The sequence below is a fragment of the Triturus cristatus genome, chromosome 2_1 (assembly GCF_964204655.1).
Source record: "Triturus cristatus chromosome 2_1, aTriCri1.1, whole genome shotgun sequence".
Lineage (NCBI taxonomy): Eukaryota > Metazoa > Chordata > Amphibia > Caudata > Salamandridae > Triturus > Triturus cristatus.
Genome location: NC_140581.1, coordinates 261312239 through 261600596, shown reverse-complemented (window position 1 = coordinate 261600596; position 288358 = coordinate 261312239).

Below are 288358 nucleotides of genomic sequence, written 5' to 3'. Positions count from 1 at the left end.
TATTTTGGCAAGTTATGGTGACACCAGTGAAAGCAGAATCGTTTGGTGAAGGCAATAAATAGGTGTGTAGCATAATTTCCGCCAGCTGTAACTGAAAGCCATTACTATATAGTTACAGAGACGAATGCGTTTCCAGATGTTTGGAATGAAAGAGGCTTATGGTGCGAGTCCTAATGAGAAAACATCTTGTCATCCATAATAAAACACTGACCAAGGAGAGTAAGATCACATAGGTATGCTTTACTAAGGTAATACCTAAAACAAAACAAATGTTAGATTGGTTTTGAAATAACAGTAAAATCATGAGTCTGAGTCTTAGGACCTGGAAGGCCAGTGCAATCAGGAGTGAAATACGGACAGTATTGGAGCATGCTAGTATAAACTATGTTCAAGATCCTTTGAGACACCTTTAAAAATACATTTTAATACAAGTAAAAGGGATAGCTCCTTTCCGCTCCTAAAGCGTCTTTTTTTTAACGCAGAACAAAATGCTGTATGGTGCTCTGTAAAACACATTAGCGCCACCTGGTGTATTTCATGCAATACGGCCCCAGAAATGTTCTGCCAAATGCAATGGATCTCCGTCACATAAACAAAGGCAATAAAAATCAAACATCAAAGCGGCGAAAGTGAAAGTAATTGAGCAGAGCATCAAAGGGCTGGGTGAGAAGGGAGGGGGGAATGCAAGGGTCAAAGCGGCTAAAGTGAAAGAAAGCTATAGAGAAGGGAGGGGGGAGTGGGAGCAGCTGTGCACGTGCATGTGATCATGCACTCAAGGTTTAGGCCAGCCAAAAGACTGTGGGTAGCACTTTGAAAATCCCACATACAAAATGTCTCTTCGAGCCTTTGGCTCAGCGAGACCTAAAGAAAGGCAGTAATAACACCCATGTCTAATAGGATCAAATAATGAAAACAAAAAGAACCGAAAGAAAAATAGGTGCTAACATCACTTTAAGCTCCAAACCAAACAACAAAAAGAAAGAAGACACATCAAAAAAGTCTCACCTCAAATGCTCAAATAGGCAAGTAGATCCAGTTGACTTATGCGTATAGTCCAATTATCAATTGATTTAGGTAGAGAACACAGTTTCTAATAAAGAAAGAGGAACGTTGTTTCAAACACTACTTCAAAACTTCAAAAAAAGCTCATTAATAAAGCTTGCTCTGTCTATTAATGACAAGACTAATCACACCCAGAAAGGGACCAATCAACCCATGTGGGAAACGTGTCGCATTTACCATCTAAAGTGAACTGAGTAATTTCTACCATTTTAAAGTCATTTTCTTAATACTTTATTGTGGATTTTTGTTGTTTGGGTTTTGTGTTAAGTTTATATAAAGAATACTTATTTCTATAAAACCTGTGTTGTGTCCATCTGTAGTGTTTTCACTATATTACTCTATGTGTCCACAAATGCTTTACTAACCGCCTCTGAGATATGCCTTCCTGCTCGTGCCAAGCTACCACAGGGTTGAGCAGGGGTTATTTTAGGAGTGTAGCCCCCTTACTCTGACTAGAAGCAAGGGTCCCTATTTGGACAAAGGTGCAAGCCATTGCCAACTATAGACCCCCAGTTCTAACAACAATGAATACCAATTGAGAACGAGGAAGATGGCAGCTGGGGCCTGGAGAGTTCCTCTGGCCTGCCACTCTCTTCCTGGATGATCCACTCCACAGTAGGGACCAGTATGCGCTGCTGGGTGCCCCAGTGTCCCCAAGGATATGGTGACATCGACCCACGCTCTCTTTCGGTTGTGCACAGACTGGAGAACAGCGGCCGGCAGAGCCCGGCCACGGTGGGTCACTCCATCCCACGTGGTGGCATTTGGCCCAAAGATTCTGAAAGATGGAGTTGAAAGGGGTCTTTGCAGAGGATTCTGTGGGGGAAGAGACCGTGGTGCCTTCGGATGGTTGAGGGCAGTTCCTACTTGATAACACGATGTGTACTACCACAAGGGTGATGAGTGCGAGGAGACCCATGCCTGAGCTATACCCAAGGCCTGGGCAAAGCCAGGCAGGGGATGGGGCTCTTCACACCACCCCATGCATATGGTTCCCCCCTCTCTTCTCCACTGCTTTATTGGCAACCTGGCGTCCCCGGTAGTGAGACTGTGGCATCGGCTGGTGCCCCCCCACCCGAGAGACTGCAGTACCCACCCTGGGAGAATGCGGCTTGGACCAGGCCCATGTCAGACTTGGATGTGAGGAAGTGGCCCCCCACCTCTATCTTGACTGACTGCCTCGGTCCTAAGTTGACTGCTCGGTGACTTATTGCTTACGGCTATGAATGTTGCATCCCTGGATTACTTTCCGTTCAGCAGCCTCCCCTGCCATGAAGATGGGGCCCAGCTGGACAACAGACTGGTTGGCTGTATGTACTGCCTGACCGCCTTCTGTGGGCAAAAAGGCTGACTGTGGGCTGACTGAAGCATATCTGTGAGCGAGACTCATGCCTGGCTTGAAGCCATTGGGGCCTACCTCCTGGCTGCATTCAGAATGGGAAGGCCAAAGTTCCAGCGACTCCTGAGTTGGCTTGTGCAGAGTTTGTGGAGATCTGCTATGCGGAACTCTACAAAGTGCCCAAAAAAACTATGCTGCTCTGTGCGGAGTTCTGCAATTAGCGGAGTGTCATAAGTAGCCACTGCTCACACTGATTTTTAGTGCTGGTGTTGGTCTCACACTGTAAAATCAGTGCGGACAGCACCACATACAGCGCAAGAGAGCGCTGCTTCTTTCTGCTGCTAGAGTAGGTGTTGTACTCGAGCGGCAGCTTCCTTAACGCGAGCAGCAAGTTTCTCAATGCAAGCGGTAGCGACCTGCTGCGACTGCCCGCATTGAGAAATGTTGCCAGGAGGTGATCTTGAGTGCGATCTTCTTAGCTCGTGCTCGCCAACTTAACATTGGTGAGCCGTGCGAGAACAAAAACTCCACTCTAAGCAACTACGCAGAGTTTTTCGGAACTCTGCACACTATGTGAAGCCCTGAATGTACAAACACCACTTGCGAAACACAATGTTACACTCAGGCCTACTCCTGAGCCGCACCTAGAGACTGGTGCGAGGCCTGAACGGACTACTGTGGATACAGCAGGAGGCGTACTGTCGTCAACATTAGTGCGTAGTATGCCCTATCCCGATGGGGATGCACGAACCCTGAAGGCAGTGAATTTCTCCAGAACCTCTATTTAGGTGAAGATTGATGTAGTGGCCATTGAGGCGGGCCTTGTTCGGGAGGACCAAAATAATCTGCGAGAGAGGGTAGCCCAAATGGAATCATCCTTAGAACAGGTGCAGAAAAAAAATGGCTCTTCAATACAAGGTACAGGAGCTTGCATATCACCTCCTATCGTGAAGGAGAGGGCAGAGGATGCAGTGGGACTCGCACACTGAAGTAACATATGTGTGGTGGGCCTCCGTGTGGACATGGTGGCCTTCATGGATGACTGGCTGGTTGGGTAGGTGGTGCCACACTTTTCCTTGGAACTGGCGCATCGGGTCCTGGCATGGACACTTCCGCGACCAAGAGGTCAATCTTAGAGCAGTCAGGCAAGTGGGCCATTTTGAGGTGGGCAGTACCAAATTCCTTATCTTACCGGACTGCACCATGGCAGTCCAGAAACACAGAGCTTCATTCTTCAACGTGAAGCACAAACTCTGGGATTTGGGACCGAAAGATGCTCTTTTGTTTGTGGCCAGGCTCATGATAACCCACGAGGGCAAGTCCCTCTTCTTCATGAACCTAGTGGAAGTATGAAACTGGACTGAGATGCATCAGCCTTCCATGCAGACAGAGAACTCACAGGAGTGCTCGTAGCAATACAGAGGCTCATGACGAAAGAGGGGGACTAGATGGTGGGGTGGGCAACCACATGGCCTTAACCCCTAGCAAAGCTCAATCTGAAACAGACAGGTTTTCAGTGCTCTGATCTGCTGCTGCCATATGTGAGAGGTCCTCTATTGCCGTGTCGAAATCCAGCAGCAACTTGGATGAGGAGATGTCAGAGTTCCGTAAGGTCACTCCCCAATATGCAGAGGAGCTGATATGACTTTGATCAAGGCACAGTGACACGAGCCAGGGCCCAGGCACAAGCAGGCATACCCGACTGGCTCTGGTAACTACACATCCTCTACACGGACCGCCCAGAGTCTGCTAAGTTGACTGAGTATTCATTCATTGTATTTGCAGTGCTGCAGGATGGTTGCCACCCAGTGTGTGACTTTACCATTGTTTCATTTGTGTGACACATGGCCCTGACTCCACAGAGTAGTAACTGGAGCTGTGTTCCAGACCTTACCCCCAAGAAACATCAGTTTTTTAATGTATGTTCTCTTCTCTCCCCTTCTTACCACTTCCCTGCTTCACAGGTATCTTGCTTGCCCTGTCCCTCCCTACTTTACCTCTTCTTGTTCCTTCTTCTCTGCTTACTCCTCTTTGGGAGATTATGTTCTCATTTGCAGTTTTTCCTTATATGACTGGGCAGAGTATGATTTCTAGCTCTGCCCCGAGAGGGGAGTTGTTGGGAATCTTATTCAGTTTTTCTGTACTGCTCTTGAAGGACAACTTGTTCACACACACTAGGGTTGCTATGCGCAGTCTTTGAGGCATACCTTCAGGCTTGAGCCTGAATGCAGGGTGTGTGAGTAACTCAGGAAGGAGGAGTGCGGGACTCTCCATTGTGAACGACCTTTCTGCCCACTGCGTGCCACCTCCCAACATCTCACGGGGTGGTACACAACATAGAATATTTGGCAATGACCCATTTAGACCACTCTTTGATCTTGCTGTCGCTGCAATGGAGCACTTCGAGGACACAAATACTCCTGCGGGTCTGCGGTGCTTGGCTTCGGAGGACACTGCATTTATGGCAATCTAAATGACATGATTAATCACTTCATTGATATTAATGTGGCTTCGGCCTCTACTCCGTTGATAAAATAGGAGGCTTTCAAAGCGTACATCCTGGGGATCCAACTTAAACCTCTTCTGGGGTATGCTCCACTCTGCGGACTCAATGGAGTCAATGGAACAAGACCTGTGTCTTTTGGAACTGCATTCATTCTCATGCATTCTCGGACGTGGAGGCCTGCAGCGCCCTGGCCCCTCAGTGACGGGAACATAATGATTAGAACACTTGGTGTACCCAACATTGTTTTTGGACATATAAGTCACAGAGGCATGCAGAGGTGGATTGGGCCTGATGACAATTTGGAGGTCTTGTGAGGAAGACCTGTCTCCAATCAATTGCATCCGCCATCCAGAGGGCCACTGTGTGCATAAGCAGACAGATTTCACTGCAGTGTTTACAGATTACTATAGAGCCATAGATGGCCCTGTACATGATGCTGGTGAAAAACAGCTGACGTCTTTTTTTGATCAGCACACCCCTGACCATGGTAGCCCTGGAAAGAAGACTCCAAATGGAGAGTCCCATCATGGAGTGCAAGATAGCCTTAGTGATTAAGCAGCTGGTGATGGGCAAGATGCCCAATAGCGAAACCCTTCCCCTGGAGCTGTGCAAATGCTTTCAGGTGGACCTTATAAAACAAATTGCTTTGTTACAGAAAGCAGCTCACATGAAGGGACAGTTGTTGTTATATTCATGGTGACTCTTATCGTGATGATTCCAAAATGGGGAAGGATCCTTTTGCCAGGAGCACATATCGACCTTTGTCTCTCCTTAACCTGGACTGCAAAATCCCAGGGAAGATCATAGATAATCTTATTCAAACACATTCACCATCCCTGGCCTAACAGGACAAGGGTGGATTTGTTCTGGGAAGGAGCATCAGGCACCTTCTTCATATTTTAGACAGACTACCGGAGGGCCATCCCCAAGCAACCACGGCCCGTGCAGGTAAGAGAGGTGGGGCAGTGAGTCCAGGTGAGGGTGGATTTTGATGGACAATGACAAAGGAAAAGTGATTATTTATTTCAATTCAAAACAAGCTTTATTCACTTTTAGGCATATAAAATCATAAAAGCCGACAATTTAAAAACACCTCATCACGCTTCTAAGAAATACATAGGTATATATAAATATATACAGATTCATAAATTAATTCATTTTACTTTAACTGTTTCCAATGTATCAAATTAAAAATAGTAATAGTATTTGGCATCTGTACAAATAAATAATCCATCTTAAATTTGACATCTCCCATGTATTCTGCTCGGAAGTCTAAGCATTTAGAATTTTCCTTGCTCTCAATATGCTTTTTAGGAAACCCACCATGGTTCCAATAAAATAATCATTATCCAGCATCTGTAAATAAAGGAAAGCAGGGTGGCGTTGCCTCCATCCCCCCTGTTTCATAGAGGTGCAATCCATCTATGTCACTCTTTTGCACACATTTTACAGAATAAAATTACGTGGATAGTTCTTTGTGAGGAGATGTTTTCCCAGGGACACAAGCATAGTTCCCTTGACCAATTATTCGTGTCTCGGTGGCTGGTCAAGCGGTAGAAAGTACCAAATCTGAAACGTGTTAGCACATACCTATCACATACCTATCATACCCCCCTGTACAACACAATAGGTACGGTTAGATATTATATGTTGTAATTGTCATTTGATGCTGGACCACGGTAGTTTTTTTTTCATTTCCAGTGCCAACCTGTTCTCCTCCAAAAAAGTCATACAAACTTTTTTGAATTCCTTCCGATGTATGGAACTCATTGCTTCAGGCAGGGAAAAATAATCTGGTGGCCCAATATCATGCAGAAAGTTTTTTACATATTTTAGCCAAGCAATCTTACTGGCATGGTCTAGTTTCATTGCATCAGTTAGGATTTCCTTATTTAGATCTATGCTGGTAGAGGTCCAAATTCTGTGCCAGAACAGCACTGGTTGTACCTTAATTAAATCTGAAATGCATGGTACTCCTAGCTCGCTGTGGCAATTAAAAACTGAGGTGCTTGCAGGAACTGCCAAGATAAATCTTAAAAAGGCATTTTCAACATATTGGATTGGTGCACAGTCCTGAAATCCCCATATTCCCGCCCCAAAGGTAGCTATGCTCACGCATTTGACCTGATAAATTTTCAGGAGAATTTCAGGAGGCCTTTTGCCCAGTTTTTTTGTGAAATTAATTAAGGCCGCAGTAGACTTCATGAACAAAAGGCTTCTAGTCTTAATCGCCTGAGCCCAGGACCCAGTATGGTCAAATAAGATACCCAGATATGTGAAAGAATTGATAGGTTCTACCCTGCTTCCTCCAGCTTGAAAGTTTCTGGACTTTTGTTTCCCTCTCCCACAGGTCATTATAAAACTTTTCTTTGCATTCATTTTCAAACCCAGATTGTCCATAAAACTAGTGTGAAAAGTGAGAGCCCTTTGTAAACCTATCTGGGTACGTGCCATTAGTACCGCATCGTCTGAGTAAAGAAGGGAGACTATCGGGCGCTTGTTTACGTATGGAGGGTCCCTAGCATGGGACACCAACTCCTGTTCCAATGCGTTGGTATAGAAAGTGAACAGGAGTGGTGCCAAAACGCATCCTTGCCTTACTCCCCTCTCCACTTTGAACGATGCGGTACACTCTCCCTTAAGTCCATAACGGACTTTGGCTGTTGCACCAGAATATAGCTGTCTTAAAAACTGGATTAATGTTGGATCAACCTTAAGATCACTAAGAATACCCCACAATTTGCTGTGTATAACACAGCCAAAAGCGTCTGTAAGGTCGACAAATGCCAAATAAAATTTCCCTGAATTAGCCTGCGTATACTTTCTAATTAAAATACTAAGATTAAGAGCCTGCTCGTTGATTCCTAAACCAGATCTAAAACCATACTGTACATCGCTTAAAATGTTGTTTTCCTCTGCCCATGTTTGCAGCCGATCTAGAACAGTCCTTCCTGCTACCTTCATAAGGGAATCTAATAAAGATATCGGACGGTAGCAGGCGGGATTTTCCCGATCCCCCTTCTTAAAAATTTGAGACAATTATCGATTCAGACCATGTATTTATAAAACCTTTTGCACAACATGCTTGTAAAACCTGTGTTAATATTGGGGACCACAACTGCGGAATTACCTTAAATAAATCAATTGGCACCCCATCTGGGCCTTACCTCTCTTGCTTGCATTTAAAGCCATAATTACATCTTCCAGAGTGATATAAAAGTCAATAGGCAAAAAATCCTGGTGGTCCCCCTCGGGCTCTCGCCTACAATCTATTTCCCTCTCTGTAGCACTTTGTAGGGTGTAGACATTTGAAAAGAAATCCATCCAAGATTTTTCCTCTATTGCAACCTACTATAGAGGGCGCTTCGGGCTCAGTGATAAAGAAAGGTGCATTCACTGCCTGCCAGAATAGAGAGCTGTCTTTGCTCAGTGATGCATCCTTAAGTTTCTCCCAGGCCTTCTCTTTCATTTCGTTTTTCCTAGTTTTTCTAGCTTTGTTATACAACTTCCTACATTTCCTAATTTCCTCTTTATCTCTTACTGTCTTGTGTAGGGCTTCTTTTAAATTGGTGTGGGTTATTGTGCAGTTATAGTCAAACCATCCTTTTCTGCAATTACGAATACCTTTGCTTTCTGCTTGCAGCAGGTTTTTAACAACCTCTGTAATATGGGTAAAAGCAGTCAGAATGTTATCATACGATATGCTATTGTTTAGGCATGTTAAGATTGAATCATACGCCTTGGTGACAATTTGTTTACTCAACTCCGACGAGTCTAAGCTAGACCATCGTACTGTGTATCCATTTTGTCTTCCTATTGTCACATTTTGAACCCATGCTAATTGATTGCAATGTTTCCTCACTGCAATGGTTGGGATGGTTATGTTTACACTTACGGGCAGGTGGTCGCTCATTACATTACGATGGATGTTATAGCCAGTGACATATCTTGCATATCGATTTGGCATAATTATAAAATCTATTGTGGATTCAGCACCTCTGCCTATGAAGGTGTACCCGCAATCCACCCTGGGCGAGCATAGATGGTTTGCGAAACCAAAGTCATGCAGGAATAAGATTTCATTGAACATCTCACCCCTCTCTGAGTGAGAAAAATGAATTGCCGGATCATCCTCCTCAGTTGTTAAACCACATTTTCCTAACCCGGCCAATGGACATAAACCGACATTAAAATCCCCACCCCGGATAGGAATTATTTCAATCTCTCCTTTTGATTTTAATTTGCACATATCCTGGCTAAGCCTCTTCATTATATCGCCCAGTTGCCCTTTTTCAACATTATTGTAAAAATTAATTACGGCCAGTGTGCATTTAACATCGATATGAATCAATACAGTCTGGTAATAAATTTCAGAACTAACCATTTCTATCTTTGAAGCTCCAACCAGGTTTGAAACATACACACAAATTCCACCCTTAGGTCTTCTGCTCGATGAGCGAATTGCTGGAGTATGCAATGTCCTGAAGCCGTTTATGTGTACTTCGTTGATAACCCAGGTCTCTTGAACGCACAAGATGTCGAAATTATTTATAAAGTCTATCCAGGCTATATCATTCATTTTGTTCTTGAGGCCCGCTACGTTCCAAATAAGAACTCTAAGGTTTTTTGTTTTGGGGTGAGTTAGTTCAGGGACAGGGTCAAACTGGTTTATTGGTTCAGACCCAGTTTGCGAAACTAAGTTAGGGGCCAGACACTGCCCATTTCAATACAATCCCTATTAGTATGATTTGTTCCAGAAATTTCTTCGCCTTTAGAATTACTGTCCCCCACTTCGGTTATTTCGACCCTGATTGGAGTATTCGAAAGAACTACTCATGAGGTTTCAGTGTAAAAGTTGTTATCATGCCCTGTTAAGTCTGGTCTAATGGGTAGACAATCATTCTCATTATTTATTTATTTCCCTCATCATCGTCCAATTAAATCCCCCCTCACCCTGTTCCACCCCCCTACAGCTCTTAACTGCACGGACCGCGCCTGTCCCCAAACAGTGAAGGTCTCAGGGCATATGGAGAAAGCCTATGCTAGCTTTTCCTGGTCATATCTCTTTGTAGTATTAAACTGCATGGGGCTCAGGGAGGAGTTGCTGGCCTGGATTTGAGAGCTATACTGGGCTCCAGTTGCACGGGTATAGGTTGGATGGGAGTACTCTGAGCTGTGGCAAATTCACTGAAACACACAACAGGGGTGCCCATTATTGCCCTTCCTCTTTACACTTGCAATGAAGCCTCTGGCATGTGGGATGCGAAGGCAGGGTAGCAGACATTGGCTGCAGGGGGCTGGTCATGACCATATTTTATTATATGCAAATGACATCCTGATTTACTTAAACGATGTCACTTCTGGCCTAACTCTAATCTTGAGACTCCTGGACTCCTTCGGTGCTCTCTTGGGCCTCTGTGTTAATGTCTGCATCTTACTCCTGTCCGACTCGTGTGCAACCTTTCTGGAGAGAAATTAACCCCATGCTTTCAAATACCTGGGAGTCTGTGCATATAGAGACCCCAAGGACATCCGCAAGAGCAACCTCGACCCAGTGATCATCTCCATTTTCTCTTTGTCATTTTTCTGGAAGAGGCTTTCTGTGTTGCCTAGAGGTCGCATCGCTTTAGAGAAAATACTGGCCATGTAGCGATTTCTGTACCTATACGCCAATGTTCCCTTGTTGCTGTTCCAAGTGGGGTTCCAGGGCATCAACGGATGCCTTTCTGACCTGATTTGGGCATCGTGCAGGCACTGGGTGGCCCAGGGAAAATCATCTTTTCCCATGGAATCCTGGGGCATGGAGGATCCAGATTACAAGCTATATACTTCTAATTACCCAAATACAATGGCTTATTGTATGTATTGCTCAAAGCGAGGTACCTCTGACCTCGGATGACCCGCTCGCTGCTATTCTGGGATGTCTTAAGGACAGTCCCCCACGACATGTAGCCACCACTTCTGCCACAGGCATTGTTGGTCCCGATATGTTTGCCACAGTTGCAGCAGTGCAGCACACTCATTGGATTTCGCTGTTTGGTGTTTGCCCAACTTCACAAAGGTTAGGATGACAGTTCACTGATTGTGGAGATGCACTTCTGTCACAACTCTGGGGTAATTGTTTGTAGAGTGGGTCATTGAGTCATTTTCTAGATGGACATAAATTTGTGCATCATCAGGGTACCTCGGAAAGTGGACGTCATAATGATCATCAAAGTGCTAAACAGGACACATGCAGCAATAGCAGGGAGAGAAGGGATCCTTAGGGGGTCAACACACAGTGTTGAGGACTATTCTGTATATACCATGTGAACTTGTAGAGCGTGATCCCAAATAAGAGAATTGATTCAGGGAAGGGTACTCTAAGACATACTAAGTGAAACAATTTAACGGTATGGATAGTAAGATGAATCGCTAGTGTGATGAGGAGCGCGTCGTTGATGTCGACCAAGGCTGGTTCCATTGCTTTCCTTAGTCTACTGCTTGGCGGAAGGTGCTGCAAATAATAGCTGAAATACGTTATTGTTTTTGTTACGCTAACTTGGAACTTGGAATATCTCCTATGGGTAATGTTTATGTTTTTTATGATAAATCCTCTCCTCTTATTCTCTGGTTGGGATTAGGGAGTAATGACCCCTCACTGTAACCAGACAAAGATTGCCTATCATCTGTTAAGAGAAAACCTCTATTAATCATCTAAAGTCTTTTGCTGCTCCCTTCCCACAGTGGAAATGAATTCATGAACGCAGAAAAGCAATATTTCGTTGTAAGACTCCTGGAATGTGGTGCATATGGGAGAAATGAATGGCACTATTGTTAGTGATTCTTAGCTGGTGAGTTATTGTTATTCTTGTCAATGTACAAGTCTGTCTTGTCTGTATTGTGCTCTAATATAAGGAAATACTGAAAATCTACAAAGGAAGATACTAGAAACCAAAAAATACATATAAATGGACAGACACATTGCGCTGAATACAGCTTCACTATTTGTCTTTATTTAGTGCTCACGTTGACAGGGCCACCAAAGATCATGTATGCTTTAGAACTCCAGGAAAAGTTACGCTATTATTAAACATGCCAGGAATCCATTCGGAATGAAGTGGCTTTGACAATTAGTAGGACATTAGTTAAGGTGTACTCAAGCTCTGTATTAAGGTATTAAGTCTTCATGTCCAAGCGCCATTATTTTCTTTTATGCATTTAGGTATTTACTTAACAGCTTAATTTCCTTGATCTCTTCTGCAAGCAAAACAAGACCCTTTGTTAATGTGCGCTCCTAATCCTCAAGAAATATTTTGAAATGTTCTCATTTTAAGCTGAAATACCTTCCCTTACTTGCTTACGTGGCAGAATACAGCAATCAAAATGGTAATCTTAATGCAGATTCTTATACAGCACACCGCACCAATTCATGTTTGTACAGGTGCACAAATAATCGGTGTTATTATCACCCAGCTACATTGTATTCGTGCTGCCTACCATGTGATGATGAATAATTTACAAAGATAAACTTACACTTTTGTGTAAGTTTACTACTTTTTTGCTATCCAAAACTAAGCGTTAATAGTAAATTCACGATTGTGGAGACTCCGTAGTTAGAGGAAAAACTGCACATAAAAAGATGCCCTGTCCCAGGACAACATAAATATAATCTGCACAACATATAACTTCAAAAAGATGGTATAGATCATTGCTTTTGAGATGTGCTGTTAACACAATAACCAGGGCCGAATGGAATAATGGGTGGGATCTTTTAATCCACTCCCACTCCTTATGTCCATAATTAGTAACAGCATAAAAAGACTGTATTTGAATAGTTATTACTACAGAACTGACAGGATATTGCATTCTAATGAAGATAAACATTGAATACAATCAAAAAATGCACCTGCTTGTGTTTCTTGAGCATCATAAGCTACTTGTTATCCAATTCAGACCACTTTAACTTGAATGAGCATTGACACAGTCAATAGGTCTTGCATATGCATGAGCTATTGGATCTGCCCATATGTTTTAGCAATGTTGTACACCAGCTTGGCTGCTGCTCAGCATGGACGAAAGTTAGTGGGGTAAAGGAGAGTGGTGTACCATGGAGTGTTACATAGTAGCATAGAGTGGAGTGTTATGGAGTGGATGTACAGTATAGTTGAGTGGCATGGAGATAAATAAAGTAGAGTGGCTTGGAGTAGCGTTAGTGTTGTGGAGTGTCATGGAGGGAGTAGAGTGTGGTAGAGTGGAAGGTTGTAGAGCTGAGTGGTGTAGAGTGGAGTACAGTGTCAGAGTTTAGTAAAGTGTCGTAGAGTGCAGTGACATAGAGTATCGTGCAGTGGTGTAGAGCAGAGTGGAGTGGCGTAGAGGCTGTTGCATAGAGGGTTATAGAGTAGAGTGGTGTGGTGTGGAGCAGAGTAGATTGTCCGATTGGAGTAGCAATGAATGGAGTGGAGTAGAGCGTCATAGAACAGAGTGGAGTAAAATGGCATAGACGTAGTTGCGTAGAGAGTTGAGGAGTAGAGTAGTGTCATAGAATGGCACAGAGTGGAGTAAAGTGCTGTAGAGGGGAGTGATATAGAGTGGAGTAGAGTGTCTGTGGAGCAGAGTTTAATGAAGTACAGCATCATAGAGTGGAGTATTGTGGAGTGGAGTGTCAGAGAGTGCAGTGTAGTAGAGTCACGTAGAGTAGTCTAGAGTGAAGTGGTGTAAAGCTCAATTGGGTGAGAATGCAGTGGTTGAGAGTAAAGTGGGTTGGCATAGAGTGCAATGGTGTAGAGTGGCGCAGAGTAGAGGGGAGTGGTGCAGAGTGGAGCAGAGTGACATAGATTTCAGTGGCATAGAGTAGATTGTGTCAGAGTAGAGTGGAGTGGTGTAGGGTAGAGAATAGTGGTACAGTGGCACAGAGTAGTGCTGTAGAATACAGTGGTGTAGAGTAGAGTGGAGAAGCATTGGTTACAGTGGACTAGAGTGGAGTGGCGCAGAGTGGAGTAGAGTGGTGTATACGTCAGTGGTATGGAGTGCAGTGGCATAGAGTAAATTGCTTCAGAGTAGGGTAAAAATGCATAGGATGGAGTGGTGCAGGGTAGAGTGGAGTGGTATAGAGTTATAGTATGTTGTTACTAGATTTTATAAAGCACTCCTTCACTAGAGAGGTTCCTTGGCGCTGAGCAGCAGAGGTCAACGTACAGCTTGCGATGGCTTAATCATAAGCTTGTCTGAATAGCCAAGACTTCAGGAGTTTTCAGAAATGCATGTAATAGAGGTGCATCTGATCTCTGAAGGGAGGGAGTTCCAGATACAAGGGGCCAGAAAGGAAAATCTGGAGTCACCTAATCTATTCTTCTTGAACGAAGGAAATTGTTAGGAAGTTCTTATGAATAGACCTAGGATTACAATTGGCGACATATTTTTATTTCGAAAACATAAAAAACACAGGGCATTTACAATAAAGGGATTTTAAAGTGAAACAGTCGTCTTAAAAATAGAGTGTTGTTCCACCGGTAACCAGTGGAGTTTTTTCAGCAAGGGGGGTAATGTGACAACATCTAGGCTGTTGAAATATAAGCCTTGGTACCTGCCAACTGCAGTCTTCGATTAAGGCCTTTAGGGAAGCCGCGATAGAGAGAATTGGCATAGTCCAATCTAGAGATTACTAATGCCAACATGACCTGGACCAGGGCATCAATGTAAGGAATCCACCATTTTTTTTAATTTTTCATAGCTGTATGAAGCAGGCAGACGTGACTGTTCCCAGTTGGCGTTTTAGAGATAGATTCTTATCAATGATGACTCCAAAGCTCTTTACAGAATTCTTGGCTTAGGAGAAGTGCCCATCATTGGGGGCCAGAAGGAGGGATTCCAAAGGTCTAACTTATTGTGTGTAGTAATTATCTCTGTCTTATCAGAGGTCAGTTTTGGATGATTGCTATCCATCCATTCTCGGATGAACAACATAGTGTTCAGAAAACTTTTCATGGATTCAGGGGAATGGTTAATAGAAAATAGCAACTGTAAATCATCTACATAATTATAAATTCTGAATTGCCTCTCTCTCAGAGAATGCAAAAGGGACAAATATACAGATTGAAAAGGTGGGGAGACAAAGAAGATCCCTGAGGAACTCCACAGGTTAGCTGGACCCTGGGGTACTTGAAGGGGGATAACCAACCGATCCTTTGAAAAGGGTGTAACCAGACAAGCACTGAGTCTTGAAGGCCCGCCTCTCTAACACGGCCGATCAAAAGCTCCTGAATGTTTATGTCAAAAGGCACTGACTAATCAAGAAGGACTAACGTGTTTGGTGCTTCTGTCAAACTACTCCCGCATATCACCAATGACTGAAAGGATGACTGCCTCGGTTGAGACAGCTGACTGAAAGTCTAACTGAATGCGGGTCAAGAAAGTTATACTCCTCTAAGAAAGAGTACAGGTGCCTGGCAATGTGTGCCTCAAGCACTTTTGCCAAAAAAAGTAATAATGAAAATGGCCGGAAATGTTTCAAAGTAAGTGGGACCACACCAATTTTCTTTTGGAGTAGGACCACTATCACCTCCTTGAAGGTATTAGGTACACATCCTTGACTGAGGGAGTGATTGAGAAGAGAGGTAGCTATCTCATGGCAAAGTAAAAAGACAATTTAAAAAAAAGTCTTAGCAGAAAGATATCATTATTGGAGCCTGACTTAGCTTTGGGTAGTAGGTGCAGAAGGTCGTCCTTACTGAAATCGAAGGAGACAGATAGTTTAACAGAATTGCTATCTTCAGTGGATGTCACGTTAGAGGAGGGGCTGGCAGGAATGCTGTCATTTATTATCCTAATCTTCTCAATGAAGAAGGAGTTGAGAGAATCCCACATAATCTGTCACAGTTGAATGGGGATGGTTACCCTATCAGGGTTAGACAGTTCAGACACTATGTTAAAGATTTCTTTCGACTTGTTTGAGGAAGCCATGATTTTGATAGAGAAACAAATAGTCTTAGCTTGCTTGATTGATTTCTTATAATCTTTGTAATGTGATAAGTAAAGTGCCTTATCCTCCATCGAGTAATTGGACCACCATTTCCATTCAGAACGGGGAAAGGCATTTTTTTGCTGTTTTTAGATCGTCAGAAAACCCTTTGACAGCATCATGGCGACAAACTTGTTTTGATTTTCGTAGAAGAACATGCACATTGCTGGCTGCTGTGAGCCAGTTAGAGATGTTTTCCACATAACTATCTATATTTTCATGGGAGGAAGGGAGAGTAGAAGTTAAGAACTCCCAAAAACGAGTCTGGATCAATTCTGGACTAATTTCTGCAGAGAAGTCCAGACAGGGAGAGGGCTTTGGTAGAATCAGACCAGATTATGAGAACTTAATCAAGTGATGGTCTGACCATACGCATGGAGAGATTGTGATATTGACCACTGATTGTTGGGCCAAACCTGGTCAAATGTTTGGCCTTTCAAATATGTAGGAAGAAATATATGCTGTTGTAAATTTAGATTGTTAAGCAGATCGGTCAGTTCTCATGTGAAAGTCCCACCCGCTTCCTCGTTTGCTCAGTAATTTAAGTCGCCTATTAACAAAATGTTGGTGTGGTCAATGACCAATGGAGAAAGAGATTTTGCAAGCAGTTGCGGAAAAAGTGTCATGTAGCCGGAAGGTCCATACACCACAGTGCAAATGAAGGGTGAAGTTGGAGATACAAGCTTGAGCAGAAGTCAGTCAATCAAGGGAATGACAAATTGTGAAAGGCTAGAAAACCTGACATGCTTTTTAATAACAGAAGCCACCCCACACCCCATTTTAACAGTGGACCTGTTAGTTTGAAGTAGTGGAATAGAGCTCATTTGCATTGAATGTAGTGTTGCTGAAGGGAGAAGTGAAGAGTTGAGTGGTGTAGAGTGGTGTAGAGTGTAGTGGCGAAGAGTGCAGTGGTGCACAGAAGAGTAGTGTGGGGTAGAATGCATTGGCATAGAGTTAAGTCCAGTGTTGTAGAGTACAGACACATAGACAGAGTGGTGTAGAGATGAGTACAGTGACACTGTGTGGAGTGGTGTAGTGTGGAGTGGTGCAGAGTAGAGTGCAGTGGCATGGGGAAGTGCAGAGTAAAGTGGATTGGGGTAATGTGGAGTATGCATGGTATGGTAGCACACTGACATTTCAGACAGCCAATCTTCAATTGAAATGACCATTACATTTGCACTCACATACAGTTTTACTGATAAAAGCATACTGCATACAAACGATAATGGGTGGAAATTTCATCACCCGATTTATTGATTTAATTTTCAGCACAGTTAATTTACAGACATTTAAATTTTGTTTTTCCTAGAAAAAAATAACATCATACGGCTTTCCTCAAGAAGACCCCCAGTAGCCAGAATTATTGTCATATAAATCCTCTCACTTTGAAGTCCGAGAAAGAAAATTAAACACCAAGCTCCCTGGAAGACATTTGACTTCTGTCTTTGAATGCACAGCAAATATGACATGTTAAGAGTAAGATTTAAAGGCCTGTTTCCAGAAAGCGAGTTCATGGATAAATACACTAAACAAGGTTTGGACAATGGCAGGGGCAAACTCTGAGCTGGAAAGCCTAAAGCAAAAAAGCCAACCAATGGAAAGACAGAAAATGTGAGTTACAAACCGCAAAGCCAATGGTAAGCAACAGGCAAAATGTATTCCGAGGTCAACTTTCTGAATGTCCCAAGATGTCTTTAAGATACCAGGTAGCTACAATGTATGGTTGGCAGGACCAAAAAAGGGAGGAAAGTAACCATGCAGTCATAACCATGAGTATGAACCAAAGCCCACTCGGTATTGTATTGTGGCTTGTGGGTCCTAGAGAACAAACAGGTTAAGCTGTATGTAGGTGAGACCTGAAAAGGAAAACCCTTGCTCAGGTCCTTTTCGTATGAACTTTGTGAGTGAAAATAGATGGTGTATTTGGAGTCACTATCTACACCAATACTTTGATGAAAGGGAAATACCTCTTTTTGCACCTCCATTGTTTTTATTAGTCCCCCAAGATGGTTGATACTGCCTGTTATGCCGTGATGTGGTCTTGTGATGTCTAATGACATGAATGAACACCCACCCACCGCCCACATGTTCTCTCTATCTCTCTCCTGATAGATCATGTATTTCCCACCAATGTTACTCCATTACCATTAAATAGAGTAACGGTACTAGCTGTTAGTCATTGCCCCTGGAAGTAGGGTGCTACTGTATACAGTGTTACAAGCAGCTGAGGGGCCTAGTACGGTTGGGGAAGAATATCGGCCACCCTCTAAGACTCTAAGCAGTTCTCAAATATTAATAAGTTGTCTTTGCTCATCTGATCAGTAGGAAGTCCAAATAAGAATCATATAAATTATATAGTAATTCTACTTTACACCATCAGGATTTTACAATTTAAGTTGTACTATCATTGTTTACCGATCTCTGTCTACCTCAGAATGTTATGTTTAACTCTCTCTGTCTACCTCCTAATATATGTGTAAATCTCCCTGCCTACCTCATAATTTTATGTTTCCACATCAAGATTTTGCCAATCCGCACCAATCCCGAATGACTGCTGAGTTTGTTAAAATAAGGTGGTTGTAATACATACGAGAAAATTAAGTTAGATGGGCCTTGAATGTCAAAAAATTATTCTTTTAACTTTCCTATTCTGCTGCCCAAATAAATTATGTATTCAGGATATATTAACTATTAAAACACAAAAGTAGATCAACACTTAACACACTCATTGCTGTACAAACGTAGCACTAAGTGCTTATCAGCAAAATATGTTTATAAGGTGCAATTGTTCAGGCAGCATAGTAATTTCAATTTGAAAAATTTGAATTTGTGCTAACAACTAAGACAATGTCTGTCTAATCATTCTGATACATGAACAAGATAGATCCATGACATTGGGCAAACCAGAGAAACTAATCATGGTGCGGTCACTAATGCATACTGTAAATGTACAAATATCATCTCAAACAGACCTCCTGGGCCATCTACAGAAAAAGGTCCAACTGTCCTCACTTGCATGTCCCACATAAAGCACTAAAGACAAAAGAGCTACAGTAAGGACAACACCTGGTTTATCAAATAACTCCTTGAACTAGAGCATAAAGGGAGAGCCCAGGGTAGACGCTGGTTATATTGCCAATCCAAGGCCAACTATCAATCAATCCAGTCCTTTATTTCGCTATATCTAAATAGCATAAAAGTGTATTAAATACAAGTTTAAATTACATTATATTAAAAAACACAGTAAAGTGTAATATAATATACAGCTAAATTACATTAAAATGATGCATTCATAAAATTACCCTCAAAATTAATGTGGGGGAAGGGGAGAGATATAAATGCGAAATTCAACACTATGTTAATAAATAAAGTTTATCCATTTTAACTTTCTAGCCTTACGTTTGGGCTCGCCTACTCTTCAGAGAGAACCATAAAAATGATGCTAAACAGTAACATATAAAATGGTCAGTCAACATTTGTATAACATATAGGGCTGGACGACATTGTCTAACGCATGAGGGGGAGAATATATCTTTTTCTTTGCACATCATAAAAATTACAAAAGAATCTAAGGTGCAGGTCTATTTGGAGGGTGGCCCAACATTAGCGGTTTATAAGGTAATCAAAACCTCACTAAAATATTTCGGAGTTGGGGATTTGTCACAAAATGTAAATAAGAGTGTGCGTCTGTTGCCATCTTATGAAGTCTCACTGTAGGTTTGTTACGGTTAGACTCCAATCTTTCTCTTGCCATCTTGGCTAAAAATATTCCCTTTATCTTTGCCTTGGAAATTGTCGCACAACTAGGTGGGTTCTCATATAGCTTCTGCAGACCCATGGGCAACCATGTAGTCTTGTGTACTTGATCAAGTTTAAAGCAGTCCTTCAAGATGTTCTGGGTTAGATTAATCATCTCCCTTTTTCAGACTGAATGCCACTGTAGGATCGGTGCTAAACGAACATTGTCTGTGATGTATGCTACATCCAGATCAGTGTGACAATTATAATTAAAGCAACTTTGGGGAAGGGCTACCAACCACATAAGAAAGCCATCCTCAGCGGGTTGAATGGAAGCTATGTCTACCATTCCCCAACCACCGCCCCATAGGGGGCAACAGAGAGTCAAAAATACTTTTTTTATACCCTAACTTTTTGATGAATCTAAAAATGGCATGATACTTTTTTCCATTTGGAGCACTCTATTGGCTACCACATTTATCCAAGTATTCTTTCTGTCAAATAAAAACCCTAGGTAGGAAAAGGTATCTACCACCTCCACCCTGTTCCCCTCTATGTGGAATTTTGGCCATTTCTTCGGTCTCGCCCCTGCCACGAGTACAAAAGGTTTTGTTTTCTATACCCGACGGTCTACATTTTTTATAAATTTCGTGTACTTCGCAATGAGTTTCTGCAGTGCTATTCTGGTGCGAGCTACTAGCACTGCATCATCTGCATAGAGGAGTATCTGGACATGGGCTGAGTTCACTGAGTGCACATATGTGGTAGACCCGGACAGGGCAGCTTCCACAACTTTTTTGTTGATTGAGAACAGGAAGGGCACGAGTACGCACCCCCTGCCTGACACCACGATGAATGCAGAATTGTTTTAAACATTCCCCATCCCTTCCATAGCAAACACATGCCGTAGTTTGGAATACATTTGAGGTATGAGGGTAATTATTGTATCATCTATTCCCATGCCTTCCATGACTAATCACAGCTTGGAGTGGGTGAGACAGTCAAAGGCCGCTGATAGGTCCATAAATGCCATATAGACATGGCCATTCTTAGCTGCTGTGTATTTGGAAATAATCAAACTCAAATTGAGACAATAGTCCAGTGTCCCTTTCCCTTTTTTAAAACTGTACTATGTGGGTATTAATATGTTCCTCACCCGGGCCCAGACCTCCAATCTGTTCAATAGTAAACGACCCATCAGCTTAGTTGTACCGTCCAAAAAGGAGATGGGTCTTTTTCCAAGAAAGTGGTGGGCCTATCTTGGCTATGACGCTCAGTACATTGGTCAGTAATGGTGCCCTAAATCTTTATTATCTAAGAAAAAGTCTATGGGAACCCCATCCGGGCCAGGGGCCTTAGCGGTGCTACACTACTCCATCTCATGTCTCACCTCTGCCAGATTCATAAACCCTATTGCCATTTTGGTTAGCCTGTTGGATGCTGAATAGGGGCATCGTGCCCTAAGCAACCCCCCAAATAATTTTTCTAAATGAGCCACCCATGCTGCCGCATTCACTTGGAAATGTAATTTAGGGTCCGTTTCATCTTTAAGAAATGGCGCATTGATTACACTCCAAAAAACTCTGCTATTCTTTGAAGCCGCTGCCTGGCGTAGTTTATCCCACGCCTTCTCCTTCAGGCCCCTTAATCTGAACCTCCTGGCTTCTTTATATTAGTAGCACAGGTTCCTTACTAGATCCTTATCTCTCAGGATGTTCCTGAGAGCTGCGTGTAGATTTATTAGTGCCTTGTACAGGCACTGTCAAACCAGCGCACAGTTTAGGGAGATCAGGTCGAAACAGATTACTTTTGATTTCACCCAAAATCCCTTCAAAAGCTGAAGGTATGTCTTGCAGATCAGAATTTGGATCTAGTCAGGTCATTACCTCCGTCTGCATTTTGGCAATAATTCTTGGGGCAATGCCGCTGTGTCAATCTTGTCCCATTTCAGCACAATACCATTCCTCCTTGCTATGGATGGCTTTATTACTTTAGCAACTGGGGCCTTATACCTATTTCCCCATTTCATTTGGCATGTGACGCCTGCGTGGACGCAGAAGGCTACAATTTTGAATGCAACATGGTTAAACTGGCCACAGAGGGCTTCAGAGGCAACACTAAAATCAGGCAGACAGGGTGACAAACGTATGCTCTAGTAATCCTGTGTTAGGGTCGGATGCGTTAATTATCTCTAGGTTCCTGATTGGTAACAATCTGTTAAGCGAATTATCATATTCATTGTGAGAAAAATGTGGGGTAACACCCTCCTACCCGGCTGTCACTCCACAAACACGTTTTCCCATCTTATTGCAGCTATGGGCATTAAAGTCTCTCAGCCATATTATGTTAAGGTCTTGGGTCACAATTTTAGTGGTATTATTAAAAAATGTCTGTCACTTTTTGGCTGTCTTTGGGGGCTCCCCATCTTTAAGTCCCCCCCCCCCCTCCAGTTGGTGCCAGTCCCTCAGTTAGTAAGGATAGCTAAGCTCACTTCGAATTTAGCCAATCTATGGCGAACCAGTTGCAAGAGCAGTGACATGACTGGCTCCATTCCTTAGCACAGTTCATCATTACCAGTCAATGGTCCCGGTCTTAGTGCGGCCTCAGACTCCAGTTTTGTTGATTTTAATGGCCTTCTTGCTCTTCATTCCTCCCCTCTTTCCTCTTCACTGGTGGTTCTCCTAGGGGGCTACAGTCCACTCCACATAGGCTTGAGTGGGAGCTACAGGGTCTTATGGTGAGGCCATTGCACATAGTCATAGTAGCAGAGCTTGTCAAATCTGCTGATATGGGCATTGAACAAAGTTCCAATCCAGGTCTTACCTCCTCTAGTGAAAGGCGACATTCAGCGAGTTCAATCTCCTTGGATAGTACTTTGGACGAGTCCAGGGTGTTAATAATTTCACCCCCATGTTGAGATATTTTAGCCTTACTTTTGCCCATTTTTTGCGTGGTAGAATCCCAGATGCAGAGGCTGTGAGGTTAAAGGGGTAGCCGACTCTGCCACTTTCGGGCGCCAACGGGCGTGGACGCGCTTGCCCTTGGTGGGAGATTTGCCCGGGTGCACTCATGCACGTGTCTCATTCTGCGGGTCGTCATCGTGCTTAAATGAGTGTGTGGTATCCCTGGGGATGATGGGAAGTGTGGTTTCCCCCAGTTTAGCAGCAATTCAGCAGCGCATAGCTTCTCCCCCTGTCGCCAGGCTGTGTCAAGTGGCTACACCTGCCACAGGTCGGCGTCGCGCTTAAATGTGCTTGTGCATCCCAGGGGATGATGGGAATGGTGGTTTTCCCCAGTGGCGCAGCAATCCAGCACGGCCCGACTTTTCCCGCTCTCACCAGGCTGTGTCATGTGGCTACATTTTGAAAAACATAAATTTGTTCTAACGACTAAGAAGTTGCCTGTCTAATCATTCCTAAACATGAACAAGATAGAGCCATGACATTGGGCAAACCAGAGAAAGTAATCATGGTGCGGTCACTAATGCATACAATAAATGTGCAAATGTCGTCATCTCAAACAGACCTCCTGGACCATCTAAAGAGAAAGGTCACAACTGTCTTCACTTGCATGTCCCACATAAAGCACTAAAGACAAAACAGCTACAGTAAGGTCAACACCTGGGTTATCAAATAACTCCTTGAAATAGAGCATAAAGGGAGAGACCAGGGTAGACAGTGGTCATACTCCCAATCCAAGGACAGCTAACTAACTTGCTAGTACCATTCCAAAGGATGCAACCTCACCTGCATCAAGGCAAAAACATCAATTTCCACTCCTGGAATGCAGCAGGTATCTTCCACATTTATAAAGCCCTCTTCCAAGTTTGACAATTCCCTGTAAAGAATCAGTCAGGCAAAAGATGTCTTTGACCACCTCCTCACATGCAGACATCTCATCCTCAAAACAGGAGTGGAAAGTAGGCCACCACTGCTACTAGCTTCATCCACACTTCAATCACCACCTGGGAGTTTCCACATAAATCCAACTCTGCAGTCTTCTTGCATTAAGGACTGGTATCAAACCTCCGGTTCACAGCAAACACACTAGAGTGGTAATTACCAAACTTGACTTGCATCTGCCGACTAATGAGTTACTGAGAGATATTCAGTATCGGTTTGACTGACGTTGTGGGGCAGAAACTAGGTAGTGAAATATCAGAGAAGAGCTGCACGCTGGTGTGACAATTGTTATGTGTGTGCCCTGATCCTCCCATACCTCTAGGCAACCATTTGTCAGAAGGCACTAACATTACACTCTGGATCCAATAAGCGTGATGCACTCTCCGTCTCTCACAACTGACTACATGCAATGGGAATAAGAGAACCAATAGTAAATATGGGGAAAGGGAAAAAACTGAGAAACCGGATGCCACCACTCTGACTCATCATTCTGCCGGTCATTGATGTCTCCAAGTTGAAGATGGAATTTAAAGACTATGGAGATGTCTTAGTAGTGTGCAATGAAAGTTCTGAATCTATATTTAACAGTGAAAAGAATACATAATTCAACTCCCTACATGTAACCAACTCTCTGGGTTCTGGCATGAATCTGATATTCCAAAAAATGAAGCATAAATAAAGACAAATACCATTGTACATGTTCACTGACCTTTCTCCTTTATTGATAAGAAAACTGCCTCAAACTTTATAGCTATATGCTATCTGGTGAGGTTGTGCAATTATATATATATATTCCATAGGAAAAGCGCTTTTTTGTTTTACCAATAACTTTGGCACCGCATGAAGATTCTTGTATTTGTATTTATCATTTATAAAGCGCTGCTATCACTCCGAAGGAGCATCATGGCGCTAAACGGAAATTTAGCTAGGTTTCAGGAGACTTGAATTTGCGGATCAGAGTAATTAAATGAGTGAGGAGCACAGCGAATCGGAGGCTGCATAAATCCACCTTTTTATTATTTTCCTGAAAAGGGGTTCTTAGTGGGAGAATCTCAGATGACTAGGTAGGAGGTTCCAGGCTTTAGACCCAAGAGCAGCCAGGGATTTGCCTCCTTTTGTCTTGCACCAGAAAGAGGGAGGTTTGAGTTGGTTTGCTGATGAGGATCTAAGCAAGCAGGCAGTAACATAAGGCGTACAACTGGAACTTAAGTATTTGGGCCCTAGTGATCTGAAAGCTCTAAAAGTAATTAATAGTGCCTTAAATAATACTCTTTTATGGATAGGTAACCAGTGAAGGGTTTTTAGGGCTGCCGAGGAGGAGCCCAGCAGTTTCAGTAGCAGACGTGCCGCAGCATGTTGCACTGTTTGCAATTTCCTCAGCACTAGCTTATTGGTGCCTGCTTTCAGGCTGTTGCAGTAGTCTGATCGTGATGTAATGAGAGCTATTGCGACTGTCATTTTTGCTGAGCAGGGAATGAGATCAAAAAACATTTTTTGTGATTTTATCAAGATAAAACACCTCCCCACCACAGCTAATGCTTGTGCCAGAAAAGATAGGGAGGAATCAAATTTTACTCCCAGTTTGTTTACCTCGTCAACAGTGTTATAGTGTGGGAGGAGTATCTTTGAGCCACCATAAGGGATTAGATTTTACTAATAGCATTATCTCCGTTTATTCAGTATTACATTTAACATGGTTAAGTTGCCTCCATAGGATGAATTCAGTAAGGCATACCTTAAAATGATGTCTGGGCCGTGGAGTCTTTATCTAAAACTAGAATCAACTGAGTGTCATCCGCATTGGAAATGGTTTCAATATTAAAGGGCCATATATATGTTAAACAACACCAGACTAAGGGAAAATCCCTGAGGGACACCTTAGGTAGCTGCCTTTACAGTGAACCAATAGGGTCCTAATGTAACTACTTACCTGCGATCTTAAAGAAACAACTTCAGCCATGTTAGGGCCAGATGTGCGATGCCACATTGTTTCATATGATGCAATAGTATATCATGAGATATGGTATTGAATGCAGCTGATAGATCCAATAGGATCGGCACTGCATTCTTTCCAGCATCTAAGGCAAGTTTTAAGGTATCAGTGATTTCCAGTAGAGCAGGTTCTGTGAAATGTTTATGTCGAAAGCCCGACTGGCAAGGGTGCAAAATGTTACCCTCTTCCAAGAAGGTAGTTAGTTGCTTATTGACTTGTTTTTCAATGATTTTGCTTAGGCTAGGCAGTAATGAGATGGGCCGGAAGTTAGAGAGGGTGGAGGGATCTGGTACTTGTTTTTTCTGAAAGGGTTTGACTGCGTCAAGTTACCAGTCTGCAGGAACTTCCGCTGATGCAACAGAGGAATTGATTATATAATTGATGAGTGGTTTGATGATGTCAATGATGGCATGGAGTACTTCAGGAGGACACGCATTGAAGGGAGAACCGGATTTACATGAGAGAATTGCTTGGCGTGACTGGTCTAGGCTGATACTATGAAAGGCCTGAAGAAGAGGTCCAGTATCAGAGGGATCTGGCTCTAGATCTATAGGTGTTTCATTTTGATATCCTTTTGTAAGTTTTGATATTTTTGTTAAACAAAGATAGCAATTTATTTGCAGAGGATCTGAGGGGGGGGGGATATCTTTATCTAATTCCTTCAGGTGAGTGAAGGATTTAAAAATGTTGAAGATGGTTTTTTGGTCTTGTCCTGCGCTTGCCATTTGCTTAGCATAATGATCCTTTTTTGCTAATTTAATTTGTTTTTGGTATGCTTTAAGGGCATCTCTAAAAGGGGTTAGCTCGTCTTTTTTATAAGCTCTTCACAAAAGTTTCATAACGTATCCCTTTTTTGGTTCAACTGCAGTGTTGAAAGTTTCAGGACAGTCCATAAAGTGTGGGAGGGGAGGGGGTCCCAAATCTTGTTTTCCCCCTATGCATTTTCCAATAGGGATTTTGAACACGACTACAGCCCGAACCGCTGAACGGAATTACACCACATTTAGCAGAAAGTTTGATGTTGGTCCAGAAAGCATGCTTTTTGTGATTTGGTGTAAATCCGTTCAGTTCTTTGGTGATATTTAAGTTTAAAAGATATAGATATTTGGGGATGCGGATCCTTGTAGTGGACTCGTGGATCCTGCTGAAATTTGATTGGCTGCCAACACTTCATCCAGGTAGTGTTGGCAGCCACCTTGGAACTCAGCTTGAAGCCAAGTCTGACAAAAAATGTAAAAAAAAAGAAAAGGGCGAAGGGTAGGAATACCCTAACCCCACAGATATGGTGGGCAGGTCCCACAGGGAATCCTCCGGGAGTTAAAAGCATTTTTTTAAATCCAGTTTTGCTGAAAATTCACGGGTGGACCCATGGCAAAATTGTTTTAAAAAAAGACATGCAGTCTGCCACGCATCTTCTTACGGAAGCCCCTGGGTGTGCCAAATCCCGGGGGCATGTGGGCTTATTTTAATAAAGGAGGGGGCTTTATTGAAAAGCTCCAGGGACTGCCACCTTCCTGGGGCACTAATGTTTAAATATGCAGGGGGTGCCTGTGCGGGACTCCCATGCCCTGGGGACCCCCACCTCCCAGGGGAAAAGAATGCTTAGAAATCAGGGGAGGCTGGATGAGGGTGGGGTGCCGATGATAGACCCTAAGGCCATAGCGGGGAGCTTTTCCATATACTATGCGGACCTGTACGCCCCTCGGGAGTGCTTACCGGAGGCTATGGTCAACAAATTCATTGCGGATCTCCCGCCCAATGATATGTGTCAACAACTGGAGCTTCCGCTATCCGATAAGGAGTTGAGCAAGGCCCTGGGAGAGCTTAACTCGGGGAAGGTGCCCGGACCCAACGGGTTCCCCAGTGAGTTCTTTCGTCGGTATAACCTTCAGTTAGCCTCTTATTATCGGGCGGCTGTGGAGGAGGCCAGGGAGGCCGGTCGGCTCCCCCCGGACTGGAGGCACGCAGAGGTGGTGGTGTTTCACAAGCCTGGTCGGCCCTCGGAGCAGCACTCCTCATACCGCCCCATCTCTCTTCTTAATGTGGAGGCCAAAGTCTTGGCCAAAGAATTGGCCAATCGCCTCTTGCCGCACATTTCGGCCTTGGTACACCCGGACCAGGCCGGGTTCATGCCCCAGAGGGCGACGCAACACAAAATTAGGCGGGTGCACGTGGCACTGGCAGCGGTCCAACAGACTAGGGAGCCAGCTGCACTCCTGTTGGCGGACATGGACAGGGCATTCGACTCCCTGAGTTGGGTCTACTTGTTCGCCCTCCTATGTAGACTTAATTTCGGCCCACGCTTTTTGTCATATGTGATGCTCCTGTATACAGATCTGACAGCGTCAGTACGTGTGGCGGGAGCGGTCTCGTCCAGCTTTCCTATTAGATGAGGCACCAGACAGGGGTGACCCCTGTCGCCATATTTATTCGCCCTAGCTATGGAGCCATTAGCGGCCTGGGTGCGTATCGATGCGCAGCTTAGGGGTTTTGAGTGGGCTCCGGGTCTATCCGACAGGATCGCATTATATGCGGCTGATGTTCTCTTTTTTCTAACTGCATTGGATAGATCAGGGCCACGAATCCTTGAGATCATGCAAGTTTTCGGGGAAACGACCGGGCTATACATGAACCCCCGTAAGTCCACGCTGTGGGTCTTAGGAACTCGGGTGAGAGTGGGCACGTGGGCATCAGCGCTGCAGGTGACGGTGGAAGGTCTCAAATACCTGGGTGTATTCCTGTGGGATGTGCCAGCCATATCTTGGGAGAGGAACTTGGCACCGGTCTGGGAGCGCGTTCGTGCGGTAATAAAGATCTGGTCGCGTGTGCCCTTAACAATATATGGCAGATCAGCGATTTTTAAGATGGTACCAACTACAAAACCACCCGTATCCGATCGCGCCAAGATGGTTCCGGCTGGTGAATTCCGTGCTGGGGCAATTCCTCTGGGGGGGGAGGGGCAGTGCGGGTAGCGTTGTGCACGGGCTTTCTCTCCACCTACTGTGGAGGTCTGGCGACCTCAGATATTCTTTCATACTACCAGGCCTCGCACCTATTAGTTCTAAACGAGTGGTGGTATGGAGACAGGGGGGATCTGGCTTATGCGCTGGAGAGACACCTTATAGGGCCTCACACCCTTCACCAGTTCTCTATTCAGCGATGCTGCATGGTACGCTACCACCGGTGACAAAGGTAGTTTTTCAAATTTGACGGCAGTCACTAAGACGGATGGGGTGGTGGAATACCCTAACTGGAGAGACTCCCCTATGGCACAATGGGCACCTGCCTGAGCTAGCGGCCTTGCAGGGCTTTCGGGGATGGGATGCCATTGGCATTTCAACCCTGGGGATGTCGTGCGGGATGGGTCCCTCAAGTCCTTCCGGGATCTTCAGGTTGAATTTTGCATGCCCCGATCTCAGTTTTATCGGTACCTCCAGTTCCGCCATGCGCTTTCCCCCAGTCTGGAGGGCCTTGACTCTCTCCCCGAATTTAGTCCGTTAGAGGTGATGGTCTTTATGGGGGATTTGCAGACCAAGAAGATCTCACGGATATGTCAGTCCTTAGTCACCTACTGCGCTCCTACGCTTGGAAAGCTATGGGGAGAATGGGAGGAGGATGTGGGTACGTTAGAGAAGGAAGACTGGAGGGAGGCCCTAGCCATTCCCCGGGGAGTGGCCATAGCTCCACCTCATTCAATTTAAATACCTCCACCGGGTCTACTTTACTCGGGTGCGACAGTGGCGGGCGGGACTGATTGCCTCCCCGGAGTGCCTCCGATGTGGCGGGGAGGAGGGCACATTCTTGCACACCGTTTGGCTATGCCCATCACTTGATCGATTTTGTAGGGGGATATTCTCCTGTCTATCGGAGGTACTGGGGTGGACACTTCCACGCACACCACAGTTTGCCCTGTTGCATGTGATGGAAGGGATTGGGGGCAATGTGTATAAACTGCATCTTATGCAGCTGGGTCTAACATTGGCGAAGGGAGATATGGCCAGGATGTGGAAGGCTGCACGGGCCCCCTCAGTGGCCGCCTGGAAAAATGGCCTTGACTTCTGTATGGGGCTGGAACAGCCAATCTTTGTGGCCCGGGGATGTCCGCGTAAGCACTACAAAATATGGAAGAGGTGGGTGGAATATAGGGGTTTGTGGCTGGAACCTCTGATTTCGACAGACGATCCTCCAGTGGAATGAGGGCAGGGGTGAGTCGGTCGGATTGGATACGGGGGGTATGAGGGGTAGTCTGGGGTGTATGTGTGCCAAGGCTGTTTTTTTTCTTTTGCCATTCCTATTTTTCTTTTCTTCTTTCTTCTGACCCGATATTATGTGCCTATGGACTGGTCTCAGTCCACTTTGCGCAACTCCGGGGGGGAGGGTGCGGGGGAGTAAGTTGGGGAGGGTGGGCTTCACATCCTAACAGATATAGTATGTCAAGTATTTTGGTTGCCTTGTTTGATGAAAAAGAAAGTCAGTTGCTGTTGTGCAAATGTATAAATTGATACTGCAGGGGCCTCTGGGGTACAGAACACTGCGACCACTGTGCAAACTTACAATAAAATATGTTTTCCAAAAAAAAAGAAATCAGGGGAGGCCATTACTCCCTCCCCCGCCCGCAGCTCTGAGGACCACCAGCTTCCCTGGACAATTAAACTATGGAAATGCGGGTGGGCCCGCACAGTCCCCAGCAATCCCTGGGACCACCACCACCAAATAATAAAATGGAGGTGTACAGCAAGTACCGCACAGTGAAATTGCTGAAAGGTCTTCATAGGCCACACCCCTTTTCTCCACCGCTCTTCAAACACACTGAAAAAAACAAATGTTAGAGGGCTGTTATAGCTAGGCTGATATTTGACACGAACAAAAGCAGAGAAATTCAGCTGTTATGGTTAGCTGAGTGTTGCATGAGGTAAGGATGTGCAGCAGCTTGTTCATCGCGTTGTGATATGTCATAAAGCTATGGGATGCCAGGAATGCATACAAAGGGGGAACTGTAGAATGTTAGGGAGATTTACGTGCTTATGGTTGATGCGTTCACTAAGTAGGGTTTGCCGTTAGATTGTGGGCCTTATTTATTACTTGTGATTAAATATAAAGTCACAAGAATATTTCCGGTCTCCGATTCCATACTACTTCACTACACTGAGCGAACTATATTTTACATCCCTGCAATGCACTGCTTATGACCGCACATATTACATCACTCATGACATGGTTAGGGGAAATTACTCATGACATCACTTATGACGTCTCAAATTACATCACTGATACCTGTCCTTGAATTTCGATGTCATGTAGGCAAAGGATGAGGATTGGTTGGGAGATTGTGTCAAACACTGTTGAAAGGTCCTGTGAGAAGCCGTGTCTCCTCTGTCCAGAGTCATGTTGATGTCATCCGTGTTAATGATGAGAGCATTTTCTGTGCTGCAGTTGCGTCTCTGAAACCAGACTGAATGGTGTTGAGGAGTTGGTGGTCGTTGAAGTATTCAGTGATGTGTCTGTTCATGATTTTCTTTAAGACATTTATCAAGAATAGTTGCAAAGAGATCAATCTGTAGCTGGCGATTGTCAAAGGGTCCTCAGATAGATTCTTCAGCAATGGGAAGACAGTTGTATGTTTCCACGCATCTGCGACGTTCATGGAAGATGTGGAGTCATTCAGAATGGGTGTGAATGGCTGATGAGTTGCAGCCCTCTGGACAAGGCTTTGAGGGGGCTGGGTTCTGATGGGGCCCCTAAGTGAATAGCCTTCATGGTGGCAGCAGTTTCTTCTGGGGTGATGACATGCCTTGTGTTAGAAATTGGGTTTCTGGTTGGCTAAGGTATACACCCTGGCCAGGCACAACCCACCACTCTAGTAAGGTTAAGCTAGATACACAACTGAGATAATCTGTGCTCTCTCTCTGGTAGCTTGGCACAGAGAAGGCAGGCTTTTCAAAAGCGGCAATGTGTAAAGTATCCGTGCAACGCACACACACAGTAACACAATGAATACACCACAAAAAGACTGCACACAGGTTTATAACAAGCATTGGTAATGCATCAGTGTCACCAATGTAATGAATAAAGAGCTGTTTTCATCAATCATCGTCCAGGAGAAGGAATAACTACCTGACAGATAAGAAGGGAGTGGAGAGGATGTGATGCAGTGGCCAGAGCTGCTGAACCAAGAGCTTGGGATTCTGGTTCGAGTCTCAGAGGCGCTGCACAACTTCCTATGATTCTATGCAATTCACTTAATCTCACCAGGTGATAAATTGTTATATAAATATGCTGCAATAGTAAAAGGAGAAACTATTTTGAAAATATAGTTCCATCAAAGCAGATGTTAACAGTATTTTGGCTGCATGAAACTGATAAGAGAAGCAGATGAGCAACAAGCATTGGAAAATGCAGGAAAATATGCTGCAGCCAATAGAATTAGAGGAAAGGTAAGTGTCACACACAGGAACCATGGAAAAGCCAGGAGGTGGGATGTAAGTCCCTTTTAAGTTTATATTAAAACAATAGATTTCTCAAGCACAGCGCTAGCGCTGTGCAGGCAAAACCTAAAAATAACGTAGTATATTATAACCAAAACAAGACCTGAAAGAATAAAATTCAATACATACTTTTCAATTTATGAGGGTTATTCAATCGGCAGGAAAAACCACAGTGTTACAAAACACCTATTCTCATCATAGACTGTTTATGGTACTGTTCAGAGCTGTGAGTGCCGAGAAGAGCATTCACGTTTAGTACGGTCGTTGCGGTCTCACTGGACTGGGGTGACTGACACAGATCCCGGCAGGGCATCGACAGGTAGGCGTCCGGACAGTATCTGGATTAGACTGGCTCCAATGCACTGCAAACAGAAAGGAGGGCCACGGGTCACTCGTGACCGGTGTATGAAAATCATTTTAGCTGGCCTGGGGAAACCACAGAGGACCTCACGGGTCTCGACCACAATCAATCAATCAGGGAATTGTAAGCGTGCTACTCACCCGTGAGGGTCTCAAGGCGCTGAGGGGGGATCCGCATATGTTTTTTGCTGAAGAGCCAGGTCTTGAGATTCTTCCTGAAGGTGTTCAGGGAGGGTGCTGGTAGCTGGTTCCAGATCTTGGCTGCAATGTGAGAGAAGGATCTTCCGCCTGCTCTGGCACTGTGGATGCGTGGGGTTTCGGCCAGTGCAAGGTTGGAAGATCGGAGGTTTCTTTTGGGTACGTGGGTGTTGATTCTGTTGTTGAGGTATTTGGGATCGTTGTTGTGTAGGCATTTGTAGGCTTGAGTGAGGATTTTGAAAGTAACTATTTTCTCCACGGGGAGCCAGTAGAGACTTCGTAGGTGTTGGCTGATGTTTTCGTGTCAGGGGATGCCGAGGACGAGTATGGCGGCGGTGTTCTGTATTGTCTGGAGTTTGCGGAGTAGGGACTTGTTGAAGCCGGCATAGAGCGCGTTTCCATAGTCTAGTCTGCTGGTGATGAGTGCGTGGGTGACTGTCTTCCTTGACTCAGAAGGGATCCACTTGAAGGTCTTGCAGAGGATGAGGAGGGTGTTGAAGCAGCTGGAGGTGACGGCGTTAACCTGTCGGTTCACAGGCATAGAACCTTTCCTCACATGAGCAGTTGAGGCAGACTCTGAAGGCTGAGCACATATGCAGTGATCTCCTTCACAGGAGTGGTCAGCATGCAGCGCGACCTCTGGTGATGTCGGTGGTCTACGTTGAGGCATTGTCACAGGGGAGATTCAAGTTACTACAGCAATGCCCTTTATCACTGGTCAGCAGTGGTAAAATGCTCAGTGTCACAAAGCCAACAAAAAGAAGGTCAAAAAAGAGGAGAAAGGTAGAAAGTTTGGGTGACCCTTCAAAGAATGATATCTTCCACCACCATGAGTTTAACATTTGTCCTTTGGATAAGGTCGGGAGGCATTTGGAGAGGCCTGTTGGTTTTGGTTGCGGGGCTGAAGTTACTGTAAACAACAGTGATTTTGTTGCTGAAGAAATGAGAGAGATTGTTGCAGAAGTCCTGCGAGGGAGTGATCGAGCTGGAGGTGGCTGATTGTGAGGCGAAATCTTCCAAAATGCAGAAGATTTCTCTGCTTCTATTTGTGCTGGCATTGATGCTATGTACAGAGCAGTGCATTTGGCGGTCTGCATCATTTGGTGGTAGAGTCTCAGGGCGAATTTCAATGTGCTGCTGTCTGCAGTGTCCTGGCTCATTCTCCATTTCCGCTGCTGTTGTTTGCAGTGGGGCTACGTCAGTCTGAGTTCCTTCATGTATCAACTAGCCTGGGGTCTGGATCTTGTTGGATTGTGTTTGAAAAGGGGTCACTAAGTTAGCACAGGGGTAATCCAATTGTTAAAATTCTTGTTAGTGCTGTTGTTGTGTTCATTGCAATGCGTGTTGACAGCGGTGTTCCAGCTCTTGTCAGTGGTGCTTTTCCAGTTTTGGCAGGCTGTCTGGTGGTGCTCAGTGTACATTGAACCAGAACTGGGATGCTGAACTTGATGGCGTGGTCTGTACAGGGGACTGGTGTGGGCTCATCGACTCAGATGTTGCTGAAGTGAATGAAAATGGGGTCCTGGAGGTGTCCGGCAATGTGGGTTGATCCCTTTACTTGTTGGGTGGGGCCCAGGCTCCCAAGGTCTTCAATGAGTGCTCTTGAGTTGGGGTTGGCGTGGTCTTCCAGGTGAAAGTTCAGGTCTCCGAGTAGGATGTAATTGCTATCATCAAGGGCCAGTGGTGTGACTTAGTCTGTGATGGTGTCAGTGAAGTTGGTGTGTGGTCTCAGTGTTCTGTCGATGAGAGCGCCTCCTAGGATGAAGTTTGCTGTGGCGTGTAGCTTGAACGACATGTGTTCAATGTTGGAGAATGATGTGCATATGGTGCATCTGATGGTGCTTGTGAAGTCTGTCTTGCCTGGCAATCTTGTAGCCTGGGGGAGGTAATTGTGGTGATGTCAAGCTCCAAGGCACAGATCAGCCAAGTTTCCATGAGAAAAAGCAGTTCAGAGGCATTGTTGTGCAGCAGGTCCCAGATATCTGTGGCATGTTTGGTGAGTGAGCGAGGGTTGAGGAGCATGCATGCGAGTGTAGAGTGTTGTGTGGGTGGTTGCAGTACTGTGTGAGTGTCAGTGGGGTGTTGGGTGCAGTCAGTGCTGTGATTGGTTGGTGTGGGTAAGTGCACGAAAACTTGCAGGAGGAAGTTCAGAAGAGTGGTCCCTCTGAGTCGGCAGCATGTGGAGCAGCTGGGTTTGAGGGTGCAGAGGGTTGCAGTAAAGTGGTGACAGGAGAGGGGAGGACCAGGGTTCCTGGCACTGGACGCATGCCAGCCGTGGATGGATGCAGACAGGCTTACCTTGGCACACAATCGACACGTCCAATGTACATCCACACTGTGGAAGCCATTAAGCAGGTTCTGGGGGGAAGAGGAGTGATGTCACTTCCTGTGCAGATCGATGATGGGAAATCCAGTGATGTCACTTCCTGTGCAGGTGAATACTGGGAAGTCCAGTGCTTTTACTTCCTGTGCAGGTGGATGATGGAAAATGTCAATTCTCATAGGTTGCACAGCATAGAGAATCATTATTTTATTAAAGACAAGAAGGTTAGAAGTAAGCAATACAACCTTTATTGATACTTCTAGCAGCAAACCTTAAAAGTATTCCAAAAAGAAATGTATAACCCACCAATAGAATAGAATTCTCAGTCCAATAAAAGCTCCCTGTCAGCCATTTTCTTCCTCTTTTGTTCTCACTTCTTTTCCTTTCTTATCCTTTGAAACAAACTCCAAAATCAAATTTCTGAAAGAAATAAAGAAGCAACAAATCACTAGTAATATAATTCTCTATTTCGTTCAAGCAAATAACTTAAGAAAGATACCAAACTAATATTTTAAAATAATTTAAGAAATACCAAACTTAAACCTTCACACTCAGGGAAGGTGGGTGGTATAATGCTATTCTCCTTGTCTTTAATAAAATGACGATTCTCTATGCAGTGCAACCTCTGAGAATTGTCATTTTATGGCAACGCAGAAGGCTAGCATTATGCATGTTCAAAGCTTTGCAACACCCTGTTTGAAACATGTTCTATAGGTCTAAAGTAAAAGTTTCTAAACACATCCGCATTACTACAATCTGCCACTTTGAAAATCTCCGCCAATCTCACACCATTCAAATAAGCTTTGTTAGCTACAGCACCTCTCACAGAATGTGCTTTAAAATTTAATAAATTCACTCCTGCTTCTTTCATAACCGATTTCACCCATCCAGCAATCATTGCAGAAGAAACTCCTTTAAAAGGTTTAACATAAGAAATCAAAAGTTGCTCTTCTCTATGACACATAGTCTGTTCCATTCTTGCTTCATACTCTTGTGAACAATTAACAGACATAGTTTTGAATTCTGTTCACATCTTGGATAGAAAACTGACTCTGACATGGTTTTCGCCCTCTTCCAAATCTCAAAATGATCCCCTTCTTGTTTGTAAAACCATCTACTTACCTGCAAAGCCTTGACATCCGACACTCATTTTATTGATACTAAACACAATAAAGTTGCCAACTTCCATGAAAGCAATTTTATTGATAACAATGTATTCCCTGACCATGACTTTTAACACCATGTTAACATCCCAAACAGTCTCATACCTAGAAACCGGGGGTCTCCTCAACCTAATACCTTACATGACTCTACCAATCAAGGGACTACTACCAATATAAACACCATTAACTAGTGAATGTCCAGCTGCAATCGCTGATCTATAACAATTTACTGTTCTGTACATCAATCCTTTTTCAAATTGTCCTGCTAAGAAATTTGCTATCTTCACTTCATCAACTTCCATGGGATCCAAATACCTTGCCATGGACCGACAAAACCAGACATTCCAAGCACTTTTGTATCTCTTATGTGTTCCTGGCGGCCAGGACTCATTGAGTAATTACGAAGATGTTCCCAAAAGATCCTTGAATTTTGCTGAATTCTTGAAATTCTCCAAACTAGAAGGTTGAGTGAAGGATTATCTACTCCTTCCACCCCTACCAACAAACCCTTGCAACACGGTACCAAATAAGGATTTTCCACTACCATTTCCAGAACTGTCGGAAACCAAGCCTGGGATGTCCAAAAAGGTGTCACTAACACCAACTGGTATTTCTGCCGCCTCACCTGAACCAACACTCTCTGTATCATCGCAAAAGGTAGAAAGGCATAATCCTTCCTTTTCGACCAGTCCTGGGTGAAAGCATCCACTGCTAGCGCACCCGGATCCAATCTCCAGCTGTAATAGGCTTCCAGCTGATGTGTCAGTCTGGAAGCAAACAGATTTATGTTCCAAGGACCATTGCACTCTTGCATCATTTGAAACACCTCCTTGTTCAACATCCAATCACTGAAATCTATCAAGTTTCTTGAATTCCAGTCTGCTATCCAATTTTCTTTCCCTGGTAAATACTGCACAACCAAACCAATCTTCTACTCCAGACAAAATTCCAACATCTCCTTTGCTAACTCTGCAAATGTTTTTGATCTGCTTCCTCCTAATCTGTTTATGTGAGTCACAGCTTTTATAGTGTCCATTCTCAAAAAAACTGAAGTCGCCTGCAAATTTTATTTAAAACTCTTTAAAGCAAAAAAACCCGCTGTCATTTCTAAACAATTGATATGATCCTCTCTTTCTTTCAAATTCCAGGGACCACCTGTCTCCTGATTTGAAAACAACACTCCCCAACCTAGATTTCTTGCATCTGTTTCTACAACATATTCCTGTTTTGTTCCACAAATCGCTCTTCTCTTCCATGCCTGCAAATTTTCTAACCACCATTCCAATTCATTTTATGCCTCCACAGAAATCCTCAACATGTCTCTATACCAACAACCTTTTGACAGTTCCAATCTTTTCAATCTCTGCAAGGCTCTGTAATATAGTGGACCTGGAAACACTGCTTGTATAGACGAAGATACCAGACCTAATAACCTCGCTATTTGTCTCAATCTGACTAAACCCTTCCTCAAGACATACCTTACCTCCTTCTTTATTTTGGCAATCTTCTTCTCTGGTAATAGAAGTTGAGCCTTTACCTTGTCTACAACAAAACCCAAAAATTCCAGAACCTGACTGGGATTCAAAATTGATTTGTCCATATTTATCACAAAACCCAAGGATTCTAATAAGTTCTTCACCATGTCCATCTGAGAAACTAGATGAACCCTGCATTGATTCATAACCAAAATGTCGTCCTGATAAACAAAAGATGAACACCTCTCTCTCGTAGAAAACCTACCACTGTCCTCCTTAACTTGGTGAAACACTGGGGGGGCGTGGCTTGGCGCGCGGCAAGATGGCCGCACGGTAGTGTAGCTCTGCCGGCTTCAGACATTATCCTTTCATCTATCCTGCTCTCCTGTAGTCACCCGCGGAGTTCTTGAGTCTGGAGCATATGCACTGGGCACCCATCCGGTGAGGTCCAGGCGGGTGTAAGGTGCCTGAGGAGACCGAGCAGAGACCTCTGGTGCGAGCGCCGGAATTCCTGATGGCGGCTGCACGGGATTGGAAGTAACCGCGAACCGCACTGTTGACTCTCGCAACGACGCCGAGGGACCAGAAAGCGGCGTTGCAAGCACCTGGAGCCGAGGCTACTGAGGCAGGTGAGCAGCGCTTTGTCTGCACGTTATTTGCTGGATTTGGCGGCCGCCGGATGCCTCTAGAGGACGTGTGCGCAAGGTCCGGCCCGCTCTGGGACTGTGTGTGTGAGAGCTACGCAAGCACCCGGCTTCACATTGCAGGGTAGGCCTCACTGCATGAAGCGGCTACAGACTGTTCTTGGTGGTGCGCTGAGTGCCCCCCCTGCTTTACCCCACAAGCTTAGCAGTGTTGGTGCAACAGCGCCTGGGGGCGAGGAAAGTGCTGCGTAATACTCTTGGCTGGTGAGCGTGCGATATCTGTGCTGTGGAGTGGACATTCCCGCCAGTTGGTGGCATTGGTGCAGTTGCGGACTAGGCCTCATCTAAGAGACTGCAATATCCAATAGCTTGCGGTCTGGCTTCATGGGCAAGCCAGAATAAAAACAGCCTCGCCTCAATTTTGAACTGCGCAAAAGTGGCAAATCGACGCAGAATGCTGCGTCTGACTCTGAGCTGGACTCTACCACACAGGCTCCCACTGCCCTGGAGAAGACTCTAGCAGCGATCCAGGCCAGTCTACAGTCCATAGGCGGAAAAATAGAAGCGCTAAATGGCCGCATGGACCACATGTCATCCAAGTTAGACAGGCAGGCAGTCAGGCTTGGCGAGGCGGAGCAGAGGATATCCGATGCCGAAGATGGATTACAACAAGTAGCGGCCAAAACCACGGAAATTGAAAAGATTCTGGCGCTAATTCGGGATAAAAATGAGGACATTGAAGCGCGCTCACGGCGCAATAATGTGCACCTTTGGGGCCTGCCGGAATCAACGAACGTAGGTAGGTTGGAAGAATACGTTGAGGCCCTGTTTCGAGACATTTGCGGTGCTGAAAACCTTTCAAATATGTTGGTTGTGGAGCGCCCCCACAGATCTTTGGTGGCGCGCCCACCTCCCGGCACCCCTCCCAGGCCCATCATCGCGCGTCTACTAAATTTCAGGGACCGAGACACTGTACTGCGTCTCGATCGGCAGAAGGGTGCTATTAATCGCCAGGGAAATGTACTGTCGTTCTACCCAGATTTTACGGCCACTGTCCAGGCTGCAAGAAAGGAATTTCAAGGCATCAAGAAGCTGCTAATGAAGGAACAAGTAGCCTACGTGATGCTGTACCCTGCTAGCCTTCGTAAAGGCACGGATGACAAGGCAAAGATCTTTGTCAATCCGAAACTGGCCATGGAGTTTGCTAAAACTTTGATACGCAAAAAGCAATCCTCAGGCAATACATTGGACATTGACGACTAATATAAAAATGTATATTTGTTCAACAGTTCCATTTGTTGGTCGCAGTGGTCATGTATGTTTGGAACCAACTATTTCCTTTCTATTGCAGAGCAGAAGGATGAAAATGATAGGTCCGGCATATGTTTGCCTGAGTTGCGCCTGTCACATGTTTGATTCAGTTTCATTTGCTGGTATATGTTTGCGTGACTACTTCAGGTCTTAGCTGTGCTCGTTACATGATGGCCAGTTATGACTATGTTTCCTTACAGGCATTTGTACGCACGTGGATTTAGGGCTGCTTCATAGGTATGACCTCTGCTACACGGGTGGGTTTTACTATTTGCTCATGTCTTCTACATCATCTTGAATAATAATTATTCTATCCACCCGTGGGTAGGTCATAGGAAGAGACCTCCATTCTTTTGAGGTGGCCCCCTCCCTACTACAACTGGGGGTGGTAGGTGCCGCTATGTCCCCCTATGGGTGTACCCCACCATGCAATTGCCGCACTCTGTTCTTTGTTGGGGACGTTTGTATTCAAGGGTTTTGGCTTTGGTGAATTGGGGCTGCCAAAGTGGGTGGGAGGTGGGGGGATTGTATGGTATGGAACTGAGATATCTGTTGTGATCATTAGGTCAGCCACGGAAGTGGGTTTTGCCATGGTATTATTGGAATAAAGCTTGGTATCTACTCAGAAGGTGTTCAAACTTTACAATAAGAATGTCGGGTGAGCGGTATAATTGCATAACATGGAATGTCCGTGGACTTAACACCCCCAAAAAGGTCCGCCAAGTATTGGCATATCTAGAGCGGCACAGGGTTCAAATTGCATTATTGCAGGAATCCCACCTGAGCAAACAGAAGGAATCTAATATTGCACACAAATGGGCGGGATACAAATAAGTGTCGTCATTCTCCACCTATGCGAGAGGGGTCCTTATCTTGATTAAAAAAGGAATGCCTTTCCTCCCGATACACTCACATACTGATAGCGAAGGTTGCTGGGCCATGGTACAGGGCAAACTAGGCATTACATTGGTGACGGTCATTAACATATACAGGCCGGTTGTGGATGATCCACAAGCTTTCACACAGTTGCTGGATGTGCTGCGTACTTGGCTGGATACGGCAGACCTCTAGGGGGCGATTTCAATACACATCTTGATCCGAGCCTGGATAAATCCAATCCGCATGGTGTACAAACTGTCAAGGTAGCTCAGTGTGTTCGGGATGCCATGTCAGAGATGGGATTGGTTGATGTATGGCGACTCCGCAATGCTAATGATAAAGTAGGCACACACGTCACCCGGCCTATAACAGCTAGTCGTGGTTAGACTATTGGTTATTAAATGAAGAGTCTAACGGGTGGGTAACATATGTATACAACCTCCCACGCACCCTATCAGATCATAATCCGATATTACTAGGCATCCAAATTCCTGCAAACACGTATCGTCCTTTTACATGGCGCTTTCGTGTTGAGGCCCTACTTGATCCTGTCTATGAGGACGCTATCAGACAGGCAATTGTGCAGTAGTTTGAACTAAATGTGGATTTGGTGGAGAGCTCGTCTGTGCTATGGGAGGCCTTCAAGGTCACGATATGGGGGGTTTGCATAAATACGACATCGGGCATCTTAAAAGAGATTAGAAGTCAGCTCTCCAAGACGGAGAAATCATTAGGTGAGTTGAAACACAGTATTTAGTTCATCCGGACGCAGCCTCCCTTGCAAGAGTCCAGGAATTATTAATGGAATATAACTCGCTGGCTGAATCAAAAGCACGCTACCTGACACGTCGCCACATGGCAAGGACTTACGGAGATGCGGGGTGTCATGCCAGGAAGCTCGCTACCACACTACGCTTAGGTCCGATCACCACCACATCACTAAGATAGTAGATGCCCAGGGGGTCGACCACTACATGCCAAAAGAATTAGTATAGCAGTTCACAGGCTTTTACAGAGACTTATACACTACACGGGGGACGATGACGACGCCCTGAATGATTATCTGGCCGACGTTGCATGTGTATGGCTGTCAGATGGACATCGTGAATATCTTAGTCAGCCGATAGATGAGGCAGACATTAAGGAGGCGATTCTGTCTTTGCCCAAAAACAAGGCTACGGGACACGATGGTCTCACAGCTGAGCTTTATAAACGTTATGCGGACCTCCTTAGCCCTTATTTGCTAGAAATGTATGCAGATATTCATGACTCCGGTATCCTACCTCCATCCCTCAGACAAGCTCTCATTATTACTCTTCTTAAAAAGGACAAATCACCTACACTATGTGAATCATTCAGCCCGTTTGTCATTGATCAATTTAGATGCAAAAATATTATTGCTACTAAATTACAACCTCTACTACCCACTTTAGTGTTGCCAGATCATTCTGGCTTCGTGCCTGAACGTTCCACGTCCCACAATCTTCGCACAATATTCGCAATGTATCACATTCTAAATCCCGACCTTTCCGCGGCTGGGTTATGCTCGATGCCGCTAAGGCCTTCGATTCGATTGAATGGAGTTATATGTTTCACGTTTTGAGGAGAATAGGGTTCCCCAATGTTTTTCTGCGCTGGCTACAGGTGCTATACAATGACACATCAGCGAGGGTGAGGGTGGGAGGCTTCACCTCTGAACCATTCCGTATAGATCAAGGCACTCCTATTTACTATTATGATGGAGCCACTAGCGTGTATAATTCCTCAGCACCATAAACACACTGCACTTAATTTTAATCAACGGCCTGTTGGCATATCAATGTATGCAGATGACATTGTCCTCTTTATCCGAGACCCACAGATCCATCTCTCCTCAGTGCTGCGTGAATACATCAGATTTGGACTCTTTTTCGGACTCACGATTAACTATTTAAAATCAGTAATAATCCCTCTGACGATCTGTACGTTCCCTCCCCCGATGGAATACCCTTTAATCTGGACAACGGACCCCGTCAAATACCTCAGTATCTGGGTGCATCGTGATCCAGAGACTGTAATCAGGGAAAATTACGGAAGAGCATATAATACTTTGGTGAGCCAAGTGGAGAGATGGGCCCGCCTCCCGCTGTCCCTTGCAGACCGCAGTGATCAAGATGGTCATTCTCCCCCGCTTTTTGTATCTCTTTTGTAACATCCCCATTAGCCTAACCAAGCAATTATTCTCTACAAATAAAACACAACTTTTGAACCTTGTGTGGGGAGGCAAACAGGCTAGGATTAGTTGGGCTACGCTGACACTTCCATGTGCTCGAGGGGGCTTTGGTGCACCTGATCTTTATATATTTTATTTATGTGCACAAGCCCAATATTCCTACTACTGGTTTAAATCCCATGCATTCACTCTGCATCTAGCAGCGGAAGATGGGGATGCACATCCCATACCTTTAACAGGGGTAATCACACACGCTCAAAGGGGCACAGCCAAAGCAGAGATTAACACCATTGACACTACTGTCGCGAGGTAGGAGACAATTGGAAAACTAGCAGATAAGCTTCCTATCTATGTTTCGGCTTTGCCCTTAGCTGGACATGCGTCACTGTCTGTTACACAGGAGGCTGGCCCTTTGAAATCCTTAAGGGAAGTAGGTATCACGGACATGCAAAATCTTTATCCTGAAGGTACATACATCGATGATGGAGATTTAGGGTTCGTTGCCAATCCCACCCCACTTTTTAGGTATACTGGGTATCGCCTAAAGCGAGCCATCATAAGTCACTACCCGTCCTTCCCCGCTGAGCCTCCATCTCTTCACTCACTGCAGCTGCTTATCATGGCTCCTACAAAAAAAAAAACTAAACTATACAAGGCTGTACAGGAGGAGACAGTGAAGGTAGCAGATAAAAGTCTTGAGTGCTGGAACTCTATTTTAGATCCCCCAATCACTCTGAAGGAATGAGAACAAATATGCACACTGACTGGTAAACTTATGCCCAATTTTAAAATGTATTCATCAAGCATATCACACTCCTATTAAACTGCATAAAATGGGGCTTCGATTTTCAGATCAATTTAAAAGATGCGGGCAAAGGGGTGCTGATTTTCATCATCTTGCATGGAGGTGTGGATCAGTCTTCAAATATTGGGAAGAATTACATACTATGATGGAGCCCTCACTCCAATGCACGCCACTTACATGTTTGCTTGGTTATGTTCCTCTGCTGAAGGGTGTGTTGGGTAGATATGTTCGAATCGCCCTCCTGCTGGCCAGGAGACGCGTGGCAATAACTTGGGAGAGCAAGCTTAGCCCTCAGATTGACGATGGGTTAAAGATTTAGTGTACTGCCAAGAAACCTTGGCATTATATGCTGAGGAGCTGCCGGTAACATCTAGACCCAAGGACATTTGGGAACCGCTGAGACAGAATTTGTTGCACCAAGCTCAAATAGATGTCACATCACCCTGAGGTACAATTACAATGTTGTAATAACTTAACATTCTGAGTATCTATATGTTAGTCTCTGTCATGACCTGTACACAAATGTTCACTGTGTAAGTTTGATCACAAAAGACAAGCACAAGTCTGTTGATTGTGGTTTCTTGTTTGTTTCGCCCTGCGTGGAGATATTTATGTTATCTCACTATGAAAAACCAATAAACAAAGAATTTAAAAAAACAAAACTTGGTGAAACACCAAGGAGCCGAGGCTAAACCAAAAGGTAGGCACATAAACTGATACAACTGACCCCTCCAATGGAATTATAAATACTTTTGACTGTCTTCTGCAATAGGTATTGTGAAGTAAGCATCTTTTAGATCCAACTTTATTAACCAATCTCCTTCTAACAAAAACATCCCTGAGGAGATGGATGCCTTCCATCTTGAAATGTCTGTAAGTTACAAATCCATTCAAATTCTTTAGATTTATTACAGGATGCCATCCTTTGTCCTTCTTTTCTACAACAAAGTGCTTACAAAACCTACCTCCTCTTTTTTATTGCATCTTTTTCTAGCATGGATACCATTTCGCATGCTATCACCTCCTTTAACTCTCCCTTGAATTCTAGATCCCTGGGTTCTTGAACCTGCAAAGGCATTGTATCGAACTCTATCTGATAGCCTGCAATAGTTGTTAGCACCCATGTATACTTTATGATTTTTCTCCAATTCTCCACATGAAACTTCAATCTTCCTCCCACTCTTGTGGATAAAACCAATGACTTTCTTTTTACTCACCTGTTTCTGATGAGGATGACTGACCTCTTCCACAAGATGCCTTTACTCTAATGATTTTCCTCTTTGAGGGTAAAAGATTCCAACATTTGCTCCTTGGGTTCCTTTGAAAGAACCCCTACCTTCAAATTGGGATAGAATGTACAACAGAGAGATTGCCCTCTTCTCCCGGCCCTACCACATAAATTATTTTGTCCAGAAAAACTCTCCTCATTGAGTAATGAGCCTTATCTAAGGCTGTAAAAGTTTGAACATATTTACTCAAGGTCTTTACCATCCCATCTCCAAATCATCAAATATTCTGGGCAATGGACCCAAAACATCAAACAGTTTATCTTCACACTGTTTTAATGATCACTCCAAGCCTTTCCTTAGATCTCGCCCCAACTTGAAAAGATAAGTTATTAATTCTTTATCAAAGTTAGGTGTCATAGTTTCCTTGTCACCTATCACGTGGGCTAGAACACTCTGCTCTCACCAATCTACATTCCTCCTTCTCCAGAGGCCTACGAATCCAGTTTTTAATTCACTTGGCTACATGATTCAGGGGCCAAGATTCTGATCCCCAAGGATGTCTTATCTCTTTTGGGTCAAAAGGTTTCTCACCCAAAGGATCTGTCACATAACTTTTCAAATTATCTCTGCAACTGCCTTCAAAGTCTTCATCAAATGAATCCTTATAATCAAGATCTAATATGTACTCATCCAAATCTTCCTTATCATTCGCAGGGTTAACCTGCCCATCCTTCCCATATATATATATATATATATATATATATATATATATATATATATATATATATATATATATATTCACTGAAAAAACCATAGGTTTCACACATGTTATAGTTAGCGGAAATTTTACTGATAAAAAACCAGTGAAATTCCCCCGTTATAGTTAGTGTAGGCAACTATAACTCACGCGACCGCAATCCTCTGCTGATGCTAATACTGTATTTAGACACTTATTTGCCCATGTCTTCTTCCATACATTTTTAGCTATACATATATTTCAAATATTTTTTTTTCATAAAGACACATATGTCATCAGCAGAAGATTGCGGTCGCGTGAGTTACAGTTGCCTACACTAACTATAACTGGGGAATTTCAATGGTTTTTTATCAGTAAAATTTCCGCTAACTATAACATGTGTGAAACCTATGGTTTTTTCAGTGAATTTGCAAGGTTTTTTAAATGCTAATTCCTAACTATAACGTGTGTGAAACCTATGGTTTTTTCAGTGAATTTGTACGGTTTTTTAAATGCTAAGTTACTTTACGCCATTCGTGGCGTGCGCGCCCACTTAACGCAGTTCGTTCCGTGCGCGCACGGTGCGCTTCGCGCACCGTGCGCGCACAGTAAGCACGCGGTGCGCTTCGCGCACCGCGCGCCCACTTTACGCAGTTAGTGCCGTGCACGCACGGTGGGCACGCGGTGCGCTCCGCGCACCGCGTGCCCACGTTACGCTAGATGGGCCATGTACGCACGATGCGCTTCGCGCACCGTGCGCACATGGACGACATATGATGCACTTCGTTTTGAAAGGTAATATTTTAATTTTTTGTAATTTTTATAAGCCATGCACAAATGGTGCCCTTCGGGCACCATTTGCACACGGGGTGGAGAGAGTGTTGTTAATTTTTTCTTTTATTAATTTTGTTTAAAATATTGTGGTTTTTCATACCTCCAATAAGCCCTGCACATTTGGTGGCCTGCGACCACCAAAAGCACAGGGGGTGGGGAGAGTGTGGATAGTGTTTTTTTTTTTTTTACATTTTTTACCGTACGCGTACGGTAAGCGTAATCGGCGAAATTAGCGAAAAAATAAAAATTGCATTTTTGGCCTTGGGGGGTCTTTGGGGACTCCCTCAACATGGCTATGTGTGTGGGAGCTGTCTAAACAGCCCCTTTATATGTTTATTGGTTTTATTTAACAACCTAGCTCTCAGTGCGAGAGAGAAAATGGCGGCCGCCGCTTCCTGGTTTCGGCTGTTTCGAATGTTTACTAAGATCTAAGAGCCAATCAGAATCGCGCTCGCGCACGCCACCGTACGCGTACGGTAAGCTTACGGTAAGCGTACCGTAAGCTGGCTCAGATATATATATTAATTTAAAGGCTATTTTCTCAGAATCTACTGAACAGATTTACACCAAACCTACAAAAGGCACTTCCTTGACCTGAGGACTACCTCTCTGCCAAATTTCTAGTAATTCTGTTCAGCCGTTCGGGCTGTAGCCCTGTCTAAAGGTCCTATGGAAAAATGCATGGGAAAAACGCGTTTTGGGACCCCCCTTTTATCTCAGCCCCCGCTTGACGAATCCCCCCGAGACTTTCAGGGTAGGAGCGGAGCGTAGCGCCCCACCTATTTTGAGAAATTCGCGAGGATTCGTCGACCGGCGCCAAAGTTATTCAAAATAGAATGTTGCGGATTTCCTATGGAAAAGGGGTCCTAACTATAACTACCTACTGGCGACCGCCAGTAGGTAATATATATATATATATAGAGAGAGAGAGAGAGAGAGAGAGAGGACACTATCAGAGCACAGAAAGCATACAGCACATATTATAATACGATAATAAGCATTAATGCTGATGATTAATCAACTGGTATAAGAGAGAAAGAGCATTCAGAATTCTTAGTCCTTAGAGAAGTGAATGACCGTTGCATAAAAGCGTGGGCATCTAAGCAAAGAATTCAAAAACATTAAACAATGTTATATTTATAGCCACATAATTGTAGCTGCTGTTGTAAAAATCGGTTTAGAAAATACCTAAATAACAGCTGCTCTAAATCCGAGAATTCTTGTTAGTCCCAACTCTGAACTACTGTATGCCGAAACAGATGTTTTTCCATCTCCTTTGTGTTATTTGTTTGGAGACACTCTGTACCATAGAGCAAATTAGAGGTATTTTAGCAACAGGAGCATTCCATAGTCATTCTATGCATCACAGTTCAGTATAAATAACAATTACCTAATCCCAATCACACTGACTCCAACATATTCGTTTAATTTGAATTATCCTGCATTATCTACTGTTGAATGGTCCTCACATAGAGAAGTAGAGTTTTAACACATCTAGCTTTTCTCCTCATTGGATCTACTTAAATAAATTCATCTTAGTTTCCCTAATAGGTATTGTTATATTCCAATGTAAGGAGGCAATGCAATGGAACTTAGACCTTGCTTAGATAATGGAATGTTTGTTTTGGAAGCAGTGCAGTAGGATTCCAGGAGAGACACTTGTCACTGGACAAAGAGGTGACTGTGGTTGATGTTGTTATACCCAAAAGGAACAAGGTGATGGATGCAATGCTGGAATTAATCTCAGCCTCAATTCCATCCATCCCCTTGTGGTTGCTGCTGTTTTTATACCTGAATTCAGTTCCACCCCATTAAAAAGAGAGCTGATGGTCTTTTCAGATCTTGTGATGAGCGGCAATATTCTATGACATTAACTTCTTTCTTGTTCTTCATATCAGTTCTTCAGTGATGTTTATGGAGTGGAGCACTCCACTTCTGGTGTCATAACATTCACCACTTCTGGGGTGCTCCATCCAGTAAGCTGATGCTGGGCACTGTAATGTTGTTAGCAGTGTTGCCTCTAATGTTTTTTTTTCTGTGTATGGCAACCAAATGTATTGGTGCACTCTTTCCTAGGCTCAGTGCAGAATCAACATTATTGGTGAGTTCTGATGTTCAAAGTGACCAAGCTGGCACTTCTGTGTATGGAAAGATTTGCCCCAGGGCTTTTGACAAAGTGGCAAACTGAGGGCATGGCTTCTGCAACTTAAATCTCTTGTAGAGGAAAAGGTTTAACATTTCTTAGTCTTATTTTTGGTGAAATGAACTGACTAATAGTTGATGCTTGTCTTAGATACAAAGTAGGTACAGCTCATGATCACTGGGTTCAGTTAACTTCAGGCAATACATATAAATTGTTACATATATATATATGTAGAGTCATGTGTATTTTTGACTTTAGATCTATCAGCATTATACACGAGCATCAGATACCAGCAAGGCTTGAGGGCAACTAAAACTTCTTAAGCGCAAGACACATCAGCCTATACCAACATACTCAAATGTTACTCCAAATGATGGAGTGGTGTTTGTAAAATAATGTTTTCCTATTTGAAAAACAGCAGTATAAACAAACAAGAGGAACATCGATGGGCACCTGCTTCACCCCCAGCTATGCAAATCTGCATATGGGCTGGTGGAAGGAGCAGGATGGACGAAGAACATAGTCCTATGGGCCCGCTTCATAGACAACCTTTTTGTTCTATGGAAGGGCTCCTTAGAGTCTGCCAAAGACTTTGCCAACAGACTGAACCACAATGACCTTAATCTTTCTTTTACATGCGACATCAGTAACAGTGAGGTGGAGTTCTTAGATCTCAAGGTCTTTGTTAAGGGCAATAAAATACATACCAAAAGGAAACCCCTTTCTTACAATTGTAGGAGTGAGTTTACTGTATATATTTTACAATGCTCATGCTGTAAGGTGTATGTAGGCAGCACCCCACATATGGTACATGGTAGGATCCTCTAACATCTACACGCCATAGCAAGGGAGGACAAATGTTATCCAGTATCACAACACATTCACGAAGAACATTGGGGCAATACATCAGACCTGGTCTACTATGTCATAGACTCAATCCTAGACTCGATCCCGAGTAACCAGAGAGGAGGAAATAGGGAACAGAAACTGCGGAGAGTAGAGTCTCGCTACATAATAATGCTGTACAGCAAAATGCTGAACGGAGTATGTGCACCTGTAAATTAATTGGAAATTATTTGATGTAAATCTTTTCTCAGCACACATTAGCCATAGCAAATACCATAGGCTGCAAGAAATAAAATTGTAGTTATTCAATCTTGGTTTTGTTATCACAGTCAGCATTTTTCCTTTTTTTAACTTATCTCCCAAAAAGAGTAGTCTTGTAGAAGGGTGGCAATGGGTTCTAACATTAAAAAGAGCCAGTGTACCCGGCGAGGTCAGAAGATTAGGATAGAGCTTCTAGTTCATCATATGTAGCTAAGACACTGGTCTGAAACTTAGTACAGACATGCCTTACTGCACTAGAGATAATGCCGTACATGAGGCAAAGTCTAGACAATACCCAATGGGTTGAAATCCAACACGGACAGTTCAGCTGGTGCATTTATCAGTGGATGGTAACTTTACCAACACTGTGGCAATAGTGCAATGAGTTTCTCACATTGGTGAATGTAGTTTTACACAAGTAACCAGTATCCAGTTGCACCTTGTACCATATAGCCTGGTTGTAAGCACAACAGACAATACTCAAATTCAGATCAAGACATTTGCAGACAGCATAACTGCCCATGTAGTGGTTTCATATCACATAATTCGAGACCAGGATTCTCTTCACAAGGAAGACACCGCACACCAGAGAGTATGGGTTGTATTCTTTTATTGCAAACATGCAATTATCACCACTAAACCACCACCAACGCGTGAGCAAGAACTGTAGAGGTTGAAACACGTTGGTGGTGGTTTAGTGGTGATAATTGCACGTTTGAAATAAAATAATACAACCAATACTCTCTGGTGTGCGGTGTCTTCCTTGTGAAGAGAATCCTGGTGAATAATATATATATATATATATATATGCCACAAGGAATCGTCTCACAGGATGCGCTGCATTGGAACGCCAAAGACGAACACGGACCCAGAAATAGGTGCTCTTAGTTCTTTATTTTACTCCGTAACCTGCACCACCGCCATATATATATATATATATATATATATATATATATATTCACTGAAAAAACCATAGGTTTCAGACATGTTATAGTTAGCGGAAATTTTACTGATAAAAAACCAATGAAATTCCCCCGTTATAGTTAGTGCAGGCAACTATAACTCACGCGACCGCAATCCTCTGCTGATGCTAATACTGTATTTAGACACTTATTTGCCCATGTCTTCTTCCATAAATTTTTAGCTATACATATATTACAAATATTTTTTTTTCATAAAGACACATATGTCATCAGCAGAAGATTGCAGTCGCGTGAGTTATAGTTGCCTGCACTAACTATAACGGGGGAATTTCATTGGTTTTTTATCAGTAAAATTTCCGCTAACTATAACATGTCTGAAACCTATGGTTTTTTCAGTGAATTTGCAAGGTTTTTTAAATGCTTATTCCTAACTATAACGTGTGTGAAACCTATGGTTTTTTCAGTGAATTTGTACGGTTTTTTAAATGCTAAGTTACTTTACGCCATTCGTGGCGTGCACGCCCACTTAACGCAGTTCGTTCCGTGCGCGCACGGTGCGCTTCGCGCACCGCGCGCCCACTTTACGCAGTTAGTGCCGTACACGCAAGGTGGGCATGCAGTGCGCTACGCGCACCGCATGCCCACGTTACGCACCGTGCGCACATGGAGGACATATTATGCGCTTCCTTGTGATAGGTAATCTGTTAAATTTAATTTGTAAGTGATGACAATAATATGCCATGCACAGAGAGTGTTTTTTTTTTTTTATTAAAATTTTTAGCGTAAGCGCACCGTACGCGTACGGTAAGCGTAATCGGCGAAATTTTCAAAAAATAAAAATTTACCGTTTTTGGCCTTGGGGGATCTTTGAGGACTCAACTAACATGGCTATGTGCATGGGCGCTGTCTAAACAGCCCCTTTATATGTTTTTTGCCTTTGTTTACAGCCCCCCCCTCAGAGTGCGAGAGAGAAAATGGCGGCCGCCGCTTCCTGGTTTCGACCGATTCGAATGTTTACTTAGATGTAACAGCCAATCAGAATCGCGCTCGCGCACGCCACCGTACGCGTACGGTAAGCTTACGGTAAGCGTACCGTAAGCTGGCTCAGATATATATATTGATTTAAAGGCTATTTTCTCAGAATCTACTGAACAGATTTACACCAAACCTACAAAAGGCACTTCCTTGACCTGAGGACTACCTCTCTGCCAAATTTCTAGTAATTCTGTTCAGCCGTTCGGGCTGTAGCCCTGTCTAAAGGTCCTATGGAAAAATGCATGGGAAAAACGCGTTTTGGGACCCCCCTTTTATCTCAGCCCCCGCTTGACGAATCCCCCGAGACTTTCAGGGTAGGAGCGGAGCGTAGCGCCCCACCTATTTTGAGAAATTCGCGAGGATTCGTCGACCGGCGCCAAAGTTATTCAAAATAGAATGTTGCGGATTCCTATGGAAACAGGGTCCTAACTATAACTACCTACTGGCGACCGCCAGTAGGTAATATATATATATATATATATATATATATATATATATATATATATATGAAAGCTCCAAGGTTTGCCCAGCTGGTAGGGATGCACTCCGGAACCAGTAATGCCATACAGACCTCGCAGCCCATGAATTGCAATCTTCCTCAGAGGCCATCCTCATGTGTTCATTGGCTCAGGCGCCACACCTTTATTTCAAATTTGCTGCCTTCTGATAGGTTCCTCTCCAATGAGCAATTAAGCAGTCTCCCACAGACTTGTGGTACTTGTAATGTGGCGCTAATTTTTCCTGGATGGGTGCTAAGTTCACACCATCACTGATTCATACTCTGTATGGGTTCCATGCGCTTTGAAGTCTCTCAATTCAGCACTGTTTCCTTCGTTGTAGACTGGACACAATTTCCAGCCCATCGAACCGCTTACACTCTAGCGGTGGTGCGTCCCCCCGCGACAGGGCCTGCCGCGTGTTAATGAAAGCTCCAAGGTTTGCCCAGCTGGCAGGGACGCACTCCGGAACCAGTAATGCCATATACAGACCTCGCAGCCCATGAATAGCAGCCTGACGCGTTTCAAACAATCTTCCTCAGAGGCCGTTCTCATTTGTTCATTGGCTCACGCGCCACACCTTTATTTCAAATTTGCTGCCTTCTGATAGGCTCCGCTCCAATGAGCAATTCAGCAGTCTCCCACAGATTTGTGGTACTTGTAGTGTGGCGCTAATTTTCCCTGGATAGATGCCAAGTTCACACGATCACTGATTCATACCTTGTATGGGTTCCATGCGCTTTGAAGTCTCTCATTCCAGCACTGTTTCCTTCGTTGTTGACTGGACACAATTTCCAGCCCACTGACCCGCTTACACTCTCGCGGTGGTGCGTCCCCCGCGGCAGGGTCTGCCGCGTGTAAATGAAAGCTCCAAGGTTTGCCCAGCTGATAGGGACGCACTCCGGAACCAGTAATGCCATACAGACCTCGCAGCCCATGAATTGCAGCCTGATGCGTTTCAAACAATCTTCCTCAGAGGCCATCCTCATGTGTTCATTGGACAGGCAACACACCTTTATTTCAAATTTGCTGCCTTCTGATAGGCTCCTCTCCAATGAGCAATTAAGCAGTCTCCCACAGATTTGTGGTACTTGTAATGTGGTGCTAATTTTCCCTGGATGGGTGCCAAGTTCACACCATCACTGATTCATACCCTGTATGGGTTCCATGCGCTTTGAAGTCTCTCATTCCAGCACTGTTTCCTTCGTTGTAGACTGGACACAATTTCCAGCCCACCTACCCGCTTACACTCTCGCGGTGGTGCATCCCCCGTGGCAGGGCCTGCCGCATGTAAATGAAAGCTCCAAGGTTTGCTCAGCTGGTAGGGATGCACTCCGGAACCAGTAATGCCATACAGACCTCGCAGCCCATGAAATGCAGCCTGATGCGATTTAAACAATCTTCCTCAGAGGCCATCCTCATGTGTTCATTGGCTCAGGCGCGACACCTTTATTTCAAATTTGCTGCCTTCTGATAGGTTCCTCTCCAATGAGCAATTAAGCAGTCTCCCACAGACTTGTGGTACTTGTAATGTGGCGCTAATTTTTCCTGGATGGGTGCTAAGTTCACACCATCACTGATTCATACCCTGTATGGGTTCCATGCGCTTTGAAGTCTCTCATTCCAGCACTGTTTCCTTCGTTGTAGACTGGACACAATTTCCAGCCCATCGAACTGCTTACACTCTCGCGGTGGTGCGTCCCCCCGCGACAGGGCCTGCCGCGTGTTAATGAAAGCTCCAAGGTTTGCCCAGCTGGCAGGGACGCACTCCGGAACCAGTAATGCCATATACAGACCTCGCAGCCCATAAATAGCAGCCTGACGCGTTTCAAACAATCTTCCTCAGAGGCCGTTCTCATGTGTTCATTGGCTCATGTGCCACACCTTTATTTCAAATTTGCTGCCTTCTGATAGGCTCCGCTCCAATGAGCAATTCAGCAGTCTCCCACAGATTTGTGGTACTTGTAGTGTGGCGCTAATTTTCCCTGGATAGGTGCCAAGTTCACACGATCACTGATTCATACTTTGTATGGGTTCCATGCACTTTGAAGTCTCTCATTCCAGCACTGTTTCCTTCGTTGTTGACTGGACACAATTTCCAGCCCACCGACCCGCTTACACTCTCGCGGTGGTGCATCCCCCGTGGCAGGGCCTGCCGCATGTAAATGAAAGCTCCAAGGTTTGCCCAGCTGGCAGGGACGCACTCCGGAACCCGTAATGCCATACAGACCTCGCAGCCCATGAATTGCAGCTGGCGCGTTTCAAACAATCTTCCTCAGAGGCCGTTCTCATGTGTTCATTGGCTCAGGAGCCCCTCCTTTATTTCAAATCTGCTGCCTTCTGATAGGCTACGCTCCAATGAGCAATTCAGCAGTCTCCCACAGATTTGTGGTACTTGTAGTGTGGTGCTAATTTTCCCTGGATGGGTGCCAAGTTCACACGATCACTGATTCATACCGTGTATGAGTTCCATGCGCTTTGAAGTCTCTCATTCCAGCACTGTTTCCTTCGTTGTAGACTGGACACAATTTCCAGCCCACTGACCCGCTTACACTCTCGCGGTGGTGCGTCCCCCTCGGCAGGGCCTGCCGCGTGTAAATGAAAGTTCCAAGGTTTACCCAGCTGGTAGGGACGCACTCCGGAACCAGTACTGCCATACAGACCTCGCAGCCCGTGAATTGCAGCCTGATGCGTTTCAAACAATCTTCCTCAGAGGCCGTTCTCATGTGTTCATTGGCTCAGGCGCCACACCTTTATTTCAAATTTGCTGTCTTCTGATAGGCTCCGCTCCAATGAGCAATTCAGCAGTCACCCACAGATTTGTGCACAGTACCTACAGGGCAGGCCATCCATGGGCGTGTTATGGATTATAAAAGGGCGTGGTCACTGTGGTCATTGTGCAAACTTATTTCACCACCCAACGCCTCTGATGAAGGAGTACCGAAATGCGTCAGGCATTGGACGACTTGTGAGCTGTTATGTCTATTGATGTGCTGAAACCTGCTTATACCATTAAATGCTTTCATCATATTGCTGGCTACGGAGTGCTTTTTCAAACCTTTGGGCACCTTGGAGCAATATATATATATGCTCATTTTTCAAACATTTATTTAGTGCTGCTAGTTCCCACCAACAGTGAGGCAATTCTCATATAAATGACTTTGCCTGCTGCTATTTAAATATACTGAAGTATCCTGATTTCGTTATGGTGAAGGCTGTTTGCGGATGTTTGGAAGGATGCCCTAATATAAGTGACTTTTTACCAAACTGCCAAGCGGCATTATGGGAGAGGTAGTCCTTTCGGGGATAACAGTGTTCACCAGGAGACAGGCATTTAAGCTGTGACTGTACGCACATGTGTTAATTGGCTCAGCGGTGTAAAGACATTCACCTCAATCTCAAGGGCGTTTGTGCTGAAACAGAGATATTGAAGCGATCGCGTCCGGGCACACAGCAATATTATTTCCGCATTTCCAGCGCACAGGTCAAAGAGCCAAGGGACCTATTAATAACAGAACTAATACTGAAGGATCAAAGAGGTCTCGGCTCTAAAGTGTGTGGGACAATTGCAGCATGACTTTTTACATTTTATAATTTGTTGTATGAAGGGCTTATTTTTCAAAGAGGTTGGCGCCATTCTTAAAATAGGTGAACTGTTCACCCATTAGGCTGGCATGCAGTATGTTTATTTCAGGAATTACACAATCTGGTGGTACATTATGCTACAATTTGTTACCATTTACCGCACTTTGCGTTTTATTTTGTCATTATCTCATTGTGGTATTTCACCAGTTTCTTGTGCCTCGGTTGAACCGAGGCACAAGAAACTGGTGAAATACCACACTTCCTGATTTCGAGTGTTGGCAGCCAATTAGAATACAGCTCGTTCATGGCAGGGTGCGCATAGGGTGCGCGGATCCTCCGAGGCCATAGATATATATGCACTTTTAACTCTAATTTTCTCAGGAACTACTGAACGGATTTACACCATTTAAGCAAAAGGCATGAGTCTGTACTGAGGACTACCTCTTTGCCAAATTTGGTGTAATTCCGTTCAGCAGTTCGGGCTGTAGCTGCAGCTAAAGGTCCTATGGGAAAATGCATGCGGAAAACGTGTTTTGGGACCCCCCTTTTTTCTCGGCCCCCGCTTGTCGAATCACCGTGAAACTTTCAGGATAGGAGTGGACCGGAGCCGGCCAAAAGTTTTGAAAATTTTGCGAAGAGTCGTCAATCGGCACCAAAGTTATTCCAAATAGAATCTTGCGGATTTCCTATGGAAAATAGGTTCTAACTATATCTACCTACTGGCGACCGCCAGTAGGTAATATATATATATACATAGATACATACATACATATGTATATATATTTATATATATATAAATATATGGAAAAAATCAATATTATATGCAAATTCTTGGCATAAATCAGGGCACGAACTCCAAAGTTGCGTGCTGATTAATAAAAAAAATTCCAGACATGTTGGCATGTATGTGTGTGTGCACACATTGTTACATGTAAAAAAATAGTACTCATGAATAATTAAAAAGTAACTATGCATATTAAATGTTAACATAGTGTTAAAAATCATCACATTCCCGTCATACAAAATTTTTCTGGAGTATGTCTCTCAGTATATGTGCCCATATTAGAGATGTCTAAGACAATGCCTGTCATAGCAACTTCCCTGGGGTTTATTTAGGAACTCATGACATTCCCCTGAAATTCAGCTGAGTCCACAAAGGCTTGGGTTGCAAGTAATGCTAGACATTTTGAATAGGGGCTGTCGTATTATCTCCTGATGTCATGTTTCTCTTCCAAAAAGAATAATACTATTTCTGTATAGGAAAAGCCCTAAGCAGTGGCGTAGGAAATATGATCCCCCCTCCCGGAAAAATGCACGTAGATCCCCCCCACTCCCCACCTTCTCCCACGGACCCAGTCAGGAGCTCTGAGGATGTTAAGCCACTGACCCTGAGTGGTACAAATATGAGCTAGGTGTTCGGCAAACATTATGAGGCTTTTTAAAGGGTGAGAATAAATGAGAATGAAGGACAGGCTATTGATCTGCACAGATCTGGAGGATCAATGCTGTGAACTTACGCGGTACAGATGTGTTCTGCACTATTGCTTCTGTGTCACAATATGGTATACAGAAATATGTAATGACATCAGAATCAAATATTCTTTACAAAAATATCACCCCTTTGGGTGCAAATGTAAGTGAATGATACTTATTTAAATATTCTGACAATGATATTCTAGTACCACACCTCACTGTCTGTCTCTCTTTGCTGTGCACAGATCTCAGTAGATTGACTGCTGACCTCAACTTCAACTCGAGCTCAGAATTACCAATAATGTATTCACCATGGTCACTTTTCAAAAGGCACTGTGAACACGCTGGGAGGGGGAGATCAAAGCGTATGTGAAGAGTACGGGCACAGCAGGAAGGACAAGAACAGGATATAGCGTGGTCATTACACGTTGAACATCCACAAGGACATTGGTTCTATACTCATGTGAATGGGATGTGAGGCATAGAGAGAGCTAGACTCCAATAGACGAAAGAGCATCAAACCAGATAGGTAAGAGGGAACCATGCCCAATAAGGCAGCTGAGCAGTATTGACTGGGCCTGAGATCCGAATGTTGATTAGAAAGACAATTAGGGCCTCATTTACATCAAAATGATGCAGCAAGGTGCTGCAAGCCATTTTCCTGCGCCGAGCTGCAACATTTTAAAAGCTCATGGATGTGTCATATTTACAACAATATGCTCCAACCCTGTGCTTTCCTCTGTGCTAGAGCAAAATTAGCTGCCATGCACCAACGCAGGCAACTTTTCACCATGGTGCAAGGGTGCCTGCATTGCAGGAATGATTTTGTTTGTGCAGACGTGACACCTTCTTGCACAAAACAATCACTGATGGTGTTTTCCTCTTTCTATGTGTGCTGCAGAATGCAGCACTCATAGAAAGAGTAAAAAACGAGGAGAAATATAAGTATTTCTCCTCGTTGCGCCTCCTTACGCCTCGCATGGGGAGAGGTGGGATTCTGACACATTCCCAGCATTACAATGTTGTAATTCTGGGAATGTGTCAGAATTCATGGGTGTTGAGTGGGAACACCCAGAGCAAAACCCATGGCATGCCCCTTTCACGCAAAAAGATGCGTGAAAAGGGACGTATTTGTATGGCCATGGAAAGCCAGACAGGGTGGCTTTGTATAGCCTTTTAAATGTGGCCAGCACACGGCACCGACCAGTGCGTAAAAAAATGTGACGGACCTGCGGCGCAAGTGGCTTGTAAGTAAGCCCCATTGATCTTTTGCAGAAATACATTAACAAAGATTTTCCTTCCAATGCATTTTAAATAGGATGCTGTAATACAATTAAAGGGTTCTGAACTGTGACCCACAGTATTATTGCTGCAAGCGCAGTCCCATGTTGGATATCTAATCCTGTGGTACACAAAGGTATAATGAGGAAGCGAAATTCCTCACTACTGTAAGGGCCGAGAGGAACTCTCAATAAGGAGTACACCCTCCCGTGTGTTAACAATAGACCACAGTAAGTACTCCTCTAGTCCAGAAATCGTGTTCACGACTTCTGTTGAGATGGAACCTAATCCAACATGGATGGGAAGTCCCTATGTGAAGCTAAGGACGGTGGTCCACTAGACAGTGGGGAAGGAAGCAAGTCCTTTTGTTTTATTTACCTTATTTACTCTCACACACCCTAGTGGTGTCATGCTTCATCATTGGCATCAGTATCGCTCGTACCTGCAATCAGCACATCAGCCTTCCTTACTTACGCCTCCAAGGGTCCTGACCTTGCAATACTGACCTTTAATCAGTGGGCATTTACCAGTAACAGTAATTTGGCTTTTGCTCCTTTATTTTGTCTTCCCTCTTTTATTTCCTGTCTTGGATGCATTTTCACAACGCACCGGACCTTGCATAACTATTACACAATAGTGTGTGACTTCCGGGCTACCCTATTTACAACGTGAGGTCTCTCGTGAAGTACTACCGTTCCCACATCGGGGTAAGAATTGTAGGATGTATGTTGTGTATGTATGAGAATCACGGCGCTTTTTAACAGAAGACGCCGCTTTGGAGTGGGTGACACATTTGTTACACAGTGTTTTACATGCACCAGAATGTAGATACTGACAGAATGTGACAAATTGCCTCCACTACGCGATTTTGACCACATAAATGAGTGTGGTAAAGCTAAAGGGTATACCTTACACACACGATATAGGTATGCTGAATGATGTGTTTTGTCACCTCCTGGTTATAATTCAGCACATCTCACGATCGGAAGTAGCAATTCTTACAAAAGATAACACACTATGTCTGATTTCATTGTGTTTGTTTCCCTACAGATGGAGTACCAGAAACAATAATACTCTACTGATAGGTAAAGGAGCAGCTATCTGCCCTTAGCAAAAATAGTATAGGGAAATTCCCCCACTATTGTCTTTCTCCAGGGAGGTTTTTTTCATTGCCCTGAAGAAAGTCCAGCACCCAATAGGGGAATCAGCGGACTGAAACATGTTGGCACTAGGGTCTTTGGACCATAATAACCTAACCGACCCATATCATCTTTAATTGTAATATCCCTGACAGATCCAAGAATAAAGGGATACTGGGATCTGTCTGTGGATTTTTAATCTTTATTCCCCCTGGCCAATGATATCGCGAAGAGCTCCCTGAAATATGGTTGAGCCCACCCTGACTTCTAGGCGTCAGGGTGACCCGATGATGAAGCATGACGCCACTAGGGTGTGTGAGGGTACAAAAGGACTTGCTTCCTTCCCCACCGTCTAGTGGACCACCATCCTTAGCTTCACATAGGGACTTTCCATCTATGTTGGACCAGGTTCCATCTCAACAGAAGTCGTGAACGCGATTTCTGGACTAGAGGAGTACTTACTGTGGTCTATGGCTATCTATTTCCCCCTTATCTACCAAGACTGCTACACTGAAAATGTCTTTTTTTACACTTCTGATGATGTGAAAGGGGACAAATTTAGTTAAAATCAAAATAAACAAAAGCAGGTGAACATTCATCTTTCTACATGAATAGTATGTTGGATAGTGTTTTATGTATTGTTGTTTCTGTTGGTGACATTAGGGCTTTGCCAGGCAACTTGAACCGTCTGTAGCCAGACTGAATAAAGGAGGAAAGAAAGGAAGAAAATACTGAAATAAGGGGAATAAAGGGAGAGCAGGAGGGGGAGTTAGGGAAAGAATGAGATGGAGATGGATGGTATAAGGGAGTAAGGAAGAGGAAGGACAGGGAGAGACAAAGAAAATAATGAAAGCAGGAGGGAGAGTAGAGAAAGGAAGGAGTGCGATGAACAATAGAGAAAAAAGAAGGAAGAGAAGCAGGAGGAAGAACTGAAGAAAGGAAAGAAATAATGGGTGTCAAAAAGAAATGAAGGCTGCAAAAAGAAAGGGATAAAGAGGAAGGCGGGAAGGGTTGGAGAAAGAGAAAATACGAAAGGGAGGAAGAAAGAAAATGGAGGGAGAAAGAGGAAGGAGGGAACAGAGGGAGAAAGGGGGGACAAAATGAAGATGAAGGTTGAAAGGAGGGGAGAGGGAGAGGGAGAAAGAAAGGCAAGGGAGGGAGAAAGAGAGGAAGAATGGGAAAGTAAAAGGAAGTGGTGGAGAAAGTGGAAGGAATGTGGAGGTAAAAAAGAGGATGAATGAAGGCAGAGGAAGGGAGGGGTAATTGTAGGAATGAGGAAAGAAAGAGGAAGGAGAGGGAAGGAGAAAAAGGAAGGATGAGGAGGGAGAAAGGAGAGGAAAGGTAGTAAGTAATTAATGCAGGATGATAGCAAGAGAGGGGGAAGGAATGGTGAAAGCGAGAAAAAGAGGTAGGGAGAAAAATGAGACTGGGTGGGAACGCAGGGTAAATGGAAAGGTAGGATCAAAAGACTATGTAAGGAAGGCGGAGAGAGAAGAAAAGCAGTAACCCATAGTATGCTGCCCCATATTAGACCTGGCTATTAATGTTTACATAAACGCAGAACACATATTTCGCGGAAGAGAAGTTTAGAAATCTGACCTGCGCAGCTTTCAAACGATGAAATAAACTCCTTCACAAATTAGTAAGTACCTCACATCCAAGAATAATAATGTTGTAAGGCAACTAACTTGTTAAAGTGAAATAGCATGTACGTGTAAACTTCTGTTCCACTGACAGTTTACAACAGGCGGGAGATTCTTTTCATCCACACTCAACAAATAAGGCATTATGTCACTTCCCTTAAAGCAAAATGTAAATCCTGAAATTCAGAAACATGAATTGAATAAAACTGGCATTTTAAAACAACACCATTAATGAAAATACTTCAATCTTCGCAGAATCCTACATCTCCTTAAACAGCATTGTCCCATAACTAAACTAACCAAGAACCTGTCCAGCAATCATGCAACCATATTCTCAAGCTACTGCGGTGCCGGCAGTGCCTCGTGCTTAGTCATGTACTGGATGAAGGCATAGCTCTAGCACCGAACAGCCGATGGCCTTGCCATAGTAGCAGATGGCACCCACATCCCTCTTCTTTACCACCAGTATGATCAGGTTGCCAATGAAGATGTAGAGAAGACGGCACTCCGATGTAAGGTAAGATGGGTTTATTTAAGTAGCAGGTTACAAGGGAGAGCACCGATGTGGGTCCTATGCAGAGAAAAATCTTTCCCCAAAGGACCACTACGCTAGATTCCATACTGGAACCCAGCTATGTAGCATCCTATGTCCTAATATCTATGATACAAGGACACCACATACCTTCCCCCTTGACACAGTTAGAACAAACAAGATCATGACTTCAAGGAATATAAGAACAACAGAAAAGAACCACAAGTAGCAAAGAGAAATAAATATTAATAATAAAATGGAGGGTCACTCCGCTACTACAAAATCCTTTAATTTTGCAGGCATATTAACTATTCCACCAGACTGAGTAGTCTTACCATTTCTCACCACAATGGGTACTCCCACCTCTGAACCACTCACCAGATGTAAGTTCCCAGAATCTCAGGGCGATTCAGTGGAAGAAGAAGGTGCTTTATTTGATTCAACTTGGAATGATCCATCCCACAACCAGCGTTTGGATGAAACTCCGCCCTTGTCCTTCCAAGACAAAATACTGTTACACTTGGAAAGTTTACTAAGATGCCAAATGCTTCCACCACTTAATTTTGCAGAACACTTGTACATTTCTAGAACCTTGTAATGGGAGGAAAACTGGCATTCACCCATGCATAATTTACCACTCAGATTCACGCATACCAGATCACCTTCTTTAAGGACAATTTCCCTAACACAATTCCTCTTGTCATAATGTGATTTATATATTTCCTGAGCCTTTTCCAAATTACACCTAACAACAACAGGCAACCATTTAGTCTGATACTCCTGGGACATCCATGCAGAATTATCCTTGGTGTGAGGCTCTCTCCCTCTCAAAATCCTGAAAGGATTGTGCCCCACTACAGTAGGAGTGATTCTGTGAGCCCAAATAAACTTGTCCAACTCCACTTCCCAATTCTTCCACGCATTAATTTCACGCAGCACACTACCCATAATTACCCGGTTAAAACGATCCACTGCACCAATGCAAAACGGGTGATAAACAGGAGTTTTCTTTTCCTTTAAACCATTCCTGGACAAAAAATCATGAAATTTGTTAGCAGTGAATTGTGGACAATTGTCACTTAAGAGTGACTTAGGATTGCCTTCACTCATGAAAGTCTTCTCTAAAAACTTCACCGCACCTGCAGAATTGACCCTCTCTAGTAATTCAAACTCTGGCAATTTGGAATATAAATCAGAAATAACTAAAATACTCTTAGGAGCACCATACTTATCCAAAATGGGTCCTAGAACATCAATAGACAAATTACACCAAGGCTCTGAAGGTAACTTTACAACCCCTAAGGGAGGTCTAATCACACTGACCACAATTCCGCACAAATCTTTCCATCTCCGAATCAACACCAGGCCACAAATAGAACAACTTCACTCTCTGCTTTGACTTAACAATACCAAGGTGCCCTTCACGAGTAAGTTCCAAAATCTTATTAAGTAACTTAGATGGAGGAACTACTTTATTGCCTCTCATAATAAACTCCAAATCATAAATGGACAACTCTTCTCCCAACTCTCAAAATGTATTGCACTCCTCAGTAAGATTGCACTTACTAGGCCATTCCCTCAAGATATACCCCTTGATTTCCATCCAACATTCATCCTCAGTATACCCAGACTGCCAATCTCCTTCAGGAATCACAGGATTATCGAAATTCTCACTAAAAACCCATGCCACACTGTAGTCATCCCTTTCATCTCCCCTCACAAGGGTGTCAATATCCAGAATAAGTGATCTACTCAGGTAATCCGCTAAATGTTTATTTTTTCCAGGTAAGTATACAACCTTATATGCATAAGCCAATAATTTGAGAGACATTCTTGCAATGCGTGGCGTAGCTCTTTCTGTTTCCTCATTGGTTAATACAATTAACCAAGGTTTGTTGTCAGAACGAATGGTGAACATAGTCCCCCATAAGTATTGTCCAAATTTTTGGTAGCCCACACACATGTCAACATTTCTCTCTCAATCACCGAACATTTGGTCTCGGGCAAGGTCAAGGACCGCAAAGCAAACAAGATAGTCCTTTCATTCCATCTTCAGATACTTGGGACAACACCGCTGCCAACCCTATACCACTACCGTCAGTGGTATAAGTAGTGTGGGATTTGATATTGAATCCTTGCAAAAGAACAGATTACATATATCATTTTTGATACAGATAAATCCCTTCAGCAAATTTTCATCCCACATGATATTCTGACAAATATTAAAAAGTTATCTAATGCCAAATGTTTTCTCGGCAAAATACTCAATAAACTTTGAGTTGAATTCTGCCAAGGCTGAAAATCATCTCTCCCCATCTTTTGTAGTAGGAGCTGGAGCATCTTCAATAGCTTTAATTATCTCCCGTTTGGGAAACACATCTTTATCACCAACTTTCTGCCCTAAATAGGAGACAGAGTGTCTGCAAACCGTACATTTCTCTAGTTCAGCTGTGATTCTACAGTGTTTTAGTATCACAAGATTGGATATCAAGGTTGAATAATGTTCTTCTTTACTTTTACCCATAATAAGAATGTCATCCTGATAGTAAATTATGTTGGGAATGTTCTTGAATAGGTGATGCATTAACCTTTGGAAAACAGACACAGCTGATCCCAATCCAAAAGGCATTTGAACAAATCTGAAACATTCCATGGGAGTAATAAAGGCAGTTAAATTTTTGCTATCTGGGTGCAATTCCACTTGCTGGTAAGCGGAGGATAAATCTATGGTCGAAAACCATTGGCCACCCTTGGTCATGCTTAGGAGCTCTCTACCGGCTCAATAAAACCTTTACTCAATAACTTCTCTAACTCTTCAGTAACTTTGTTCTTAACACTGAAAGGTATATTACGTGCCTTATGACTCACAGGTTTCATTCCCTACTTAAGTCCTTAAGTTTCCCTACTGTACCTGTTTGTTCACACACATCTAATAATACATCTTGGTCAACACTGTTAAGATTTAGTACAATGTCTAGGACTTTCTGGTCAATCCAACCAAAGGACAGAAGGTTCCAATATTGGTATTTTCTCTCCAGGGAAAGTGACTGGGTGAATATCAGATTCAAATATATGACTTCCCAGAACAGGAACACGTTTTTTCTGCCATACATTTTGATTAATAATAGTATATGGCGAACCGGAGCTCTCCAATCATCAAGTCACACATAGGTTTCGATCTGGAGTTCCCTTCAAGATTAAGAACAGGTGCGTCAATGCATAATACTCCTTCGGGCTCTAGATTGTCTTCCTCAGATTGTTCAGAACCAGGTTAACAATACAATGTTTTTTGTTTTCCCTTCTACACACTTTAGCGAAGTGTCCTACTACCCCACAATAAACGCACTTCTCTTGTAATGCAGGACAACACTTGTCTTTAACCAGGTGATCTTTGTTACAACACCTATAACAACTCTAGTCTTTTTCCAGAGGGAAATCTTTCGTTTTTCTTTTGGTTGCCTCCCCTTCTTTACCTTTACTCTTACCCGAATTGGAAACTTTACAGAATGCCCCACAATCACTCCCCATTTCAGAATTAGGTGTAGAGGTCACCACAGACTTGGCACATCTTTTGGACAATTCACTTTTTTTTTTAGCTAATACAATGTTTTCCTTCAGTGGGGCATCACCATTCACCCACAGTCTTTCTTGCAAGTTCTAGTCATTTGTGTGCAGGTTGATTTGATCACGAACTAACTCATCATATAAGACACAAAACCTGCAAGAAACCGCTCATTTCTTATGTGCAGAAACGTAGTAATCAAGAGGTTCAGCTTTGCCTTGCTTCCATTGTAAAAAATTGAATATATCCATCGCACATACAGTAGGCTGATAATAAATATCCATATCCTCAAGAGCATTCACAAATCCGTTTTGACCAGTACCAGTTCTAACCTCCTTTTCCATTCTAGCCCTCTTAATCCTTCAGGGCCCACATTATGTAAAAGAATTTTCTTCTTCCTCTCAGGTGAGAATTCTTCAGAACCCTCTACCTCAATAGCTCTGATTGAGGTACTCCTTCCACTCTGGCCATTTCATAGCTGGTTTACCATGAGTTGGAAGGAATGGCAAGGCCAGAGTGTGTGAAAATGTTTGCACGCACTTGGTGGAAGGAAGTTAAACAATTTAGAATAACAAATGGATGATGAAAAGAATACTCTGCAATAACAGAGCCTATAATATAATCTTAAGGATGTATTTCAATAAAATCTAGATATTCGCCAACTAGCTGAAATAAAATTCTATAACAGTATAAGGTGTGCACGTTAACGTGGTACTGCAGTTGAGAATACTGGATTGCCAGGAGATAAAGTACCTTAAATTAACACGTGCCACTATGGCAGCAGTAGAACGGATTCACAAGCTGTGCGTGTCACCGTAAACGATCTCCCAAAGCACTTCCAACAGCATGCAAGTACCTTAAATTAACACACAGGTGTGCGTGTCACTGTGGCAGCAGTAGAACGGATTCACAAGGTGTGCAAGTCACCATAATTAATCTCCCAACTGACTTCTAGTGCACACAGGTGTATGTACCACCGAAGAGTAACGAGAAGATGACCGCACCCAAACTGTCTTTAATTAAATAGTGCTGAGAAGGGACTCTTCCGTGCACGCAAGGTGAGCGTATCACCGAAGAATGACCGAACTAAATTGGCCACCACGTCTGCACAATGTGCTGACGCACTGACATGAAAAGGTCTAGAGACTGCATCCGGTTGTGTAGGGATATATGTAGCACTACTCTGCACCTCACGCGTAAGGACAAAAAAGTTATAGATCTTCGCGCTGACTCAATAACAACATACATGCAGCAACAGTTCTCGTGCCAAGATTCAAATGTGACACCCGCAACCATCCTTGTGCCAATATTACATTTAGGCACAGGCTATACCAGAAATGCGATCCTTCTCTGCTCTCCCCCACCCAACACGCCTTACCAGAAAGAAGCAGCCAACAGGATGATAACTGCAGCCGAATGTTCAAGCCTTGGCAGCAGAAACAGTGCAGGCAAAACTCAAAGAAAAACCAGGCTTTGGCAGACACAGTCGTCAGGTTCAGATCCGTTGTCGCCAAATTTTAAGAAGAATGGCACTCTGATGTAAGGTAAGATGGGTTTATTTAAGAGGCAGGTGTTACGTATGACTTATGTCCTTTTGGGGCTCCGTACCGTACCACCTGCGTCATCAGCTGTCAGATTGGAATTTTGACAGTTGACAGCTGATGACCAGGCGAACGGTAGCCTGTGTTGGTGCATATTAATAAAGAAGCTTGGATTCTCTCTCCGCTCTTCTGGTAATCTTTACAAGTTGGCGATGAGCACCAACACACGGATCTACGCGTGAGAAGGAAAAAAAGTTAGCGGAAAGTAAATGAAAATTAATTAAGAAGATGGAAGAATAATAAGCCCTTAACTGCCGTTTTGGAGACTTACATGATAAGTTTATAAGATACCAAATTGTCATGCAAGGGTCCAACAGCAATATCCAGGACAATCTGTGGGCAAAAGGGGAGTACCCTTTACAGAACATCATTGACATTGCAAAGAAAGCTGAACTTACTGGTCGATGTGCGAAAGCAGTCATTGCGGAGAACAAAGAAAAGAGTGAGGGAAGTACTGTAAATAAAATTTCTGACTCAAAAAAGTATAGTTAGACTAACAGGAATTACAGGAATTACAAACCAACGCTAGACAGGTCACAATTCAGCAGCAAACGGCGCTGTTACAGGTGCGGTAGCAGCAATCACCTTGCTGATGACAGGAAGTGTCCTGAACGTGATGTAAAATGTACATGCTGTGGTGTGGTGGGGCATTTTCAGAAGGTGTGCTACAGAAAGAACACCAGTTCAATAAAATTAATAGAAAATGATGAGACATGCAACACGAACACATCGGAGGATGATGATTCATGTTGAATGTTGATGACAACTGTATTTCAAGTGTTAATGATAAAACCAAGTGTCGTACAAGAAAACCAGTTTGCAATATGACAATTGGTGGTATTGAGATGAACATTGTTGCTGACTCAGGTTCACCGTATACCATTGTATGCAGCGTCATCTAGGCTTGCACGGTTATCGATGCGACTGTTTGAGTACAATTATGATATAGAGTATGTACCGGGGGTAAAGAACGTTGTAGCAGACTTTTTGAGCCGCATGCCCTTGCCTGATAGCGAGGAAAGACATGAAAGTGATGAACCTTGTGTTGCAAGCATGAAGGGGGACCTGGATGGAATATCACAAGAGGAATGGGTTTCTAAGCTTAGGAAAGATAAAACCCTGTGTGAGGTAATCGAGAGAGTTGAAAATGGATGGAGTAAAAAATCATCCTTACCAGAAAGTCTAAGACATTTTTGGGAAGTGAAGAACGAACTTTCAAAAGAAAATGATTTACTTTTAAAGGGGGGAAAACTCGTTCCTCCCAACACGTTAAGAAGGAAAATTATAGAAATCTGCCATGAGGGTCACCTTGGAATAGCCAAGACAAAGAATAGAGTGAAGAATAGTTACTGGTGGCCTGGTGTGAATATTGCTGTTGAGAGAGCGGTCAGGGACTGTACCTTATGTATAAATTCAGATAAGTCTCGGGTAACTTTTAGACCTCCATTACAGCCTATTTCCTGCCCTTCCATGCCATGGGAAAGGGTTGGGGTGGACATTACTGGACGCATATTGGACAATGGTGAACAAGTATATGTAATTGTCCTCATTGACCACTTTTCTAAATGGCCTGAGGTTAAGTTCATTACTCAACCAGATTCCTTGAGTGTATTAAAATTTATGGATGAGGTCTTCACATGTGAGGGGTTACCTAAAACCATTATCAGCGATACTGGACCTCAGTTCATGTCGGAAACTTTTAAGAAATACATCCAGAGAAATGTAATTCGTCATAAAACCACCTCTGTGTATCACCCTGCCGGGAATGGGGCGGTCGAAAGATTTAACAGAGTTATCAAAGGGATTGTACAACTGGCCAATAGCAGTAAGCTAGAATGGAAAAAAGAAATTCTTAAAACCATTTGGGCTTACCGCATCACACCATGCGTCACTACAGGGCACAGTCCTTTTGAACTGATGCGTGGTAGGACACCATTGTCCAAGGACAATGTAGGATGGGCCAAAGCTGCAAAGAGAGTTGACTGGTCTAGTGTACAAGTTATGGGAAAAATGAAAGTAGCACAAGATTCTTGCAAGGAAAGGTATGACCTTAAACATGGGTGCAAACCTGTCAGGCTAGAAGTTGGGGACACAGTCAAAGTTAGAAGAAGTGGACATATCAGCAAAGGCGATAATAAATTCACACAGCCCCTATCTGTACGCAAAGTGTATTGTAATTCAGCTTTACTCAGTGATGGCAAGGTTTGGCACTTCTCCGTGCTAAGCATAACGGGGAAAGAGAGACACACAACCGTGCTCATGATAGCACGTTCGCTGATTCCTCAGATGAGGAAGTAGTATGCGAACCTCACGCCCACCTCTCTCTTGAGCAGACCGAACCTGGACAGATTACCTCTTCCCCCATCCAAGGTGGTCTGCGCGCTCCAAGCACTGGAAAAGCCAGCAGAAAGTTACCCTCCATACCCACTTCTGATTCAGGCCACACTCAGGTCACCAGTAGGGTAGGTAGGAGGGTATTGCCACCTGTTAAGCTGTCTGACTATGTACGTGAATGATTTATTGTTATCTTCTCTTGCAAAGCAATTATTCTCTGGTTACCATTTGCTTTACCTTACTATGAGTTGTTTGTGCATGACCACACATATTGCATTGTTTTATTATTATCTCTCTTTCTCTCTCTCTCTCTCTCTCTCTCTCCCTCTCTCTCTCTCTCTTTATCTCTCTCTTCCACACTCCCCTTCATCTTGGTTTACATCCCTCCCTAAGGGGGAAGATGTGTTACGAATGACTTATGTCCTTTTGGCGCTCCGTGCCGTACCACCTGCGTCATCAGCTGTCAGATTGGAATGTTGACAGTTGACAGCTGATGACCAGGCGAACAGTAGCATTTGTGGCGCTCCATCGTTACGGAGCCTGTGTTGGTGGATATTAATAAAGAAGCTTGGATTCTCACTCCGCTCTTCTGGTAATCTTTACAGCAGGTTACAAGGAAGAGCACAGATGCAGGTCCTACGCAGTTGACAATCTTTCCCCAACTGACCACCATGCTAGATTCCATATTGGAACCCAGCTGTGTAGCATTCTATGTAATAATACCTATGACATTAGGATACCACAGAAAACACGCAATTTGAGGGACTGAGGGTCAGTTGTGTCGGTGACATTTACTTGCTATCACGGTTCTCCCCAGTGATGTGATATTCAGGCCAGTACCCTGGTGAGGTACTCATAGGACCTCGAGGAACTACCTATTCCAGGAACCAGAAGTTTACAAAGTATGATATTCCCTGTTTCATGACAGCTAATATAGCTGCATTATCTCCTCGTCCATCTTCCCCAATCCATTCCTTACCTGTGAGATAACATCTCCCCCTCAGAGACATTGTTTTCTACCTAATTCAAAACCATTTTCTCCAATATGGCCACCTTTACTCAGTTGCCACTACAAAGGGAGGAAGTCTCACATCACTTCCTGTTATTACCAAGCAGACAATAAACAAAAATAGAATGCATTGTAATCAATACCCCACCAGGAGGGAGTGTTGGAAACCCAGGACTTTATTGGAGAAGACTTGAACTTGAAGTAATGAAGATTGCCGGGAAGTAACTGGTGCTTTACCTTCTTGTCCATCTTACGGAATCCAGTCCTTACCCAATACCCAAGCAACACAGATTGATTGTATGTGCAGAAACATAAAACACCATATTGCAGTATAAATGCAGACAAATCTAATAAGGCAAATAGAATTACATCACACAAATGAATTAAACCAACATGATATTCAAGATACTGCTATTGAAACATTGCTCCCAAATGAAGAAGAAAACCCCGCCTCCATGTAGCTGTATGCGAAGAGGTGATGTTATCTCACAGGTAAGGACTGTATCGGGGAAGACTTGGACTCGGAGTAAGGAAGATTACCGGTAAGTAGCCGGTGCAATAGAGCGCGGGCCTGTGCAGAATGTCAAACTCCACTTGAGGGTTTGCACTGGGATGCATGCACAGACCATGCATTGCCGGTAATGGGAAGGTGGGGGAGAATGGGAAGGTGACTGTGTTCTTTTCTACCTTGTGGGCTGCTCTGGTGCTGCTGGTCGGGATGTGTGAAAATCAGGACGGTGCAAGCCACTTCTGTATTCTCCCTTAGTTGGTTGTCTTTGGGCATGGGTGGCACTTTTGTGTCACTCACTGGCTACCATAACATGGGCTGATGAAGAATAAAAATAACACCTCTGCTCTTTCAAATGTGGCTCACAAACATACTTACAGTGCGCAGCTAGTGACATCATCATGGAGGTGAGGCAATGCTGGGCCTGATAGGGCAAGTAGACCATGCAGTACTGGTGTGGCAAATGCCAAAGCTTGTTCAGAAGACGCAAGGAACTCATAATCTAGCAGACTGCATGCACTGCATTTCAAGACTACAACCCTATAAGAAGCTAAGTTATGTTAGCTCATGCAAATTGTGAACTCCTGACTCCCAACATGTGGGCAAAACCAAAGCCCCTCTCCTGGGCCAGTATTACACCAAGTGCCCCAGGGGTGCAACAAGTGTTTGCAGCCACGGGGCACTTTGGTATTACAGGAGGGGGCGCAGATGCTTGTGCAACCTCATCTGTAATACTGATAGTGCTGGCGCACATAAAGCACCATCGCTATCTTCAGGGGGCGTTCCATCATTTGCATTGGGGCATCCCCCCACGCAAATGGGGGAATCCCCTTACATCTGTGCCCCTGCTGTATTACAGACTGTCAGTGTGCCCCTTTAGAGAAGCCTTCTGGAGGGGTAAAAAGGGGTCCTAGCACCTGCATCCACCTGCAAGGGAATCTCTAATCCCCCTTCAAATTGCAGGCGGATTGCCGCCTGCACTGTGAAAACATGGCGCGGCTTCAAATCAGTTGCTTAATTTTTTACATGAATGAGCTGCCCTGAGGGCAGAGCGATTTCGCAGCTGCCCTCAGGGCAGCACATTCATCATAAATCGGCGCATTTGCCTTCATTGCGCTGGACGCATTTTATCCTTTTAAAAAGGAAATGCACCACATGTATAATGCGGCCCCTGGTGGTTCTCACATAATTGGCCGGTTGACAGCTGTCCTGTCAATCCAGACCATATAAAGTAAATAGAGCGTGAAGGTTACATTGCAAAAGACAATTTCGAAAGGCTCAATACCTGCAGATTTTGAAGTGATAATTCCATAAGAATGCATTTTCTTTTTTTTTTAGGATTTAGGATGCAAGAAGAAATTCAGAAATCAAAACGTGTAGCTCTACTTTTCCAGTGCAAAGCACTTGAAACTAGCCATGCTGACTTTATATCCAAGTGTTTCTGAGACACTGTTTCAATGTTTTTCTAACACTTCTTGAAGTGAAGAGAAATCCGCCTGTTGACAACTGTTGCAGAGGGGCGGTTTTGTGGCTCCACAAACACTGCAAATGTGATCTGTTCACTGCAAAGAACTGTGACAGACTACTAGGGCCGCATTACACATGCAGCACATTTTCCTTCATTGCGATGAGGGCATCTTTTAAAAGGTGTGCCCAGCGCAATGAAAGATAATACTTCATATTTTGATGATTGCGCAGCCCCCAGGCTGCTTTGAAGCTGCTCCGTGTTTTCACAGTGCAGGCGGCAACCCGCGTGCACTATTCAAAGGGATTAGAGATCCCCTTGGAGGCGGGTGCAGTCAGTGACAGCACCTGCCTGCAAAGGAATGCCTGGGGGGTCCATAGGACCCTCTTTCCCTCCTCCAGAGGGCTGCCATTAGGGGCCGTACTGTCAGGGCGCCACCCTTGAAGCATCTCGGGCCCTTTCTGTATTACCTATGCCCCGTGCAAAGTGGGCGCAAATGCCCATTGCACCTCCAGGCTCTTTGTGTAATACGGCCCTAGATCATTTATTGGAGGCTGGATCATCAGTCCTTACTCGTTACTGGTATAATACCTTCAGGGGTGTAGCTTGGTCAGTAAGATTGGGGGGGGCAGGGGGGGGGGGAGCTTCAGATTTTCCAACAACCATGCTGACATATAATGTTAAAATACATTATGCAACAGGCATAATAAAGACCTCAGAGGAAGTGAAAAGAGAAAAGACTGTGGATTAATAGGAGTACTAAGTGAGAAAAAAACATATTTTGTTAAAAATAAGAATAGGACTTCAGAGAGAGGGTGAGTGTGTGTCCGATTTTGTCTGTGTATATGTACACATTTTTGGTGAAATCCGAAAAGACACCTCACCATTTCCGACTGAAACCCCCTGCACCTAACTATTTCTCCGAACATAGATGTATAAAGGAGGAGGGGGGGTTACTCCCCGAACACCCTCCTTGAAGCTATGCCCCTTAGCTGTGTGCCAAACCCAACAAACAACCTGACAAAGTTGACTTTGCATCTACATGGCACGTAGAGTCGCCACAGTACATGAGGCAATCGTGGCTCACAATAATGTATGCTTTTCGCCAATGAATTGGTGAGGGGTTAAGAAGTTTGAAGAATCTAAACACAATTCAAAGAACACACATGCAATTTACGTACCATTTTAACATTTTGCATACAAAAGTGATCACCTTTCTTAATCTTACTTTATGTCGTGTAGAATAACGGATTGCTTTCAGATTTTGTTTTTCACCGGTATAAATTAATATACTGCTACAATATGGAATCTATGGTACTCCCTCCTACAGTTTTGCAATTTCCTGTGGGCTGAAGATAGGAACGTCTGAAACAATTACCGACTCCGGGCGGAGATGGGCTGGAAGATGATGATATAGATGTCAGCACTACAATTGATGAGGAGTGTCTTGTCTATGAAGGGACCATAATACATTTATATAACTAAGGTGAATACTGTCATTGGAGACACATGTTTCTCAGGAACACATTTGCAAGAAAACATTTGGGAATAATATGTTTAGGTATTAAGAAGGGTTACCAGAAGAAATCATGAGAGATAATCGATTAATCACACTAACAACACTGAAATACAGGGAAATCTTGTATGTGCAAAAGACTAAGGGGCTTATTTGCAAGCGCGGCCGGTATGTCACTGTTTGTGATGCACCAGCAGCGCAGTGTACAGAACCATATTTACAAGGCCATGCAAAGCCACCTTGCATGGCTTTTCATGGTCCTGTAAATATGGCCCCTTTTCATGCATCACTCTGAGTGAAAGGGGCGTGCTATGGTGTTGCTGTGTGTGTTCCCAAGCAACACCCATGGATTCTGCCACATTCCCACATTTTCACCATTTCATAAACCAGGGAATGCACCAGGAGAGGCATAAGGAGGTGCAACGAGGAGAAATACTTTTATTTCACCTTGCTGTTTACTCTTTCCACGCGTGCTGCAATATGCAGCACATATAGAAAGAGGGAAACATGATCAATGATTATTTTTGTGCAGGAAGGTGTTCCTTCCTGCACAAAAATAATCCTCCCAGCAATGCAGGCCCCCTTGCTCTATGGAGCAAGGGGATCTGCGTTGGCACATGGCAACCAATTGTTTGCCAGCGCAGGAAAAAGCACACGGATGTGTCATAATATTGTGCTCGGTGCAGCAAAATGTCTTGCAGCACTGCGCTGCGTCATTTTACTGTAAATAAGGCCCTGAGTTTATATAAAGCAATCCACAAAGCGAACACAATGAAGAATACATCGAAATATGTAATTTAGATGTGGGTAAGCCAGATAGGAGCATAAAATGATCAACCTTCGTCAAGTGATCCATAACCACTTGTACCTCTTTGCAATTTTGACTTCTACGTTCCTACACAATAAAATCTATTGACAACTTTAGCCAAGGTCCAAGTGGAATGGGCAAAAGGCTTAACACGCCCATTGGTTTATTATGTAAAATCTTGAATTGTGCACAGACAAAACATGTTTGTATATAACTCTTAACATCAGTACATAAAGTTGGCCACCAAAAAACACCTTCTTTTTTTATTATTTTTATTGCATTATTCAACAAATTATACACATGAAAACAAGACAAAGAGATACATTGTTCTCCTAATGCGGATTACGTGATGCACTAATTTGACAGGTTTCGAGAAGGAGTTATGCACACAATGTATTGACGTGTCTAGAAACATTTTGTTTTTTTAATAACAACATTACAGGTTTCATGTAATAAAGAACATTTCACCAAAAATACCTTCTCAATGCTACCAGAGAGGAAACAGCCTTTAGAATTCAGGCATTACCATGCATGTCTTTACAGGGCATATACCTTTATCACGTATGCCTTTACAATGCAAAGTAATTGCATTTTAGGTAATTATGTGTGTCTGTATGTATGTATGTGTGTGTATGTGTATATGTGTGTATATATATATATATATATATATTATTTTCGCACTGAAAAAAAAGGTTAAAGAGACATTATAGTTAGGTGAAATATCAGTTAGTTAAAACATACAGCTTTAAATTAACAATAACTAAAACTCGTGTCCTAAAGCAGCAGTCGAATTGCATTTAAAAAAACTATGGAAGCTGTGATTCTGAGTCCACTGGGGCGGTGTCAGTGAGCGTAGGGAGTGGGATCAAAGGTGCAGCTAGAAAGAACAAAATGTTCTACAACTATTGTATTGGTCTTTTACCTTCATGTAACTGCATGTAAAATAGCACACACCTTAAATGGACAATAATTGCAAGTTAAACTAATTATTGAGAGATGCACTATTTTATATAGTGAAACTTCAATTTATTAATACAATCACTGTAGACATCTGTGTGTGTAACCAGAGATCCACAGCTTTAAATTTTGGTTGGTGCTGTGGGTAATAGCAACATGTTTTTAGTGTTAGGAGGTACCAGACTGTGACAGGAAGCACCTTAAATATGTATGTCCTATTTTAAACTTGCATTACATACAATATAAAATAGGCTCCCACAAAGTGCACCAAAAATGTAGGTTTCAGATGAATTAAGGGCTTCTAATAATATAGATCTGAGTAATGTACCTAGAGCAAAAAATTTTTATAACTGTCCAGTAAAAGAACACACTCCATAGCACGTCGGGTCACCTTACATGATGAGCTTGGAGCTCCCTCTTAAATGACGAAGAACTCTGTTACGAAAAGATGTGACTGCAAGGCTACTGGATGGCAAAAGCAGCACTAGTGTAAAGGGCTGTATTGCAAGTACTTTATGGTTCTACATTGTTCAGAAAGTCAATAAAAAGATTATCTAAAAATTGAAAAATACTTTCAAGTGACTCCATCAATTAAGTCTAAAACCAGCTTGCAAGAAGATTTTAAATTTGCAGATTAACCAAATGTACACATTTACATTTCTTTCAGGCACCCTGGCAAGAAGGCCTGTTTCTTATCTAGCCGTCTGTCCCTCCCTCTGCTTCACAGCACATGAGACTCTGTCCCTCCTCCTCCTCCTCTAACCATCTCAAACATTAGGCTTAACAGTAACAGGAGGGTTGTCTTTTAACATCTGGGTGCCGATTACGATCCTGTAAAAACCGGGTATGAACCGTCGGACGGAGCATATTCCCCGTCCGACGCGTACCCGGTCGTAACAAGATACAAACATGGAAGTACGATTCGCACGGAAATACTATTTCCGTACGAATTGTACAAAACACCGACCGACGAAAATATACATACAAATGTGATCCGGGAAAGCGCCGACGTGACGTCGGGACGCACGCAGCCTGCCATTCACGAACCAGGAAGTACGATTCGCACCGACGTCATCCCGCACGGAGAATATTTTCCGGCAGCCAAAAACTGCCGGGAAATCAGGACGACGCGAACAAGGAGTACCTGCACGCGACGGACAGACATGGACCCGAACCTACGTGTCATCCCGGCCCTCATAGCAGTCGACCTCCTCTACAGGTTACGACGCAGACGCCGCAGAAGGTCAGAACAACAAAGAGAGGGGGGAAAGGGGGGGGGCAGGAGCAGGGGCAGGCCACAAAACCCCCACCAAAGTCACACAGCACACATGCCCTGGACATACCTGACCCCCAGGCCCTGGTCACTATGAGGGGGTGGGGGCGTGTCCAGCAAAGCCAGTGTCCGCCACAACGGAAGTGGTTGACGACGCGAACCGGTAACACAACAATACAGGTACGTCCCGTACCCACGCCTTAAGAACGTGGGTACGAGTCGTACCACGCCCACACCTACGTCACCCCAACAATGGCGGGACGGCTGTACCCACGTGGCAAAGGCCTGGGTACGGCCCGCACAAGCATTCCACAGCGTGGGTACGGATATGTACGGACCGTACCCCCACCCCCGTATGCATGGAGCGTACCCCCCACCCCAACAGTGTATGTACGACCCGTACCCTCACCCGCGTATGTATGGAGCGTACCCCCACCCCAACCGTGTATGTACGACCCGTACCCTCACCCGCGTACGTATGGAGCGTACCCCCCATGCCAACAGTGTACCTACGGACAGTACCCCCACCCCGTATGCATGGAGCGTACCCCCACCCCAACAGTGTATGTACGACCCGTACCCTCACCCGCGTATGTATGGAGCGTACCCCCTGTGCCACCAGTGTACGTATGGACCGTACCCCCACCCCGTATGCATGGAGTGTACCCCCACCCCAACCGTGTATGTACGACCCGTACCCTCACCCACGTAAGTATGGAGCGTACCCCCCATGCCAACAGTGTACGTACGGACCGTACCCCCACCCCGTATGCATGGAGCGTACCCCCACCCCAACCATGTATGTACGACCCGTACCCTCACCCGCGTACGTATGGAGCGTACCCCCACCCCAACAGTGTATGTACGACCCGTACCCTCACCCGCGTATGTATGGAGCGTACCCCCACCCCAACCGTGTATGTACGACCCGTACCCTCACCCGCGTACGTATGGAGCATACCCCCATGCCAACAGTGTATGTACGGACCGTACCCCCACCCCGTATGCATGGAGCATACCCCCACCCCAACCGTGTATGTACGACCCGTACCCTCACCCGCATATGTACGGAGCGTACCCCCACCCCAACCGTGTATGTACGGACCGTACCCCCACCCGCGTATGCATGGAGCGAACCCACACCCGTGTATGTTCTAAGCGTACATATCCTGAAATAGGAGGGTTGGGTGCAGAGTCCTCCCAGCAGTGCCCAGTCATAAGAGGGGTGTGTGCAGAGTCCTCCCAGCAGTGCCCAGACACAGGAGGGGTGGGTGCCTAACACTCCCAGCAGTGCCCAGACACAGGAGGGGTGTGTGCAGAGTCCTCCCAGCAGTGCCCAGACACAGGAGGGGTGTGTGCAGAGTCCTCCCAGCAGTGCCCAGACACAGGAGGGGTGGGTGCCTAACACTCCCAGCAGTGCCCAGACACAGGAGGGGTGTGTGCAGAGTCCTCCCAGCAGTGCCCAGACACAGGAGGGGTGGGTGCAGAGTCCTCCCAGCAGTGCCCAGACACAGGAGGGGTGTGTGCAGAGTGCTCCCAGCAGTGCCCAGACACAGGAGGGGTGGGTGAATAAAAAAAACCCAGCAGTGCCCAGACACAGGAGGGGTGTGTGCAGAGTCCTCCCAGCAGTGCCCAGACACAGGAGGGGTGGGTGCAGAGTCCTCCCAGCAGTGCCCAGACACAGGAGGGGTGTGTGCAGAGTCCTCCCAGCAGTGCCCAGACACAGGAGGGGTGGGTGCCTAACACTCCCAGCAGTGCCCAGACACAGGAGGGGTGTGTGCAGAGGCCTCCCAGCAGTGCCCAGTCATAAGAGGGGTGTGTGCAGAGTCCTCCCAGCAGTGCCCAGACACAGGAGGGGTGTGTGCAGAGTCCTCCCAGCAGTGCCCAGACACAGGAGGGGTGGGTGCCTAACACTCACAGCAGTGCCCCTGCAAAGAAAAGGGTGGAGCACCCACAGATCCAATGCCAACAAATGTCAGTCAGGTGCACAAAGATCCTGCAGTACATGTACCACATGTGTGCGAGGCTGGGAGTATACACATGCATAGCGCCGAAAAGAAAACATGTCCACATGAAGTCATAACAACAGTCTACATACACAAGTACAGTGACCACCAAGGACGCCACGAATGATGCAGGTGGAGACATCGCTCAGCATGCATGGCCCAAGTCTAACGAGTGCGTCACACACCCAGCCAATGTAGACAAAGCTCAGCACCACATATTGGAAAGACCCTGCAGGGAAGATGTCAGGTTACACAGAGGAAGGAACACACCTTGGGACGATGTCACCATGCAATAACTGCTTACATGAACAAAGTTATGTAGCCAACAGCTTGTGATGGCACACAGATACCAGGATCCACCCTATGACCAGCACAAGACTACAAGTCCCACACACCCAACACATTATCACCACCCAAAATAATGGAGCAGGTCCACCAACAGCAATACCAGACAGACAGTAGTGTACTAAGGAAAAAGAAATTGCTTTATTCAGCATCCAAAAATCTGTTTGTCTCTTGAAAGTTCAAAATGTACAATGCCCATAGGGCAATCCAAAGTTCAAATCCAGGTGGGGGACACAGTGGGACGCGTGTCCCCTAGCTTGCCTGCACAGTCAGACTCCTTCGTCTTCCAGAGGGGGGGCATCATGTGGGGGGGAAGGACCAGGCACCGCAGGGACATGAGGGCGAAGGGTAGGCGTCGTGGGTGCAGGGATGGAGGACTCCACCACAGGGGGTGGGGCAGGGCCAAAGGCGGAGGCCAGGATGGCGCTGCACACCTTAGCAAGGTCCTCCAGCGACTCCCCTGCACCCGAAGGAACCACAGGCCCCGAGGAGGGGGGGGTCAGAGGGATGGGTCGCAGCGCCACTGGGGGAGGGTGTGGATGGGGGGGGACTCAACCACCCTGACCGGGGACTCCCTTGACCGCTTGCGGGGTGGTGTCACTGTGGGGCTCAGGGACAGAGCGCCCATGAAGGAGTCTTTGCTGGATATGTGGCCAGGAGAGCTGAGGGGAGGGGATTTGGAGGGAGTGGATTTGGTGGAATGCGGACTCCCACTCTGGCTGCGTGTCTTACGTTTGCCCCCGACCCAGTGGGTGTGCCTACTTCACCCTGTGTGTGCGTGCCAGGAGGTGTGCGTTTGACCTTCCCTGCTGGTGTGGTGCCTGTGTCTGTTGTGGTGGGTGCATGCTGACGTCTAGGTGTACGTGGGACAGGCATGGGAGTGGGAAGTGTGGATGGGTCAGGGGTAGGGGGTTGGATGAAGCGCTGCAGGAGACCCACTGCTGCAGTCAGTGTCGAGTCAATGGACCTCAGCAAGTTGCGTTGGTCAGCCTGCGATGAGAAAATGCCCTCCAAGTATGCCTCCATGTTGTTCAGCACTTGGCTGTGGCCATGGAGGACATTAAGCATCGCAGCCTGACCAACCTGCAACTGCCGCTGGATGTCCACAGACTCGGCATTGGCGGCAGCAGTGGAGACAGGGGCAGGGGGTGCGGTGCCTGGCAGGAAGGAGACATGTGGTGACTGGGCACGCTGGGAAGGGACACGAGCAAGTGGGAGGCGGCTGATGGCAATGGAGGGGGCGGGGAGAGATGTTGTGCCGCTGTCAGCTGCTGGTGCAGCCTCCGCCCACTCGGAGAGCTCATCCTCGGACCCGTCAGCTTCATATTCTGTGGTGGCACTGGACAGGTCCTCGGCCTCACTCTCCTCCGCCTCAGTTCCACTCGATGTGCCAGCCAAGATGTCACCGCTGGCACTGGTGCTCGGTCCCTCCGCTCCCTCTGTGCTGATGTCTCCCTCCGTGTCCCCCGACGATGCTGTGGGCAAGGTGAAGAGACAGCAATTAATCATACACCTGTATACATATGTCACATGAGTCCAATCTACATAGGTTACAGTGCATAGCCTGAAAAGAAAGATGAGTAACATCTACAAAACAAGGTACATATGTAGAGCATGCAACACACAGTTGGTTGACCCACCATGCCACTGAAAAACTATGGAGAGCATGACACAATAGCAAATGACATGAAATGGATTTTGACAGAGGAGCCAGGCTCTGGGGACAATCCAGCACTGCCTCTGCAACACACAGCGTTGCCGAAAATAGGGATGAGCAGGGACCATATCCATGAACTTGAGGCACATGCTGCATAGGTAATACTGAAAACATGCCCACCATGACTGGCTCACTGCACCTTGAGTGTATGTCCAGACAAACATCACACACTGGCCAGACCTAGCAAGGAGATATCAGGTTTTGACATGTAGGCTTTGCCCGCACCAACCACCCCCTACATGAGGCAATTTGTTGAGACACAGGAAGCACTTACATCTCTTAGTCTGGGTGAAATACACATGGGCTGGATAAATGCAAGATTGGACACAAAATACCCAAGGTGCGCCTGTCCAAATAATCATGTACAAATGGTCATCATCAGATGATTGTAACAAGACACACAGGCACTGGCCACCGTGAGTATGAACAAGGAAAATCAGGTCAGGCTGTACAGTGGACACTTGTACTACATTTTACGTCAATATACATGGTGCCAGGTAAGCCTGGGCGGCAAATTCCGTTCCGTTCGCGGAATTTGCGGAATTTGGGTAATTTCGCGTTCCGCAGAGAACGCAAAATTGCCCAAAAATCTGCGTTACGCGATTTCGCGAAATTGTTTGCTTCTTCGCGTTCTCAATATGCGTGTTCGCGAGATATTTCACCCCGAGCACGCAAACAGCGATCGCGAACAGGAAAAAAGTATCGCGAACAAGCAATTCCGCGTGTTCGCGGAATTTCTGCGTGTTCGCGGAGATTTTTTACCGTTTCGCGGAGATTTGCGTAACGCGATTACGCAAATTCCGCCCACCCCTAGTGCCAGGGGACAATGGCACAGAGCACAACCTATGCTGTAGACACTGAGAGTATCCACATTTTGTGATGACACACATGACACCTAGGAAAATATGCCCCAGGGGACAGTAGTGGCCACACAACTCCATGGTCCTGAATGGGAATGACTGCAACACACGCCACCATCCCTGCACCATGCGTATCGCACACTCATGCACATCATGTCACAGGCCACAACATAGGACATGCGTGCTGTAAGGCATGACACTTGAGAGACTAACTCCCATGTCTGGACTCAGCATCAGTGCCAACTGACATGGAACCCACAAGTTCTGAACTGGACAGGGCACAGGCAAGGTCCCAAAACCTGTTACACACCACCCCCACACATGATGCTACAGGCATTGTTCACGTGGATAAACTGCCAGCCTAGATAACCTTGTGAAGGAGTGACTACACACAGACCAGGGAACACATTGCAAGGAGGGGAAGGGAGGCAAGAGAGCACCGCTATACTGTGGGTAACCGGATCTGCACAGCACCTTTAAACCCTGGCAGTGTATCCATGCAACTGTGCACTTACAAATGCTGGTGACACACAACAAACACACATGTACCTAACCCCTTCCTGCTGCTGCTTCTCCTGTAAGCGCCTGTCCAAGTCTGGAAAGACCACCGCCAGCACACGCTTGTGGATGTGGGTCAGACGGCGGCGCCCGCGGTTCTTATGGGTCTCAGGTGAGTCTCCCAGCAGGACCCGTGCGATCCTCCGCGTCCAGCACCGGATATCCTGCCAGCGTTTTCTCACCTGGGCCAGGCGCCGCTTGCGACTTCCCGTCCTCCTCACGGCACTGACGGCATTCATCCAGATCTGCTTCTTGGCAGAGGCGCCTACCTGTGATTATGAACAAGTGACACTACATCAATACACCTGGCACATGTCACAGAGACACATATTAGAACAAATTTGCTGTTTACAACAAGGCATAGTATGCATCTAACGCATTGCACCTTTGTCATAGGGACATGATCCTCTGGGGAAGGCCAAAAGCAGTACGTGCCATTGAAAGTACACAGGTGGAATGAGGGCAACGACACAATCAATGATCCAGGCTCACACTGTGCATCACAAGCTACACCAGGATTATGTGCAGCACCTCTAAGCAGTCACATGCCACAGGCCACTGACGCTACCTCAGCAGAGTACACAGACACACACAGGCACTGGACATTCACCTGCCATAGCCAAATGCAGCGACAAACCTCACTCTGCACATGTGCCACTAGACGGGGGGGCTCACAGGTGTGGGGCTGGCTCTGCACGTAAGACACACAGCACTGCTCCCTGCTCACATCAGATGGGCAGGGTATATCCATCCCTCATGCAGCCTGGGTGCTACACTCCACATATGCACCCACCCACATGACAGGGTACTTACACACACACCGATGTCCAGGGTACGAACACATCATGTGGACACTCTCAGCACAGGTACACAGAACTAACACACATCTGTGGGTACAGTCACCTGTCACACTGGGCTGACCACATAATCAAAGGAGGACTGTAGAGGCTACATTCCCAGGAGGATAAGACAGGCAGAATGTGGCATGCACCATGCAGTGATTGTCACAGTAAACACAATGCAAGTGAGGACGGCAGACATGCACCACAGCATGCTCTGACTGGGAGACATCAGGCATTCCCCCCCCTGGAACCCCCCCTACAGTACATTGCATGTGTGTCACACCTGGACACAATGACAGAAGTCACAGTCACAAAAAAGGGACACAGTCTGTGCTAGTAGACTCTGCACTCACCTGATACCCTGGTCGCCCATACTGCAGGGGGTACTGTGGGAGGATCACATCCAGCAATGCCAGGTTCTCCTCCAGGGTGAAAGGCTGTGCCCTCTCCACAGACCTTGACATGATTCCAGGGAATCAGGAGCAGCAGCTGGGTCGTAGAATCCAAAGATGTGCAGGCAAGTGCTCCCTCATGGGACCTGGCTGCCTTATATCTGCCTTGCTGGCCTGTTTCATGCACAGGAGTACACAGTGATTGGTCACTCACATTTGCATCCTATGTTTCCTCCAATCCCTTCAAACCTAGCACAGTCAGGTTTTTATTGTTTTTTTTCTTGAGCATGATGTCAACTCCAGAACCACATTGCAACAAAGTAGATTCATTCAAACTGACTTCTGCTGTGCACCTGCAGAAAAAAATTCATACTTTAAACTTGGTCTCCATGACAACCAGCATGCATGTAGGCCTTTATACTTGTCCCTCATGTGTCCCCTATGTAATTTGGAGTTTCACACACAGGTACGGTGCATTCCGGGGCCCTAGGGCACCCCAAATGCATAGCAACGGCCCGTACAGGCGTGTGTACGGTCCGTATCACTATGGGTATGCATACGCGAGCACACCCATAGTGATAGTGAGCGTACAGGCGTGTGTACGGTCCGTATCACTATGGGTGTGCTCACGTATGCGTACCCATAGTGATAGTGAGCGTACAGACGTGTGTACGGTCCGTATCACTATGGGTGTGCTCGCGTATGCGTACCCATAGTGATAGTGAGCGTACAGGCGTGTGTACGGTCCGTATCACTATGGGTACGCATACGCGAGCACACCCATAGTGATAGTGAGCGTACAGGCATGTGCACGGTCCGTATCACTATGGGTACGCATACGGCAGCACTCCCATAGTGATAGTGAGCGTACACAGGCCCTCTGAGCGAATGTACGGTGCCTTTCACACATCACAGTGGTGATAGGCAGCACACAGGAAGGAATAGAGCTGACATACTTGTCCATGGATGGACATCAAGGCATTGTCTGGGCAGTACTACATGTGTGGGGCACAGGTGTGAAAGGCTGTGATGTGGCACATTACTCCTGAGTCGAGAAGGCAATAGATGTATGATGAGATGTGTACAGATGGTATGTGTGACAGTGCAATATGTGCCAGGCATGCCCTTAACTCCTTTGACATGTGTGCATGTCGTACTGCACACTTGGGATGAGCGTCACTGGCATGGCACAGTCAACAACACACGCAAGTGACCCCTGATGCCGCTACACGGGTTACCACACCAGACATGTGACTACCCACGGTGCACGATGTGTCTATGTCATGTATGTGGGGTGTGTTCCCATTAGCTTGATGTTGGTGTTCCCTCAAAAGCATCAGCTGTTGCAGCAACCAACATGTGTCTGTGTGTAGATGGACATGGCACACTGTTACGCACACCAGGCCACATGTGGTATCGGATGTGAGGTGCGTATGTATGCATGGGACACGGAGTAGCGTAACAAGGACATGTCTGCATCCTCTCAATGTATGTGTGGTGAGTCATTACATGTACACCTTATTGGCAAGGTGTGTGGGCTGTCCTAGTGTAATGTCATGTGACCTGTGGCTCTAGTGTTCCGCTACCTGTCTCTGAAATCGACATCATACTTCTGCTGATGTGTTGATGTATGTCACTCCTGTGTTTCGTCTGGCTGTTCACTTACACTGGGACACAGCTAATCCCATGCCATGGCATGTGGAGGTTCACAATCTCCGTGTGTAGCTGGGTCTTGGTAGGAGTGTCACCTGGCAGCCATACGTGTCCAGGGCATGTGGCACATACCTGACTCTGTATGTAGCATATGTGTATTGACAGATTAACAATTGCTCAGTACAAATAAATTGTTGTTGTAGTGCACTCACTCTTCCTTGTCACTTCCAAATTACTGCAGAGCACCGCCTCTTCCCCGACCAATTCCGGACTTGGCTGACATGCGGGAGAATGACTGTATACGCTGCTACCGCTTCCCCCAACTGTTGATTGAGGAGTTGACGGCAAGGCTGGCACCACACCTGCAACCGCTGCACAGGTATCCTACGGCACTGACACCCAAGCTGAAGGTAATGGCAGCCCTACATTTTCTTGCCACGGGTACCTTTCAATAAACCATAGCTCATGTTGGTGGCATGTCCCAGAGCATGTTCAGCCGTGTGCTGCATGATTTCTTAGAGGCCATGTTGCTTCACCTGGATGAGTTCATCCATTTCCCAACTCCTGAACTGTTGAATGGGGTCAAGCGTGGATTCTATGCCCTGGGAGGGATGCCCCATGTCATTGGGTCCATAGATGGGACACATGTGGCTTTGGTACCACCACAGGCACAGGAGGTAGCGTACAGGAATCGCAAACACTACCACTCCATCAATGCCCTTGTGGTGTGTCTGTCCAACATGGTGATTTCACATGTCTGTGCTCGTTTTCCAGGATCAGCACACAATGCCTACATCATGAGGCGTAGCAGGGTGCCTGAAATGATGACGCAGCTGCGCAACAAACGAGCATGTGTTGTTGGTGGGTACACTCTGTCTGTCCTGTATTTTGCGTAGACTTCCAGCACGACCGCTTCTCCTGTCCTACTTATGTCCATGTGGTTTCCATGTAGGGGACGCTGGCTATCCCAACATGCCATGGCTGATCACACCTCTCCGCAACCCCAGCACGCCGGCCCAGCTCCGCTACAACACCGCCCATGGCCGGACAAGGCGAGTGATAGAGAGGACATTTGGCCTCCTGAAGAGCCGATTCAGATGCCTCCACAAGACCGGCGGCGCCCTCCCATATGCCCCGGCGAAGGTCTGCAAAATCTTCATGGTCTGCTGCATGCTGCACAACATGGCAGTTGAGAAAGCTGTGCCACTCATCCTGGATCAAGATGATCAGGACCATCCACCCGTGGAGGACAAAGGGCTTGGCAATGGGGCTAGTGATGTGGAGGATGTGGTTCCACAAGAGGACATTCGGAGTCGGCTCATACGCGACTTCTTTGCTTAGTGGTGAGTACCAGTGTCTGAGTGTGCACGCATTGGTCCCCGTGTGGCATGTGTTGCGATGTGTGTGTCCATCTGCATGTATGCCACGTGAGTCAGAGGTGTGTGTGGATGTGTCACTGGAGTGATGGTGCCAGTGATGAGTGTATTTCCCCAGTCATAATTGTGACCTAGCATGTTGTCATCCTTACATGTGTCGAGTACATGCACATGCAAGTGGCTGTGCTTTTTGTGGCTGACTTCTTGTGTGTCTCTCATCCCCAGGTACTTGCGCATGCCGTCTGCTGGTTGCATTGTTGTGGCACTGCTATTCCTCATGGACACGTCATCGTGTGCTGACTCAGCGTTACACGCACGGACAAGTTTGGAAGTCTCCTTAGGGTAAGGGATGCATCAGGGGTGTATTGGGTGTGGCAGTTGTTTACGATGTGTGCACACTGCCCCTGTCGATGTTTGGTTCCTCTGCAGACATGTCGCATCACCATGGGACACATGACATGTAGCTGGGTACACCTGAATAGATGGTCAGACTTGTTGACAGTCATCTGTGATGGGATAGTGGATTGTGATGATGGCATCAATGTGTGTAACACTGCCCTCGGACACATACGGTTTGCATTGGCTTGACATGGTGTGGGACTTCCACATCAGAGGATCAATGGTGTATGGCAGCCTCTCCGTGAGCAGCAGGGGGTGTTTAGCTGTTAGCCGACACTTGTGTGCCAGTTCCATGGCTATCACGCATTTGTGCTGCAGAAGGGGGGTTCCAGTGTTGGACCCACATGTTACTCCACATGACCTGTGTATGTGTACTCCGAGTTGCCTCTGCATTCCCGAATACATGAATAATAAAGGTGTCCCTATGCCTCCAAGGTGCCTATTCTCAGTCAATGCTGGTGTGTTGTCACGGTGCATACGGCATGTCTGGTATGGTTTTCCGTGATAGTGGCTATGTGTCTATGTGTCGAGTAGCAAGATGCAAGCTGTTTGTGTGGGATTAGACTGTGTATTGTGCATGATGTCCATGACTGTGTTGGTATTGTGACATGTGCCATCCCCATGCATCCAACGTTGGCCAGGCCACCATTCTCTGCATCCACCTGACTCAAGCTTGCAGGACATGGTTCTGCCACCTGTCCACACATACCTGGGTGCCCCCCAGGACACTCCACATGATCCCTGACCTCTGCACATGGCTGTCGCTGTACTCAATATGTCTGTCGGCACGGTTGTGCGGCCACCCCCTCAGCTGGTTGGGCCCATCACGGGTGTGTATGGTGCTCCATGTCTGTGTTGCCTAATACATTGTGACCCATGTGTGTCCTGTGCCAGACTCAGGCCCAAGGGTGTGTATGATTGAAGTCATGTGAGAACTCAGGCATGGTTAGACTTTACAAGACACATGTAAGGTAATAATGCAAAATCTCTTTATCGTGTAACTTTTTATTTTTGTTGGGGTACGTGGGGGGGGGTATGACATGAGGGGCTTTCCGGGTGTGTGGAATCCAAAGTTCACTAGGGGAGTTGGTGTCCTTGCCATTGGAAATCCTCAGAGTCCATGCCACAGTCTTTGTCAACATTGGTCAGACAGTGACCAGCAAGTCCATGTGGCAGAGAATGTCTTTTGCTGATGTGCTGCTGTTGGTCCAGTGGGCCAGGTGCCAGGCCAGGTGTCCTGGGAGATGGTGCTGTTGCGCCGACCCTCACGGTCTTTTCCGTGGATGACCCGCCCTCCTGCGGGAACCCTCAGAAGCAGGCCGTGACGATGTTTGGGATGCTCCGTCGGATGTCTCCTCCTCCTCCTGATCCCTCCCTGTGGGTGGTGATGTTCTACGCCTGGTGGCACAGGGAGGGTTGCCCATGTTGTCGGATATCCAACGGAGTGTACGGTGAATTCCCGTGAACACCGTCACGAGCTCAGCCTGTCTGTCCTCCATCCGCCCTTGGTGTCGCAGTAGACAGGCATGTTGCTCCGCATGTTGCTGGGCCTGCTGGGTCTTGATCTCCTCGAGGATGGACACAACCTGGGCCATGCCCGTGGTGTCCTGCCGGTATGTGTCCAGGATGTTTCTGACATGGGAATATACCGGTTCCGCAGCCAACTGGTCAGGCTCGCGCCTCCGCCGTCCTCCACTCCCACCACCCCTGCCTACTTGCACCTGGCCTGCCCTTGTGGGCACATTGGGTCTCCGGGAACCCTGAGGGGTGGCATTAGCGTTGTCGCCTGCCTCCTCCTGGGTGCCCGGTACACCGTGTCCCTCCTGGTCAGCCTGGCTGCATTGTGGTGGTGGGGCAGGGATCCTGGGTGTCTCCTGGGATGTGGCAGGAGTGGGGGTGGTGGTTGGCCCAGTTGTACCTGACGCAGGTGCTGCAGGTGGTTGGACACCAGAGGGGCCAGGTTGGTCGGGGTCGTCCACAGAGTGGTGAGAGTCGTCGCTGCCGGTGGGTCCGTCATCCCGCCGAGCCGGGTCCTGTGAGTCTTCCCCCCCAGTGTTGGGGGGTGATCCATGACGTTGACCTGTGTGTGAGAGAGACAATGTTAATTTTGTTCCATGCAACATCCATGTTTCATTCGTTTCTAAGTTGGCACATTTCCTCTGGGAATTTGGATATGTCTTGCATTCCACTCACAGTGCACTTGTGCATGGGTATGTCCCTTGGCCACAGCTTTTGAGACTTTGCCTATGTGTGGCACAGTCTTACTTGCTGCGTCAATTGTGACTGCAGCAGGTGTAGCGAGCCATGCATTGGCGCCTTCCGTGTTGCACTGTACGTGGGCACATGGAGTTGTTCCACACACTTATATAATGCAGGTAGCTGGCGTTGTGCTCGTGCACAGGTTGAGACATGGCCCAGTGTTTTGCCATGGAGAAGAGAGGGGGATTCAGGCACTGCCCACCCTTGTCTACATGCACGCAGTCCACCTGCTGACGAGCAGACATTCCCACACCCCCCAAGGCTGAATTGGTCTCCCTGTGTGTCCCTTTCTCACTCCCTCTCTGTCCCCCTCTGCCTCCCTCCCTCCCTCCCTGTGTCAGCCTCCTCCCTCTGTCCGTCTCCCTGTGTCTCCCTCCCTCTCTCTCCCCCTCTCCCTCCCTCTGTGTGTCACCCTCTGTCACCTCAGCCCAGCTTCCTAGGCACACACTTTTTGCAGATCTTTGAATGGCCCTTGGCTTGTTGATGTGAGTTTGTTTCTGATCTCCAGGCACCCATTGGGTGTAGTGTCTGTGTCTGCGCTGCTGCTGTGGTGGTGTGTGCTGCCACTCTTTCACAGTGTTGGCTGTTCATTAGCTGCTGTCATGTGCAAAAAGTGCCTTCACCCCCATGTCTTAATGCAAGGCGTCCGCCATTTGCTGGCAAGTCTTTCCTGTGTGGGGACACACTGTTTGTCTGGCTGTGACCTAGGCCATATGGGCAGAGGGCATTGTTGTCTGCTTCTGAGTTGCACTATGTGATTTTTGGGGCACACACTCCCGCCATCCGGCTTACCGTGTCTTGTGTTGGTGTTTTCTGTGGCCTGTGACTTGGCATTGTCCAGCTGGGTGCATGGGGCATGGTGGCGCTAGTGGCATGTGCGTGTTCATGGAGTGTGGTTGAGTCATGCGATAGCTTGGGGTGGTTGCGTGCCTGATTGTGAGTTTGGTTGTGGATGACGTTCCCCCATGTGAGGTGAGTTGTTTGTGTACTCACCCGGGTCTCAGAGTCCTTCTACTCCGTCCACTGACACCACCGGCAGTATGGCCATCACCCTCTCCTCCCAGGGATGGTATTGTACGGGTCTGCGGGGCGGCCCTCCTCCAGTGATGTTGGCCTGGTTGTGGTCGTCGGTCATTTTGGCTCGGACCCTCCTCCGCAGATCGTACCACTTGGCTTGGCATTCATGCCTGGTCCTTCTGGTGGACGCAACAGCATTCACAGCATCGACAATCCTCTGCCACATGGCTGTTTTTTCGGAAATGCTGGTCTGTCTGACCAATGTTCCAAAGAGGTGTGGCTCGACTCTGAGGATTTCGTCGACAAGGACCTCCAACTCTTGGCTAGTGAACTTTGGATTCTTGTTAGTGGGCATGGTGAGGGGTGTGGGTGTGGATGGTTGTGGGGGGTGTGGGTGTGGATGGTTGTGATTGTGTGGGTGTGGTTGTGCAGGTGTGTGTGTGAAGGTGTGCAAGTGTAAGGTGTAGTAAAGGTTCAAGTATGGTGCTGTAGGTTGTCTGTGGGGTCTGGCAGCAGTGAGTCTGTTGCAAAGGCTCATGGTTTGTGTCTGTGGGCCCTTTTTATTGGTCCATTGGTGGGTGTGGCTGTGTTTGAACTTTGGGTGGATGTGTTATAAGGAGTGGTTGTGTTTTGGGCCTCTGTTTGGGATTTTGGCAGTTGCAGGTCAGTGAATGTGTTGTATTTGTGCTTGTTGGACATGTTTTGTGGCTTTGTGCCATTCGAATAGTGTATTCTTGTGTTGTTTTGCTTTGTCCTGGTTGTGTACGTGCGTTTTTAGCATGTGTACGGTGTGTACTTCGGCAATTTTGTTGTACAGTGCTGTCCTTGTGTCTGGCTTGGTACGACTCGTACATGCGCGATGTTGGGTGAAGGTGCTGGTGTTGGGGCCTGGGGAGCGCTCCGTACTTAGAATGTTGGGGTGGGGGTACGCTCCATACGTACGCGGGTGAGGGTACGGGTCGTACATACACGATTGGGGTGGGGGTATGGGTCGTACATACACGGTTGGGGTGGGGGTATGCTCCATGCATACACGGGTGAGGGTACGGGTCGTACATACACTGTTGGGGTGGGGGTACGCTCCATACGTACGCCGGTGAGGGTACGGGTCGTACATACACGGTTGGGGTGGGGGTACGCTCCATGCATACGCGGGTGAGGGTACGGGTCGTACATACACGGTTGGGGGGGGTACGCTCCATGCATACGCGGGTGAGGGTACGGGTCGTACATACACTGTTGGGGTGGGGTACGCTCCATACGTACGCGGGTGAGGGTATGGGTCGTACATACACGGTTGGGGTGGGGGTACGCTCCATGCATACACGGGTGAGGGTATGGGTCGTACATACATGGTTGGGGTGGGGGTACGGTCCGTACATACACGGTTGGGGTGGGGGTACGCTCCATACATACGCGGGTGAGGGTACGGGCCGTACATACACGGTTGGGGTGGGGGTACGCTCCATACATACGCGGGTGAGGGTACGGGTCGTACATACAAGGTTGGGGTGGGGGTACGCTCCATCCATACGCAGGTGAGGGTACGGGCCGTACATACATGGTTGGGGTGGGGGTACACTCCATACATACGTGGGTGGGGGTACGGGCCGTACGTACGGGGGTGTACATACACAGGTGGGGGTACGTCTCGTACATACACGGGTGTACATACACGGGTGTACATACACGGGTGTACATTCACGGGTGGGGGTACGTCTCGTACATACATGGGTGTACATACACGGGTGGGGATTCGACTCGTACATAGGAAGGCTGGGGGGAGTGTTTGGCGCGTATGCGGGCACATGTTTCCATGGTTGCTATGGGAGTTCGGTGCGGACGGTGTTTTTTCCATCCGGTTGTAACATCGGACGCACGGGATGGATCGTACTAGCGCGGTCGGACTTCACTTTTCACATTTGTACGGTAAATCGTCCGAGGATGTGTCGGACACATTTTCCGACCCGAGGACGTGTGGGGAATAATTCCCAATGCGATTCGTATGGAGTTTTTCCCATGCGAATCGTACTTGGCAGTTTGTACGGCACTTGTACGATTCGTACGGTAAAAAGACCGGATACGAGTCGTACGGGGAATTTTTTTCCAGGATCCTAATCGGCACCAAAGTAGGGGAACTATTGTTGTCAAATTATAAAAGTATGGGCATGTCGTGCCGCTCAGATCCCACCCATTTTGACTTCTGCCCTAAAGTAACTATAACTCACACCGTCACCACACACTGCTTATTACCTCCAAAATGTGATTACTCATTATCAGGCACATGCATCGGCCTTTTTTCAAAAATCGTCCGTTTGCGCTAGCAAAAAGGGCCTCTGCGATGCATGAAACTGTAAGGCTCTCACAATTTAAGAAATCGCAATTTATTGCGATTTCTTAAATTGTGATTGCATTTAAGGAATTGCAAATTGCGATTCCTTAAATGCAATGCATGATGAAATCGCAAATAGGGATTTTGCTAATAGGGGGCTCAAATTACCATCAATTTGAACTTGATGGTAATTTGCTAAAAGTTTGAAAAATGCATTAAAGTGCATTTTTCAAAGTTGTAGGTTACACACACACACATGCCCGTGGGGCATGTGTGTGCGCAACATGTGTGCACAGTTCAATTTCAAGGATGCAACAGGGTGTCCTTTTGACACCCTTGCACCCTTGAAATAGCATGCGCAATTTGGAAGTACCTATTGGTACTCGCAAATTGCGCGTGCAATCTCCCATTCATTCCTATGGGCCTTCAGGCCCATAGGAATTAATGGGAAGGCATTCCTTAATTGCGACTCATTAGAAGTGACCGGTTTCCCCCAACCATCATTAATTTCTAGGATTCTATACGGAGAATTCCTTAGGATTCGGAGAATTTGCAGTGAGGAAGAGGAATGGCAAAAGCATAGTGCGGCAACCGCTGAAAGATTCAAACGGAGGAAATACAACAATAATGTAATCAAAAAATGTTGGGAAAAAGCAAATGGGAAATCACAAGAAGAATGTTTGAAGCCAGCACAAATAGAAGGAAAAAGTGACCCAGAACCGATTAGACTAATTATGGATTATTTGCAGGAATCAAAAGAAATACCAAGGATTATATGAAAAAACTGGAAAATTCTAGAACTAGATGTCACTGTGGGCAAAATAGAGGGGACACATCCAACAGTTACCTATCGCAGAGTGAGAAACCTAAAGGATCGTCTGATCAACAGCCATTTCAAAGGAAAAAGTAAAAACAATACATGGCTCAAGACAAAAGAGTTCATGAAGTGTCATTCCTGCAAGGTTTTTCAGATTGCCAAACCAACGAAAGAAATCAAATTAGCTAATAATAAAATTTGGGAAATCAGAGATTTAATCATATGCCAGACACAATTCACGGTGTGTGTGATAAAATATCCATGGCCATTGAAGTACGTGGGCAGTACCATCTGTGAATTAAAAAGAGAATAATGGAGCACGTCGGAGCCACAACAAACAAAGATAGAACAAATGCGGCGGCCAACCACATGTAGCAATATCACTCAAATTCTATGGAATTGAAACAGTGCCAAAAAATGATCGTGGAGGAAATAGAGAAAAACATTTACGCCAAAAAGAATCAAGACACATTCTACAATTACGAACATTAACACCACATGGCCTGAATCAATCAGAGGAGTTATACACTCATTTATAATAAATGGTTGAACTTCCCTACAACAAATTTGAATAAATGAATAAAACCACAAAATGGAGAATAAAAAGGAAAGGAAAATAACTAATAAAATGAGACACAATGGAGGAATGTGAAAAAACAAGGAAAGGGCCCTAAAGAGTCTAAAAAAATGAATTATCCATTGGCGGAAGTAACAATAGAATTATGAACTTGTCAAATACAAGGAAGAAATAAAAACTCAAAACCCACCGGAGGGATTGATGAAATAACTTGTTCTAATAAGCAAAACGGACATGAACAAATGAATGTACAAGTTTCCGCTGTTCTTGTCCCTTCCTTTATAAGTAAAGTAGTGGTGTATTTTTCCCTTTGATGGACAAGAAATAGTTTGACACTGTATTTTAATCACAATTGCACTTAAAAATGTGGGACACTACATCTCCCTGAATCCTCAAAGGGGCTAGCAAACACCGAACAGGAAATGATGTCATGAAGTTAAAAAAGTATATCATTGTTTCCTGTAAGCGTTACTTGAGGCACGTGATCAAGGTATTTGAAATACCGAAACGCGTTGGTCTGTCGCCTTATCCCTTGTAATGTAATGAGGAAACAAAACAAAAAAGTTGCAAAATCTACGGGAGTGCGACCCGTCTCTTTCAATGGTTGAAGGATATGGTGGATGTTTAAAGCGGTGTGGTTCCACCGCAGAAGTTTGCACCTATGAGGAGCACCGAAGCATACTGACAAAGGTGAACCAGCTTTGTGTATGTATCTATATATATATTTTTTCACTGGAAAAAAACAAAGATTACAGAGACCTTATAGTTAGGCTCACAATACCTCACACTACCCGCAATGCACTGCTTATGAGCTCACATATTACATCACTCGTGACATCTCAAAAGACATCACTGATGACTAGCTGTGACTGTTTTTGAAACATTTATGAGTGTTATATATACTACGGTGTGTTTGTGAATCAGTGGGTGTATGAGTGCCTGTATGGATGATTCAGTGGGTGCGTGACTGACTGTATAAGTTAGTTGTTAGGTGTCTCAGTGAATTCATGGGTGAGTGACTGGTTGTGTGAATGTCCGTATCAGGCTGTCAGTTGATGTCTAAGTGGCTATATTGGTGTGTGAGTGGGTTCCTGAGTGACTGTATTGGTGAGAGATTGGTTGTCTGATTCCCTGTATGGTTTTCTGAGTAGCTGTGTGGTTATGTGAGGGGGTGGGACTGCCAGTGTGGATGAGTCAGTGGGTGAATCAGTGTCTGTATGGGTTAGTTAGTGCATCTGTGAGGGGCTGTATGGGTGGGGGAGTGAGTGTATGTCAGTGGTATATGGGTGAGTAACTGGGTATGTGAAAGGCAGTATAGGTGAGTGATGGGGTATATGAGTGGCTGTATGGGTGAGTAAGTGAATGTGAGAGTGGCTGCATGGATGAGTGTGTGCTTGTGTCAGTGACTTGTAGGTGAGTGAGTACATTTAGTATTTGTATGAGCAAGTGAGTGAGTGTATGTGTAATTGTATGGATGAGTAAGTGGATGTGCGATTGACTATATGGGTGAGTGAGTAGGTGTGTGAGTAGCTCTGTGGGTGACTGACTCAGTGTGCGAATGGCATTTTGGGTTTATGAGTGAGTGTATATGTCAGTGGCTGTATTAGTGACTGAGTGGGTATATGAGTGGCTGTATGGGTAAGTGAGTGGATGTGTGTGTAGATCTATGAATCAGTGAGTGGGAGTGTAAGTACTAGTGTGGGTCTGTGAATGGGTTTGTGAATGGTTGTGTGGCTGTATGAAATGTTCTATAGGGGTGTGAGTGGGTGCGTCAGTGATTCTGTGGATGATGTCATCAGTTATGTCATCAGCAATGTCACTAACCATGTCATGAGTATTGTAATATGTGAGGTCATAAGCAGTGCATTGTGGGGGCATACATTATACTTAACTCAGGTAAATATGACTGCTAAATTTGAGCCTAACTATCATGTCCCTATAACCTTTGTTTTTTTCTGTGAATTTCTATGTTTAAAAAAAATTCTATTTCAGAACAATGACATCCCTGTAATCTTTGATTTTCCAGTGAATTTCAAAGTAACCTTTGAGAGGTGGTGTGTGAGTGGAGTGGCTGTACAGGTAGGTGAATGTGTGTTAGTGGCTGGATCAGTCTCTGAGTGGGTTTGTGAGTGTGTGTGTGGCTGTATGGGTCTGTGAGTGGGTGCTTGAATGCCTGTATGAGGGTGTACATGGCTGTGTAAGAAGGTGTAGGAGTGCATGTGTGGGTCTGTGGGTCTGTGAGTGGGTGTGTGAGTGTCTGAGCAGGTCTGTGAGTGGGTGCATGAGTGTCTGAGTGGGACTGTGAGGGAATTCATGAGTGTTTGAGTGAATCTCTCTGTGAGAGCATCAGTCTCAGAGTGGGTGTGCGAATGCCTAAGTGAGACTGAGGGTGGGAGTATAAACATATATATATATATATATTTTTTTTAGTGATATTCACAAAATTTTCATGGTGTATATTTGCGAGTTCATAGCAATGTTACACAGGGGCTGCACTGACGGCTGTGGCAAATTTGTGACTATTGTGAGTGGAAACCTTGTTGTTTTTGGCATATTCTACTTATAAGGGGATTCTCAAACACCCCTATATTCCTCTCATGGGGGTCAGGCTCCTTGCAACCTGACCCCTTTGACCACTTTCTGCCATTTCCTTTGAGCCCCAGGGACTGTTCCAATCAGATAAAATGATGGACATAACTTTCTCCTCAAGTTGCATCCAGCCAATCACAGCATTCCTATTAGCTCAAGTATTCACAAATAATTGCAAAATCATAAAGCTACCTTTCTGCCAAATGTGGTGTAATTCCATCCAGTTGTTCGTGCTGCGGTCATTTTTAAAGCTCTATTGGAGTTAATATGGGAAACACACTGTTATGACGCCCCCCTATTTTTTTGTCAGCACCCACTTGATGGATTGCCCCAAAACGTTCCATGCCCAGCAAGCATCACTGAGGCACTTTGTTTGGAAAATTCTGTGAGGATTCCTCAAACGGTGCCAAAGATATAGGCAAGTCAAAATACGTTTTTCTTATACAAACATGTTCCTAACTATAACTACCTACAGGCGACTTTATAATCATCAAAGCTAGACCTTCTTTTTTATCCCCTCTCTCGGTCTCTCTCTTTCTCTCTATATATATATCCAAAGCATGTTAACTTTCCAAATCCCACTTGAGACAGAACGGACACAGACTGCCAATTGATGTGCCAAACGATGAGTTTATTATGCATAGTCCACCATTATGTGTTTCGGCCGTGCACAACCTTGATCACATGATATATATATATCCAGCACATAAAACATTTATAAAAAAGAAAGGTGGCAGGACAGGAATACCCTGACCCCCAAACTGTGGTCCCTCTGTAAACTTTTAACTCCTTGAGTGCCCCGCCCTTTCCACGCCCTGTGCCGGGCGTTTCATTAGCGGGCGGGGCTCATGACGAGATAGTCTCGTCATGGGCACAGCGCAACCGCGGCCCATGACGAGACCATCTCGTCATGGGCACTCAAGGGGTTAAGGGCAAAAAAACACTAAAAAAATACAGTAGAAAAGGGAATTCGTACCAAAAGGTTTTAAAAAACAAGCGTGGTCTCCCATGCTTGTTTATATTATAGCCCCCGGATGGGCCTGGTCCGGGGGCAGGCGGGCTTTTAAAAAAAAAAAAAAGAGGGGGAGCAGGGGGAATCCCTCCTTGGGCATAATTATGCCCTGGGGACCACCACCTCCCCGGGACTTAATTTTATTAATGTGGGGGGGGGCTTAGACCCCCCTTTGAACACTAGGGACCACCACCTCCCCAGGGCTATAAATAAATTGAGGAGGAGGGGGTCACACGGCCCCCCTCTGGGCCTTAGAAACCACCAGCATCTTTAGGTTCCATGCACAATGCCCTCAGGAAGCATCCCCCAGTGGTTGCAGAACTCCACATGGTCCCACTGTGCGCCTCTCCCAGGGGTGCTCCTTCAACTCCAGCGCCACTCTGTGGTCACTGTTTGTGTGAGCCACCAGAGTCAGGCACTGCTGCTTGGTTGCTGCTCTCCCAGTCTCTTTCACAGCAAGGTCGGGCTTGAAATCAGCCCCAGTACTTCTTGCACACCACCACTGCAATTCTCTTGGGGAGCACGGCCATCCTCTTAGGCCCACCTGACAGGTGCCATTTCCTGCAAGCCGCGTCTCCAGGGTAGATTCTTACAAGGGCAGCTGCTATTCAGTTTAACCAGTCCTCGCTGACTGGGAGGTACATTTCAACTCTTTTTACTGCTGATCAGCCCCACTTAGAGCCCAGGATGCTTTAGATTACCAATGGGGGGTCCGGGAGCTCGAGGGTTTAGCTGCCATCAGCTATCTTGTCAGCCATGCACCCCCACCTTGATGCAATTCTATTAAAATAATCATCTATTCATTGCCTGTCCCCATTATAGAGTGGCCTTGTGCTGGTTACTTGATCATATGAGGTAGTGTTCAGCGCTATAGGCATTATGCATGCATCCTTCCAAGGGCATGCTTCATTCCCAGTAATATAGGCCCGCCAGAACATTATATTCAGCAACCTCTCCTGATTTGTTGCAGTCTGTTGATCCATATACAGTCTGGTAAGATCGGATATTCTTGTCACTGCATTAATATGCTTTGCCAGATCAACAGAGGTGTTACAGAATGAGCCTCTTGAATTTAATCATTCTTTTCCCCTCCAGCAGTTCTACCACTTTAGCAGCAAGAAACTACCTGGAAGTATAAATCTATAATTAGGAGCTCTTGTTTCCAGTTTCAGACATGAGTAGCTCATCTAGGCCATGCTTTTTCTTGCACCATGGTTCTTGAAGTTCGGTTAATCACACTTTAAATTTATGACAGATTTTTAGAATATTACAATCTCTGGAAAAAAACAATAGGTCTGGATAATGTGTGTCAGTCCTTGCATACCTGGAAGTGTGAACAGTTACGTGGATGAATGTGCCGATTGTTTATTGATTGAATGACCTGCTTCATACAGATTAATGCAGTTCAATGATTGAATGACTAAATTCATAAAGATGAATGCATATGTATGTGACTGAATGTATGGCTGGAAGAGTGAGCTTATAGGTGAATAAGCATATGGCTAGATGGGTGAACAACTTTACAGACAGACCACTTGATGAATGGTTGAGTGAGTGAAAGGATGAAGAAAGCGAGGTTTATATGTGTGGGGGAAGGAAAAAGCACATGCAGCAGGAGTAGAATGTGAAGCAGAGAGGTGAGAAGTATTGAAAATGGCACATTGTATGGGGACAAAGTAAATAATAAGTGATTGAGTGCAAATATGTTAAGAGTGAGGGCATGGATTGACGGTTGGATGGAAGCCTGAGTTAGTGCATGGAAGGACTATTAGATGAATGGGAGTGTAGTTACAGAACCTTGTCGCACACACCTGTTACACTCGGGTGGACTATGTGGAACTATTTATAATACTAGTCACACCATGTTAAATGGACTTCCACTTGTAGGAGAATGCCAACACTTCAGAAGAGACTGGAACTCTGATAGGGTGAACATGAAAATCAACATGTAGAGCACCTGCCAAGGAAGTCTACATGGATCACCTGTGCAGGAAAACATACCCAATACATTAAATGAGGATCAGGACAGTATATAGGAGAAAGCAAGAGGGTAAAAGGGAGAAGAAGATAAAAGAGGATGAGAGAGTAAAGGTAGGTGAAAGGAAAAAATGACACACAGCTAAGGTGAGAGAGAAAAACAACAAGGGAACTGATTTTAGATTAGCACTTTCATTTATAATGTCCAACACCTTATGTTTTAGAAATACATATGCTACATACAACATTTGTAGTAGGTGATTATGCCTATGTGTTATAGGCCTGCCCATAAATAAAAATGCTGACTTCAGTTAGCCTAACTGTTGATGCCATGTTAACTTAAAAATAATGCATTACACTGAAAGTCCAGTTTTTCACATTGAATAGTTGTTTGCCCTTGATGTTTCTCTCTTTGTTTCAGATGTTGTATTTTTCAGAAGCCTTCTCTTTGCTAATGAATAGACACTTGTCTTATATTAGATAACTGATAGTGACTTCTCACCGGGAGGAGAAGAGGCGACCGGACGAACGATTCCTGACAAGAAGTGTTTGGACTGACTGTATGACGTTACTACGCGTGCTTTTACCATGCAGTAGGTAACAACGCGGTTGTTACAACTACCGCGTTGTTACCACGCGTGGCATTACATCGCAAGTCGTTTCAGCAACTGGACTTAGGAATAGTATAAATTACTATCCCTACTCCAGTTAGCGCAAAAGCAGGGAAGGTGTTGGATTTAAAATCCAACACATTCCCTGGTGTTGCATGCCACCTAGCGCAAGTCGTTGAAACGTCTTGCAATGTGAAGGCACGCGTGGTAACAATGCAGTTGTTGTAACGACCGCGTTGTTATGAACCTTCGTGGCTGTCTCACGTCTGGACTACAAAATATCAAGGCTGTAACATTTCAAAGTCTAATGTCTGAAAGCCTTTTGTACCGCTATGTGAAAATGGGGAGTTTGCTTATTCCCAGGAGGTTATTGAAATTCTATTGGAGGATGAAGAAGAAGAAAGAAAATGATATTTTAATATGGAATATTTTGTGTTTATATTAGTGCGTGTTTCTAGAGTAGCAGCAAGATTCCAAGATTCCTTCCTCGAATCACTTTTGAGTTTGTGATGTCTTTCTTCATGAGAGGCTGTCTTTCTTACATTTTGTTGATTGCTGACCTTTGAGCTGAGAATACTTTCCAGCTCATCATGCAAAGACTTCATGCTGTCGCATTGATTCTCTTATCAGAGCTCTTCATGGGGTTTATTCAACTTAATTTAGAATAGGGTATTTTCCACTGTCGAACACACTTGCTGTATTATTACTATATTAACTGTGATTCTAATGTACATTCTGTTCTATTTTTGAATCAAATATCAATTGATGGATTTTATTAAGTTTTAATGCTGACATCTAAAGATTAATACCTAATAAATAAAAAGATGAAAGACTAAAAAAATTGAAAATAAAACCCTTTGACTGGCACTAATTCTCTTCCTTGACTGTACTAAAAGTCTTTAATGATTTATCGATATGTAGTTGATTTCTCCTTATTGCTTCTTGTCGACGAACAAAAGTCTATGGACCAGTGGTGGAAATTTTTTAACGTTTACACATGTAGATAGAGATATAGAAACCCAATTCCCTCATTGGTAAATAAGCTAAAAAGCCTGTTCTGTTAGCCCGTTCCTTTGCAAAACTGAACCTGGCCCCTGACGAAATATGTTGGCGGTATTACCAGATCTCTTGATGCAATCTAAGATGAACTGTAGAAATGCACTGGATTTTGAATCGAGGATTTAGATTAGCCAATGTTTAAATAAAAGGAACTTTGAAACTTTTTGTGATGCTGACAACAATCATGTGTATCTCTCATGTTTAGAATAGCATTTGTGAAATGCAGAAGGAAAGTGGCTGTGAACTAAGGCTTCTTTTAACCTGTCCCAGCTGGTTATATAATTTGGAAGGCAATGAGGGAGGAGGCAGAGTGAGCACTGATTCATCCTAGGACTTGTGGTTCCCCAAAATATTCCCCCAAGAATTGTGAGGTGTACAAATATTTCACAGAGCAAAGACCACATTTGTCTGGTTACAGGTAGACAGGAAGCCTGGAAAATTGTGCATCTCCCGAGTACATCCACAGAAAATCCCCCACCTACATCTTATAGAGTATGTCAGCATGTAGACAGCTTGGTTGAGGGTGCTAAAGTGTACCATCGAGCATACAGCTCCCATTAAGTCCACCACAATGTGTGCAAGTTTTCAGCTGATTTTACAGAGGAAGTCACCATCGGCTGTTTATGGAAGGTTAGAAGTCATCTGCCCATGGAAGCAGAAATGTATCCTGGGATATGTAGTTCCTGATCGAGCCTCCGCTAAACTATATTGTGCGGTGTTGCATATAACACAATGCTATTTAAAATGTGGAGATTAATGATGTGAGCAGATAATTTTTTCTTCAATGGTTGGGTGGTTTGAAATACAATATATGAGGAATGCGCAGACTGCATTTAAGATTATCGGTGAATGTAAAATGGTGGAAGCAATTTAGACAACATATCTACAAATGTGAGCACAGGTATGAGAAGAAGGTTTCTGTTGAAAGAAGAATTATTCAAAACTTTTATGCAATGTTCACAATAGCACAATACCATGTAGACTAACAAACAATAGTGGATATACAGATGGAAGAGAGGACTAGCCTCAGCTAATAATGTCGAGAGTGAGCAACGCAAGGTGGACACATGGAACTCATCACATGAAATAATTAAGCACTCTTCAAATTACCCTAATAGATTATCATCTAAATATGATATTGGTTCCAGATGCCTGGCGAACTCTAAGGGCTCAATTATGAGTCTGACGGTGTACAGACCACCAGACTTGCAGGGGCGCGGTGATGACGGTCTTCTAACTGCCCTATTACAATTAGGGAGGTGGGACTGCCATTGCCCTGCTGCAGACACCAGGGAACAGCCATTCCCTGGCTGTGGTGAGGAGGTGTAGAGGCTGCAATATGCTTGGCAGGAGCACTGCAGTGTCGCCAAGCATATAACAAGTTTCCTCTCTGCCACGATTTTCATGGCAATTCCTCCTCCATCAAAAACTGTGGTGGAGAGGAAACAAAGGGGACACTACAGGGCCCCTCATTCCTCTGCATCATGTGGTGCATGCAGGGGGGCACAACACATGCTCCCCTGTGTGTATGCACCCAGTTCCTGCATTGAACAATAAAAAAAATGGCATGACCTTTTCAGTCCATGCTGTGCAGGAACTGTTTTAAGTGTTCCCAATGCAGTGCTCATTTTCAGGCCACTGCCGTGGGAACATAAAAAACATGGGTTTGGCGGTGCAGCGGCAGGGTAGACCCTGTGTCACACTGACAAACTCTTAATCAGACCCTAAATGTAGTCCATGTTCATGAAAAGGTTAGTGACTGGACCTAGACTTGAGGTGAAGGGAATGAGCAGGGGCCAGACAGGCGTTTTGTCCACCCGGCATTTCCCTAGTTGGCTGGGGTCATTGGAGGCTGGTTTTGAAAGCACAGGGAACCTTCTTATGCCTCTGTTATTTTCTCAAGCTTCATAAGATTAATTAAGGCAGGCAAGGGGGAGGTTTTAAGACTGACAGAACGAGAGGGGGAAGGTATTAGAGAGAAGGGGAAGAGGGAGAGAGAATGGATGGATAGAAAGAGAAAGATTGAGCGAGGAGACGGGACCAAGGATAGTTTGAGGATTTTTGTCTGGGCTACTTTTGTTTCCCACTTATGGCACTGGGATTGAGAATGCATGGCAAAGCAGTACTATAATTAATTATAGGTTTCATGGTAGTAGAGAATCAATATGGCAGGTTCACACACATATTTTGATTTTTGTGCTACATAGACGAGTGAATGGAAAGGAGGAGGATGGTTACAAGGAGCTACAAAGAGGAGGAGTATGATAAAGCACATACTGCCACTAGAATGGTTATTTTATTAAACTAATTCCTACCAGAAGATCACTAGAGCAAGCAATTACTAAGGGAAGTTATTCCTCTAGAAGGAAAAGGGAAAACAACCTTCTTTCCAATTTTGAAATAGTGGGTTATTGCTTTCAAAGTGAGGACTCACCTCCCGGAAAGATGGGCTGAGACATTGGAGATGGACGGATGAGACAGTGCAAGTGAAATTACTGCAGTAATGACATTTGCCATGTTTTGCACATGCCAGAATGATGTAAATTATAAAGGTAATGTCTATCCATATAAATATAGATATTTTCAACAAAATACTACTCTATAGGTTGCATACTCCATCCCAAAGGCAGGTCATGAAAGTAAGCACAGCGAGGGCAAGTGGTCAGCACTAAAGAGGTGTTGTGAGGAAATCTTCCCCTCTAATGCAAGACATCGCAGCAAGAGTTTTTGCTGCTATAAGTATTTTCTCCATATTGTGGAAGAGCACCTGCTCACTTGATCTCCATAGGGGAAGATTAGATTGTATACAATTCTGGGCATGTGGTTTAGAAGAAGCAAAGCTGTAAAAGGCCCTACCACGACGGACATGCTGGCCTTCATGTAATCCTCTCCTAAAGCAACTTATGCCCCAACAGCGTAATCATTAGACTCCGAAGTAGAGGTACGGCTGGTGGAAGGCTTGAATGCCTACTCCCTTCAGAGTGATATACTCCTGTAGGTAAGAGATGGTGACTTTGCCCCAGGAATTAGCCAAGATGGCCTTTATACTTGACTACAAGATTCAGAAAGCCGAAAAGAGTGTTGTTCAGTTTGTGATGGAGGTAGTTGAAGGGGCTCAGGAGATAGACAAGCTTGAGACCAGAGTAACAGAGCTTGAACAGCTCCATCAGGATGTATTGAACAACAAATGAGTGCATAAATAAATACCATAGCAGTGCTTAATTTGGTACAATGGTTGCCGGTGGGGGCCACTGGCACTTACTTTTGGGGACCTGCACTTATTGTTTTGCATCAGATATTTACCGGCAGCAGGAGAGGAAAAACACACAAACGGATAGACAGGGAAAGCATGAACATGCAAGAATGAAATAAAGGGGCATTGAGTGTCTGTTAGCGGATCAAGGAGGCCTGAGGTGGATTTAGGAATACGCAGCTTTGGTATTCCTTGGCAACACATTTTATTTCACCAGCCGTGTGTTTCAGAGCGGAAGTTTGGGTTCAACACTATTTTATTTACAATTTAAGCACTGTTCCAGAGTAATAATCTCCACATCCACGGCATTCATGAGACAGTTCAATCTAAAGAGTTGAGTTGGAAGGCAATGTCTAGAGTCTCTTTGGCACAATTTTACAACTTCCTAATCAATTTAACTTGATTATATAGCCAGAGGTTTTACCCCATTACCACATGAAAAATAACCTGACCTCTGATTTGCCGACTTGAATTAATGCTTTTAGGATTAATGAAGAGATGCGGAGTCCCAAACAAGTGAAAACTTCATGTAGCATGAAGCTCTTACATCCTTCTTTCTGCTATGCACTGCCTTAAAACCAACTAAACACTGTAAAGGTGGGAGTTTCCATTCCATCTCATCTTCCAAATTGAGAATGAGCAGCTTTCAGTATCATCCAGAAATAGTTCTAGCCCCTTGATACACCTCTGTAAAGATTTTCCATTTTTGATTTGTGTCTTTCTATCATTAGAGAACTAATTTAGCTGGGGTAGACATTGTTAATCCGTCCAAATTGTTCTGGACAATATTTTTAAAATGGTGGGTGTGTTGTAGTAATGATGTAATATTTCAGGAACCATGAGACCTATATACTTAATTTTGGTGTCAAAACATAGGTTTGGGGGGTCAAGTAGTCTTATTGAGACAGAAAATAACTCCTCAGAGCAACCCTTTTACCATTTTCCAAAATGGCGGCTCTATAATGATGTGTTTTAGCCATCATATTGGTCTTTTATTTAAATATTGCTTTTGTTTCATATTTTCGGTTCATTCAAATTTGAAAAGATGAGCGGATCAGGTGATAGTAGACGATTTTTATCGCCTGACAGAGTGTTGCTAACCTCAAAATCTGAGGACTCCTTCAACAAAGAAAAATGTGTTGTATGCCAAACTAATCCAAAACAAAAGCTAACATCAACTGAGGCTGGACAGGAAAGAGTTTGAGATGCTGCAGAAATAATGCAAGTCGAAGTTCACAAAGATAGAAACTGATTGGTGAAGAGGATCAAATATGTTATCATTGTAATAACAAGTCATATACAATGGAAAAACCCCTGGAAAAAATATGTCAAAAAATAGCAGAAACCAGTGAATCACAACAAGAATCCAAGCCTTCTGAGAAAGCAACAACAATCAAACACAATGCCCATCCACTTAGAAGAGCGATGGCTACTCCTCGGCCACCTCCAATAACTGATCAGAAAGCAGAGGCTCTTCAATGTGTTATCTATGGTTTAGTCACAACAAAGGCCAAAGGGGATAGATGAAAGAACAAAGTACAGAGTATGTGATTCTCAAAGGGCAAACATATTTTCATCTGCAGCTAGTTTCTTTCAAGATGAAGCTTTAATGCAAGTAGCTGATCTAAACAATGAGGTGAATGTATTTGCAGCGGATTTGCATGCCCAGCTGAACTGCATGTGTGCATGCATTCAAAAATATGAATGTACAATGAGCTCCCACCAGCAGCCTAACCGCCAGTTAAATTTGCACTTTTTGAAAAAGCGAATTATGTTTTGAAGCCACTCCTGAGTGCTGGCTACGGGTTCACACTCAGTGAGATCAGAGAAATAACATTGATGAATTTTGGGTCAGAATGTACAATGATAGAATTTGTTTTTTCAACAAAATGAATGAACACTTATTGTGTTCTCAGCTGTTTTGAATCCTGAAGTTATTGATGCCAAAATAAGATCACATGATGCAGTAAAATAAGCCGGAACCATTTTAAGAAATGTCCTGAAAGATTTAGATTTGCCTAATGTCTTAACATTTTTCACATTATTGTTTAATATCAGCAAAACACTTCGGAACAGTAGCCAACAACACTGATGATGGTTCCGAAGATATAAGCAAAGAAGTGGAAGACATTCCCATGAACCGACAGGCTTTTGCTGTGCAAACATACTGTCTATTCCAAGTCATGTTTTATGAATTACATCAGGGCAAAAAAAAAAAACTCATGATGACTGTCCACGCAATCTATGACAAGTGCAAAAGTAGAGAGCTAATCACCAATGAGTAGGATGGGTGTATCAAAAAATTATAATAACATAGAATGGAGCAGGAACTTGTTAGCAGTTCATGCTGTAAAATCTTGTGAATCTGACAGCATACCACTTCCAAGTCACTTTACCAGGAAAGGATTTACAATTACTGCTCTTGATCATTTTGATTTTGAAGCCAGCGCTTCTTTGTTTGGAACACCCAGCACACATGACACTATCATGGTGATTTATCAAGACTGTACCAATGAAGTAGCTGCTGGAAAACAAGCTGTGCCAGCTGCAAGCATTAATAAACGAAGCTTCAAACTTATAACCCAACTGTCTTGCCAATGTGTGCACAATCACTACAAGCCATTTATCAGGTCCCAGTCTACCAGAAAGTTTTAAAGTGGCTGAAGACATGGATTTTCTTCTAACTAATGCAGCGGACCACAAAGCTGATTCAACTAAATTTACTATATTGCCTATTTGGTGCGGACTGAAGGATGAAGAAAAACAAGTTCCTCCGTGGGATCTATGCTCTAATCTCCCAGAATCCCGTCCCACTGAAGAAGGTTGGGTTTTATTAGTAATACCAGTCACAAACTATGCAACAGTATACACAGCTCTAAACAAATTCCCAAATGTGCTTGCTCAGCTTGAAGGCCAGCCTATCCTGCCAATTTTCAGCGATAAAGGTGTTTTCTGTATTGCTTGTAGCTGACATTTGTATGAGCAATCCAGTAGAATTTGATGATCTTTTTCCAATGATGGGTGTTTTCCACATGACAAAAGTTGCGTTGTGGTGTCAGTGGATGTGCATAGACCATGCACTCATTGAGGCTAAAATCTTTGGAAGCAAAACTGTCCAGTTAGTATTGAGCAGAACTCATTATGTTCATTCATTACAAGGTACGCTCATCATATCTGAGACTATAGAGATATTGCCTTGGAATGCTTTCTGGAACAAGAATGACAAATTAGGTTTAGCATATCGTATCTCAGAAGTGAAAAATGCACAGGGTATACCTCTACACTTCATTCAAAAGACATAATGCAAAGCCAGGCAATGTTCAAAACACTCAGTTCAAATTCAGAAAGCCTGAAAAACACGTTCATAGAGTTTGTCACAGAACGTGAAGTAAAATTAGGAATTTGCAAGTACTTTGCACATGATATATCTATTGAGAAACTCGGTGTATGCTGATCAGGATGGTGATTGGGAGCTGCATGTGAAGACTGTGGAGCTACAGATTACTGTGTTTTGCGAATTCGATTGCATAAACTACCTGAGATATGGATCCTGGTATTTGGAAAGAGTGAAGAAGCTAGAGGCGGAAAAACCATACCTCTACAGAAAAATGAATCCAAAGACATTTGTGGGGAAAGATAGAGAGGGAAGGTTCAATGCTGTGGCTCCAGATATGAAACTGGAACAGAAGATCCAGATATCACAGAAAAGTTCCAAAGGAATTGTTGGTCAGACACATAAAAGTGAACAGGTTGCTCAATGGCAGCTAGTTTCCTGTGAAGTCCTTTCTCTTTGCCATGTTTTTAGAGAGATGACAAATTCAGAATTAATGGACCGTCGTGAAACTGTTCCTCACCACGAACTTGTGGGAAACAGAGGGGAACTTTTTTTAATAAACATGTTGACAGCCTTCTTCATTTCAAGGAAACCCCTTTGAAATGACTGAGCCTGTGAGACTACACAACTTTGTGACCAAACAATATGTGGATAAAGATATAAAGACACGTAATAGATGTCCTGGAACATGGATCAAAAGTATACGCAGAAGGGGAGATTTGTATTAACAGAGAAAAAGCTGTTTGACATAATCAGTATTGCTAAACTTCCAAGCTTTAATTGCCATATTAAAAGTTTCATCCAACCAGCCACTACTAAACAGGATACAAAAAAAATCTTTCGCAAGCACATAGAGGGATGGATGTATCTAAACAAAGGGGTGAATTTATCAAGGACATTTTGTTGCATGATCTTCTTCCAACAGACGCATTATTTGATGGAGATGCAGCAGCCAAACCAGTGAAGTACAAACTCGTACAAGAGCTTGAAAACAACCTTTCAACTGAAGAACTTCAATGCGAAAAGGTGTCCTCATCCAAAACTGCTGCTGTTGTGGACTATATGTCACAATTGCAAATGGTCAAGATTTCATTGATGCAAAACTTCGGAGAGGTTGTTCAAACTGTTCTGCGCATTTCAAAGTCATTGTGCACCCTGCAAAAAGTGCATATTGTCTTTGACAGTTATCTTGAACTATCTGTCAAAGAATGTGAGAGAAACAGACAATTTACCTTGCCTACGTCTAAAAGTAGACGCATATACATACGCAATTTGATAAATTCTGGTCATCAACATTAAACAAGATGAACTTGGAGATGTTAACTCACCAAAACATTGCTGATTCTTCAGTGAACACTGAATTTCCTATTATGTAAGTGAATGATTGTCACTGAGGAGTTAGTGCCTGTAGAGATATATTCAAAAGGTACAGGCCATATTGTACAAGAATTTAACAGCAAATTGAAGGAATCTGACCTTCGTGTTCTGTCATATGTTGAGTGGGCTGTTAGAAATGTTTCCAATTGAGTCATTGTACTGTCAAATGACACACTACTTATAGTTGATGCCATGGTGAGTCAAGCATTGTCAAAGTTATGGATATTTTATGGAACAAGCGAGAAAAGACACTTAATCCCACTCCATATTCTATACAAAAAGCTTGACCAAGAGATGCCCAGTGTTCCCTATAAGGGCACATAATCTTACAGAAGAAGACACTATGAGCAAAATTGGAACAAAACTTGGAGCTTTACCTGCTGAACCTGTGAAGTTTCTAAATGACTTTTGTGAGACAGAAGAAGAACGTGACTTTAAAGGCGTAGAAAAATACCTTGTGTGTGTGTGGAAAATTATTTCTGACTGTCACATATTTGACGATCTTCAGTATAGTGAGTTTAAGAGATCAGTTCCGCTAAGTGACCTTCCACCAATGTCATATTCTCTGTGTGGACACATTAAAAGAGCGTGTAAATGTTTTGGATCATGTATATGTAGATAAAGAACTGTGTGAATTTGCTTGAGAAGATATTGAAGGGGTGCTAAAACCTACAATTTCTTTTAAAGCCTCTGCCTACAGAACTTAAACATACATGTACTTGCAAAACATGTGCTTCAAAAAGATGTCCCTGTCGATATGCTCTTCTCAAATGTTCAACATTCTGCACATGTATCACAAGCAATTACTGAAACAAATACATATAATAAACTATGAAAATGTGCCGAAAAACTGTGATTTTCTTTTTATATTCAGATCATATATATATATATATATATATATATATATTCACTGAAAAAACCATAGGTTTCACACATGTTATAGTTAGCTGTACATTTTACTGATAAAAAACCAATGAAATTCCCCCGTTATAGTTACTGTAGGCAACTATAACTCACGCGACCGTAATCCTCTGCTGATGCTAATACTGTATTTAGACACTTATTTGCCCATGTCTTCTTCCATTAAATTTTAGCTATACATATATTACAAATATTTTTTTTTCATAAAGACACATATGTCATCAGCAGAGGATTACGGTCGCGTGAGTTATAGTTGCCTACAGTAACTATAACGGGGGAATTTCATTGGTAACAGCTAACTATAACATGTGTGAAACCTATGGTTTTTTCAGTGAATTTGCAAGGTTTTTTAAATGCTAATTCCTAACTATAACGTGTGTGAAACCTATGGTTTTTTCAGTGAATTTGTACGGTTTTTTAAATGCTAACTTACTTTGCGCCATTCGTGGCGTGCGCGCCCACTTAACGCAGTTCGTTCCGTGCGCGCACGGTGCGCTTCACGCACCGTGCGCGCACAGTGAGCACGCGGTGCGCTTCGCGCACCGCGCGCCCACTTTACGCAGTTAGTGCCATGCACGAACGGTGGTCACGCGGTGCGCTGCGCGCACCGCGTGCCCACATTATGCGAGATGGGCCATGTACGCACGGTGCGCTTCGCGCACCGTGCGCACATGGGGGACATATTATGCGCATCGTTGTGAAATGTTTTGTTTATTAATTTCAATTATTTCATAAGCCATGCACAAATGGTGCCCTTCGGGCACCATTTGCACATGGGGTGGGGAGAGTGTGGATACTTTTTTTTTTTTAAAAAAATTTTTACCGTACGCGTACGGTAAGCGTAATCAGCGATTTTTCGAAAAAAAAAAAAAAAATTTTGCTTAGCAAAAATGAGAGCGCACTCGAACAGCAGCTGACCACAAAGAGTCTTTATTCTCCACAAACGGATACTTGGGCCGTGGAGAGTGCACCACCCGATGGATGAGAACGGGGCCATGGGGTTTGGAATCTGCCAAGCCTCTCTTATGGAACAGCAGTCCTTGGAGATTTGAATGGACCAGCGCCCAGAAAACCCATTGGGGTAACATTATCGGGGTCGCCAATCACACACTACAAATCCCATGATGCAACGAGGGATAAAGCTCATCTGAGCAGCCTATTGGGAGGCAGTTAATTATCGATTGTGTGATGGCGGGAACCCTGAACTATTTCAGCCTATGAGGAAGGAGATTAAGGACTCCGAAACGCATCAGGCCAATTGAAATTCAGAGTGCTGAGTATCCGTTTGTGGAGAATAAAGACTCTTTGTGGTCAGCTGCTGTTCGAGTGCGCTCTCATTTTTGCTAAGCAAACGTAACTGATGTATTCTCGGCAGCTTGGGCCGTGGAGAGCGCACCACCCGATGGATGAGAATGGGGCCATGGGGTTTGGAATCTGCCAAGCCTCTCTTATGGAACAGCAGTCCTTGGAGATTTGAACGGACCAGCGCCCAGAAAACCCATTGGGGTAACATTATCGGGGTCGCCAATCACACACTACAAATCCCATGATGCAACGAGGGATAAAGCTCATCTGAGCAGCCTATTGGGAGGCAGTTAATTATCGATTGTGTGATGGCGGGAACCCTGAACTATTTCAGCCTATGAGGAAGGAGATTAAGGACTCCGAAACGCGTCAGGCCAATTGAAATTCAGAGTGCTGAGTATCCGTTTGTGGAGAATAAAGACTCTTTGTGGTCAGCTGCTGTTCGAGTGCGCTCTCATTTTTGCTAAGCAAACGTAACTGATGTATTCTCGGCAGCTTGGGCCGTGGAGAGCGCACCACCCGATGGATGAGAACGGGGCCATGGGGTTTGGAATCTGCCAAGCCTCTCTTATGGAACAGCAGTCCTTGGAGATTTGAACGGACCAGCGCCCAGAAAACCCATTGGGGTAACATTATCGGGGTCGCCAATCACACACTACAAATCCCATGATGCAACGAGGGATAAAGCTCATCTGAGCAGCCTATTGGGAGGCAGTTAATTATCGATTGTGTGATGGCGGGAACCCTGAACTATTTCAGCCTATGAGGAAGGAGATTAAGGACTCCGAAACGCGTCAGGCCAATTGAAATTCAGAGTGCTGAGTATCCGTTTGTGGAGAATAAAGACTCTTTGTGGTCAGCTGCTGTTCGAGTGCGCTCTCATTTTTGCTAAGCAAACGTAACTGATGTATTCTCGGCAGCTTGGGCCGTGGAGAGCGCACCACCCGATGGATGAGAACGGAGCCATGGGGTTTGGAATCTGCCAAGCCTCTCTTATGGAACAGCAGTCCTTGGAGATTTGAACGGACCAGCGCCCAGAAAACCCATTGGGGTAACATTATCGGGGTCGCCAATCACACACTACAAATCCCATGATGCAACGAGGGATAACGCTCATCTGAGCAGCCTATTGGGAGGCAGTTAATTATCGATTGTGTGATGGAGGGAACCCTGAACTATTTCAGCCTATGAGGAAGGAGATTAAGGACTCCGAAACGCGTCAGGCCAATTGAAATTCAGAGTGCTGAGTATCCGTTTGTGGAGAATAAAGACTCTTTGTGGTCAGCTGCTGTTCGAGTGCGCTCTCATTTTTGCTAAGCAAACGTAACTGATGTATTCTCGGCAGCTTGGGCCGTGGAGAGCGCACCACCCGATGGATGAGAACGGGGCCATGGGGTTTGGAATCTGCCAAGCCTCTCTTATGGAACAGCAGTCCTTGGAGATTTGAACGGACCAGCGCCCAGAAAACCCATTGGGGTAACATTATCGGGGTCGCCAATCACACACTACAAATCCCATGATGCAACGAGGGATAAAGCTCATCTGAGCAGCCTATTGGGAGGCAGTTAATTATCGATTGTGTGATGGCGGGAACCCTGAACTATTTCAGCCTATGAGGAAGGAGATTAAGGACTCCGAAACGCGTCAGGCCAATTGAAATTCAGAGTGCTGAGTATCCGTTTGTGGAGAATAAAGACTCTTTGTGGTCAGCTGCTGTTCGAGTGTGCTCTCATTTTTGCTAAGCAAACGTAACTGATGTATTCTCGGCAGCTTGGGCCGTGGAGAGCGCACCACCCGATGGATGAGAACGGGGCCATGGGGTTTGGAATCTGCCAAGCCTCTCTTATGGAACAGCAGTCCTTGGAGATTTGAACGGACCAGCGGCCAGAAAACCCATTGGGGTAACATTATCGGGGTCGCCAATCACACACTACAAATCCCATGATGCAACGAGGGATAAAGCTCATCTGAGCAGCCTATTGGGAGGCAGTTAATTATCGATTGTGTGATGGCGGGAACCCTGAACTATTTCAGCCTATGAGGAAGGAGATTAAGGACTCCGAAACGCGTCAGGCCAATTGAAATTCAGAGTGCTGAGTATCCGTTTGTGGAGAATAAAGACTCTTTGTGGTCAGCTGCTGTTCGAGTGCGCTCTCATTTTTGCTAAGCAAACGTAACTGATGTATTCTCGGCAGCTTGGGCCGTGGAGAGCGCACCACCCGATGGATGAGAACAGGGCCATGGGGTTTGGAATCTGCCAAGCCTCTCTTATGGAACAGCAGTCCTTGGAGATTTGAACGGACCAGCGCCCAGAAAACCCATTGGGGTAACATTATCGGGGTCGCCAATCACACACTACAAATCCCATGATGCAACGAGAGATAAAGCTCATCTGAGCAGCCTATTGGGAGGCAGTTAATTATCGATTGTGTGATGGCGGGAACCCTGAACTATTTCAGCCTATGAGGAAGGAGATTAAGGACTCCGAAACGCGTCAGGCCAATTGAAATTCAGAGTGCTGAGTATCCGTTTGTGGAGAATAAAGACTCTTTGTGGTCAGCTGCTGTTCGAGTGCGCTCTCATTTTTGCTAAGCAAACGTAACTGATGTATTCTCGGCAGCTTGGGCCGTGGAGAGCGCCCCACCCGATGGATGAGAACGGGGCCATGGGGTTTGGAATCTGCCAAGCCTCTCTTATGGAACAGCAGTCCTTGGAGATTTGAACGGACCAGCGCCCAGAAAACCCATTGGGGTAACATTATCGGGGTCGCCAATCACACACTACAAATCCCATGATGCAACGAGGGATAAAGCTCATCTGAGCAGCCTATTGGGAGGCAGTTAATTATCGATTGTGTGATGGCGGGAACCCTGAACTATTTCAGCCTATGAGGAAGGAGATTAAGGACTCCGAAACGCGTCAGGCCAATTGAAATTCAGAGTGCTGAGTATCCGTTTGTGGAGAATAAAGACTCTTTGTGGTCAGCTGCTGTTCGAGTGCGCTCTCATTTTTGCTAAGCAAACGTAACTGATGTATTCTCGGCAGCTTGGGCCGTGGAGAGCGCACCACCCGATGGATGAGAACGGGGCCATAGGGTTTGGAATCTGCCAAGCCTCTCTTATGGAACAGCAGTCCTTGGAGATTTGAACGGACCGGCGCCCAGAAAACCCATTGGGGTAACATTATCGGGGTCGCCAATCACACACTACAAATCCCATGATGCAACGAGGGATAAAGCTCATCTGAGCAGCCTATTGGGAGGCAGTTAATTATCGATTGTGTGATGGCGGGAACCCTGAACTATTTCAGCCTATGAGGAAGGAGATTAAGGACTCCGAAACGCGTCAGGCCAATTGAAATTCAGAGTGCTGAGTATCCGTTTGTGGTGAATAAAGACTCTTTGTGGTCAGCTGCTGTTCGAGTGCGCTCTCATTTTTGCTAAGCAAACGTAACTGATGTATTCTCGGCAGCTTGGGCCGTGGAGAGCGCACCACCCGATGGATGAGAACGGGGCCATGGGGTTTGGAATCTGCCAAGCCTCTCTTATGGAACAGCAGTCCTTGGAGATTTGAACGGACCAGCGCCCAGAAAACCCATTGGGGTAACATTATCGGGGTCGCCAATCACACACTACAAATCCCATGATGCAACGAGGGATAAAGCTCATCTGAGCAGCCTATTGGGAGGCAGTTAATTATCGATTGTGTGATGGCGGGAACCCTGAACTATTTCAGCCTATGAGGAAGGAGATTAAGGACTCCGAAACGCGTCAGGCCAATTGAAATTCAGAGTGCTGAGTATCCGTTTGTGGAGAATAAAGACTCTTTGTGGTCAGCTGCTGTTCGAGTGCGCTCTCATTTTTGCTAAGCAAACGTAACTGATGTATTCTCGGCAGCTTGGGCCGTGGAGAGCGCACCACCCGATGGATGAGAACGGGGCCATAGGGTTTGGAATCTGCCAAGCCTCTCTTATGGAACAGCAGTCCTTGGAGATTTGAACGGACCGGCGCCCAGAAAACCCATTGGGGTAACATTATCGGGGTCGCCAATCACACACTACAAATCCCATGATGCAACGAGGGATAAAGCTCATCTGAGCAGCCTATTGGGAGGCAGTTAATTATCGATTGTGTGATGGCGGGAACCCTGAACTATTTCAGCCTATGAGGAAGGAGATTAAGGACTCCGAAACGCGTCAGGCCAATTGAAATTCAGAGTGCTGAGTATCCGTTTGTGGTGAATAAAGACTCTTTGTGGTCAGCTGCTGTTCGAGTGCGCTCTCATTTTTGCTAAGCAAACGTAACTGATGTATTCTCGGCAGCTTGGGCCGTGGAGAGCGCACCACCCGATGGATGAGAACGGGGCCATGGGGTTTGGAATCTGCCAAGCCTCTCTTATGGAACAGCAGTCCTTGGAGATTTGAACGGACCAGCGCCCAGAAAACCCATTGGGGTAACATTATCGGGGTCGCCAATCACACACTACAAATCCCATGATGCAACGAGGGATAAAGCTCATCTGAGCAGCCTATTGGGAGGCAGTTAATTATCGATTGTGTGATGGCGGGAACCCTGAACTATTTCAGCCTATGAGGAAGGAGATTAAGGACTCCGAAACGCGTCAGGCCAATTGAAATTCAGAGTGCTGAGTATCCGTTTGTGGAGAATAAAGACTCTTTGTGGTCAGCTGCTGTTCGAGTGCGCTCTCATTTTTGCTAAGCAAACGTAACTGATGTATTCTCGGCAGCTTGGGCCGTGGAGAGCGCACCACCCGATGGATGAGAACGGGGCCATGGGGTTTGGAATCTGCCAAGCCTCTCTTATGGAACAGCAGTCCTTGGAGATTTGAACGGACCAGCGCCCAGAAAACCCATTGGGGTAACATTATCGGGGTCGCCAATCACACACTACAAATCCCATGATGCAACGAGGGATAAAGCTCATCTGAGCAGCCTATTGGGAGGCAGTTAATTATCGATTGTGTGATGGCGGGAACCCTGAACTATTTCAGCCTATGAGGAAGGAGATTAAGGACTCCGAAACGCGTCAGGCCAATTGAAATTCAGAGTGCTGAGTATCCGTTTGTGGAGAATAAAGACTCTTTGTGGTCAGCTGCTGTTCGAGTGCGCTCTCATTTTTGCTAAGCAAACGTAACTGATGTATTCTCGGCAGCTTGGGCCGTGGAGAGCGCACCACCCGATGGATGAGAACGGGGCCATGGGGTTTGGAATCTGCCAAGCCTCTCTTATGGAACAGCAGTCCTTGGAGATTTGAACGGACCAGCGCCCAGAAAACCCATTGGGGTAACATTATCGGGGTCGCCAATCACACACTACAAATCCCATGATGCAACGAGGGATAAACCTACTCTGAGCAGCCTATTGGGAGGCAGTTAATTATCGATTGTGTGATGGCGGGAACCCTGAACTATTTCAGCCTATGAGGAAGGAGATTAAGGACTCCGAAACGCGTCAGGCCAATTGAAATTCAGAGTGCTGAGTATCCGTTTGTGGAGAATAAAGACTCTTTGTGGTCAGCTGCTGTTCGAGTGCGCTCTCATTTTTGCTAAGCATACGTAACTGATGTATTCTCGGCAGCTTGGGCCGTGGAGAACGCACCACCCGATGGATGAGAACGGGGCCATGGGGTTTGGAATCTGCCAAGCCTCTCTTATGGAACAGCAGTCCTTGGAGATTTGAATGGACCAGCGCCCAGAAAACCCATTGGGGTAACATTATCGGACTCGCCAATCACACACTACAAATCCCATGATGCAACGAGGGATAAAGCTCATCTGAGCAGCCTATTGGGAGGCAGTTAATTATCGATTGTGTGATGGCGGGAACCCTGAACTATTTCAGCCTATGAGGAAGGAGATTAAGGACTCCGAAACGCGTCAGGCCAATTGAAATTCAGAGTGCTGAGTATCCGTTTGTGGAGAATAAAGACTCTTTGTGGTCAGCTGCTGTTCGAGTGCGCTCTCATTTTTGCTAAGCAAACGTAACTGATGTATTCTCGGCAGCTTGGGCCGTGGAGAGCGCACCACCCGATGGATGAGAACGGGGCCATGGGGTTTGGAATCTGCCAAGCCTCTCTTATGGAACAGCAGTCCTTGGAGATTTGAACGGACCAGCGCCCAGAAAACCCATTGGGGTAACATTATCGGGGTCGCCAATCACACACTACAAATCCCATGATGCAACGAGGGATAAAGCTCATCTGAGCAGCCTATTGGGAGGCAGTTAATTATCGATTGTGTGATGGCGGGAACCCTGAACTATTTCAGCCTATGAGGAAGGAGATTAAGGACTCCGAAACGCGTCAGGCCAATTGAAATTCAGAGTGCTGAGTATCCGTTTGTGGAGAATAAAGACTCTTTGTGGTCAGCTGCTGTTCGAGTGCGCTCTCATTTTTGCTAAGCAAACGTAACTGATGTATTCTCGGCAGCTTGGGCCGTGGAGAGCGCACCACCCGATGGATGAGAACGGGGCCATGGGGTTTGGAATCTGCCAAGCCTCTCTTATGGAACAGCAGTCCTTGGAGATTTGAACGGACCGGCGCCCAGAAAACCCATTGGGGTAACATTATCGGGGTCGCCAATCACACACTACAAATCCCATGATGCAACGAGGGATAAAGCTACTCTGAGCAGCCTATTGGGAGGCAGTTAATTATCGATTGTGTGATGGCGGGAACCCTGAACTATTTCAGCCTATGAGGAAGGAGATTAAGGACTCCGAAACGCGTCGGGCCAATTGAAATTCAGAGTGCTGAGTATCCGTTTGTGGAGAATAAAGACTCTTTGTGGTCAGCTGCTGTTCGAGTGCGCTCTCATTTTTGCTAAGCAAACGTAACTGATGTATTCTCGGCAGCTTGGGCCGTGGAGAGCGCACCACCCGATGGATGAGAACGGGGCCATGGGGTTTGGAATCTGCCAAGCCTCTCTTATGGAACAGCAGTCCTTGGAGATTTGAACGGACCAGCTCCCAGAAAACCCATTGGGGTAACATTATCGGGGTCGCCAATCACACACTACAAATCCCATGATGCAACGAGGGATAAAGCTCATCTGAGCAGCCTATTGGGAGGCAGTTAATTATCGATTGTGTGATGGCGGGAACCCTGAACTATTTCAGCCTATGAGGAAGGAGATTAAGGACTCCGAAACGCGTCAGGCCAATTGAAATTCAGAGTGCTGAGTATCCGTTTGTGGAGAATAAAGACTCTTTGTGGTCAGCTGCTGTTCGAGTGCGCTCTCATTTTTGCTAAGCAAACGTAACTGATGTATTCTCGGCAGCTTGGGCCGTGGAGAGCGCACCACCCGATGGATGAGAACGGGGCCATGGGGTTTGGAATCTGCCAAGCCTCTCTTATGGAACAGCAGTCCTTGGAGATTTGAACGGACCAGCGCCCAGAAAACCCATTGGGGTAACATTATCGGGGTCGCCAATCACACACTACAAATCCCATGATGCAACGTGGGATAAAGCTCATCTGAACAGCCTATTGGGAGGCAGTTAATTATCGATTGTGTGATGGCGGGAACCCTGAACTATTTCAGCCTATGAGGAAGGAGATTAAGGACTCCGAAACGCGTCAGGCCAATTGAAATTCAGAGTGCTGAGTATCCGTTTGTGGAGAATAAAGACTCTTTGTGGTCAGCTGCTGTTCGAGTGCGCTCTCATTTTTGCTAAGCAAACGTAACTGATGTATTCTCGGCAGCTTGGGCCGTGGAGAGCGCACCACCCGATGGATGAGAACGGGGCCATGGGGTTTGGAATCTGCCAAGCCTCTCTTATGGAACAGCAGTCCTTGGAGATTTGAACGGACCAGCGCCCAGAAAACCCATTGGGGTAACATTATCGGGGTCGCCAATCACACACTACAAATCCCATGATGCAACGAGGGATAAAGCTCATCTGAGCAGCCTATTGGGAGGCAGTTAATTATCGATTGTGTGATGGCGGGAACCCTGAACTATTTCAGCCTATGAGGAAGGAGATTAAGGACTCCGAAACGCGTCAGGCCAGTTGAAATTCAGAGTGCTGAGTATCCGTTTGTGGAGAATAAAGACTCTTTGTGGTCAGCTGCTGTTCGAGTGCGCTCTCATTTTTGCTAAGCAAACGTAACTGATGTATTCTCAGCAGCTTGGGCCGTGGAGAGCGCACCACCCGATGGATGAGAACGGGGCCATGGGGTTTGGAATCTGCCAAGCCTCTCTTATGGAACAGCAGTCCTTGGAGATTTGAACGGACCAGCGCCCAGAAAACCCATTGGGGTAACATTATCGGGGTCGCCAATCACACACTACAAATCCCATGATGCAACGAGGGATAAAGCTCATCTGAGCAGCCTATTGGGAGGCAGTTAATTATCGATTGTGTGATGGCGGGAACCCTGAACTATTTCAGCCTATGAGGAAGGAGATTAAGGACTCCGAAACGCGTCAGGCCAATTGAAATTCAGAGTGCTGAGTATCCGTTTGTGGAGAATAAAGACTCTTTGTGGTCAGCTGCTGTTCGAGTGCGCTCTCATTTTTGCTAAGCAAACGTAACTGATGTATTCTCGGCAGCTTGGGCCGTGGAGAGCGCACCACCCGATGGATGAGAACGGGGCCATGGGGTTTGGAATCTGCCAAGCCTCTCTTATGGAACAGCAGTCCTTGGAGATTTGAACGGACCAGCGCCCAGAAAACCCATTGGGGTAACATTATCGGGGTCGCCAATCACACACTACAAATCCCATGATGCAACGAGGGATAAAGCTCATCTGAGCAGCCTATTGGGAGGCAGTTAATTATCGATTGTGTGATGGCGGGAACCCTGAACTATTTCAGCCTATGAGGAAGGAGATTAAGGACTCCGAAACGCGTCAGGCCAATTGAAATTCAGAGTGCTGAGTATCCGTTTGTGGAGAATAAAGACTCTTTGTGGTCAGCTGCTGTTCGAGTGCGCTCTCATTTTTGCTAAGCAAACGTAACTGATGTATTCTCGGCAGCTTGGGCCGTGGAGAGCGCACCACCCGATGGATGAGAACGGGGCCATGGGGTTTGGAATCTGCCAAGCCTCTCTTATGGAACAGCAGTCCTTGGAGATTTGAACGGACCAGCGGCCAGAAAACCCATTGGGGTAACATTATCGGGGTCGCCAATCACACACTACAAATCCCATGATGCAACGAGGGATAAAGCTCATCTGAGCAGCCTATTGGGAGGCAGTTAATTATCGATTGTGTGATGGCGGGAACCCTGAACTATTTCAGCCTATGAGGAAGGAGATTAAGGACTCCGAAACGCGTCAGGCCAATTGAAATTCAGAGTGCTGAGTATCCGTTTGTGGAGAATAAAGACTCTTTGTGGTCAGCTGCTGTTCGAGTGCGCTCTCATTTTTGCTAAGCAAACGTAACTGATGTATTCTCGGCAGCTTGGGCCGTGGAGAGCGCACCACCCGATGGATGAGAACGGGGCCATGGGGTTTGGAATCTGCCAAGCCTCTCTTATGGAACAGCAGTCCTTGGAGATTTGAACGGACCAGCGCCCAGAAAACCCATTGGGGTAACATTATCGGGGTCGCCAATCACACACTACAAATCCCATGATGCAACGAGGAATAAAGCTCATCTGAGCAGCCTATTGGGAGGCAGTTAATTATCGATTGTGTGATGGCGGGAACCCTGAACTATTTCAGCCTATGAGGAAGGAGATTAAGGACTCCGAAACGCGTCAGGCCAATTGAAATTCAGAGTGCTGAGTATCCGTTTGTGGAGAATAAAGACTCTTTGTGGTCAGCTGCTGTTCGAGTGCGCTCTCATTTTTGCTAAGCAAACGTAACTGATGTATTCTCGGCAGCTTGGGCCGTGGAGAGCGCACCACCCGATGGATGAGAACGGGGCCATGGGGTTTGGAATCTGCCAAGCCTCTCTTATGGAACAGCAGTCCTTGGAGATTTGAACGGACCAGCGCCCAGAAAACCGATTGGGGTAACATTATCGGGGTCGCCAATCACACACTACAAATCCCATGATGCAACGAGGGCCAAAGCTCATCTGAGCAGCCTATTGGGAGGCAGTTAATTATCGATTGTGTGATGGCGGGAACCCTGAACTATTTCAGCCTATGAGGAAGGAGATTAAGGACTCCGAAACGCGTCAGGCCAATTGAAATTCAGAGTGCTGAGTATCCGTTTGTGGAGAATAAAGACTCTTTGTGGTCAGCTGCTGTTCGAGTGCGCTCTCATTTTTGCTAAGCAAACGTAACTGATGTATTCTCGGCAGCTTGGGCCGTGGAGAGCGCACCACCCGATGGATGAGAACGGGGCCATGGGGTTTGGAATCTGCCAAGCCTCTCTTATGGAACAGCAGTCCTTGGAGATTTGAACGGACCAGCGCCCAGAAAACCCATTGGGGTAACATTATCGGGGTCGCCAATCACACACTACAAATCCCATGATGCAACGAGGGATAAAGCTCATCTGAGCAGCCTATTGGGAGGCAGTTAATTATCGATTGTGTGATGGCGGGAACCCTGAACTATTTCAGCCTATGAGGAAGGAGATTAAGGACTCCGAAACGCGTCAGGCCAATTGAAATTCAGAGTGCTGAGTATCCGTTTGTGGAGAATAAAGACTCTTTGTGGTCAGCTGCTGTTCGAGTGCGCTCTCATTTTTGCTAAGCAAACGTAACTGATGTATTCTCGGCAGCTTGGGCCGTGGAGAGCGCACCACCCGATGGATGAGAATGGGGCCATGGGGTTTGGAATCTGCCAAGCCTCTCTTATGGAACAGCAGTCCTTGGAGATTTGAACGGACCAGCGCCCAGAAAACCCATTGGGGTAACATTATCGGGGTCGCCAATCACACACTACAAATCCCATGATGCAACGATGGATAAAGCTCATCTGAGCAGCCTATTGGGAGGCAGTTAATTATCGATTGTGTGATGGCGGGAACCCTGAACTATTTCAGCCTATGAGGAAGGAGATTAAGGACTCCGAAACGCGTCAGGCCAATTGAAATTCAGAGTGCTGAGTATCCGTTTGTGGAGAATAAAGACTCTTTGTGGTCAGCTGCTGTTCGAGTGCGCTCTCATTTTTGCTAAGCAAACGTAACTGATGTATTCTCGGCAGCTTGGGCCGTGGAGAGCGCACCACCCGATGGATGAGAACGGGGCCATGGGGTTTGGAATCTGCCAAGCCTCTCTTATGGAACAGCAGTCCTTGGAGATTTGAACGGACCAGCGGCCAGAAAACACATTGGGGTAACATTATCGGGGTCGCCAATCACACACTACAAATCCCATGATGCAACGAGGGATAAAGCTCATCTGAGCAGCCTATTGGGAGGCAGTTAATTATCGATTGTGTGATGGCGGGAACCCTGAACTATTTCAGCCTATGAGGAAGGAGATTAAGGACTCCGAAACGCGTCAGGCCAATTGAAATTCAGAGTGCTGAGTATCCGTTTGTGGAGAATAAAGACTCTTTGTGGTCAGCTGCTGTTCGAGTGCGCTCTCATTTTTGCTAAGCAAACGTAACTGATGTATTCTCGGCAGCTTGGGCCGTGGAGAGCGCACCACCCGATGGATGAGAACGGGGCCATGGGGTTTGGAATCTGCCAAGCCTCTCTTATGGAACAGCAGTCCTTGGAGATTTGAACGGACCAGCGCCCAGAAAACCCATTGGGGTAACATTATCGGGGTCGCCAATCACACACTACAAATCCCATGATGCAACGAGGAATAAAGCTCATCTGAGCAGCCTATTGGGAGGCAGTTAATTATCGATTGTGTGATGGCGGGAACCCTGAACTATTTCAGCCTATGAGGAAGGAGATTAAGGACTCCGAAACGCGTCAGGCCAATTGAAATTCAGAGTGCTGAGTATCCGTTTGTGGAGAATAAAGACTCTTTGTGGTCAGCTGCTGTTCGAGTGCGCTCTCATTTTTGCTAAGCAAACGTAACTGATGTATTCTCGGCAGCTTGGGCCGTGGAGAGCGCACCACCCGATGGATGAGAACGGGGCCATGGGGTTTGGAATCTGCCAAGCCTCTCTTATGGAACAGCAGTCCTTGGAGATTTGAACGGACCAGCGCCCAGAAAACCCATTGGGGTAACATTATCGGGGTCGCCAATCACACACTACAAATCCCATGATGCAACGAGGGATAAAGCTCATCTGAGCAGCCTATTGGGAGGCAGTTAATTATCGATTGTGTGATGGCGGGAACCCTGAACTATTTCAGCCTATGAGGAAGGAGATTAAGGACTCCGAAACGCGTCAGGCCAATTGAAATTCAGAGTGCTGAGTATCCGTTTGTGGAGAATAAAGACTCTTTGTGGTCAGCTGCTGTTCGAGTGCGCTCTCATTTTTGCTAAGCAAACGTAACTGATGTATTCTCGGCAGCTTGGGCCGTGGAGAGCGCACCACCCGATGGATGAGAACGGGGCCATCGGGTTTGGAATCTGCCAAGCCTCTCTTATGGAACAGCAGTCCTTGGAGATTTGAACGGACCAGCGCCCAGAAAACCCATTGGGGTAACATTATCGGGGTCGCCAATCACACACTACAAATCCCATGATGCAACGAGGGATAAAGCTCATCTGAGCAGCCTATTGGGAGGCAGTTAATTATCGATTGTGTGATGGCGGGAACCCTGAACTATTTCAGCCTATGAGGAAGGAGATTAAGGACTCCGAAACGCGTCAGGCCAATTGAAATTCAGAGTGCTGAGTATCCGTTTGTGGAGAATAAAGACTCTTTGTGGTCAGCTGCTGTTCGAGTGCGCTCTCATTTTTGCTAAGCAAACGTAACTGATGTATTCTCGGCAGCTTGGGCCGTGGAGAGCGCACCACCCGATGGATGAGAACGGGGCCATGGGGTTTGGAATCTGCCAAGCCTCTCTTATGGAACAGCAGTCCTTGGAGATTTGAACGGACCAGCGCCCAGAAAACCCATTGGGGTAACATTATCGGGGTCGCCAATCACACACTACAAATCCCATGATGCAACGAGGGATAAAGCTCATCTGAGCAGCCTATTGGGAGGCAGTTAATTATCGATTGTGTGATGGCGGGAACCCTGAACTATTTCAGCCTATGAGGAAGGAGATTAAGGACTCCGAAACGCGTCAGGCCAATTGAAATTCAGAGTGCTGAGTATCCGTTTGTGGAGAATAAAGACTCTTTGTGGTCAGCTGCTGTTCGAGTGCGCTCTCATTTTTGCTAAGCAAACGTAACTGATGTATTCTCGGCAGCTTGGGCCGTGGAGAGCGCACCACCCGATGGATGAGAACGGGGCCATGGGGTTTGGAATCTGCCAAGCCTCTCTTATGGAACAGCAGTCCTTGGAGATTTGAACGGACCAGCGCCCAGAAAACCCATTGGGGTAACATTATCGGGGTCGCCAATCACACACTACAAATCCCATGATGCAACGAGGGATAAAGCTCATCTGAGCAGCCTATTGGGAGGCAGTTAATTATCGATTGTGTGATGGCGGGAACCCTGAACTATTTCAGCCTATGAGGAAGGAGATTAAGGACTCCGAAACGCGTCAGGCCAATTGAAATTCAGAGTGCTGAGTATCCGTTTGTGGAGAATAAAGACTCTTTGTGGTCAGCTGCTGTTCGAGTGCGCTCTCATTTTTGCTAAGCAAACGTAACTGATGTATTCTCGGCAGCTTGGGCCGTGGAGAGCGCACCACCCGATGGATGAGAACGGGGCCATGGGGTTTGGAATCTGCCAAGCCTCTCTTATGGAACAGCAGTCCTTGGAGATTTGAACGGACCAGCGCCCAGAAAACCCATTGGGGTAACATTATCGGGGTCGCCAATCACACACTACAAATCCCATGATGCAACGAGGAATAAAGCTCATCTGAGCAGCCTATTGGGAGGCAGTTAATTATCGATTGTGTGATGGCGGGAACCCTGAACTATTTCAGCCTATGAGGAAGGAGATTAAGGACTCCGAAACGCGTCAGGCCAATTGAAATTCAGAGTGCTGAGTATCCGTTTGTGGAGAATAAAGACTCTTTGTGGTCAGCTGCTGTTCGAGTGCGCTCTCATTTTTGCTAAGCAAACGTAACTGATGAATTCTCGGCAGCTTGGGCCGTGGAGAGCGCACCACCCGATGGATGAGAATGGGGCCATGGGGTTTGGAATCTGCCAAGCCTCTCTTATGGAACAGCAGTCCTTGGAGATTTGAACGGACCAGCGCCCAGAAAACCCATTGGGGTAACATTATCGGGGTCGCCAATCACACACTACAAATCCCATGATGCAATGAGGGATAAAGCTCATCTGAGCAGCCTATTGGGAGGCAGTTAATTATCGATTGTGTGATGGCGGGAACCCTGAACTATTTCAGCCTATGAGGAAGGAGATTAAGGACTCCGAAACGCGTCAGGCCAATTGAAATTCAGAGTGCTGAGTATCCGTTTGTGGAGAATAAAGACTCTTTGTGGTCAGCTGCTGTTCGAGTGCGCTCTCATTTTTGCTAAGCAAACGTAACTGATGTATTCTCGGCAGCTTGGGCCGTGGAGAGCGCACCACCCGATGGATGAGAACGGGGCCATGGGGTTTGGAATCTGCCAAGCCTCTCTTATGGAACAGCAGTCCTTGGAGATTTGAACGGACCAGCGGCCAGAAAACCCATTGGGGTAACATTATCGGGGTCGCCAATCACACACTACAAATCCCATGATGCAACGAGGGATAAAGCTCATCTGAGCAGCCTATTGGGAGGCAGTTAATTATCGATTGTGTGATGGCGGGAACCCTGAACTATTTCAGCCTATGAGGTAGGAGATTAAGGACTCCGAAACGCGTCAGGCCAATTGAAATTCAGAGTGCTGAGTATCCGTTTGTGGAGAATAAAGACTCTTTGTGGTCAGCTGCTGTTCGAGTGCGCTCTCATTTTTGCTAAGCAAACGTAACTGATATATATATATATATATATATATATATATATATATATATATGTCACCAAGAATCGCCTCATCAAACACGCTGTTTCAATGCGCAGAGACGAACACGGACCCAAAGTAAGTGCTACAAGTCTTTATTCGGACAAGAACTTTACACAGCCGCCATGACGCGTTTCGGCCTACAGGAGGCCTTGATCACATGACGCTGCTGTCAGAAGCCTGACCTTTTAAAGTGCAAGTGCATACAAAATTAATGACATCATAGCAATGGACATAGAAAACAGCTTGGGGATAGCGCTGTGGGATGAAAAGAGATCGTGCAAAATACACAAACAACTGATTATTCGTTGTATAAATTAATCCTGCTTATACATGTAAAATACGTGATAATTCCAGGAAAGGACCACAATTAGAAATCAAATTTCATATATATAAAAAAATTATTATTCTTCCCCTGCTGTTTGAAGTTGTCTGAGGCAACATACTGGAACCCCAAAATGCCAAGTCTGGTTATTTAATGTGCATAGTTACAAACTTAAACATAGACATCGACCTAGCCATAAGTGCCCAATACACATCACCCCACTAATAAAATTTAAATGGGAGGAGAAGCCGGCTACCGAAGTCTATTGTAATAGACTAATGCAAATTAGGGTTGCTCTACGTGTCTGGTTAACTCCAGTGCCAAAAACCCGCATGGTGCCCCATGGTTAACCTGACTGATCATAAAGGTTATCCAAACATTATAACGTCCACTGTACCACATGTCATATATCAAGAGAACACACGTTAAAAAATCGTGAGTAAAATATATGAATAATAAGTGAAAGAGGAAGCAAGAACATGTGACAAAATAAACTATAAAGTGAAGAAGGAGACAGTTCAACCTGTATAGATATCGGTTACATCATTTTTCATTTCACTAAATTCAGGAGGAACCTGTGCCACACAGCCTAGTTGTTAAATAACAGGAAAATTCATAAGATGACAAGAACTAAACATGCAACACAAGTGAAGACTTAGAGCCAATTGAAGAAGTCCTCGCTAGAGTTCAATCCATTAGGGACCTTGGAGTCTAGCTCCAGGATATACCTAGTCTCTAGCTTTCTAAAGGAGGCTTCCCTATCACCACCCCGTCTAAGTGGAGGCACTGCATCTATGACGAAGTAGCACAGATGTTCCAGGCTGCTGTTATGCTTGTCACTGAAGTGCCTTGCCACCGGGTATGACGCGTCATGATTGGTGATAGCCCTCATGTGCTGGAGTATACGTTTGTGTGCCTGCAACTTGGTGCTCCCAACATATTGCAGGCCACAGGTACACTCCAGCACATAGACTGCAAAGTCTGTCCTGCACGTAAGTTTCCTGTTGATCTTACAGGGGGTACTGAAGAAGGGAGAGATGTAAGATGTTGTACTCTTGCCAAGAACACAGGCCTTACAAGAGGAACATTTAATGAACCCCTTGCTGGCCTGTAACCAATTGCTGGTATTGCTGCTCAGTTCAGGACTACTTTTAACCAGCATATCGCTCATCGAGCGGGCCTTGCGAAAAGTTATGGCAGGGGAATTGGATATGCCATTGCCAATTATCGGGTCCTGTCGAATCAGGGACCAGTTCTTTTTAAAAATTCTACGCAAGTTAGAATGCTGGCGACTAAAAGTTAGAATCAGTCTTGGTACATCATTCTGTGCAGATGGAAGGCTAGGAGTGACTGCTGAAGAAGAGTCAACTATACAAGGACTCAAAATCTGATCTCTAGCCAGAGATCTGGTGCGAGCAATAGCCTTGTCAATAATGGCCGGTGCATAACCCCTTGCCAAGAATCTAAGCTTGCTCTGCTCCTGAGCTTCCCAACAATGTAAGTCAGTACTGCAAATGCGCCTTATACGCAGCATCTCCCCATAGGGAATACTGCGTATAAGATGACTGGGATGATGACTAAAAGCATGCAGTACAGTGTTCCCTGCAGTTGCTTTGCGAAATAATTTGGTTTGAAGCTTGCCCTCCAAAACAAAAACCTCAACATCTAGAAAGTTCACATGTTCCTGGCTTAACTTAGCTGTAAATTGTAAATTCAACTGATTGATATTGATGGCCTGGATAAAGTCAGAGGAAGCTGTCTTTGACCCCTTCCAGATGACAAAGAGATCATCAATATAGCGATGCCAGGCAATGATGTTGTTTGCCATGACATCGCTGTAATCATTGCGGAGGACTTGCTCCTCCCACATGCCCATGTGTAAACACGCGTAGCTTGGGGAGAAGCAAGCCCCCATAGCCACGCCTCTTAACTGTTGAAACACTGTGTTCTGAAATAGAAAAAAATTGTTGTTAAGGCAGATGTTAATCATGGCTAGAATCATCTTGCAATGGTCCATCATGTACATAGGTTCCGTTCTTAAAAAGTATTCCAACGCCTTGATCCCATCTTGATGTTGAATACTCGTGTATAACGCAACAACGTCAAGAGTGATTAGCCAGTAATCATCATGCCACTCCATATCCTTGATCCTCCTCAAAAAATCATTAGTGTCCTGTATATAGGAAGGAAGACCCCTCACATGTTTTTGTAGAAAGAAGTCTATATACAGTGACGTCTTCTCCAAGATACTGCCCCTGGCCGAAATGATTGGCCTCCCTGGGGGTTTAGCTAAGTTCTTATGTATCTTGGGGATAATGTAGAAGACTGGCATGACCGGGTGGTTTACTTTCAAGAACTTAAATTCATCTGAACTAAGGAGACCTGCACTTTTCCATGCCAATAGGTTGTTAAAAAAGTCACCCCAAGCTGCTTTAACTGCTTTCCATTCACTCCTTTTGTAACAAGACCTGTCATTCAGGTGGAGCAGGGCTTCCTCCACATACATTTGTCTGGGCCATAAAACAACATTGCCTCCCTTGTCCGATTGTCGGACGATCACGTTGTCATCACCTTGGATCTTTTTCATCAGATTACCATAGCCCTGGTTCCAATGTTGTTGATTTCGCCGAGTATTCTTGACGGTTTTATGCAAGGATTTTAACTGGCCGGTTACCATTTCATTGTAAACCTCAATGTTGTCATGGACCATGACAGGACTAAAGGTGGACTTAGGTTTGAAAGAAGTTGTACCTGGTGTATTAGTGATGGGAGCAACATCGCTTTGAGAAGAGTCACACGTGCGGCCCTCTTCGTGCAGTAGTTGGAGATCTCTAAGAAGATTGAAATCACCCATGGTCCCCACAGGGGAACCAGAAAATCCAGTTGATGTTTGTCCTTGTTTAGTTCTCATTTTGTCTTTATTGAGCTCAAAGAACTTTCTAAGTTTGAGCTTCCGTACGAATTTGTATGTATCTATGCGAGTTTGCGCACAGTTAAAGTCGTCCGCTGGGCAGAAAGAAAGTCCGAGGGCCAGAATTTTCTCCTCATTGGCACTCAATTGCATGTTGGTAAGGTCGATAACTGCACGGGGTTCAGTTGACGTGTTTAGCGTTTGCGAACCCATCGCTTCTGACCCCTTTTGCTGTTCTGTGCTCTTTGTCCGCTGCTTGATCCTGTGCTGTTGCCTACGTTCCCTTCGCTTGATGTTATTCCTTCTGTTCCTCTCACATTTGGTGCGCGAGGTCTTAGCGTTTGGCGTCTGTCTTGTCGTAGGCAATCCACCTCCTGTGCCGGGGTAAGCCTTGTAAACCCCAACTCTTTGATCGCGGAGGTTAGTTCATTCTCGGATTCGCTGCCCGGGACCGAGCTTAAATCGGAAATGGAGGATGAGGAATGGCCCCCAGTCTTGTTGGTTGCTGCAACTACAGCCGACTGGCATGCTTTCTGTTTGAGGGGAGCGAATTTTCGTGCAAACGTAAATATTTGCCCGTTCTGATAATCGATCTTGTCCCTTTGAAACTTGAAAGCCTTCCGTTTCCTAATTGACTCCTCCTCCCTGGACAGCCGGATCAGCATTTCCTCACGAAGCTTTTTTTCGGTGTCGGAGGGACCAAGTTTACTTATTTGTTCATTTAACTCGTCAATTGTGGTTTGTATTTTCAAACGGTCACTATCAGCGTATCTGACCAAGATTTTCAACAAGTTAGCCGATGATTGTAAGTTACATTCTGCCCATTCGACCAACATCTGAGGGTCCGGGTTCTCATAACTGGGTGCCAGCATGATGCGTAACCCACGCGGTATGCGCCCCACTTCCAAATAGCGTGACAAAGACCGATGCTCCCACCATTTGGAGGTCTCTATGCGCATCGCTTTCTCCAGCTTCTTAAAAAGATCCTTCAAATCAGTGTTTCCCGCCCTGGGAATCTCCTGAGAACATGTATATATATATATATATATATATATATTATCTACTGGCGGTCGCCAGTAGATAGTTATAGTTACAACCTAGTTTCCATAGGAAATCTCAAAATTCTATTTTGAATAACTTTGGCGCCGGTTGACAAATCCTCGCGAAATTTTCAAAACTAATGGGGCGCTCCGCTCAGCTCCTACCCTGAAAGTCTCGGGGTGATTCGTCAAGCAGGGGACGAGAAAAAGGGGGGGTCCCAAAACACGTTTTCCCCATGCATTTTTCCATAGGACCTTTAGTCACAGCTACAGCCCGAACGGCTGAACAGAATTACGTGAAATTTGGCAGAGAGGTAGCCATAAGGTCAAGGAAGTGCCTTTTGCAGGTCTGGTGTTAATCTGTTCAGTATTTCCTGAGAAAATAGCATTTAAAAGCATATCAATATCTATACGCGCGCACCGTGCGCGCAATGTGCGCGCACCCTGCCGTGCGCGGGCGCAATTCTGATTGGTTGTTAGATGTCGGTAAACATTCGAATCGGTCGAAACCAGGAAGTGTCGGCTGCCATTTTGTCTCTCGCAGTCTGAGGGGGTGAAAAAAAAAGGTGGAGAACGTGAAAAGGGGGCAGAGTGGACAGTTCCTGACCCCCTAGCCTTGGTCAGGGGGTCACAGAAGGACCCCCAAGGGAGAAAAAATCAAAAAAAAAAATTCTTTTTAATCGCGAGGTGCGCGCACCGCGTGCGCACGGCACGCACTGTGAACCGTGGGGGCTCGGTGCGCGAAGTGCACCGAGTGCCCACTGCGCGCACGGTGCGCGCACCTCGCGATTGTTAAACAAAATACAAATTTCACGGTGAGCGCACGGTGAAAAACCTGAAAAAAAATAAATAATAAATACATAACTTAGCATTTAAAAATCGTACAAATTCACTGAAAAAACCATAGGTTTCACACATGTTATAGTTACGAATTAGCATTTAAAAAACCTTGCAAATTCACTTAAAAAACCATAGGTTTCACACATGTTATAGTTAGCTGGACATTTCACTCGTAAAAAACCAATGAAATTCCCCCCATTATAGTTAGTGCAGGCAACTATAACTCACGCGACCGCAATCCTCTGCTGATGACGTCAGATATTACATCACTGATGACATATGTGTCTTTATGAAAAATAAATATTTGTAATATATGTATAGCTAAAGATTAATGGAAGAAGACATGGGTAAATAAGTGTCTGAATACAGTGATGTAATATCTAATATCTAATATCCATAGGTTTCACACATGTGATAGTTTTTTCAGTGAATTTGCAAGGTTTTTTAAATGCTAATTCCTAACTATAACGTGTGTGAAACCTATGGTTTTTTCAGTGAATTTGTACGGTTTTTTAAATGCTAAGTTACTTTACGCCATTCGTGGCGTGCACGCCCACTTAACGCAGTTCGTTCCGTGCGCACCGCGTGCCCACGTTACGCACCGTGCGCACATGGAGGACATATTATGCGCTTCCTTGTGATAGGTAATCTGGTAAATTTAATTTGTAAGTGATGACAATAATATGCCATGCACAGAGAGTGTTTTTTTTTTTTATTAAAATTTTTAGCGTAAGCGCACCGTACGCGTACGGTAAGCGTAATCGGCGAAATTTTCAAAAAATAAAAATTTACTGTTTTTGGCCTTTGAGGACTCAACTAACATGGCTATGTGCATGGGCGCTGTCTAAACAGCCCCTTTATATGTTTTTTGCCTTTATTTACAGCCCCCCCCTCAGAGTGCGAGAGAGAAAATGGCGGCCGCCTCTTCCTGGTTTCGACCGATTCGAATGTTTACTTAGATGTAACAGCCAATCAGAATCGCGCTCGCGCACGCCACCGTACGCGTACGGTAAGCTTACGGTAAGCGTACCGTAAGCTGGCTCAGATATATATATTGATTTAAAGGCTATTTTCTCAGAATCTACTGAACAGATTTACACCAAACCTACAAAAGGCACTTCCTTGACCTGAGGACTACCTCTCTGCCAAATTTCTAGTAATTCTGTTCAGCCGTTCGGGCTGTAGCCTTGTCTAAAGGTCCTATGGAAAAATGCATGGGAAAAACGCGTTTTGGGACCCCCCTTTTATCTCAGCCCCCGCTTGACGATTCCCCCCGAGACTTTCAGGGTAGGAGCGGAGCGTAGCTCCCCACCTATTTTGAGAAATTCGCGAGGATTCGTCGACCGGCGCCAAAGTTATTCAAAATAGAATGTTGCGGATTTCCTATGGAAAAGGGGTCCTAACTATAACTACCTACTGGCGACCGCCAGTAGGTAATATATATATATATATATATATATATATATATATATATATATATATATATATATATATATATATATATATATATATCCAAAATTTGTGTCATTGGTGTATGTTTAAAGGGATTGGAGGAAACATAGGATGCAAATGAGTCTGACCAATCTCTCTGTACTCCTGTAAATGAAAGCCCCCAGCAAGACAGATATAAGTCAGGCTGAACCCGTGAGAGGGCACTTGCCTGCACAACTTTCCTGTCGACCACTGCTGCTGTGTGTGTTTGCTCTGGCACCATGTCAAGGACTGTGGAGAGTGCACATCCATTCACCCTGGAGGAGAATGAGGCCCTGCTGGATGTGCTCCTCCCACAGTACCCCAGCCTGTATGGGAGACCAGGGCAACAGGTGAGTGCTGACTCCACTACCTTTGACTGTGCACCTTTTTTGTGACTGTCACTTCTGCTATTGTGTGCAGGTGTGACAGACATGCAATGTTGTTTACAGTGGGTCCCGGGGGGGGGGGGGGGAAAGGCTTATGTCTCTCATGCTGAGCATGATGTAGTTCAGGTGGGCACTCCTCACTTGCATTGTGCTTAATGTGACATTCACTGCATAGTGCATGACACATTCAGCCTGGCAAATCCTTTGTTCCCTATTTTGTCTATTGTCCTGAGGTGATTCAGTGGTCCCCCCGGTGTGACAGGTGACTGTACCCACAGATGTGTGTGAGTTGAGTGGAGCTGTGGTGAGAGTGTCCAAGTGATGTGTACGCCCCATGGACATTGATGTGTCTGAGTGTTCCTTGCCATGTGGGTGAGTGTGTATGTGAAGTGTTGCACCACAGCTGCATGGAGGAGGCATCAGCTCTAACCATCTGATGTGAGAAGTAAACCGTGCTGTGTGTCTGACTTGATGAGGTAGCCCGACACCTGTGACACCCCACAGGCAAGTGGCACATGTGCAGAGTGATGTATGTATCCGCTGTTGCGAATGGCAGGTGATTGTTCTGTGCCTGTGTGTGTCTGTGTACTCTGCTGAGGTTGCATCAGTGGCCTAGGGCACGTAACTGCTTAGAGGTGCTGTCCATCAGCCTGGTGTTGCATGTGATGCACAGTGTGTGCCATGATCTGGGAGTGTATGGCACCCCTCCTGCCACCTGTGTACTTTCAATGGCATGTACTGCATCGGGGATTCCACAGAGGCCAATGGAAATATGAGAAATAATAAATTCATTGGCAGCATCCGATGCCCTGTCCAATATGTCAAAGATGTTCAAATGTGTGTCTCTGTGACATGGAGCATGTGCAGTGATGTTGTCTCACTTTGTCATCCTCACAGGTAACTGCCTACGAGAAGGGGGTCATCTGGAAGAGGATCGTCAGGGCCGTGAGGATGGTGAGGGATCGCAGGCGGCGCCTGGCCCAAGTCCGGTAACGCTGGCAGGACATCCGGTGCTGGACCCGGCGGATCGCCCGGGTCCAGCTGAAACTATCACCTCCACGCAAACACGGCGGGCGCCGACACATGACCCCCCACATGCTGCGTGTCCTGGCGGTGGTCTTCCCTGACCTGGATAGGCGGTTCCAGGAGATACAGCAGCAAGGAGGGGGTAGGTACATGTGTGTTTGTTGTGTTGTGTGTCACCAGCCTTTCAAAGTGCTCTGTCGCCTGGATACACTGCCAGGGTTCATATGTGCAGTGCATATTCTGTTCCCCAACGTCAAACGGTGCTCTTATTCATCCCTTCCCCTCCTTGACATGTGTACCCTGGTCTATGTGTAATCACTATTGCACATGGTCATCTGGGCTGCCAGTTAATCCAAGTGCACATTGCTTTATGCATCATGTGTGTGGGTGGTCTGTGACATGTGTTGATATCTTGCCTGTGCCCTGTCCTCTTCACTCAGTTGGGGGTCCATATTGGTTTGCACTGATGATGAGTCTCACCATAGGAGTGTGAGGTTTCCAGTGAACACACTTGCAGCATGCATGACCAATGTTGTAGCCTCAGACATGATGTGCATGAGTGGGAGATTTGCATGGTGCCAGGACGGTTGCTCATGTTACAGTCAGATCATTCCAGGAACAAGGAGCAGTGTGCCCACTACAGTCCCCTGAGACACCCTTGCCTCGTAATCAGGTGTGTCATCCAACACTGTGCCCATTCTCTGTGTGTTCAGCATTGGTTTGCCTCTGTGGCATTGTTCCCTGGCCTTATTATTATTTATCCGAAGTGTGCTACATGTGTTCACTGGACTGGGAGACCCCATTTGGCTTGTGCATACTCACACTGGGCAGTGCCTGTGTGGCTATTCACAACTATCTGTTGATGGTTGTTTGTCACATATATGTGTTGGCAGCCTCACAAGGTGATGTTGAGTACATTTTGGGAACATTTGAGCAAAGTTTAGAAAACACTGATTAAGAGGTGTCAGTTCTTGATCTGTCTCAATCACATTGTCTCAGGTATGGGGGGTTTGTGCGGGCGAGGCCTACATGGCCAAACCTTATGTCTCCTTGCCAGCTCTGACCTGTGTGCAATAATTGTCTTGACAGAGACTCAACGTGCAGTGACCCAGTCATGTTGTGCGGTGTTTAATGTTTGTGCATTGCAGCATGTGTCAATAGTTTAAATACATGATTCCTGGTCATCCATTTTTGGCACCAGTGTGTGGTCCAGATGCTACGTAGTTTTGTCTTTGTGTGCTGACATCTGTGTGGACATTCTGGCTTGCCATGAGGGTGTCTGCTCAGTGCAGGTGTGCCTTTTTACGACCTAATTGCAGGCCCCGCAGCTTTTGCATTGTCCTGTGTTCGGACATGTGTGCCACTCCTCATGACAGGCAGTGGGTCAGATGTGTTGCCAAATGTGTCATCAAGGAACCGATGGCAATGTGACAACTGGCATAATTAAAGTTGTTAGTCAAAGGAGTCTTGTACCTTGGCACTCACTACACTTGTCAACATGTCTTCCAGTTTTCAATGCTTTATTTTGATGTTTTTGTGTGAAGAACAATAATGTGCATGCATGACAGATGTCTCCCAAGGAAGTGCACAACAAACCACCTTTACACTTTCATGGAACACGCTGGCACTTTTGAAAAGAAGCCACTATTCTCATCAGACTGTTTAGCAGATTATGCATATACTTGTTCCCAGAGTGTTGTGGAATTTGGGTAAGTGCTTGGTTGTTGGTGATACCAACTTACGAGTGTCAAGTCATCAGGACCTCTGTGGGCCCATGTATATATACTTTCTGCAACACCATTTCTTTTGGACATTGGGTCCTGTGGATAAGGCTGCCAGCTTCTTCAATGACTGGGTAAATGTAGTTTGGTGTGCACCTCCTTTGGAGACATCTTTTATACAGGCACATGTGTGTTCTGTTCACAAAATGGAACATTCCCACATTATTGACATGTTGATTGTGTGAAGTATTGTTATTCCCAAGTGACTAACGTTTTTGGGGTTACTGTTCGAAATAACTTACAAGGCTCTGAGTGTGGGGACACCTTTAGTATTGAGGTGTGTTAGTTTGCCTTGGGTGCACAACTCGTGTTTCTTTCAGGGTAAACAAGAGGTGGCATGACTTCATTGTATTGCTGTGCTCACCTGTTCCCAATCACTAGCTTCTCAGTATATTTCTCAGTCTAGTTTTGGGATGGTGTGTCCTATTTTTCCTTGTGTCCACGTGGCATGGTGGGGCTACCAACTGGGGAGTACAGGGCTTACATATGTGCGGAGTAATCTCGCTGTTACTCATTAAGCATTGCCTGATATGCACTGTGACCTATTGTTTTGGTACTCATGTGTCAGATGTATACAGGTGACTGATGTTTTTCTGTATGTTCACCTTGCCCACAGCATCATCAACGGTAACCGAGGGAGACACCAGCACGGACCTTGAGGAGGGACCCAGCACCAGTCGCACCAGTGCTGGCGAGTCATCGGGAGCCAGTGGCACGGAGGGCGAGGGAAGTCAGTCAGAGGACCTGTCTGGTGGCGACACCAACTACGACGCAGACGGGTCAGAGGCTGACCTCATTGAGGGGGCGGAGGCTGCCACTACACCTTGCAGCAGCCCAACATCTGGTCCCGCCTTCTCCATTCCCATCACCGCCCTCCCAGTTGCTCCGGTCCCTTCTCTCCGTGCTGACCACCACCATGTCTCCTTCGGTCCAGGCACCGCACCCCCTGCCCCTGTCACCCCTGCTGTCCTCAGTGCTGAGTCAGTGGACATACAGTGGCAGTTGCAGGTTGGCCAGGCATCGATGCTGAATGTCCTCCATGGCCACACCAGACTTCTGACACGGATGGTGTTGTGCATGGAGGGCATGTCATCAGCGATGTCTGAGCAATGCCGGTTTCTGCAGTCCATGGACTCTTCACTGACGGTAGCTGTGTCTCTCCTGCAGCGCTTTGTCCCCCCCTACCCCAGACCCATCCACAATTCCCTCTCCCATACCTGTCCCATGCACACACAGACCTTTCCACGCATGCACCACACCAGACACATCCAGCACACCACCAAGAAAGGGCAAGCGCACACATCCTGACACGCACACTCAGGGGGAGATAGGCACACCCACTGGGTCTGGGGCACAAAGCCATAAATGCAGCCACAGTCTGAGTACACAATCCTCACAACCCAGTCCCTCCACCAGCACTCCCCTTGGCTTCCCTGCCCCCACTGTGTCACCACTCCGCAAGCGGTCAAGGAAGTCCCCGGCCAGGGGAGTTGAGTCCACTCCCATGTCCACCCCCTCCCCCAGTCCACCCCCTCCCCCAGGAGTGCTGAAACCCATCCCTGCACCCCCCGTTGTCCCTGGGGTTTCTTCCAGGGCAGGGGTTACTCTGACCGCCCTTGCAGAAGTGTGCAGCGCCGAGCTCACCACCACCTTTGGTGCTGCACCACCCCCTGTGGTGGACACGTCCACCCCTGCACCCACCCCACCTACCCTTCCCCCTCCTGTCCCTGCGGTGCCTGGTCCTTCCCCACATGATGCCCCCCCCCAGTTGACGAACCTGAGGGTTCCAGTGTGCAGGCAAGCTAGGGGAGACATGTGCCCCAGTGTCCCCCCAAGGACTTATATGATGGACTGGCCATTGGCCTTTGTATATAGTCTTATTACTTCCTTTTGTTTAATGCTGAATAAAGCATTTTATTTTTCCTTTGAACACTATTGCATTTCAGGTATTGATGGTGGTGCTGAGGCTCCAGGAGTTGGGGTTGTGGTAATGTGTTATTGTTCTGAGAAATGTTCGAGTCTGATGGTGATGAGGTTGACCATGGTATCTGCGTGCCATCACAAGGTCTCTGCCAAGTACCATTTGTAGTGTGTGTTATGATGGCTTTGAGCCATTGTCCCATGGAGTGTTCCTTCCTCTGTGGCACCTGACATCTTCCCTGCAAAGAGTTGCCCAATTGTTGTGCTGACCTGTGTCTACATTTCCTTTGTTGGTGACGGATCCCTTCAACTATGGCCATGCCTGCTCAGCAATGTCTCCGGCTGCATCGTCTGTGCCATCCTTGCTAATCACTGCACTTGTGTATTGAGTATGTTGAAATGCCTTCATGTGGAAATCCTCCCTTTTCAGCACTATGCATGTGTGTAATCCAGGCCTAGCACACATCTGGTACTTGTTCTGCAGGGTATTTGGGCACGTGATTGTGGGCATTGCATCTGTGGAAGCTCCACCCTATTCCTTCCATGAGAAACGACATCTTGTTGGCTGGCCCAGCACCTGTACATTCCTATCATTCCTGGGATGTGCGTGACAATGTGTGTTCCCTTTGGCTCTCTTACTTTAGTAGGCAGTGACATGACTATACAGTCTTGTGGCATGATCTCAGTGTGTGTATTGTGCTGCATCTGCCAGGGGTGGGTATGCATGTGTCATTTGTCCTCACACCCACATGTGGTGTGTCATGCAGTGGGGGAAAGACAGCCATCCTCCTGGGAGTGGGACACTGCTGTCAGTGATGTGTTGTTATGGCACTATCATCATAGTCAAAACTCAGGGATGCGTACATACACCCATGGAGTCGTGGGCATATGCTAATGATGTACACACCCCCATGTCTCTGTCCACTGCTGGTAGTGATGTGCACCCACCCACATATGTCTGTCCACTGCTGGGAGTCCTCTGCACCCACCCCTCATATTGCAGGCCACTGCTGGGAGTCATGTACACCCACCCCTCACATGTCTATCCACTGCTGGGAGTCCTCTGCACCCACCCATATATGTCTGTCCACTGCTGGGAGTAAGGTGCACCCACCCATATATGTCTGTCCACTGCTGGGAGTCATATACACCCTCCCATATATGTCTGTCCACTGCTGGGAGTCCTCTGCACCCACCCCTCATATTGTAGGCCGCTGCTGGGAGTCATATACACCCACCCCTCACATGTCTGTCCACTGCTGGGAGTCCTCTGCACCCCCCCTCATATTGCAGGCCACTGCTGGGAGTCATATACACCCACCCCTCACATGTCTGTCCACTGCTTGGAGTCCTCTGCACCCACCCATATATGTCTGTCCACTGCTGGGAGTGAGGTGCACCCACCCATATATGTCTGTCCACTGCTGGTAGTGATGTGCACCCACCCCCATGTCTCTGGCCACTGCTGGCAATCCTATGCAGCCACACACCCACCCCCTTGGTGCTGTACACTGCTCTCCTTGACCCCCACACACACCAATATAATGGTGATATGCTACACCAGGCCATACAACACCATTTGTGGCGTGTGTACGCCTTGTATCCCAAGTGTACTGGTGACGTAGGGGTAAGTGTGATACGGACCGTACCCCCGCATTCATAGGGTGTGTACGGACTGTACCACGCGTACCCCTAAGGCCCCAATCCAATAGTGGTACGGGCCGTACACCCGCTCTGAGAGCGTGTGTACGGCCCGTACCATGCGTACTCCTAAGTCACCACTACAATAGTGATACGGACCGTACCCATGCTATGGATGTGTGGCTACGGTGCGATCACTATTGTAGTGGTGACGTAGGAGTACGCGTGGTACGGGATGTACACACGCTCTCAGAGCGGGTGTACGGCCCGTACCACGAGTAGGCACGAATCGTACTTGCTGGTCCGTAAAACGCTGCCTGACTCCGTACGGACGTCACGTACGCGCTGTCCCGGATCAGAATCTTTGGTATTTTTTAGCCGTACGTAGTTTTGTACGATTCGTACGGAAATGGTATTTCTTTACGAATCGTACTTGCTGGATTGTAAGGTGGATTGCCCGGGTACGAGTCGTATGGAGAATACGCTCCGTACGACGATTCGTACACGGGTTTTACAGGATCGGAATCGGCACCTAAATGTATTTGAATTTGAATTTTTAACATATTTATATCTTCTTTCATTTATTTTGTTTTTTAAATATTTTTGTTGTTAAAATTGTGTTTGTTTTTAATTTTGAAATGGAGGGAGAATAGTAATTTTTACCCCTCCGCTAGCCAACACTTTCTCTACTATTGCACTCATTGGAGTGGCAATAGTAATTTTCACCCCTCCACTAGCCAACACTCTCTCTGCTGTTGCACTCATTGGAGTGGGACTAGTAATTTTTACCCCTCCGCTATACAACACTTCCCCTACTGTTACACTCACTGGAGTGGCAATAGTAATGTTTATCCCTCCGCTATTCAACACTTACCCTACTTTTGCACTCACTGGAGTGGGAATAGTACCCTCTGCTATCTAACACTTTCCCTACCGTTGCACTCACTGGTGTGGGAATTGTAAGTTTTACCCCTTGGCTATCCAACACTTTCCCTACTGTAACACTCACTGGAGTGGGAATAGTACATTTTAGTTACCCCTCCGCTATCCAACAGGTTCCCTACAAAGCTTCGTTGCCGAGAGGTGTAAAAAGGGGCACAGCCTAGTCCACCTTTCTGCAACGCAGCTCCGTGGTGCTTACTGTAAGCACCTGGTGGGCTAGTTGGACCCCCGGAGCCCTCACGATTGAAGGGGAATTAATTCCCCAACTTAAAACGCGCCACAGAGAGTGTTCGCACACGTCACTTCAGGCGCCGTCCCCTCCCTTCACCACTGTGTAAACACGTCCTGTGGCCATTTTAACTTGGGACATTTAGTTCATTTGAATCCTGAGGGTCCCTAGGGTCCAATTAGCCAACTAGGTACCTCCAGTAAGTGCCACAGAGCTGCGTTGCAGAGAGTTGTAAAAAGTGTAACGGCCTGGACCTCCTCTCTGCATCGCAGTGGAGTGGCACTTACTGCAAGGACCTGGTGGGCTAGTTAGCCCCAAGGGTCCCTCAGGATTGAAGGGGAATTATTTTCCCAACAGAAAACGTGCCATAGGGCGTGTTTGCACATGTCACCTTAGGCCCCGTACCCTCCCTTCGCCACTGTGTAAACATGCCCTGTGGCCGTTTTAAGTTAGGCGAATAAGTCCCCTTGAATCCTGAGTGTCCCTAGGGGGAAATTAGCCCACTAGCTACGTTCAGTAAGCGCCATTGCAGAGAGGTGTAAAAAGGGGCACAGCCTGCATCACCTCTCTGTAACGCAGCACAGTGGCACTTACTGGCAACAACTGGTGGGTAATTGGCCCCCAGGGTCCCTCAGAATTGAAGGGGAATTATTTCCCCAACTTAAAACGCGCCACAGGGCGTGTTTGCAGACGTCACCTCAGGCCCCGTCCCCTCCCTTCACCACTGTGCAAACGCCCCTGTGGCGTGTTTTAAGTTGGGGAATTAACTCCCCTTGAAACCTGAGGGTCCCTGGGGTCCAACTAGCCCACCAGGTACCTCCAGTAAGCCCCACGGATCTGCGTTACAGAGTGCTGTAAAAAGGGGAGTGGCTTCAGAACACCTCTCTGCAACGCAGCTCCGTGGGGCATACTGGAGGCTCCGGGTGGGCTAGTTGGCACCCAGGGACCCCCAGTATTGAAGGGGATTTAAAACACGCCACAGGGCGGGTTTGCAGAGTGGTTCCATGAGGGGGCGGGGCCTAGGCACTATTGCATCTTTTTTTATTTTATTTATTTTTTTGGAAGGGGGACTGTGTAGCCACCTTCTTTTTTCTTTTTTGTGGCCCTGGGGACCCAATCCCACAGGGCCTGACCCCCAATGTCAAAAACAAAAAAATTATTACCGGGAAGGGGGCCGCGTGGGCCACCTTCCTGTGCCCAATTCCGGGCCCCGGGGACCCCATCCCGCGGGGCATGGACTTTTTTTTAAATAATATTATTTTGGAGGAGGGCTGCATGACCCCCCTCCTAAGGGCATTTATGGCCCCGGGACACCATCCCCTGGGGCCCTTCTTTTCCGTTTAAAAAAAAAAATATTGGAGAGGCAGGCCGCGTGGCCCCCCTCCCTGGCCACTTCTGGATCCACCGCGCCCATAGATATATCTATGATTTTACTTTTGATTTTCTCAGGAACGACTGAACGGATTTACACCATTTAACCAAAAGGCATGACTCTGAACCAAGGGCTACCTTTTTGCCAAATTTGGTGTAATTCCGTTCAGCAGTTCGGGCTGCGATTAAAGGTTCCTATGGAAAATTGCATGGGGAAAACACGTTTTGGGACCCCCCTTTTTTCTCGGCCCCCGCGTGACGAATCACCCCGACACTTTCAGGACAGTGAACCGGAGCGCCCCACCAGTTTTGAAAATTTCGCGAAGATTCGTCAACCGGCGCCAAAGTTATTCCAAATAGAATGTTGCGGATTTCCTATGGATAATAGGTCCTAATTATAACTACCTAGGTTATATATATATATATCAATTTTTAAAAAAGATAAGCGGCATTCATGCAGTAATCACAAAGTTGACCTGATCTTCTGTTGTGCTCTGCCAACAGAATATCACATGGCATCCAATAGTTATTAAATGAACAGCATTCATGTTTTTATGATACCATGTATACATGATTTTATAGGATATATGTTAAGCATTTGATTTATGTATTGACTTATAACAAGCACATCACGCTGTTTTGCAATTCGTTGTGGTATATGAAATAATGTCTTTCAAGCTGTGTAACATAGTATATTTTCCATGTCTACTCACCATATGACACGGGTGCTATCACTTTAAAATTGCTTCTTGTAAAGCCAGCCTCATGTGATCAAGGCCGTTTTACCGGCCGAAACGTGTCATGGCACACAGAAGGGAGTAAACAATAAATAACTTCATTCACCGACGAAGAGGAGTTTGTGCGTTCATTCTCGCTATGCGCTATGTGCTGGAATGCTTGAAGTATATACATATATATACATATATATATATTATCTACTGGCGGTCGCCAGTAGATAGTTATAGTTAGGACCTGTTTTCCATAGGAAATCCGCAACATTCTATTCCCAATAAGTCTGGTGCCGATTGACGAATCTTCGCGAAATTTTCTAAACTTTTGGCCAGCTCCGCTCCGCTCCTACCCTGAATGTTTTGTGGTGATTCGTCAAGCGGGGGCTGAGAAAAAAGGGGGGTCCCAAAACGCGTTTTCCCCATGCAATTTCCCATAGGATCTGTTGTCGCAGCTACAGCCCGAACCGCTGAACGGAATGACACCAAATTTGGCAAAGAGGTAGTCCTCGGTTCAGACTCGTGCCTTTTGCATAAATGGTGTGAATCTGTTCAGTAGTCCCTGAGAAAATTAGGGTAAAAAAGTTAGTGATATCTATGGCCGCGGAGGATCCACGGACCGTACACGCACCGTAAGCGCACCCTCCCCGAACCAAGCCCGCACCCTTCCGATCGCGCGCTTAATACTAGTTGGCTGTCGAGTGTCTCTCTACATTCGAAACCAGGAACTGTTGGCGGCCATTTTCTGCCTCGGTAGAAGCGAGGCTGAAGAAGCAAGGGGAATAAGTGTGTAAAAAATTGAAAGGGGGCAGAGTGGAAATACTCTGACCCTCTAGAGGTGCTTAGGGGGTCCCAGAAGGACCCCCTGGGGCCCCCTTTTTTTTTTTTAAACAGCTTGATGCGCGCACGGTGCGCGCATCCTAACACGTTGTGTGCACAGATTCTCACGCGGTGGGTGCGTGGATCCACGACAATGTTTTTGGAAAAAAGACAAGAAATCATTGGTTGTATGACTACTTTCTACACTGAAAGGTAGGGTGTATATTTATGTTTTTTAAAGGTATGATTCTTATTGGTTAACAAAAACAGATTGTAAGGAACATTATATATGATAAGCTGATATGTTGAAAAGTCAAGCACACTTCCTGTCTTGTTTAGTAATATTGTGTGCTGAACTTGTGACCTGTGAGCACAGTGCAGTGTTCCATGACCTGTTTCTATGGTAACTAGCAGAAAGCTGATTGGGGGAAGGGTAGAAATGTATTTCAGTTGGAAAGGGTTGAAATGTTTAACCAATAGAAATGTGTGTTGGCTTTGAGTTTATGTGTGAAGGTTTGTGATTTGATGTTTACATGTATATGTGTGGAAAATGAAAGGGAAACTTTTCCATTCTTTGTTTTTGATGAGAGGTGAACAGTGCAGAGATTCTGTAAAAGAAAATATGGTGAGTGATTGATATACTTCTTAATCTACAAAAGAACTTGAAAGATGAGTTATTTAATTGTGAGGGGATGTATGTAGACTATTTTGATTTTAATCAGACTAATGTATTTCTCCTGCTAAAGTGTAGGGAGTACTTTTTTTCTCTTCAATGCGTGTGCATGTAGAAACCATTCTGTGATAAGCATTTGTGTTTTTCATGTGTTTGTAGACAGATAACTGTGCTGTTTTTATATTTTGGTAGAATTAGAAACCAGTCATTGTTTATGAATTTGTGAAATGAGTTATGTTATGTTTCTATACTAAAATGTAGTACTACTTCTAGATGAAGAAATATGTTTTGGTATAGTGCAAGGGATAGTGTTGTTGGTCTAGAATCACACAGTGAGTCTGTGTGCATTTGGGAACCACTGTGAGGGAAGCATTTGGTAACATTGTGTATTTGCTGACAGATAACTGTTTTAACTTGTCATGTTGTGACGTTTTAGTAGCATTAGAAGACAGTTATGGCTTATAATTTGATTAAATGAGTCAGGCTTTGACAGAAAAGTGCAGTCCTGAAATATGTAGATTGTGTGCAGTTCCCTTACCACTTGCACTGTAGTGAATGAGTTTTGGTAAACTCCTAGGGATAGTGGTGCTTGTCTAGAATCACACTGTGAGTCTGTGTGCATTTGGGAAACACTGTGAGAGAAGCATTTGGTAACATCATGTATTTGCTGACAGATAACTGTTTTAAAACCTGTCATGTTGTGAAGTTTTAGTAGCATTAGAATCCAGTCTTTGCTTATGCGTTGATTAAATGAGTCATGCTTGGACACTGATGTGCTGTACTTAAATATGTAGATTGTGTGCAGTACCATTAACTCTTCCAGACTATTGAATGAGTTTTGGTAAACTCCTAGAATAGTGTTGCTTGTCTAAAATCACACTGTGAGTCTGTGTGCATTTGGGTAAGGATTGTGAGAGAAGCAATTGGTAACATTGTGTATTTGCTGACAGATAACTGTTTTAAAACCGGTCATGTTGTCAAGTTTTAGTAGCATTAGAAGCCAGTCTTTGCTTATGCTTTGATTAAATGAGTCAGGCTTTGACACAAAAGTGTAGTCCTGAATATGAAGATTGTGTGCAGTTACCACTTCTACAGTAGTGAATGATTTTTGGTAAACTCCTGGGTAAAGTGGTTGTTGTCTAGAATCACACTGTGAGTGTGTGAGCATTTGGGAACCACTGTGAGAGAAGCATTTGGTAACAACGTGTATTTGCTGACAGATAACTATTTTAAAACCTGTCATGTTGTCAAGTTTTAGCAGCATTAGAAGCTAGTCATTGCTTATGCGTTGATTAAATGAGTCAGGCATTGATACTAAAGTGCAGTCGTGAAATATGTAGATTGTGTGCAGTTCCCTTACCACTTCCACTGTAGTGAATGAGTTTTGGTAATCTGCTAGGGATAGTGTTGTTTGTCTAGAATCACACTGTGAGTCTGTGTGCATTTGGGAACCACTGTGAGAGAAGTGTTTGGTAACATTGTGTATTTGCTGACAGATAACTGTTTTAAAACATGTCATGTTGTCAAGTTTTAGTAGCATTAGAAGACAGTTATGGCTTATGTGTTGATTAGATGAGTCATGCTTTGACACTGATGTGGTGTACTTAAATATGTAGATTGTGTGCAGTACCATTAACTCTTCCAGACTAGTGAATGAGTTTTAGTAAACTCCTAGGATAGTGTTGCTTGTCTAAAATCACACTGTGAGTCTGTGTGCATTTGGGTAAGGATTGTGAGAGAAGCATTTGGTAACATCGTGTATTTGCTGACAGATAACTGTTTTAAAACCGGTCATGTTGTCAAGTTTTAGTAGTATTAGAAGCCAGTCTTTGCTTATGCTTTGATTATATGAGTCAGGCTTTGACATAAAAGTGCAGTCCTGAAATATGAAGATTGTTTGCAGTTCCCTTACCACTTCCACAGTAGTGAATGATTTTTGGTAAACTCCTAGGTATAGTGGTTGTTGTCTAGAATCACACTGTGAGTCTGTGTGCATTTGGGAACCACTGTGAGAGAAGCATTTGGTAACATCGTGTATTTGCTGACAGATAACTAATTTAAAACCACTCATGTTGTCAAGTTTTAGCAGCATTAGAAGCTAGTCTTTGCTTATGCATTGATAAAATGAGTCAGGGTTTGACACTAAGGTGCAGTAACATGTAAAAGTTTTACCTAAGCAGTGTCCTAGAAGTATTCTGATTATTTAGTCAGTTTCTAAGTACCAAATAGATTGCTTCAAATGTCTATGCAGTATGCATGTAGTGTTCTAACATACTATACACTTGTCTTTTACACCTTAAATTCCCTAGTCAGTATCCATACACTTCCAGGAAACATCCTGTCACTTACTTTGCAGTCCTCTAGAGACCCATTCAACAGCATGTACTAATCCATTCACTGTGCCAAAACCCAAACACTTATAAATTCACCAAGACACTCTCTTTCCAGTACTCTAATGATTCAGTCACTGTCTAAGTATTCATGCACTGAGCCAGGTCTTAGCACATGGACTTCTTCAAACCCCTATCCACTATGCATGCAGTCCTCTAACCACCTACACACTTGTCTTTCACACCTTTAATTCCCCAGTCAGTATCCGTTCACTTCCAGCAAACACCCTGTCACTGCCGTTGCACTCCTCTAGTGACCCATTCAGCATCATGTACTAATCCATTCACTGCACCAAACCCTAATAAATTCACCCAGGCACTCTCCTTGCAGTACTCCAATCATTCAGTCAGTACCCAAGTACTCATCCAGTGACCGAGGCCTTAGTATATGGACAGCTTCAAACCCTTATCCACTATGCATGCAGTCCTCTAACCACGTGCACAATTGTCTTTCACACCTTCAATTCCCTAGTCAGTATCCATACACTTCCAGGAAATACCCTGTCACTCCCTTTGCAGTCCTCTAGTGACCCATTCAGCACCATGTACTAATCCACTCACTGTGCTAAAACCCAAACACTTATAAATTCACCAAGATACTATCTTTGCAGTACTCTAATCATTCAGTAAGTGCCTAAGTATTCATACACTGAGCCAGGCCTTCGCACATGGACTGCTTCAAACCCCTATGCACTATGCATGCAGTCTTATAAGCACCTAGACACTTTTCTTTCACATTTTCAATTTCCTAGTCAGTATCCATACAGTCCAGCACTTGTCACTGCCTTTGCACTCCTCTAGTGACCCATTCAGTACCAAGTACTAATCCATTCCCTGTGCGAAAAGCCTAGCACTTATAAATTCACCTAGGCTTGCTGTACTCTAATCATTCAGTCAGTACCCAAGTAGTCATGCAGTGAGCCAGGCCTTAGCACATGGACTGCTTTAAATGCCTATGCAGTATGGATGCAGTCCTCTAATCACCTACACAGTTGTGTTTCACACCTTCTATTCCCTAGTTAGTATTCATACTCTTCTAGCAAACACCCTGTCACTCACCCAGTGTGTCTCCTTATAGTACTGTAATCATTCAAGGGCACATGCATCAAGCAAACCAAAGGCGATTCCTTAATAGCGAGAAATAAGGAATCGTTATTAAGGAATCGCTTTTGGGCATGCATCAACAGATTCGGTAAATTCTAGCGATTCCTTAAAAACCGCTATTTTTACCGATTAATCAATAGCGGGGCATGCAAACTCCGAATAGCTAATAGCGAGTTCGGTAATACCGAATTAGCTAATAGCGAATTCGGTAATAGCGAAATCGCAAATGACCGCGTCGCACCGGGAACGTGCAGATGACATCACCAACCAGGAAATACTGCAGCCCCACCCACAGTGCCTCGACAGAGGAGCAAACAGGAGCTGTGACTGAAGACTGCCTGTACAGAGTGAAGCCACAACAACTGAGCCATCCTCAAAACAAATACCTGATGGAGAAGGAAGCACAATCCAGCGCTGAGGCTGCACGCAAGCGCAAGCGCAAGTTCTCCGACACGGAGCTGGAGCACCTGATAGAGGGAGTCAGCAGCAAGCACGATCGCCTCTTCGGTAAGCTGTCCCTCAAGGTGCCTGAGCAAGAGAAGCGCCGCATTTGGCTGCGCATCCGGGAGAGGGTGAATGCTGTAGGTGTGACGCCCCGCAGCATCGACGACCTCAAGAAAAGGTGGTACGACCTGCGGAAGCGTGCAAAGGAGAGGATCTCAGAGAGGCTCCGGGAGGCAAGCAGAACCGGAGGCGGCCCTTCCACGGTCCAAGCAAACACTGCCCTGGAGGATCTGGTGGAAGGAACAATCGAGCGGGAAGCCGTCGTGGGAGTGACCCAGTTGGACACGTCCGGCGCAGCCACAAGTGCCCAAGGTAAGATGCATGCCTGTGCCCATACCCAGCATAGCGTTAATCCATTTCCATGCCCCCAGCAGGATCTGAGTGTGTATGCAGCTTTGGCACACACAGCTTTACTCCTAACACTAGTGCATCATGGGAGTTGTAGTCTAGTCAGCCCAGTGTGCATGTAGAGGCGTAAATGCTATGACCATTCACCACATCAGTTGAACATGGATAGAGACTGTTTATTTAGTGGATCACAGAGGGACATGTATGTGTACAACACTACGTAGGTGTAACTATCCCACTAACCATGCACTGTTTCACACACAGATGCATCTCCTGGGGATTCGGACGACAGCGGGTGGCTGATAATATCCGAGACACCTGTGGATTCCGACCTGGAGACAGCGCAGGATGCGCATACATCACCTCCACCTGCCACCCCACCAGCACCACCACCACCAGCACCACCAGCACAGGCACCAGCAACAGCACCACCAGCGCCAGCACCAGCCACACGCGCTGCAGCTACAACAGCCACAAAAGCGCAGAGTCGCAGGTCCCAAGTTGCGCCCTTGCAGGTGATGGAAACACCCTCCACACAAGTGGGACACAGTCTGCGCACCATCACACCACCTGATGCACCACCTGGATGCGCAAGACTCACACAGAGGCGCAGGGCTCGGCCAAGTTCCGTCTCCTCAGGCGACCTGGATCTCACACCCACTTCTGCCATTGAGGAGAGGATGCTGCGTGTACAGCGCCTTCAGGGACGACACATGGCAAACATTAGCTGCAATATCGTGCGCCTTGCTAGAGACATGCGTGCCATGACTGCGGCGGTTACGGACATGAGCACGGCGGTTAGGGACATGACCACTGTGGTGGCAGAGGGCAATGCTCACCTCAGGGAAGACATCCAAGAGCTCACCCGTGCCATGAGGGAGGGCCATGAGTGCGAGAAGAGGAGGCACCGACAGCAATTGGTGCGTTCCGCCGCTGCTACAAAGGCGATCACACATCACAGCAACAGTACCGCAGTGTTGGCACGCCGCTCTGTGTCCTTGCAGGTGGACCTTGGGCACTTCTGCGGGGATCTTGCCAAGGCACTAGGGCAGATGACCACTGCTGTTGAACACCTACAGAGCAGCACATGCAGTGCAGCTGCTTTGGGAGGGGATGACGCCAGTGAGGCTGCCTCCAGTGTCAGCAGCGTGTCACTGCCAGAGCCCAGCACCAGGCACCGCAGTTCGCGGGCCTCCACGGGGACAGGCCGTGGTGAGGCATTGGAGACACCTGAGCGGAGGCTTGGGGTACGTGGCAAGCGCCACTAGACAGATACACAGACATGCCGGACCATGGTGGGGCAACCATGGACCTCCCCTTTCTGAGTCTGCACAGGCGTGACTTTAACGCACATTTGATTTAACTTTTTTGCTGTGGAGCATTATTTCCATTGCTTGTTTTGTTGCACATACCGCAGTGCTACTGTGCATTAAACAGTTGCACCCCAAACAAACTTGTAATATTTCATTCTCACCTGATTCAGAAATGATGTTGCATGATGTATGTCCGCCTCCTGTGGCCCTCTGCTGTGTTAGGGACGTGTGCCTGTCGTTGTTGGGCGGGTGGTTGGTCATCCCGGTGGTGGTCATTCCTGTCAACCTCTATGGGTATCCCCCTTCTGGTCGCAATGTTGTGCAGCATTGCACATACAGCAATAATCCGGCAGCAGCTTTCAGGTTTGTATAGCAAGGCACCGGCAGTCTTATGTAGGATTCTAAAGCGACTCTTCAGAATCCCAAATGTCCTCTCTATGACATTCCTAGTGCTTATGTGTGCTGCGTTGTGGCGTTGTTCCTGTGGGGTTGCTGGATTGATGTATGGGGTGAGTATATATTCACGCAGGGCGTAAGCACTGTCACCTAGAAGATAGAAGCAGAGACTTAGCATTGGTGATGTCCATACATGTGTGGTGTTGGTGTGGGGAAGCGTAATTTGTACGTACCAAGCAGGAGTCCCTCTCCAGATTCTCCGTTGATTAGACGCCTGTGGATTCCACTGTGGCGGAATATGTAGGAGTCGTGTGTGCTCCCCGGGAATTGTGCCACTAGGTCCGTTATGATGTGATTGGCATCGCACACAACCTGCACGTTGATTGAGTGGTAGGACTTGCGGTTCCGGAATATGTACTCATTTGCTGCGGGTGGACATATGGGGATTTGCGTACAGTCGATGCATCCACTTACATGGGGGAATTGTGCCACCTGGTAGAATGCCTGTTTGTTGCGGTCCAACTGCTGTGGGGTTGTGGGGAAGCTGATGTGGGTGTGTAGCATTGTCAGCATGGCATCTAGGAATGTCTTGAAGAAGCGTGAGAGTGCGCTTTGCGATACGCCTCCGGCTACCGCACTTACCCCCTGGAAACTCCCTGAGGCCAGTAGGTGCAGGCTGCATAGGACCTGGACGTGCGCAGGGATTGCATTGGTCCGGTGTGTCTGGTGCTGCAGTGATGGTTCCAGGTCTGCAATGAGGCGCATGATCATGGCACAATTGAGTCGATACTTCTCGTACACCTCGTCCTCATACTGCCCGAGCAAGGTGATGCGCAGTCTGACAATTCTCTCCTGGACCCATCTCCTGCGCTGTCCTGCCGCATTGATACGCATCCTCCTTGCAAGCACGTAGAGGGCTGCCATTTTGTGGTAGCCAACAGGGTCTCCTGGGCCACATTTAAGGGTTTGGTGATTGGCACAATCAGTTGCACATGTTGAAAGTGTTTTTTTTATTCACATGACTTTTTTTTAACTTTACCTCCAGGTTCTGATTCCCCTTATTTAGCTCAAGCAAAATAGCGAATTTTGGTGTTTTCGGTATTTGCGACTTTTGTTGCATTGGGGTACGATTCGTTATTTGCCATTGGCACTTTCCGGGAGCTAATAGTGATTTCGGTATCTGCTCATTCGGTATTTAGCGATTCGGTAAATTTGCTTTTGGGTTATTTGCGATTCGGTATTTTACCGGATTAATTTTGCGATTCGTTATTGGCTCACATTTTGGGTTCATGCATTGGAAATCGTTTTTTTTTATTCGCTAACGGGTGTTATTAGCGATTCGGTATTTTACCGACTGGATTTTTACTTGATGCATGAGGCTGGCAGTCAGTTAGCATGTAGTCTTTTAGGGCCATATGTAGGAAGCAAAATACCGGTCGGAAAAGGCCGATTTTCGGTAAATATCCCGTTACCGACCGGTATTTGGGCGTTTGCTATGTAGGGGGCATATTTCAGGATTCCGTAATTTACCGAATCGGTTAAATTACCGAATCGGTAATTTTACCGATTCGGTAAATACCGAATCCTGAAATGATATGTAGGTGACACTCAAATGAGTGATGTCTACGAAAAAGAATTCGGTATTTACCACCAAATATAGGTTGGTGATAAATACCGAATACATTGCCAAAAGCAATATTTTGCTGAAATAAGAGTGCCATGTGGCAGACATACATGCCCTTAGGGCATGTTTGTCCGCCACATGTGCACACATGCAGGAATCAGGGGTGCAACAGGGTGTCAATGTGACACCCTGCCACCCTTGAATGTGCTCCCCCCATTACCGAATCGGTATTTACCGATTCGTTAATGAGGCATACCTTCCCATTGATTCCTATAGGCCTCCAGGGAGGCCCATAGGAATCAATGGGAAGGTATGCCTCATTACCGAATCGGTAAATACCGATTCGGTAATTACCGAATTTCTCCGATTCGGTAACATTTACCGAATTATTACCTACATACAATTTACCGATTCTTAAATACCGAATCGGTAAAATTCGGTATTTTAGAATCGGTAAATTGTATGCCACCTACATATGGCCCTTAGTGAGGTAGGCTTTAGGGCATGAACTGCTTCAAAGTAGTATGCACTATGCATGTAGTGTTTTAACGATCGTCACACTTGTGGTTCAGGGCTAAGTTTCTTAGTCAGTTTTTATATAAAATGTGTTTGTACAGTAATGGAATAGTATACATTTGAAAGTTATTAATATACATTTATTTGTGATTCTTTTTTACAGATACAGAACAGGAGTGTTTCTCATCTGTTTGCACTCTTCTCGTGCAAGATTGTTTGGATGAAGGGTCCTTAGGTGTTTCATCATACTTGCTGTGCCGCACGAGTATTTTTTGTTAGGATCCCCTCGTAACAGAACTCTTTGGCAAATCTTGCGAGTGACGAAGGTGGCATTGGTCTTTGTTTGCCCCTTGGGAAAAGTAAAAAATGTCCTCACCACTGAAGAAAAACGTTGTTGGCGTGGTGCCTTCTGCAAAAAAAATTCCTCAGATTTTGTAAATATTTTAAAGTGGCAACATTTACAGTTTTTGTAAGTTAAACTTATAAAATGTTGTTAGCTGTATGCATTTTATATTTCTGTGATTTGTTTCTTGTGGTATTTTGTTGAGAATACCATGTTGTTGTTTTTTTAACAATCTTTCTGATTTTCCAGGTCTGTCGTCGACATCCATGGTCCCCACAGGAGTGTTCCGCCTTGTTGTTTTGTATTATTGTTGTTACATTTTGTTTATTAGTTTATTGTTCATATATATGTTATTAAAAAAAATAAAGTTTGAAAATAGTATATCGTTTATATATTTATTATTATAAAAAATAAAGTTTGAAAAAAAAATGAATAACGTTTTTGGTTGTTCTCTTATCTGCTGTGTGACTCTTTCTTGTTCTTATTACTGTTATTTGATGGAGTCCACCATGGTGTTAAATTTTGGGGCACTTATCGCTGGAATACTGGTGATATCTGCAGTTTGCACCAACTTCTGAATAGTGTGTTAGATTTATCTCTACTTTACTTCCATTAAAGTGCTGATAATGAAATGGAGAGTAGCCGTTCCCGTGCAAAAAGACACTAGGTGCACCTTTCCGATTTATTCTAAATACTAAAATCCTGTATTGAATAGCACTGAGGTATTGGCTGCACTTACAGTGTACACACAAAATCTATTAAGAAATCTCATTGTATTTATATTGATTGGGAATAGTGCGTCAGGTGCTGGATCTTGACGAGATACACTGCTCAGTTCGTATATTGTTCTGCACACGAAAAAAATCACATCACAACTTTCACACCAATTGCAATGCAAAACAAATTCCGGCGATAAGACACGTTAGCACCAGGGATTTTACACCTGCTTTCTGCTGGTGTTAAGCAGGACAACTACCTGCACCATGAAAGGGAAGACAGCCAACAGCCACACCAGAACACCCACAGGTGCCATAGACTCAATGAGCATGATACAGGGATACCCATGAGGGCCAGAAGACTCATCTCAACAACTCCAGGACTGCCAATGCCCCCCAAACCCACATCTTAGTAAGTGTGTCCCTGTGGTCATTGTCTTAGCATGATAGGAACGAGCCCTGCAACATCACAGTGTGCTGTCACCTCAGCGTTGGCAGTGAGCCTGCATGTGTAGCTACGTACGCATCCTCCTGCATGCACAACTGGCGTGTGCTGGTCTGGGGTTCACAGGTCAGTGCAGGGGTGTGCCTATCCGGCAAGGGGAACGGGGTGGCTCAGACATGTCCGTGTACAGGAAGTGCGGTAAGTGTGTCTCTGTGTTCTGGTGTAGCCTGCTACAAGAGCCGCAGCAGTCGATGTTGTAAAGTGGCATGCACCACCTCCAAACGGCACTGTGATGTTGTAGTTGGAATGTAGCAAGACATGCGCAAATAGGCATTACAATGGTGTGCCGTATGAGTGCACGAGATACAACAGCACACCGTGCAAAAGTGTGGGGGCCCGTGGGAGGGAGGAGCAGCCGTTTGGCAACATAACACACAGTGAACTCGACCATGTGCCACATGCTGGGCACATCATCCATGATGACCACGGTCGCAGACATCCCACAACACCAACAACTGGCCTTTGTACACATCCTGTATGAATGCAGCGTGGTTTTCACTTCTATGCTCGTTCAGTGGTGTGATGTTGGTGGGTTGTGTGACTTGTGCTCCTTGTTGATGTGTTTAATTTTGGCCATTGTTAGTCTATATGTGTGTTGTACTTAATTGTGCATGTGTGCCATTCTGCCCATCTCCCCTCCTCCCCCCACTCCCTGCTTCTTCCTCTTCCTAGTGCTGTTGTGTCTATAGTTTTGTTGCTGCACACATAAATACATGTAAAGAATAAATTAGAATAGTTCCTTGATTCTTTTAGGTTTCAAAACTTCTCTATTGGTTTCTTTTTAATTTTCCATATGAACCGTTTTTTTAATATTCAACAACACATAGAAGTCAGAAGTGCAACGTATTCTATCAACACACTTTCTAGAACATTCTACAACACGTGCAGGTTAAAAGTTCACGATTGTTTTAAGTTCAAACAGTGCCTTCCAAATGCAAGTAGCAGGTGTGGTTGAGCTGAGCAAATTTTATCCCATGATATGTACTCCACGTTGAAACTGCTTTTTCTTAACCAATCACAAAGATGCTTTTCCACAAAACTAATGTGCACCCTACATTTAAAAAAGAATGCTTTTCATGATATCTTTAGAGATAAGTTATAGATAGGAATTAGCATTTAAAAAACCTTTGAATTTCACTGAAAAAACCATAGGTTTCATGCACGTTATAGTTAGGAATTGGCATTTAAAAAACCTTAGAAATTCACTGAAAAAAACATAGGTTTCAGGCACGTTATAGTTAGGAATTAGCATTTAAAAAAACCTTAGAAATTCACTGAAAAAACCATAGGTTTCAGGGGCGTTATAGTTAGCTGGACATTTCCCTCGTACAAAACCCTAGAAATTCCCCTGTTATAGTTAGTTCAGCTAACTATAACTTGCGCCCCCGCAATGCACTGCTGATGATGTCACATATTACATCACTCATGGCATGGTCAGTGACATCACTGATGACATCTCAAATGACATCACTGATGACATCACTGATGATGTCATCCATGTGATAAATTTGTGCATCTTCTCACACCCTAATATAACCTTTGATACACCGACTCAAAATTTCAGACGGCCATTTTGAAAACCATAGATACTCCAATACGAATAACTACATACCCACTCATTAACTCTTAGGTCTACATACACCTCCACTCACTCACCTGTACAGTCACTCATTCTTACATTCACTCCGTACAAGACTATCATATGCATTTATACACCTACATAGACACTCACACACCACCAATCATCCATAGAGGTACTCTCACACCTAGTCAGTCATGCACATAATTAATCACACTCCCATTTACTCACCTACGCAGTTATACACACTCAAGTTCACTTACTCATAGAAAATAGTACCACATTCTTACGCTCTTATACAATCATTGATACAAGCACACGCTCAGCCATACAGCCACTCTCACAATCACACACTCTCACATATACCCTCTTATATACTCTTACATGCATATATACTGCCTTTCACATACGTAGTTAGTAACACATGTACCACTGAGATATACATTCAATCCCTAACACACTCATACATACAGTCACTCAATCTTACAGTTCATCACAGATGTACTCTTAAAACCATGCACCCATAGAATCACCCACTCACACATCTATGCATAGAGTCACACACACCCTACCCACACAAACACTCAGGCACCCATACAGATACTCAGACAACCAATCAATAACCCATATAGACACTCATATAGCTATTTACAAAACCATGCAGCCACTTATACACCTACACACAGACACATACAGACATTCACACAGTTTAGTCACTAGTCTGCAGTAAGATACATTTAATGACTCACTTATAGAGTCAGTTACGCACCTAGAAAATCATCCATTCACACACTTGTACACCCACTCATTCTTCCACAGGCCTTTCACTATAAATATATAAAACATATTTAAACTTTACAGAAACACAGAGTCACTGGATGACGTCATCAGTGATGTCATTTGAGATGTCATCAGTGATGTCATCAGTGATGTCACTGACCATGTCATGAGTGATGTAATATGTGACGTCATCAGCAGTGCATTGCGGGGGCGTGAGTTATAGTTAGCTGAACTAACTATAACTGGAATTTCTAGGGTTTTGAACGAGGGAAATGTCCAGCTAACTATAACGCCCCTGAAACCTATGGTTTTTTCAGTGAATTTCTAAGGTTTTTTAAATGCTAATTCCTAACTATAACGTGCCTGAAACCTATGGTTTTTTCAGGGAATATATATATATATATATATATGTATATATATATTCACTGAAAAAACCATAGGTTTCAGGCCTGATATAGTGAGGAATTAGCATTTAAAAAACCTTAGAAATTCACTGAAAAACAATGGGTTTTAGGGGTGTTACAGTTAGCTGGACATTTCACTCGAACAAAACCATTGAAATTCCTCCGATATAGTTAGTTGTACCAACTACATCTTGCGTGCCCGCAATCCACTGCTGATGATGTCACATATTACATCATTCATGACATGGTCAGTGACATCACTGATGACATCTCAAATGACATCACTGATGACATCACTGATGACATCATCCACGTGACAATCAGATACACCTCATCATACACTAGTATAACCTTTCATCACTCACTGTAAAATACAGAGTGCCAGGTTTAAAACCATTGACACACCAATGCAAGTTTATAAACACCCACTCAGTGATTCCTAGATCTAAACACATCTAATCACTTCCCTATAGATTCACTCATACATGCTGTCAATGATCAATAGAACACTATCAAATATACTTATACACCTATGTCGACATTACACACCAGCACACATCCTAATCACTTATGAAGTCATCCTACTCACTTATGCAAACAATGGATCATACTTACTTTTACTTAGCTATACACTTATAAAAACACCACTTCATCTATTCATAATAGATAATAACTCATACTTAGTGTGTTATAAAAACACTATTACAAGTCTACAGTTATCCATACAGTCACTCATACAATCACTGAGTCATATGTATACTTATTTATATACAACAACTGACACATACACTGGCTTTTATTTTCCTAGTTTGTAGGACATGTACCATTGAGACATATATTGGCTCATCACCACACCCATAAAGATATTCACTCACCCAAACAACTGTTATAACATGTAGTTTTCATATACCTACTGAATCAACTATTCACACATCTTTGGGCAGTCACACCCCCCCACCGAACCACACACACATTCACTCTCCCATACAAATACTCAGTTAAAGAATCAATAAATAATATAGACTTTCACATAGCTAGTAACCAACTGGTGCAGCAGTTTACACAACAACTGACAAAGTGATACAGATATTCACACAGTTTAGTCACTATCCAATATATTTAGTGAGACACTATAAATTAGTCAAGTAAACAGTCAATCACACTGCTACTAAATCCTCCATCCAGATATTTATGTTTATATATCCACTCATTCTTCAATGCAAATTGCTATATATATATATATAATACATATTTAAATAACGAACCAAACCACATTCACTGGATGATGTCATCAGTGATGTCATTTGAGATGTCATCAGTGATGTCACTGACCATGTCATGAATGATGTAATATGTGACATCATAAGCAGTGGATTGCGGGCGCCCGAGATGTAGTTAGTACATCTAACTATATCGGAGGAATTTCAATGGTTTTGTTCGAGTGAAATGTCCAGCTAACTATAACACCCCTAAAACCTATTGTTTTTTCAGTGAATTTCTTAGGTTTTTTAAATGCTAATTCCTAACTATATCAGGCCTGAAACCTATGGTTTTTTCAGTGAATTTCAAAGGTTTTTTAAATGCTAATTCCTAACTATATCAGGCCTGAAACCTTTGGTTTTTTCAGTGAATTTCAAAGGTTTTTTAAATGCTAATTCCTAACTATATCAGGCCTGAAACCTATGGTTTTTTCAGTGAATTTCAAAGGTTTTGTAAATGACAAATTTTAATGTATTAATTGTAATACTGATTTTTTTGATACTGATTTACTACATTTTTTAATTACATTATAATTACATAATACATTACAATACAAAATATACTTTCTCAGAATGAATTACTTTAGTTTAAATACTTTGCAAATAGGCAATAGACTTTTAAGTACAGTAGTTACAGTTGTTGCAATAGGCAACACAATTTCAAACACAGTGCAACATTGAGCTCAATGTGAATTTCTAGTCAAATGCAGTTAGTTACTTTATGGATTACTTTTTTAACCACAGGACTGGGTCCTAGATTCAGTCCTTGGACATCTCCTGTAAACAGTTGAGTAAAAGCGTTTTGGTTACAGTAGTTATTTTTAAGAAATATTATTGTATTTTAAAAGTTGACAGAAATTTTTTCACATAGAATCACCAATGTAATCCTATGGCAGAAAATTCACTTAGCAGGTAAGTAGTGTTAGTGTTACTTTTTCTTACTCAGTGGTGGATCCTGGATCCAGCACTGGTCAACCTCCTGTAAACAGTTGAAAGAATGTGTTTAAGTCATACAGACGATTTTTTAGGAATATTTTTGGTTTGTGAAAATAGACACTTGGAAACTTTTCTGGTGAAAACTACACAATGGATTCCTATGGAAGGAAATACAAGTTACTGGTAAGTATGCTTAGAATTACTTTTCAGAGTCAGTGCTGGTCTAAAAGATGCAGCCCTGGGTTCCCTCCTGATAACAGGTGAGTAAATCGAAATTCGTAGTTCGGCTGATTTTAGAGGAATATTTGTACGTTTCAAAAATGGACACTTCGCAACTTTTCTGGTGAAAACCACACAATGGATTCCTACGGAAGGAAATACAAATTACTGGTAAGTACGCTTAGACTTACTTTTTAGGGTCAGTGCTGGGCTAAAAGATGCAGCACTGGGTTCTCTCCTGATAACAGGTGAGTAAATCAGAATTCACAGTTCAGCTGATTTTAGAGGAATATTTGTACGTTTCAAAATTGGACACAGAAACTTTTCCGGTGAAAACAACACAATGGATTCCTATGGATGGAAATACAAGTTACTGGTAAGTACGCTTAGAATTACTTTTCAGAGTAAGTGCTGGGCTAAAAGATGCAGCCCTGGGTTCTCTCCTGATAAGAGGTGAGTAAATCGGAATTCGTAGTTCGGCTGATTTTAGAGGAATATTTGTAAGTTTAAACAAGCATTTGCAATGCAATAGGTCTCGCATTTGCAAAGTTTAAAGTTATTGGTATTGTAAATGGCAATGTCTTTTATGTATTGGTTTTTAAAACCAACAAATAAATAAAAGGTTTGTTATTTATAATGTCAGTAGGTGCTAGGTGAACGCAAAATGCTGCTAAAGGAGTAGCTCTTGCGGACTGCTCTGGTTTTTAAAGGGCAGTGTATTTGTTGTTTAAATAATTTTATATATTTTGTAACTTAATACAACAATGTTTTCACTAAAAAAAAATGTTTACGTGCATAATACACACCAAAATATATGCTGTTTAATTAAAGCAGGGTGGGAGGAGTTCGAAATTGTGCTTTACGGTAGTAGCAGAGTTTACGATGTTAAATAGAAACACCCAGTCACTCCTTCCACCTTACACAGAGATGTTACCAGCCTCGTCGCCTATTTCTTTGCAGCAGGGCTTCCTTTGTTCTTATTCTAAGATGTAAACAGATACTGCTTTGATGTATGCAACAACAAAATATATGCTGTTTAATTAAAGCACCATGGGAGGAGGCCCGTATTGTGCTGTCTCGTGTTAGGAGAGTCTCCCATAGTGAAAATAAACAGGCACTTCACACACATGGTATGTATATAAACCGACTTAAGGGTGCCAGGCCCACCTGTGCAGTCCATGACTCTTTCAGATTAACCAAATAACTCTACTGTTACCCCCTACAAGAAACCTCACCCACTCACAAATTGAATAAGATCACATGTTATACCACTAAAGGTCCCACCAGGTGGCAGATAAATAGTGTCTTTTTCGAGCCTAGTCATGTGCATGCTAAAAATGAATCACATTTATTTTCCCTAGTTGTTTTTGTACGCATGCTAACAAAAATAGTGAAAAAGCTATTGTTCTGTGTTTCGTCATGGTGCAAAGATCGTTTTCCTATTTCGTCTTACATAAGCATCAAAAATGTTGGAAATAGAGTCTCTCTTTCATTGCATCAGTGCACAATTTCATATGAGCCGTGGTACGTGAACCCTGTATGTGCCCACCCTCGGCAGAGGACTTTTAAGAAAGCCGGGCAGGCGACCGATACAGTGGCAGGCCTACTGGTCGTTTAGAGGTAGCCGTCTATTCGCATACCTCTTCGTTCTGATGTGCGTCTAACACGGACCCAGCCCACTGGCATTTAAAAAACACCGACCTGTGTACTGTCAAAAAAATGACCATTTCTCAAGTGCCTTAGGTTCTTCAGGGGCTAGTAAAGATCTTGCCTGACATGGCGCTCAGCCATCCGCACCAGGATTCTGAGGCACCGACCTATCGGGATATATTAACATGACATATAAGGCTGACTCTCTCCCAGTCCCACTGCCCTGTCAGAAAACCTCCGTGCTCCATCGGTCCTGTTTTGAAATGCGTCCTGCACCCGGCCTGGCCTTTTATCCTGTGAGGTGAACTGGAGCTCTGGAGGCCTCAGACCAAGTTTGTAAGCCCGGGGCTGCTGCTGGTACCTCTAGCAGCTCTTTCCGCTGCTCACAGAGATTAGTAGCAGCAGGCACACGGAGCATCAAGAAACAGAGAGGGAACGGGGAGAGAGATCGAGATCAGAAAGGGAGGAGAGAGGCGCGAAGGAGAGAGAGAATGATGGATGGAGAGGCAAGAAAGCGGGGCTGGCTACAGCATGTTTGTCAGCTGCTTTCGGTTGCACAGTCTGGCCCGTGGATTCACTGAAAGGGGCTGCGCCACTCACAGAGCACTGGATTCGATTCTTAAGTGTCTCGTTACTGTGAAGTGCACAGTGCTGTCTGCCAAGAGAGAAAGAAATGCTCCACAGACTAGAGGCCAAAACTCCTCCGAACAATGATTAGACAAGAATCTCCACAAGACTAACTTAGTCTGTCATTGCACCACGCTGAAACAAGCAACACTGGTTAATGGGAAAAAACATGTGTTTTTGGACGGAACACGAGCGCTGAGACTTTGCTGCAGAACGACCAGAAAGATCGCCGTTTTTGGGTACAAAACAGAGAGCCGACGAGGTGACCCGCAGGGGAGAAATGGTGTGTTGGTGGAGTGCGAGGTGTGTCGTGGTGAGAGGCGGCGCCGGTCTCTTCGTGACCTTTGTGCGCAACCAGGCATGCAGCTACTCCAAACACAAGCAGTTGTGTTCCGTCCCAAAGCTCATGTTAAGAAGAAGGGCTGGGCGAGAAGGGAGGGGTGAATGGCAGCAACAGAGGAGCCCGCGAAAGTGAAAGTGATCGTGATTACGATCGCTACGGAGGAAAGACACATGGCGCTGCGCGCGTGCACGTTCATGTGCACTGTAGCTTTAGGCCACGGCAGCACTTTGAAAAGCCCAGATATAAAATGTCTCTTCGAGCCTTTGGCTCGCGAGACCTAAAAATGGACACTTAGAAAATTTTCTGCTGAAAACTACACAATGGATCCCTATGGAAGGAAATACAAGTTACTGGTAAGTAAGCTTAGAATTACTTTTCAGGGTCAGTGCTGGGCTAAAAGATGCAGCACTGGGTTCTCTCCTGATAACAGGTGAGTAAATCGGAATTCGTAGTTCGGCTGATTTTAGAGGAATATTTGTACAATGGTGAAGGAAGGGGGCGGGGCCTGAGGTGACGTGTACAAACACGCCCTATGGCGCATTTTAAGTTGGGAAATTAATTCCTCTTCAATCCTGAGGTCCCCTGGGGGCCAATTGGCCCACCAGGTACCTCCAGTATGTGCCAGGGAGCTGCATTGCAGAGAGGTGTTCAGAGGCCGCGCCCCTTTTTACAACACTCTGCAACGCAGCTCCGTGGCGCTTACTCGAGGTACCTGGTGGGCTAGTTGGCCCCTAGGGGACCTCTGGATTGAAGAGGAATTAATTCCCCAACTTAAAACGTGCCACAGGGCGTGTTTGCACAGTATCACCTCAGGCCCCGCCCCTACCTTCACCACTGTGCAAACGCGCCCCTTGGTGTGTTTTAGGTTGGGGGATTAAGTCCCCTTAAATCCTGAGTTCCCCTGGCGGCCAACTAGCCCACCAGGTACCTCCAGTATGCGCCAGGGAGCTGCGTTGCAGAGAGGTGTTCAGAGGCCGCGCCCCTTTTTACAACACTCTGCAACGCAGCTCCGTGGCGCTTACTCGAGGTACCTGGTGGGCTAGTTGGCCCCTAGGGGACCTCTGGATTGAAGAGGAATGAATTCCCCAACTTAAAACGCGCCACAGGGTGTGTTTGCACAGTATCACCTCAGGCCCGCCCCCTACCTTCACCACTGTGCAAACGCGCCCCGTGGCGTGTTTTAAGTTGGGAGATTAAGTCCCCTTGAATCCTGGGGTCCCCTGGTGGCCAACTAGCCCACCAGGTACCTCCAGTAAGCGCCATGGAGCTACGTTGCAGAGAGGTGTAAAAAGGGGCGTGGCCTCATTACACCTCTCTGCAACGCAGCCCCCTGGTGCATACTGGAGGTTCCTGGTGGGCTAGTTGGCCCCTAGGGACCCCCAATATTCAAGGGAAATTAGATTGCAGAGTGGAGCAAGAAGGGGGCGTGGCCTCCGGCCCGATCCCTTCTTTTTTTTTCTTTTTTTAGAAGGGGGGCTTTGTAGCCCCCCTTCTTTTTCTAATTTATTGGCCCTGGGGACCCCATCCCCCAGGGCCTGCCCCCAATTTCTATTTTTTTATTAAAAAAAAAACAAAATCGGGAAGGGGCCCCCCTCCCAAGGCCATAATTTGCCCCGGGGACCCCATCCCCCAGGGCATGGTCCTTTTTTTTTTTTATGTTTTTGGAGGGGGGCTGCCATGCCCCCATCCTGTGGCCCCTTTTGGCCCCGGGGACCCCATCCCCCGGGTACGTTTTTTAAAAATTTTATTTTTTATTTTTAGGAGGGGGGCCGCGTGGCCCCCCTCCTGGGCCACTACTGGCCCCGGGGATGGCCACCTCATTGGGGCCATGGGGGTCCCCCAACCCCCCCACGGTCCCAGCCGGCTCCCCGCCTCCTGCGGGAGCCAGCATTGCTTTTCCACATGGGGAGCAGCTAACATGGTGCTCCCCATGTGGAAAAGCAATCTGCTTTGCTTTATTGAAGTGAGAGCAGGTTTCCCTGCTCTCGCTTCAATGAAGCAAAGCAGTTTGCAATGGCAGGGTGGGAGCCACGAGGCTCCCGCCCTGCCATTGCAAACAGCAGTGTCCCAGGGGTGGGCACCCCGGGACACTACAGGAGCTGGCCCTGGGGGGTGGTGGTCCCCAGGGCCATCATTGGCTCCAGGGAGGGGCCACGAGGCCCCCCTCCCACTTAATTTAAAGCACCGGGGGGTGGTGGTCCCCGGGGCTTGCGGGTCCGTGATGGACCCCCTATTTTAAATATTTAGTGCCCCGGGAAGGTGGCGGTCCCCGGGGCATGTGGGGGGGGCTCAAGCCCCCCCACACAGGGTTTTTTCTTTTTTTTTTAAATAAACAAGCCCCGGGGGTGGCGGTCCCCGGGGCTTGGGGGGTCCTTTGAGCCCACCACCCATCTATAATAAAGCCCCGGGGGTGGCGGTCCCCGGGGCTGGGGGGGGGGCTCAGAGCCCCCATAATACAGATAAGCCCCGGGGGGTGAGCGGTCCCCGGGGCTGGGGGGACCCTCTGGGCCCCCCATTATAATTCACATATTGCCCCCGGGACTTGGCCCCCCCGGGGGCTAAATAAAAATGAAGCGCGGTAGCCCACGCTTCGTTTTTTTTTCGGCAGCAGAATGCACAGATCCTAAGCGCATCCTGCGATTTAAAAAAAAAAAAAAACCTTTTGGGACCCCCTGAGTAGGCCTAGGGGGTCAGGGTGTTTCTACCCTGCCCCCTCTTCACCTTTTGCGCCTTTTTGGGGGGGTTTTCTTGTGCCTCGGTTCTACCAAGGCACAAGATGGCTGCCAACACTTCCTGATTCAGAGTGCTGGCAGCCAATTAGCATTCAGCTCGTGCTAGGGAGGGTGCGGGGAGGGTGCGCGGATCCTCCGAGGCCATAGATATATCTATCTTTTTAACTCTTATTTTCTCAGGAACTACTGAACGTATTTACACCATTTAAGCAAAAGGCACGAGTCTGAACTAAGGACTACCTCTTTGCCAAATTTGGTGTAATTCCGTTCAGCAGTTCGGGGTGTAGCTGCATCAACATGTCCTATGGGAAAATGCATGGGGAAAACGTGTTTTGGGACCCCCCTTTTTTCTCGGTCCCCGCTTGACGAATCACCATGAATTTTTTAGGATAGGAGCGGACTGGAGCTGGCCAAAAGTTTGGAAAATTTCACGAAGATTCATCAATCGGCGCCAACGTTATTCCAAATAGAATGTTGCGGATTTCCTATGGAAAATAGGTCCTAACTATATCTACCTACTGGCGACCGCCAGTAGGTAATATATATATATACGGCATAGGCGGTGTCACCCGGGGTGGGGGGGCAGGCGATCGCTACTGCAATCCTGCATCTTTCAATTGTGGCCAATGCCCGGGCCCGTGGTAGCGGAGCATGCCTACCGCAGGTTTCAAAATTGTATTGCACTACCGCGATCGCGGTTGCCATTGGCTGCAATGCTATTGGCATTGGCAGTGTCACACTGTGGGGTCCAGGTGGTCACTACTGCAATCCTGCATCTTTCAATTGTGGCCAATGCCCGGGCCCGTGGTAGCGGAGCACGACTACCGTGGGTTTCAAAATTGTATTTCACTACCGCTATCGCGGTTCCCATTGGCTGCAATGCCATTGGCATTGGCGGTGTCACACCGCGGGGTCCAGGCGGTGGCTACCGCAATCCTGCATCATTCAATTGTGGCCAATGACCATGATGGCGATGGCGAAGCACGCATACCGCACCTATGGACACATTATGCTGTAGCAATGGCAATAGACAATTTTCATCATTGAACACTATACCTTTACAATGTATTATAGCACCTGTTTGCAAAATGGAATGCTAGTGTTACATTCAACTCACTGATGCCTACACATGCCATGTCAGTGCACATGATTACTTGCATTGGAATGTACTTACTCACATGTCACCTATGATATTTGTGTGCATGTACACAGATTTTGTTTGTAATGGAGTCTCATATTTGAGAACATCTCAATGTGTGAGATGGCTAATCAACCTACAGTAATGATGCACTGATCACATAATGTGCCTATTTCACTGTGCACATTGCTGTATTGATTTTGATAGTTGCTCAGCTTACCCACACTGTGCTCATTGTGTAGAAAGGTTGTGCTCTGTGCAATTTAAGCAAGAAGGTGTGACAGGTACAGCAGCTACGTAGAAGTCAGCAGTGTTGCTGTTTCCAACATGTGCTGTGTCAACTACTCCCAGGGCTGGGGACACTAGATGTAGGAGTGTACCACCTACCATTCACTTAGTCAGATTGTGTTTTGGAGGTAGTCAGTATGTACATACTGACCACATGTACAAGTACATGAGATCAAGGTGTCTCTGCATGTGACTTGTGCATTGAGCTGTTGTTACAATCATGTTGTTGGCGACGCGTCAGTCAAGATGTACGATGCTTGGCACATCTCACAGGGGAATTAAATTTACATGTGTCCCCTTTCATATTATGTAGGAGACGACCAAATGTGCATCGTCCATTCCCAATGCTGGCGAACATGGAGGATGAGGACATCATAAGGAAATTGCGGACGGATCGCCTTACCCTTCAAGACCTATGTGGTCAGTTGGAGCCCCATCTGAGGCCTCACAGAACCTATCCGACTGCTTTGACACCAACAGTTAAGGGCATGGCGGCCCTGCATTTCTTTGCAACTGGTTTGTATCAGTTCACGGTGGCCATCGCCGGTGGGATGTCTCAAGCTATGTTCAGCATGGTGCTACGTGATGTCCTGTCCACAATGATGACATACAAGGACCCCTTTATCCACTTCCCAAGGAGACATGAATTGGCAGGTGTGAAGGGTGATTTTTATGATCTTGGACACATACCTAATGCTGTTGGTGCCATTGACTGCACACATGTTGGCCTAGTTCCACCACTGGTACATGAGCAGATCTACAGGAACAGGAAACATTTCCATTCCATCGGTGTGCAAGTGGTATGCCAAGCGGGTATGATTATCTCCCATGTCTGTGCCAAATTCCCCGGTTCTGCACATGACTACTACATTCTGCGTAACAGCATCATCCCACAATTGATGGCAAATCTGCATCAGGAGCGTATGTGGCTTGTTGGTGAGTACGCAGAGTCAAGTAGTGTGCTGTATGTATGACATGCTGTTCTCAGCTACTTTATATTGGTAAATTGCTTTGGTTGCTGAGCCCACTGAGGAATCCAAGGACCCCGGGAGAAGTCTGCAACAATGCTGCACATGGGAGGACACATTGTGTGGTGGAGCGTACTTTTGGGCTTCTGAAGTCTAGATTCCGGTGTTTGGACAAGTTCGGAGGTGCACTACTCTACTCTCCCGAAAAGGTGTGTCAGATCATAGTTGCATTCTGCATGCTCCACAACCTGGCCTTGCGCAAAGAGATCCCCTTGGACGATGATGAGCAGCAGAGGGCCCCCTTGCAAACCCACACATGCCCAGTGATGACGATAGTGGAGAAGAGGAAGGTGTTGACCTGCGTCAACAGCTCATCGACAACTATTTCCCTTGAGTGTAAGTGACATTGAACAACAGTGACATTGTTGTCTTTGATGGTAGTTGCAAGGCATAGATGATCTTTTTGACTGCTGGCTGTTGTTGGCTCTGTGCTAATGGCTGATGTGTGTGGCACTGGGTATTTGTTTCCAGGTACCTCATGTCTATGTTGATGTTGTTGCTCATTGTTATGTTTTGTGGATTTTGTATGTTGATGACTAGTGGTGTGTTTTAGCTGTTATAGCTCTTGTGTCTTTCTAGGTTCCTTCACCCTCTCAATGCCTCATCACAATCGGAGCTTGTTGTACATTAGAATCTGAGTTGACAATGTACATACTGTGATAAACATGAAGCTGACACAAAGACATAGGTGTGTAAATAGTGTTTATTTACAATAAGTATTTGTGACAGAGAAGTGATTATTTACAAAATTGTGCAAAGTGAATTTATGAGTTGTAAGTGATAGTAAATGAGACAAATAGAGTAGTCACCAAATTGATGTAGTCACACAGTCCAACAGACTCCTGCCATCAACATGGCAACGTAGGTAAGGATAGTTAGCAAAGTCAATGTCAAGGGGAACACAGGTGCCATCATGGCTGACTTAGCGACTTAAATTTGGATGGTGCATTGCCACATGATCATCTCCTGGTGTTTCTCGGACGGCCCCTCATGCGTTTGGCAGGGGGGGTCTCTGCTGCAGGCTCAGCGGTGTCTGAGGAATCATTTTGTTGCAGCTCAACCCTCTCTGTGGCCACAGCTTAGTTGGTGGGAGTATCACTAGGTGGGTCACTAGAGGGGGGTTGAGCTGTCATTTGGGCTGCATGTCTGTCCCTCAAAACACCCACAAACTGGCCCATGATGTCCACAAGTTGGCCTATACATGCCCATGGACATCAGCAGCAGGCGGAGCTCACACACTTCTTCCACAACCTGGCCCATTTGTCCCTGGTTCTGTTCATATGCCCCAAGGAATCTTGCGATAGTGGCCAGGGCTTGAGTCTCAGTGTCCTCCGGTATTTTTCCCCCAGTTGCTCTCCCACCTGCCCTGCTGACATGGACCAGTTGCGTTGGCACTAGACACACCCGCACACTCTCCCTGGCTCGAACAATCACCGTAAGGGTCTCTAGGCACTGGGGGCCGTCAGGAAGATTAAGCAATCTATTGCCCAGAGTCACATGGTGCTGGGCTAATCTCCCGCCAGCGCCGGGGATCGAACCGTGATCCCCAGATTCCGGAGTCAGTTGCCCTGGCCGTGGTGCCACACCTCTTCCACTGAGGCAGGGGGAGTGTTGCAGGCAGCAGGGGTGATGGTGGTGGTGGAGGTGGCACAGGTCGTTATATCAGGGGTCAGCGCTGTTGTTGTTGCTGTGGTGGTGGTGGTGGTGGGGACAATGAGGGCCTGAGATATAGTGCGCCTTGGCAATCCGGAGGGGCCAGGTTGTTTGCTCCTCATCTGAGAAACGTAGGGAGTCTGCATCCGAGACTTCATGTTCTGGGGGGGAGACAGGCTCTGCAGGTTGGTGGGGTTTTCTGCTGCATTTGCTTGTGGATCTCCTGTTGAACAAAGGTTAAATGGTCATTGAAGTGCACTCCACAAGCTTGGTGTTAGACTTTTGGATATTACATTTGATACACCAAACACTTTACATTGCCATTACTTGGTATAGCTGCAAGATACTGAGCATCATGACATGATGTTGAGGTACATACATTACTTGTCCATGGTGTGACATGTACATTTTAACCATGTGCCACGTACAGATTGTGTGATTACAGGGACATGTCATCATCTACCAACTTGAGGCACATCAACTTTATGTAATGCGTTTATTTTGGGGGGGGTTGTAATGCAGGCTGCTTATCCACAAACACCCCTCCCTGTAAAGATGGCTACCTACCTGTAAGTTTGATGAGTGCAATGAAATGGCTGCCACATGGTTGTGGGTGGGGGGAGTGCTCCATGCATCTGAGCTCTGGGACAAGGGTCCCTGGGGGGAGTTGTAGTGCAGGATTCCCACCCACAAACACACCTCCCTGTTAAGAAGGCTACCTACCTGTTAGGTGAAGGTGAGCAATGCAATGGCTGCCACATAGTTGTGGGTGGGGAAGTGCTCCATCCTGCTGAGCTGTGGGACAAAGGGGCCTGGTGGGAGTTGTAGTGCTGGCTGCCTGTACACATGCCCCCATGTAAATATTGCTAGCTACCTTTGGCTTGATTCAGAGGAAGGAAATGTTAGATCTGTGAGACGTGTTGAGAAGAGTGTGTTGTACGTAAGGGCATTTGTGTTTAGGAAGTATAGCTTTCTAATTATGGAAGAAAGTACATTGCAGTGTAATGGGAGCTATTTGTTGGTACTTACCAGCCACCACTCCCCCTGTTATTCCTGTGAGACTCTCTGAATGCAGTATGGCAAGCACCTTCTCCTACCATTCTGTGAATGTTAGTGGTGGAATGGGAGGGCCACCGCTAGTCCTCTAAGCCAGCTCATGGTTCTTGTTCGCATGCTCTTTCACCCTGCTCTTGCATTCATGCCACCTCCTCTTGATGTCCTTAAGGGTGCGCAGGGTGGTTCCTACTGCATTGACTTTATTGACTATCCTTTTCCACATTCGATTTTTTATGGCTACTGGTGTCTGTTGGACCATGCTTCCAAACAAATGTGGTTCTACTCTGATCATCTCATTTACCATCACTGATAACTCATTGTCAGTGAATTTGGGCATCTTCTTCTATGACATGGTGTGTGATGTGCAAATGGGTGAAAAGTGCAGGTGTGAAGGTTGTGGTAGTGATGTGTGTGGTGTGTGTGTGGTTGCGATGGTGTGATGTGTTCTGATTTGCCTCTCCTTTGTGCTGTGGGGTTGGGCCCTTCAGTTCTGGAGTTGTGCAAAGGATTCTGGGCAGGGAAGGGGCAGGTGTTATACTCAGCTATGTGGGTGGGTCAAAATGGAGTTTTAATGTCAGGTGAGTTGTCTGGGTTGACCTGGGATTTGTATTTTTTGCTTGCCATTGAGAAGTATCATTGGGGTGTGTCAGATATTTTTTGAGGCTGAGCCAGATATACAACCAATATAACAAGGGGAACCCCTGTAAAAAGGATGTAGGTAGAGACTCAGGGGAAAGTAGAATCAAGGAGAAAAGAGGGTACTCTACCTAAATGTTTCAAAATGTACAGTGTATCATCTCAATGGTATACTGACACTTATACTAGACCATATAAGGCAACAGTTAAGGAAATTTCAGCACATAGTCAAAGAGAGATTAATTAGTGTTTTATTTTTCACTTTAGTCAATTTCAGAGAAATGAATTCAATACATAGGATTATAGGTAATAACATGAAATAACGATACGCAAATATGAATAGGGCCCAGTCACAATCAAACGCACACAAGCTCACAAACTTATACCGGTATCAAATCACACCATAAAAGAACAGACATCATGCATCTACACATAAAAATCCAAATGACCAACTGGAGGTCCAAACAGCCACAGTAATCAATATATGAGCAAAAAACATATGAGCATTCAATGCTGTACTAAATAGTACATGTTCAATTTTGAGGAACTAGGGCTTGGGTGGACCTCGTGGAAGCGCCGACGCGCGTTTCGGTGAACGCACCGAATAATTGGTGCCACCTTCCTCAGGGCGAACAAGGAAATGGTTTAGGGTTTTTGCTGGGACCTCATGGGAACACTGAAGCAAACGGGGTTCGCAGACGATAAAGACGTTCCCGCTCACCTGTGAAAGCTATAGGCGTAGCAGATAAATCAAGAGGAACCGCTCTGGCCTCAAAAGATCAATGCGTTTACTTGGGTAGAATCTGTTAGGGATGTAGAGGACTTGAAGTCACAACCGGACCTTTCAACAGTGAGATTTCGGCGGCATGAAGGTTAGATTTTAATCACAGGTAGAACTGGGAGAACAGGGATTTATATGCCGATGCAAAATGATTGCAAGGGCAAAATCAGGTTATCCACAGAGGAGCTCAACGTGGTAGTAATACACGTATCTGATGACGCGCGGTTCACACGGAGAGAACGCCGACGGTTGAAGGGACTCCGAGAAAGATGAAAGGAAGTCCTCAGACAAGGGGTTGGAAGTAAACGGCCGGTCCGGGGAACCAATGAGATGATACACTGTACATTTTGAAACATTTAGGTAGAGTACCCTCTTTTCTCCTTGAGCCAGATATACAGCCACACTTGGTAGCCTTGTTGTGTGGTTGCTTTCGACCTCCATTACTCTTTCCGCGCGACCGCGGCGGTCGGAATGCAATGGTCCTTCTGCCGGCTCTCCCATTCAGCATTTGCTGCAATCGCGGCAGTCGGGATCAACCGATCGTTCCGTTGGCACCGGCATTGTATCGTAATTTCACTTGCGGTCATTCTGCTGGTCGAACGGCGGTTTTTGGTCTTTCTGCAGCAAATCCAACTGCTGCAGATGGATTTTTCAGCTTTTCCAGACATTCCCGGCAGAGTTTTGTGGAATCCGTCCGCTGCGGTCGGATTTTTCTGGCAGTGCATCCTAATCTGACCGCCGGCTTTGCCGTGGTACATACGGACGGTTAATTTCCGCTACCACGGTGGTCGAAATGTTTTTACGACCGCATAGTACGGCTTTGGTATGTCCTCTATTCTGATTATTGATTATCCGTGATCATTACAAGACCGGAGGCTACCATTATGCAATTACTTTTATTTGCATGATATTTATATTGTCTAGATGAACATTCTATTATTTTGTGATGTACAGCAGCACTATTGACAGCACTAACCTGCACCAACTTTGGTGAAACACTTCTACAAAAATTCAAGTAAGCATTTAAACTGAACTGCATTTACCAGGATGCTAAGGGGTGAACTGTGCTGGGAGGTGAAGCAGTGTGCTCCCATCCTCCTCCTGTTTAAAAAGGCTCCCTTGAGCCACTGAGCTGATGAGCTTTTGGAGATGCACCTGTGTGCCTGTGGGAGGTAATGAGATCTGAAAGGATTGTGGCAGCTTGCCCAGCAACCCCAGATACATTTTGTTTTTTATCTCTACTGATGAAGGATAATAATATACAGAAACACGTGTCTAGGGATTGACAGCACTGACCTGCACCAACTTTGGTGAAACACTTCAGCAAGAACTCAAGTAAGCATTTAAAATGAACTGCATTTACCATAATGCTAAGGGTGAACTGTGCTGTGAGGTGGAGCAGTGTGCTCCCATCCCCCTTCTGTTTGAAAAAGCTCCCTTGAGCCATTGAGCTGACAAGCTTTTGGAGATGCACCTGTGTGGCTGTGAGAGGTACTGAGACCTGAAAGGATTGTGGCAGCTTGCTCAGCAACCTCAGATAAATTTTGTTTTTTATCTCTACTGATGACGGATGAGATCCAGAATCACATGTCTAGAGGTTGACAGCACTAACCTGCACCAACTTTGGTGAAACACTTCTGGAAAAACTCAAGTAAGCATTTAAAATGAACTGCATTTACCATAATGCTAAGGGTGAACTGTGCTGGGAGGTGAAGCAGTGTGCCCCCATCCCCCTCGAATTCTATGAATTGTCCACACTGATCACATATTACTTATAACACTAATTTGCAGGATTGTGCTCCCCAGTATCGACCCCTAGAATATCGAGGGACAGAATATCGAAAGGTAAGTGCATATTCAGAAGTATAGATTGAAAAAAATTCCAGTTGTGACCAGTGCACGTGAGAGCGTGTAATGGGGGCAGAGCGGGGGTGGTGAGTAGACAGACAACGACTAGCGAAAATAAATTGCAAAAAAAAAACACTTACTATGCGCTTGCTGCATCACCGAGTCAGCGATGTGGCGAGCACAAAGTAAGTGGTTTTCTTTATTTTCCCTTGTTGCCATCTATCGACTCAACCCATGCCTGCCCCATCGCCCCACGCTCTTACCTGCACCGGCCCCGACTGAATAATTCCTACCTGTACATTTATGTACCTTGGAAATACATGTAACATGTGGTTACAGATAGATGGAGTTAGGTATAGAAAATCTAGATTTACCTATCTGTCGATATTATTTCTATATTATGTCCCATCGATGGACTGGTATCGATATTCAGGGTGAACACCATGTGCAGCTGACGGGATAAAAATAATCAATAATCAGCCAGGCAATTAAAGAAGAACCTGTTTCATCGATGAGCCTAGTTCTTGCAGTCCCATCCTTAGAGAAGTCTGAATATTGTAACACAAGGTGAACAGATAAATCCTCACTCTCAGGATACTTTCGGAAGCCACACCATTAATGTACCAGGATGTCGGTATCTGATGAATATTACTGCACAATGAAACCTAATTAAAGGCGTTGATGCAGAAAGGGTGCGCGCTATCGGGGCTGCTTTTCATTTAAACAGCTTTCAGCTTTGTTTTTCAAACCTTTTGTCATGGATTTCTTTTTATAAAGCTATTACAGAGAGAAGGAGCTTAAGGCTGACAGGCTAAAGTCAGCAGGCAAGCTCTACTTTTCTTTAACTTTCAAAGGTCAGTGAGTGAAGCATCGCTCATGGTTAGGGGTTTCAGGAGAGTACGTGCGCATAATGCGATATCTCAGTCCTTGCTGTGTGCAGTGTTCATTCCAAGGAAACTCGCATCCTCCATATGGGCAAGAATGAGCGAGGACCCAGGACAGCTCTGCTTGATTTGACATGGATTCACCACTTGTAGCTGCATTTCCTTTGCAAGGATTAGTTTGCAATCCAAAGGTCAGCTATGGGACGAGACAAGACGAGGACAGAATGATGCCTGCAGTGTTTAGATCAGAGGCTGCAATTATATTTTAGTATTTTACGATTTCAGGAACAGAAAAGACAAAAAATGTCACCATGCCTAAACATTTTCATGACTGGGCCATTTTTATTAGGTCGAGCCTAGTCTGCAAGACATGTTGTATTGTATTCTATGTGTATTAAAAAATTAACTGCTTTCTACTGGCTGTTCGCTGTGCCATTCAAAAAAGTAGCCTTTGTATTGGTGTAGGGTTGTAAAAGTCCCTCCCTTCTCTGCTTCTGGCGATTTCACTTAGTGAGTATTTAGTTTGTCCATCACGCTGTGTAGCGCGTGATGGCCCCTGTTTAAAGAGATGTGCATCTGTTAGCAATTATCCTTATCGTAACTGCAATCTGACTTCCATTCTGACCTAAAGAAGCTCTGTGGCTTTGTTTCTGTTTCAGTGTGTATCTGTTAGCAATTATCCTTATCTTAACTGCAGTTTCACTTCAATTCCGACTGAAAAAAGCCCTGTGCCTTTGTTATAAATATTGCGTGTTATTAATTAAATGATACAGAATAGCGATTTTAGTTTCCTTTTCTGTTGACGTTGTAGGGGTTTGTTTTCCTTTTTGCCAGCGGACATGGGCAGAGATGCTGGAGTCATTTAAGGTGTTGCTGGAAGTAAATGGCAGTGCATGTGCACTTGTTTCGGCACCAGCTTTTTAGAGTTAACGATGGTGAGCACCAGCAGGACCTGGGCCAATTAAAGCTGGTGTTATTAAAAAATACGGTAGAGCATTTTTAGTTTCCTTTTCTGTTGACATTGTCGGGGTTTGTTTTCCGTTTTGCCAGCGGACATGGGCAGAGATGCTGGAGTCATGTAAGGTGTGGCTGGAAGTAAATTGCAGTGCATATGCACTTGTTTCGCCACCAGCTTTTTAGAGGTAACGATGGTGAGCACAGGCAGGACCCGGGCCAATTAAAGCTGGTTCTCTTGGGCTCATTAATACAATTATATCAAATAGTCAAACTTGAAAATGGTATTAAAAAACCAAAGAGCATTTTATTTTAGTAATATTAAGCATTGTGTGTTATTAAAAAATACTGTAGATGATTTTTTTTCCTTATCTGTTCACGTTGTCGGGGTTTGTTTTCTGTTTTGCCAATGGACATGGGCAGAGGTGCCGGAGTCATGTAAGGTGTGGCTGGAAGTAAATCGCAGTGCAAATGCAATTGTTTCGGCACCAGCTTTTTAGAGCTAACAATGGTGGGCACCAGCAGGACCCGGCCCATTTAAAGCTGTGTCTGTTGATGTGATTAATACAACTATACCAAACAGGCAAACTTAAAAATAATACAAAAAAACCACGGAGTATTTTATTTTACTAATATTAAGCATTGCATGTTATTAAAAAATACAGTAGATCATTTACTTTTTCCTTTTCTGTTGAAGTTGTTGGGGTTTGTTTTCCGTTTTGCTACCACTGCTCTTTAATACTTTCACTGCTCTTTAATACTTTTTATATACTGAACTCCAATATACAGCGGGACCTATTGGCACTGCCAATGCTTGTTAATAATGGCAGAGCCAATTTCAGCACTGAGAATGTAAGCTTTTTTTGTGTATTTGGGATGGTAGCAATAACAAATAGCACTTCTGTAGAGTGCACTACCCGAATGGTAGGACACGTTTATAGTGTGCACCACCCATCTGGTGGACATGTTTATAGTGTGCAATACACATCTGGTAGGGCACACATGTAGTGCACACTACCCATCTGGTAGGTGACGCGTATAGTGCACACTAGCTATCTGGTAGGACACACTTATAGTGTGTCCCAACCATCTAGTAGGACATGATTGAAGTGTGCACCACCTATCTGGTAGAACACTTTTATAGTGTGTCCCACCCATCTGGTAGGACACGATTGTAGTGCGCACCACTTATCTGGTAGAAACCGTTTATAGTGTTCCCCGCCCATCTGGTAGGAGACAATTGTAGTGCGCACCACCTATCTGGTAGAACACTTTTAAAGAGTGAGGTACTCATCTGGTAGGAGATGTTTATAGTGTGCACCACCCATCTGGTAGCCATGTTTATAGTGTGCACTATGCATCTGGTAGGGCACGCTTACAGTGCGCACTACCCGTCTGGTAGGTGATGCTTATAGTGCACACTAGCAATCTGGTAGGACATGCTTATAGCGTGCCCCACCCATCTGGTAGGACAGGATTGTAGTGGGCACCATCTATCTGGTAGAACACTTCTATAGTGTGCCCCACCTATCTGGTAGAACACTTTTATAGTGTGCAGTACCCATCGGGTAGGAGATGTTTATAATGTGCACCACCCATCTGGTAGAACACTTTTATAGTGTGCAGTACCCATCTGGTGGACATGTTTACAGTGTGCACTACCCATCTGGTAGGTGATGCGTATAGTGCACACTAGCCATCTGGTAGGACACGCTTATAGGGTGCCCCACCCATCTGGTAGGACAGGGTGGGAGTGCGCACCATCTATCTGGTAGAACACTTTTATAGTGTGCAGTACCCATCTGGTGGACATGTTTACAGTGTGCACTACCCATCTGGTAGGTGATGCGTATAGTGCACACTAGCCATCTGGTAGGACACGCTTATAGGATGCCCCACCCATCTGGTAGGACAGGATGGTAGTGCGCACCATCTATCTGGTAGAACACTTTTATAGTGTGCAGTACCCATCTGATAGGAGATGTTTATAGTGTACACCACCCATCTGGAACGACACGTTTATAGTGTGCACCAGCCAGCAGGTAGGCCTTATTAATAGTGAGAATGTTCCATCTGGTAGGAGACGCTTATAGAGTGTACCGCCTATCTGGTAGAATACATTTACACTTCTCAGAAGTGACCAGGTCTCAGCAACCTTGTGTCCCAGGGTAGATAAAGTAATTCTCTGCATCTAAGATAGTTGTGCATTTGTAAGGCAGATGGATCACGCAAATGCATACACTTTTGTTGCTCTCCCAGATCCTAAACAGGTGAGCCTTCACTCTGCATGGCACAGAATCTGTACTGATTCCTACCTACGATGATCTGTGCATGAGTTTGAGTACGGGGGTTCAGCTATTTCAATCCTCTTATATTTCTAGATTGCTTTTTATATTGTGTCCCACCTCGTTCTCACACAGTTGAAGAAATTTGGCATGGAGGGCAGAACTCCGGAATAGCTCTATTTGTTGCTTACTAGCAGCGAAGGGGGTATGGCTGTTTAGCCTTTTTGTTATGATTTTTGGCCTTTAATGTGTGTAGTCCATCAAGGTTTCCTACCAGGTCTTACACTTTTAAATCTGTAGCCCATTTGCCCAGATCAGACAGGTTTTCATATTTGGATCTCTCATCATTATATTCCTTTTGTATACCAAAACAATGACCTTCAACGAGCTCAGAGAAGACACAAATAATCACTTGTGGTGGACTTGAGTTACTATGGGCCACCTGCTGGTGGCCTTCCTGTTTCGGCACTCCTCTACCAATTAAATAAGTCTGAAATGTCTGTATCATTCTTGATTTTTTTTTCACTCTTTTTTTTTTGGTCACAGGACAGTCATGAACACAGGTCAGAAGTTTTTGCAGAAGCAATTTTCAAGCTATTGTTATACTTGCACTCTTCAGTTAGCGACTGTCAATCTTCTCCTATGTCTTCTGAATGACATAAAAATAGCAGGCCAGATCTATTCCTTACCTTACACTCAAAAGCAGGAATACTGGCCGGGTACAATTGATGTACTCTTAATCATCTACTATTTAGAAAAAATACAAAACAGGTGCTTACAGTGTTTCACCTTTTAAAAAAAAAAAAAACTTTAATTAAAGTGTACAATAAAAAGCGCATGGCAAAAAAACAATTGCAATATTTTGATCAAAAATACATAGACAAGATCTCCCCCCCCTTCCCAGATCCCTTGATCAGTAAGCTCCCTCATGCATCTTTGGCCATGTTGCACTGCACACAGCATTCTTACTGTTACTTACATGGCTACTCATCCACGCATTTATACGGTATGGGGAATGGATCTGTCTGCACAAAGTTGTGTTGTTCCATAGACATTTGTAGTCAATGTTGTTTATATGCTTGGTACTTTGGCAATATCCTGTCTTCAATATGTAAACGTCAGGCTGCTGCCCAGATGGTACCATTAAAAAAGGCAATAAAATATGTTATAAAAAAAAAAAATACATTGACAAGTATAGGTAAGAACTACATTCTCAATATTACCAAGAAGGTGTAATTTTCTTCTGGGGGGCTGTACTCAGAGTGTAAAGGAAGCACTGCTTCCAGCATCATATCCCTCATTAAAACAATCTCTCTATTTCTATATGTTCAGACCAACTCCCCAACCAGTTGATTGGTCAGTGGGATGGACTTTATCTGCAGTGAGGATGTGAGCACATGATCGAGGTTTGAATTTTGACATACATAAGGAACGGAGTACACACTATCACATATTGGACCAGCTGATTTCTGATAGTTATGGTTATTTCTACATGACATATAAATGCCATATTTTTTTTCACCAGAGCTCTATAGTGGGACAGCAGGGACTTTCCACTTCTTTTGACAATTGATAATTAGATCACGAACAGCAAATGGAAGATCAAATTACTGACTGGGGAATTCAGCAGATCTAAGCCTTTTTTTTTTAAATTGTTTTTATTGAATTTTGAGTCAAAAACATGAACGAAAATACAAAATAAGTAGAGCAGATCACATAATCTAAGATCATTTTGAAACCAAATTACAAACATGAGGTATGGTGGCGAGCAGGGGGAAGGGGAAGATACACAAGATCCACGTACCCTCCTGAGGCGGAAGCCGGGAGCGCAACTTGTATTTTAAAAATTGTGTGTCACTGAATCTGTTGTACTTTTTAACCACTCACCTCACTTCCTGGCACCTTTCAGGACGCTACAGCTTTCACCGCGCAGCGGATTTAGCTCTGCTGCGGACTCAAGCACAACAAATAATTTGTGCCGCCATTGCCGACGAGCTGCGAGGCCACGCCCACTTTGAGGCCACGCCCCCCACCCAGTCTGTATAAAGACGCTGACTACGAGCGTCCCCATCCAGATCCACGTACCCTCCTGAGGCGGAAGCCGGGAGCGCAACTTGTATTTTAAAAATTGTGTGTCACTGAATCTGTTGTACTTTTTAACCACTCACCTCACTTCCTGGCACCTTTCAGGACGCTACAGCTTTCACCGCGCAGCGGATTTAGCGCTGCTGCGGACTCAACAAATAATTCGTGCCGCCATTGCCGATGAGCCGCGAGGCCACGCCCACTTTGGGGCCACGCCCCCCGCCCTCTTCTCCCCCTTGATAATATGTGCATTCACCGTCCGCGCAGCGGACGGGCGCAGCGGGCGCGCCGTTTGCGCGCCATAGGCGCCCCAAAGGCAAGCCCGTCTACGCCCGTCATCGCCAAGACATCGCCTCTCGCCAGTCCCCCTGATCGAACTCCGCGGGAACCCCGTCACTATGACAGAGAACTCCTCATCGCCCTGAACCCTGGTCGGAGCTGTATGGACACATCAGGCATTCTTGGTCACACATGCCTTCAACGTAAGTCTTGCCACTTTACTACACCCAGCCCTCGCCTTTCTCAACAGAAGCGAGGCTCGTCTAAGCTTACGCCCCTCACTATTTTCCAACTTAACGTCAGGTCTCTCACTAAGCATCACCTTGAGGTTAACACCCTCATACTTGATGAGAACCCTGACATCCTCTTCCTATGTGAAACCTGGTTACGCGACGACATGTCTTCCATACCCAACCTCACGCTACCTGACAACTATCTAATGATGACTCTAAATAGAGACGCGAGAGGTGGAGGCATCGCAGTCATTTATAAAAAACAATTCTCTTGTTCTTTCACCAAGGAAGATATTCTGGGTTGCGAAAGTGCCAGTTTCAAAATAACAACCTGCCCTCACTTTGCCCTGTCAGGCCTTTACATCTATCGGCCACCTGGCCCTGCTTCCAAATTTATCGAAGCTCTCCTTGAGGTAGCAAACTCTTTAGTGACTAAGTCTGCCAACTTCACCATATTAGGCGACCTCAATCTCCATTTTGATCTGTCTAATGACCCTACTATCAAAAACCTTCTGGCCGACTTTGCTGCCTTACAGCTCAATTCTCTAATCCAAGCCCCCACGCACTCGGCCGGGCATATCCTAGATCCGGTTTTTACCAACATCCAGGAGGTTAAGACAGAGGTGCCCAAACCGATGGGATGGACAGATCACTGCCTTATTAAATTGACCATGCTAGTCAATGAAGCATCTTACAAAACCGAACCAACCCGCCGTCTAAAGAGACCATGGCATAAACTCTCCACCAATGACCTATACGTTACCCTCGGAGAATTCCACCATGAAGCTAACCAGGACATCAATATGACCTATGACGCTTTCCATAAATGGATTACCAGAGGACTAGATGCTCTCATCCCAGCCAAATGGTCTAAAGGGCGCAGCTCACCCTCCAACCCATGGTACGACACCCTTAAATCCATGCGTAAAGACTGCAAAAAGGCCGAGCGTCTCTGGAGAAGGGAATATAAGAATGGGGACAAAATCAACTATCTATCTAAACAAAAACTTTACCACAAAGCCATCTGCGCCGCTCGCGCCGCCTTCTATGCAGAAGAAATCAACTCGAGCTCTAACCCTGCCAAAACTGTCTTCAAATTGGTACAAGAACTGCAGTGTAGCAGATCTCCTTCTTCCTGCATATCCTCTGCACAGCAATGTGAAGACCTCGCTACGTTCTTTGTAGAGAAAGTTCAAAGAATATACAGAACCTTCCCTCAGCATTCCTCCAACCCGACCAACCCTACCAAACCCACTATCAATGGCACCATCATGTCACACATCCCAGAAATTGCTTATGATGACCTCACCAAACTATGCAGGAAGGTTAAATCAGGCTCCCCTGCAGACCCCATGAGGCCTATCCAATTTATGGAATCACTCGATTTTTTTCTGCCTTCTCTGGCCTCCATACTGAATCTCTCTTTTTCATCAGCCAGTGTTCCGACAACCTGGAAACAAGCATGGGTTGCTCCTATTATCAAGAAACCCACCCTAGATCCATCCAAACCGGAAAATTTCCGACCCATTTCATTGCTCCCATGGTTGTCCAAACTTGCAGAGGCCCATGCAAACAACGTCCTGTCCCAACATATGGACCAAAACAACATCCTAGACCCATCCCAAAACGGGTTTAGACCGGGCCACAGCACGGAGTCTGCTCTACTGGCTACGACTGAATATCTCCGGTCGATTCTCGATGCCGGTCAGAGTGCTGCGCTGATTCTTCTTGACCTCAGCGCAGCCTTTGACACGGTATCCCACAACATCCTCCTCAATCGCCTGGAGACAATAGGGGTCTCCGGTCTTGCCCTGAAATGGTTCTATTCCTTCTTGAAGGACAGATCCTTCCGGGTGTCAGCCCCCCCTTTTTTATCTAAGCCCCATCCCATTAGACAGGGAGTTCCGCAGGGCTCTGCACTAAGTCCATCCCTTTTTAATCTTTACGTGCAGCCACTTGCAGGAGTGGCTAAAAAGTGGGACCTTACGCTGGTGTCGTATGCTGACGACACACAGCTGGCCATCACTCTCACGGAAGGCCCTTCCACCCCGGCCTTAAAATTCAGGGATGGCCTTGCTGCAGTAGCCCAATGGATGACGGACAACTGCCTGCAGCTTAATGCGGGTAAGACGGAGGTGCTGGTCCTCGGTAAAAACATCAGCCACTGGAACGAGCACTGGTGGCCCTCGTCACTAGGTGCCATTCCACCTCCCAAATCTCTGGTAAAAAATCTAGGAGTCTGGATGGACTCCTCTCTTACTTACCAGACCCACACCAAAAGAGTGGCTGCCACTTGTGTTGGCTTGCTGAGAAGTCTCAGCCCCATACTTGGCTTTTTTGACGCTAAGACCCATCAACTTATTATCCAAGCCACTATCCTATCCCGCTTGGACTACGCCAATGTTCTTCTCCTTGGCGCCAACAAAGGAGAGATAGCACGACTGCAACGCGTACAGAACTCTGCAGCAAGAGCCTTAGTTGGCCTTCCCCGCAGATGTTCGGCCAGAGCCACTATCCGTAAACTGCACTGGCTACCCATCGACTCCAGAATCCAGTTCAAAACCCTCATAATGACCTTCAAAATCCTTAAACTCGGAAGCCCTAAACTGTTACGACCCCTTCTTACTCCTTATGTCCCTCAGCGCGATTTGCGCTCCTCAAACCAGCACCTACTGAGTATACCCCGCACAAGGCTGTGCCGCATGGGTGGCCGCTCCTTCAGGGTTCTGGGAGCCAAGCTTTGGAACGCCCTGCCGTTAAACATCCGTTCCATGGAAAGCCCGTCCACCTTCCGAAAGGCCATCAAGACTCACCTATTCCCCTCTCTTTAGGCCACTTTTACCCCTACTCCTTTCACTCTCAGGTTGGTTCTGTGGCTCTTTAGCGCCGGGACGCCTCTTCGCTGGGGCAGCTGTTTGCGCTCTACCAAAACTATAACATAACATAACATAACATAACAAGATAGTTCCACTGCAAGGTAGTACAATTACTCGCAGGACATTAAAAAGAAATGAACATTATCCACATATGTGCAGAAGCCACATGACAAGTACAAATTACCAGTAAGATTACAATGTGGCATTTAACATAAAATGGCGACAACCGTAAATACATTAACAGTCCTGACCCTCATCAGAGTTCTGCTGTGCTAGTTTGTATTGTGCAAACAGACCCCAAAAACCTTTTGGGCGGTTACAAGGCGGAAGCATTTTGTTATAAACATCTGATTGGCTATTACAATAAATCATATCCTTTTCCCATTCTGCCATAGTAGGTACTGGGCCACGCATCTACCTCATTGCAAGTCTACGCTTGGCTAAAAGGAGACCCATTGCCATCAGCTTGCGGACGTTCTTCTGGATGTGCTTGGTGTAACCCAATAGCGCCAATAAGGGGTCCGGAGTAAGGGAAAGCCCAACTATTTCATTTAACAACTGAAAAAAATTCACCCAATAGACTTCCACCTGGGGGCATTGCCAGGCTATGTGAAAGAACCCAGCCCTGGGCATATCACAGCGCTCGCAACTATCGGAATCGCGTAAACCATACCTATATAAGCATAGTGGGGAATAATAGACTCTATTTAAGAATTTTAAATGTGCCAATCTGTGACGACCGTTGATGGAGATCTTGCGGGTAACTTTGCAGCAGTAATACCATATATCATTCGTAATTGGAACACCCATGTCCGTCTGCCAAGCCAGTCTAACCTTTATAAGCTGGGAAGTCTTAGTGGTTAAAGCTGAGGCAGAAAGACGAGAGATCAGCTTAGCAGGTGTTTGAGAGCTCAAAAGTATAGACGGGGGGATATCCATTGGCTCCAAGAGTTTGCCACCAAGGACTGAACGCATAGCATGATGGGTTCTAAAAAAATTGAATTTCATCAACGCCGAGTGTGAACACGCATCGCCAGCAACCTCTTGCCAAGTGCCCACCTGCCCGTGTTTAAACAGGTCTCCCATTGTGTTTATTTGTAAACTTTGTAGGGAGCTAAGAGTCCCTTTCTCAGAGCTAAGAGCAAACTATTGGCACCACTCCACCTGCAGTCGGGGCGAATATCACTGAGCTACATTGTACAATTTGAGAAGTGCGTTCCACGCATGGACAGTGGAATTAACTGAATCAAGTATCCCACACCGTCTGGAGGGCGCCTGAGTTAGGAAACGAGGTAATGAGTGTGGGGCAGCAGCAACCTTTTCTATCTGGAGGTGAGGCAGATCATGTGGGCCATGCACCCAACTGTGGGCATGGGAAGCCTATGCGACCCTGTAATAAAGTTCTAGATTCAGTGCACCCAAACTTCCCACAGTATATGGCAACATGAGAGTGTCCAGAGCAACCCTAGAAGGCTTACCCGCCCACGCCAGCTTGGTCAACAGAGAACAAAGTTCACAAAATAAGTGCTGGGGCACTACTATGGGAATGTTGACGATTAGAAAGAGCAGGCGAGGGAGCACTACCATCTTCATTTAAGAGACCCTCCCAGCTAAGGAAAGTGGAAGCCAAATCCAATCTAAGCCTTTATCATACACATCTGCAAGTAGAACTCTGAGCAGGCATGTGTCAATTTTATATTAGTGATTTCCTTAATCATGGACATCATCCATATCATCTCTGACACACCCACTCACATCCCTAAAGAATCTTTTAAACACCCACTGGCACTCCCGCACAACCGTTCACAAACCCATTTCTAGAGCCATGCCAGTACTTAGACAGTCAATCACTAATTCATGGCTCTACACACATATCCACTTGTTCACCCATACTGCCAGTTATACACCCGCTCAGTCACCAATAAAGCCATTGACATATCCACTCATATACCCATACAGGCACTCACACACTGAGTGAGTCACCCATAGAACTACTCACACACACAGTCAAACATATAGGTACGTACTTACCCAAACAGTTACATACATATCCACTTACTTCCTCATACAAATAGTAACAAATACTCATTCAGCTATACAGTCACTGACAGAAGCATGAACTCAACCATATAGCCACTCTCACATTCACTCACTCACGCATACAGTCACTCATATACCCAGTCGCTCACCTATACTGCCTTTCACATACATAGTTTACTGACCCATACTGACACAACCACTTAGTCACCGACACAGCTATACAGACACTCACCCATACAACTTCTAACACACGCGCTCACTACTCCATACAGGCACTGACTCATTCATACAATTCGTCACACACCTCCTCACCCACACACACACCGAGATAACCATAGAGATAGTCAACCAATCAACTATATAACCATTCACCTACCCACTAACACACTCATACACCCACTTAGACATCAACTGACAGACAGATACAGTCACACAACCACTCACTCATCCATACATTCATTTGAGACACCTAATCACTCACTTATACAGTCAGTAACACACCAACTCAGTCATCCAAACAGTCACTCATGCACCCACTGATTCACCAATACACCTAGGTATACATATTTAACACTCATAAACCTTTTTTAAAAACTCACAGTCATTGGATGATGTCATCCCAGTGATGTCATTTGAGATGTCATCAGTGATGCTATCAGTAATGTCACTAAACAATTCATGAGTGATGCAACATTTGAGGTTATTAAGCAGTGCATTGCGGGGGCGCAAGTTATAGTTAACTCAGCTAACTATAACGGCTGAATTTCTCCGGTGAAATGTCAGCCTAACTATACCGTTCCTGTAACAATAGTTTTTTCTGTGAACATATATATAAATATAGTTACATGTTATGCAGAAGGCATTGTATCAACAAAAAAACCAGAAACATAACCAGCCTAGCATACACCTGCCCATGCCACGGAGGAGTGGCAAGAACTGCAAAAACAGCATTAAAATTCATTCTCATAGGAAATTGAGGGCAAGTTTAAATGGGGACCAGGTTTCATGGTCCCATAGGCTGAGGACCAGCTGTGCTCATGACTTTTTGTTTTTAAACAAACTTGAATGGTTTTGTGATTTATACATTACTTACATACATACATATGCGTCACCAATACACTTATGAGTAGCATTGCACTTATAAGGTTACAATGTCCTTCTGATGCTAGGGTAATACATATATATAAACACTATAATCCCAGGATATATATTTAAGTAGATAAATGCATGGTTAGCACATCATGTAGTATTCGTGGATTATGATATTATAGAAAATGTCTCCCCCCTCCCTCCCCCCGCTTGGCTCACCACTTGCTATTTATGAGACTGTAGTTAGTTTAATATCCAGCGGGAGTCTGTACCTGGTCTGCTGGCTCCAGAGCCTATGTGTCTATAAACAGGGATGGATTCGGGCTTGTACTGTACTATATGATTCCCATAATGATAAGGGGATGTGGGTGACATATATAGTGTTATTGTGTTGGAAGGTCAGTAGTTTTGAAGGCTTCCAACACCATGTCCCATTCCATTAAAATTGGTGTTTTTCTCAGGCCTCTATACTCCCCCTACATATTCCTGCACTCTCCGCCCTGCCCCAACGGCTAACCTCCGCATGTCAACTTAATATGTTAGGTGGGTAGGCTGATTTCCATTTCATGGTTATGGATTGCTTTGCAATAAATAAGGCCAAGTCTGCAAATCTCGCCTGTACCTTCTGATTCTTAGGGCAATGATGCACACCCTCATACAGCTTTCTGCCGTGTTCCAGTATGCATTTCCAGTCACTGCTCCAAGAGTGTCCGTAACCTGTGCCCAAAAGGTGGATAGGAGTGGACATGCCACAGCATGTGCATTAGAGCGTCGTCTGGGGATTGGCATCTTGGACATTTATTCTGTGCTTCTGGGTACATTTTGTTTAGTCATTGTGGCTTGAGGTAAGCCCTATTTATTATCATGTACTGTATAAATAAAACATTTGCATTGCGTGATACTATTTGGGCATATTCCAATAGAGAATCTCATTCCCATCCAGCAATTCCCTTCTCAAGTCTCTGTCCCATTTCTTCCTTAATCATGTAAGAGACGTTGCGGCATGTGTGCGCATGCCGCAATAAAGCCATCGGATCAAGTGGCGACCATTGTCCATTGGATATAGGGATTGAACAAATTCATGTGTAGGGGGTTCAGTGTTAGTAGGGGATCAGGGTTTTCTGATGAACTTAGTAATATTTGCATGCAGAAGGAACAGGGATCCCGGAACTCCTTGTTCATGAGTAAATTCCTCATGATTTAGCAGCCCTTTGTCAGCAAACAATGCCCGCCATCCTAATAGGCCCCTAAGGGTCTTATTATGACTTTGGCAGTGTGGCATCAGGCCACCACACCAGTGCCCCACTGCCACACCGCCAAAAGCCATATTAAGACCGCCTGCCAGATTCCAACTGGAATCCAGATTGAGCAGTCCTGTGGCAGCTGACCAGCGGCAGTGCTAAGGCTCATATGTGAGCCTCAGTAAAGCATGGCAATGGGAATGCCAGTGCACGTCCATGCCCTGCAGGACCTGGGGATGCATTCATACAGGGGGTACACTATTTTTTCGCATGCATACATCCCCTGGTGCAGAGGCAGCAGGGAGCCCTACTTTTCCTCATTGCCATACTTTCATGTCAGGCTCATGGGTATGAAAACTGTGGCGGTGAGGAGACTCCGAATATGTTTGGTGGTGCTGCAGAAGCAGTACCATGGAGGACCGACTGCCCTACTTGTAATAGGGTTGTTAGACGACTGGTGCGGTGGTACCCTCACCGCGAGTTTGGTAGTCCATCAGACCCTAAAAGACTAAAGCTGATCGGCAACTGTAGACCCCCTCATTCACAAACATGATTTCAAATCTTCTATACAGACAGAGGTCATAGCACACCTCAAGTATTGATCAGATTGCCTAAGTTCAGTCTAACTCCTCTCAAGACTATTGCTCACTTGCAGTCAGTTGGAATACTCATGCCAGATAATTTGACAGAACTACTCCCCTTCCCCATAATGACTAACATTGAAAACTTACCGCACTTATAAGTAGCATGCTATTTTACCAGAATATCTAATGAAAAATATTGTGGGTCTCAAATGTCATAGCTAAAATTTTGTAATGTCGAAAATATTGCATTACTTAGTACTGGAGGAAAGAATATCGTCTTTAAGTGTATTTGAAGTGTTTTTTTAAATATGCTAGTATATAATATTTTATTTAATATAGTTGTATAAAATATTGTTTTTAATTAGTTGAATACATTCTAGTTATTTTAGTATTGTAAGATATTAGTATTATACCAATTGTTTTAGTATAGTTTGTAGGTCTTATATGAAATACATTTTTTAATTCAATTACATATTGTTAATTTAGCAGCAGTTTGTTGGGTTTGTAGTGCATTAGGGTGGGAAGTTTAAAAAATGTAAATTATAGTTTTTAATTCATGTTTTTTTCTGCAATTTAATTGTTTAATTGTTCATAAGTAGATTCATTATATGAGTTACTATCATTATAACTATTTGTTTATTTGTAATTTATTATTGGTTCATCAGTTTATTTAATAATTAAACTGTGTTAATTAATTTTATACGTATTCATTGTTTTTATTTGAATTGTGTTTTTGTTTTTATATTTTTCTTACCCGTTTGTTCAGGTAGCACAGAGCAAAATGTGTTTGAATTTAAAATATTTTTACAATTATGTTTTACTTTTTATTTTTTAATTTTAGTATTACAATTGTATTTTTTTATTTAATTTTAATTGCTATATATTTCATGAATAAATGTATTATTTTAAATATGTTTCAGCGTTTGTTTGGCCTATATTTAAATATTTCATTTAAAACGTTTACGATTAGGAATAATAAATCTGAACTCTCCAAAGTCCAACACTTTCCCGACTGTTGCTTAAATTGAAGTGGGAATTGTAAACAATATGTTATGTTATGTTATGTTTAGATTTTTATATAGCGTGACATCTACTGAGTCGGGGATTCCCAGCGCTTTTAGCAAGAGGTAGGGTTTCACCAGGATGAGCTGGGTCCGAACACACAAGACTTTAGTTGTCTGTGGAAGGTGGTAAGCAAAGTACAGAATCCTATGTGCTCCGTTAAAGCGTTCCATGGCTTGGGGCTGAGGTACGCAAAGGAACAACCTCCCATGCAAATCTATTTGATCCTAGGAAAAATGCATAGGGAGAGATTGATGGAGCGTAGACAGCAAGCAGACTGATGAGGTTTTATCAGGCCAATAATATGGTGGGGGCCTCCCCTGCCCTTTCTTTGTAGATGTAGCACAAGGTCTTCAATGGGATGTGCTTCTCCACCTTCAGCCAGTGTAGCTCATGGATGAGATATGTAGCCAATGCATGTTTTGGCAGTCTGAAAATCAGACTGGCAGCTGCGTTCTGCTCCATCTACATATGTCTCATGGAGGCTTTATCAACGCCCAAGTAAACGATATTGCCATATTCCAATCTTCACAAAATAAGTGCATGGATGGCAGTTCTTTGGACAGAAATTGGGAGTATCTAGCTGAATTTACATAGCCATTTTAGATTCATGAAACAGGTCACAGCTACCTTTGCCACCCGAGGATTCATGGAAAGCTTAGTGTCCACTAAAAAGCCAGCGATTCTTGACTTTAGGGGCCGGAACAGGGATATCGCCCAGAGCGCCTGAAAAGTCCTGTGGTCCCCAAAGGGATGGTTCTTTCCAAGCACCAGCACCTCATTCTTATATCCGTTAGGTTGCAGCGAGTTGTTGTTCATCCATGAGCAAGGATGGAGTTCAAGGACACAGAATGGTGATCCTGAGCAGATGATAGAGAGGAGATGATTTGCTAATCAGCCACATACGAGAATAAAGTAAGACCGCAGTGTTCAACTAGGTCGGCCAGGGGCGAACATAGATCTTAAATAGGTCTGGGCTTGGGGCTGATCCTTGAGAGACCCCAGACGGTAATGCATGACATGTGTCATTCCCTGAAGCCCTAGTTGTGCCAGTCTCAATAGGAGCGTATCATGGGGCACAGTATAGAAGGCAGCTCCAAGATTAAGTAATATCAGCACTGTTCTCTCATCCAGGAGCCTCCTGAGGTGTTCTATGACCCCCAAGGAGGGCAGATTCTGTACTGTGTCTTGCTCTGAACCCTGACTGGGAGTCATGTAGAAAGCCTTGGGACTCCACAAAAATATAATTTTGGACAGGAGTCAGAGCAGAGAAAAGGGTCTCTAATTGCAACAATTGGAAGGATCCAAATTGGGTTTCTTAGCATGCGGTAGGGCCATGGTCTGTTTCCAAGGCTGAGGAATTATTCCCTCCTGTAAAGAACAATTGAGGAGTCTTACTAGGGGTAACATGATGTCAGGATCCAAGAGGCAGAGCTTAGCCGGGGGAAGAAGATCTTTAGGAGAGCCATATCCTATGGTTTGTGCAAGGGACAAAAATAGAGGCAAATCCAGAGCATTCCAGAGGTTCAATTTCTGGTGAGCAGGTGGGGCTGTCTGCAAAAGTCAGGTCATCAAAAACAGAGTGTGAAAGGTGGATGTTGAAAAGAGAGCACTCCCCTCCAGCCCCAGACAGAGATCGTTGAATATCCTGCACTTTGTTAACAAAAAATTGCCAATTCCCTCACATTGAGATTTGGACAATATAGGTTTGGGAACAATCCTGCAAGGTCAGAAAGCTCCTTGATTATTCTGAATAGCATTTTAGGGCAATTTCGGCCAGAGGTGATCTAATCAGAGCAAAACGTGGCTTCAGGAGTTCTATGAAGGACATGATAATATTTCAAAGCCATATAATATTTGATCTTGGAGATGTCATCTTACCCCTCTAAAGTATAACATTTTCTCTACTGTTGCTTAGACTGGAGTGTCAAAAGTAGATCTGATCCTCTTAATCTTGACTTACTTTAACTTGCATCAGAGTGTAAATAGTAAACGTAACCCCTCAAAGTCCAACACTTTCCCTATTGGTGCTTTGGCACCACTCGCCCACGACGCATGACACCACGACCTCAACATCATCTTCTATGCCGACGACACCCAGCTGCTCCTCTCCCTCACCAAAGACCCCCGCACCGCCAAAACCAACCTCCACGAAGGAATGAAGGAATGAAGGCCGTCGCCGACTGGATGAGAAACAGCCGACTGAAGCTGAACTCGGACAAGACGGAGGTCCTCATCCTCGGATCCACCCCCTCAGCCTGGGACGACTCCTGGTGGCCGACTGCACTAGGAGCACCCCCACACCCACCGACCACACACACAACCTAGGGGTAATCCTCGACTCCACCCTCTCCATGAAGAAGTAGGTCAACGCCGTCTCCTCCTTCTGCTTCAACACCCTCCGCATGCTCCGCAGGATCTTCAAGTGGATCCCAACCGAAACAAGAAGGACGGTCACCCAGGCCCTTTTCAGCAGTAGACTGGACTATGGAAACACACTCTACGCAGGAGCCCCAGCCAAACTCCTGAAACGACTCCAACGCATCCAGAACGCATCCAAATGCCTGATCCTCGACGCCCCTCGCCACAACCACATCACTCCCCATCTGAGAGACCTGCACTGGCTCCCCATCAACAAGAGGATAACCTTCAAACTCCTCACCCACACACACAAGGCTCTCCACAACACCGGACCAGCGTACCTCAACAGCTGACTCAGCCTGTACACCCCCACCCTCCAGCTCCGCTCCACAGACCACACCCTAGCCACCATCCCCCGCATCTGAAGAGCAACCACCGGCGGCAGATCATTCTCCCACCTCACCGCCAAGACATGGAACACCCTCCCCATCCGCATACGGCAGACTGAAGACCTTCTAACCTTCAGAAACTCTTCAAGACCTGGCTCTTCGACCAGTAGCAGCTTCCCCCCCTAGCGTCTTGAGACCCTCAAGGGTATGTAGTGCGCTTTATAAATGACATTATTGATTGATTGATTTATTTGATTGGAGTGGGAATAGTAATTCAGACCTCTCCAAACTCCAAAGCTACCCCTGCTTTCAATTATATGCGAGTGGGAGTAGTAAATCTGAGCCTGTCACAGTCCAATACTTTCCCTACTGCCCTAAAGATTGGAGTGGGAATAGTAAATCTGATTCCTTTCAAGTGTAGTTCTTTCGATACTATTGCTTAGTTAGCATTGTTACTATTTATTTCATTTTTTATTTTTTTTCCAGACTTTTTAAATTAATATTACAATTAGATACATTGTATTTTTATATTTTTAAAAAAATTGAAATATACTTCTTGCTTGTATATAATTTGCTATATGTTGTTGATAATTTTTTTTTCTTATCTTGTTTCATTATTTAAATAATGTTTAAATAGTATATACATTTATTTGTTTATTTAATTTTATATTTGTAATATTATTTTTTATTTATCTTTAATTATATTACTAGTTTGAAATTTAGGGCCTGATAAAGACTTTGCCTGCCCTTCTGCAGCACTGCCACCGCCCCGCCCACAGGATGACTGCCAAGCCAATGGTGTACCCGCCCGCCAGATTCTGACTTAAATCCAGGATGTGCAGCGGAGCGGTCTTTTTGTACTGCGGATAGGTGACGGCAGCGGCTGCTTTAGGCTCATAGATGAGCCTTAACAACAGACCGCCGCTGTGATAGCGCCTGTAGAATATTCCTGCACAATGTTGCATGCACCATGCCGTGTATGCCACACTGTGCAGAAACAGAGTCCCCCCGCATGCACCCCCAGGCCCAGAGGTATCAGGGGGCCCTGATAGGGTCCCCTTAGTTGCATCTCCATCACCCTGTTCATGGCAGGCTCACCGCCATGAAAAGGGCGCTGGAATAGCAACCGGGATATGCTCAGCGGTGCCTCGGCACGACCAACAACATATTCCTGCCCCTACTCTGCTACACCACTACTGCGGGATCCTGGATCCCAGTAGAGGCAGCAGTCCTGTGGCAGTCTGACCACTACACTCAATATACTGCTGGCGAATCAGCAATGGTGGCAGTGTTCGGACCGCTGTGAGGACCACCGTACTTATAATTAGGCCCTAAATATCTCAAATCAAATAGATGTAGTGCTACTTATATTGAAAATTCAGTTTCCTTACCTGTTTTTTTGTCAATATTCTGGTCCACGACATTGTTGTTTGTATATTGTTGTAGTATATGATATTTTGCTTCCCAATATTTTTTTCGCAATATTCATGTAACGCAATATTTGTTTCCGATATTTTGTCATACAACCAACAACATAGCTCACATATAAAGAAATGCTCCAAACAGAGGAATATGGAAGATGGAAGATGCGGGGGAGGCAGAGTTTAGTGATCTTGTTTGGGATTTAAAAGGAGATCACACATGAATGCGCTCCTTTGATATGGGGACAGTCTTTCATCCTGAGCACAGACATATAAGGATCAGATGGAGAGAGTGGGGCTGATTACGATGGTGGCCGGACTGACCATCCGACCGCCATGGGCGCGTTCTGATTCTGACCGCTGAGGCTGCAACGTTACCCCAGCTGTATTACGATGCATTCAGGTGGAACCACTGACCGCGACGGTCAGAAGATTCTCAGTATGGACCGTGGTGGTCGGAAAGCTTGCCGATAGGGATTCTGACGTACCAGGTCTGTGGCACCACCGCTGAGCAGGTTATGCTGAAACCATTGTAATGATGGCCCCTAGTCGGCGGTTTCACCATAGCAATAGTCCGCCACGCTACTGCGAAACACCACAACATGCTGAAAAAAACTACCCAGCTGATGGCTATTGATAAAGGGGACACACCTACAATTCAGAGTATAAGACACACCCCATCCCAGGCCATGATTCTTTGCTGCTACACTGCAGCACAGCGAGAGACACCTCGTTTTTTTGAGAAAAGGCAGCCCTGAACACACAATCTCATCACACACACTCCACACATGTTTATTGCACCATTGTCTTTGTCATTCCTTGCCTTGAATTCCATTTTGTGTTATCTTCACTGGCACTCACTGATTTCGTTTAACAAGTCACCTGCTAAAAATCCACAGTTTTCTGACATTGAGTTGTCAGTGATGATGGATGAAACAATTAGAGTAGAGCCAAGTTTGTTTGGAGCCCAAGTCCACCAAACTTCACTCACTAGGAAGAGTGAAATGTGCAGCAGGGGAGTCAACACAGTCAATGCTGTAGGTACCACCCTGCACACAAAGGACATCAGGAAGCGGTGGCACGACCTGGAGACGAGGGTGAAGAACCTCGCCTCCAGGCACCACCTGGTGACATAGAAGACTGACGTTGGGCCTCCCGGCCCACCATTAGAACTCACACCGTGGGAGGAGAAGGAGCATGCCATCCTGCATTCTGAGGGCTGGACAGGAATATCTTGGGGAATGGAGATCGGTTAGTAACACCACACCAAGTTTCACAATATATCAACGTACTGTTTCCACACATCTCAGCTCTTGCTATTGTCTATCTGATCCACTTTCTCCATTACATCTCACAAATGGGAATGTTCTCTGCGTTTCCATCTCATCATCATCCCTGGACCCATTATATGTGCAAAGGTCTAACCGTATGGCTCACCACATTAGCATTTTTCTAACCGGTGTGTAACACAAAGCAGTTTTGCCAGTGTTTGCAAGTCAAAACTGAAATGACTACACCTACCATGAGGCCCTGTTTAAAAGCACTTAACAAGATGTACTAGTACCATTTGTCCTTACTCACTTGTCAGCTATATTACTACCAAGGTTCACCTCACAGGTAGGTAGCCATTGCTCGAGTGTGGGTTAGGAGAGATGGAAATGACTACAACTACAATGAGGCCCTGTTACTACAACACTTAACAAGCTGTACTAGAACCATTTGTCTATAGACACTTGTCAGCCATGTGACTGCTAAGGTTCACCTTACAGGTGGGTAGCCATTGATCAAGTGTGGGGTAGAAGAGAATGAAATGACTATGGCTACCATGAGTCCCTACTGCTGCAACACTTAACAAGATGTACTATTAAAGTTTGTTCATACTCACTTGTCAGCCATGTGGCTACTGAAGTTCACCTCACAGGTATGTAGCCATTGGTCAAGTGTGGGGTAGGATAGAGGGAATGACTATGACTACCATGAGGCCATGTTGCTGCAACACTTAACAAGATGTACTAGTGCCCTTTGTACACACTCACGTTTAAGCAATGTGACTTCTGAGGTTCACCTCACAGGTAGGTAGCGATTGGTCAAGTGTGGGGTAGAAGAGAATTAAATGACTACTTCTACAATGAGGCCCTGTTGCTGCAACAATTTACAAGATGTACTAGTGCCATTTGTCCATAACCACTTGTCAGCCATGTCAACAGGGATCCACATGCCATTTGGACTAAGCACTACTCTCTGCTCAGGCACACGTCTGCCCACCTAGCCTGAATTTTACCTGGATCTCCATAAATGAAAAGAAAGAGATCATATCAAGTGTGTGACTGAAATATCAGTAATGTGTAAGGTGACCCGGCTGATATGAAGTGGCTGTAGACCCACACTGCACAGCACACATGATTACCAGAACTAAATCCACTACCAAATAGTGTGTATGCCTGTATTGTACCCACCTAGGACTTGGAATTTACTAATGCACATGTAACTTCTACTCTGCCTTGGCTTCAAGCTATTGAGAGATGCTGTGTCCATGTCTCACAGAGGAACCCACAGCCGTCAAGAGCAACTTCCACAACGGAATGACGGCAGTTGTCACCAGGACAGCTGCCTCAAGCTTAACTCTGACAAGACTGAAGTCCTTATCCTGGGCACCTCCCTCTCTGTGGCCTGCAGTGCTCGGAATTCCCCCACACCCACGTACCACGCATGAAACCTCTGCATCATCCTGGACTCCTCGCTCTCAATGAACTGCCAAATCAACGCCGTTTTGTCCTCCTGTTTCCACATGTTCTGCTTGCTTCGAAAGGATCTTCAAGTGGATCCCCACTGAGTCAAAGAAAGCGGTCACCCATGCCCTCGTCAGCAGAAGACTCAACTATGGCAACGCACTCTACGCCTGCATCAGAAACTCCAAAAACTCCAAAAAGAACTGCAGAATGCCTTAGCCAGACTCATCCTGAGCATCCCACGCCACAACCACATCATCGGCCACCTGAGAGAACTTCACTGTGTACCTGCCAACAAAAGAATCACCTTCAAGCTTCTCAAGCATGCCTAAAAAGCCTGCATACCCCAACCACCACCTCTCCTTCTTCACTCCCACAAGACAACTCTGCTCCACCCAACTGGCCACCATCCCACGATCTGCAGGACCACAGCTGGAAGAAGATCCTTCTCCAACCTCACTACGAAGACCTCAAACTCCCTGCCTCTGCACCTCAGGCAATCACCATCACTGCTGCAATTCAGGTAGGACTTCAAGACCTGGCTCTTCGACTGAACCACAGACCCCCCCCCACTCAGCGCTGATTAATTGATCCCTTATGTCAACATGAAGCATATCAGTACAGCCAATGAGAAGGCCAATAAGACTTCTTGTAATGGATGTCTTCCAAGGTCTTGCAATAGATTAATACACACCAGAGATAGATCACTATGGCAACCTCCAACAATTTTGTTCCTCCCAGGCCTGAACTCACTGTGTATCAAATGATATAGAATGTAAATACACTTACAAGAATAACAATCTAAGTGTATTTACATTCTATATCATTTGATACACAGTGAGTTCAGGCCTGGGAGGAACAAAAGTATTGGAGGTTGACATAGAATAACAATCTAATATTTCACAGAGGCAAGATGGCGTCTGACTAGCGGCAGTCGAGAACGCTCCCGATGCCAAAAAGCTGAATGAAGCGTAAAATGGTGTATTAAGGCTACATACCCCATGGAAGTAGCCCTCAGCGAAGGCGATTTCGTGTCTGCGGCCGAGGGGCTGATTTATGGACTCTTAGCAGCGGCAGCAACGGTGCTTGCAGAGTTGCGAGATTGGAGAGCCGGGCTGAGAGTCAGGCTGATTCCGGGCGGAGCAGACAGCGGAGCCAGCGTAGTGAGCAGAGTAAGCGAAGCTGATAGCGGTGAGAGAGACGGAGCTGCTGCTACTGCTGTAGGAGCCAGGGGGGCAAGCAGAGCAGCCGGAGGACCAGAAACTGAAGCTCCTCCTCTGCAGCTGATATTAAACTCGATAAAACAACTTCAAGAGGCAACGAAGATTGAGGGGAGGAAAAACCGGCTTGTAACCAGGAACTTACAAAGCTCAATCAAAAAAATTGCCAAAGTTTGCTCAGACACAAAAACGAGGGTGTCCCATCTAGAGGATCGTACTAGCACCCTGGAAGATCAACAAGTAAAAGATACAGCCAAGGTGAAAGGGCACGAGCAGCAGCTTTCCGACATTCAATGGAAATTGGAAGATTTTGAGAACCGCCAACGGCGGAATAATCTTAGATCTCTGGGTATTGAAGAAGGAAAGGAAGGGGACGATGTGAGTTTATGTTCTGAAGCTGTTGAAAGGGGCCTTTCCAGAATTGAGCCATTGGGACTGGGAGAGGGAAGTCCAAAGAGTGCATCGATTTCCAATGATGATGAAGAAGAAAGCGATACAGGCTCAGGCTCAGGGAGGAATTCAGAGACCACAGAGACCGAGAGCTATATTGATATTTTTTGGAAACTTCTTATTAAGGGAGGAAGTGTATGCCAAAGTCCGTCCCAATTCTAAGCGCTCGTTCGACGGCCAGTCCTTCTTTACAACCTCAGATTACTGTCATACAACAGTGGAAAGGAGATGGAGATTGAGAGAGTTGCTAGATCTATGCCACCAAATGGGATTGCAGGCTTATTTGATGAATCCTGCCAGGTTGAAGATTATATATAAAAACACGGTCAGAGTATTCACCTCTGAAGTACAAGCAAAGGCGTATATGGACACATTAAAAAAGGCCAACACTATTGTATGAAACAGGTTAAATAAGAAACATTATGGGCATCATGGTTATGTAGATGTATGCAGATAGGGCTATGCACATGGACACTGGTGATGGGGGGAAAAGGTGTCAGCACAGTGGGCCTTGGAGACTGTACGAAGAGGGGGAAAGAACATGTTGTAGGGCTGACCAGTTATAAAGTGAGGGGGGAAGGAAAAAAGTGGGGGAGGTGGGGTACAATAACAGAAGATATCGACGATACTGCAGTATAGTGCACCAGAAAAAAAAACAAAAAAGAAGTTAAAGGATTTAAGGCTTAGGGAGGCTGACGGTCAGACTCCATCACAGAGACCTTTGGTCTGCTTGCCTCAGTAGGTGGGGGGGAGGGAGGGGCTACCATAAGGGGGGTCCCTGTAGAAAGGGTGGGAACGGGGGGGATCCAGGGGGGGAAAGAGAAAATGACATCATCATCAAGAAATTATAAAGGAGGGGAAAGGAGGAAAGTAAGTGGGAAAAGGGGGAAAAAATAAACTTTATGCGGATAGTCACAATTAATATAAGTGGTTTGAATGATGCTAAAAAACGGAGAGAGCTGAAAGAGTATTTAAGGACAACACACGCTGATATCGTATGCGTACAGGAGACCCATATTGAGATATCTCGCAAATTCTTGCTAGAACAGTTAGGCTATCAGCTTTTAATATGTACAACGCAAGGGTCTAGGACGCGGGGGGTGGCTGTATTAGCACGGGGCGGGATGGTGACAGTAAAAAAACAGAAGGCAGATCCCTATGGCCGATGGGTCATAATAGAATGCAAGGTGCAAGATCTTGGCTTCACACTCTGCTCTATCTACGCTCCAATAGTTGATGATTCAGAGGTTCTAGATCATATCAACGCACAAATGACAAACTGGCCTATGCCTATTATAGTTTGCGGAGACTTGAACATTAACGGTTTGCATGGTCTGTGGAAAAATGATCCGGCTAGGTTCACAGGTCGAAAAAAGAAAAGCCATAGGGCATTAATACAGATGATGCAGGATAATGGGCTGATTGACATATGGGAACAGCAAAATACTGGGGGAGGGGGGAGCACCTATTACTCTGCACCACACAAATCCTTAGCTAGACTGGACTACTTTCTGATATCACCAGCGCTGATATCGATTTCTAAGGTTAGAAAATTACCACGAGTGGTGTCAGATCATAGTCCTCTGGTACTAGATATTGCTATCTCAAATCAACAAAAAGAGAGATGTAGCTGGACCTTTGAGAGAGCCCTGCTACTTGATCCTAAGTATGTTACTCAGATGGATAGCTGGCTAAAGGAATATTTAAAGGTAAATAGAGGATCTGCTTCCCCTAGAATAGTTTGGTATGCTATGAAGGCTGGTATAAGGGGGGAGACTATCAGCTTTTCGTTAAAACGAAATAAGCTAGAGAAAGAGGAAATGGAGGGCAAGCAGAGATCAGTTGCCGCTATCGAACAGGAATTAATTAAAGCAATTGAGGCCAAACAAGAGGTTGCAGGAATATTACAAAGGGTGGCTATAGCAAAGGCAGCTGTGGGCGAGCTTCTAGCAGTCAAAGCGGCAGGAAAATATATGGCGTGGAAACAGGACTGATATGAGTTTAGTGAGCAGATAGGGCGTATTTTAGCTATCAGGACTCGACAGGCGGCCACTAAAGGGGAAATTTCACAGGTCAATTCTGCGGCAGGGATTATAGCGACAACGCCAAGGGGGATATGCTCTATTTTCCAAGAGTTTTATCAGAATTTATATAATCCTGAAAGGGGCGCTGTAGGTGGTGAAATAGAGAGTTATTTAGAAAGTGCGCAAGTAGAGAAATTGACAATGGAGGATAGAGCGGAGTTGGAATCTAATTTCTCGCTAGAAGAGCTACGGGCAGCAATTAAAGATTTACCTGCTGGGAAAGCGGTGGGTCCCGATCTTATACCGCTTGAATTTTATAAAAAATTCCTCCCTAGCATAGAAGAGGATTTCTATCAGCTAATGGTTGCTACGCAAAGAGGGGCGACACCTCCCGTGTCTTGGGGGGAGGCAACTATGGTGGTATTTTAAAAAAAGAATAAAATTTCAACCGATCCTGAGTCATATAGACCTATAAGCCTGATGAACAGTGATACTAAGGTTTATTCTAAGATACTAGCTAATCGCCTCAGTGCTGTCATAGGTAAGATCATCTCTCCCCGACAGCATGGGTTTATACCAGGTAGGGGTACAGCGGACCATATCAGAAGAGTGTGTGCATTGTTTGATGGGACGGCAACCTCATGGCTTTAATCTTGTTAGATGCTGAAAAAGCGTTTGATAGGGTCTCGTGGGGCTTCCTCTGGGCGGCTTTAGGGAAGGCAAACATAGGAGATGTCTGTATCAGGGCGTTGAGAGCTTTATATAAGAACCCCATGATAAGATTAAGGATTATGGGAGAGCAGAGTGGGATAATAAAGATTGGACGGGGCACTAGGCAAAGGTGCCCCTGCTCCCCGCTACTCTTCGCCTTTTACATCGATGCTTTTATAAGAAAGGTAGAGCTAAATGAAAACATTCTGCCCGTAGCTTTGAATGGATTGGAAACAAAAATTTAAGGGTACGCCGACGACCTAGCCATAACATCTACGGATCCGGCAGCAGCACTGTTAGAAATAGAAAGGGAAGCAATGGTCTATGGGGCGCTTTCGGGGTATAAATTAAACCAGAGCAAAACTCAAATAGTAATTAATAAAAAGGTAACGATGGTGGATCAAAGAATAACAGACTCAGCTATTTACTTAGGGATAACAATAACTTCAGATCTTTCAAAGGTAGTGGAAATGAATTTGGGGCCGGTAATCAAAAAGGCTAAAGGGGATTTAGTCAGATTAAACAATCTGCACTTAACAACAATAGGTAGATGCAATTTAATAAAAATGATATTTTTGCCTAAAGTGCTATATCTGTTTCGCACTATTCCGCTAAAATTTAATAACAACTGGTTTAGCGAAATAGAAGGACTCACGAATCGCTTCATATGGGCTAAACGCAAAACGCGGCGAGCACTGAAATTTCTGTCGCTACCGAGAGAGCGAGGGGGCCTTGCGGCACCTGATTATAGGGTTTATTACTGGGCGACTGTCTTGCAATATATCAGAGGGCTAGTGGGTGGAAGTATGGAGGATCGGTGGAGAGTGGGAGAGAGTGCCCCTGATATATATGAGTTATTGATTAAGGACTCTAATAAGTGGCTTCTCTCGCTTAATGAAGGTAGCTATTATAAAAAAGTCAAGTTTAGGACTCTGGGTGCGGCAATGGCAGTATGGTCAACTGTTAAGAAGAAAACGAAAATAGGGAGGATGAATTATTACACCCCGTTATTTAATAATCAGCTGTTGCCAGAGGTATTCCATGATCAAGTTATGAAGAGGTGGGATATGATGGGGGTACAAATGATAGGTGACCTTATGGGTATAACGGGTCTCATAACATTCGATCAAGCACAGCAGTTATATAGCTTAGATCGCAGGGATTTTTTAAAATACCTGCAAATAAGATCAGTTTTGTTAAAAAAACATGGAGGGGATACCAATTATAAGAGAGTGGAAATTATGGAATCCTTAAGGGATAAGAAGGGCTGTTCAATATGCCAGGTATACGGGGAATTGATCAGGTATAAGGAGGACGATTGTGGAAAGGTTATTGAAAAATGGAACACTAAACTGAATTTATCTGGTAACGAGGTTGAAAAAGTGTTTAAGCTATTAAATTCAGTGCTAAGAGCAGCCACCTTACAAGTCCAGCAATATAAGACTATGTACGAGCTCTATTACACGCCACATAGAATTGCTCAATGGGGTGGAACAACGGGAGTGGTTTGCCCCAGATGTCCGGAAACACAGGCGGATACTATACATATGTTTGCTGCATGCCCCGCCTTGGATTTATTTAAGAACTCAATAGAGCAATTTTTGGATAAAGCACTTGGGATCAAAATTAGTATAACTAACGAAGTTATGGTTTTGGGGGTAACCAGGGACGGTGTAGAAATACCCCAATATGAGTTTATATATATAGCGATGACTTTAAGTCGACTATGCGTCGCAAAAATGTGGAAAGACCCTAATCCGCCAACATTTCAACAATGGTTATCACGGTTATTAGCTGTATATGTATTAGAAAAAGCGCTGTATGATAAAAAAGGATGGAAGACAAAGCAAATGGGGAAACGGATATGGGCCCCTATTGCCTATTGGAAAGATAGACTTGAAAATGATTAAAATAATGACATTTTCTTTTCTGCTTGGGGGCAATTGGTTAGCCTGGCTGGTGGTTATTAGTTTAGGGTCTAACTATGTCTTGTTTTGGTACATTTTCTTCTTCCACCTCTGATTGATTCTGTTGTATAATTGGCTTGATGAAACTGTATAACGAAATGCATTACTAAACGTTATTCTCGATGATGATGAATAAAAAAAATAAAAAATAAAAAAACAAGAATAACAATCTACTCTATATCTGAACTGGTCATTCCAGCACTACATCTTGAGAGGCACAGGACACTGACCATACTCCACCTTCCCCAGAATCAAGCCTACAGTGATGCAGAATCTCCTGGACAGCCAGACGCAAGGGAACAGCCTGGCGCATCTGGAATCTGGAAAGCCTGGGCAGACAGAAACTGTGAATCTCACTGTTCCCACACCCACACCCTAAACCTAGCTGCAACATCTCATCTGACTTCTGCCCCAACAACAGGTGGAGGTAAACAGCCCTTATTACGAATCCGTCACCCCGCATGTTGTTACAACGTGGTCGTTACAACGATCGCGTTGTAACAACGCGTACCATTACCCCGCAAGGTGTTACGACGACTTGCGGAGTGGGGAGAAGGTGTTGGATTTAAAATTCAACACCTGCCCTACTGTCCGCACAGACTGGAGTTGGAATAGTAAATTATACTATTCCAACATCCAGCGCCCCCCTCCGCAAGTCGTTGTTACAACTTGCGGGGTAATGGTATGCAACATGCGGGGTGACGGCAAGCGGAATAAAGAGGCATATTCACAGGTGGACCTAGCACTGGCAGTCCATCTCCTGCACACCAGTCTCACTTCCAGAGGTGAGGACTGACAACACTCTCACTGAGGATGGAGGACCTAGTGGGACGGTACAGGGTAGACCAAGGCCACAGGCCTGTTGGGCCAGGGGTGGTTTGAGGGTAAATGTGGGCCTGCTAAGTGAGGACACTGGTGCCACTGACACCTAGGTTACCATCTCCTGAGTCCTAGGAGCCTATGATGACTACCAAGGAGTGATGGGCAAGATACTTGAGGAACTCTGGGAGATGAAGCAGCTGCAGAGGTCCGTAAACCAGAGACTGAGCACTCACAACGATGACATGGGCCAGCTCATTGTGGTGCTGAGGGACATCAACACAACACTCTGCAGGGCTTTCCCCCGCTACCTACCCCTTCTTGCGGTCCAACTACATCTGACCCTTCTACAACAGCACCCACAGAAAGGGAGGCCCTGACAGATGAAGACTTCTCAGACACCCCTGAGACTGCAGCAGCAGATCCATCCCGCCGTCATAAGCGGGGATGGTCAAGAAAAACAGCAGGAGATTCGGATGGCTAGGTACCCACCACCGCCAGTAAGAAATGTTGCCCCTGATGCAACGTTCACTTTTTTACTATTCCTGTACACATTTCATTTCTGATGGGAGGAGTTTGTTGGACTTTGGACCTTATACAATGTGGCTCCTATGACAATTGTTTCATCCGCCAACACTGAAAACTACACTCCTGTGTAGTCACCATTTCACTGTATATTTAGTGTAGCCTTTTCACAAAGCGCACTGCTATAAATTCACTTTTCAAAAAATCATTAGCTCATGTAGTATCATTCACATCTAGCAAATAATGAAGGAATCCCCTTGGTTCCCACCAAATGTAAGTAGAAGCAACTTGTGTAAACATGGACATCTGGAATGTCAACAATGTGCAACTGATCATCCCAACCATGTCACCCCAACACAGACATACAATGGAACAGTCTCATGACATAGTTATTCCATGGTTCCAACCTTAGGCTGGTAAAATGTTGAAAACAGAGTAAAATGATACATCACTGACATGATCTGTGTCAGTGACCACAAATGGCATGTGCAGATCTCAACAACATGGTTGAAGGGAATACATCTGACAATGCAAAATTGAGCACTCAGTACTACATTGGTATTTGTGTTAGCAAAACAGGGAAGGTACAGTGAATCCCCTTTCTTTGTGGACACAATTAAGACTTCTTTATGGACTGGATATCTCCTAAACCTCATGAACTTTTAGTGTTTTAATGCCATTGACATATAAAATGTGAAAAAGGTGTTCTCACATGCACCACTTTTGGCTAGGCACATTCCTAGGCAGACTCATGTACAATGGTTCTTCATGCTGATATATCACACCAGTTGGAGCCGCATTGTCTCCATTCTACTCTTCTGTACTACATGTGACACCTAGCTAATCTACTCGTGTGCAGCTTTCAACTGTGTCATCTGGCAGTGGACAGATATGAAAGTGTCACTTAGGAAGTTTGTACAGTGTGGAATGGGCACTTCCATGTCAACTTATTCCTGATAGCCATATATTGGTGCAAGTTAGCTGTAGCAGGTACTCAGCAGTTCTACGTGGTGTGGGATAGGGACACCTGATCGTTTGGTGACTGTAGGGCCATGTGTGAATAGGTAGTAATGCATTCAATGTGGGCATCCCATTTAATGACTTTAGGAAACAGTGGTATGGTACATGGGCTTAGGTTGATTGGGTGGTGACATTTCCTGCTACACACGAGTGTGAATTTGGGACAAGGTCACACATGTAGTAGTAGCAAACTGGGGTTGTGACACCATTATGTGTGACTGTGCAAAGATCAGGTAGCATTTATGCATGTGCTCATGCCAATGTTGGAGCCAATGTAGTCATCCTTGTACGTGTTCTGATCTGTGCTATTGTATTATGTGTTGTGTTATGATATGTTTACCCAGTGTGTTCACGCAATTGCAATTAACTTATTTCTACTCCTATTTCAGCATCAAACCCAGGGCAGGAGACAGGACCGAGACTGTTGGGGAAGCAGCTGGCCACATTTGTTTCTGTCACCGCAGTGGCACAGAGTGACCCAGTGGTCTAGAGGGTGATGAGAGTGACATGGAGGAGCAACATGACAACTCATCATCATCTGAGTCAAGCTCCAGTGGCCACTCCCTGGTGGTGATGGACTCCCCTGGACCTGCTTCTACAACATCTATGTCCACCACCCCTGATCCATCTCTACCCTTCCTGCTGCTTCCCAATCAGCTGTCTGGGCCCACTGCCCTAAGAAGGGGAGCGTCTCCTTTCAACAAGGCACCTCATCCCCTGCTCCTTTCTCCCCTGCTGTCCCGAGTGTGGAGGTAATTGACATCCTGAGGCAGATCTCTGTGGTTCAGACTGCAGTGTTCAATGCCATCCAGGTGCAAAGCCCACAGCTAACTCAAATTCTTTTGTAAATGGAAGGCCTTCCCACTGACATGTCTGGCCTACAGATATCTTTTCAGGCTCTGGATTCCATACTTATGGCAGCCTTCCACCAATTCCAACTTTCCACCCCACTTCCTGTCTCTTCCCCAACAACAATCCCAATTCCCATACCTGTCGAAAGCACACACACACATCAGCATGCATCCACCTGAAGATCAACAGGCAGCGCTTGCACAGAGAAACATGTGAAGAGGAAGAAAATCACACACACTCACCAGGCACTCACCACCCTCACCACCACATCCAGTTACCACTCCCCTAGACCCAGCCACTACACACACATGCAGGCAGACACCCCAACTGACCCAGTCACCAGACACATACAGCCACACACACCAACAACAGCCACAGCCACTGCACATATTGAGCCACACACCACACTACCAGACACATCCACTACTCACATTCAACCAGACACCACACCATCATTGGAAAGGACCAGACACATACAACAACCACACATACATCAGACACACAGATACATGCACGCACACCCACACCTTAGACGTCACATCACTCTACCTCTACTACCCCAGACCTCGTCTTACCTCCTCCACAGTATCTCAGAGAACTTTGCCTGGATGCCCTGTACCTCTTCCCTGCCAGAGAGCCCACCCCCTCTTAAACCTATGTCTAGTTTCCCACCCTTACTCATCCCTTCCACTTCACAACCTGCGCCCCTAGACATGCCACTACCCCTGGACAGACTAAAGGGAGTGGTAAGAAAAGGGGGAACTGTCTCAGTGCAGACCAACCCCCTCCTAAAACACAAAGAACCTCTTACCCACACCACCCCAGAACTTCTTCATAAAAAAAGTAAAACACCTGTTCCCCCGTCCCTAAACCCATCACTACCCTTCAGGATTATAAAATTCCCCCCATGATCAGACCCAGACCTCCCCATCCCAAGATAACCCCTCTCACAGACCAACCTAGCACTCTCCAAACCAAGACCACCCCTCCCACAGACAAATCCTGCCATCCCGAACCCAAGACCAGACCTCCAGCAGACCAACCCAGCCCTCCTGATCCCAACCCCATCCCGCCTGAGTAACATCATAAAAGCGCCTGGTCTGCCCACTAGATGCCCGTTCCCGGGGAGGCTTGCCTGGCAGTGCTCTGGAAGGCAAGCTTGGTGGCACACATATTGAAAATAGTACCGGCCATTGGCCTTTGCTTCGCTACATCATTTAGTTGTGACCCGTCTTCTTCCATTGCTACAAATGGTATTTTTTGTATTGGATAATTTGGGATGTGTGAGCACAGTTGTGTTTGTTTTCACCATTATTGCTGATCCTTTTGCAGTGGCAAGTATGGTCAGATCATGGGACAAGTTATGAAGCTGCAGAGGCTAAGGGTTAATATTCTATGAATGTGTATGTGGCATGAGTCTAGTTTGGGGCAGAGAATACATTAGGTGGTATCTGCTATGGTATTTTTGTCAGCTTGCCTGGGCCAATATCTACATCTTTCGGCTTGCAGTGCTACCTGATATGTAGGGTGACCATGAGTTTGATGTGTACAAAGTAGCTATTTGTGTCACCACACATGAGGGATGTTGTATTGTCATACCTATTTGGTACTTTAGATGCCCATGTAACCATTTTCATGAGTGTTCTTTTCACATACCATTACTAGATGTCTGACAACTGCTGTTGCTGCTGTGTTCATTGTTATAGACTTGCACTTACACATGTACATACCACTTTGTGACAATTTATTCTGTCCCTGATATACCTCATTCCACAGGTCCGTTCCACATGGAGACTTAGAGGCAGGTGCTATATGGACTGTGGCCTGAGCCTGTAGTCTTCCTTGGTTTGGGGAACCCATATCGGCAGGGAGTCTTTACATTGTGGACTTCTATTGTTTTAGGCCATTGTTTGTGGGAATCCCATTTGCCAGACTTACCATTTTCATGAGGGTAATGTAAGAGGACCCATTACACGGCTTTAGCTTTGAAACCTTGTTTTATTACCTGAGATTTCCATACTGCTGTATGGTCAATGTCATAACAGGACATAGCTTATGAGCAATGTGAGGGTGTTACAGGAGTTGATTACTATTTCAATCATGAGGAGGTGGTGTTTTGCTACACTCGTTATTACACATATCAGTACAGCAGCTTCTGAGATTTGCTCACAGTTAGATATTTTGAGAGTGTCACTGGCCTGGACATTTAGCGAATCATGCAGATGTGATAGGGACATACTTTCTGTGATGGTGCATACAGGGGCCCACACAATATGTTTGCACCAGAGATAGGATGCACAGTCTTGTGGCTCCAGGGAGGATGTATTTAGCAAATTAGACAAAGTATGCAGTTCCTAGTGGGTAAGGCAGCGAGATGGAGGTTAGGAAGGGCTGTTCCCTGATCCAGTGTTATATATTATGTCCTAAATAGTGGTGTAAATTTGTCTGGAAAAATATTGATTATGCACTTGTATTATCTATAAGGGGTGTGGTGAGTCGGTGTGTCTGCCATGAGGTCCACAGAGCGAGACCTTTCACCAACCTCTAAATTCATCCTCTAACGTGCCTTGCATCCCTCAAGTCCCCGCAAGATGAAGAAAACCTAAACCTGGTGTTAGATATGAAGCAGTGAAACAACTAATCCAATCCAGAAGCTATGAGGCAACAAGCATTTATTTTTAAACTTCAAAGTTAACAGCCCCAGCGGCAGAGTTGCTCTTTCTCCAACTGTCCTCTGCTCCGTTGAGCTCTTAAACCCAAATGTTTTGAGGCTGAATGTCCTGAAGGAAGACAACATACAAAAATGGAGAGAAAAAATACAGGCACACTATTGTCTATCTACCACAACTATTAGTGCTAAATGCAAGGCATTGCCCCCACTGAAGGGATTAGGAACCTGACCGCCTTCCCGACGGGATCTTTGATCCTGACCGAGGTATCAGCCCTACACCCGACCTCTGCTTTCCGACCAGCTACAATGTGATGCAGCGATCAGACCGCTACCTAGATGGCGGGCAACCTGCCACCGACGGCCTGTCAGTGGCAGTCCGCCCACCATCGTAATGATGGCCAGAGTTTCATGAGGCATGAAGAAAGTCAGAAAGAAAATAGGGTCTGTAAATTCCCGAAAAGATTTGAGCTGCCACGCTTAAACAATGTACTTGTTCATTGCCATTGGCTGTACCACAATTGCCAGCTGATGTTCACACTGTTGCCCACTGGAGTTCAAAACCACCATCAGTTTACCAACATTACTCCAGCTCTAACAGATACCTCTGCTTTGAGCTGAGGATGAAAGGGCAGTTACAGAGTCAAACTACCCGCTTATTAACATCTAAGGCTCTATTTATAGGTCTTCTCAGCACCTGTTCATAAGAGGTTGTTTACAGGGTTTCCTGTAAGGAATATCTTGTCTTGCATTTAAGAAAACTCTAACTCATAACAAATAAATGACACATTTGACAACCATTCTTCAGCAACCACCCCTGCAAAAGAAGAGACCAGGGCCTAGAGAATTGGGCACCTACCTCCAGAAACCTGGTTAGTCTGCTCCTACACTGACTGGAAATTGATCATGTGTGGAGTCACACTCTCCTGTAGCGCAAAAAGGCTGGAAGACACCTCATGTTGGCATGTACAAGGTATCTAAATAAAACATATTTACCAGAGGCTGCACATTGAAACAGAGAAATGCAATAGGCCGAACGCATGTAAGAAGCCTGTCTTCATCACAGGTTTAAACCTCATTCGATCCAAAACTAAAACTGCAGTTTATTTCGAAAATAGTTTCAAAGCTGAAGGAGTAATGTGGGGAAACTCTTTTGAGGCTCTTATCTTTAGCCCTTCCAAAATAAACTTTATGTATGCAGCAGTTATCTGATTATTAAGGACGGCGACAGGCTGATTTATTATATGAGATTTCTCTCAGATATCAAACCAATTTTTCTCACTCAGGGCCTGAGCGTGCCTGAAATTGCCAAAGTTATTTCACGAAGAATACATTTTAAATCAGCTTTTGAGAGCCTGTATGCAATGTTTAAATAAATAGCAAAGCAAGGGAACGGCAACTGCAGAAAGAGCACCGAAATTATTAATTGGAATAAATCAAAGCCAGGCTTCGAAGGTGGAATGGAATGACTGGCTGATGCCTCATGCATTAGGCGAGAGAAATTCATATTTCTTCAGACTGAATGGGGTTTCTACTTACTGACGCAGCGCGTCAGGCATTTTAGCTTATCTGCCTCTTGAGGCAAACGATGGAGTTGATATATAAATAGGTTAGGACAGACCGACCTCAGTGCCTCAGGCTCTGCTTCAAGGTCTGGGGAAGCTTAGTGGAAGCAGTCACACTTGCCTGGTGAGCTCATTGTGGCCCTCTTCGTGAGTGGTCTCTTAATTCTGATGGCTTTAGCGCTGGTGGCACCTAGTTTGATATTAATTTTTTATGTCCCCACACCCTATGACCGCCTACTCGGATTCCCTCACTACCACCGAGCAAAAGGGCCCCTCATCTCTCCAGTCACAAGTTATTCTTAAACACAGCACCTCCTCCCCCATGAGGCCAGCACCGGTCGCGCTGCCCTAAAGTCGGCGCTGTCTGATGGGCTAGAAAATGACAGTTAATGGGCCCATGGAAATTATGAGTTAAACAGGGACATCAGTGCTCCTGGTAATACTGGGTAAAAAGTTGCAGAAATTGGTGCTGTAAGTCCGATTTGCACATATAATTGCCCACACTCTCATAATTCCTATTATTCAACCCAATAAGGGATTTAAAATTGGCCACAACTCACCCCATATATTGAACTCACCTGGTCATATTCACTCTAATGTGACGGTTAAACTAGAATGCTCATGAGGGAGATGGGGTGTGGTGCGTCAACAACTGTTCATTTATTGGACAAAAGCAAATGACTGCTGTCAAAAACAGGCTGGGTAGTGATGAAGTGTGGGTATCTGAACCTCAATGTTCCCCCATTGACCTCATGAACCTTTGATAGTCGACTTTCAGCATTTTGAGGAAACTAACATGAAAAATAAATTTCTAGTTCTGTGAAACCAATGCGGCTCCACGATGAAGACCAAGAATCAGTCATATCAACCATGGAGACGTATTTTAAAAACATTTATCCAACCAGTATATGTGTAAAGCAAGAACGGATTTAAAAGTTATAACAAATACAGTTGAGAGACGAAAATACTCCAGTAAATTAAATCGTAATAAAATGAGATACAAATAGTAACAGCCACGGTGCAGAGGAAACAGATTGACACGATCAGGTGTTTCCGTTTCTAGTCTAAAAGTAAGCTAGGACAGAGAACCTCTAAAAGGAATTTTTAAAGGGAAAGCATAGAAGGTGTCAGCATGGTTTCGATCTTCAGTAGAAGTTCGAAGAATATGAAAGAGTGTCCTTCATGTAGCCTTACACTCAGGAAAACCCAGCAGAGTAATATTTGTTCCCTCTCAAAGTCAAGATGATATTCTCCTAACTAACTATGCAACACCAATTAAAAGTACAGTTGCAGAGATGCATTGGAGTGCAAATCCTTGACCGGAGGAAAAAAGATGGCAGCCGCTTGAACAGCCGTTTGCAGCTCCCCGACCAGGTGGCAGGTCTGCACCCATACTAGCTGGATTCAAGCACTGAAGTATGCATGACACAGCAGCAACTACTGGCTTAACCCTAAAGAAGGGGACTGCCTGGAGCCTACCTATGGCAGGCGGAGTTTGTGCTTGCCTTTCGGAGGTTGCTTGAGGCCGCAACTTGCCTGGACCAGAGATGACAGCAGCTGACCCTGGGCACCGCGCTCTCCATGGGGCCCAAATCAGCCACTGGCAGGGGGAAGTGGATTGCCCCCGCAATCCATAGTGCACGCAGTAACCTCGGCCACCGACATGACTACAGCATCTGCTGCGGATCTGCGACCGGGTCGCCAACAGCAGAAGCTCACCTGGATGGAAACCCCTGTGGAGGGGAAGAGGAGAAGCGGGCCTGCACCTCCCCAACAATGCCGGCTCGGCGCCATAGTCCTGGAGATGCTTTGCAGCTCTCCCTCCAAGGCAGCTTCTGGGTAGGATCAACAGTCACCCTCTCTACAAACAGCTCCGGAAGGCGTCCAGAATGAGGCACAGGATCATGAGTGCCAAAAACAGGGTGAGGGGACTCCCCTGGCTCTGGATGCCGCAGCTTCAGCCTCTGCATTAGCCTCAGCCTCCGGGGACATGGCATTTCGGACATCTGTGGAGGAGGTAAAGGAGAACGTAACTAAAAGGGTGTTGGTAGAAGGGGGTGAGTCAGGTACTCTGAGTGATACAGAAAGGGATTTTGCAAGGTAAGGTGTTGGGGAAAGTGTCTGGCCACATGATATACGCCGGGGGGAACCTAGAATGTGTGAAAATTGCATTGGGCAAGAGCACAGAAGGGAGTAAAGCCCATATGGAGACTCAAGATGGCCCAAAAGGGGTAGATGTGACAGACCCCTCACGATCAAACCAGAGGTGAACCAAACAAGCCGCTTGGCACCCCATTGTAAGGGGGTGGAAGTTGGTAAAGACTGGGATCATGATCCAAAGGCAAATGATTGTTTTTTTTCCTTGTAGGATGGCATCTGGTCAGTAGAAGGGTTAGAGTCAAGTATGGGTTCAAGTGAGACCAAGAGCCTGCGGGGAACTAGCGGAGTACACTCAGCAGCTACTGCATGGAGAGTGGTCAGGAAAACTGTAGACCGTGATGGTAAAGGAGGTAAAGATCTCAAATGGGATTACTACTCAGGTGATCAGCTAGTTGGAAGTGGTGCAAATGGGTTTCAATATACTGTCTCAGTAATACCCCCTAATCTGGATACTATCTTACAGTGTGTTATATCACCTCATGAAGAGGCTCGCAAGGAAAGCCGTTGTCACAGACGGCAGCTCGTAAGCTGCAGGGGTGTGTCAGGAAGATAGCTAAGACATGTAATGCCATCAGTGAGCAGCTAACGGACCTAGAGCTTAGAGCTGCTGCCCTCTAGACAGATATAGCTGTCGAATCTCAACTTATTGACATCCAGTGGAAGCTGGAAGATCAGGAGAATCGCTAAAGGCGCAATAATCTTCATTTTTTAGGGATTCCTGAAGGAAGGGAAGGGTCTGATGTACGGTTGTACATGGTAGAGCTGTTAAGTAAGGCTTTTCCGGACTTGGAAGGATGGAATGGGCATCATGAGGTGCAAAGAGCACACCAAGTTCCCTTCTCCCTGTGACCAACAGGCAAAACCCAATGCAAGACCTCGTGCCGTGCTGGTGTACTTTGGAAACTTTTTGCTGTGAGAGAATATCTTTGAGAAAGCTAGGCCTGAAGCACAAACGTCTGTTCAATCAATCAATCAATCATAGCATTTGTAAAGCGCACTACATACCCGTGAGGGTCTCAAGGCGCTAAGGGGGGGAGCTGCTACTGTTCGAAGAGCAAGGTCTTGAGAAGTCTCCTGAAGGTTAGGAGGTCCTCGGTCTGCCGCAGGCGGATGGGGAGGGTGTTCCATGTCTTGGCGGCGAGGTGGGAGAATGATCTGCCGCCGCACTCTTCGGATGCGGGGGACGGTGGCGAGGGCGCGGTCTGCTGAGCAGAGCTGGCAGGTGGGGGTATAGAGGCTGAGTCGGCTGTTGAGGTACGCTGGTCCTGTGTTGTGGAGTGCCTTTTGTGCGTGGGTGAGGAGTTTGAAGGTTATCCTCTTGTTGATGGGGAGCTAGTGCAGGTCTCTCAAGTGGAGTGTGATGTGGCTGCGGCGAGGGATGTCGAGGATCAGGCGTGCGGTGGCGTTCTGGATGCGTTGGAGCCGTTTCAGGAGTTTGGCCGGTGCTCCTGCTTCTGTTGAGTACTTTTCATTTTTTGCCAGGCCAGATTTTTGTCACATAACTGTTGACCGGCGCTGGTGCCTATGTCAAATGATTAACCATTTCAGGAAAAGGGCGCACAGGCCTTTTTAATTAATCTGGCCTGCTTGAAAGTGATTTGGGGAGATCGGACCAGATTCTTCATTTCAGAAATTAATGCCAAGGAGTTTCTTGCGGAGGGTGGGATATAACGGCTGGTTATGCGACTGTGCTAATTTGCTTGTCTTGCTCACAGGACCCTTATGAGTAATTTATATGGCATGGTTAGGTTAGAAGTTCTACTAGACTGGTACAGGGGTGTGGTTCAATCGGTTATGATAGATAGGTAATTGCAGGCACTGGTTGGGGGAGCTGCTCCCCATCCACCACAGTCCAAGGCAGGTTTGTATTTCATCTATATAGTGGTACTCAAGGGTGGGAGGGATAGGGTGGAGAGGAGGATTGGCAAAGGAGGTGTGGGAGGGGATATGGGAGAGGGTGGTGGAGGGTGGTGGCGGGTTGGTGCAGCAGTGGGGAAAAAAAACAGAGGACCAGCGAGGACATAATGATTTTTGTGTAGCTAGTTACAGGATGCTTATCAGGTTGGCTAACTGTTATAAGTATTGGTAAAGTGTCCATCTGCTCAATAAACATCAGTGGTTTTAACGATAAGGTAAAATGTTGCAGGGTAGGAGAGGTACTATGATCCCTGGGATTTGACACAATATTCCATGGGATAAGAGAGGATCCATTTCAATTCCAGGATATACACTGGTGGCCTGCTCTACTCAGACTTATACAATTAGAGGGGTTGCAATCCATGTGTCAAATAATCTGGCTCCAGCCAGTCGAGTCCTGGAAGATAAATGAGGACGATGGGCAACAGTAACACTGCTGATAGGTCTGACAATATGTTCTAATCAAGATGATCCTAGGGTACTGGAAGAACTCGAGATGGAATTAGCCTCCTGGCCATATCTCCTATATATATGCGGGGACTTGAACATTAGTGAGACCCCTATTAATAAATATCAGGGGAGAAAGCCATAAGTACATAAGGCATTAGCCATGGCTTAGTGGATATCTGGGCCAAGAGGAATTCCTTGAATCCTGGATATACACATTATTCTTTTCCCCACAAGAAGTATTTGAGGATAGACTATTTTTTTGTATCCACCACTCTACTTGATGGTGGAGATATTAGGAAGTTGCCAAAAATACCTAGGGACCATAACCCTTTGGCTTTTGACAACATTGTAGAAGGGTTCTTGAAACTCCAATCCAAATGGACATTTGACAGTAAAGGTTTTGCTAACGACTCCTTCATAGAGCGTATCAGGGGCTGGGCTCAACCTTTCTTTGATATGATTAGATACAGTGCCTCCAGGGAGGTAGTGAAGGATACTTTCAAGGCAGGCTTAAGGGGCGAGGTCACTAGCTTCGTTGGGGTACCACAGGAAAAGGCAGCAGGATGAGATGCACCGGCTGATCAAACAACTTACCTCACTTGAGGAGAAACTTACTATCGAAATAGCCTGTAGACAGGAAGAGCTACAAGCCTAGCTACAGATAGAGGTTATTCGGTTCAAAGCTGAGATCAAAAATTAATTCATTAAAAAAGTAGCCAAAACATATCAAGCCTATAACAGAAATATTCATGAGTATGCAGAGACCACCGGTAAACAATTAGCTCTGCGTATGAAACAGAACTCAACTAGAAATAATGTTGCTAAGATTAGAAGGAAGGATGGGACATATGCGACCGACTCACATGAGGTTCTTAGGGTCTTCACAGAGGTTTATGTGTAACTGTAACCGGCAAAAACACCGGATATCGCATCAGAGATGCGGGGGTTAAGTACTGATAGGGGGATTTTAGGGGCTGCTCCCCCAGTACTGCAAGAACTGAAGGCTGATATTACATTGGGGGAAGTTACAGAGGCAATCCAGATGATGGCCTCAGGGAAGGCCACTGGTCCGGATAGAATCCCCATGGAATTTTATAAGATGCTTCATGCATTACTGGCCCCCTTATTATTAGATCTATATAAGGATTGAAGTTGCTAGAGGAACAAGACAGGGGTGTCCTTGTTTGCTGATTCTTTTTGCTCTATATATCGACCTACTCATTAGGGCAGTTTTGTTAAACCAGCAGATTAAGCCAGTATCGGTCAGGTGCCATGATACTAAAGTTTTAGCGTATGCTAATGACATAGATATTGTAACCCCTGATCCTCTGAGTGCGATTATACAGGTAGAAATCCTGGCTAAGGAATTTGGCAGACAGGCTGGCTATCTCCTAAATACTGAGAAAACCCAGATAGTTTGCACTAGGAACATTATGCTTCAGGATCCACGCAGGACTGAAGTGGCCACATATCTGGGGATTGGTATAACTGCTAATGTGGACTTAATTTGGTCAACGAACATGGACCCCTGATAGCCAAAATCAATAGGATTTAACAAGGATCGACAACCTACACCTTTCAATAATCGGAAGGTGTAATGTTCTCAAAATGGCCATGTTCCCAATGGTACTCTACATATTCCGCTCCATCCCTGTTGAGCTTGAACCTGTTTTTATCAAAAACATGATGCACTATTTTCAAACTTTATATGGCCCTTTCAGAAAATCAGACACTCACTCAAGTTTTTAACTCTTCCTCAGGAGCGAGGGGGCAGTGCAGTCCCAAATTTACTTTTTTTATTGGGCCACAATGTTACAGATGGGTATTTTGTTCACGTCAGATAAGGGAGACAAGGGTCACATAGAAATTCAGGAAGCCGAAGCTCCCCATCTATCTATGAACTTGCTATCGGCATAGTCGCACGGGGTGCTACTACAACAGCTGGAGGCTAGTTATTATAAGCAGACACGTTTCAAGTACCTTAAAGCAGCATGGAATGTATGACATAAAGTTGGCAGGTTGTTGAAGATCTATAAATATACACCCCATAGTGTTCACCAGTTGTTACGGCCCCTATATGATGGAATGGGAAAACAATTGGAGCAAGCCTGCATAAGTAAAATAGGGGATATTCTCGATACGGATTGTATGGCTCATTTTGATGATCTACAGGAACGCTATGGTATTGAGCCCCGGTCTTATTTTAAGTATGTTCAAATTAAAGAAACTATTAGACCATTTTAAGCAGAGGGGCTTTCCACAGATACAATTCCTCTTCTAGAAGTTGTTCTTTATAAAGATTGCCGGATCAAGCACATTTATAACATTTTTATTGAAGCTACTACAGATGATCTAATCAGACGATCTAATCAAATAAGAATCTAATTGGGTCAGGAAGCTGGGTTGTAATGATACGGACGTATGTATGTCAATTGCCCTGGCCAAAAAGATTTTTCTTTCATCCAACCTGAAGGCTCAACACTATAAAACGAACTTTAACTTGTACTTCACCCCGGCCAAGTTGTTTGGGTGGAGAAAAAGGGAAAATGATTATTGTCCTAGGTGTGGGCAAGGCCAGGCCGATTTGGTTCATGTGTTTTATTATTGTGGGAAATTGGACCCCTTAAAATGGGGTGTCAAACTTTTCCTTCAAAAAGCATTGGACCAGGCAGTGCGCATCTCCCCAGTTATGATGCTATTAGGCTAGGACAAGAAAGCCCATGTAGAACAGATCCATATTTACTTTATTTTCATCTCGATAGCAGTAGCCCGCTTGCTGATTGCAACAAAGAGGAAAGACCCGGACCCTCCTTCCTTGCCGGGTTGCTCCACATTAGCAATCAGGAAACAGCTTTATACAACTGCAAGGAGTGGCGGCCTAAAAAACAAGGTTGAAAGATCTGGGGACCTATGCTTACTTGGGTTACTAATGAGTAGTTGGGATTAGCTTCCTCTTGTGCCTTTCCATGGTTAGCGATGTAAAAAACAGCTATGGACCATATGTGTAGCAAAAGCTGTATATACTGTAGCATTGTTGGAACTTTCATGGCTATTATTATGATTTTGGTAGAATATGTATTTCCTTTGTCTCCCATTTTTTTAGCTTAGGTGTGCATATGAATCAATTCAATGTGACCAGGTTTTTAGCCTGATTTTGTGTACCACACTAGGAAATTGATCCTATAGATATTATTCTATAGCATATTTTAAGGTGCTTTGTTTTAGGACCACCGTGTTTGTATATTAAGATTTATACCCTTTTTACTGCTTTCTAATGTTTTGTGAATTTAGCTACACTGTGCCTGATGAATTATATTGTAAATCGCTGTGTTATCTGGGACAAATAATAAACCTATTAAAAAAATAATAATACAAATAAATAAAAGTACAGTTCCAGAACATCCATATATTGTACCTACCACAGGGATCCAATCCCATAACCACATTTGTGGGGAGTTGACATACCCTCTAAGTTCCCATCTCCACGCAATTAGGTACACAACGGCTGTCCTTGAGTGTTTCATCCTCCTGGTACACTATGAACAGAAGTCCTCCTTTTGCCGTCATTGCTCCAAATTCCTTGTCAACTTTTATCTCTCAGGACTCACTGTCAGCAGTCTAATGCATACCAATAAGTCTTTCTCTAGCTAATGGTAAGCACTGTATCACTTAATTGGTCATCCAGCACACGCTAAAATCATCGCACAGAATCGTATTAATGTATTTTAAATAAATAACATAATATCAACAATCCTGGTTATTCTTGTGTTCTTTAAATTGTTCCTAAGATTCTGGTCTTTAGCCAACACGTGTTTTGGCGCCAAAAGGTATGAACCTACGACTTCCTCAGGGCTAAAAGACATAAAAACATACATCGCTATATTACATATTTACATTCTTATGTCACTTTAAACCCATATAAAGTGACTTTCGTTCCTCTGTTAACAGTATTAAGGTGTTCCAGTGACATCATAGTGGTAACCCAGGCATTTTGGGAAATGTAACCAAATTTGTTTGTAGTAACAGAATTAAAAGGTAAAAGTTCAACAATATCTTTTTGTTTGTATCTTCCCTAAACATCCTTGATTATATTTAGTTTTTCATATAATGCAATCCTATATGTTATGAACAATACTCTAATTTAAATTAGAACTATTAGCTAGGTTCTTACTATATTCATTGACCTCATAAGGCAACCGTGCATAACAATATTGTGTCATTATATGTATTTTGCTTGTGTGTATAACGCCCGTAATGTGTAACCATGCTATATATTAGCTTCTTGTGATTTTTCAAAGTATAATTGTACCTGCTTCATTCTTTGAGTATAATTTTTCTGAAATTACAATGAGAATACAAAAAGTCAGTCAGGTATGACGTCCGTTATACTTTTCAAAGTCGTTTTTATACTATCCATAATTTGCATGTAATGAAGGCCCAAACACCCTACCTTTATGCCGGTTCTAATTTCATACTGCTTTCCCAAGATATTAAATGTCGGGTGTATATAAGAAACACTGTTGTTTCCATTTCATTAGAGTCCGTATTTGTGACTCTGGAAACCGAAATTGAAAATGTCAGAGTTTAGTCCGCAATCTACAAATGTCAGTTGTACTTCAACTCTAGTGCAAAATGGGGCTTTACATTTGAAACGAAATATGATCATCTCATACCAAAAAATGACACATACAACAAAACATCAAACATCACATCATTGAGCTCAAATTCCACCTCACTTCCTACCCCACTAACTACCCCACTAACTAGTGAGAGTGAATCGGATGGGGGACAAGGAAGATCACAAGATAATTTAACCAGCAATCATTTTTTAATGGAACTAAAGAGGATAACAAAGGGCAATCGGGAGCAAACACAGCGTATGGACATTACAAGAAAAGAAGGAGGGGAAAGACAGGGGGCGGCCTAGAAGGAAGGAAACAGAGGAATGAGAACACACTCTTGGAACAAGAGGAACTAGATGATATTACAGTGATTAACTTAACTGACAGATCACTTGGTTCAGACATTATTTCACTCCTACAAAAAGGAATGAACTTCTGCCCTAGTAATGCGGGGGATATCTGCAAAATCAAAATTGATGATTTTAAATTTATTAGATGGTTGAAAACAAAAATGTTCTTTGCACTTAATCCACAGGCAATGAAACCAAGAAAATAATCTCCACTTGACTGTGTAAGGAGTGATTTATCAATGCAGGACATACATGACACCAAGGCATTACTCTCAATAACCGAGTATGTGGGGGATCCCACCACAACTAGTAGGATCCTTGAGGATTTCAATATACAAATTAATGTTAGTGTCAACAGCGGATTAAAAGATAAATCAAAATGGACTCCTAACTTACCTATGGGCAACAACATAGACATCTTTTACAAGCTAGTTCTAAGTGACTTAGACAAAGTTAAACCCAGAAAAGCAACACAACATGGAAGGTCTGACAATCTCACGAAAGGAGAGCATAATGCATTACAATCACTAAGGGAGGATGAAATTATTATCATCCGAGAGGCAGATAAAGGGGGTAATATAGTTCTAATAAACACTAGTGCCTATGAAAATGATATACTCTCACAGTTGAATGACCCAATGTGCTACGAAAAACTAGATAATAACCCAATATGGGAGTTCTGATGGATAAAATCAATCACTCACTAAAGATATGCTTTGAGGCATGTCTTATAGATGATAATGAGTACACATACTTGAAAAGCGACCACCCTAGATACCCATGTATATATACTCTTCCAAAAATACATAAAGATTTCCCTTTCCCACCAGGGAGACGATGATTTCAAACATAGGGGGACCAACCGAAAGACTTTCAGAATATATAGAATTTTTTTTACAACCTTTTGTGTCCAACTTACCGTCACACATGAAGGACACTAAGCACATTTCAAATCTACTGACAGATATAACAAGGGAACCTAACATGACACTAGTAACTTTAGACGTAGTTGCGTTATACACGAGTATTAAACACAACCTGGGGATCCAGGCATTGGAACGTACATTAAGTGCAAGATCTGCAAGCTTTTTGGAACATACAAAAATGCTGGTACAGGTGATGGGACTAATTTCGAACAATAATGTTTTTTTATTAAAAACGACTGGTATAAACAAAAACAGGAAGTAGCTATGGACTCTAGATTTTCTTCCTTGTATGCTAACCTGTTCATGGGTCGATTGGAGAAGGAATGAATATTGGGCAATAAAGGTTCACAATGAAATGAGTTTATTCTATAGTGGGGCAGATGTATTGACAATTGTCTCATGATTTGGACAGGCACACCAGAAAAATTACATGAATTTTGTCACCATCTAAATAGTAATGAAAGTAACATCAAATTCACCTATCAACACAGCACACATTTTTTGGACGTAGAGCTATACATAGATCAGGACAGGCTCCACAGTAAATTATATCGCAAGCCAACATCACGTAATGCAATATCACATGCCACAAGCTCACATCCAAAACACCAAATCAAAGCCATTCCCTATGGAGAGATGGTGCGTGCAAGATGCAATTACAGTCCTGATTTGCAATTTCAAAACTGTGTAAGAGATATGAATACCAGATTCACTAAGAGAGGTTATGACAATATTACACTAATGAAAGCAAAATGCAGAGAGCAGATACACTGAAACAAACACCTAAAAAACAAGACGACCGGAATAAGGTATGCATGGTTAATGACTTTTCTGACAGCTCTAGATTAGTAACACGAAGTTTGAGCAAACATTGGCATGTTTTACAGGTCGATAAAAGCATTGAGGAATTCACCTTTCAGAAGCCCAACATTACCTTTCGCAAGGGAACAACCCTTAGAAATATTTCGAGCCGTAGCTACCATATTTTAACTCCACAGAGACATTGGATGCAGGAACAAACTCATGCTTTCTACAAATGTGGCCACTGTGTAGTTTGCAAATGGGCACAAGACAAAAAAGAAAGATTTGAGGGTATTCATAACCAGACGTTGGAGATTGATTCAAACATTAATTGTGACATTACATTTTTGATATATACCATAGAGTGCAAATGCAAACAAAGATATGTGGGTAGTACCATCAGGACCTTCCGGGAAAGGATCAGCATATATATGAGAACTGTCATACATAATGATATGAGATACCCAATTGCTGCACATATTGCAACATGTAACAAACAGTAACACATAGCTCTTTTAACTTTAATGGTGTGGAGCAAATACCTAGGGACCCGCGTGGTGGTAACAGGCAGCTTATGCTAAGAAGGAAGGAAGCTATGTGGATTTTACACCTGAGATGTGTTGAAGTGGATCTCAACACAGATCATTAGCTACAATACTTCCTGGGTGAATGAAAGGACATATATGCTATTGACAAGAGACTGACATATGAAGATCAATGATGACTAAAGATGTCTTCAGTGTGAAATACGATGACTGTACCACTCATTATATAGCGTTTGCTTTGAAGATGCATACAATATGTAAGGAGTTACCAGCACATTTATACTGTTTATATATTCTAACTAACAATTATTGGTAAATGACAATGGGTAATTTGAACCTGATATGAAATTTCTCTGGAAACTCACACTTCTCAGCATCAACTATGAGTAGGCAACACAAATGGAATATCCGTGAGAACAGTAGGTTCACCTTATAAACAATGTCACCGATTAGTAATCTGGAATTTTACACAATATACATGGATTATTCACCTACCAATATAGACATTAATTAGAACATGTTATATACACCATGGTCAACAAAGAGGTTTCTATTGAAACTTGAAAATACAAACTAGACTAATGCCATTCTAATATGACGACCGTTTACCGGTCAAACGCAACGAAACGACTGTCCACTCACTATACTTATTGTAGGCTATCTTGATTGAGGCAACATAAGTGGAACGCTCGTGAGACCAGTAGGTTTCCGGTATAAACAGGGTTACCAATCAATAATCACCTACCAAAATAGGCTTCAACCAGAACGTTTATATACACCATGTCCATTAAAGAGGGTTATATTGAAACTTGTAAATATTAACTAGTAAATGCTATTTCAACATGGCGACCACTCACCGGTCAGACATGAAGAAACAAGAGTTTGCTTCCGATGTATATTGTCGGCTGTCTTTATTGAGACACCACGCGGACATCTAGTGGAAATTAACAGAGCGTACTCACTTGGATCATATGAGGACACAAAACAAAACTTACTGGTAAGAAATGCAGTAGTTTTTAAACCCATTTCGCAATAGAGTTGAAGTACAACTGACATTTGTAGACTGTGGACTAGACGTTGAAATTTTCAGTTTTGGTTTCCAGAGTCACAAATACGGAGTCAAATTAAACGGAAACAGCAGTTTTTCTTATTATCTGTATCCAGGGATCTACACCCGACATTTAATATCTTGGGAAACCTGGACAGCATTAGAACCAGCATAAAGGTAGGGTGTTTGGGCCTTCATTACATTCAAATTATGAATAGTATAAAAATGACTTTGAAAAGTATAACGGACGTCACAACTGACTGAATTTTTGTGTTCCCGTTGTAATTTCAGAAAAATTATACTGAAAGAATAAAGCAGGTACAATTATACTTTGAAAAATTACAAGAAGCTAATATGTAGTATGGTTACACATTAGGGTGTTATACACACAAGCAAATCACATATAATGACACAATATTGTTATGCACGTTTGCCATATGAGGACAATAAATATAGTAAGAATGTAGCTAATCATTCTTATTTAAATTACGAGTGTTGTTCATAACATACAGGATTGCATTATATGAAAAACTAAATATAATCAAAGATGTTTAGAGAAAGGTACAAACAAAAAGATATTATTGAACTTACCTTTTAATTCTGTTACTACAAACAAATTTGGTTACCCTTTCCAAAAAGTTTGCATGGATTACCACTATGATGTCACTGGAACTCTTAAATACTGTTAACACAGGTACAAAAGTCGCTTTATTTGGGTTTAAAGTAACATCAAAATGTAAAGATGTACTATAACGATGTATGTTTCTATGTCTTTTAGCCCTGAGGAAGTCGCAGGTTCATACCCTTTGGTGACGAAACACGTGTTGGCTAAAGATCAGAATCCTAAGTGCAAATTAAGGAACATAAGATTAACAAGGATTGTTGATATTATGTTATTTATTTAAAATACATGCATACTATTCTGTATGATGATATTAGCGTGTGCTGGAGGACCAAATAATTGACATTATTGTTGACTTCGGTCACTGAATTGGGGAGTGGGTGATCTCCCTACCTCAGAGCACCACACAGGAGCAGGGGAAAATAATATTTATGTGTATAGATCTTTGAGCGCCATACACCTTCAACAAATATTACCCTCTTTTAGCTTTCTTAAGCACTGTATCATAACTGTAGAGGGAAAAAAGGAGCATACTGGCAGCGCTAAAGCAAACATCACAGCTAAGACCAAATGTCAAGCTAAGTTAACTCAAGAATCAAAATGGATGCATGTTGCAGTATAATAAATCAGTGAAAAGTACAAAATGATTATCAAAACGTAAATATGTAATTAATATGGTGACATTAGTTATTGATCAACCTAATACACTTATGAAAAATCTCTTAGGGCCAGATTACAAGTCTGGCTGACCGAGGACCATTAAGACTTGGGCTGTTGGACTGCCATGGGACTGCCGACGCTGCCAGGGATCTGCTGTTCCCTGGCGGGGGTGCAGAAGTCCTGAGGCTGCAATATGTTTGGCGGGACCGCCACAGTCTTGTGAAGCATATTAAAAGTTTCCTCTCCGTCATGGTTTTTATGGCGGTTCCAACTCCATGAAAACCGTGGTGGAGAGGAAACAAAGGAAGCCCTATTGGGCTCCCTGGTGCCTCACGCCATGTATATGCACACAGGGGGCACAATATATCGCCCTCTGTGTGCATGCACACCAGTCCCTGTACGGCATGGACTTAACAGTCCATGCCATGCAGGAACTATTTTTGGCGTTCCCATTGCGATGCCCATTTTTAGAGGCACCGCTGTGGGAATGCCAAAAACTAGCCCGCCAGACATGAGTGCAGCGGGAGCGTGGCAGTGGCATACCGCCTCCTCCCACTGCTCCAGAAGTCGATATCAGTCCCAAAGTGATTGTAATGATCACATACTGTTAATTCATTTAACTGTACAACACATGGTAATGAAGTTAAACTACACTTCGGATATAAATGTAGCATTTAAGTGTATAACTGTACATAGATGACACATATAGGGTGGAGCACAAATTACACTGCTTCGGTCGCATCAACACTTCTTTTATAAGAAGCCACATTTATATGTTGATAACATCAGTGCACATGGCATGCTAATGGAATGACAAGGATGTCAGCTCCTTTCACTCCCCTTTCTTCACAACACCAAATGCCTCTAGATTCAAAATAGGTATCTCTGTTTTTGAATTCCGTTTATATGTTCTTTAATGTGGAAGGAAGTCTTTAGCAACAATGTTATGTGACTAAGTTGAATTAGAAAGTCACTTTCCAATAGTAAGGAGCTGTGAGGTCCACTGGAATCACGCTTTGACAAGCCAGTAGTTTTTTCCTGTTATACAGTGAACTGAGATATGAGCTACAAGCACACATCTACTAATAGGTCAGTAATTGATGACTGCTTGAATATGGATGGGGAACTCTATATCTTGGTTGAGTTACATGCATAAATCATTAGTTGATCTTGGCCTTCCAAAACTGTTCAGTGCCCCAGGCTCGACAATTAAAGCCACTAAAAAAGTGGGTAAGCAGAGTTTTGTAGAACACATTTCCTCTCTGTGGTTACAAGAGATGTCTAGCAAGCATTCTATCTGCCATTATTATTCTATGTTTGCTATAGGTGACATTGCCTTGTATCTTACGTTAAACTTAACCTGATGGGAGACATCACCCTATTTAGATTTACGTCAGGTCGGTTTGGCGTATAGTAAGCTTTTATGATTTGGACGGTGCTTGAAATAAGGAAGTCCCTCCATACCCATGCCCCTGTAACAGCAAGACGGAACAGTCTTTGCTACATTTTATGTTTTTATGTGGTTTGTACTTGTGTTTTTTTCAGTCATGTCTTAAACCAATACTGAACAAATTAGCCTTACGGAAATGTAGGGTTGTACTAACTTATCTTCAAATTTTGAATAGTCCAGATATTTGTTTTACTGTTTGCTGTTTTCTTAAGTTGACCATTAGCAGTAGAGAAACAATGCTGTTTTAATTATCTGTAGGGAATTAATTGTTATGGTTTTAATATTCTTATTTACTGTTTTGACCAGTATATTGTGACATTAATCATATGTATCTAACTTATCGTATTAGTTTAGCTTGTGCTTTTATGATCTTTTTAAGATCGAGTAAAACAAGTATTTAATTTTATTACTGACATCCATGCAGAAGATACTGCAACACTTATTGGCACCCACACCAAGTTACCCGGTTTAGAGACACACTGTTGCACAGGTGTCTATATACATAAACCACCAGACTATAGGCATCTGTACACACAAGCTAACAGACATGCTGTCACCCATACAGATTAAACAACTCACACAGTACGCATGCATAGAGAACACACATACAGACATTAATACTACGCCACTCAGCATACATACAGTAAAATACAGTAAGATAACAAACAAGCATACTTGCACAGACGGACAGGATACAGGACGGACAGGTGGGCGTGGTTATGTAGACTGCATTTCCATTTAGTCTCTATGCTATCCAGAGAGAAAGTCAAATTAAAGTTGAAGAAAAGTGTGGAGTATAAACAAAATTTTATCTTGATGGAATTCTTCTGTCTCCATGCCCATCCAATGTTTAGAGTAAAAAGAATAGTGAACATTTGGGCAAAAAAATCATAAAGGACTGTGGCAGAGGGTGGGACTACCCCTCACATACTGTTACTGTTGCGTGGCTTGTTGCATTTCATACTCACTAAGCACTGTCTCCCATGGCAGGATGGATTATGAAATAAAATTAGAAAGAAAGAATATTAGAACATTGGAATGTTGAGAACTCCTTTAAAAACAATGGATTGATCCGAGCTTCTAATGGCCGGTAGAAGCCTGGAGCCTCAGCATTCCAATGTTTAACAAAGCCCTCACAAAGCCCAAGGGGATTTCAACCTCCTCGGGCTCAGTGAGGCCTTTGTTTTACAAATTAGAACATTCTACCCTCTGGAGGTGGAATATTCTAATAGTTTAAGAGAGGGTGCTTCCTGCTATTAAAGGCCTGCTCCCTTCTCAAAGACCCTTACCTTCAGCTCAGGCCATTAATGTTGGAGCAGGCCTTTTTCATGGCCGGTAGAGCCCACTATAGCGGGGTCTAAGGCAATAGAAAATTACTGTATTAAGACAACGCCTTATGAAACATTTACATAGTAATATAAAAAAACAAATTACAGTAACATTTTCTTAATTGCACATAAAAATTGACAAAGATTAACAGCAAAGTCAAATGTAGCCATTTTCACAAAACATATATTGCATCACACTGACTAAAACATTATTGTGATTTTTAAAAATGTTACTTGTGAAGACAAAATACAATTAAAGCATGGTACACATCAACTCTTTTATTCAACCCAAAGCGATTATCAACCACTGTTTGCTCTAATCAAGGATACCAAGCCCAAAAACATCCATATCGGGTCAGGCCCATCCTAACATATAAGATCTTTACATATTGCTTCCTTTTGGGCAGCTTCATCAGGTGGAAAATGTACCCAGAATCCCCAACCAATCCTTGACGAAATAAAGTGAGGGATTCTCACAAAGACGTACAGAGTTTGATACGCTGAGCATCCTTGCTGAATGGTGGAGTTCAGTTTTGTAATGCTAAGGACATAGTGATACCAATCCGATAGCAGAGGAGGAAAGCACTCCACACATAATCCAGCCATTTACTAAATTGGGAGGCAGCATGAAGGACCCCATTCGTCAAAACTGTCCAACAAATATAAGACATTTTCCTAGTCATAGTCTGTAACAATTAATAATAGACAGCAAGTCTTTGCCATCAAACCCAAACACATCAGAATCTACTCCAGCCTTTAGGACCACATCACAGTATTTAGAGGGAGCCTTAGTATTTCGTTAAGGCAAAAACCCTCTAGACTATGAATGTAACATTCAGAGTTTAACATGGACAAGTTTTATTGAACACCATTCTGCTTAAATGCTTCCAAAAGTGGTTCAAATGAGTACCTGCCAAAGCGAAGAAGGACATTAACTGCATATGAAATACTTGTCTTAACATTTGGCAAATGATTGTCCCATGTCAGATTTAAGGAGTATAGATTTTTACACAGAGAAACATGCTCCAATGTGGTCCCTTCTAACCGCTATTTATATATATATATATATATACATATATATATATATATATATAAATGCCCGTGACCCTTGACAAAGTGCTTACCAGCATGAAACGCGTCGGGTGGAACTTTGCTTTTGAAATGCTGCTGCTGTCCTTTTTGCGGTTTCCACATTAAATCCAAGGCATTGAACATTAACCTTCGTGGGCTTCCTCATTTACAGGCAACTGTTCGATTTGATGTTAGCGGCACTGTCTGTGCCGCGAGGAGGCACCGCTGCATGTGAGCGCAGTCCTGTGACAGCGCCAAACGACGCTGCTACGTTGGGGAAGGTTGCCAAATGTGAGCGACTGAATCATACGATGGACTGAGGCAGATGGTCTTTGCCACTTGGTAATTTTATTTTCAATTATTGGAGCTTGAGCACGGCACCTCACCTGAGGAGAACATGCACTACAGTAACCACAGGCCACTGGGGTGGCCACGCTCACATGGGCGGGAACTCTACCTTTAAAAACCGTCAGTGCAAACCAAAAGCTGCGCCGATCACTCTGCAAATGCCCGTGACCCTTGACAAAGTGCTTACCAGCATGAAACGCGTCGGGTGGAACTTTGCTTTTGAAATGCTGCTGCTGTCCTTTTTGCGGTTTCCACATTAAATCCAAGGCATTGAACATTAACCTTCGTGGGCTTCCTCATTTACAGGCAACTGTTCGATGTGATGTTAGCGGCACTGTCTGGGCCGCGAGGAGGCACCGCTGCATGTGAGTGCAGTCCTGTGACAGCGCCAAACGACGCTGCTACGTTGGGGAAGGTTGCCAAATGTGAGAGACTGAATCATACGATGGACGGAGGCAGATGGTCTTTGCCACTTGGTAATTTTATTTTCAATTATTGGAGCTTGAGCACGGCACCTCACCTGAGGAGAACATGCACTACAGTAACCACAGGCCACTGGGGTGGCCACGCCCACATGGGCGGGAACTCTACCTTTAAAAACCGTCAGTGCAAACCAAAAGCTGCGCCGATCACTCTGCAAATGCCCGTGACCCTTGACAAAGTGCTTACCAGCATGAAAAGCGTCGGGTGGAACTTTGCTTTTGAAATGCTGCTGCTGTCCTTTTTGCGGTTTCCACATTAAATCCAAGGCATTGAACATTAACCTTCGTGGGCTTCCTCATTTACAGGCAACTGTTCGATTTGATATATATATATATATATATATATATATATATATATATATATATATATATATATATATTCACTTAAAAAACCATAGGTTTCACACATGTTATAGTTAGGTGGACATTTCACTCGTAAAAAACCAATGAAATTCCACCGTTATAGTTAGTTCAGATAACTATAACTTGCGCGCCCGCAATCCAGTGCTCATGACGTCACATATTTCATCACTCATGACATGGTCAGTGGCATCACTCATGACATCACGGATGACATCATCCTTGTGATAGAGTGGCGGTCGCGCGAGTTATAGTTATCTGAACTAACTATAACGGTGGAATTTCATTGGTTTTTTACGAGTGAAATGTCCACCTAACTATAACATGTGTGAAACCTATGGTTTTTTAAGTGAATTTGCAAGGTTTTTTAAATGCTAATTCCTAACTATAACGTGCGTGAAACCTATGGTTTTTTCAGTGAATTTGTACGGTTTTTTAAATGCTAATTTAAAAAAAAAAAACAATTCTAATGGTTTTTCACCGCACAGCGCACCCCGCGATTTAAAAAAAAAAATGTTTTTTCACCCTTCGGGGTCCTTTAGGGACCCCCTGACAAAGGCTAGGGGGTCAGGAACTCTCTACCCTGCCCCTTTTCACGTTCGCCACCTCTCTTTTTCACTCTCGCACCCACAACAAACAAAATGGCGGCTGACACTTCCTGATTTCGACCGATTCGAACGTTGACTGACATGTAACCACCAATCAGAATTACGCTCGCGCACGTTAGGGTGCGCGCACCGTGCGCACACGGTGCGCGGCTATCGATATGTATGTGCATTTAAATGCAATTTTCTCAGGAACTACTGAACAGATTGACTCCATATATGCAAAAGGCACTTCCCTGACCTGAGGACTACCTCTCTGCCAAATTTCAAGTAATTCTGTTCAGCTGTTCGGGCTGTACCTTCAACTAAAGGTCCTATGGGAAAATGCATGGGGAAAACGCGTTTTGGGACCCCCTTTTTTCTCGGCCCCCGCTTGACGAATCACCCTTAGACTTTCAGGATAGGAGCTGAGCGGAGTGCCCCATTAGTTTTGAAAATTTCGCGAGGATTCGTCAACCGGCGCCAAAGGTATTTAAAATAGAATTTTCAGATTTCCTATGGAAACACGGTCCTAACTATGACTATCTACTGGCGACCGCCAGTAGATAATATATCTAGAGCAATTATTACAATCTGTATTAATAGGCAATTATTTTTTTCTTGGAATATTTTCTGAGGTTTACCAGGTTTTGCTGTACTTTATTTTATGTGTGATCCATTATTATAGTGTGTCTGCTTAATGTAGGCATGCTATGGTGCACACATTCTCAGTTAGAATGAATGAGTATATTAGAATTATTGGGAAGATCTGCCAAATATAAACTAAAAGGGCATGAGCTTAAACGCAGGTCTGTGTAAGACTAATATGTTTAGAGGCGCATTCTTACAGACTGCAACCAAGATCGATTTTTACCTTAGCCGAATTATGGCTATGCAGTAGTTTAACATATATAGTACTCTCTGGGAGACACTCTATAACCTCCGCTTCAGCCAAAAGATTGGTCATTCTACCCGGTCAAACACAGCCCAAAAGTTCACAACTCAGCTATGTAGCCTCCCTGAGGACTTGTTCACTATATGCAGTTTCCTCAGTGTTTGTAGGACTGAAGTTTAAAGAGTAAGGGCCATATGTAGGTAAAACGTGTTTTGCGATTCTCTAATTGCAATTTTTAGGGAATCGCAATTAGAGAATTGCAAAACGGAATGTAGGTAGGATTAGCAAAATATTTTGCGATTCCCACCTATTCCTTATTTGCGAATCCCAAATCGAGATTCGAAAATAAGGAATACCTTGCCATTCATTCCTATGGGCTAGAAGGCCCATAGGAATGAATAGGAAGACATTCTCAATTTGCGATTCTCAATTAGAGAATCGCAAATTGAGAATGCAATTTCAAGGTTGCAAGGGTGTCAATAGGACACCCTTTTGCACCCCTGAATTAAACATGTGTGCATATGTGGCGCACATACATGCGCTGAGGACATATATGTGCGCCACATGGCACTTTGAAAAATGCAAAAAAGTGCATTTTTCAAGGAAATCGCAAATTACCACCAACCTGAGGTTGGTGGTAATATGCGATTCCTTAAGCCAAAATTGCACAACTTGGGTGCTTCCTACATTGCATTTAAGGAATCGCAATTTGGGATTCCTTAAATGCATTAGCAAAATAAGGAATCGCAAATTTTGCGATTCCTTATTTTGCGTGTGGGTTTTTGTGTGCTACATAGCACACTGCCCAAATTGCGATCGCAAACGCCGAAATTCGGCGAATTTCAGCATTTGCAATCGCAATTTGGATTCCTACATATGGCCCTAAATCTGACCCCAACCCCAATTAAAGACATGGTCCTCAATTTTCCTGGGACTAGAGTTAAAATAGTAAGTATAAACACCCCTAAAGATAAGGACTTTCGCCAGAGTGGGACTGAAACAATAATATAAATGTGACCCTCCAATTATATGTTCTTGCTTCAATGTCTGTTTTACTGGAGTTATAGTGGCAATTGTACTCCCTCCAATATGCACTTAAACCAGTGTTTCTTGTTCTGGAGTTTGAATAGTGAATCTGTCCCCCAGCCCTCCAGTTGTATTTCCAGACCCAACTGTTCCTAGAAGTGGAACTAGAATAGGAATTCTTCCCCCTCTCCCCTCCACCCCCAATATATTTTTCTCAATTTTTCTAGGCTTGGAGTTACAGTAGCCTATCTGACCCCTATAGTTCCTAGATATGTGTACTTTCTCCCACGTTATTTGAGGTGGAGTTAGAATATTAAATCTGACCTCTCATTTAGTTGTATTGTTCCTAATATGTTATACCCAAATCAGAATAGTTATTCTGACCTTTCCCCACTCCAATATATGTACATATTACAACGGTTAAGGGACTGGCTTTAGAATAATATATTTGCCCCTCCTCCAATATGTAGACTTTCCCCAGTGTTTACCAAACCGGAGTCAGAATAGTACATCTGATCCCTGCCTCAATTAAATGCCCTTCCTCAAATGTTCCTGGGACTGGAGGCAGAACAGTGAATCAAACCCCTAAATATATACAAGTTCACAATGTTTTTTTGTTTTTTTAAGTTCAAAATGTTTTATTAAATTTTCATAATAATGAACATATACAGACAATACAGAAAAAATTAGCCATAAGCGAAAATACCTATATAAAATAAGAGATTTCAAAAGCAATAATAAAATACAATAGGTATAGATGTGTAGATAATCAATGAAAAGAGGGAAGATAAACGAAAAAGGAAGGGAAGGGAGGGAGCCATGAATAATTACAATGTCAACTATGAGAAAATAGAGCTACATTCATCATATAAGAATTAAGTAAAATGACTGTAAAACGATATATCAAGTGTACATATACAATTATAGAGATAAATATACATCTATAGGTAACCAAAAAGAGCGAAACACATTAGAGTTATGATTAATCCCATTCATGGATAATTGAGCACCTCTTCTTGTAAAAATGACCCATGACCACCAAGCATGAACCGATAATGACAAAATATCCTTCCAGCAAAATGTAATGGACTTTAAAGCAGCTGATATTAGGAAATTAAACAATTTACCTTCTAATTCAGTTAAGTTATGCAAAAGACCAACAGATTTACATATTAACATTTTGTAAGAAATAACATCATGGATATGAAATATTTGTTGTACAATATCCCAAACATCAGACCAAAATTTAAAAATTAATGGACAATCAAAAAGCATATGTTGTAATGATCCAGGAAGTAATTTACAATGCCAACAAATGTCGTCTTGCAGCATGGTTTATACTGAAGATTTGTCATTATGGCATAGTAATGTTATTAAACTGAATAGAAATGTTAATTTTTGGAATTCTTGGATTAAAGCTGGTATCTTCTATCTTAAGGATATTTATTTCGACAATGTTTTTATTTCTTTTGAAGCTTTACAAACGAAATTTAGTTTACCTCAATCTGATTTTATTAAATTTGAGTCTTTATGTAATTCAATTTTAGATTCCTTCCCTCATGGTATTCCGTTTAATGTTAAAGCAGATTTAGCAATATATATTCGAACTATCTCTACGTCATCACATACTGTTTCTATTTTATATAAAAAATTATCTAATTCTATAGGAAACAATTTAAATATAATTTCAACATTTTGGAATGCTGAGCTTTCACTCTCTTTGTCCAACGATGCTTGGAAGATTATTTGGCTTAATAGTATTTCAGGCTGGATGCCTGTTTCGCTTTACCAAACCAATTCTTATATTTTATTCAATTGTTTATGGACCCCAGTATGTTTATTTCGTGCTAAACTGCTACAAGTTCACAATGTTTGAGGGACTGGAATTAGAATAGGAACATCCACCCCCACTGGATAAATGGATGATGAATGGTAAATCTCGCTCCCACATTAAATTATACATATTTTTATTATGTGTGTAGAAACGTAATAAAAAAATTATATTTTTCTGTTTTTTTATTTGTATGCTTTGATTATTGACTTTTGTGAGTACTTTGTAGATGTATGTCATTTTTTTTAAACTGTTTATATTTACAAGAAAGTGCATCGGTGCAAAGCAATATGCAATCATATTGATATGTGCACTAAAGAAAGACATTGGCATCAACACATTCCATACAGTGGGTAAAGACTACATCTGTGCGCTACCCCGGGGGGCCCCCGTTTATCTATACAATATATCTATGGACCAGAACAGTACATACCATACTAGAATGTTTTATTGGGGCCATGCACATACCCCAGTGATACATCGCTGGTGGGGGGACCCAGCATCAACTGTGAGGAGGGCCATCAGTGTTTGTCTCTCCTGCCGTAGTTCCACTGTTGGGGAGATGCAGATGTCCCCCGGTATTTGTTCCACTTTCCCCATTTCTGATCCCATTTCTTGGGGCATCCCCGTCCCTTGAAGACCGTTTTCTCAGTTATCATTGCACAATCAGATGTATGTCATTTTTAAATTAATTTAGATTGTTTTTTATTTCTACAAATAGTTCTTCAATTATATACAATAGTTGAATGAACTTAGAGTGTTTTTGAGGTATATATTTGTTGAATATAAAATTTTCTATATTATAAATATTTAAATATTGTTTTAATAGAAAGTGTTTATTTTGATGTCACCTTAATAAAATTATTTATGCATATTATTGTAATTTTTTTTTTACCAGAGACAGTCATGTAAAATATAACTATACTTCTTTGAAAGTATTTATTTATTTGTCCTTTTAAAAAATACATTTTAAACCTCTTTTAGAAATAGTTAAAAAAATTATGAATGTATTTTATTTATGTTTGTTTACTAATGTATTTTGAATTGTATGTATGTACTTACTATTGATTAAAAAATATTTTTAAAAAAAATTATTTTAACAATGTTTTGCAGCACTATAATGTTGTAGTAGATATTTTGATGTTAAAGTTTTAATAAATGTATTTATGCATAATATTTTTTAAAATATTTTATGCATCTACTATGAACAGAGAAAACCATGTAAAATATTAGTATACTTCTTTTAAAATATTAATTGTATTTATCCTTTTTAAAATACATATGAAACCTATGTTAACATTAGTTGTGTGTAATGTATTTTGAATGATTGTGTATATGATTGAAATAATTAACATTTTCTCCCATGTTTAATTAATATTTAAAAATACTTGAATTTTGACATTATTTGTACAATGTTTTGCTATACTATATTTATGTACTAGACACACACTTTTATTGATTATAATACTGTTTTAAAATAACTACATAATTGTATAAGATAATTTGATAGTCAATATTATTCTACTTCCTATATTATATATAGGGGATATTTTTATAGTAGATATTTTAATCATTTTAATTTTAAGGACTTTACATTTTGGGAATGTTTTGAATTTTATAGTCCGGCTCAGAATCTGTGGGCTAGGTTCACTTACCCACTGGAATGGGTTTGGGGGGGTCATGTTTCTATCACCGCTTCCTGTACACCTCTGCAGAGTGGGCAGAGCCTCCCTCTTGTTGCACGGCAGTCTCACAACCGCATTGTGGTTGGTCTCTAGAGTTGCTCGCTTGCTGTCTTGGGTGTGTGATTCTGCAGTCTCCCGCCAGCCTGTAGATTGTGTTCTGGAAGCGTCATACCACATGAGGGTGATCTACCATGCACTGTTTCCAAGGAGTCAGCAACTCTCTTAGGATATGAAGGGGAGGACTATTTATTTACCTATGCTTCCGCCTCCACTCCCAAAATGCCATAGTTGAAAGCTACTATTCCTTTATGAAATTTCCTCACCCAATGGCAGATTTCGTTTCATCTTCCATTTTCAATAACACTATAAAAGTCATTCAGAACCTGGCCAATGTCAGTTGCGAATGCCTTGGCGTGTTTTCCACTTCTGTGGGTTCTTCGCTACTAGGTTTCTTTTTTTCTTCCAGTTTGATAGACTCTGGGGCATATGTACAAGCCCCTATCACCACCACAATGTCACTTTTTCTGACGTTTTGGTGGCAATAGGGGCTCAGCGTTATTAACAAGGCACCGTTAGGCCACTTAACGTGGCTAAACGCTGCCTCGTATTTAAGGTGCCCTTTTCACGCTATGGTTAGCGTGAAAAGGGTGGACAGTGGGTGGTGCGGTAGGTGCTCCACCGCAACACCCATTGATTTTGACACTGGCCCATATGTACAAGGGCAGTGTACATAGAAGGTAGTTCCAAAATTAAGACCAGGGAAAACCTGGTCTTAAGTTGGTAAAACGAGGAGAAATGCATGACTTCTCCTCGTTTTTGCTTTTTTCATGTATGCTGCACAAGGCAGCTCACATGGAAAAAGCAAACTGAAATGGATTGTTTATGTACAGCAAGATCCCCCTTCCTGTACATAAACAATCTGTAAAAATAATCCATTTTGGGACTTTCATTTGTGCTGCATGTAGCAGCACACATAAAAGCGACAAACTGGCATTTTAGGATTGTTTATGTGCAGGAAGGGACACCTTCATACGCATAAAGAATCCTTCCCTGCACGCAGACACCCTTGCACCATGGTGAAAGGGTGCCTGTGTTGGCACTACACTGCTAAGTGTAGCGCCAGTGCAGGGGGAAATGCAAAGCCGCACCATATCGTTGTAAATATGGTGCACCTTGCATTTCAGAAGTGGTGGAGAGAGGCGTTAAGCCATGACGGCTAACGCCTCACTTCGCTACTTCACTTGCACATATCCCCCTCTGTTTTCTTCTACCGCAGGTGCTTATATTGCTCCAAAGTTCGGAGTTTGGTCTGTACTTCCAGCTTTTAAACTTTTCTTGGACATCTTCTGCCATCTTCTCAGATTGAAGTTTTATCATTCACCTTGGCCAAGAGGTTTTTCGACCTATTCGTTCTTCCTCCTAAGAAAGCAGTTTCTTTTTGGGGGTACACTTTCAAGTGGTGTTTACATTAGCACTTGGAGTGGCACATAAAAGGGATCAACATTACCTCAGCATCAAGTAATGGGCTTTACGCTTCACATTTAACAGACCTAACAGGTATTAAATATTTTATAATCGATATTTTGGTACATAGATATTTTTGTATTACATTTGACTACAACCAACATAAGCACTGAAAACACTTTCTCATGATTCACTGACCACACTCCTTTGTGATTGAAAAAAAGGCGAGGCGACACGCCCCATGAGTGGCCATTTTTTCATGGCATAAAAGTTAATAATTGATCAGAGAGTGTGGGAGTCTCTTTGTGTGAGGCTTTGAATTTGCGATGCATACCCTACGTGAAGAACTCCGTTAGGGTCTGATTACGAGTTTGGTGGATACTCCATCACAAAAGAGACGGATATTCTGTCCGCTGTATTACGAGTTCCTTATATTCAATGAAACATAATAGAACTCGTAATATGGTGGACGGGATATCCATCTCATTTGTAATGAAGTATCCCATCTGCCAAACTCGTAATCAGGCCCTCAGTGTCAGGCACAGACTACAAGTCCCAGGGCATCACAGGTCTCTATTAAGACTTGAAATGGTGGCAGCCATCTTGGAATCAGGGAGTGTACTTTCAAAATACTTAGTTGCTGCAATTAGATTTCTGCTGGATTCAAAGTGCTTCTAAAGGAGATACTGAAGCCTTTCCAATACTCAGAGAAGTACTCTGTCTTCCTTCTAACTTGATAGGCCATGTAAATCATACCTGTTCTCTTCTGTCTTTTTAGACAACTTGTGCAACCATTTTCTTACATGAAATAGCTGACCCTGCAACCATTCTGTGGAGGTTTACCCGTATTTGGCCCAGGTTGCATATTGAAATAGCAAGAGATGCAGCAGATGGAAGGCACCAGAGAAGCCTGTCTTCATCTCAGGCTTAAACCTAGGAGCCGAAGCTTTGTCAGTGAGATTGAAGCGGGGGAGGGGGCTTCAGATTTTCAGACAATCAGGCTGGCATGTAATGTTTAAATACTTTATAGGACAAGCAGGGTGCATGAGAGGGCCCTAGGGGGCAGGGGAAAGGGAGAGGAATGAGGATTGAGAGCAGTACTAAGAGAGAAAACACAATATTTTGTTAATTAAGTAATATTTTTGAGGGCTTTTAAACAGACTGAAAGAGCGTGTGTGGGTTTTTGTGTGTATGTATGTAGAACGTCTTACTGAAAACCGGCTGACATCTCAGAACACCTGACTGAAAACACCAACTATTTATCAGAAAATACATTTATTAGGAGGGTGTAACACCCCAAACACGCCCTTTACCCCCTTCCATCACCTGCAGCTATAATTCCGAAAGTTGTTTGAAGGCTGAAGGTATAATGAGACAAAAAACTTTTGAGGCTCTTATGTCTAGCCCTTCCAAAATACCCTTTATTTTTGGCAGCAGTTAACTGGTTTTTAATGACAGCAACAGGCTAATTCATCACATGAATGTGCTCTCTGATATGGAAACCAATTTTCACACCCTCGACCTGAGCGCTACTAAAGTTGTCAAACGTAGATCACGCAGAATGCATTTTAATGTGCCTTTTGAAAGGCCTGTATGCAATGTTTAAATAAATAGTAAAGGAAAGAAACGTCAACTGCAGAAGTCGCAGAGAAATAATTAATTGAAATAAATCAAAGCTAGACTGCGAAAGTGGAACGTCTGGCTAATGTCTTATGCATTAGGCGAGAGAAATGAACATTTCCACAGACATTTTTAGCGCGTCTGGCTCTTGAGGCAAAAGATAGAGTTGATATATAAATAGGTTAATACGCCACCTCAGCTCCCCTGGCCCTCCTTCGAGTGCTGCGGAAGTTTAGCAGAAGCAGTCAGTCACACTTGCCTGCTGAGCTCAGTGTGGCCCTCTCCATGAGTGGTCTCTTAATTCTGATGGACCCAGTATTGACAGTTAACGAGCCCATGGAAATGATCAGTTCAACAGAAATATTAGTGTGTAGAAATGATGAAATGTAGTGTACGAGGATAAAGGTTAATTAAGCCAGGAAACAGGTGAGCGCCAGGCGGTACAACCTCCACTCCAGGACACCAGTAGTAACTGATGTCCTGGGTTGGAACTCATGATGGTGACAATGAGTATTCCACCCCACGCTCCACATAATAGAGTTAAAGGGACAATTACAATTACAATGCAAATACCACACATCCCCGTCCCTTTGAAGAGAAAAGCACAAATAAATAAATAAATAACAATACCTAGTCTAACATGAGAGCAAAACAAATGAAAAATTATTATCTAACATATTCACTCAACCACCCTGGAAGAACTCTTTTCCTCTTAGCAATGACAACCTTGACACCCTCTTGAATGAGTTCATTGTTACAATTAGAAGCACTAGCAAACCCCTTCTCGCCTCTCAAACAAGAAGAGAAGTCCTGAGGAGGAAAAACTTCTTCACACACTCCTTTGGGAGTTTGACCTGTCATAGATGGTTTATCACACACAAAACTTTTACTTGTCGCACCAAAGACCGCCCCCAACTTAGATTGTAAAGCACTTTGATCAAAATAATCCTCCACTCACTCGAAGTCAGTAGGATGCTCAGAATTGCTAGTATCTACTTCATGCTTCTGATTAGGGTCTAGAGCAACAATTTTCAAGTTCCACACTCTACCATCTTTGAGTCTTATAGCATTGCGAAGAACCTCTGCCACCTGCTGAGGTTCCCCATACATACTCTCACCCTTCGGAATTTTGATCGTTTTTTTTTATGCGAACCCAATCACCTACCACAACAGGGACATTCTTGGGATGCTAGGTGCTTTGTCCGCTCGTCGCCAATTGTAGAAATTATGAAACGTAGTGTAGGAGGATAAAGGTTTATTAAGCCAGGAAACAGGTGAGCGCCAGGCGGTGCAACCTCCACTCCAGGACACCAGTAGTAATTGACATCCTGGGTTGGAACTCATGATGGTGACAATGAGTATTCCACCCGCGCTCCACATAATAGTGTTAAAGGGACAATTACAATTACAATGCAAATACCACATAGTGTTCAGTGGTGAAGTCCTCAAGTGGAATACGGGGGAAAAAACATTGCAGCAATTGGCACACAGTAATCCCGAATTCCGCATCTTATTTGCCACAGATTCACAGTCCCTCTTGTCCTCCCACTAACCAGTACACCCAGTTTCTGGAAAGTAAATTCAGGGGCTGGAAATAGCGGTGATTTTTACAGACCATTCGTAATAAGGGCGTGTGTGGGGATAAGTAGAACTAGCAGCACCAGCCTACTTACTTCAGGCATCTACTCACTGTAAATTCACGCCCACAAATTAATTTAAGGGTACCACAAATTTATGTGGACTATAAACTGGCCTCACCACACCCCTTCTTTTGAACTCACCTGTCCATAGTCACTGCCAGTTGTAAAGACTTGGGACCGTAGGCCCCCATGTAGTAACGACACAGAAACCGGAATATGGTTACTAGACCTTGTCCAGGGCACGTGCGCCCGGCCCCTTTTCTTAGAAGGGTCACATGTCCTGTGACACCTGTGTTGGATGGGAGTGGAGTGAAGTGTAAGCAAGCCCTTGGGCAGTGGCTGGCACAACAAACACTAGAACAGGGACCCGGTCACTACATCAGTGTTACAGTAAAATCAGGGTGCTCATAGGGGAGAAGGGGTATTGTCTACAAGGAGTGTTGCGTCAACCTCTGTTCACTTATGGGACGATTAATTGCTCGTATATGTGCTTTAATGCAGAAGGAGGTTTTTACCAACGTTATGTGACAAGGTGCGAATATGTTCAGCGCACTGGAAACACGCATTGACAAAGGCAATGATTTCCCCTTGAGTATAGGGCATACACTGAGATACAAACTGCAAGCACGCACCTACTGCCATCCATGCAGATAATCCTGAAACATATACCGGAACAACACACTTCACCCGTTTTAGATGCATACTGCTGTACAGGTGTCTATTAACAGAGACCATCAGACTGTAGGCATCTGTACACACAAACCAACAGACAGCTTATAGCCCATACACATTAAATAATTTACACAACTCATATGCATAGTGTACGAACATATACACCTGCGTACTATGCCACACAGCATACATACGATAAGATATAGTAAGATAAAAAACAAGCAAACTTGCATAGATAGACAGGGTAAAACACGGACAGATAGATGGGTGGATGTAGGGTACATTTTCCTGTAATCTCTATGATCTAAGGACAGGAAATAAAATTCACGTTTGATACAAGAGTGGACTAAATATCTTCACTTTGCTTCTTCTTAGAGCGAGCAACCTCTACAGCTGCCGGATGGAATTTGTCTATCTTCTTGCCCACCCAGCGGTTAGACTAAAAAGAATAATGGGACTGTGACCAAAAAATAAACGTGGTGTGGCAGAGGGTGGGACTACCCCTCACCTGCTGTGACTACTGCTGGCTCGATACAGTTCTTACTTACTACACACAGTGAGCCATAGATTATGAAATCCATTAAAGGGGAATACTGGGTATAGATATTTATACTCCATGTTGGTCCCTTCTAGCCACCACATTTTGTCAAAACACAGCTTTGTTTAAGACCATTACCTCCTCAGCAGTCTTCCTCGCAACAGTATTCACTTATTGAGCTTTAGCTCCCCCCCACAGAACCCTCCAACTAAAAATCAGCGCTCTGGCCTTTCACATCCCTCCCTAATAGCGTCCTCCTATGACCTGTACCTTAAAAGGAAGTTCGACCCACCCCACTACCTGTTTTGCTACTCAGAATCTTCAAGCAAGTTGAAACAGGTAAGTGGGGTAAGGTCACGCTATAGCGGACCCTGAAACTCAATTGCAGGTCTAGCGTATGAGGACTCAGAATTTTTAATATTGGCTTTCAAAAGCCCTTTGTCAGGATTCCTGCCACAGCTCATCTCTCTCTACTATCACAATATACCGACATGACTCATCATTCCTCCCAATACTTCTGAATGAACAAACATTTTGTACCCTGACCTTGTACCATATTACATGCTGTTGGTAATAGCTAGCTGCAACTGGGGTTCCCCAGTTTGTTTGAAAATGTTTAATAGCTTTTACAAATGTTTACCATGCATATGCAAGGTCAGATTTCAGGCGCCACAGAAACATCTAGAAAATCCACCAGAATAAGCATCAAGCAACATGAACATGAACCTTCTGGAAGACAGCCCTCATCAAATTAATCCCCTGCACCTGTTCCATGGTAGAACAAATTAGAACCCGACCTTTGTGAACATTATAAAGCACCTTCAGAGAATGCAGCCACATCAAGTTAGTTATCTGCACCTGTTCCTTGTTACAAGCAATTAGAATGTGACCTTTATGAACTTTCTAAAGTCTTTTTTATTTTAAGACCGTCCACACTTTTCCCCTTCATTTAGCCTCTTGGCCTGCCATTTACCTGTTTTTCAGCTTCCAGGACTCTGTCTTGCCAGCTCCCTTGATTCTCCTGCTTAGACTTCACCGCAAAGAACGTCCCGCATTAATCTCTCACCTGGATAACAAAAAGGACAATAAGAAAAGGAGACATGTATTAGAAGACTTGATTTTACTACACACTGAGCTCAGCCGCAACATTGTGCTGCAAATAAAGGTGACCAGTGTTTTTGTTCAACTTGTACATACTGTTGGCAGGGCTCTGCCAGAGAGGACTTGGGTGAAGGGAACCCTGTCAAAATTTGCTTTTCGGTTTGATGCTGAAAACATACTCACTACAGCTTCGATAAGTTTGATAAAAGAGCGTCTACGGACAATATAAATAAAAACATAACAACAACAAAACTAAAGGTTAATTGAGATTTGAAAAGCTTTCCCGAGGTGATACCTTAGAGACAGCAGTAATACTAGACTGACGCCTTATTATTTGTTTGTTTATAGGTATCATTTCTATTGGTACCATTCATCAGACTGGTATTAATGCCTGCTGAAGTGTTGCTGTTGAGTAGACGAGCCACAGCATCTTTGACACTACACGTTTTCTCGATCCCAACCCCTTCGCCCTGGGATTTACCACCGGAACAGTGTCTCCTCCTATAATCCAAGGACAAGTCTCAGGAGGATTCGGGTACTAGCGTTGCCGCCCCTTTGGAATCGTCTTGGAGCCAGGTATGTGGCTTATGACACCCTCATTGGTAAATAAGTCAAAAGCCCTGCTATCGTGGGTGCTTGCTGGCTTAGGGCAGCTCAGTGTGCTGCCAGGATCAGCGGTACCAGTGAGGTAAGCAAGGGAACATGATGCCAGCGCCGCAAGCCGGAGAAAAGAATGCAACATTTGGTGGCAGCGCATTTTTAGAATAAAACGCAACATCATGAGTCACATCAACAAGTATTTATTCAGGTAGAGGAACACCACCGGCAAAGCCGTCCTCCTCAATGGTCAGTTCTCCAACTGTCCTTCACGCTCGATGGAACCAAAGTAAACAATTCCATCGCTCGCGAACTAACATAGCAGGAAAATTAAATGTGAACACAACACATCTCCTCCTGATACAAAACTTGGAAAATTGAAAGTATGCATAACACTACTAATAAAAATAACACAATAAAAAAACACAAAGATAATATATATATATATATATATATATATATATATATATATATATATATATATATATATATATATATATATTTCACTCCCCCAACTCCGGTAGAACTCAGATATATATATATATATATATATATATATATATCCTAGATTCCGTTGTCTTCCCCGGATTCCTCCTACAAACGGGCACGGACCACCAGATTAGTGCATAAATTCTTTTATTGCGATGCAGCCATTACGCATTTTGGCTCAGACGAGCCTTGATCACATGACAAATGCCGTGGCTTTAGCCTTTTCTTTTTAAAGTGACAAGTGCGCCGTGCAACGTGCAAACAGCATGCAGTCATAGACATAAAAGAAACCAAAATACATTATAAACACATTTAGTAAATTTGAACATCATGAATAAATATTTAAAATATTTTAAAATATTTTAAAATCGTGAACTTTTTGTTAGAATTGTATGTCAATCATGATTGTTCATAGTTTGATTTATAGGAGTCATGTCATAGGTAAAGACATCATTCAATCAATATATTTCAAAATAACTGTAAAATACATTATTTCCCTCAGTGTCTCAATATCACAACCTTCAAGTTAAAAAATCATTAGGTAATGTTTTATCGGTTTATTCTATATGTGCAAATGACCGCCTTAAAGTGCTAATGTGCCTAGTCATATCCCCTGCTCTGATAAAGTGTTTAAAGTGCCTCAGTACCTCTGTGTTGTTTAAAAACAATTTACTCCTTTTTCTATTGTTGCAAAATAAAATTCAACAATAATGACCGTTAATGTTTCATTAATAATCACTGTTTTATAATGCATATTTTGTTAATTTATTTGTTCTATGTACCATTCCGATTCTGCAGCTGTTAATTCCATTCAACGTGACAAATATTAGATTTAAATACCTATTGTCCCACCTTCCATAATGTGTCATTACACTACAATATAGAGTCTTGTGTTCAATATGATTCTCGTGAGTGAAGGGGTCTATCTTGTTTCTCGCTAACTCCTATCTTTCACTTGTTACTGTTACATATGGGCATTCCTTAATTCTCTTATATCTATGAAGATTGCAGTACCCACAGATAAAGGGACTGGAGTTCTCTCTATCTTTTTGCCCACCTCTAAATTCAACTAACTGGTATTAGATATTAGAGGCATGTGTGCAAATACACTGATGTATTGAGTCCCCCTGGGTATTTAGAGACCATCTCTAAGATATACTGTGTCTCCAACCTTCTTAACTTAGTTTCTTTATTACCCCCCTTCCACTGGGGGGTACTGTATCAATTAGGTAATACCTGAGATCTTGATTGTTGGAGTTATGATACTCTTTAAAATGACGTGTTACTGGATATGTGTTATCTTGATTCAATTTTGCTTGCATGTGTTGGAGTATCCTTTTATGTTCTTGAAGTTTGGTACTCCCTGTGTATTGTAGGCCACACGAGCACTGTTACACATATATGACGTGGTCTGTTTTGCAAGTTAACATTTTTGTGATTTTATGTTCACTTGTACTGAACGGGGTCTGATAAGTTGTTTTGTTTAGACCCTGCTGGCAAGTTTTGCAGATTTTGCATTTATAAAAATCTTTGTGTGACATCATCCAGCTTGTTCCCTCAATCCTTTCAGGGCTTGTTTTCACCAGATTATCTCTCATGGAGGGTCCCCTGCTATGAGTGATCAACACTTTATGCGGTAACAAGGCTCCTATCACTGGGTCACTGAGTACTAAGGGCCAATTACGTTTGATTATTGACCTCAGACTCTGTTCCTGTTTACTGAACCCCAGAATTATTCTGGATATTAACCTCTTGCTTCTTTCTATTGTTGAGTTGGGCAGGGTAACTTGTACAATCACTAGGTTTGTCCCTGAGTAGTTCTGCCCTCTCATGTGTCATGGATTTGGAAATTGCCCTGTTTATTATTTTGTGAAAGTAGCCGCATTCTAAAAATCTGGCTTGTGCTTGAGCAACTTTGAGGTCCTCGATGTTACTACTGACTCTTCTCAATCTCAGCATTTCCCTATAGGGGGGCTGTTGACCAAATGTCTGGGGTGGGAGCTGCTGTCATGCAGAACTGAGTTGCTAGCCGTCTCTTTGCGACAAACCCTTCTCTCAATTCTCTCATTTAGTATATACACTTGAGTATCCAGGAAGTTCACAGAGGTGTTAGTGATAGTGGCAGTAGAGTGTAGATTAATATCACTGTTATTGATCACTGTCGCAAATTCAGTTGCTAATTCCTGTGTGCCCTTCCAAATTATAAATAAATCGTCGATAAAACGGAGCCAAAGCCTCATGTTGTTGTGTAAATACTGGCTGTGTATGGTACCGAGAACCAGCTCCTCCCACCAGCCCATGTGGAGACACGCGTAGCTGGGGGAGAAGCTGGCTCCCAGCGCCACCCCACGTGTTTGTTGGTAAAGAACTTTGTTAAACATAAAGACATTATTGTTAAGACAAAAATTAACCATCTCAACAAACATTTTGCTGTGCTGCAGCATTTGTCCCGGTCTTTTGCTCAAGTAATGTTCTAATGCCTTCACTCCGTCTTTGTGATTTATACTTGTATATGATGATGTTACATCAAGAGCTATGAGGAGGTAATAATTTTTCCACTCAAAGTTGCTAAGCTTACTGAAAAAATCACTTGTATCCCTTATGTAAGATGGAAAGGATTGTACAAATTCCTGCAGAAAATAGTCCACGTACTGCAAAGTGTGTTCCAGCAGGCTATCTCTGGCTGAGATAATGGGTCTCCCTGGTGGCTTCATCGGATTTTTATGCACCTTTGGGATAAAATAGATAGAAGGTAGAGTAGGGCTTTCCTTTTTCAGGAATTTGTACTCCTGCATGCTAATTAGACCCTTAGTCTTCCAAGCCAGTAATTTAGTATAAAAGTCATTGTACAAAGCTTTTAAATTTAGTGCATTGCTCTTAATGTAGCATGCCCTGTCTTTCAATTGCGATAACACTTCATTTGTATATTCCTCCTAGACCAAATCACAATGTTTCCTCCTTTGTCAGAGCTTCGAATTACAATCCAATTGTTGTTCTGTAATTTTTTCATTGATTCATGATATTGATGATAGCGCCTATTGTATTTAATCTTGGTGTTCTGTACTTTATGTTTGAGACGTCACCAGTTCGTTAAAGATATCTATAGAGTCTCTTGGAGTAATAGGATTGAACGTCGATTTAGGATTGAAAGGCGTAAGTTGAGTCATACTTGTACTTATTGACATTGTAGGCATAGCATTTGGATTCATGCCGATAGCTTCAGTCGATTCTATATCTTGTGAACATATACATATACATAAATGGAAACAAAGCGCATCTCCACCTGATACAAAACTAGGAATAGAAAGAAGCATTCCTGTGTAATAAAAGGGTTACAAAACACTTATACAAAAAAATGACTAACTTTAACCATCTCTCACATATGTAGTCAGATGTCCAGACAGTAACCTTACGCATTCTCTTCCCCTCCACAGGCTGCTCACTACTTCCACCCATTCCAACAGATCAGGATTCCGTAACTCTCCTACATCACTCCCACCCCAATAGTTTGTGAGTCACCATTTATAGCACTCTTTTGGACCTCAATTCCTTCCCAGAAACCTCCATCAAAATTCCAACTCCCCCTTGCATCACTTTCCCTCTTATATAAATGCCTCTCACCTTTCACAATAGCAATCCTCCTCAAAATCCATAGCTTTCCATCGCTCAATTTCACAGCATTTTTAAGAACTTGTATTACCTCAAAAGGAACTGAGAATTAACTCTCACCCTTTTTAACCTTCCACGGTTTCTTGACTTTGACCAACATGCCAACTTTGAGCTTGAAACCATCAGCCAACAACCCTTTCCTTTTATCATATGGCACCTTGTACTTTGCGGGCATATCCCTAAGGATCTCCTTAACCTTATCCAAATCTACCTTGCAAGAAACTAATTTCTTTAACTATCCAGGGTCACATTTGCTTCTGGGAATAGGGCCCCTCATGATCTCAAAAGGAGAAAACATTGTCATTTCATTAGTAGTAATTCTGTAAAAGCACATAGTTTTCTGAACTTGCAATCCCCAAACTTTTCTATTATTCACCGCCACCTGAATACTTTCTTTGAGTACTTTATTGAAATGTTCTAACATACCATTTCCACTTGGATTATATAGACAAGTGGTACAATGCTTAACTCCCACTCTCTTAAAACATTCCACAGCCATTTTACATAAAAATTGTTCCCCATTACCTGTGATAATAGAAACCGGAAAACCTTCCAGAGTAAAAACCATATCCAGAAACCTCAAAACAGTGTGCATATCCACCTTGGCCACTATTTGTACTTCCGGCCATCTTGAAAACAAATCGATGAGAGCTATTATATTCTTAGACTTAGACTGCTCTCCAATAGGCCCCATTATGTCTACAGCAACTGTATTTCAAGGCTCACTTGGGAAAAATGGTTCACCCATGTTAGTTTTCAAAGTTGTCAGAATTAGCACAACTAATGCAATTCCTTACTATCCTTTCAATGAACAAATCCATACCCGGCCACAAAAATCCTTTCTTAACTCTTTTGGGCATATTCTCAAGGACTTATCACTGAGTTATTGGCACTTTATCGCAGCCAAAGTGGCGATAAAGTCATCGCCCTATTCACAAGCAGGTGCCAACAGCCGATTTCACCAGTTTTCCTGTGATAGGAGCCGCAAAAAACATTGCCACCGATGACCCCGGCAACTAACGCTAAGAATATGCAGAGTAGGCGTTCCCATGCAAAAATCCGCAAAAACACCACTCCACAACATTCTCAACGACCAGCCAGATCTGCGATAAGATCCCAAAACAGGTGATAAGGTGCGTTAGCAGCAGGAATTTAGCACCTACTCTGACCTGGTGTAAAGTTGGACGACAACCTGCACCATAAAAAGGAGCCCAGTCCAGAGTCACACCACAAAAACAACAGATGCCATGGAGCTACTGATCATGCAGCTCGCAGCCCCAAGAGGGCCACAACACCCACCGCCACCACACCCAGGCCAGCCACCCTCCCGGACACCCCTGCCCCCCCCCGGACTACCACAGAGGCAGCGCAGATAAAGACAGCGGACCTTCAGAAAATGCACCATCCTCACAGACCAAACACCAGAGGATGTCATTGCCACTACAGGCTCAAAAGGACAACCATCCTCCGCATCCTGAACATTATTGCCCACAGGCTGACGGTACCAACACAGCGGACAACCAACATCCCTCCACAGACAAAGCTGCTGGCTGTGCTGCATCTGTTGGCCTCTGGTACCTTCCAACCAACAACTGCCAGAGTCGGAGGAGTCTCACAGCCAGCCCTATCAAAGTTCATCACAACTGTCTTGGAAGCCATCATCAGCTTGGTATCACAGCACCTTCACTTCCCCCACACTGCGCAGGAACAGCTGGAGACCAAGCAAGGCTTCTACGCCATAGCTGGCTTCCTGCACGTGTTGGGGGCAATTGACTGTACACATGTCCCACTTGTGCCCCCGGCCGACACTGCACACAATTACCGCACCAGAAAGCACACGCATTCCATCAATGTGCATGCAATAGTGGACCACCGGGGATTCTTCACCAATGTTGTCGCCATCTACCCAGGCAGTGTACATGATTCCTACATCTTCCGAAAATCCATCATCATCCAGCGCTTCCAGGATGGCACCTACAGAAATGCACTGCTCGTTGGTAAGTACCAAATGAACACACCACACACCCCAACTCCACAATCATGCAACTCACAACTCTGGGAATGCACACGTTACAAACTCACATACAACATGCCAAACAACATGCCCACCCACCATACACAACAGCACAACTTACTGTGGTAACCTGGGCTAGCCATGTACATGAGCCATCCACGGCATGGCACCTCAGCCACACAATAGCAGATTGTGGGGAGAGGTGGCAACCAGACACGTGCGAAGGAGGCATGTGACCCATGTATGAGAATGTACACAATGCCAAGTGTGGCGTGGATGTGATAAACAGACTGCAGTATGCAGACCACAGACATGTCCATGTAGACATATACTGCTGGTGTTTGGAGTGCAGTGGACAGTGGACGCAACCATGTTACCTCAGCTAGTGGAGAAGATCGCTGAAAAGTAGCTTGTTATATCCCCCCCTTGAAGCGTGAGTGGGCTGGCCTGGCATATGCCAGGCTAGTGTAGGGGTGTGAATAAAAACCACGTAGCTCTGGGCGTGGTTCTCTTCCAGAATGGCCAATGTGTCTGCCAAGGCGATGCCTCTCACCCCGCCACGAGGCCGACACCGTGAGCGGTGTTGCCTGTGCTCCTGTGCGCCTGCTGCACCCCAGGCCACTGGTCCCCAGACCCGTCTTGGCCGCCCCTACGCACCCAGGCCTTACTGCTCACCTGCCAACACCGGCGAGTGTCAAAGAGGGCCCAACACGTGCCGGTGCAAGCTCCAAGCCCGAGGCCCGTGACCTTGGTAGCCTCCTCCGACCATCACGGCCTCCGCGACACAGGCCCGCAGTACTCCTTTCTCGTTAACGTATTCCACCGCTGTCTCCGGCCTACACTGCGGTCTAGTAGGTCACAACTGAGTCTTGATTTCTCAATGGCACAGTACATTTCATTGTACGCAAGGAGAGGAGTAAGAGGAAGACGCGGTCCAGTCCGGAGGGAAAAAGGATCATCGTTACGGAGGTGATCGAACACTACCAACAACTGCTCTGGTGCCACTAACTCTGTGTTTCGCAAGCCAACGACATATGGCTGTGGGCCCCTGCTGAGCTCTGCTCCGGCCTACACTGCGGCCAAGTAGGTCACACATTTGGAACTGAGTCTTGATTTATTTATGGCAGAGTTAATATCATTGTACAGGCCTCATCGCAGACTGCACCCCCTTTCAGCCCTGGTGCCACTGACTCTGTGCCCTGAAATTCATGGACACTCTCTGGTTGAACTTTGGTGGCGTCTGAGTCTATGGCCTGGGGGTTGTCGTCATCATCATGCAGCTGATACTGACTTGGTGGTAAAAATGAGCATTCTACTCCTCCATTTGCCTGTTTCGACTTGCTTCTGCCCTCTGCATCATGCCCTGGAAGGACACCTTCCACTGTCCAACGAAACACTCCGTGACATTCACCTTCGACAACAACGAGGACCCACTCAGCTCACGTGGCTCTACCTCAGTGCACCGCAAGTCACCGTCCCGTGTCGGTGTGCCTGTGCCGGCCGCAGTGCATCCAGGGCCACTAACTCTGTGCAGCTCAAGTAATGGACCCTGTCTGATTGAATATTGGATGGCCTCTGGGTCAATGGCCTGGGGGTCATCAACGCCATGTGTCTCTGGCCCTGCGCTGTCCGCTGCCTCTGGCCTCAACTGCGGTCCACCAGGGCTCACACATCAAATTGAGTCCTGACCTGCCCGGAAGTTGCATCATCACAGGATGCACACGCCACCACCGCCAGGACCACCTCCGACCAACAACTGCCAGAGTGGAAAGAATCTTACTGCCAGACTATCAGAGTTGCTCACACCTGTGGTGGATGCCATCATCATCTTGATACCCTGCTCAGCTCTTCAGGTGCCGCTAACTCAGTGCACCACAACTCATGGACCATTTCTGATTGAGTTTTGTGCTGTGGACAGCTCACGCAGCAATCTCACCTCAGGCAGTGTGGAAGACCAGGGACGATGATGAGGAAGACGATGCAGCTGTAAAACACCCCACTGCAGCTGCAGCAGGAATATCTTGAAGGGACACAGTCCTAGACAATTTATTCACATGAGCACACTCAGCTCTGGTGCCCCAAACTCAGTGCACTGCAACTCACAGACCCTTCTGATTGCACATTGGGTGACCTTTGTACTTTCTCTGACTACCACCATGATGCTTCGCAGTTTTTTCTGTTATGCTGGTGTTTTCTGTTTCCGCTTTAATAGTGATCACTGTTCAAGTTGTTGCCAGCACCAACCACTCCATGAGGGCTGGCTTACACTCACCCCACACACATCTAGCACAGGCGTCACTGTACATGTGACCCTGGCCATTAAGGTGCTGGGCGCACGTGCCCGTAGCCAGTTCCACAAACTATCTGAGTGTGTCCGTGTGTTCATGATGTATGCATGAGGGACCCGGCCCTACAACATTACATTGTGCTGGGTACAGCGGACGCAACCATGTCACTGCAGGCAGCGGGTAAGACCTTGGACATGTAGCTTTGTCGTCCCCCACTCAATACTTAAGAGGAGTAGACTGGGCCAGCGTATGCAAGTCTAGCGTGGGGGTGTGTATGATTATCCCGGGGCTCTGGCCGTGGTGCAGTACTGGAAATGTGCAAATGCATGTGTCTCTGTCGCAGTGTGGGTCTCCGTTGGGGAGTGTAAGTGGTCCCTGATGTGACTTAGACACCCACGTATGTGATCTAGTTTGGCTTCCATGAGGTCGAACCCCACCCGCACCTGTTCGGCCACCTCCTTCTGGCAGTCTAACACCTGGCCTTGGAATGCGATGTTTGCTTCGGTGAGGTGCTTGGAGCCAGCCGTGGTGGTGGGTGCTTCCTGCTGTGTGTTCTGTGCAGGGGATGGGGTCTCCTCGATTCAGCTGGGCTGCCCTGCTCCTGAAGGTGGGTTGCCTAAGATGTTTATGAGCTGTTGTAGGGCGTTGATGTCGGAGGTGAGGCGGTGAGGAGGTTCTCTTCAGCATCACTGATGAGTTGTCTGGTCTGCTCTGCTGGAGGTGTTGTTTGTCCCTCCGCAATGTGAATGGGAGATGCATTTTGACATTGTGGTGACATGTATGTTGACGCATTGGTCAAGTTTACATACAGACTGCATGACAATGTACATTGTGACGGTTTCCAAGGAGCTGACTATTTGAGGCGGGTCAGTGGACATTTGGACGACATCACGGATGTGAGGTTGTACTCGTACATTTTCATCTCACAGTTTCCTGCTATGTCAGATGTGATTGGCCAGTTTCTACGCACAAGCAGACCCAGTTGTGTCTTCTGTTCTGCATTGTAAGTGTTGCACTTTGTACCACATTGTCGTCAATGTGGATGTGCCGTTATTGCTATGTGTGTGTGATGCATTGTGTGAGAGTCGCCCCTGCAGCTGTGATTGTGCTGCCCCTTCTCCCTTTGAGGTGGTGTGCCATTGACTAATGAGCTTTTACGGTGCTGAGATGTTGGCGACTTGGGTCATTTGTGCTCTTAGACGGTTTTACTACTCTTGTGCATTGTTTCTCTGCAGGTGTGTTGTTGACGTCAGGGGTTGTTTGGGCATGTGGATGTATCAGAGTGTGACCTGCTCCTTTCCGGATGTGGTCCACACTCAGCCACCTCAGTGTTGTGGTGCGCACAATGTCATGATGATTGCACTGCATGCTAATCGTCATGTAGTGTCACTTGCATTGTCAGTGTGGCTCACAAATACGCATCTTTGCTGGGTTTCGCACGTGTGCATGTGTTGGTTGTGAGATTGCTGATGTGTGGGGTGGGTCCCCTTTGGGCACATGGTGGACGAGGGCCTACTTGGTGTTTGTATGTGTGCTGCAGTGTGCCACGGGGATCAGGGGCATGATCCAGGGTCATTGTGGGTGTGCAGTGTGCTGCGCATCATTGTGCATGTGTGCCATTGTGCCCATCTCCCCCCTTTCCCCCAGTCCTTTGTCGTTACTCACCCTGTTGATGTTGTGTTAGGTCATATCGAGCTGTGTCCGAACACCCAACTCCTTGCACCGTCTCCACACTGATGATTGTGGCCACCATTTCCTCCAGCTCGTCCTGTGGCGCAGGACTCCCACGTCCAGTCGTCATTGCTGCCTTCCTGTTGGCAGCGGGTTTATGCTTGGTTTGGCTTTTCACATCATCCCAGCGCCTCTAGACCTCCTCCATTGACCTCCCCGGCACTCCGACTACATTCATGTTGCTCAAGATGGACTGCCATATTTCCTTTTGTGTTGCCAATGACACAGTGGAGGTGACAAACAGTTGTTGGTAGTGTTCTATCACCTCCGTGACGATGATCCGGTTTTCCTACGAACTGCACCCCGTCTTCCTCTTCCTCTTCTCCTTGGCCTTCCCCGACCCTGAGGTTCCTTGCTGGTGGTCTGTGGGGCTTGTGGGGTTCGCGTTGACCTCTGCACTGGGACCGGGTGCATCCATGATGCTACGCAGTTTCTTTTTTCCCCTTTTTTTTGTTCTGCTTTAATGGTACATTTTTCCGCATGGCGAGTGGGAATTGCAGGCCTGTTGCTGGTTATTGCTGATTTTTGTATCGCAATTGTCCTCATCGCAACTTCCTGTTTCACGTTTTTTCGGCGTCACATTAGTTTTAACATGGTTATTTGATGCGTTATCGTGAGACTATCGCATGGTACCTCCGTGTTGAGAATACAACGTTGACACTGCGTTATTTTCCCGCGATAGACGGCGATGTGAAGTGTTGCGTTGAGCAATTCTGTGATAATTATCACACGTTCTTGAGAATATCCCCCTTGTTTTGTACTGACAATACCTCCATGTCCCTCATCACATTTCAGTGTAATATCCTTCCTCACAGCAGTTGGAGGAACAACTCTCTCTCCCCTCCAAATTATACCTGCATCAGAAGTGAGTTCAGTCCTAACTTTGCAAAAACTCCTTTTATCCGATTTGAAAGCACCTTTCGTGGGCCAAACTCTAACCATGTATTCTAGAATCTTTTGTAGAACATCGACCAATGCTTTATCACATTTGTCCCATTCCACGCTTAAATCCTCCTTCATCTGTAAAGACATTCTAGACAAAAAATAGGTGTTTACTTTCTCCTTTCCGGGAACATAAATGATCTTATACATGAAATCTTGCAATCTCAAAGACATCCTTGCTATATGCGCAGATGTCTCAAGTATACCTTCAGCGGTGAGCAGTCTAACTAAAGGCTTATGGTCACTGTGCAACAAACATTCCTTACCCCACACAATAGAACAGGAATGCTCCAAACTCCACACACACACTAGGGTCTACTTCTCAATGACAGAATACTTCACCTCTGAAGGTCTGAGAGCCCTAGAGGCATATGCAATCACCACTTCACCATCCTCTTTCCTTTCCTGGGACAGCACTTCACCAATGCCCTTGCAACTCGCATCAGTGGTAATCAGACTTATTAAATTTGGATCAAACCCTTTCAAATCTGTGGCATTAGCAATGGCAGTCTTTACATCTGTAAATTCTTTCCTACATTCGTCACTCCACAAAAATTTACACTTGTATTTAAGCGATTGCCGAATACAGAAAATCCTTCTAGAAAAATGATTTGCATATTGTAAATGGAATTCTGCCAGTCCAATAAAAGATCTCACGTCTTCCTTATTCATGGGTCAGGTGGCAAAAGAATAGCTTCCACTATTTCAGGTTTTGGTTTAACACCATCTTCACACAACACATAACCCTAGTAGGTGAATGAATCCACAGCAAATTTGCATTCGAATGCTCAACAGTCAAAACTTTTTTGTTCAAAACTCCTGGAACCATCTGTAGGATAGCACTGTGCTCAGCTTTATTTTTACAATGAATCAGAATGTCATACTGAAAGCCCAAGACATTCGGAATTTTAGAAAATAAATGATGCATCACATGCTGAGAAACAACAGCTCTCAAGGCATTCTCTTGAACCTATAACCTATAACAACCCACTGGAGTTACAAACCAGGTGTATGACCTACACTCCTCCTTCAGCACGATCTCGTGGTATGTAAACAATTTAGGCAATAGAAATTGATGCTCAAATACATTATTGTTTAAATGGCGAAGATCGACGAATAGCCTATTTTTTCCGTTACTGGGTCTGGCTACTACAATGGGTGAAACCAATTCAGAAGACTCTACCTATTCTATAATATCACCCTGTACCAACCTCAATAATTTCTTGTCAACCTCCTCCCTCAACAACATAGGAATTTTCCTAGCCTTGTGAATTTTAGGAACAACATCTTCTTAAGTACAATCTCATGTTCAAAATCATTCAATTTTCCAATCTTACTACAAAAAACATTCAGAATATTTGCCAACACACTCTGGCTAGTGTTCACCCGTTCATCCACAATCATAACTGGCTCTGCACCATTAGAATTCAAAATCATATGTATATTTCCTTGGTCCTGCCAACCCAGTACAGAAGGATCTTTTTTAGCAACATATAACTTACCTGAAGCCTCACTATTTTTAAATCTGAACACGAGAGTGCGGTAACCCAAAACATGAATTCTTTCTCCAGAATAACCTTCCAGATTAATGTCAGTCTCCTCTAGGTCACTACCAATCTTGTCAACAAATTTAGACCTCTGCACACACTCATTTACAATAGTGTAAGGAGAGCCTGAATCCACATAAATTTGCATTTTTACCACTCAAACCTCATGTCACATAAAGGTTTTTTCCATCCAACTTTATCCTGCAAATGTAATACTTCAGATGAGGAGTGATATATGTTCAACACAAACTTACATGAATTTTCATCTTGGGTAGGATCATCATCACTAGAATCATCACCCTCTAAAATCTTTACTGTTCCCCCTCCTCGTCTCTTACACGTATTTGAGAAATGTCCAATCATGCCACAACTTGAACATTTTTGTTTTAAGGAAGGACACAATTTGTTATTTGCCAAATGATACTTGCTATCACACCAATAGCACCTCAAACCATCTCTATTTCTTCCAATATCAACACTCCTTTCCGACTACTTCACATCAACTATTTGTTTGATTCCATCCTTTTTTTTCTGCGCCATTTTATTTCCTATTTTACTAACACACACATCACTCTTTTCTTTGGTTCCCACTTGTACCACTTTAGTTCTCCTGCAAGAAGGCTCAGCTTTCCTTACTATTGATAATATGTCTTCTAGATTAGCATCCCCATTCACCCACAATCTTTCTTGAATGGCCAGATCATTCACATGCTTTACAACTTGATCCCTTATAAACTCTTCCTGCTGACCACCAAACTTACAATCCGAAGCTAAAGACTTAAGAGCTACAACATAGTCATCTATTGTTTCATTGATCTCTTGTTTCCTCTTGGAAAACGTATACCTAATTATGCCCATGCATGCGTTAGGTGAAAAATAACGAACAAAATCAGCAATTGCATTCAAAAACACTCTACCACCAACCTGATCATCCCTAGACATATGTTCAGAAACTTTTAAACCTTCAGATGCTATGGAATGCAATAAAATCCTTTTATCTGTGCAGGAAACATCTTCCCTTCTTCATCCACAGTAGCAATATAATTTTAAAAAATAGGATTTCCACTCTGTCCATTTCATACATGGTGTAGATCCAGCTGGCCAAAATGCTTGTGTAGGCAATAATGAGAAATGCTGCGCACTCATACTTGAAAAAGAGGGCTAGTTCACTGTAACCATAAAACCTGTGTCCAATTTTCACCTCTTAAACCACGCGGAGAACTGTGAATTGCAGTTTAAATAAAAACCAGTATTTATATAGAAATGACAAGTTATTACAGGTAGGGAGAAACACGTTTCAAAAGAGAAAATAGATTAATGTAGACATGCTAATCTAGAAACTGCCTATTGTAGCATTTAATTTGCTGCATAAAATTACACTATACATGAAAATTGTGGAAAGCGTAGAAAATACATTTCCTGGGTACAGGCAAGCATGCCCGTCGCGGAATAACTGTAGAACGTACTTCCTCAGAGCGGTGTAGTAAACATGTTCATTATAGAAATAAATCGTCGCTGAATAACAGTAGAGCTTACTTATTTCGTTGATATAAGCAAAGATGCTAGCATACATCCATATGGACAGCCTGAAAATAGGCCCAAAAGATGGCCGCAGTGCGTGAAATAATGTGCTCTCTGTTGGAGATAGGGCTTGTTTAGCCCTTCAAGTGGTCACGTAAGCTTGAGAGATGGAGATATCACAGGTGACGCAGAGCAGCTGCAGTAAGACATGCCCTAGAGCAAACGCTGTCTATCCTCGTGAAACACACGCTTGGAGACGCGTGGGCCAATCACACCAGAAACACCCAAACTGCATCCAAAAATCCAGGATAACTTGTAATTACCCTCCAGTAGTTCCTCAAGGTACGCCCAAGCACAAAGTGTCCTGATAACACTTCCTGAGCACTGAGGAAGTAGGGATCGAGGCGCTTCAGAAATCAGGAAATTGCCGAAATGCTGGGTTCTTGATGGTGATGTTCCTTATTAACTCGTCGCCAAATTTGTAGAATAAAACGCTACATCAGGAATCCATTCAACAAGTATTTTTTTAAGCTGAGGAAAATCACTGGTAAAGCCGTCCTCCTCGAGGGTCAGTTCTTTTCCAACTGTCCCTCAAGCTCCATGGACCCGTAAGTAAACAAGTCCATGGCTCGCAAACTAACAAAGCAAAAGAAAATTAAATGTAAACCCAACAGCAAGTGATTGAGTGGCAGCAAGGAGGCAGCGAGATGCCAGCGCCCTCGTTGCTTACCAACTATAAAAGCCGGTTATGAGCAGGTGTTTTTCAACAGGGTTTTGCCGGTGTAGTTATGGAGTTGTGTGGGCAAGAACAAGCAGGGCCTAGCTGCAATGTTGTGCAGAATCAGCGTGAAATACCTGTGTTACAGGCAATCTGGCTGATGATTCGGGCTGCAGTGGCTGCAGCATTTAAGGAAACAGAGAGGGGGCATCCTCTCCTAAAAGCAGCGTGTAGAGCTCTACACCAGCAGTGATGCAGATGTGGAACAGGGGGATTTGATAGGCAGACGTGTGCAAGGCCAGGAGTTAAAAGAGGTCTTGCAACATGTCAAGGACAACATGGCTTTTACAATTCCGCAGGTGACAGAGGAATCTAAGGATTTCTTAATGCAATATCAATGAAGGGAGCCTGAGTCTCGGCCAATGCACGCTTCTATAAAGAAGGTGCTAGTGAATGAGTGGCAGGACATTGATATGGCCACATTTCCTAGGTATTTGACAAAGAGGTATGCCACACATAAATTTGCCAAAGACTTTCCACTTTCAGTTAAGGTTGATTAGTTGATGGCTGGTTCATCGTCCAATGGGATATAATCTCAGAGGATCCCTCCCCAGCGTATCTTGTGTACAAAAGGGTGGACACAGTAGCATCTTATGCTGCCTCCTATTTTTTCTTTAGAGCTTCTGCCTACTTGTCATATACAATTCAGTCCCTTCTAAAAGACTATCAGAATCTAGTGGAACTGATGGAGCAAGATACTACGTCAACTTTAGCGATCATGAAGCAACAGACCAGGGATTTGTCTGACATATCTTATGATTCCTTGGGGGGCAGCAGCGGCATCAGCAGGCGCTGCTATTAGAAGCGGATGCTGCGCAGGAATCGTTGCCTTTTAGAGGGGTTAAATTGTTCGGAACACCATTGGAGGGACTGGTGAAGAAGTTGGATGAGGACAGGAAACTGTTAGCCCCAACATAACATTCGAGGGGACAGTTATTTGGAGACAAGGGACCTTTTAGTCAGTCTATGTCTTAAAGGGTCAGCCAGCCCTTTCGTGGAAGAGGACCCGGCGGGGGTGTTCCTTTCGAAGATGAATCTTGGTCTCAGCAGTCAGAAGATGGGGAACACCAGCAAGCTAAATCCTGACTATCCGGGCGGCTCCAACATACAGACTGTCATTTTTGATTCTCCACCCCCAGAGTTTTTTGTGCACACCCCACTTCCATCCAATCCAGTGAAGTGGGTGACTTATGACTGGTATTCAAAACCCGCTTTCAACAGGCAATCAAACTGGTTCTTCATCAACAGAAGGGTCAGGGAGTATTTTCCATTCTTTTCAGAATAAGAAAAGCATCAAGAAGTTTCAGATCTGAATCATGGGGAGCTGGTGGCATCATTGGATCGGTTGGATTCCTTTCTTTATGTGTCAAACCCCCCTCCACTCACGTTATGCCAGAGAACACAGCGTTACCAATTTCAGGTATTCCTATTTGGGTTATCATCTTCTCCTAGGGTTTTTACTGAAGCATCGGGCACCTTTGGTTGGAGTAATTCATAACATGGGAATGCATGTTTTTACATATCTGAATGACTGGCTGATCTCTGACTATTTTTCAAACACGACCAGCCATGTCCAGGAGGTTGACAGGCTCCTGGGGGTTCACTGTTTCTTCATCAACTCCAGGAAATCGTGGCTAGTCTCTACGCAGAATCTGGTATTCATTGGAGGTCACCTGGACATGGTCAAGGGACAGGTCTTTCTACCAGTGGAGAGAAGGGAGACTATCAAGAAGGAGATGGGGAATCTGTTCAGTCAGGAATTGGCTCCAGTATCCCTGTGGTTGAGGTTACAGGGGTTCATGGCGGCAGCAATCAATGTTCTACCATGTGCACGTTTACACATGTACCCCCTGATCAACCATCTGCTGGTGCATTGGTCCCTGTGCGCCCACATTTATGCGCTAAAAGTGCAGGCATCTCCTCAGACCAAGGGTTCCTTATATTGGTGGTTGGACAGCAACATTCTATCCACGGTACTTCCATTTTATGTAATTACTTCTCAAGTGGTTACTATGGATGCCAGCAAGCTGAGGTTGAGGGGGAAACTTGGATTCTTGGTCCATACAGATGAGATGGGGCCATCTCCAGGCTGGTTGCTCCTCGAAATACAGGGAGTTGAAGGTAGACCAGATGGCCTGTCTGGAGTTTGTTTCATACCTCAGGAATCATCATGGCCATGTTGTGATGGGGTATTTGAACCATCAGCGGGTTTGCTGTGTGCAGTCTCTGTGGCTTCTGACTCAAGCAATCTGTTGTCCCTGAGGGTGGTGTATATCCCTGGGATGGAAAATTGGGTGGCCAACAACCTGAGCAGACTTTCCTCTGATGAGTGTGATTCCCTTGACAAAGGAGGTTTTCCAACACTTGCAGAGGGAATTTGGGTGTTTGACTGTGGATCTGTTTGCAGACAGGGACAATGTTATCCTTCCACGCTTCTGTACAATTATTCCTTGCGCAGAGGCATGGAAGACAGATGCAATGTCATTCAGATGGCCAGTCCCACGGATTCCCATTATTTCCAGGGTGTAAAACATGATTAGACAGGACAAAGCCTGATTTCTTCTAGTGGTTCTTGAGTGGATTAGACGACCATAACATCCTCTTCTGGTGACTCTAGCAGTGCAGACAGATGTGCCAATTCCGGACCATCCCTTTCCACAGAAGGGTCTTCCTCTTCCGGTAGGAATGCTGCAGAAATGACATCTTCAAGCCTAGCTGTTGAGAAGGTAAAGGTTGTTCTCAAGAATGGTATCATTGATTCAGAATTCAGAATTCCCGGTGCCCCTGGATCTTATTCTAGGTATTGGGGTTTCTTTTCTCGATGGTGTATGGAGAGAGGTCTGAACTCTGGGTCAGTTGAACCGGTGAAGGTGTTAGATTTTTTTTCGAATGGCTTCACATTGGGGTTGGCTCTGTCTACAATACTGGCACATTGGGAGGCTTTAACTACTTTTAGAAGCCCACATTTGGATCATTGGATCACTTAGTTTCCAGATTGATGCAAAGTTTCTTTCTGCAAAGGCCTTGAGTGGTATGTCCATCTCCAGTTTAGGATCACGCATTAGTGTTGTGAGCACTTCAAGCACCACCTTTTGAGCCATTGGCAAACATTATTCCTAAGTTTATGACCTTGAAAGTGGTATTTCCAGTGGCAATTGTGTCAGCAAGAAGAATAGAAGTTTTAGGTTCATTTCTCAGGTCCCCACCTTTTTTGAAGATTTTGCCTAATAAGATTATTTTAATGTCTGATCCCAAGTTTTTACCCAAGGTTCCATTCTTGACAGGCTTGGATGTGAACCAAACAGTATTATTGTATTCAAGAGGACAGAAAGCTTTTAGAAGGCATACAGCTTATTTGTGACCATGGTTCTGTAAGAATGGTTTTAAACCTTCTAACTCCAAGTTGAATTAATCAGGGTGTCCTGCTTGCATCTGACTCTCAAGGCACAAAGGTAGAAAACCTATTGCAAGGAGGTCTTCATGGAATATGTTGGTGTCTTGGGCTTCTTTTAAAGGGGTTTCTACTGAAGACATATGCAATGAAGCCACATGGGCTTCCTCACACAGGTTTATGGGTCATTATCATATGGTTTTGAGGGGTTCTGCATCAATTAATTTTGTCTCAACTGTGTTGACGGCAAGCACTGGCTGTTAAGGTGGGATTATGACAGACTGTGTATATTGTTGTTTGTCATACTGGTTTGTAATTAAAGGTTTGTGTGTTACAGGCAGAATGGATTCTGGTGTATTTATTTTTGTCATTAAGCTGAATGATGCTTTGGAATCAGCTCACTATTTGGTTTTTACCGTTAATCTTCATCACTCAGAGTCCAAGTCTTCCTTGCCACACCTATTTCCCCATTCCTTCCTTCCTATTTTTCTTTTTCGGCTTCATGTATTAAGGGGTTTGGGAACGAACAGGAAGTGGGGTGGGTCAAGCAAGAGGAAGTCGGCCATATTAGGGAGGGATGGGAAACACTAGCGCAGAGGTCTTCAAACCTTTTTACTCTGAGCCCCCTCCCCCCAAGCAAAATGTTTTGAGGTTGAGCCCCCCTGCAAACCTTTATGGCAAGGATTGGGGAAGCGGGAGGGACATGGCTGAGTGCAGGGAGCAGAGTTTATGAGATGATTTCAGCAATACTTTATCTATAGCTTATGAACCGCACTAAATATGAGACTTATAAAACAGCAAATTCCTCAAACAAAAACAGATATTATCCCAAACAAACGGCTCCCCATAATTGGGGTGTTATGAGCACCTCACTCTCTTTGACCCCAATGCAGGCTATTTCCTCTACATATTTTACCTCTTCCTCACAATGACGGATCACCACCTCGGTCCTATTGCTTGAAAGGAAAATAAGCTCTGATGCTACTTTTTAAAAGGTAGACGGTCATAACTGTGATGCAGTGGACCTCTCAAATCCCTGGGCCAGTGTCCTGCTGCATCCGCTTCCTTAATGATAACCAGCAGTGGCCACTTACACACTTGGCTGCAGTACCAGCTTCACTAATGAATATCCCTTTAAACTAAAAAAACTTATGTTGTCCCCTTTGTTGGGGTATCTCTCTGAAGAAGCTGTCTCTGGCCATTTGTAAACATAAACATGAGGCCACATACAGTGCTCCCCATTCTGGGCCTTCTCTTTGACAATATCTATGAATCTTGCTCCTTTATTCTGTGTCCTAGACCATTAGTGTGAGGCTCCAGTGATCGAGAGGATTAGGGCTCTGCATCTGAATGCAAATGCTGGCCTTCTACTTGTCACCCCATGGACTCAGCTTTCACAAAATAAACTGACCTGAATGGTTAATATTGACTTTGAGGCAGCGTTATTTTGAGTTAAAATGACAAAATAATTAAGTAATGTTAACCACAAAAGGTGGAGCATTGTGCCACATAATTGACCTTTTCTGGCTGCATAATTTAGTCAAACCTGACGCATAATGTGGTTCTCTTCTGCTGAATAATTCCAGTGGCTCTGCTTAAAGCTTCATGGTGGCAAAGATTTATTCTTTTTGAGATGTAATGTAAGGGTGTTATCAGCTGAGATCTGGAATAGTGGAGATACTTACAAAAATATCTGCATTTGATACAGTTTGATTACTTATTACTAAAAAGTATATTTTGTAAGAACTTGTTTTATCTCAATCACTGCATCATTTTGCAGAAGCCTAGCTTAAGGTATGTAAATTATTTTATAAATTAATGACTTACATATTCACAGTGCTTTCTGACACATGCTGGGACTTCATAGCACTATAAACATGGCATCTGGAACTATGCGGCAGGAGAAGGCCAAATTATGAAGAGTTTACTAAATTCTGCAGCAAGCAAAGGCGAATTATGCTGCATACTGCTGCATATTTTGTGATAGCATTACTGGAATATTTTGCAATTGTTACACTTGTTAACACTGTCCTGGCTTTTATTGCCCCTCATAAGTACCACATTAACACCTACATATAGCAATAAGCAACAAAAGGTGAACAGTCAACCTTTAGAAAGGGCCTTCCACTGAGAGGTAACGTGTTGCTGCATTTTTAGTAACTTTTGAACCGTTTGAGCTAAAACAAGTTTTTTCTTTTTAATCTGCAAATTTTGCAGCAGATGATGGCTAATGTGGCAAATGTGGGAAATCCATAACCATGCACTGTAAGTGCATGAAAGTGAAGGGTGAGAAAGTGAAGGGTGAGAACGAGAAGTGAGTTGTCTGAATGCAGGGTGCATTCCCAGACACTTGAAGTAAATAAGCATGTTATTGATGGCGGTGTAGGATTTCAGATATAAGTTAAAATATTGCTATTATGGCATCCATCAGGGATCGAGGCTGAAGCAAATAAATAATGTGCTGATCCTGCATCAAACTTCCAGTCTTATGATTAGGGTTGCCAGCTCATTATTTTGATGTCGCTCACGGCACAAAAATAAACAGTCACCTAAAGCCATATTTTCAGAACTTATTTGTACGTACATCGAACAGCAAATATAAATAGAAAGCACTTTAAATTGTGATCTAGGGAAGCCTGAATGATTCATGACTGATAATGAAAGGAACAAAGACAAAAAAGTCACATAACAAATGAATCCATACTTTTTTATTCATAACCCAATTTAGTGCAGGGTCTTTAAACAACACATGGCTGGCAACCCTACTTTATATTCCTTTGCATTAAATGCATTCTTACACTAGTAAATGTAAAATAGGCGGGCGGGGGGCAGGGCGTACTGGAACCAGAAAAAAAAACAAGCCTTGACAACCAGTTTACAAAAGTATATAAATATGCAAATTGTCTTTAAAGACCTGTGAAAAACTTGGCATGCGGGCGATAAGACCCCAGACACTGCCCAGCAGAGCCCACAGCTGCACACTCACTGACCCCACGGCACTCTTCCAGGTCATCTTTATTTACATGTAATTGCAGAGGCATATGCACCCCCCCTTGAGCCCCCCCATCCACGCTTCCCAGAGGAGCGCACTCCACAGTTTGAAGACCTCTGGACTAAAGTGATACATTTTGCTTGGGGGGTTTTACTTGGAGGGATCTCAGAGGGTTCTGTAGGGGGTAATAAAGCTCACCACGTGATTATTGTAGCGAGAAAAGACTTGGACGTGAGTAATAAAGATTACCAGTAAGTAACTGGGGCATTATGTGCATTCTGTCAAATGGCAATAAAGATCGATTTTTAACTTAGCCCAATTATGCATATGCAGTAATTTAACATATAGGCCCTCCTTACAATGTCGGGTTGTCCACAACAGCCGTCTATGGCGGTCCACCTGATATCTAGGGCAGCGGTCCGAGCACTAGATTATAATACTTGTGGTTAGAGCTCAGCAGGAGAGGGAAAGTCTGTCGCCTCCAACAGGCTCAAGGAGCCTGTCTGGGCAGCGGTCGGACCGTAATCCCAACAATTGGGATTACGATGTCCATTTCCCACATCCTTTCCATGGTGGTCTCTCTGCCATTGAAAGGCTGTCAGAAAGGGACTTTGAGGTCCCTAGCAGAGCCCCTGTGGGTCTCTGCTGTGTGGCACATGTAGTACCCCCCCAAACATCACTGCACTGTTTGCCAGGCACCAAATGGTGTCTGGCACATGGTGCATGAATGTTTGAAAAACATTGCTTATTCTGTTGAGGCTTGTGCTGCAGTTACAAGAGTAAATCTGACCTCGAACCTAATTATGTGCATGCTCCCCAATGTTCCTGGGACTAGAGATGGATTGGTAAATACAAAGCCGCCTAAATATATGGTCTTTCCCCAGTGTGGGACTGGTGTTAGAATATTAAATCTGGCCTTCAAATTATATGCTCTTTCCCGAATGTCAGTTGTAATGGAGTTATAGTAGTAATTATGACCCCCCTAGTTGTATGCACTTTTCCCAGTGTTTGTGAGCCTGGTGTTACAGTACTGAAACTGGCCCCCTTTCCTCCATGTCCTGTCCCTACTGATCCTGGAACTGGAGTTAGAATAGTAATTCTGCCCCCTCCCATGAACATTCACTTTTCGTAAGGCTGGAGATAAAATATTAAACCTGACTCTGTATTTATATGCATTTTCCATAATATTCGTTGTGCTTAGGTTATAATAGTAATTCTGACCCTCCCCCCTTCCAATTATATGTACTTACTCTACGTAATGTTAATGGGACAGGTATTAGAATAATAAATATGCTCTTCCCCCAATGTATGCATTTTCCTCAATGTTTGCAAGACTGGATTTAGAGTAGTACATCTACCCCCTGCCTCAATTATATGCCCTTTATCAAATGTTCCTGGGTCCGGAGGCAGAATAGTAAATCAAACCCCGCAAATATATGAAAGTTTCTCGTGTCTCAGGGACTGGATTTAGAATAGTATTTCTAACCCTCACTGCATAATTGGATGAAGAATCGCAAATCTCACTCTCACATTAAATTAGATATCTTTTACTATGTTTGTAAGATTGCAATTGAAAAAGTATATTTTGATTAGTTTTTTTAATGTTTTGGTTTGTTTATATTTCTTCAAAAGTTATTCCAATTATTTACAATGGTTGAATGAAATCAGAGTGTGTTTTGAGATATATTTGTTTAATTCAAATTGTTATGTTTATTAACATCTCTATATTCTTTATATTTATTGTTAGACCTGGCGTGGTTTCCCCTGACTTTTTGCCTCTACCGCCTGTATTTTTGACGCTGTGCTGGATTTCGTTTTTGCTGGTTTAGATGCTTTGGGCACTTTGTCACTGCTGATCAGTGTCAAAGTGCAAGTGCTCCCTATCCCCAGATCTAACATTTATCAAATGCATTTTGATGTGATTTTGAATAACATTTATGGACAATATTTTCTAAAATGTTCAATGATATGTATATAGTGTGTTCAGAGAAACTCATGTAAAATATAAATGCACTTCTTTCAAAATATAATATTTATCATTTTTAAAATAAATATGAAACATATTTTAACATTTAAAAAAATGTACAAATCCGGTTAAATTATGTTTCTTAACACATGTGTTTTGAAACATTATATGTATGTTTCAAACAATTGCGTTTTTTTGCATCATTAATTACTATTAAGATGTTTCAGGCGGACCGTTTCGGTGTTGGAACCGACTGACCGTAGGTCGGCGATTCCGACCACCTAATTACAATACGGCCGCACACAGTGCAGTCGCAAACTTCCATTTCTCTATGGGAGCTTGGGCTGCAGGCAGTTTCCGCCCGCAGCACAAGCTCCCATTGAGAAATGCGAGTTTTTGTAAATTCCTGCAGCGTTTGTCAGGCATCTCATGGTGCCTGCTACTCGCTGCAGGAATTTACAGGGGGCACCAAAGGGCCCCCCAGGCCTCTAACCGGAGGCCACCGGAGGCATAGGGGCACTGCTTGGGGTCCCCAAAGTCACTCTCTGACAGGCTTTTCATGTTGGAAAGCCCGACAAGAAAGCATGTGGGAAACCGACATCATAATCCCGAAGGCAGAATCGCCGTCCATAAAGGCTTACGTGCTGGTTCCAACTGGCTTCCGATGGGCTCCTTGAGCACAGTGTGAATACAGTCTATTGATGGCATATATAAAATTCATGAACATTGGAGTGGGTTTAGTAAATGTCACCCCTTTGGTGTCCAACCCCTTCCCAAAATTGGTTTAGCTTGGATTGAGAAAAGTAATTATCACCACTTTAGTGTCCCACACCTTCCCCAAATTAGTTTAGTTGTGCGTGGGAAAATAGTAACTATCACCCCTTTAGTGTTCAACACCTTTCTCAAATTGATTTAGATTGGAGAGGGAATAGTAAATGTCATCCCTTTAGTGTCTAACACCTTCCCCAAATGTTTAGGGGCCATTTTGCTAGTTCGGTGGTCCAGTGGATCGACAAACCCATGGTGGCAGTCCGCAGACTGTCAGACTGGCGGTATGTCTGCCGCATTAGGACTGTGGCGTTGGACTGCCATGGGACCCCTGCCGCCGCAAAAGATCTGCAGCACCGGCAAGCGTATTAGGAGTTTCCTCACTGCTGCACTTTTCATGACGGTGTGACCGCCATGAAAAGTGTGGTGGTGAGGAAACAAAGAGTGTCTTTGCGCTAAGGGGTGTTTGCAGAGGGGACCTTGTCTGCATGCACCCTCATGTTCCTGCACGGAACAAAATGCACAACATTGTGCATTTCAGCCCATCCAGGAAAATGCTTTGACATTCCAGTTCAGTGCCTATTTCAAAGGCACCACTGTGAGAATGGCAAAGAACTGCCTGCCAGTGACTTAAAAGGTCCTAATCTGGTAGGTGGTCTGTTTTGGCTTTAGCAATGTGGGAGCAGAGCATGAGTGTGGTGGCCCCGCTCCCACATCACCAAAGTCAAAATAAAGCCCTTTGGATTGGAGTGTGAATAGTAAATGTCACACCCTTAGGGCCCGATTATGAGTTTAACGTTGCGGCAGTGGGACCACCCTGCCACTGCATTGCCGAACCAACGTGAGGACCGTCCCCCCTATTATGACTTTTTAAGTCATTGGTGGGCATTTCCTTTGGGGTGCCTATAAAATAGGCACCGCAATGGGAACATCAAAGGAAGCTCTAGCAGGGCATGGACTGAAAGGTCCATGGCGTGCTGGAAATTCTGTGCATGCACACAGGGGGGTACATGTTGTGCTTCCCTGTTTGCTTCCACAAGGCGTAAGGTACAAGGGGCCTCTGCCGGATCCCCTTTCTTTCCTCACTGCCACTGTTTTCATGGAGAAAAGACCTCCATGTACTCAGTGGCGGTGATGAAAGTTGTAATATGCTTAGCTGGACCAAGGCAGTCCCACCAAGCATATAGATGCCTCTGAATTACCGTGCCACCACCAGGGAACGGCGGTTCCCTGGAGGAGTCAGCGGTCCCAGGGTGTCCACAGACAGCCAGACTTGTAATCGGGCCCTTAGTGGCCAACATCTTCCTCAAATGGTTCAGATTCGAGTGGGAATAGTAAATGTCACCCCTTAAGTGTTCAACATCTTCCCCAAATTGTTTGAGATTGAATTGGCAATAGTAATTATTCCCTTAGTGTCCAGCACCTTCCCAAAATTGGTTTAGATTGGAGTGGCAATAGTATATGTCATCCCTTTAGTGTCTAATACCTTCCTGAAATGGGTATAGATTGGAATGGAAATATTAAATGCCATCCCTTTCATGTCCTTTCCCATAATGGTTTGGATTGGAGTTGGAATAGCAATTATCACCCTCTTAGCGTCCAACACCTTCCCACATTTTTTTTAGCTTGGAATGGCAATAGTGAATGTCACCTCTTTAGTGTCCAACACCATCCTCAAACTGATTAGATTAGAGTGGGATCAGTAAATGTCACCCCTTTGGTGTCCAACAACTTCCCCAAATTGTATAAGATTGAAGTGGTAATAGTAAATGTCACCCCTTTAGTGTCCAACACCTTTCCCACATGGGTATAGATTAGAGTGGGGATAGCAAATGCCATCCCTTTTCATGTCCAACACCTTTACCAAATTGGTTTAGAATTGGAGAGGGAACAATAGATGTCAACTCCCCTTAGTGTCCAGCACCTTCCCAAAATTGGTTTAGATTGGAATGGGAATAGTAAATGTCCCCCCTTTAGTGTTAAACACCTTCCCCAAATTTGTATAAATTGGAGTGGGAATAGTTAATGTCATTCCTTTAGTGTCCAACACCTTTCCCAAATTATTTTAGATGGAAGTGGGAATAGTCAATGTTACCCCTTTAGTGTCCAACACACATTCCCAAAGTTGGTTTAGATTGTAGTGGAAATAGTAAATATCACACCTTTAGTGTCCAACACCTTCCCCATATTGGTTTAGATTGTAGTGGGAATAGTAATTGCCACCCATTCAGTGTCCAACACCTTTGCCATATTGGTTTTGATTGGAGTGGGAATAGTAAATGTCAACCCTTAAGTGTCCACCACCTTCCAAAACTGGTATAGTTTGGGAGTGGGAATAATAAATGGGATCCGTTTAGTGTCAAAGACCTTTCCCATATCGGTTTAAATTGGAGTGGGAATAGTAAAAATCATCCCTTTTATGCCCAACACCTTCCCCGGATTGGTTTAGATTGGAGTGAGAATAGTAAATGTCACCCCTTTAGTGTTCAATACTGTCCCTAGATTTGTTTACATTGGAGTGGGAATAGCAAATGTCACCCCTTTAGTGTCCAACACCTTCCCAAATTGGTATAGATTGGAGTGGGAATAGTAAATGTGATCCCTTTAATATTCAACACCTTTACCAGATTGGTACAGAATGGAGTTGTAGTAGTGAATGCCACCTCTTTATTGTCCAACACATTCCCAAAATAAGTATAGATTAGAGTGGGAATAGTTAATGTCAGCCCTTTAGTGTCCAACACCGTTCCCAAATTGGTTTAAATTGGAGTGAGAATAGTAAAAACCATCCCTTTAGTGCCCAACACCTTCCTCAAATTGGTTTAGATTGGAGTCAATATAGTAAAGGTCACCCCTCTAGTGTCCAACACCTTCACCAGATCGGTTAGGATTGGGTTGGGAATAGTAAATGTCACCCCTTTAGTGTCCAACGCCTTTCCCAAATCAGTTTAGATTGCAGTGGTAATGGTACATTTTACCCCTTTTGTCTCCAACACCTCACTGACAATTTGTTTAGATTTTAGTAGAAATAGTAAATGTCTCCTTTTTAGTGTCCTACAATCTCCTCAAAAGGTCTAGATTAGAGTGGGAATAGTAAATACATCCCTTTAGTGACCAACAACTTCCCCAAATGGATAACGATTGGAATGGGAATAGTAAACATCATCCCTTTCAGAACAGAACAGGTGTATTTGTAAAGCACACATTCACCCAAGGGTATATTGGCACTGAATGACAGATGCTTATTGTTACCCAATTCAATGGTACTCATTTTATTAACCTCAGATTGATGAAAGGCTGAGTGGAACTTCTGGGGTTGGAACCCGTGACCATGAGGTAGAAAACAGGCCCGACAGTGGACGCATTAGTCCACTAAACCACCAGATCCAGCTAATGCCCAACAACTTTCCCAAATCGGCTTGGATTGCAGTGTAAATAGTAAATGTCACCCCTTTAGTGTCACACTCCATCCCCAAATTGGTTTAAGTGAAGGGGGAATAGTATATGTCAGCCGATTAGTTTCCAGTGCCCTCCCAAGCTTGGCTTAGATTGGAGTGGGAATAGTAAATGCCACCCCTTTAGTGCCCAATACTTCCTTTAAAATGTTTATGTTGGAGTGTGATTATTTCATTTTAACTATTTTAGATTGAAATACTTTTTTAAATTGCAATTCTATGTAGTGGTAGTAGTTTACATCATTTAATTAGTATTGTGGGTTTTAGAAAGATAATTAAAAAAGCAGTTGTGAATTTGTAATAAATAATATTATTATTTACATATTATCATAAAATAAAGATATCTAACACATTTTCAAGTTGTCATTATTTTTTTTCATAGTTTATTTAATGTATATCTTTACATTTTAAAACATATATATATATATATATATATATATATGTCTGGTTAAAAATAAATATATATGTAACATATATATGTAACATATATATGTCTTGTTAAAAATACATTCATATATTAATCAATAAAACCATTTTAAATATGATTTTACTATTATAACACAATGTAAATCCTGTTTAAATAGTACTGAATGTTATAAATCTTCCAGTTTTTTTCTATTACCATTTTTTGACATTTTCTAAATAGTTTTTAACATAATTTTAACATCCGTTTTACAGTATATAGTGAATAATTGTATTTTTTTGTACTGTTTTTAAATTATTCTGTACAAGTTTTTATAACATTTTTAGATGCTTTACATGTTTAATATTTTGTTTTACATTTTTGAATATATTTATTCAACATTGCTTACTTATTTTTCCCATTCATTTCTATGGGGAGATAGTCTACCATTACCTTCTGTTTTGTAGTCATCTTGATTGGAATAAACTGGTAACACTTAAAACATTTAATTTAAAAAGGAACACAATGAGGGGGTTCATTTTGCCATAGAAATTATGATTGGTGCTGAAGAAAGAAAAATTAGGGCACATTTTGAGTGACTTCTCAAATCCTCTTCTATTTCATAAAAAAATTCTGATATGCAGACTGAAACATGCGCTTTTAATACCAGCAGCAGACTTCCGTGGTGAGCAGTAGCTTTACTACAGTGATCTAATGAGCAACTAGAGTGCTAACATTCAGAATTTATGGCAAATGTTTGACATATCTGAATACCTTCTTGATGGAATCAAAGTAAAAAACTGAAAGCATTTCCTACTGAGGAGACTGCAGTAAATGAGGAAATTAGGAAACATTATAACAAATAAATCTCCCAAGATGGCCACCAGAGACAAAAGAGCCCAAATACAGCCCAAATATCACCCAGATGTAGCCCACATGTAGCCCAATGACAGATGTGTGCAAAACACTTATTTTTTGTGTATTTGCAGTTTTATATAGTGCAGACTTGTCAGGTATTGGAGTGCTCTACATGAGCATTGGTTACATCACACAAGATCAAATTCATTTTGGTTGTAGACATGGGGAGATTAAGTGATTTGACCAGAGTCACAGAATGTTGAGCTGAAGCAGAAACTCCAACCTGGTTCCCCAGTTGCAAAGTCTGCAGCTCTGGAAGTAACACCACATCCTCTCCCCTAGGTGCAACATTTAATCAAGTGGTCAACTGGATAAAAAATCATTATTACAAATAATTTAAAAGTTCTTTGTCGCTATTTGAAAACTCAGGAAATATGTCCTCATTTTAGTTTTTTAGAGCACTAACCATAATTTTGATGCAAATAAGACCCTCTCATATATGTAATTTCTAAAGGAAATACTCTATGTATTACAGTTTTGATTACATCAAGATGACGTCAGGCGTTCCACACTTTTGTAATAAATATTGAATGTTAGCAATCTAGTTGTTCATTGGGATACTGTTGAGAGGCAGAGGCCAGGGGCATGGACTCTGAAAATTGAATGCAGGTAGGAGAGTGCAGAGGCAACAATTTGACCACACTGGGCAGGCAGGAAGGGCAGTGGCAGCACAACAGACTATGGAGGGCAGTGGAAAGGGGGGCAGGGGCAACAAACCAACAATACAGGACTGGCAAGAGAGGCTGTGGCAATATAATAGACCATTGTGGGCAGAAGGAAGAGGCAGTGGTAGTACAACCATACAAGCCAACAGACCCGTTTCAGCCAGGAACGGTCCAATGTTTTTAAGCTCAAATGGGCTTTACTTGATCTGTCTCCTATCTACAATCTCCTCTTTTTCAATGTAACTCAAAGGGGAAAATCAATACCCCAGTTTTTTTTCAAAATCTCCCTCTTACCAAGTTCAAAATGTTCGCAAGTATGGTACATTGGATCATGGTAGGCAGGAGGAATTGGGGTAGGGACATGGACTCGGATAACAGAGGTCAGGAGGGACATGGAGAGGTGCACCAAACTGACCCTACAGGGCAGGCATCAGGGTTTGCAGCAGCACAATACACCACACAGCGCATGCGGGATGGGAGTGCAGCACAACAATCCATAGAAAGCAATAGGGAGGGGACAGGACCATGCACATGGACAACAGAGAACAGAGGGGAAAGAGGCAATGGTAGCTAGCTGACCAAAATGGACAGACAGGAGAGAAAGCTGCAGCATAACAGACCATAAAGGGCAGGAGGGATAGATCAGGGGCATTACAATGGAACAGACAAGCCAGGAGGGAGGGAATAGGGGTCTGCACATGGAAACTGAGGGCTGGGGGCCAGGGGGCAGGGCAGGAGCAGCAAGCTAACCATGGAGGTCAGGCAGGATGGGCACTAGAAACAAGACACACCATGGAGAGAAACAATGAGACTATGATGGCATACACACAGACCATGGAGGGAAGGTGGGAGGGGTTCAGGGGCAGCTAGCTAACCACACAGGGAAGGTGGGAGGGGCCATGGCAGCACAGAAGACCATGCATGGCAAGCGGGAGAGTTAGTGGCAGCACAATGGCTATGATGGGCAAGAAGGAGGGTGCAGGGGCATGCACAAAGGACCATGGAGGATAGAAGGGAGGGTCAGGACCTGGGCACAGACAGGAGAGTTCAGGGGAAGGGGCCTCACAACAGACCGCGCGGGGCAGGCAGGAGGAGCAGTTGCAACACAACAGACCAGGGAGGGCAGAAGGGTGTGGCAGTAAAATGGACCATGGAGGACAGGAGGAAGGGGATAGGGGCATGGCATGTGGACAGGCAGGGTGGAGGTGGCAGGGACAGGTTACAGTCATCTGACAATGCTAGGCAGGTGGGAGGGGAGTGGCAGCTCAACAGAACACTCAGAGTAGATAGGAGTGGCAGGTCCATGGAACATGGTGGGCAAAAAGGATGGAGCAGGGGCATGCACAAAGACATCGGAGGGCAGGGGGAAAGAGAATAGGGGCAGCAAGCTATGCACAGAGGCTAAGCAGGAGGTCAATGATGGGCCATAGAATTGAGCATTGGAGGGCAGGAGGAGTGGACTGGTACATCATGCTAAATGTCTGAATCCATGGAGAAGGCTAGTCCATGGATTCAGACAACAGAGGATAGGGAGGAGGTGGATGGGGCAGCAAGCTAACTGTTCAGAGAAGGTGGGTATTAGGAACTTTATGTTTTTAAAATGTGTGTCTGTGTGAACTAGTTAAAATATGAATAAGTATGCAGCATAATCTCACTTTTATTCAGGAAGAAGAGGACGTTTGTGACTGTGACTCCGGGCTCACTTGGCAGAAACACCCCCTGACCCTCCACCCCCCATCGCAAAATGTAATGCCCGTGAAAAGGGTAGATGGACGCAGTGTTCTATAGAACATAGTCCTGAGAGCACGATTGAAAATGAAAACTAGATATAGTATATGGTATAAACTATGCACCAAAAAGTGTGATATAAGATGAACCGGGGCGTGAAATATAATATGCAACACATTGTGTGCAGTGACAGATTCATTGGAGAGCGCGAGATAGCACAGGCACTAGCGCGTGCTATGCGATATGCGCCTTGGAGTGTAATATGCACAGGGCAGTGTTGTGTAACCTAACTAGTCTCTAAAGTTGTAATATAAAATATATGCTGGGGAGTGTAACGTTGCATATGCACTGTGACAAAGATATGGATCCCAGATTGTAATATGTATGGCATAGCGCTGTGCGTTATAACATGGGCATCGAGGAAGGCACGTTAGATGGGGCAATATAACCCGTGCGAAGGCAAGTGTGGCATGACATATTCACGGTGTGAGGCAATCGGCAGGCACTGGTGAGTGTAACACAGCATTGGGCTCAGCCAGGAGCACGCTGTGACTCTCAAGTGAGGTTCGTCTCCTTGCCAGAGAGTAAAATAAAAAGTATTACACATCCGGCGGTGGATGTGTGTTTTATTGACTGTGAGGGGGGTTTCTTGCATAGTTTGGTCGAATTTTTGTCGAATCCCCTTTGAATGGCTTGGTGTGCGTGTATATTAAATGTGCCCGTCAATAGCTACCCATGTTTGTATAAATAAACGACAAGGGCATCTACTTGGAGAGTACCCACCAGCGGGAGCGCCGGGATTAGGCACGGTAGGGCGTCAGACACGTCAGAGCTTCACTAGCGGTGTAAATACATTCCATGTGGATTCTGTCTATGCATAGTCGCCTTTTAATGAATATCACGCAAATCGTCATGGTGATAGGTACATACGGTTTGTCCAGCATGTCCTAGGTGTTTCTATAAATATATATTTTTTAAAAATAATAAAAAACAAAGGCCGGCCCAGGGGGATGGGGTCCCCGGGGCCATAAGTGGCCTGAGGAGGGGGGCAACGCAGCCCCCTCCTAAAGAATTTTTTTTAAAAAGGCCATGACCCGGGGGTTGGGGTCCCCGGGGCCGATTAAGGCCTTGGGAGGGCCAAATGTATTTTTTTCAACGAAAAAAATTAGGGTGCAGGCCCTGGGGGATGGGGTCCCCAGAGCCAGTAAATTAGAAAAAGAAGGGGGGCCACACAGCCCTCCTTCTTGAAAAAATAAAAGAAATAAAAGACCGGCATCGCGCTGGAGGCCACGCCCCCTCCTTGCAGCACTCTGCAAACGCGTCCCCTGGCCAATTGTAAGTTGGGGAATTAATTCCCCTTCAATACTGAGGGTCCCTGAGGGCCAACTAGCCCAACAGGTATCTCCAGTATGCTCCAGGGAGCTGCGTTGCAGACAGGTGTTCTGAGGCCACGTCCCTTCTTACACCTCTATGCAACGCAGCTCTGTGGCGCTTACTGGAGGTACCTAGTGGGCTAGTTTGACCCTACGGACCCTTAGGATTCAAGGGGACTAAATCTCTCAACTTAGAACGGCCACAAGGCGCGTTTACACAGTGGTGAAGGGAGGGGATGGGGCCTGAGGTGACGTGTGCAAACACGCCCTGTGGCGCGTTTTAAGTTGGGGAAATAATTCCCTTTCAATCCTGAGGGACCCTGGTGGCCAACTAGCCCACCAGGTGCTTCCAGTAAGCGCCACTGCTCTGCATTGCAGATAGGTGGTGCAGGCCGTGCCCCTTTTTACACCTCTCTGCAATGGCGCTTACTGGACGTACCTAGTGGGCTATTTTGCCCCTAGGGATCCTCAGGATTCAAGGGGACTTAATCTCCCAACTTAAAAAAAGGCCACAGGGCGTGTTTACACAGTGGGGAAGGGAGGGGACGGGGCCTGAGGTGACGTGTGCAAACACGCCCTATGGCGCGTTTTAAGTTGGGGAAATAATTCCCCTTCAATCCTGAAGGCCCCTAGGGGCTAACTAGCCCACCAGGTGCGTCCAGTAAGCGCCACTGCGCTGCGTTGCAGAGAGGTGGTCTAGGCCGTGCCCTTTTTTACATCTCTCTGCAACGCAGCTCTGTGGCGCTTACTGGAGGTACATAGCGGTCTAGTTGGACCCTAGGGACCCTCAGGATTCAAGGGGACTTCATCTCCCAACTTAAAACGGCCACAGGACGTGTTTACACAGTGGGAAAGTGAGGGGACGGGGCCTGAGGTGACGTGTGCAAACACGCCCTGTGGCGCGTTTTAAGAGGTAGTTTTAATCCTCTGCCCTATTATATACTAGGGGCTTACAGAGGAGGTCATGATGATCACAGGGGAACCCCAACGCATAGTGTTCCCTAGTCTATGTAGATGTTTTCACTTTAATCTGAGTGTCTTTTAACATAGCACTGGCTCTAGGACTGGTTAGTCAGACTCAGTTACCACCAGTATCCGTCTGAAAAAGTTGAGGGTACAGGATGATTATGCAACAAGGCTTCTTTCTGCTCTTCTGTTTGTTCTTTCTGCACATTATCCTTCTTCCTGCACTTTTCTTCGTCTTTGAGGACTTCTGTTGCTTCTTTCTGCATTTCTTTTTTTTCTTTCTGTGCGTTTTTTCTTCTTTCTTCACATGTCCTATCTCTGTAGGCATAGTTAGAAATTAGCATTTAAAAAACCTTTGAAATTCACTGAAAAAACCATAGGTTTCAGGCACGTTATAGTTAGGAATTAGCATTTAAAAAACCTTAGAAATTCACTGAAAAACCATAGGTTTCAGGGGCGTTATAGTTAGATGGACTTTTCACTCGTACAAAACCATTGAAATTCCCCCGTTATAATTAGTTCAGCTAACTATAACTCGCGCGCCCGCAATGCACTGCTGATGATGTCACATATTACATCACTCATGACATGGTCAGTGAGATCACTCATGACATCACTGATGACATCTCAAATGACATCATCCTTGTGATAGAGTGAATATAACCTTTGATACACACATTCAAAAATAGAAACTAAAATTTTCAAAACAATGGACATACCAATATCAGTTACAACAACCTATTCAGTAATTCCAAGATCCACATACACATCCACTCATTCACCAACAGTCCTATACAGTCACTCATACATGTACTCACTCATCATATGTACTCATACACCTATACATCCTGTTACACAATGCCACTCATCCATAGAGTTACTTAGTCTTAGTCTTTTAAACAATCACTTATAGAAACACATACTTATTCATACAGGAACTCTTTCAATCTCTCACTCTCACATATACTCACTTATGTACACCAATAGTCACATATTCTAGTTTAAAACATATGTAGTTACTCATAAAGACACTATTGAGACAGTCATTCACTCACTAACACACCCATGCACACACTCATCCACCCATACAGTCCTGCACACATGCTGTCTTCCACACATACAAACAGTGAGTCACTCATTCATGCACCTATGCACTACGTAATACCCCCCACCGAACCATACAGACACTCAGACACTCATACTGATACTCAAAAAAACAACTAATAACCTATATAGACACTCATGTAGCTACTCACCAACCCATGCAGCCACTTATACACAAAGTGAGAGACTGATACAGATATTTACATATTTAAACATTACTCACTAAGCCATGTATTCACTAAGATACACTCAATCAGTCAGTTATACAATCAATTTTTCAAAAACAAATCATCCATTTAGACACTTATATACCCATTTATTCTTCCATCGACCTTGAGATATACATATATAAAACATATGTAATTTTCAGAAAAACACACATTCACTGGATGATGTCATCAGTGATGTCATGAGTGATGTCATGAGTGATGTCACTGACCATGTCATGAGTGATGTAATATGTGACGTCATCAGCAGTGCATTGCGGGCGCGCGAGTTATAGTTAGCTGGACTAACTATAACGGGGGAATTTCAATGGTTTTGTACAAGTGAAAAGTCTAGCTAACTATAACGCCCCTGAAACCTATGGTTTTTTCAGTGAATTTCTAAGGTTTTTTAAATGCTAATTCCTAACTATAACGTGCCTGAAACCTATGGTCTTTTCAGTGAATATATATATATATATATATCCAACTCACTCCTTAGAAAAAGGATGACGACGCCATGTGCGGTTTTCAAAATGTATTTTCGGCCACCATCAAACGCGTTTCGACTGCACAGCATATATATTTATATATTTAGATTGTTATATAAATGTTTGCAGTTTTATAGTTCATGTATTTATGTTAATGTTTGGGATTATATTGTTATGTACTTAGTTATACATTTTGTTAGGGTGAATTATATTATTTTGATTATGTAATATATTTTTCTTTATTCAAACAACATGTGTATATATCGATTAATGTTTTGTAATTATTTGTTTTTGTAAAAAGTAGTTTGTTTTATGTTTATCAATGATAATCTTATTATTTTGGTTATATTATTGTAGTGGATATTGTGTGAGAGAATATGTTTTGCACATCATACGTGTTACGGTAAAAATATTTTTGTTTCTGATATTTGTTTTTTTATATCAGCAATATTTTTTACAGTGATATTTGAGTTCTTCAGATTTGTGCTATTACTTACATATGGGAAGGTGATTTTTTTGTTAGCGATATTTATTTTCCGATATTTTTGTATTTCAATATTGTGTGCATAGATATCATGTCAGTGATCCACTTTACTTCCTATAATTCTTTACAGGTGATATTTTGGTAGTAGATATTTTGGTCATTTTATTATTACATTTAGAAACTTGGTTATTTTTAAATTTTATTGGATTACACTGTTCATGCACAGAATCTGTGGGCTAGGTTTACTTACCCACTGGGAGGGGTTTGAGGTAAGTTATAATTTTATCACCACTTCATGGGCACCTCGTGGAGTGGCAGGACCTCTCTCTCACGTCAGCAGTCTCATTACTGCATTGTGGTTGGTCTTTGGAATCGCTTTCTTGCTGCCTCGGGAATCTTCACCACATGTAGTTGGCATGCTACTCCGTAAACCTGGAGACAGTGGTCGGGGAGCGTTGCGCAGCATGGGAGTGATCTGCCATGAGCTTTGCCCATGGACTCAGCTCTCTTAGGAGAGGAAAAGTTGGAGAGAGTTTTTTCATTGCCTATTCTTTTTCTCCAAAGTGGCATAGATGAAAACAGCCATTGGTTTTCAATTTTTTTAATGAATTTCTGCACTCAAAATAGCAGATTTCTCTCGAGGTCACCGACCAACCTAATTTTTTAGAAACAGTATTAAAGTCATACAGAATCTGGCAAAGGTGAGTTTAAAAAACACTTTGGTTGTTTTTCTCCTTCTGTGGGTTCTTCGCTCCTAGGTTCCTTTTTATTCATAGGGGTCGATTTCGATGCCGTCCGACATCGATCTGGAACTGAGGCCAACCGATCGCCTGTCGGCAGTCCCGAACCAGCAATTAGGATGCAACCGAACACTGTTCGGTCGCAATTCCATTCTTTAAAAAGGGAGCATGCATTCCATCAGAAATGCATTCTCTCATTGTAAAGAGCTGCCTGCCACCGGGTGCAGGGATCAACAGGGGGGCACCCAGGCAACCATCGGGAGGACTTGCACCCATGGGGGGCCTGCTGGGGGCCTCCAAAGTCGGATTCCCACAGCCTTTCTGTGTCAGAAATGCTGGCACAGAAAGGCTGTAGGAATCTGCCATCGTAATCCCTCGGGCGGAAAAGGCCAATTTCCGAATGGCATACGGGCTCTCCGAGCCCGTTGTAAGACATTCGGAAATCCTGTATGGATTAATTTCCACCCGACTCCATCAAAATGGGTCAGTTAGACATTAATCCAAACAGGAGATTATGATGCTGTAGGAATGGTACCGAACAAGGGTCGTAGACATTTCCTACGGTATCGTAATCGGCCCCTGAGTTGGGTGGACTCTGTTTTCTTCTTTCTGAGGTGCTTATGATTTGGTCTGTACCACTAGCCATGAGTGCTCGCTTGGACACCTTCTGCTAATGTTCTCAAACCTGAAGTTTCATCATTCTTCTGCAGCCATCAGGTTTTCATGTCTAGTGCTTTTTCCTCATAAAATGGCAATTTATTTTTGGGGATACATTTTCAGATGGTTTTTACAGTATTACTTGGCGTTGCGGCAAATAAAAGGGATCAATCTAACCTCAGTTTCATAATTCTTCTTCATCCTGCAGGTTTTTTAAGCCTATTGCTTTTTCCTCCTAAAATAGTAATTTCTTTCTGGGGACACACTTTCAGGTGATATTTACATTATCACTTGGAGTTGTATCAAAAAAATGAGATCAGCCTTACCTCAGAGTCAAAATTTCCTGAATCAAGAAATGGTCTTGGAGCTAGGGCTGCAATCACCAAAAGCACTAAAAGGATTCATGATTCACAGACCACACTCATCGGTAATTGGAAGACAGGGGAGGAGACTTGCCTCTTCAACCTTCTTGGGTGCGCTGTTCTTTCATGGCATAAAAGTTAATACTTACAGGCAGAGAATGGAAGCCTCTTGGAATTAGGTTTTACATTTGAAATGCCTACTCTAAGTGAAGAACTTGGTTGGTGTTATGTACAGACTACAAGTCCCAGAGCACCACACGGCTCTATCAAGACTTGAAATGATAGCAACCATCTTGGAATCAGTGAGTGTAAGTCCCTCACATTTTAGAAAATTTTGTACTACAAAATCAAAATACTTAGTTGCTGCAATCATATTTCTTTTGGGTTGAAAGTGTTTAGTTTGGAGACACTAAAAACGTTCCAGTACTCGCAACACTCTGAGATAACATTCACATCAATGGTTTAGACTTTGATATTTGCACATTTGTTACAGAGTCGTTCTTCCAAGGATTATGAACTCTAACTTGATAGGCCATGTAAATCATACCTGTTTCATTTAGATAACGTTTAAAGAAATTGTGCTACCATTTTCTTGAATGATATGAAGATAGGTGAACCCACAACACTTCTGTGGAGATTCAGGTTTGGTTGACACACAATGAAAGTACTCGAACATTTATTGAGTGACCTTTCAGAACTATGCTTCATAGCAAATTTATATGAAACATATACAGAAAAAGGCTTTAGTTGACCCTATTTTTCAAAATGTTCTTTATCTGTGGAGAACCCGCAACCCCCCTCGAAGCTCCTTAAGGAAGTTGATATTGCTCACAACTTAAAATTCAGAGGAGCTGTTAGGTCCCACCACTATGAAAGGTAATTTTTTGCCACAAACCAACTGTTATACATAATCCTGCACAACAGGTAGCATAAGGTGATGTGAATCAGCAGAGCACATGATCATGTGCAGCCTGGGGCACTTGATAATGAGAATTATGATGTCATATCATAGTGAGCATGAGGGAATCAGAGTGTTATGTGCACCAGGAAATCACTATTGATTTATCTCTGGAGGAGCACTTGGTGCTGTGCATCACAGGGGTACTGGGTTCTAACCATTTGGCAAGCACTTGATGTGGCAATGAAGAGAAACCTAGGTATTGTTCGTCTGCCAAGTCCTTGGTTATAGACTGTTCCTCGATACAATACTAAATGCATATAAGGAACAGAGCTATGCAAGATTGAGGTTGCAAATTGGCCAGAACAATATCCCTAGGAGATACTACTCTGGACGATTACAAGTGATTTGGTGTTCCTGGTAATCCTGGATCCACAAATACCCAGCCCAATTTCACTTGCTGTAGTTCCACACCTGGTGAAATCGTGGGGAGGACAAGTGGACAGAGGCACAGCCTGGCCTCAGCAGCCACCCTCTTGCCCTTGTATTCCAGCTGCAGCCTGTGCCGGTAAGAGCAGTGAAGCCAGGTTGGAGGGGGGATTCGACAGACGACCACAAGGGAAAATTAAATAAATAATTATTTTCCATCGTCTGTCGAAATCACCCAACCTGACATTTTGAGAGTGGTTGTGCAGATAAATAGTGATGTTGTCTGCTAAAAGTGATATCATGAGATTTCAGGAGGTAAAATTCAGGCCTCTCTTTGCACAAAGTCAGCAGACACGTCAGGGGCTCTGATGCCAATTCATGTGTAGCCGAGGAGGCAATGAGAAGCCCTGATGGGTGCATCTATCAATAGGGATAGGATCTGAGAGGAGACTATTTGACTGTATTCTAGTGATAAGCTTAGAGTATAACAGATGGATCCATCTAGTAAAGCTTGTGATAGAGCGTCATGTTAATCTGAAAGTTGTAGGGGTGCATCATATTCACCGTTAGTCAGCACCCGCATATTAATCGATGTATTCTAAGAGCGCTATAGAAATGTATTATTAGAAATCGTGTCATCAAAGGGGGGAACTGATAGAGCGTCATGTTATTCTGAAAGTTGTAGGGGTGCATCATATTCACCGTTAGTCAGCACCCGCATAATAATCGATGTAGAAATGTATTATTAGAAATCGTTTAACATAGAGGTGATTAGAAATGTAATAATGCTTTTTGTGAAGAGTAATGCTGCAAGTTATCGTGAATGTATTTAGTAATGCATAATGATTAGTTTTCATGCAATGCAATGTGTTAGTTAAACGTGTGCCATGTTAAAGTTACACGTGTAGGTTGCTTATTCACGTATATGAGAATAATGAACTAATGCTTAGAGTATGATTTAGTAGTGTGTTTAACAGTGTAAAGGCCTGATCGCATATATGTTTAAACGAGAAAGGCCTGTTTATTTCTTATGTTAGCTAACATTGTAGGCCGAAAATGATTTCCCTTGGTAAAGGCTATGGGTTGCAGGGAGATGCAAAATCTTAGAGAAGTGAAATGTTTTTCGTTCCCATGTTTCTGTTGCAGGTGCAAGGACATTTAGCTCGTTAGTGAGACTAGGTCTTTGTTTTAGGAGTTGGGATGCTACGGGAAGCCAACAGGGGAGTACATTGGAATGTGTGGTTGATACTTTCAGCGGAGAAGGTGCCTGGGACCCAAGGTCAAGCTAGCCGTCGTTGGATGCCATACAAGTTTTGGTGGAAAAGTACTGGAAGGAGACCTGGTTGAAGAGGTGTGCCCAAGGGCGTGTTCTACGTTTTTGGGGTTTTGTATTAGGGACAGTGCCCCGTGGGTTGAGCAGTTGAGGTTTAGATGGGAAGCTAGAAAGAGCATCTTAGATCGAGCTCTGACTAGGTGAATGTACTTCTTAGGAAGTCTTCACTTCTGAAACCTTTATTCTCTTGTCTGGGAAGGGAAATGTTAAGTAGGGATGTCACCTTAAAGTTAGAGTAGGGATAGACTAACGTTTTTTCCTTTTTAGACTAATGATTCCTAATTTGGATATTGGCTTAACCATTGCTTTCTTGATGCTTTTAGAGTCAGTGATTCTTTTTGTTTTGAGTCGGATGAGAATTTTACGTAGGCTTGCATTTGTATTAGTGCTCATTTATCTTCTACACCTTGTGCTAAGGTGTCTGTATGTTCAGTTATTTTTGGTGGTAATAAAATCCTATACATTTTAGATTCGGAGTCAGTGGTCCTTTCCAAATGAGATCAAATGTTGGTGGTTATGTTTTGATAATTATATTTCCTCCCTTCTACACTATTTAGCAGATAAAAAGATCCTGGCGACCTGAGAGGATTTTTGGAGATAATCAGGTAATCAAGAATCCTGTCCTATCAGTTGGTAGCAGAGTAGGATGGTTATCTCTGATAGTGAGGGGAGATCTAGATCAGGATAAGAGATTCCAGAGGCCCATAGAAGTCAAGTGATGGTGACTCATCGGATGGCGAGCAGCGGACGGATGGAGATTGATGGAGAGTAGCAGTGCGGCGGAAAGCAGCGGTTCGTGGAGGAGTGAGTATGAATAGGGTGAGATGTTTGTAGATTGCAGTGTTGATTTGTTGTGTGATGTCTTGCGGAGTTGGAGTGAGTGTTGCGTGATTGTGAGATCAGGCTGTGAGCGTGCGCAGCCCGGGAACGTCTTAGGCTCGACGAGTAGCTTAAGCGATTATGGTGTAGGAGACATCCGTGGTAGATTTTCTTGACCACCGAAAGGGGATCGTGAGACATCATCGATTACCTGGACCGAGATAGGGGGAGCGAATGTGTGAGTGCATGAGTAACTGACGCTGGTCGTGGGTTGTTGTACGTGGAATTTGAGTATTTGTAATCTATCAGAGGTGATTGTCTGGTCGTTCGCGGACAGACGGTTGCCAGCCGAGGTCGACAATTTCGAGAGACTGTGGACGGACAGTCAGAGAAGTAACTTGTTTGGGACAAACAGTTATTTCAGCGTATGAATGGGACGACTGCAAGGGTGAGACGTGAATTGTGAAGGAGGGGAACTGCTGCAAGCGGAGGAAGAGTGACGTCAGAAGGTCCCGAGCTGCGATATGTCGGTTGGTGTGAGTCGCGCTTTTATTGGTGGGTTTGACATTAGGAAGTAAACAAAAACATTGTGTGCGATCGAAAATTGTTCATCATGAAATGTTTTAAAGATTTCCGAGAGTTATGTAGAGGTGACAAACATGTGGTTACTCATGGGGGAGAAGAAGCCCCTCCCGAGTATACTCCGGCGCATTACATGGCAAGAAATGTGGGGTTGCATACCATAATTTGGCTTGAAAATTGGCATAAAATGACTCAGGGTGAGGGTGAATTGGTTTTCCTATGATATGGATCCTTCAGGTTGGAAGTGTTGTACCAGTTGAAATCTGTGATGGCGACTCTATGACCTTTGCCGAGACCAACACAATTTGAGGCGTTGCATGCATGGATTAGAGCAGCACATGACCGGAAAAGAGATCGAAGTCAGGAAAGGGTGAAGAAGTTGATTAAGGCATTTCAGGATGCAAGATGGGATGCAGAAGAGAAAAGGTGGAGGTGCAAACAATAGAGGGAGACAGGTTGTATCCATTACTGGTAAAGACTGATGGCTCGAAGGTAAAGAGTGTGGATGATGATGCCAGTGATACAGATGACAGCCTACTAGAGAGGTTGTTGTCCGAGAGACCACCCCCATACAATCCAGATCCCTATGAAGGGAGGTCGGTTCAAGCAGAAGGGACTAGTGGAGTACCAACTCAGTCAGAGGTGAGAGTAAAAGGGAAAATTTCGACAGGAACTGAGGGTACTAAAAATCAGCCTGTAGCCTGCACAGAGGTTGGGAGAGGTGTGAGGCTACCGGATGCTCTAAAGGTACCGGTTACCATTGGACCCATTGTTTCCGTTTATGACCCGGATCAGGAGAGGGTTGGGAGTTTAGTACAGTCAGCTGTAGGAGCGAGGAGCGTGGTGGAGGGAAATGAATCAGTGAGTGGAATGGAGCAGACTCCAGAGCCTATAGAATGGAGTACGCCATTGCCAGCTAGAGCAGACTCCTCTAGGGGACAGGGGGATGCGAGATCAGTGAGGCCGAGGTCTTTGGCCGAGTCAAGATCATTTTTGCGGATGTGGGCACCGCCGGCGAGAAATCAGAATCAGAATGAGAGAACTGTGGAAAGTGAGCGAGATACGATAGTAAATCGTTCTGTTCCTATGAGTATGTCAGAAGAGAGTAGGTCTCAGGAACTGGAATGCAATTATGATGAACGAAATGGACCAGCTTGCCGAGAATTATTGAAGGAGGCCCTGAAAGGAAGAATGTTAGATGTTGTGAGGTTGAAAGCAGAAGTAGATGAGATAATAAGCGGAAACCTGCCTCTTGAAAGAACGAACAGGATGAGTTACTTTTTGACTCGCAAGGCAAGAACTGCACATGAGAAGTTGTCAGATTTGGATAAGAAGTATGATGTGGACATGTCTAAAACAAAATCATTGCAGGGAAGTCATAGATTGCAGTATAGCGATCAAGAATTGGAAGAGTAGAGGGTCATGGGATTGAGAACCCATATCAAGGATTTGATTATAGCAATGCGTGCATGGATCATGCTTGATAAGTGGGAAGAAAGGTGGTCCAAGAAGAATAGTTCTAGAAGAACAATAGGAGAGACGCCACCTCCAGGTGGAGGGATGATGGAGGTAGGGAATTTCCCTTTACGAGAGGTACAGAATGGAGGATATGTGCATGTACCTTGGACTAGGGGTGACTTGGCCGCATTCCTGTCATATTCCTGGGCCTGTTTTGTTATTCCCCATTCTGGGTGGAATAACTAATGTTACTCGTTATTTGATGCTGGGATACTGTCTGGAACCGGAGATTCACCCTGATATGCCAGCACCAAATAAAGGGACAGTCATAATGAAGCCCATAGTGGTTTACAAGAGATAGGATGCATCATTGTGCCCCATGGCATGTGTTATAAGTTCTTCAATTGTAGGACTATTTGACCAGCAGCATTTTGTGGATTTGAGCCTATTGCTAAAATAGAAGAAGAAGAAGTACCCATTCCCAAAGCATCAAAGCTCAGTTTAATAAAATGCCAATACTGACTAAGGTTGGCCTCTTAGAGGATACAGGGATAGATTACAAAGAAATGCATTTCCTCATGACATGTTTTGATGTTTGCTGCTTTAAAAACGTATCTGCTATTTCGATCTCTGACATTCTGACCAAAGAAATGTGTCATACGAAACGATTTAACATACTTCCTGTCAATAGTAGACAGTGTATGTATTTGAGTGCAGGCTCAGAATACCATGAACACTAAATTGTTGTAATGAAAAGAACAGAAAATAATCAACCTAGAATCTCTAAGCCTTTGTGGAATAATAGCTACTTATGTTCAATTAAAAGCGCGGCGAGCTATTAATATTTGGTGTTATAAAATCGGTTTAATGGTTGTTTTCATACAAATTCCCTAGAAAAATATGACTTTAAACAGTGCAATAATAAACATCTAGTGTCAAACATATTATAAAATGTGTGCATATATGTGTTTTGCACCCCCTAAAAAAAGCGTGATCGTCGCAGTTACCGGAGTCGTCGCGACTCTTGGTGTAATCGCGAAAACGGGCAGAAGGGTTTGAACAGTTTCTTAAGAAACTTACTAGAACAATATGTGTACAAATATGTTTTTGAAGCAGTGATGAAGTTAGTAATGTGTGTATAGTAATAGTTTGTTAATCCCCCCTGCTCATACAGCACCTTTAATATTTCCCAACAAACTCTGGGTTACTTATCAGCCGACCCTAAACTGATGAAGGTAGATCTCAGGTTTCTAAATTAATAAAAAGGTTTATTCAAGAGAATGGATAAACTTGCAAAACATGTGCAATGGCTGTGGCAGCACTACCATTTTCATCAAGATGATCAGTGAGAAGGGAAGGATTCGCCATCCTTCGATTTGGTCTTCTATCCTGGCTAAAGCTGCAACATAGTTTTCGGCTATGACTACAGTTCCGTCACGGCTAATCCATATGCCAAGACATTTAATCGAAGCTAAGGACTACAATCCAATGTACTTTATTCTAAGCTAATGACTACATTCCAATGTACAATATGGGTGCCCGGGGTTAATGGAAATATCATGGATTGGTTCCAACTGATTGCAATTCTTGATAGGCTTGAATATATTCTGAATTCTCTCATAATCAGGCTGACATTTTGAGAGTGGTTGTGCAGATAAATAGTGATGTCTGCTAAAAGTGATATCATGAGATTTCAGGAGGTAAAATTCAGGCCTCTCTTTGCACAAAGTCAGCAGACACGTCAGGGGCTCTGATGCCAATTCATGTGTAGCCGAGGAGGCAATGAGCAGCCCTGATGGGTGCATCTATCAATAGGGATAGGATCTGAGAGGAGACTATTTGACTGTATTCTAGTGATAAGCTTAGAGTATAACAGATGGATCCATCTAGTAAAGCTTGTGATAGAGCGTCATGTTAATCTGAAAGTTGTAGGGGTGCATCATATTCACCGTTAGTCAGCACCCGCATATTAATCGATGTATTCTAAGAGCGCTATAGAAATGTATTATTAGAAATCGTTTAACATAGAGGTAATTAGAAATGTAATAATGCTTTTTGTGAAGAGTAATGCTGCAAGTTATCGTGAATGTATTTAGCAATGCATAATGATAAGTTTTCATGCAATGCAATGTGTTAGTTAAACGTGTGCCATGTTAAAGTTACACGTGTAGGTTGCTTATTCACGTATATGAGAATAATTAACTAATGCTTAGAGTATGATTTAGTAGTGTGTTTAACAGTGTAAAGGCCTGATCGCATATATGTTTAAACGAGAAAGGCCTGTTTATTTCTTATGTTAGCTAACATTGTAGGCCGAAAATGATTTCCCTTGGTAAAGGCTTTGGGTTGCAGGGAGATGCAAAATCTTAGAGAAGTGAAATGTTTTTCGTTCCCATGTTTCTGTTGCAGGTGCAAGGACATTTAGCTCGTTAGTGAGACTAGGTCTTTGTTTTAGGAGTTGGGATGCTACGGGAAGCCAACAGGGGAGTACATTGGAATGTGTGGTTGATACTTTCAGCGGAGAAGGTGCCTGGGACCCAAGGTCAAGCTAGCCGTCGTTGGATGCCATACAAGTTTTGGTGGAAAAGTACTGGAAGGAGACCTGGTCGAAGAGGTGTGCCCAAGGGCGTGTTCTACATTTTTGGGGTTTTGTATTAGGGACAGTGCCCCGTGGGTTGAGCAGTTGAGGTTTAGATGGGAAGCTAGAAAGAGCATCTTAGATCGAGCTCTGACTAGGTGAATGTACTTCTTAGGAAGTCTTCACTTCTGACACCTTTATTCTCTTGTCTGGGAAGGGAAATGTTAAGTAGGGATGTCACCTTAAAGTTAGAGTAGGGATAGACTAACGTTTTTTCCTTTTTAGACTAATGATTCCTAATTTGGATATTGGCTTAACCATTGCTTTCTTGATGCTTTTAGAGTCAGTGATTCTTTTTGTTTTGAGTCGGATGAGAATCTTACGTAGGCTTGCATTTGTATTAGTGCCCATTTATCTTCTACACCTTGTGTTAAGGTGTCTGTATGTTCAGTTATTTTTGGTGGTAATAAAATCCTATACATTTTAGATTCGGAGTCAGTGGTCCTTTACAAATGAGATCAAATGTTGGTGGTTATGTTT